This window comes from Delphinapterus leucas, chromosome 18, assembly GCF_059928025.1.
Source record: "Delphinapterus leucas isolate spDelLeu-1000000601 "Yukka" chromosome 18, BTC_Dleu_Yukka2, whole genome shotgun sequence".
Classification (NCBI taxonomy): domain Eukaryota; kingdom Metazoa; phylum Chordata; class Mammalia; order Artiodactyla; family Monodontidae; genus Delphinapterus; species Delphinapterus leucas.
The window spans coordinates 62679918-62968275 of NC_143146.1; the positions used below are offsets into that span (position 1 = coordinate 62679918).

Here is a 288358-nt window from a genome sequence, read left to right on the forward strand (position 1 = left end):
GGGGTAGTCAACTGTTACAGCATCCTTATATTGGATTTTCCTGGTTCACTCTATCAGTGCCACTCTCCTGCTCCCTGGAAACCATCCCAAATAAATCACAGGTGTTTTCTTTTGCACTTATTGTCTCCATCCTGCTCAATTTGGATTCTACACTCAGCAGTCTCTCCTAAGAGCACAGATCTGTCCTGCAAGGGAGCTGTAGTTTGTTTTGAGAGTTCACAGATCCAATCCATGCTAGCACTCACCGATAAAGTGAAGACTGGGAAATGTTCTTCAAGTTTTTCTGTTCTCAGAACAGCCAACTGCACTTTCCTGTGAAAATGTGGGAGCAGTTTTGAGGTTTTTGGCTACCAGAACTCTCAGGAAACCCTCTGATTTCCTTCCATTACCGCCTGTGGTAGTTGCTGATCTCAAGCAGGTAAGGTTTCTGTACCTAATTCATGCCAACCAATTGCATTTGGGGGGTTCATGTGAATACTTTCTCACCTGACTTTTATTGTAGATGTTGTCTGCTCATTTGGCTTTGTTCTCCTACTGGCATTCTATTCCATTCCACAGCCACACAGTGTGGAAAGGATCTACTTAATAAATGATCTGCAAAATTGGTGATTGAAAAAAAATTGGTGATTGATCATCACTCTACAAGACATACTCAAATAAGTTGTAGATGAATTGAGATGAATGTTAAAATGTAAACATAGTGAGAAGAAAAAGTAGGTAGTGATGTATCATATTTGTTAAGAGGAAACTGGTTTTCTAAGATTAAAACTCTAGAATACAAAGAAAAAACATTATAGACTCATCTATATAAATTTTCAAAACCTGATATAAAGGAATGACAAACAAATTAAACAATAAATAACAGGCAAGAAAAATACTGACAGTTAATATGGCAGACAAATGATTAATAATTTTAATATATAAATACTATGGAACAAATCAATATGGATGATACTACAACCTGTATGGAAAAATGAGCATGAACATGTAATTTGTCGTAAAAGAAATACAAAGACTAATAAACACATGAATAATTGTTAAGCTCTCTAGTAAGCAAAAAATTGCAAATTAAAACAACAGTATAGTATCTTTTTCCCCAAACTTGCCAGTATTTAAAAACCAGGTAATGTCTTTTCCTAGAAATGATGCTGAAGAACTGGCATTTGCAAGGACTGCTATTGAGAATTAAATTGGCACAATATTTCTGGAAGGCAATTTGCATTAAAGGGGGGTGGTAATCATTTTGCAATATGTAAGTGTATCAAATCAACATATTGCACACCTTAAACTTACACAACGTTATATGTCTATTATATTTCAATAACCTGTGGGTGGGGGAAAAAGAACACAGTACTACCCGGTAGTGTTGCCAAAAGGATTTAAACGTGTGTCTGATCAAGACTTTGGGTCCAGCTACCAATTTACAGGACATACAAAAGACAGAGGAGCAGGCTGACTTGAGTCAGTATCCAGTCTTTTCTACTTCTAGCATTCCCTTTCCTCCCTCCCTCCAGCACACAGATTAAACATGAGTCTGATCATGTTTACATGCAATCCATAAAACTATAGGAGCCATAAAACTTCAGGAACCTTGTGTTTGGGGCTCCCTCAGCAGTGAGACCACCCCCAAGTCTGCATTGATGCGCTTGAAGCTGCCAGGTATGCAGTCCATGGGGAAAAGTGAAATGGGATGGGGAAGGGGGGAGTTAATGCTTTCTCTGGGTTTGGCCTCTTGCTTATGCTATCACAGCAAGTGATGAAAGGCTTCACTGTTACTTGCACTTTGGCTTGTTGCTTTAGTCACTCTAACACCTGACAGTTCAGCTCTCTACAGCTCAGCTGATCTCCTGACAAAACATACAATCATGATAATCATGCTTTAAAGATATTTGGGGTTAATTTTAGATCCAAGATCCCACATCATTATGAACTATTTCTGCACTTAATAATAAATGCTTTCATGCTTGTTAAATCTCCTAAGACCACCCACTGCAGCCAGATAACTTTATATTCTACTACAGGTCATTGTAGCCTTGATAGCTTGTCTGAAGTCCACTAGCAAGAGATATAGATCTTCCTATACAGACATAAGTGTTAATTTGAGACTCCTCTGTTGTTTATATGTCTTGTCCGTTAAACTTCCCTGTATCTTATCCAAATACTTCTCTTCCTGTCCTCAACAGCACCCCCATGAGTCTCATCTTACCTACCATTCAAGCTAGAACTGTAATAGAGTGAAAATACATTATCAGTCTGCCTATCGCCCCTTCCTTCAGGGAAAACATCCTTCTTATATTCAAGGTTGTCAAGATGGGAACAATACCTACCACATTTTAGTCCCAGAGATGGGCATGTGACCCAAGTGTGGCCAGTGGAGGGCTCCAGCCCTATGGTCACAATGATGGTTTCAGAGACGGTTATGTAAGCCAGGCTGAATCACGATCTTCCCCAAGGAGTTTTTTGCCATGGGTATGGGAAAAGATTCTTTTTCTTCTTCTGGGATCTTGAGTTCTAAAGTCTATAAGTTCAAGCTACTTTGAGACACCTTCCTTGACTAGAAAAAAATTTCTGCTATAGGAATGAATAAGGCCAACACTCAAAGGAAACAGAAGAAGAAAATAAAGAGATTGAAAAATTGACTCTTTGGTTCCAATTATACCAAAGTGTACCTCAATTTTATAGTTACATGAATCAGTAGGTTCATTTTCCTTTGTTTTAAATCAGTGTGAGTTGAGTTCGTCAATTGCAAACACAAAAATTCTGATTAATACATACAGTACATCACAGTTGTGTGTTTATTTAACATAATGCTTTCCTGGATAATTGTGTCAATGAGACTAGATCCAAAATTAAAACCCTAAAGTGAAGATAATAGCATTCAATTGACTCTGTCACATATTCATTTATTCAACTGTCATTATGGAGGGTGAGATTTGAGAGGGACGATAAGAAATCATTTATAACATAAAGCTCTGATGTCTGGATTGCACAATTCTAATCTCTATAAGATGAATATAATATGGCTATTTCTGCTTGAGAAATGAGTGGTTTCTGCCTAATTTTGAATTTTTGCCTTATTGTGTGCTCTGAATCAGTACTTCTATGAGTGGAAAATATGAATTCTCATCAGAACCCATTTGAATTCTGACAATAGTTGTGATTTGTATTTGCATCTAATTACATTTTACTAAAAGGGACAAAACTGGTTGTAGCAGAGATGGAATCCTATTGAGTCTTTAAAGATACAGGAGTCTACAAAAATTACAGTAAGAGTCTGGTGAAGTTGGAAGACAGTAGGTGCTTGAAGAGCCTCATGTTTTCACCACCTGAATGTAATGTAAGATGTGACACATGCTGGATGTGAGCATTTCTTAGCCCTGGCTTCTCAGTGAACACACACACACACACACACACACTCTTGTTGCATGCCTTTAAACACAACATTCACACACATGCATACTTATACACACATGCACTCAGATTCTCTTTCTCTTTCTCTCTTTCTAGCTCCTTGAATACCTAGAAGTTACTGGCCACATTTATTATCCAACCAATTAAAAGAATGATTAAAGAAGCTACAAAGTGTTAACATGTCTGTAGATTTACTCATTTCATCTACCATTTGTGATCTGCTCCAGGCTTTCAACATCTTTAAGACAAACACTGCACAATTTATTAAAAACATACCACATCCACCCCAAATTTTTGATGGCTGCGTTAGATCTTTTAGACAAATATCCATGATATTGTTTTCCACATGTTGGGAAAAAAGTTTTATTTGAAGAAGCTTCATGATGGTCCTGATTCCTCTGTTTTTGCATTCATTCATTTCCAACAAGTTTTTCAATAGATTTGTTTCCAAAATCCTGCTGCATATCAGTATTCCCTGGGGAGCTTTCTTGGGAATCTGGGTGTGGAAACCTCTGCTCTACAGCCCTGTCACTCACCGTGTGGGCTGAGGACAAGCAGCACTGGCATCACCTGGGAGCATTTGAGAAATGAGGACGCTATGGCTCCATTGCAGACATAGTGAATCAAACTCTGCAACAAAGATCCCCATGTGATGAGTCTATACACATTAGTGTCCAAGAAGCAACTGCAGAACATGGTCAACAGAACTGGATCCTCTTCTCTCCGTTGCTGTTATCCAAAATTCTGACTTCTACTTCATTAAGAACGTTATAGTGCACTTAAATTTGATTTATTCTTCATCTGTACTTTGCTCCAAAAAAATTTAAATCTTATCTTTGACTGCAGGTAAGAATAAGGCTCCAACTTGTAAAGGCCTCTTTGATGTCTCATTTTATTTTATTTTCAGAAGTGTATTCCCCACAGGTCTGCACCACTAAAGTGTCCTGAGTTTTTCCTCCTGTATTTCTTGACCTTTGCTTCCCATGTAGGTTTTACTTCCAAGGCTATTTCATCTTAGCTGTGACCTTGCCATTCATCTCCTGCTACCTAAATTTTCAAAATCTTTCCTTTGACAGTCTTCCCAGGCTTTTATCTGGGCCAGCTTTAATTCTGGGCTAATGTGGAGACCCATTTTCTGTAGGCTCTCAGGTTAGATGCAATGAAATATTCCAACTTCAGATTTCATTCCTAGGAAATTGTTTGCCAATATACACTTTCTGGCTGTTCCTACTTGACTTCAAAATGTCTAGATAAAGGTGATTCATCAATCACCTTGACATTTTATCTTCCCAGTGCTGGATGCTTGGTGTTACTCAAACCATCTTCTTGAGGATTCTCAATTTTCCACTTTCCATCTGAATATTTTGATAGATGCAGGAAATTGAAAACACACAAAAACAGTGATTGGCTTGCTATAATGATAGCAGGAGGGAGCAAGCAATGGTAATCAGAGTGTGAGGGTTCTTACGAGTGAATTCTGCCTCAGTGTCGTCACTTCCAAAGACCTGCACTGCCACTCCCTTTCAGTCACCTCTCCCATGGTCAGACCCTGGACTAGGCCATTATCAGGAATTGTCCATATTTGATACCCCGGATGCCAATTTCCCACTGTCTGGGCAAAAATCTTTTGTCTATCGGACTTGTATTCCCTCATCCATGCCTGTTGACCCTGATTCTGGCTGAAATCAACCAAAATATCAACTCAGCCTTTCAGCAGTTTCCACAGGAAATCAAATTGTTTAAGCATGTCATCACATCTAGTGAAGATGTTATGGAAACACACAAAAAAGGTTGCATATGGTAAAATATTACTGTTCTCCAAAGTCCAGACCTCCCCAAAGAGGGGTCTACCCTTCTCACACCTACTGCCTAACCCACAGACTCCTCCCCCGAATCCCCCCTCCTCTCCTACTCAAGACTTCACTCAATTTCTCCCATCTCTTGTGCAAGGAAAGTCCATTCTGCTCCCAGCTCCTACTCCCCCCAAAGCCAGAGTATCCATTGAAACAAATGTCGAGTATGCTGCGGAATTTCAGGAATCAAGACAGGAAAACGTATTGGTAAAGGATGAGGCCAAACAGCCAAGAATATGAAATGATGAAGGAGTTCTGAGGGAAAGGGTTTGAGAAAGAATCCATTAGAAATCAAGGTGTGTTTGCACCCTCTGTACCGCAAGCTGACCTAGGTTTTGCATCACTGATCCTCAGTGTCTGAAAACTGTATGTAATCAGTATAACTGAAGTATTACTGTGGGTAGGTATCCATCCATTAGGACTTAACAGCATAGAGGTTAGATGCAAGGGCTCTGGAATTCAACTGCTTCCTTAGTAGCTCTGAACACGTTACTTACCTGCTCTGTGCCTCATCTCTAAAATGGGGGTAATAAAAGTACTGCCCCCCCGCCTAGGGCTTCCCTGGTGGCGCAGTGGTTGAGGGTCAGCCTGCCGATGCAGGGAACATGGGTTCGTGCCCCGGTCCGGGAAGATCCCACATGCCGCGGAGCGGCTGGGCCCGTGAGCCATGGCCGCTGAGCCTGCGCGTCCGGAGCCTGTGCTCCGCAACGGGAGAGGCCACAGCAGTGAGAGGCCCGCGTACCCCCCACCCCAAAAAAAAGTACTGCCCCCAAGGCAGCTGCAGCATTTGTAGAGAAATGATAATGAAAATTGGTATATAGCATTGGGTCTCCCAGGTGTCTTTAAGCTGGCAGTGTATTTCTTTGTTATTTTAAAAATACAACATTCTACATTTTAGGTAGAATTTTTTTAATAGCCTAAAGAAAGGCTACATGCGTTTTGACCAGAACAAAGAGGTGCAGGACTTTTATATAAAAGGGATCATCCAAAATTAGTGTAGTTCAAAATATTCATCTAATTTTGAGGGTTCCAGTAACAGGTGACAATTTAACAATTTTTGAAAATGTACTTTGAAATTGGTATTGGCATAGTTACTTCCTTGAGGTAGGATTTTAAAGCTTTTCCCACACGGGCATTCTATCTGGCTTGGGACCAACCTCAGAACAAAGCAGAACCACCTCTTACGTGCACACAGTTGCTCTACTGTAGGTGCCCTCAACAGCTTGCTTGAAGGAACTCACTTTAAAAGGAGAAATTGTATAGTTTTAACGGCATATTAATCTGTATAAAATAACCTGCTCTGCTAAGAACCACAGTGTTTTGATTTGGTGCTTCGATGATATTTTTGGCGTGAAAATTATATTGTATCCACAAGGACTGTATTAATTTGCCAAAATTTTGTAAACTAGTAAAGTTATTACCTTCCTTCAATTTATACTTCCAAAAGTCTTTATGATTTGGTCTGCTGTACTCTGGGTTGGTTATGCTCACTGAAAACATAGTCGTTACCTGGAAAAAAAAGTTTAGCATAGAAAGTAACAGGAAAAGTCTACAGTAAGAAAGTCTCACATACGTTAAATCGGAGTCCAAAAAAAAGTAGAGAGAGTGAGGAAGAGGCAATACGTGATGAGATGGTGACTATTTTCTAGAACTACAGAAGGATAACAATCACGTACTCAGGGAGTTCTATGAATCCCAAGCAGGAAAATGAAAAGGATGCCACACCTACAGAGACCATGGTGCAAACTCAGAAAACCAAAGACAAGGAGGATGTCTTGAAAGCAATTAAAGAAAAAAATGCATATTATCTGTGAAGAACTGACCGACAAGAATACTTTTCAAGAGCAATAAAAGAAGTCAGAATGTAATGAAATTACTGGTTTGATGAGTTTTAAAAAATCTAGAAGTCTATGTCTAGCTAAAATATCCATAAAGAAGGAAGTTCAACGAAGATATGTTCAAACAAACAAAGACTGAGTTTTCTACTAACAGACCTACACGAAAGGAAATTCTGAAGGATGTATTTCAGGAAGAAGGGAAATAATCCCAAACAGAAGGTTTGAGATGCAAGAAAAAATGAAAAATAAAGGTAGTAGCAAGTATGAGCTTAACTTCAAATAAATATTAATTATGCACGTTAACAGTGATTATAATTTCTTATGGTTTTAAAAATATATATAGAATTGAGATGTACAACAACACATGACAGCATATAAGTCAGAAGAAGTGTGAATGGATTTAAAGTATTCTAATGCCCTTATATCAGCACACAACCCAATAGAAAAAGAGAAAATGACTTGACCAGGCAAGTCACAACATAGGAAATGCAAGTATTAAATAAATATATGTAAAGGTGTTCAATCTCGTTAGTACTCAGGTAAATGCAAATTTAAACCACCCTGAGATATCACTGCATAAGCACCAGAACAGCTAAAATATAAAGAAATGATAATAGCAGGTATTGACAAAGATGTGAAACAATGGAATATTTCAAACATTGTTCATGAGAATGAAATTGGACAGCAACTTTCAAAAACAGTTTAGGAATATCTACTAAATTTGAAAAAACCCACACTACATGATCCAGAAAGGTGTATACCCTGATATATACAGATTAGATAGATAGATAGATAAATCCAAGTGTTATATATCCAACAGTAATATGGACCAATAGTTATGTAAAAGAATGTTCACAGCAGCATTGCTTGAAGTGGTTGAAAAATGAAGACAACCCCCAAATCCTCAATATGCAATGGTTTTAATGAACTGTCATCTATTCATGCAATTTAAACTTGTACAAAAATAATGTTGAGCAGGGCTTCTCTGGTGGTGCAGTGGTTGAGAGTCCGCCTGCTGATGCAGGGAACATGGGTTCGTGCCCCGGTCCGGGAAGATCCCACATGCCGCGGAGCGGCTGGGCCCGTGAGCCATGGCCGCTGAGCCTGCGCGTCCGGAGCCTGCGCTCCGCAATGGGAGAGGCCACAGCAGTGAGAGGCCCGCGTACCGAAGGAAAAAAAAATAATAATAATGCTGAGCAAAAGAAGTCGGACACAAAACAATACACACTATATGAGTTCATCTTTTAAAAATGCAAAAAGCAGGGAAAACCAAATATCATGCTTAGGTGGAAAAACTATAAAGCAAAGCAAGGAAGTGATTCTCATAAATGTCAAGAGGGCGGTTACTCTTAGGGGACGTTTTCAAGGGAGTTGATGCTTCAGCTTTGACTTGACGAGTGCTTACACTTACACACCGAGCGGCTAAATCTCTGTACGCTTTTCTGAATGTACATTATATTTCACTATACAAATGGATTGTTAATAGTCTTTTTATGAAGTGTTAACTTGTGTAAGTTACTTAACCTCTCTGAACTTTAGTTTTCGCATCATATTTAGAAATATATAATAATATCTGTGGTATTATAAGAGCTAAAACTTCTGACTATCATAATACCTCTGAATGTCCTACCTCCATACAGGTAGAGAAGTTTCTTTCAATTTCCCCTCAACACCATCCTTTTACTACTTGCCTTGGTCCTAGATGTTATTCACTTGGCCAGGGGCTAAAAGGAGGGGGTGGAGAGCTTTGAAACAGCCAGGGGACCCATAGAAGGGTGCTTTGTGCTCATCTCTGCTGCCATTGGAAGTCTCACCCCAAATAGGCAGGAATAAAGGTTTACTGTACCAAGTTCCCCTAGGGCAATAATAATAAATGGGCCAACCCAAGGGAGTCATATGAATGTATTTCAGCTACCTGATGAATTAAGGCCTTTGGCGGTAGAAAATAACCATCATGTTTAATATGGTTTATATAGGAAAATCCTTTCCAGGTTCCAAATGTACAGGACTAACTTATACATTCCTCTACACACTCATTTTTAAAAATTAATATAATTCATGATCATGCTTTCTAAAAATATCTGTTAACTAAAAGCCAAGTAAAGCATACCCATTAAAAACAGCCAGAAAAATAATAATGATTTTAAGAGAGGATAGTAGATGTTATCAGGCAATTGGGATAAATTGGCTACTATGGTTGAGGACCAGATCTATGGCCAAGACTCCTGGCCGCTCAGTGTGGTGAAAGGAACACCTGCCTTTTCCCCACAGGGCAGTGACCAGAGGGACGGGGCTGACGGGAGGGGACGGGATACCAAGGAGCCCAGGGCATCTGCAGGTTTCCTAACATTTCTGGGCCTGTTTTCTTCTCTATAAAAGTGGTGGGATTGACTAGATTACATTAATGTCATTTTTCGTTCTAGAATGTTGTGAATCATCCTTGATTCACTGATCAATATTTTTAAATACCCAGTTTATTCAGAGAAACAATTTATTTTTCCTGGTATTGATTTGTAGGAAGACTCGTGTCTGGCCCCATCTTCCTTCACCCGTCAGCTGAATTCAGCAGATAGCTGCTCCTGTATTCTGGAAGCAAAGCTCTTCTATGGTTTGTCTTTTGTGCTTTCCAGGTTTCCTCTTCTGTCCCTGCCGTCCTTCCCAATCTCCTTTTCTGCCTGTTTCACCCACCAGACTTCCAAATGGGGGCTTCCTCTATGTACTAACTCTTCTCCTGTCTGACTCAGCTATACTCTGTCTGCATCTCCTTTTCCTCCCCACAGTGTGAAATGCCATCTCTGTGCTGATGGCTCCACAAATGTTATCTCCACTCAGCCCCCCTGTCATGTCTTACTCACTTTCACACTATCCCCCTAGAACACACTTTACTCTTCCCTACCTTGGGAACTTTAGATCTGCTGTCTCCTGTTTCTAAGACACTCTTCAAGTCTTTTCCTAGTCCTTCATTTATCATCTTAAAACTCACTTCTTCAGAAAGCCTGTCCCTCTCCACTCTATCAACATAAGCACCCTGCCAACCATTCTCAGTCACATATCCTAGTTAATGTCTTTTTAGCACTTGTTACAAGCTATCAATATTTTGCTTTATTTATTTGTTACTTTGTTGTTCGTCTCCTCCATTATAACCCCAGCACTGAGAGTACAGGATGGTATCTGTCTGTTCTCCCAAGGACCTAGCACAGAGCCAGGCACAGAGCAGGTGTTGATAAATTTTTGTTGAATGAATGGGTGTATGAATATGATTCTTCTGGTTTCTTAAGCTAATAGAGCCCCTCACACTCTTCTCTGGTGACAGAGTCTAGAACACACGGAGTCTAGAACACCTAGAGAAAATGGATCTTAACAGAGTTCTTGGATGTCTCTCTGAAGGATCAAAGCTTCAAGGGAGGTTTGGGAAAGAGCAGGATGGGAGTCATTCCTAGTCTGCTTCTCTGAAGAGTGTCCTTAAAAGACAATTCTGATATGTTATCATTTCCAAAGATGGCCACAAAAATACTTCCCAACCCACATACTTTTCTTAAGATGTGATGTAGACATTCCTCCTATTGAGAGGTAGGCTCTGTATTCTTTCCCCCTTGAATCTGGGTAAGCTTATAACTTTAGCAGAAATGACATTGTGTCTTACAAGTTTCCCTGAACAAAAAAACAAATAAGAAACAAGGCTACAGCATAAAAGGGAATACAGCTTTTCCCTGGTTCTCCTGGGATGCTTGCTCTTGGAAGCTAGCTACCGCTCTATAAGAATGCCCAAGTAGCCACATGGAGTGGCCATATGGAGGTGTTCTGACCAATAGCCTCAGCTGCAGTAACAGATGAAAACCAGTGTCAACCAACAGACATGTGAGTGAGGAAGCCTTCTAGGTGATCCCAGGCCTCCAGTTACCAAGTAAACCCAGCCTTTGAGTCTTCCTAGTTGAGTCCCCTATCATGTAACAGAGATAGGCCATCCCCAGATCGCCCCTCTCCAAATTCCTGGCCCACAAAATCGGTGAGCATAATAATTTTTTAAAAAAATTTTTATTGGAGTATAGTTGATTTACAATGTTGTGTTAGTTTCTGCTGTACAGCTAAATGATTCAGTTATACATACACATATATCCATTCTTTTTCAGATTCTTTTTTCATATAGATTATTACTGAATATTGAGTAGAGTTCCCTGTGCTATACAGTAGGTCCTCATTAGTTATCTATTTTATATATACTGGTGTGTACATGTCAATCCCAATCTCCCAATTTATCCCTCCCCGTCGCCCTTTCCCCACCATGGTAAGCATAACTTACTTACAAAACAGAAATAGAGTCAAATAGAGTCACAGATGTAAAATGGTTTTGGAAGCCATTACATTTTGGGGTTTTGTTAGCAGCCGTAGTAACCAGAACACCAATATTATTTGCTGTTAGTTATAAAATGATTCCGATTCTCTCAATATCAGTTGGACAGGTGGTGGTATTGATACAACTGTGAAGATTTGCAGACAAGAATTCTACCTGGAGAAATGAACAGTTCTCCCACTTATGTATAAAATTAACATGTCACAGGGAGCTAGGGTCGGTTCACACTGGCTTATGATGTACACATTCCCAATGTGTACATCTTTTCCCAACCAGCCATGGTGGAAATAATTACACCGTGGAAATTGGCAAGCACTATAAATCAGGGCTTTTTCCCCTCCTCCATAGAACTGGCTTACCAGTCCACCTCTAGGAATGTGTGGCTTCACTTCTTGGTAATAATCTTTCTGCCCTATTATAAAAAAAGGAAAATGGCAGTTTTTCCTCCAAGGCTCCTTTAAAGCCACCTGTGATGTTCCAAGAGCCGCAGGATGGCTCCCTACTCTAATATCCTCTTCCAGCATTTCCACGTTGGACCGCCCCATCCCTGCAGAGGTGGAGCAAGCCCAGATGTTCTGGGAGGGGCTGAGTGCCCCCAAGATTCCCTAGGAGAGAGGGGTTTTCCTGACTCCACTTAATTTGTGCCCACAGAAAGCTCTCCTGCTGGCCAGTAAAAGCATGTCCAGCAGGTCCAGCTCTGCCACATTTTCAGATGGGAAGTCACCCTCCATTCTCTTCTCTGCAGTGGCTGAGGACCACGCATGTGACCCAGACACACACAAAAGTATGAAGCAGGCCCATGAATTAAGCCTCTAATAAAGACTTGTGGAATTGCATTATTGTCAATTCTCCCAGCGCATGAGTGGTACTTTCTGATGCCACTTTAATAAATTACATCTCCAGTGTATTTGCATAGCTATTAAGTATCTTCATTATTAGGATAGGAAATTGGGCAGCAAGGGATGAAGTATCAAGCCCTATGCTGGATAAACACAGTGGGAAATCCTAGAAGTAAAACCAAGTTTTGCATTCATTCAAACTAGAGTTTGAGGAAGAAAGATTTTAAACTTTTGGGTCATACAGCCTCATATCTTCATGTCAGCATTCTGCTTCTAACAACTTACCCTACAGATATATCTGCACACAGACAAATTAACAGATAGATATTATAAGGATGTTCACCCAGGTATTGTTTGGGTTAATCAGTAAGTTACTAAATTGTGGCCACCCGTGCAGTGAAATATTTAAAAAAGCCATTTTTAAAAGGAGGCAGGCCTGTATATATTCACATAGGAACATCTTTAAAATACTTTAAGTGAAAAATCAAGGCTGGAAGTCCCTGGTGGTCCAGTGATTAGGACTCCCGCTTTCACTGCCAAGGGCCCAGGTTCATTCCCTGGCTGGAGAACTAAGATCCCACAAGCCACGCAGTGTGGCCAAAAAAAAAAAAAAAAAAATCAAGGCAATGCAGTCTGTAATGTTGCAAACTGGTCAAAAATAATATATTCATATATGTGAGTATTTGCATGGAAAATGTCTGAAAGGAAGCAGGAAAAACTGTTGGAGGGGGTTAGGTTGAAAGGACAAGAAATTTGGAGTGGAAAAGAGCCTCATTTTTCATTGTAAATGGTTTTGTTATATGTTAAATTTTTAACCATACCTTTTTTCCTGATAGAATCATTTATTCGATTACATCATTTTTAAAATTTTTTAATTTAAAAATTGAGGTAAGATACGTTTATAACATTACATAAGTGTCATGTGTATGAAGTCACATCACTAACACAACTTAATACAACTTAATAAAAGCACTTAATTTGTGTTACGATGATTGAAATCCTTTTAGACAATTTTATTCCTCCTCAGCTTTATTGTTCCTGAGAAGATCTTCCAGTTATTGTTTGCTAGTCAACCACGCCCTTGTAAATTCACTCCGACCCCAAGCAGCTCTAAAAACATATCTGTTTTGTTTGTCACTTTATCTTCAGCACTAGAGCAGTACCTGGTGCACAGTGGAGGCAAATAAACAATTAAAATATATAGTATGTACGATGGTGGCAAAAAAATTCAGCAGAGAAGGAGAGGGGTGAAGTGCAACTTTTTAAAAAGGTGGTTAGGGCAAGTTTTATTGATCAGTCAATATTTGAGTAAAGACTTAAAGGATTTAGCAAAGCAAGGGATGAGGCAATTGGGAATAAGAGATTTCTAGGCAGAAGAGTAGCAAGTGCAAAGGCCCTGAGGTAGTGTGTCAATCAAATAATATGCTGAATTCTTTTAAACTTTACACTTTAAATATACATAGAACATTCCTTAACTTAACACAGGAACATGAACACAATAGATTTGATTTATGCCATCATTTCTTTAATTCCCAGGGTTAAAGATGCTAACCAAGTAAACAATTTTATTATTTCAAGCAAATGGAGGTGACTGTTCGAAGGGACCTGGAGCTGAGGTTACTACCCAAGAGAATTGAGGTGACCCTTCCAAGAAAGCGTGGGTGATCCCTCTGACAATCGAAGTTGCTTTTTAACGAGTCATAGATATGCAGGGCAATTTTGTAAATAACCCTGAGCCATAAGATTTGAGCCCCCTTTTCTGGACATCATCGCAGTAAGGACACCCAGCCCACACCTGTCTAATGGAGTCATCTCTTAGTTCACACATCTGGGTTCAGGTTCACATTGACTAATTCTCCAGTCTGATTTGGGTCTGCAACCCCCTGAACTGGAATCGACAAACCTTCCTGTTACCTGATTCTCAGAGTCTCCACCACTGTAATGACACCTTGTTTCACTTTCTGTAGGGCTTTCTGATTCTCAGCACTTTCTTCATGGATCTCATCCGACTTGACCTCCACATGATATGTCGACTTGACCGATACTCTTGATGACTAAGCCCATTCCCAAAACTCTCACCTCTGACTTCCATAACATAGTCTCCCACTAATCTAGGTTCTTTCCTAGTCTCCTCCTGCCTGGGGCCCTCCCTTAATCAGTAATGTTCCGAGGGCTGCTTTGACTCTTTTCTCTCTCTCCCTACACTGGCTTGTCACTTAAATGCTCATAACATTCTTCCTACGTTAACCCACAGGAAGAAGGAGGCAATTTCCACTCCCATCCCCATCCCCATCATCATTGTAATGTATAAGTAATGGCACCTTCTGAGTATTAAACAGAAAAACCAATGACGCAGTGGATAACGTTTATCATATGTAGAAGAAAACTAAGAGATTGTGTAGAAACACAAAACTATGCTATTTGCGTCTGTCCAAGCCCAGTCACGCTGGGCCTTCCTCTCCAAGGGGCACAATTGGAGTGAGATTTTTAGCTAAGAAAGCTGAAATCTGAACAATCGTATTTTGCTCTTCCTGAAGAAAGGCTTGAATAGAAGGATGTGGTCAGCAGGTGACCCAAAGAAAGAGCAGCCAGACAGTGCAGCCCTGTGTCCACTGCACAGACCAGAGGGGAGGGAACCCGTGTGTTCTGACCTGAGAGCTCATCTCCATGCTTCACGCTCTGTTTCCCCATCACCATCCCCAAGCCCCACCCAGGGTTTACCTGAAGTAAGGGGTCCATAGCCAGGGTGCTTAAGAAAAGAATCCTATCTTTTGGTGTGTGGGTAAGAAAGAAAAAATATCAGTAGAAAAGGCAGCAATGTCCCAGCCCCCATCTCAGCCCCACTCCTACCCTGGTCCTCAGGTGGAACCCCTCCATGGGTGCAGGCAGTGTCCTCAAGCTGATTATGACTTACCACAGACATGAAGCTATCACCTGTTCCGGGACCATGGGTCATCAGCTCAGGACTCTCACTTCCAGGGAGAGCAAAAGGAAGAGGTTGGGATCTTGAGACCGTGAACTCAGGAATCAAACCAGCTGGGTTCAGATCCCCGCTTAGCCACTTACTGGTTGTATGCCTTCAGCAAGTTCCCTGCCTTACTGTACCTCAGTTTTCTTATCTGCAAATTGGGGATAGATAGAGAATCTAAGTCACAGGGTTTTAAGCACTCAATGAGCCAAGACAGCACCTGGCTCAGAGTTAAATTCTCGATATCACCCTAATGAGCGGGAAGCAGCAAGGCGACTACGAACCTCAGTTCTGAGGAAATTCATTGCCTCTCCCAGTTTCTGCTCAGTAGAGCCAAGCTTGCTTGGCGGGGGTCCTTTTCCCCCAAGGCAACTGCATCAGAAGCGTGGCACTTATCTCTCTCTGGTTATTTTTTTCTAAGACCCAAGCAGAAGGGAGGAATCAAATGACTGCTTTATCCTCCTCAGAGCAAACAGTTTAATAAATTATAGAACATTCTTCCGGCTGGTTCCTATGGAGAGTCCAAAGTTACCTTTTGAATTATGATATATTTTTGAGCTAAATATTTCTACCTAAATCCTGAACATTTCCATAGCCTTGTGTTTTCCTCTGGTTATTTGTTTGCCATTTTTGTTTTTTTTTTTTTACAAGGGAGCAAAAACATTTGTAGAAAATAATTCTCATATATAAATAAAAACAGCTACAGAAACAGACTCACAGACATAGAGAAGAGACTTATGGTTGCTAAGGGCAGGGGATGGGGGCAGTGGAGGATTGGGAGTTTGGGATTAGCAGATGCAAACTAGTATATAAACTAGTATATATAGGGTGGATAAACAACGAGGCCCTACTGTATAGCTCAGGGAACTATAGTCAATATCCTGTGATAAACCATAATGGAAAAGACTATGAAAAAGAATGTATATGTGTATAACTGAGTCACTCTGTTGTAGAGCAGAAATTAACACAACATTGTAAATCAACTATACTTCAATAAAATTAAAAAAAAAACTCCACTGTTTTTATCTCAACCTCAAGTTTAGCTATGCAGCAACAACTTTAAGACACAGGCTCAACAATATCTGGAAATGTGAATATGAATATTCTGGACCAACAATTCAGTAAGAATCATTCATCTCACTTCCTTACCTTGGATTTTACGCTCGCGAAGCAGCCTGCTGGTCATAATTTGCCTTACAGGCAGAGAATGTATTGAGTGGTGAACTTAAGTCTTTGGGAGAATTTTTAGTATTTCTATTTCTCACTGTAAATGAATGAATTGACATGGTGATCGTACATCAATCTCTTGTGAGTCAGGTGTATACAAAACAGCCACTAAAACACTGGTTAGTTCTGGGGGTCCTAGCAAGTCAGAGTTCCCCACCCTCTACATCCTCTAGAATGCTATGGTCACACCCAAGTGCGGTTGCCATTTTGTGAGCTCTGACTGGACCTTCTAGTTTACCTTTATAACGTCTCCATTTGGTTCTTAGTTACAGCAGCAACTACCATAGTTACATCTCCTACTGTGCCTTCCCTCTGCATCTGCCCAGCAGACCCTAACTGAGTGTCCCACAGGCATGTCTTTTTTATTTATTTATTTATTTATTTATTTTTGGCTGCGTTGGGTCTTCGCTGCTGCTTGCGGGCTTTCTCTAGTTGCAGCGAGCGGTGGCTACTCTTCATGGCGGTGCACGGGCTTCTCGTTGCGGTGGCTTCTCTTGTTGCAGAGCACAGGCTCTAGGGCACGTGAGCTTCAGTAGTTGTGGCACGTGGGCTCAGTAGTTGTGGCTCACCAACTCTAGAGCGCAGGCTCAGTAGTTGTGGCGCACAGGCTTCGTTGCTCCGCGGCATGTGGGATCTTCCCGGACCAGGGCTTGAACCCGTGTCCCCTGCATTGGCAGGCGGATTCTTAACCACTGCGCCACCAGGGAAGCCCCCCACAGGCATTTCAAGCTCAACACTTCTAAGACATAATTCAGCAAGCCCATTCTTCCTGCTGCTCCCACAGGTGGTAGGGGATCCTAGGAGAGATTTAAGCATAGTAGTTACACGATCCGGTTTGCGTTCCCTACCTGGTGTAGAGAATAGATTGTTAGAGGACAGGAGTGGATACAGGGGGTCAGTTGGGAGGATATCACAGTCATCTAGGTCAGCAATGATGTTGGCCTGGACTGAGGGATGACATTGAAGATGGGGGGAAGGAACACTTACGAGATATGTATGAGGTGTATTTGTGATGACTGGATGTGAAAGGTGGGACAGAGGAAGACATCAAAGATGACCCTGGGTTGTGGTGGATGGTGGGATCATTCACTATGAAAAGGCAGCAGGTTTGGGGAGGAAGATCATAATTTCTCTTTTGGACATATTGCATTTGACACATCTCTGAGACATCCAAGTGAAAATTCCATGTAGGGAATTGGACTTACTCTTTGAGCTCAGCTGGGAGAAATGGGTCAGAGATACAAATTTAGACGTTGTCAGCCTATTGATAGTACTTGTATTCATGGGTATGCATGGAATCATCAAGGAAATGATTAGAGAATGTAAAGAGAGATAGAGATAGAGCTAGACAGAGAGAGAAGAACTAGAACAGAGTAACTCCAGTACAAGAAGTCAGACTGATCTGTAGGATCTGGTAAAGGCCTCTGAGCCACAGGGTCCGGAGCTGTGGGAGGAGAACCGACAGGGGTGATGTCAAGAGAGGGGGATGCTCTAGGGAGGAGGGCATGGCCACCTGGATGGGCTGCTGCTGAAAGATCAAGCTGAAGTGTCTATAACCTTTCCCTTGGGAAAAATTCCATAATAGAATTGGAAAATGTTTATTACAAAGCCCCCCCCCAAACAAACAAAAAACAGCTCTCTGGATAGCCATAGTTTATGGCTTGAAAGCCAATGTAAATCCTAATTACATATAATAAACTTTTCAAAAATGATTTATTGCAGCACCAAAATAATTGAAAAAAAACCCACACAATTTTTGACCCAGAAAGTTTGTCATTTCAATGTCAGTCAGTTGCATGTTTCCAAATGTCTCAGTGTTTGGCAACATAGAAACCAAATGGGCAGGTGTTTGGCTGTCTTTTTTTTTTCCCATGAATCATCCTGATATTTAGCATTATGTGCAAAACAGCCTAAAACTTTCCACAGCTCACTGACCCTCATTCCTACCTTCCTAACATAAAGCTGGTGGTTGCACCTTGATCTTTTTGGTTATGCACTGTTGGTTTCTTAAATCACTTAGGACACCATTTGTCAGTGTTCCCAGACTCACAGATAAAATATCACATGTGGTCCCTCCCACCATGAAGCCAAACCCAGATAAATTTTGAGTCAGTAGCATGAGCCCTCCAAGATCCTCACATCAGGCTTTGCTTGTTTCCTAGGAGACGAAGCTAGTTACTATTCCAAAGCATACAGCCAGATTCCCATCACTATGATGTATTCCATTTTCTATTCAGTTTCATCCCCAGGAGGAAACTCAGGGGTTATATGGAATTGCACATTAAGACTTGCCCTTCTGTCAAACATTAATAGGATCACGGAATCATAATTCAGAGGGAGACTGGGGAACTCATGGAATCATTTCACTCACCATCAGCAGAAGAACATTTAACGTAACCCTGAGGAACTAAGGAATCCCCATGTTTAAAAGACAGCTCCTTTCCCCTCCATAAGAAATGATTCTACAACCTCTGGCAAACAATTCTCAGTGCTTAGCAGCCTCTACCCTGTGAGAATCCTGGGTGACATGGCGTCAACACCCTTCACAGTAGGAGATTGCTAGTCAAAGACAGACTGGGAAGAAAATGATCTAATTCACTTACCGACGATTCAGATATAATATTTTGAATTCTGGAAAATATTATGGAAAAGTGAAAGCACCAAAACACAGCCAGTTCACAATATAATGTTTTCCACATTAGATTACTCATGCCAGGAAGAGTCCAGAGGTCACTTGGGTCAACTCTTGAGGAGTTGTGGGAATTAACCACTGTCACTCAGTGTACCCTTTTTTCATGCTTCTTCCAGTAAATAAATCTCCCAGTGGGATGAGGCTTAATTATTTGAACTGTGTCTGCTCTGTTACATATCTTTGAAAAAATTTTTAGTGTCCTCCAAGGAATTAGAAAAGGCATCAGAACATCCACAGCCCATGTGCTCAGTCACCCTTTCAGCAACATTGGTAGAATGCCTACTGTGTACTAGGCTCACTGTTAAGTGCTAGGCATAGAGACATCTGTTGTAATGACATCCTCTGTCAATCACTGTGATAGACAGTGAAAGTACAGTGGTGAGTGGAAACGTCTGGGCTTCGTGAAACTTATCATTTACAGGTGGAAAGAGGGAATGACCAAAGTACCACACAAACAAATACAAAATGACCACTATGTTAAGGTCCTCTGAAAGCATAAATAGGGGGATCCATCTAATGAGGGAGGAAATAATGACTGAGAGGCAACCTGATGACCAAGTGAAAAGTATCCCAGATGGGGAAACTGGCACAGCAAAGGCTCTGTGCCTGGAGAGGAAGTGCAGTTGGTCATTTGAAGAACTAAAAAAGGCCAGTGTAGTCGAGAACAGAGAATGCAGAGAGAATGGCAGTGGGGTTGGTGTGGGGGACAGTGGTGACACATGGGTGGAGGTTTGGTACAGTTCTGCTCTCCGTCCTAAGAGCAACAGGAAGCTCTTGTAATCCTTCAGGCTGTACAGGGGATGCCACACCCAGATTTGTCTTTCAGGAGGAGCACTCTGGCTACAGTACAGTGACTAAATGAGAGGGGCAGGAATGGACGCAGGGATCCATTTGAAAGATTAGTGTAGCAAGCTAGCTTAGAGAGAAGGGAGGAATGGACTAGGGTGATGGCAGTGGAGTTGAAGACAAGAGAAAATTTCAGGGCACATCTAGCAAGCAGAAACAGCAGGACTTGGTGATGAACTGATAAACGGTTAAGGGAAAGGAGAGTTTTCAAGGATGAAACCTCTGGCTTGCATACTAGGACGGATGGTTGATACCACTTACTGAGATGAGAAACAGAGAAGAGCATCGTGGCAGGGTGAACAGGTAGAGAGGATGGGCATGGCCACCACGAGTTCAGTTTTCTATGACTTTAATTGGAAGTGCCTTTGGGACATCCAAGAAGAGACGTCAAGGAGACAGTAAGATCGACAAGTCTGAGGTACAGAGGAGATGTTGCAGTTAGAGATTCGTATTGGGAGCGTATGTGCATCAGTTGAAATCATGGGTCAAGGGAGAGAGTGCAAAGTAAGAGGAGAAGAGAGCCTAGGAACAGACTTTGAGGACTCCAGTCCATGAAACCTGTGGAAGAGGCTGCATGAGAGCCAAAGTAGATGTGACCAGAGGGATGGGAAGCAAACCAGGAAGCGTTATACCATGGGAACCCAGAAAAGAGACTGTCCCAAGAAGAAGGGAGGCATTAGTGTCTAAGGAATCTGAAGCCTATGTGGAATGGAAGGAAACGGAGATGACAGATATGGACAATGCTTCAGGAAATGGGCTGTGCGAAGGAGTGGCAGCTGACGAAAGAGGATGTGGAGCTTAAAAGGTCTTTTCATTGTTCAACATGAGAGACAGGACTATTTAAGTGTTGATGGGAGAGATCTCGGGAGAGGTTGAAGATACAGCAGAGAGAAACAGCAAGCGGCAGGGCAACGTTTCTGAGAAGGACGGATGGGATAGGAGCCTTTAGGTGGAGAGATTTTATTTTGAGGATAGTCATTGTGGGTGTTGACAACCCAGGCAATTGCCTGAGCAAGCATCTGTTGCCAGCATCATGGTCCCAAAGGTACTGGCAGTACCTCTTCACATTGCCACCCTGAGGCGGCTAGTCTAGTCAGAGCACTGCCTACCAGTCAACCCAGCGGAGTGGTCATCTGAGCCTGAGGCTTTGTTCAAGCCCCTGCCAGTCCCACAGCAGGGCTACCTTCTCATTCAGTGGCCACGTTGTTTGTAAACCCACAGCACGACAAAGGGCTCTGGACCCCCAGACATAGTTCTGGCAAAAAAGCTAGCAAACAAGGTGAGTACACCCACAGGGTCACATAAAAGGTCCGCGGTTTATGGAGGTAAGGAGGAAGCTTTCATCCTGGCTTTGGATTTGAAAAAGGTGATCACATTGTTTTCAAACTGTCAGGTTGCTTCTTAACTCTTGAATAAGCTGCTTAAGGGCAAGAACTGTGCCTTTTTATTTATGTCCCCAGTGTCTAGCACTATCCGGGATACAGTTGATGGACCAGGAGGCCAGGATCCCTCACAGGGGGTGGAAAGAGGATAGAGAGAGAAATGAGATTGGAAAGAGAGCCCGGTGGAGGGTCAGCGCCGGGTTGAGGTGTTCGCCCATATTCTGTGAGTCGATGGTGGCCGTGAAAGTTCTTAAATCTGCAGACCTATCCAGAGACCTTTAGGGTGGTTCAACTCCGAGATGCGTAAATAGAAGTCTTTATGAGGTTAGGGAACAGGTGGGGAGCCAGAAACAGGGGTAGGAAGGCCGGGAACATAAATTTGTATCTTGGAGTTTTAAATTGCAGCTGGAGCAGTTGTAAAATGAAGGCATTATTGGGGTGGAAAGGATGATTGTGAGACAAATGTCAAAGTCCTCACTGGACCAGGGAAGGAACAAGGAAGTCTGTTCTATCAACCCACCAGGAGCAAGTGGACCAGAAGGGGTGGGAAGGATGTGGAAGGGAAGGCAGAACAGCCTAGACCTCAAAGAAGAAAGGTTTGTGCCCTTCCCCTTTCTGTTTGATGAATTCTATTCACTCCTTAAGTCTCAACTTACGTTTTCTATTCTGTGAAACTTTCCCAACACTTCCTCCTCGTTCTCGCCCACCCGGCCCAACCCTGCTCAGGATGTATTGTTTCCTCCCTTCCATCCCTTCCATGTCTCTAACAGCGTTTCGAAAATGAACTGCACACACATCTGTCATGACATTAATTACATCGTATTGAGGTTTGCAGTTCACTTGCCTGGATCCCCCAGTAGGCAGGGGGTTCAAGGGCAGGGTTTTATCTTATTTGAACCAGATCCATCACGATACCCAAGTCAGTAACAATTTTTTTTTTTTTTTTTTTTTTTGCGGTACACGGGCCTCTCACTGTTGTGGCCTCTCCCGTTGCGGAGCACAGGCTCCAGACGCACAGGCTCAGCGGCCATGGCTCAGGGGCCCAGCCGCTCCGTGGCATGTGGGATCTTCCCGGACCGGGGCACAAACCCGCCTCCCCTGCATCGGCAGGCGGACTCTCAACCACTGCGCCACCAGGGAAGCCCCCGAGTCAGTATCTTTTGAGGAGAGAGTGAGGGCATGGCATTGGTGTGGAGGCGGGCAGGTGCATTTGGACAGATACAGATCGTGAGAGAGCTCATGGAGAGAGAGACTCGGAAGCTGACAGCAGAACAAAATGATGATGAACACCCAACACTTCCCACGTGCCGGGCGCTACCTCCATGTAATAACTTCTCAGTCCTCACAAGCCCTTAGTGTGCCTGTGATACAAACAAGGAAACTGACTCTCAGAGAAGTTACAAAACTTGCCTCAGATCACAAACCTAGTAGGTGATAGCGGGAGAGTCTGAACTCGAGCAGTCTGGTCAGCGCGAAAACTCAGACCTACCCACTACGCATACTGTCCTGCCTCCTACGTGAGACGTCTTCAAAGGCAGTGTTACGGGCTAAATTTTGTACCTGCAAAGTCATATATTGGAGGCCTAATCCTCAGTACCCCAGAATGTGACGTGATTTGGAGTTAAGGTCTCTAGGGTAATAAATTAAAATGAGGCCATTAGAGTGGGCCCTAATCCAATCTGACTGGTGTCTTTATAAAAAGAGGAGATTTGGACACACACAAAGACACCAGGGATGTGCACACTGAGGAATGACCACGTGAGGACACAGAGAGAAGGCGGTCGTTTACAAGCAAAGGAGAGAGACCTTAGGAGAAACCACATCTGCCAACACCTGGAGCTTGGATTTCCAGCCTTCAGAACGGTGAGAAATTAACTTCCTGTTGTGGAAGCTACCCAGTGTGTGGTATTTTGTTATGGCAGCCCTAAGAAACGAAGACAGGCAGAGTGGTGGAAGACTGGGTCACTGAAGCAAAGTGTGAGAAGAGGAAGAGGAAAGACAGCCAACATCCCAAATCTACATCGTTAATAAGATAAATAGCTGACCCGGCCACAATTCCCAGAAGGCATGACCATCCTCTCAGGGGCCTGGAAGGCAGCGTCCTGAGTCTAGGGTTTCCCCGTATTTGTACATTTCCACAGCACTTTTCCAGAGGTCTTTCACGTTCCCATCTCATTTTTCGCCCACCACCTGACAGTTGGAGGGGTAACCGTGGGCACGGTGTGGGATGTCTGGCCTTGGACTCCAGATCTACCCGGTAAACCGCAGGCTGAGAGTTCTTGCGGAGGCTCCAAGGCAGGACCACTATCTTTGCTCTCCCCTATCCAAGCGGAGTCATTTATATTTTAATAAGATTATTTTCTAACTCAACAGTTTATCGTTTCATGTATCCCTTTGCCATCTGGTCCCCTTATGCTTGCCTGTAAGGCTAGTGGCTTTCTTTGTCTAAGTAGACTTGTCAATAGTTTATAATTTTTCTTGTCATTATCATAATATTTATTTTTCACATCAGACAAAGTCTTCTGGAGACTTGGAAGAAAGATTTTTTTTTCATGTTTCTCTTTAGCCTGAATATTTTATTGCTGGGTTACTTCCCCAACCAGGGATCAAACCTGCACCCCTGCAGCAAAGGCCTGGAGTCTTAAACACTGGACCACCAGGGAAGTCCCAGAAATGTATTTCTTAAAATAAAGAATTAAATAAAACTGAATGAACAAAACTTCTCAAACTCTACTGGATACCCTAAATTAGTGTATTAGATCAGGCTGGTCTTACAACAACTGAGCCAGAAGATTTAGACTTATGCAGTGAAGAGGCCTAACTTCCCTCTAACTTGAAACTCAAACCCAAGCAAATCCCATGCCCAGGAGATTTTTATTTTTATCTGTGTTCAATCTCTAGCCTTTAAATTTCTTATCTTAAAGCTACTTACCTTCTATTGTTTAAAACCTTTGGCGTTGTCCCAATTACTTTTGGCCTTCTTGATTACTAATCTATCTCTTTCACTGGCAAAATCAAAGCTCTTTACCATCAGATTATTTTGAGTTTTTCCTCCAATAATGGGGTCAGGTTCCTGGTAGGGCTTCCTCTAAGGAAGCTCAGCTTGGTGGGAGGGCCGGCCCTGCCCGTGGGGTCTGGAACAAGATAAATTGCCCTCTCCTTACCTCAAAAGTTCCATGAGGCCAGCCACTGCCTCTGACTTGTTCCAATGTGTCCCGGACACCCAGCCAATGCCTGGCACACAATGAGTGCTTAACAAATAAATAGACGGATGGTCTTGTTTTCTAATACACCACCCCATGCTACAACATCCACAGAGGCTGAAACAGTATTCTAGGTGAAATACAACACGAGAGTGTGTTCAGATCTGTCTGAGAAAAAGTGATAAAAAAATCAGTGACATCTTGTAATCACATGCTTCGCGGTTTCTAGGGGGCTTCACATTTCCTCTGCGATTTATGCCAAGAACCCCATTTTAAGGACAATGGAAGCCCCACAGGTTTGTGTGAGGATTAAAGAGATTGTGCGCATAAGGCCCCTACCACAATGCCTGACTTGTAGTGAGAGCTTCTAAAACAGCTCATGATCTACCCTGTTTCTCTAGTGACCTGTCAGACTCTGGGCAGAAATCAGCTTTCATTTTTCCTGGCCTATTACACCCTACCTCAGTGTTCCTCCCATTCTCACGTTGATGGGAACGTCTTTAAGGAGGAGGGCCTTGCATCTCCCCGACAGTTAAAGTGATCAACGCATCTTACAGCGGGGAGGGGGGGGCGTTGCATCCCCCCCGCGACAGTTAAAGTGATCAACGCATCTTACAGCGGGGAGTGGGAGGGCGTTGCATCCCCGCGACAGTTAAAGTGATCAAAGTTAAATAGCTGGAAGTAGAGCCCAGGAACCATGTAAAGGTTATGGGCAAAATACCCTATTGCGATCGCTACAAGGTCCTTGCTCTGATTACCCGCTGACAGCTCTTTTACCAAAAAAAAATTACAAAGTGAGGCTCCAGGGACCCAAAAACTTACGCGGGAGCCCATGCACAGCTGGATACGGGTGCTCAGAGGAACAGTGAAGACTGTTCAAAATTTTTCTCTTCCCGATAGTAAATGCATCACTGAGTCACCATCTGAGGCTGTGCCAATAATAAATAACACTTGTGTCCCCTGCGGTTGAGGGGGCCTGAATCAATGTATCATTTGAGATGCGGTCCAGGTTTTTGTCTGGTCTGACCTTTCTCTGGGTATTTGAGAAGGACTGAAATAATTTAAGCAGCATCTCATTTTCTAAGGGCCATGCTAATTTCACTGTTTCTTCTCTGCTCTTTTTCTTAGTGTTGCCTTCCTGAGGGTGTACCTGGCCCACCTATAGACTTCCTGGCAGATGACAAGGACTCCATCCACATTAAATGGGTCACCCGGCTCCCCGACTCACTCACTGGGTGGCCTAGGGCAAGGCCCTTGAACTCACTGGGGTTTAGCTTCCTCGACTGTAAAGTGGAAAAATAAACCTATTTCACAGACCTTTGTGCAGGATTAAATGAGGTGACAAATATGAATTGTCCCTACACAGAATAGACAAAGGTAGGTTCCCTCGTGGCTGTAAGGATAACAAGGTAGCAGAATGTTCATTGGACTTACCTATTTGGCCACTTTTATCACTCCCTTTAACCTGGTCTCATGGACACTGTATTTGTCCTTCTACTTTTCTTTTTTTTTTTTTTTTTGCGGTACGCGGGCCTCTCACTGTTGCGGCCTCTCCCGTTGCGGAGCACAGGCTCCGGACGCGCAGGCTCAGCGGCCATGGCTCACTGGCCCAGCCGCTCCGCGGCATGTGGGATCTTCCCGGACCGGGGCACGAACCCATGTTCCCTGCATCGGCAGGCGGACCCTCAACCACTGCGCCACCAGGGAAGCCCTGTCCTTCTACTTTTCAAATAGGCTATAATGACCTATTGATTTTGGGGAGATGTTACATGTGTATAGAACTGCCTCACTATCATCTTTGCCATTTTGTGTCCTTCTGGTCCCCCAGCTTTCCTTCCCTCCGTCTCTAATGAAATGCTCAGGGCCCTGTCCTGCCACACACTTGCTGGTCTCCACACTGGGAAAGCTCTCCTCACTAACCCCCTCCACGCTGGCGCTGCTTCCCTTTCATTCACTCAACACGTATTTATTGCTCGAAGGACTATTTCAGGTGCTGGGAATACAGCAGTGAACAAAACAGAGTCCCTGCTCTCCTGGAGCTGGCATTCCATGGATAGGATTGGGGAAGAAAGAACAGGTAATTAGTCAACAAACCTATCATATGTTACGTGCTGGCAGAGTTATAAGAAAGAGCAGAGCAAGGTAAGGGATACTGTGATGTAGGTTTAGTTGGGAAGGGCTCTCTGATGAGGGGCCATTTGAACAGACTCCTGAAAGACATGTGGTAGGAGCCTTGCAGAAAATATGGGAGAAATTATTCCAGGGAGAAGAAACGGCAAGTGCAAAGGCCCTGAGGCAGAAGAGAGCTAAATATGCCTTCCCAAGCGAGCGTTCCCTGACATTCCAACTTGAATTACATTCTCTCTCAGGGCACACTGTTCTTTTCTTCATAGCATTCATCTCCACTGATGTTTTATATATATTTTAATATATACTTGTTTAATAAGTCTCCCTCTCCTGATTATAAGCTCAGTGAGGGCAGGCATCATATCTGTTGCTGTTTTCCCTTATTTGTATATCCAGAATTCAGCCTCCTGTTTGGTATTTAGTTATCAACTGCATGGATAAATTTAAGATGGTCATTAATGACATTGTGCTTTAAATCTCTCACAACATTCCTTTTGCCTCATCTGAGAATTTTCTTTTAGGAATTGGTACATGGGGTGGGAGGTGGGGGGAGTCTCCTTTGAACTGGCATGCTCCTTTCTTTCAGCTAATGAGCACAAATTGAGTATAATATATCCATTTCTGTTTTGTGTGCAAGGAATTTTATGCTCAGTAAGGACAATTCAGTTAAGATTTGGGGTTGGCAATATTTACCTGTGTTTTTTCTTGATGATGAGATTGCATATCTATTCTTCTTTTGTTTAGTTGGATTTCTCTTTTATGTAATTTAATTAAGATAAGAATCAAAAGGAGTGACATTTAGGTAAGTAGGAAGGAAGAACAGAAGGGAGGGGAGAGGGAGAGAGGAAAGACAATGGATTCCCGTTCAGTGATACCACTTGTCACTGCTTTGCAAATTGAGACTGGGAATGTAGCTAGCTCATGCTTTAAAAGTAATGATAGCTGCCTGGTACTAGTGCTTAGCATGTATCAGGACCAATGCTACATATTTTTATGTATGATCTCATTAAATTCACAACAGGCTCTAGGGTAGATATCAATAGTCCCATCTTACAGATAAGTAAATAAAGGCTCAAAGAGGTTAAATAACTTGCTTTAAAACAGAAGAAAGGAGAAATGAGTGCCTTCCAATGGCTTGGACAAGGCTGTCAGCATTAAATCCAAACTGTTTTGATTCTCCCTGCCCCCAAGTTCCATCCAGCCTCACCCTACTAAGAGGAGGTGAGGCCCTCCAATAGTGATCATTAACTCACCTCAGGTGCTGAGTGGGGTACTTTACAAACATCCATTATCCCCTTACAACAACAACCCCTGAATGCAGGTGCCTGCAATGGTCTTTAAGTTATTTTTAAAGGCTTTTTTTTTTTTTAACTAGCAAAAGAATGCATGACACCAATTGTAAACTGGCACGTTGGTGGTGGGAAGCCACTCAGACCTGTGCTAAGAAAGGTGATAATGAATTCACTGTTGGCAATTCTGAGGGAACTGTACGAAAACACCTAGATGTTCTAACTGGTCCAGAAGTAGAACTGATTCCTCCTTGCTTTCACCGTGCGGCCGGGGGTTTCTCGGTGGGACTCGCGACGCTGGGGCTGAGGAACCTCCGGGCAATCCCTAGGATTCTGAATTCCGGAACTGTGGGCCCAGGGGAGAGGGACGGCTCACTCACACATCACACGCGGCCACAAAGCACAGACGGGAACACGCGGTCAGCAGACACCCAGAAGCGTGCACATACAAATACATACCAACCCACAGCGAACCACAAAGACAAGTGCGCACGACCACACAGACCTCGCCCACTCATGCATTCACACCACTCATAGGCGCGCAACACGCGGGCTCACGCGAGCTCGCGCACACTCACAGCCGGAGCACACACCCTCTTGCGCGCGCACCTACCCTTGCGCACATGCACACACTTTCTTGCGCGCGCACATATTCTGCACACATCCCCCCGCGCGCGCTCACACCGCATGCACACGCCCTCTTGCGTACGCACATACCCTGGCTCACGTGCACACCCCCGCGCGCACACGCGCTCCGTGCACTCACCCTCTTGCGCGCGCACACGCTTGCACGGCCGAGCGGCGAGGGGCGGGGCGGGAGCAGCCCAGGGGGCCTGGCTGGGCGCGGCCAGGAGAGGGCGCGGCGCGGGGTGGCTCCTGAGTTGTTTGCCGAATCCCGGGCGGTGAGACGCTCAGAGGGAGCACAGCCAGCTCGGGCTGGTCCGGGCTGCGCTGGGCGGCCCGGAGGGAGCGCGTCCCGGGTCACGCCGGCGCCCGCGAGCGGAGCGCGGCGGGGAACGCGCCATGGACCCCAAGGCGGGTAGCGGCGAGGAGGATGACTGCGTGGACTCGGGCGCAGAGACCGGAGGGTGAGCGGCGCGGGCCGGGCAGTGGGCGGGGGCCCCTCTCCGAGTTGCGCGGCGGCTCCTCCCGGCCCGGGACCTTCCTGGACCCCGCGCCGGAGTCGCTTCGGCGGGACGCGGCTGCGGGGACTGTTTCTCCTGCCGGGTCCCCTGGGGAAACCGGAGGGGCTGTGGGGAGCCCGCTCTCTGCTGGGCCGGTCCTGAGGGCAGAGCGGCGGGGTCCGTGGCTGCCCCGGTCAGGGCGGGCCCCACCCTGGAGGGCAGAAAAGTGGAAGGACTCAAGGTTCAGAGTAACCCCACGCAGCCCACACCACCCCAGACCCTCTTGCCCTCCGTCATCACTGAGCTGATGCGGAGTGCCGGGCAAATGCAGTGTCCGCCGGTATCACCGTTAAAGAGACAAGGGATGCTCTTGTGCTTGTTTCCACCTTCCGCGAGGACTTTCTTATTGTTGCTCCGGACCCCCCTGGGGTCCAGGATGGGGGTCTGGGGGTGGGGAGAAAAGGTAAAGTGGGTAGGACACGTGAGACCTAAAAGTCTTTCAGAAGTCTTCTAAGAGGATGGCGTTTTTCATTTTATGGCTTTATTGTGCTTGCCAAGACGCCCTCCCCAGCTCCTCCACTGCCCCGCCGAACTTCCTCACTTCTGAGCGCACCTGTCCCAGCTGGAGCCGCTTGCCTTGGGCACAGGTGCGATGAAGATGGTGCTATGATCTAGCCTTGCTTATTTTTAAAAATGTCCTCTTCTCTTCGGCGGACTCAAACAATTAGTCCAAACCTTTGGAGACTAATTAACCCTCTCCGAACAACACTGTTTTCCTGAGTGGGACAAAAGACTGAATGTCTTTTAGGAGACGAACGTCATTGTAAAGGCTTCCGCCCAGCCCCTGTCTCTAGAGGACTTCCCGGTGCAGAGTCAGCGCTACATCCAGGATGCGGGTACCGACCCAGAAGGAAAGGGTGTCTTTGCCTATCTGCAGTAACCCAGGGGGAGGGCTGGAGCTGCCCAGAACACAGAAAGCCTCATTCCAAGAAGGCTGGGGAGATTTAGACATAGATCTAAGGATTTGGCAACCCTGTGAGGACAGGAAGAGAGTCCAGGCCCAGAATGGACCTAGGGTCACACCTAATCCAGAGAAAGGCTCCCTAGGCAGCACCCCCCACCCCGCCTGCCCACTGCCCTCTATCCACTGGAGCCGAAATCCAGAAGTTTACTGCCCCCAGACATTTACCCTGCAATGCGCTTTCCCTGTTATCCGCACTTGTGATCATTGATGGTTCGCTACAGAACCCTGTTACACTGCAGTGTTGTAACCTGATTCCAAATACTGAACTCCTGTGCTTTCTCCCACGCTTTGTATGTGGGGCATTTATCAACTTTAACTGAAGATCCTTGGCTTCCCCCACCTACCCCCGCCCCAGTTAGCTGAACATGAGTAGAAGAAACAAAACAAAAGTAATCGGGTCGTTTTCAGCTGGGTTAAATAAAGCACCGGCTGGTCCATTGGTTTTCAATGTGCAGAGCTCACCTGAAACAGATCTTTTATGGCAGGGCTCTCTGGGAGAAATGGAGAGAAAGCCCTGACCCAGGAGTGTCATCACCCCAGGATCCCAACAAACAGCATGACAGCTGTCAGGGCTCCTGGGAGGGGCGTGCTGGGCATGCTGACGCCTCTCTGTCTCTGTCATAAGTGTGTAAGTTAACAGGACAGAATTGTTTGAAGGATTCTTATCGCCTCAGTAGCATTCTTAAGCTAAAGGTCAAGTGGCATGCATTTAAATGAGATAGTTTCAGTGAATGCTTCTCAGTCTTGTATTTGCTGCATATTCATATATCCCTTAAAGCTGAGATTACGTATTAAAAAACCTTTCACAGTTTCCCTGCTTTTCCAGAGCTTTGCCGCCTCTTACCCTCTCCAGCTTCCATACAGCTACCTGTCGAGATTGTGTAGAAAGCATGAAGAAAGCTTGCTCAGTACGTGTGTGTTATCATTATTTTTAAAAACGCAAATCGGATCGTGTCTCTCTGCCTTGCAAACTTTTAGTGGCTCTGTCATCTATGAAGCACGAAGGGTTTAGCATGGCCTACAAGCCCCAGTGTTCATGGGGTCCCCACCCCTCTCTCTCTCTGGCCTTGTCACTTGGCAGGCTCGTCCCTGCACATATAACCACATCAGCTGGGTTTTTTCCAATTCCTCACCTGTGTCAAGCCGCCCTCTTTGCCCCTAGGCCCTTCTCCACCTGGCACGCCTGTCTGCCAGGTGAAACTCTACTCTTCTTTCAAGAGTCAGCTCAAGTGACACATCCACTCAGACAGGGAGCCTTAATTTGGGGTGCATGAATTTCTTTAAGTTGCATGCAGAATGATGGGCTTTGTGAAGTTTTCTAAGATACTGTTTTTCATCAGGGTCTCAGAGTAGCCTGTGATCCCCTCCAAGCCACGTTTGGGCAGGGTGTAAGTTTCATTTTCATCATGCTGCGTTTGAAGTATTGGGAGACATCCAAGTAAAGATGACGAGTCAGCAGTCGAGTAATCTACCTAGAGAGGAGGTCAGACAGGAGGACTGCAGTTGGAAACCGTCAGCCTAAAAATGGCAGTTGAAGCCCTAGGAGTGGATTCGATCAACTAAAGTTCATAGCAGACGCGAGCCTGGCGTTTACTATGTGCCAGGTACCATTCTAAGACTTACATGTTTCGTTAATTCATTTAATCCTTCAACAACTCTGGGAAGCAGGTACTATTTAAGACCAGCCTTGAAAAACGACAGCATTTAAATGTCAGGTAAAGGAGGGTGAGCTGATAAAGGAGGCTGAGAAAAATTAGGCATGAAATGAAAAAAGGAAGAAGGTGATATCCTAGAAGCCAAGGGAAGAAAGGAAAGAGATCAGCTGTGCTGTTGAGAAACAAATCAGGACGAGGAAGTCATCTCCCTTCTTTTTAAAGGGAGATGATGAAAAGGCCGAGGAGTAGTGGAGGAGGAGGTGGCTGGAGCCCTTTGTCTGGGAAAGGGAGGGGTGAGAAGCGACAGTAGCTGGAGGGGAGAGTGGGATGAGGGAAGGATTTCTTAAATGTAGGCATGAATTGGGCAATAAATGCTCATAGAAGGGATTCTGTAAATGGGGAATGATAACTACGCAGGAGAAAAACGGATATCTGTAATGTCAGCTTTCTGAAAATGTGCAGGTAGGTGGACTTCAGGTCACGTGGACAGATTGGCTTTGGAAAGAGGAGGGACATCCCTGTTGCACCCAGTGGGAGAGAAGGGAAGATGGGTTTTCGTTCAGTGCAAATGCAACCCCCCGTCCCCCAGGAGAATGGAGACTTGACACTGTTGTTCCGGGCGATGGTGAGTGAGACCCCAGTCAAGATTAGTGATTACATATGAAGGTACTAGTCTACCTTGCCATTGATTTTCCTGCAGCAGTGTTCACCCACCTGGGGGCAGGCGGAGAGAGACAGTGGGTAGTTGAGATCATCAGGGTTTGGGGGAGAGGGACTGTTGCTAGGCTGGGGTGAACAGAACATAGGAGCAAGGGAGATGTGCGGCTGTTGCTTGAGCCGATGACTGATCCTTTCAGCAGCATATCGGAAGTGCTTCCAAGAACCTTCGTGGATTCCGCTGCCAGTAGACAAGGCTGTGCTGATCCCTTTGAAAGTTACAGTCCACAGAGCCAGCCTGCTGGGGTTCAAATTCTGGCTCCTCCACCTAGGAATTGTGGAACCTTGAGCCAGCTACTTACCCTCTCCCTGCCCTCAGCTTTCTCCTTTGTAAGATGGGGATGACGATAGTACTAGTACTCACCTCATAGGGTGGTTGTGAGGATTAAATGGGTCTATACACTTAAAGCCCAGAGAACAGTGCCTGGCATAAGTAAACCCTCAGTACATTATTATTTCTTATGAAACACTCCAAATGGTAAACTTAGAGTTTTATATAAATAAAAATGTACATCTCCAGGTGCACTCAAGACCATATGTTCTTTGTTACGCATCACAGTAGAGGCTCTGATGCTTTTAAATGCCTTAAGCAACTTGATTACTGTTCAGAACATCTGAAAGAGTACGGCACATGCCTCAATCTGGTCATTATTTTTATTTTGATGATGAGGAAACGGAGGTTTCAGAGGGTGCGTGACTAGTTAGTGGCCTAGATTGCAGCTTGGGTCTCCAGCACACCTCCTGCCTAGTGAAGTTGCCTTTCAAAGAGCTATTTGGTCTGGAATTAATTCTTGTTTTCTGCTCAGACATTTTCTTTTGCTCGAAATGCTACCTTTGCTGTCTGACGCCCCCAGCAATACAGGCTAAGACTGAAAGCAAACTAGCATTCTTCTGTGGCGGTTGATGTCATTTTGAAACTCCCACTTTCCAGATCCACTTGAAAACAAGGCTTGTGCTTCTGTGTACTTGCTGTTAGAAAAAACTGGCAAGTTGGCTACTGACCATGGTCAACTGTCTTAAGAGACAGAGTCTCTTAACAGAGGGACAGGCAGTGTTTTGTAAACCCAAACAAAAGGCTAAGATGAATGTTTTCCAATGGGTGTTGCATTAGTGCTGTCTCCCAGATTTGGCCTCTAAGCCAGTCTTTCAAATATAACCATAGCTGATGGATTATTTTCATTCAGAAGTTTGACCTGGCATTAATGGATCTCCACGTCTGTGGCAGCTGTCACTGAGCTTCTGAAAACATAGGGTCACACCATGCTCTTTATCTTTGGGTGAGCTCCAACTGATGCGTCACTGTGATTTCAGTGATAAACAATTCACAGGTCTAGAGTTTATAAACAGGTGGATGGAAAGGAATAGGTAGAATCCATTTTTAAAGGGGACAGGCTTAAAGAATTTTAGATTCTGGGAAATGTTGCATAGAAGACAAGATGATCTATTAGGTACTCTGTTGTCTTTGCGTACAAGGTGGAGCTAGATAGCTCTAAATTCCCATGGCGTCTAATTCAATGGGCTGGGAGTTAACAGATGAGGTCCGTGGTGCAGTGAGCTGGTGTTTTACTGAAATGCCAAGGTCAGTTCTTATCCCAGGATTTCCCTGGAAAAGAGAATTTAGGAAGGTATCCATTTTCTATAAATATCAAAATTGGCAAGTAGGCTGCTGATGGTGGCAAACTATCTTGAGGGCAGACCCCTTTATATTTAACCCCTATACGTATAATTGAAGTACAGTCAAGGGACCACATCCTACTTTCTGTTCATTATTGGCACAGGTACTAAATAAATGTAATGTTTGAAAATGCTTTTACTATATGTGTCAGGCATGTGAATATATATAATCCTTGTATTATTCTGCTCATCTGTATCATGTGTCCACAAATTTTTCATCCTAAAATTTGTGGATCCACCTTGCACGCTTCATTCTGGCAAAGCTGAATGTCTTATTCAGAGCCAGGTGGATAAATTCTTAGGATGTGAGACCAATAAACAAAATTCCCAAGACAGGTACCCTACAGCTTGCTTCCTCCTACCTAAAAAAGCTGGGAGTACACATCCCTCCAGAAAACCATACTCAGTATCTGAAATTGTTTGAACCTATTTATGCATACAGTTTTTTCAAGCTTTACAGCTTGTCTTTCACCAGCCCTGTTTCTAGTAAATAACCTTTTGGGGTTATTTGGAATGTATTTTAAGAACTATAAAAGTCTTCATACCTTGACTCAGCCCCCATTCCCCATCATGATAATTTTTCCAAGGAAATTAAATATCAAGCTGTATTTATAAATTTCTCATCACCATGTGCTTTGCAAAAGTGAACAATCGGGAACAATCATATAGCCGACAAAAGGGAGATGGTTGACTAAATTATAGTGCATCACCTTATCTCAAATTATAGTTACAGAAACCATGTAGCAGCATTTTATGATGGAGTTTAGTGAAAAGAGCAGTTTAAAATTGTATCTCCATCGTTATGGCAACTGAGTACAAATTACGTCACCAGGACCAGAGGCTGGAGAGTAATGTGAAGTTTTAGGTGACTTTTCTTTCTGTTTGATTTCTGTTTTGATGGTGGACAGGGGTGGAAGTTGGGGTGATGGATGAGACTACAGAGCTGGGCAGAGGCCATCAGTCATAGAAAGAGGGGTGCATTGTTGTGCACTATCGAGCTTGAACTTCATCCAGAGAGGGACATGATCAGATTTGTGTCTTGCAAAGATTGGCTGCTGCATGAGGAAGGAATTGGAGCAGGGCGAGAGTGACAGAAGACCAACCATTTGGCAGGCCTGACCTGGGTGGCGCCTTTCATCATGAGAAATATGGAGAGATTCATGGCAGGGGCATCCGTTATGCTAGCACCTGCCCTAAAATACCCCCGTTGCACTTTAAGATTCTTGGAATATGTTTCGAATGTAAATTTCATTCTACATAGGTATCCATCTGTATGCAGATCTTTAAAATGTATGCATATGCGAAACCCATATGCTTCAAGAGTATTTGGAAGATCCTAGCTGAAAATACTGACAGAATTTTAAAAATAAAATAAATACGATTGCACATTCTTACTTAATGTTTTATTGGAATTGTCATGCAATTTCTTTGAAGCCTGGCCATCTTAAGATGATCATATTGTAATGGAATTGTTTTGCTGTTGCATCTCCCACAGTGGATGTTGGTTGAGTTTTCATTGCATATATGTACAGTTACATTTCTAAGTATTGTCCGAAAGTTTATTTATGTCCTGCCTGGTTCCAGAAAGAATTTAACGCACCAACACTGGGGTTACAAACCCTGCATTTCAGAATGTGCTTGGTCCCTGACTCTCCTCTCTCATTTTCTCTCCCTCCATCTCCTCTCCCTTTTCCCTTAGCCAGCATGTCTGCGGGCTCTATCCAATCCCTTCTCCCTTCTAACTCCTTCCTTACCACCGCTCTACCTGCCTAGTTCAAGCCTCACCTCCTGGTCTCCTTACAGATACTATCACTTTAGTTTCCTAATCAATGACATAAAAAATTGGATGAGATCTCAGTGGATGCAGTTTTTAGTATATAAAGGGATATGCAAATGTTAGTAGTTGTTACTCTTTCCAGTTTTGAAATTCAGTGACTCTGTGACAACTAAAGTATTTCATTTGAAAAGAGAAAATCACATGCTGCTTTTCTTCCATTTTGTTCCTCTAGCAATAAGTCAGTGCATGATTTTATGTGGGAGATGTAGGTTGTTTGAATTAGTGAGAGGCATGCTTTTTATGACTTTTTAAAAAAAAGTTTTGTATATATCCTTTTAATGTGGTAAGAAACTCAATGGAGTAAAAATTGGATGATTCAAGAAAGGCAGCCTGAGACTAAGTAAATAAAAGGAGTGTATATCTATAAAATTAAACATAATTAACCACTTTATTTGCATAACTATGTCCCCTAACTACCACCTTGGTAGAATAAACTCCTCCATGCCTGGGAGCTTAATTTCCTACCAAGAATGACTTGGGGACACTGTGGGGAGAAAACCAATAGCTTCTATACCATGTACGTTGCCAGAGAGGGACGGTTTAAGAGCCACACAAGTGGAGCAGAAGCTTAGCAGAGATTAAGCAGACACGTTCTTGGCCGCATTCCCATTCTCACAGAGGCCGAATGCCAGTGGCTGATTTTTCAGCATACAAACTGATGGCTTATTTCACCCCGGCCCTAACCCTGCCTTTTCCCTTTCCAGATCCTGTTACTTTCCAGATCCTGTTACAGATCCCACATCCTGTTACTCTAATATCTAGCAGGATTTCTTCCTAGATGGAACTGAAATCAACCATCACTGTGCTTGTGTGTTACCTGATGGTCAGCCAGGCCTTGAATGTGGAAGCCCTCCCAGCCAGGGTTACTTCTCCCCAGGGTCCACCTCGCCTCTGCTTACATCAGCAAAGAAACATTTCCCTGAGGGGTGGTGCTGACATTTCAAGGGTTTAACCTTTTGCAGTGGTTTAACCTTTTGTGGGAGTCATGAACCCCTTTGAGAGTCTGCTGAAAACTTTGAGCGTTCTCTCCGGGAAAATAAGCTTCCACTCAAAAATTTGCTGGTAAATTTAGATGGTTCGGGACCCATCTGGTCTCCCATCTGGGAGACTCACAGAGCCCATATGAAGGACCCCGGAATTCTAGAATGCCTTTAAAGTTGTGCTTTCAAATCCAGACATAACTTGATTCTGCACAAAAGAGTCCGCAGCATGAGAGTTTTTAATTTGTGGCATTTCTTTATCAGTTAAATGCTACTTACCACTGACTGTTTAAAATTCAACTTTGGAGAGATCACTTGGACAGAGAGAAATAATGTCTAATCCTACTAATACTAAGGTTTTGTGTTTCAGGTCTGACTACAGCCACATGTCCTCCACCAGCAGTAAGTATGGCTTAAATGTTCTTCAGTTTTGTCTTCAGAGTCCCCCTGGGGGTCAGTCCCATCTCTGTATTTAGAGAAGGCCATCCATGTAACCCTTGCTTTAATAGAAAGAATCTCTGAAGGTATCCTGGCCAAAGGATGTGATACAGGATTCTCTGGGGAGTGGAGAAAAGTGGAGACTGTTCCTGGAGAATGTGATTGTACCTTGATTTGAGGGCTAGACGTGCCACTACTTTCCCTGTGAAAATTCAGCCTGGAGGAACTAGCCCAGGCTTTATTAACCCGCATGCTTGGAAAATACCTTCTCTGACAAAGCTGAGGTAACTCATTCATTCAACAAACATGTATCCAATACCTGCTGTCCTTGGGCTCACAGCTCAGAGTACATTCATTGGATCATGAGGGGGCCCTAGTTCCTCTGTTGGGCAGATTTGCTCCTGTGTATTTCTGTACCTGCAGGCACATACCACAAATGATGAGTATATATGGTCAAAAAAAAAAAAGTATGTTTATAAACGTACTCTGAGCATAGGAAAAGGTGCTTGTATTGAATATTAAATTACAAGTAAATCTATTTATGGGAAATTAGGTGTTATATCTAGGAACAATTTACAGTGATGAAGATCACTACAGAGCCATTCAGACTGATTAAACACTTATTTTAAAATAACAAAAAAATTTTCTTACAATGAACGCCCTGATGTTTTGAGTCGGTAAACACTGAATTGTTTTGGCCTATCTCACTCTCCTGATAAGCTCTCAATTCTAAATAGTTCCCAAATGGAAAGACACTTAATTGGATTATTCTGTTTATTGATGTTATGGCTTAGTTTTTCCTTTGCAATGAGAGACTGTGTGGAAAGCTGTATATCTGGGATGGTTATTTAGTGTCAAATTATATTTAGTTAGTATAACTGCAGCGAGCAATTTCTGATCATTTCAGCCAACTGGAGACCCAGCATTGCCCCTTAGTTATTAAGAACTGTTAGTAATAAATTAGAGAATAATGCTCCAGTGATTTGCATTTCCTCCCTGAAGCTTCTGCGTTCCTAAAATCAAAGAAAGCACTCTCTCTCTCTCTCTCTCTCTCTGCTGCCATTTTCAGTTTTGCCCAGAGGCTACATTTCTTTAAGAATGATTTTTATAAAATACTTGCCCGAAGTCCTTTGCTCAATTTGTAGCTCCCAAAGCAGTCCTCTGGGTCACAATAAAGCGCCTCTCTTGTCAGCGAAATGGGTAATTTGGTTTGGGATGTTTTCCTCTCCCATTATTTTAATTGCAATCTCTGAGTTGGAATTTCTCTTAGTGCAACTGGGATCGATAGCCTTTTATTGCTGTTTCTTTTCTCTTTAAATTTTTGGCGAGTCCTGCCTCATTCTTCAGTGTTGGGGCCTCTTGGTGAGTGAGGGTGTATATGCGTTTCATATTTCAGTTAGGAAATGTATTTGACTACCAGTAATAGAGAAAAAAATGACTTAAGTAAGGGTTTGTTTTCCTCTAATGGAAAAAAAAAAAAAAAGTCCAGAGGAGGCAGTGTGGGTGTGTCACGCAGACCTCAGGTTTTGGCCTCCATCCTCAGGGTTGCCTCAAAGTTACAGAATGGCTGCCTCTGCCACAGCCATCACATCCTTGTTCTGGGCAGGAAGAAGAGGGGAGGGGAGGATACTGGTGGGCCTCTGATTGTCTTTGCTCTCTATGTTGTCTGAACTGCCTTTCCTTCCAGCCAGAAGCATCAATCCTGGCCGCACCCATACACAGGAGAAGGCCCCTTATGCATTCAGTTAAAGGTAACAGAGTGGACCCTTTCTGAAAAGGAAAAAAGAGTATTAAATCTAGAGTCTTAAATCTGTCCTTTAACACATAGGTTCAACAGTGCCACAATAATAAAAAGTATTTTCCAAGTAGATGTTAAAAATAGCATTTCCCCACAAGCTAGATAATCACTCAGAGGACTGAGTAGAAAGAAGTTTGCTATTTCTCCTGAATGGTGCAGTTCCAGGCTCACTCTCCCTGTCACAGCCAACTTGGTGCCAGCACCTTCTGTGTGACCACGGGCCCACAGGGCTGACCAGTCGGTCCCAGTTCCCACATTTTGGTCCTGGAAGCAGCTCTGGTGCCTCATTGACATTGTCCTGCGATCTGTCAGCCTCTCGCCACTGAATGGCTCGTTTCTGAATGATTCCTGACTCCTGATTGGGATTTGAGCATTGGTTACCATTTACTTTTAGGAAGTGGACTTTTCTGTGTGTGCAAGTGGCTCTTCCCACATATTCACCTGATGCCCCTTTACCTGTCTGTTCCTGAGTTCACAGAGGCCTGAGTGCTTCCTTGGGGAGAGCTGGGCTTAGACTCTGTCTGTCCACAGTTGGTTTCTGTCGTTACCGGGATTGTCAGCAGAGCTTCCTGCAAGAACACCACTCTATTTAGTTGCCGATTTTCTTCTTGGAATGTAGGGACTGCTTCTTCACACTGCCTGCCCCTGATGGCAGAAGAAGAAAGGTCATCCCTAAGACAAAGTACCAGAGCAGTGGTGTGGGGTTCAGGCCCCAGTCCTGGTTCCACCATACATTAGGTGTATGCTCTCGGGCAAGTCATTTACACTCTGTGAGCCTCAGTTTCCACCTCTTTGGAATGAGGAAGTTGGGCTGAATGACCTCTAAGGACCTCTCCAGGGGCTCTGGGATGCTCAGATGTGACTGTCTTAGAAATTCCTCTAAAAAGAGAGGAGAAGGGAGGGAGGGAGGAAAGTAGTGAAGAATCAAGGACACTGTATCTTTCTCCTTGATCCCAGAGTAAGAGTCCAGAGGATGGGCATTCTCTCTGGTGGCCCCGTAGCATTAACCCTCAAGTGAGGGCTGTTCAGAATCAATTTGAGCTTCTGTATTGTGAGCTGCCCATAAGTCGGTGGCGGTAGAGACCTTGTGGTGAGGGGGCAGCTGCTGCTTTTTATCCCCCCTCCCCTCAAGTAAGTGGAAGGGGGGCGCCATGAGATCACTGGGCTTCCTGCTTCTCCTCGACCTCTTGAGTTAAAGAATCGCGTTTCTGTTGGCTGTGTCCAGTGTCACTTTCAATTCAGGGGAGTGGCTGAGGGGGGCTTCTTTAATGGATGTTTTGGTTTTATGTGGGTGAATTTTTTCTAATTGCGACTTGTCCATTTGTATTTTTTAGATTGATGGGCAGAAAGGCTCTTTCTTTGTGTTTTCTGCGAAACTAAGCCCACTCTTAGCACTCAGGAGATCTCAGTAAAGCCTAATACTTCCTTAGGAAGCTGAATTTAATTTATACTCTCAGAATTTTAGGTTGTTTTTTCCAGCAACCTGGTTAGAAGATCATCAAGCCACTGTGTACAATTTGCATTCTTAAGCAGTTTAAAAAGAAAGGGGGAATTTTATAAACAGAATAAAAGAAAAACAATAATTATGCTGGGGGAAAAAACATCAACTGTGCTACGTAATGCTAATGAAATTCTCGTGTGTGGTTGAATATTTCCCTTCAAATAAAGATCGTAATGATACTTGGAGAATTCCTCCTAGAAGATGCTGGGAGCTGAAAAAATGATATTTTCAGGACAGTATACCACTTCTTGCGGGTCTCTAGCCCCAGGATAATGCCGGTAGGAGGCAGTCAAAGAATTAACTAGTCCTCTCTGTTTGAGACTCTTCTCCAAGAGCCTCTTCTCTAGTTGCCCTACTAATTGTGCCCTAAGACTGTTCCTTCTTGAACCTCAAGTAGAGTCGTCAACTCTTCACCTGCCAGTGACGGCAGGACTGCCTTGCAGTTTTGTGCCCCTTCAGGCTTTTCAGAGCACACATGATAAAAAGTCAGTTGAAATGATACAGAGGGCTCTTGGCAATGCCCTGAGGAATTCTGTGTGTCGGAAATTATGGAGAAATGGCCATGAGCAGTGCGTTCTCCTCATTTGAGCCCAGGAGCATGTAGCAAGCTGTAGAAAAAAGGCACATGTCATGGGTGGGCGGGAGTCACCGAATCTGTCTTCACCTCCCTCCTCCAGGCCTCAGATTCCTGCCCTACGATTTCTTCCCTAACTTTCTTTCCCTGACTTCCTGCTCTGTCCTTCCAGTGACTCAGGTAGCTTCCCTGTTTCCTGCCTACACTCTCCCTGCTGGCCCCGAGCTTCTACAGGCTATTGGTCCCATGGACTTCTGTCCCCTCAGCTTTCCTGGGGCTGCCATGTCTATGACCTGCCCTTGAGGGCAGCCTTACAGAGGTCCAGCTGATGCCGGGGGCCTCTGGACACACACTGGTGTCCAGGAAAAAGGGTCAGGTGGATTGCAGGTGTTTTTTAAATAGGAAAATTGGGGTGTTTCAGTTCATTGCAAGGCTGGTCTAGAGCCACCATGGGGCTTGTCAAGTCTGTCTTGCTGCTCTGACAGGATGACATACCGTCCCTTCCTGAGGTTGCCTTTTCTCACGCGTGCATCTTTCTAAATGCTGTCTTTTCCCTTTCATTTCTCAGTGGTATCATCATTTCCTTGGTGTTTCAGGATACCGAAGCATCATACGTTTTGATTTTGTCTCCGGCCACATCTGTGGGTCCCATCAGCGTGCAGGGAAAGATAAGACCTTTGTGATTTAATTAACAGACAATGTAAGGAGCTTTCAAAGCAGCAACACCTTGAAAAGATACGATTGCACGCTGTCGAACTCATCAGTGACGGGGGACACTTGAATGTATACGATTGCACGCTGTCGAACTCTTCAGTGACGGGGGACATTTGAACATATATGATCTGTGTCTCCGTATCCAAGAGCTCAGTTCAGACTTGGGATATGAAATATTCGTTATTTTCTTTCTGTTTTTGTTAGAGGAGACGATAACTTATTGACAGAATTTGCTCATTTTAGAGCCAGTTTTTATCACATACATCCTAAAAAGGAAGATCAGTATCTTGGAAGAGGTGGTGCGAGCCAATTTCACTATGATCCATTTGTAAATGCCATAGTTTTCATTTTTTTCCTCTGTGTACAATACTTTTCTCCATTATGATTTTCAGAACACATAGCTTTCAGAATCTCATTCCACAAGATCTAGGCAGAACTCAAATCTATTCATTAATCCTTATGAAGAACAATTTCAGCCGATGAATTGGCTTAATTTTGTGATCAGTATGGAGTTGGCAATATGCACAGGTTTGCCAAAAGACTGAAAAATCCACCTAGTCCATCCCCAGCTTCACACTCCTATTGCAGTAAAAGCACCAAAAGAAAAGTCACCGATTTTCTCTAATTTAGAATATCGCCTTTCAGACAGAGTTAGTTATAGATGGTAATACAATCATCAGAGACCAGCCTGCCATGTATTTTAAGTATCTCAGCTCACGTCCATCACTACTTTCACTGATTTTCTACTTCCTCTGATTCCAAAGGGCTTACTAATATTAGTGACACTGTTTGATTGACTTACTAATATGCAGTGTCACTAGTATTAATAACTGTTGTAAACCCAACAGTTGACATAACACAAATCAATGCATCGGGAACATGTGTACATATTTTCAATGGAGGATAGTCAGGGTTTTGTGTGCCAGGAGGTCTTGAGTGTGCAACTTCCAGCAAATGAACCCCAAACAAGAACTACTCTCATTTTTGTTCTGGTTGAGACCCTGTTCTGTCCCAACAGTCATGTTCACGTGCAGAGCTGTTCTCATGGAGGTTCAGAGTGAGCTGCTGCCAGCTGGAATGACTCCACAGCCCTAGACGGGCTCTCCGTGAGTGGCCTTGTGCTGGACGATTGTATCACTGATGACACAGTCCTTCCTGATGTGTGGCGATGACTGCAGAGACCAATCGGAAACCATTAAGATGTTGTGCACGTGGGACAGATCAATCTGATTTTCTTGTCTGGTCTGTCCTGCTTTGTGGCTCTGCCTTCCAAAGTGACTGTGAGATTAAAGCTTTTACTCAGAAGTACCTATCGCGTTCCCTAGCATGGGGCGTCTGGGCCACTGACAGCTCTAGCTCCTGTAGCTATGTGGGAAAGAGCCCTTAAGGCTTCCTCTGTCCTCCTGGGAATGCACTGGCCTCACTCCAGTTAGGAACTGGCTCTCCTGCCTATGGAGAAGGGCCTGGTGCTTGTGGTTCTTTCATGCCCCCAGGCATTGAGGCTTTCTGGGACAACTGTGCCTTCATGTTTGAAACACTTCTTATGTTCCTGGGCCTTTCTCTTAGGGCTGGAGCCATTTAACATGTAGCTTGTAGGTAACACTAATAAAAAGGCCACAGTCCTGGAAGCGTCGTTTTTGGCAGGTATGGATCTTGCAGCCACTCAGGTGGAGGCTTAGCAGAAGCTGAGAGCCACAGAAGGCCAGCTGGTGCAGGTTGGGGTATTTGCTCCTTCCACATTTTGTCAGCTGCCCAGACAGGGTATTCTTGGCCTGGCAGAGCACATAAAATCACCAAACTGGAAAACTTGCTTCTCAGAGTGTGGTCCACAGACCACAGCATCACCCTGAAAATTGTTAGAAATGCAGAATCCCAGGCCCCACCCCTTACTTCCTGAGTCATGTGAGTTGTTTGTACGGAAATTTAACAGAGCACTGATCTAGCCCATCTCCCCAGTAAATAAGATTGCTCTTAAATCATCCATGATTGATGTGATTTATCCAAGTTTCTTACTTTCAGAGGCTAATTTTTAATGGTATAATCTGTAGGTTCTAGGATTTGTATAACGTCTAGATAAAATTATTCACTTAATATTTAAGTTATTTTATTGATAATTTAAAAGAAAATTGTGTTCCTCCTCTAAGAGTAGTTTATTTTAAAACATGGGACTTGTTCTTTATACAGCAAGCTAGAGGTATTTGTTTGGGGTTTTTTTGAGAAGCAGGTGGCAGCGTTATCTACATGATCATGAAATTAGCAAACGATAGCTGAGGTGAATGAAACTACTGGAGGTGAAAGAGTGGGTGCACTTACAATGTTATTTGATGGTATGGGGTCTATATATTCAGAGTCCTCTGAGTGGGAACCTGGAAAACTAGACAATATTACTAGTTGACAGTTGATAAGAAAAAAGCAATAACCAAAGATACTCATCAGGAAATCAAAGGCTGAGGACAATATCCCACACGGACAACTCCTCTGATGCTCTGTTACACAGATATCCATTTCTGAAAAAATGATTGTGTAGTCCTCTGGCTTCAAAGATAAGTTTTAATTCTGTGGTTTCAATTACATATAGGGTGTCAATTTCTAGCCAGGATATGAAAGAAAAATGGAGGCAGGCTTCTCATGATCACATTTTCCCTGAGAGGCTGAAGTGACACTTCAGGGACATCTGTCCTACCAGGGTTGTCAGGACCCCTATCCCACGAGAGGGAACAAAAGTGAGTAGCTGCTACTACGCATTCTCCTGACATGCCAGGTGCTTTTCCCAGTTTTAAAATAATTATATCCAAATAATACATAGTCCTTGTGGAAAAATCAGAAAATACAGATTAGCAAAAGGAAGAAAACTCAGAATGCAGCCATCCAGAAACAAGTTGTAATTTGGTGTCTGCCTTTATAGATTTCTTTCTGAGCATCTATATTCCTATATATGTGTATATTATTACCAAAAATTATATTGGATAGTTTTATAGTCTAATTTTCTCACTAAGCATATTGTAAAGTTCTTTATATACCAGTAAACTTACTTCTATAATAGTTTGACTATCTATACGGGATTCCATTGTATTTCTTTCTGCACCATACTTTATTCGCCAGTGCCCTATTGTTGGTCCTATAGGTTCTATTCACTTTTTCACTATTATAATCAGCATTTTATACTATATCTTTGTGCATATCCTTCATTATTTCCTTAGTATAAGTTCCTATGAGTGGAATTGCCAAAAAGCATACTTACTTTTTAAAGCATATGATCCCTATTGCCAGGTCGTTCTCCAAAGGTACCATTTCACTCTCCCATTGGCATGAATGAGAGTGCCAGTGTCTTATAAAAATTGGGATTTTTATAAACTAAAACTGTATGGATGGATACACACACAGTAACAATGGGCAAAAGTGCTCTGAAGAGCAGATTGTAAACAGGGAGACTCTCAGCTTTTGGAGACCCACAGGCTGAAGTCTGTTCTGTGGCTCTCATTAAAAGTATAGTATTGATTACATGCCCGCTCCAACCTCAGGCAGCAATAACAGTGCCTCCAAACCATCCGTGCACCACACAGGCTTCATGGAAAGTATTTCGCTTCCAGTAGACAATTTCTATCTTTATTCAACATCAGTATTGTTGCTATTAACCCTTGAGGGGAAGACAAGTTGGAAGTATTCAGGGAAGGTTGTGCAAAAAGCCAGGTCATATCCACTAAACATTAACAATATTCAGAATTGACTAGGAAAGCGAAGAGGATCCCATCAGCCCTCCCTCCTTTCTTTGTAAACCTTCTCTCCTTCATCCTCATTTGTTAAACTTTTAAATTTTGTACAACACACTGGTTATGGAAGGGAAGGAACATTCCATCTGCTCTCACTTCCCCTTTTATTTTTATCTCACCCTGACATCTTCTGACATTATGACTGGTACCAAAAGGTACTGATGTTGAGCTGTGCAACCAGTGCCTGGAAGACTTATCTTTCCTTCTTTGTAACAAGAATAGTTGTGAGAAGTCTTTCCTTTGTCTATTGCGGGGAGAACTGGACTTCCTCTGTGGGTCCATCTTTAATATTTCATTGCCTCAGGCTTGAGCATAGGCTAAATTGTGTGGGTCATAGACAATCTAGACTCAGAAGTTGGAGGTCTTTCTGTGAGCTGGCATGTTTAGAGGCTCGCCATCAGTTGGATTACAACACTTTCTGCTGTCTCTTGAGAACTGTATAAGAACCTCCTGTTTCAGTGAGTATGAATTTTCACAGTCACCTGCTCAGGTGTAAAAGTGGAACTGTTTGTTGTATTTCTCTATAATCGAGCTGAACTTAGCTCTTGAGCCACCACCCTCACCCCCTGGCAAGTGAAGGTACAGGTCTGCTCTGCTCTGGAGCACCCACCCCTGCAGGGCTCAGCCCAGGAGTTCAGTACATGACCCTCAGAAACCTTCTGGCATCCAGGCTTTGGTCAAGTCTCTTCCAGTCTTCTTACTCCCACCAGAAGCCCAAACCGGACATCTGCTGAGGTGGAAAAGCCGCCCCTGCAGCATCACACATTCTTCTGCGGTCCAATGCACGGGGTAAGCGCCCTGCCCTAGGTTTTTAGCCTTTCTCAGCTCAGAAAGCCTCTTCTGTCTCCGAAACCTCAGTCCTTGCAGTAGAGAAGAGCCTTGCCCTTCCAGACTGTTTCCTCTGCTGTGATCTGAAAACAGTCTAAATTCAGAAACTTGATGAATGGTGGGTCCATCTGCCCCCACCTGCCCTGAAGCAATGAACAGCCCAGACTCTGCAGGTGGAGGGCTGCAAGCAATAAGAAAATTGTGGGAGAGGGAAACTTTGGTTATTATCTCTGAAATTCATCCCCTACGTCATTCAGAACCTACCATCTCCCATTTTGTGTTTCTCTTCTATTTCTCACGTGTGAGCATCTTGCTTTCTCAGTTAGGTTGTGATCTCTGGAAGGGACCCTGTCTCCTCCTGCTTTGCAGTCCTTGGGGCCATTAGCAGGAGTAAGCACTTCAGAGCTAGGGGGAGCCCCAAATTGGGAGTTGGGAGATGTTTGTTCTCTTCTAGACCTGCCGTTGACTAACGGGTCGACTTGGTCAAGTCGTCTGACCTCATCTGTAACATGAGGGGCTGGACTAAATGCCTCCCCCATCTTTAATTTTCTAGTCATGCCCAGGAAGCTTGTTCTTCAAATGGGATGTAAGGTACCTATTTTTCTGAGGAAACTTGGAAACAAGGCCCAGGGCTACATCAGTATCCTATTCAAGTTAGCAAAGCATTTGAATATTTCACTGAATTTTAGGCCAAAAAAAAAAGAGTCCACAGCCTCCATTTCCCACATTGCTAGTTTGATCATGAGCAGAAGCAGTGCCACATTTTATCACTGATTTTTCAATGCCCATCCATGATATATTTTATAAGCATGTCCATAGTGTTTTTTCCTGGAACACTTGTAAAGCTAATCATGGTTCATCTCATTTCTCAACATCCTGCCAGACAAATCCCTTTATAAAATAAATCTTAGTTACTGTAATTGTGAGGATTCGTCCCGCTAGCTCTAGTGTAAGGCTGAGCAGTCTTGATGAACAAATCCTTGGGATAGGTTTGGTTAACACCCTCCTCTTTTGTCTGCTTGGCTTTGATAGATGTACCTTACTTCTTAAAACGAGATGAATATTCTAATCCTGTTGTTTGCAAGCCCTGCTGCCTCATCTCCAAATCTACAGAATTTCATTGAGGTCCTGGCACTCTCAGGGTGACTGTGGCACCGATGGAAATGGCAAGATACAATGTGGTTTAGAAAGAATGGCAGTTACTGAGTAGAAGAATGGATTCTGTGTAAAATACTAGAGTCTCTCTCTTTTTAAATTTATTTTTTATTGAAATATAGTTGATTTACAATGGCCAGTAGACACATGGAAAGATGCTCAACATCACTAATCGTTAGAGAAATGCAAATGAAAAACTATCATGAGGTATCACCTCACACCGGTCAGAACGGCCGTCATTAAAAAGTCTACAAACAATAAATGCTGGAGAGGGTGTGGAGAAAAGGGAACCCTCTTGCACTCTTGGTGGGAATGTAAATTTGTACATCCACTTTGGAAAACTGTGGAGGTTCCTCAGAAAACTGAAAACAGAATTACCATATGATCCAGCAATCCCACTCCTGGGCATTTACCCAGCCAAAACTATAATTCAAAAAGATACATGCACCCCTATGTTCATAGCAGCACTATTCACAATAGCCAAAACATGGAAGCATCCTAAATGTCCATTGACAGAGGAAAGGACAAAGAAGATGTGGTACATATATACAGTGGAATACTACTTAGCTGTAAAAAAGAATGAAATAATGCCATTTGCAGCAACATGGATGCAACTAGAGATTATCACACTAAGTAAGTCAGAAAGAGAAAGACAAATACCATACAATATCACTTATATGTGGAATCTAAAATAAGACACAAATGACCCTATCTACAAAACAGAAACAGACTCACAGACATAGAAATCAGACTTGTGGTTGCCCAGGGGGAGGGGAATAGGGGAGGGAAGGGCTGGGAGTTTGGGATTAGCAGATGTAAACTATTATATATAGGATGGATAAACAACAAGGCCCTACTGTATAGCACAGGGAACTATATTCAGTATCCTGGGATAAACCATAATGGAAAAGAATATTTAAAAAAATGTCTATATGTGTATAACTGAGTCACTTTGCCATACAGCAGAGATTGGCACAAATAGAGTCTCTTCAGTCATCTGAACCATATAACTTTTTATACACAAGGGGTCTAGTACATTGTTAAGCACTGGGGACTGGTGTGCGTCAGACCTGTCTTACCTTCTCATAAAATTGCAAAGTCATTATAGTCCTCAGGACTTAGATAACTATGTCAGATATATTTAAGTGTTTCTATCTGAATTAAACCTTCTCAGACCAATTACATATCAACTTCCCGGGCCTCTTCCAGAATCAATGTCAAGCAGTGTCAGAATTTCAAGTGACTTTGTTATTTCCTCTCTGGTTGGTGTCTGGCCTTTCCTTCCCCCTCCTCTTCCCATCTGCAGGTTTGTTCCACAACAAAGCTTAGAAATACATTGAAAGTCAAGTTGATGTCACATTTCCAAGTGGAGAAACATGCAGGGTGTCTAAAGCATCTGCCTTACTTTCTATATCAATTCTTTCTTAATAGTTGTTTTGTTTTGGTTTGTTTTTTGCGGTGCGCGGGCCTCTCACTGTTGTGGCCTCTCCCGTTGCGGAGCACAGGCTCCAGACGCACAGGCTCAGCGGCCATGGCTCACGGGCCCAGCCTCTCCGTGGCATGTGGGATCCTCCTGGACCGGGGCACGAACCCGTGTCCCCTGCATCGGCAGGCGGACTCTCAACCACTGCGCCACCAGGGAAGCCCCCTTAATAGTTTTAGAGTGAGTTCAAGAATAAGCCTCTCACATCCAGATTCCTGACATTGTTTCTGTAATAGGCGATGAAAATTGAGAGAGCCGTCAAATAACTACAGGGATAGCAAAGCCGTACTTCTTACAAAATCTTGAGAGGGCCTAAGGATCAGAAAGATGCCACAGTGTTCTCCCCTGTCAAAGGAAAATAGAGCTTTTGGCTTAGTCTCTTCAGCCTATATTCCATTCTTCAATTACAGGAAAGTTCTGTGAATTCAGGCTGAAGGAGGAGATGCATTTTATCTATATTAGGGACGCATTTTGGATCCCCTATATTAAATACTCTGCATGTCACCTCATTGCCACCAGATTGCCACTATTCCCAACCCTGCGTCTCATTTTGACTGCAGTCTGGGGCCGGCACTGGGACCAGCCTTGCCCCTTTCATAGCTCAAAGCTACAGGCCAACCAAAGGCCTTGTCGAAATCATAAAATTACCGAGGATTGAGAATGTCTTAGACTTTAAGTGTTGTCAGGGACAAAGGGGATTGCTTCAATTTTTTAATTAGTTCAGAGGTCCCAAGAACTGGCTGTAAAAAAAACTGAAAAAAAAAACCCCCAAAAAACTGAAGGCAGGTTATTCATTATATTCTGGATGAATAGGCTCTCCCAGGAAGGAATTTGGAAACCCCTTTCTGGGAGCTTTTATTTCGGGCATTCTGGGAAGACCAAGCAGCTTGATGTGGGGAGGTTGGCCCCCTGTGCCACTTTAATGTAGCAGGTTTTATATTCATTGTCATTCTGGAGCTTCTTTCCCTCCTGCTTTCTGACCTAATCTTTCTTCACAGCATCGCCCTATGCCCTGGGCATGTCTTTCTTACACACCTGGTCCACTGTCTCCTGTGGGTTTTCCGCCACTTGGTCATATGTGTCTGGCTGACAGACCACACATCCAAGCCCCTGAACTGTTGGGTGCTGTAGAGTGGGGCTTTAGAAATGCAAATCAGGAGTTTATTCAGCCTCCTGCATTTGAGGTTGGAGGGACTCAAGCTAAGCTCCAGGGCCAGATTGCCTAAACCGTACAGCCTGCAGCAGCTAGAGGTGTCCTTGTTCAGACTCTTGGCCTCCTGGGTGTGTCTGGGGCCCTGTGGTTCTTATGGCGCTGGAACGGTCCAGGGCGGTTTATTCAGGGGATTGTAAGGTTACTGCCTTGGAAACCCCTTGTTGTACCCACATTGAACATGGGTTTGTTCAGTGAAGTGTCTATTGCATTTAGGTACCTGACTTCATCTTATATATTTTATTGTCTGTCTCCCACCACTAGATTATAAGTTGTATGAAGGCAGAGACTCTGCCTGGCAGGTAGTAGGTGCTCAATAAACATTCCTTGGTTAAGTAAGTGATTGCCACTGAATTGCAAAGTGTCAGTGATAAATGGTGGATAAAATGACAAGAGACATCAGTCATTGCCCAGAAATTCTGGAAAGGGGTATCTGAGCTTGTCATATCCTGAGACTTGGCCAGGCATTCCCTTTGGAATGAGCGATCTGGACCTTCAATTAGAGACATACCTGCTGTTGGGAAGTCGGTGTCTTGGGGACACATCAGTTTGCCTGTTCTGGGAGGAGGGCAGTCTGGCAGGCACTGGACAGCAGGGGACAGTGCGGGCAAGAGAGTGGCAGTGAGAGGTCCCACTGGCAGTGAGGCAGCATTGAGATAGCCAAGTGGGAGGACCAGCATAAGGACATCTGTCAACAAGCAGAAGGACCTCAGTCCCCTCCCTGTCCACCAGCAGACTGAGGATGTCCACGTGGGTCAGGGATTGCCAGAAACTCTCCAGGTGTACCGGTCAGTCCGTCTGCGGCAGAATCACCCACCCACATTTCCTGATGGAGCCCAGCCACAGTTTCAGAGCCCAGCCAGGCAGGCCGAGGTTCAGGGCAGGATGATTCTAAGGATGGTGGACTCAAGAGGCAAGAAAAAGCACATGGTGAGGCGCACAGACACGCCGTCCTTCTCCAGCCGAATGGCCTTTGGCAGGTCAGTTAACATTTCACCTGCAAGATGGGGAGAAAGAATACGCCTTTAGCATGGTGGTGTTTTAAAGATTAAATGAGATAATATATATAGTAAAGCTTTTAGGACAGTGTCTGACAAATAATAAGAACAGAATACATGGTTGTTATTGTCTAAGTTATTTTCTGTTACACTTATGAAAAAGAGGGGATATACTGGGGAAAATGGAACAAATCCTCAGGTTAATAATACACTTTCTGCCTCATAGAAGGCCTGAACTGGTGCAGTGCATTCCTTACAGTTTGTGTTTTACATTATCCAAGGAAAATCTAATTGTAAATGATCACACGGGAAAGAATCTTCTTTGTCCCCTTGGGAAGCATAAGCTAGTTGGAAAGCTTTGTGAACAGCTCCGATCTCTCTCCAGCCCTGGGGAGATCCGCCCATTGGCCGGTTTGGGTCTGTGTCCTGCCCTAGCCGAACAGGTGCTCTCTGAGGGCCTTTGAGAGGACGTGTAATAGATATGATAAAGGCATATCCTACAGTCGCAGCGTCTCTGCTCCTCCAGGGAGGCGGAGAGGCTTTTCATGTCAATTAATTATTCACATTTTCTCTTCATCCCCTCAAACACTTGGCATCCTGTCTAGCTCCACGGGGGCAGGTTTGCTCTGGGCGTGCGTAACCCCAGCACCCGATGACGGTGACGGTGTGGGGCTGCATTCTGTGCCCCTTTGAGCCTGTTTATTTCACGGTCACATGCAGTGGGCACACGCCGGCGACGGCCAGAGCGCACTAATGCCACCACTCATTCCCCCGGCTCTTCTCAGTGGCAGGATATTAGCCGCTTACGTCTCTGTGGTTCACACGGTGGAGGGAGCTCTGGGGTCGGGTCTTCGTCCTCCTTGCTTGCTTGATCAGGGCTGCATCCCGGGTGAGCCGTGCTTGGTCGAGTGCCTTTCAGCCCCCTCCCTGCTCCGAAGCTGGGCATCTTGCCCTTTTGCAAAGCTGTAAACATCCACTCAGCCATCTGCATGGCCTTTGTTACTGCTCCCTGGGAAACCTTTGTGCCGCCCATAGAGGTGGCCGTCTGAGCACCCTGACAGCTCTGTCTCGGAGACTCAGAAGCTGACTTAGCCCGGGCCTCTTCTCACCCAGGCCTCCCACACCCGTCTGCTTTCCCTTGTCACTCTCTTGCTTTTCTGTCACTGTTGTGCCCACCTGCAGTGCTGCCCTGCACTTCCCCTTGAGGGCAGTGCTCACATTGCAAAGACCTGGGCGTGTGCTCTCAGGGAGGCCGAGAAGCCAGCCAATCAGAAGCGAGCAGGAGAGAGAGGAGAAGTAGCAGAAGCGTGGCCAGAAATGGCTGGAGAGTGAAAGCTGCCCCTTCGGCTGGGAAACAAGTACTTCTGTGCAGAACCGCGGGGGAACTGTGCACACAGACCTCATGCCATAGCCAGGTGCCTGCCCACTCCCTCCCTCTGTGCCCTCGGCACGTTCCTTCACCTCTTTGTGCCTCAATATCCTGCTCTCTGAAGTGAGGACAAGGGGAGCGACCCTCCCCGCCCCCCCTCCCCCGACTTCTGGGGTTGTTGTGAGGATCCCATGAGCTCGTACATGTAGAACACTGGCCCCCAGTGTATGTCATCTGTGTGTCACGCAGCAGCATCACCCCACGTCCATGGCCACACACACGCTGAGTGTGGGGTTAGGATCTTAATGGGACCGGCTGACGCTCTGACAACTTCCTTTCCCAAACACTCTTGCTACTCCACGTGTCCTTTTTTCCCCTCGTGGAAATCATCGGTAGTTTTCTCAAGTGAATGTCTTCATCCCCGGATTATTCAAAGCCTTTCTACACCTTCCATTTATAGTGAGCATTCACAACTGTTTAGTGAAATCACGTCTCCACTGGTAGACGATCAGGGCACCATAGAGAAGTGAAATATCCATCGTAGGCGACTGTGGTACCTCCTGGAGCTACTGACGGGCAGGAAATGTCATTTGTTTGTGTTTTCACTGCTCTTGTTTCAACGTCACTCCTGCTGTTAGTGGTGCTTGTGTTCAGTGAAACAAAATAGCCAGGTGCGCTGAAAGAGCAAGCAAAGGACCAGAATAATCTGTGAATTCCAGTTGTTTTTGAAGCCACCAAGATGAATTTTCACTGATTCATATCAAAACAGGGCACACACGAGATAACTGTATGAAAGCGGGAATGTGGCCGAAAGGTAACTGGTCCATGCTTATGTTCAGCACATCACCTCAGCAACACACAGGTCCAGTTGCCAACAGGACATCCCTCCTGGCAGTCAATCGGGCATCACAAGCCAGCATGGCCAAAGTGGATGTCCTTATCTTTCCCCGCAAACCTGCCCTTCTTCCTCTGTTTTCTGTCTCAGTTAAGCGTCAACATCAGATGAGTTGCTCAAGCCAGAAACATCAAGGTCAACTCCTCTCCTGCTTTTCTTGCTCCTACCTCCAGGCCTGTGGGCTCCACATGGTTCCTAAATAGCCTGTGAGACCAGCCCTCTTCTGTACACCCTCTGAAAGTGTCGCTGTGTGTTTTGAGCCAACCCCAAGCCATGGCTCGAAACAGCAGTCATTTATCATTTCCCATGTGTCTTGGGTCAGCGGTTCCAGACCAAGATCTGCTGGGTGTCTTTGAGTGTCTTGAGCCCAGCTGATGGAGGCTTGCCTCAGCTAGGCTGGCTCGGGTCCACGTCGCCCTCGTACTCCTTTCTGGCCCCAGTGGGCTGGCCCGAGCATGTTCTTCTCATGGAAACATTAGAAGCACAAGAAACAAGCCAGAATGCACGCCGCTATTTCTGTTGGCCAAAGCTAGGCGTATGGCCTCACTTGAAGTCAAAGGGTGGGGAAGTACACTACAGCCATGTAGTGGAAGGAACTACAAAGCCACATGGCAGAGAGCAAGGTGACAGGGTAAGATAAAGAACCAGGGCCCATAATGCAATCTGCCACGTGCTTGTTATCCTGACCTAGACTCTTCACTCGTCTTCTAACTTCTTGCTTCGCTTATAGCCAACGGCCCCTGACTTGATCCCAGCATCCCTTTATTAAAAATTTCCACTGCCCCTTATCACTGCCAGATTGAGCTGAAGCCCTGTACAGCTTGGCTCCGATCCATTTTTCCTGCTGTATCTGTTGCCATGTTTCAGAATTACTCACCACCCCTTTCCAAATGTGCTTTTCACACAGCTCTGTGCCTTCATAAACAGTCTTCCCTCTTCCTGCCGTGATCTCCCCCATATCTGAGGTTATTGTAAGTGAGATATCATCGACCCTTCAAGACCCAGTTCACCTGGAGCATCTTCCAGAAAGCCCTCTCAGAAGCCCTCTGGAGAAAAAATTGCTCCTTCCTTTGTGATGTGGTAGTAAACTGCAATGGCATCATGCTCATACTTAACTCATAGCAATTCGAGAATACATGCTCAGCCAGAGGGAGAAAGAGAGGCAGAGCTTAAATAATTCCACCCACCATTCTACTCCGTGATTGTGGGAGTACCGAGACTTGACTTTGCTGTTACCTTAGTCATCCTTTGGTTTCAGAATCCCCTTCAGCTCCCGAAAGCCTCTTGTAGCATAAAAGGCACAGCCTATTGAGCGGGCGTCTAGTGTTTAATGATACAAGACTCTTCTTTTATAACAACCAGGCGGCAAGCCTTTATTTCATCTGCTGTTCAACCAAAGGAACATCTCTCTGGATGTGTGGTCTTGTTGCAAATCAGGACCTTCCAGTTCTATCCTGGAGATTCAAGGGACTATCAGTGGTAATAGTGTCTATAGTAAATGTTTATGTCATGGTGACTTTAGAATCTTCCCTCCACCTGAGATGCTACTCTATCATATTTCCTATAGGCTTATATCAGATTGAATTTTAATCTTTATGTCGGTGTTTCCCAGCTAAGTCATGAAGTTCTCATTTGTGGCTTATGGTTCTTTCTGACTGCTGCCTGTGGCTATTCAGGTCATACACTGTACAACTCTAAGGGGGCACTAGTCATGCCAGAGTCTATGTAAATGGACTCCCCCGTAGTCATGGTGCCAGCTTCCTTGTCTCCCAGTGCCTGGTACATATGGATTGCTCAAGAAATGTGTGGGGGAATGAGTGAAGGAGAAAGAAGGCAACAAGAAACTGAGCTAACTGTTCCCAAGTGAGATATTTAACAGTCAGGGTTCAAATGAAAATTCAGACAGGTTTTGCTCCAGCAAAATGAAGACCATGTTATCATAGGTGCTTGTGATGAAATGTACCTGTAAACCCACTTGGAATGTCTTGTTTAACTACAAAAGAAATCACCTTTAATCCTGCAAACTGATGCTTCCTAAAAGCACATCATGTTTCTCAAACGTTACCGACCCCATGATCGCCCTGTGCCTGATACCCTAGCGGACATCGTGAGGCGTGTGTGTGCAGACAGGTCTAGATTCTAGATGAATCTTGCCCTCCAAGTCACAATAGACTTAAAGTTTCCTTGAGTTCCCTTGGATGGTCATACAACTTAAATAAATGCAAGAGGAGCCATCATGAACAAGAACAAGCCTTTATCAGGTTACTTGATGAAATACGCTGAATATTTTTAAAGTAGAAATATGCCAGTGTGGCTGGCAAACTGTTCACCCCATGGGAGAAGGTTGCCCAGGTAAATGGTCACCTTCACACTTGGAATTTGCTGTTCTGCCAGAGGACACGGGGAGGGGAACTGACCCAGTCAGGACGTGTGGGCTTCTGGGTGGACATGACCTGAGGAGGGGCCCAAAAGGCAGCAGGACACAGGCAATGATGGTCCGACCATGCGTCACCCCACCCCTAACCACAGCCCCTGGAAGCTCTGACAGCAAGAACACGGTGCTTGCCCCCCTCCCCGCTGGGTCGTTCTTCCCTGTGTCTCGAGCAGCAAGATGGTCACCACCCGGCCACCCTACCATCAGGACACAGTTGGCAGGATGCCCCACCAGCCAGGGCTTGATGTGTCAATTAGAGTAAGTGCCTGGTGAAGAAAGGATTCCATAAATGTTAAATGAATGAACAAACCAATGAAATAAGCAAACCAAAGAAGTGCAATGATATAGGGACCATTTGTGTGGGAAGGCACTGCAGTTACCTAAGGAAATTCTAAATGGTGTGCACTTAGTGCTACAGCATCTTCCCTAATGGCCCTGCTATCCTTTCCAAACCCGTGGAGACTTGACTCTGTGCTGTTCAATAGAAAACACGCTCAATCTGAGGAAGCACCACACCAAGGTTGTCCTGAGAGCGCCCAGCTTGGGAACCAGTGTGAGTAATAGTTCTTGAGTTTGGGGCTGCTAGGGTGCTGCAACAGTAGTATTTGCACGTGAGCTTGGGATCAGAATTTCAAAACAATCAAGGAGTCCGTTCAGTTAAAATTTAGCTTCTCTTCCTGCCCGAGGCCTTGCATGTTATCACGGGACACCTCAATGAAATAGTCACCATTTGTTTCTTGGGTTTTGTTTTGTGCTGCTAGGTGAGCTCTCCGTGGAGGAAGCGCAGGACCCTTTCTTGGTCAGCGTCCACATAATCGCAGACCCAGGGGAATCCCGACCCCTGCAGGAGGCCATCGACAAGGTCTTGGCTTGGATCCACCCAGACCTCCAGCTTTTTAGGGTCTCTGAGAGGAGGGCGTCCCGGCGGCGGAGGAAGGCCCCCAAGGTGGCGCAGCCAGCCCTGGCGGTGGTCCTCTTCCTGCAGGAGGAGTACGGCGAGGAGCAGATCCTGCAGCTACACCGCACGCTGCAGCGGCCGCCCTGGCGCCATCACCACACGGAGCGCGTGCCTAGCAGGTTTCTGCCCTACCTGCCCTGCAGCCAGGAGTTCTTCACTCTGGCCCCGGGGACACCGCTGTGGGCCATCCGGCCTGTGCACTACGGCAAGGAAATTGTGCGCTTCACCATCTACTGTCGCCATGACAACTACGCCGACATCCTCAAGTTCTATGAGCTGATACTCAGGCGGAGCCCCAGCCAGAGGAAAACGGACTTCTGCATCTTCCCCATTTTCTCCAGTCTGGATGTGGACATCCAGTTCTCCCTGAAGAGACTGCCCTGTGACCAGACCCCGGTCCCCACTGATTCCTCCGTGCTGGAGTTCCGAGTCAAGGACATTGGCGAGCTGGTGCCTCTCTTGCCCAACCCCTGCAGGCCCATCAGCGAGGGACGCTGGCAGACGGAGGACCACGATGGGAACAAGATCCTTCTGCAGGTACCTTGGGGGAAGTCTGTCTGTCTGTGTCTATCTCTACTTGGGGAGAACAGAGAAACAAGTGAATTGGTTCTGCCAGAAACCCTGGTTAGTACCTGTTACAGAACAATGAGTTAAGAAAAAAGAGAGATCAGTGACCCTCTGTCTGGCTCGTAGATCAAGTCAAGGGGTCCATACTCTAATTAAACAGTTTTCACTTAGCTGCCGTGGCCATGTGCCCCAGGCAAGCAATGGCCGATTCCTCTAGCGCCTCTTCACCCACCTGTTTGAGCATCCACTAAATGCTTGTGGCTCCCGGGGATTTAGAATGAACTGATATCCCAGGGGATTTGGTATTAAAGATTCCTTAATCTACTCCCTCACAAGTAGGGAGTTTTTACCAATGAATTCTTCACTTCCACAAAGGAACTTCAGGAACACCCATCTATGACAATTGTAAAATATGTTGACGTTCAGTAGAGAAGATACCTGTTTTCTTCATCGCTCTGGTGCCTCGCCCCGCTTCTACCCTTCCACCCTTCTGCTACTGGGCAATAGGTGGTTCAAATTCAGTGATCATTGGAAATGACTTTCTTGGTGTTTTAAGGAGTACGTGATGCCTCTGGAGCTTCTTTCATTCAGCTTAGGAAGGGGGAGTGAATACATGGAAGGAAATGGATGCAGTAGACTGTTCTGTTGCTTCTGTGGTTAATGTCTTGGCTCAATTACTGGACCCATTTCTCCTCCCATCCTTCCAGCGATCGTCCCAAACTCTTTAGACGGCATTAGTTATACTCTAGAATTCAAAGTTCAGCATACAGATTTAAGAAGGTCCTATACCTACCCTACCTGATAAATGCTTTCAAGACCCAGGCTTTCTAGAATTAACAGGTAAATCCGTCCAGGCATTATAGGATTTTGTCTTTCTGAAACACCTCTGCCTCTGGCATCTCAGTTTTCACATACGGCTACCTGAGAGGAGAAAGTTGATAGCAAGTTCGGGGACATTGTCTTGAAAGGTGCTGATTGTATTTACTTGAATCACAGGTAAAGTTTCATAGTTTTTGTTGGTTTGGGCATTAAACATCAGAACTATAATCCACATATCGCAAAATGAAGTGAGAATTTGGCACGTGACAGATACCTGGCTCAAACTACAGCCAGGCCACATGGCTCAAGTCAAAAAGGTCACCTTGAGATATTTACGATTTAGAGGAACTAGATAATTTTCAGATTTCCCTTTGAACGATGCAAATAAGAAATAATATTGTTTTATTATTCACTGAACTAAATGCTAGCTAGCATTTGTTTTATTTTTTAATTTTTATTTTATATTGGAGTATAGTTGACTTACCTTGTTGTGTTAGTTTCAGGTGTACAGCAAAGTGATTCAGTTATACATATACATATATATATTCTTTTTCAGATTCTTTTCCCATATAGGTTATTACAGAGTATTGAGTAGAGTTCCCTGTGCTATACAATAGGTTCTTGTTGATTATCTATTTTATGTATAGCAGTGTGTATATGTTAATCCCAACCTCCTAATTTATCCCTCCCACCCACGCACCTTTCCCCTTTGGTAACTGTAAGTTTGTTTTCAAAGTCTGTGAGTCTGTGTGTGTTTTGTAAATAAGTTCATTTGTGTCATTTTTTTTAGATTCCACATATAAGTGATATCATATGATATTTGTCTTTCTCTGACTTACTTCACTTAGTATGATAATCTCTAGATCCATCCATGTTGCTGCAAAGGGCATTATCTCATTCTTTTTTGTGGCTGAGTAGTATTCCATTGTATATATGTACCACATCTTCTTTATCCATTCCTCTGTCAGTGGACACTTAGGTTGCTTCCATGTCTTGGCTATTGTAAATAGTGCTGCAGTGAACATTGGGGTGCAAGTATCTTTTCAAATTGTGGTTTTCTCTGGGTATATACCCCAGAGTGGGATTGCTGGATCATATAGTAGCTCTGTTTTTAGTTTTTTAAGGAACTTCCATACCATTCTCCATAGTGGTTGTACCAATTTACATTCCCACCAACAGTGTAGGAGGGTTCCCTTTTCTCCACACCTTCTCCAGCATTTATTGTATGTTAGACTTTTTGATGATGGCCATTCTGACCGGGGTGAGGTGATACCTCATTGTAGTTTTGATTTGCATTTCTCTAATAATTAGCGACGCTGAGCATCTTTTCATGTGCTTTTTGGCCATCTGTATGTCTTCTTTGGAGAAATGTCTATTTAAATGTTCTGCCCATTTTTTGACTGGGTTATTTGTTTTTTTTGATATTGAGCTACATGAGCTGTTTGTATATTTTGGAGATTAATTCCCTGGTGGTCACACCATTTGCAAATATTTTCTCCCATTCTGTGGGTTGTCTTTTCATTTTGTTTATGGTAGTTTTTTTTGTGCAGAAGCTTTTAAGTTTTTATTAGGTCCCATTTGTTTATTTTTGTTTTTATTTTCATTACTCTAGGAGGTGGATCCAAAAAGATATTTCTACGATTTATGTCAAAGAGTGTTCTGCGTATGTTTTCCTCAAAGGGTTTTATAGTATCCGGTCTTACATTTAGGTCTTTAATCCATTTTGAGGGTTGTTTTTGTGTATGGTGTTAGAGAGTGTTCTAATTTCATTCTTTTACATGTGGCTGTCCAGTTTTCCCAGCACCACTTATTGAAGAGACTATCTTTTCTCCATTGTATATTCTTGACTCTTTTGTCATAGATTAATTGACCTATGATAGATAAAAGGATCATACACCATGATCAAGTGGGATTTATCCCAGTAGGGATAAATCCCAATAGGGATTTATACCTATTAATTGCATGGGTTTATTTCTGGGCTTTCTATCCTCTTCCATTGATCTATAAATCTGTCTTTGTGCCAGTACCATACTGTTTTGATTACTGTAGCTTCATAGTATAGTCTGAAGTCAGGGAGCCTGATTCTTCCAGCTCCGTTTTTCTTTCTTAAGATTGCTTTGTCTATTCAGGGTCTTTTGTGTTTCCATACAAATTTTAAGATTTTGTTGTTCTAGATCTGCAAAAAAAAAATTCTGTTGGTAATTTGATAGGGATTGTGTTGAATCTGTAAATTACCTTGGGTAGTATAGTCATTTTGACAATATTGATTCTTCCAATCCAAGAACATGGTATATCTTTCCATCTGTTTGTGTCATCCTTGATTTCTTTCATCAGCATCTTATAGTTTTTGGAGTACAGATCTTTTGCATCCTTAGATAGGTTTATTCCTAGGTATTTTATTCTTTTTGATGCCATGGTAAGTGGGATTGTTTCCTTAATTTCTCTTTCTGATATTTTGTTGTTAGTGCACAGAAATGCAACAGATTTCTGTGTATTAATTTTTTATCCTGTAACTTTACCAGATTCATTGATGAGCACTAGTAGTTTTCTGGTAGCATCTTTTCTATGTATAGTATCATGTCGTCTGGAAACAGTGACAGTTTTACTTCTTTTTTCCAATTTGGGTTCCTTTTATTTCTTCTCTGATGGCCGTGGCTAGGACTTCCAAAACTATGTTGAATAAAAGTGGCAAGAGTGGACATCCTTGTCTTGTTCCTGATCTTAGAGGAAATGTTTTCAGCTTTTCACCATTGAGAATGATGTTTGCTGTGGGTTTGTCATATATGGCCTTTATTTTGTTGAGGTAGGTTCCCTCTGTGTCCACTTTCTATAAAGTTTTTACCATAAATGGGTGTTGAATTTTGTCAAAAGGTTTTTCTGCATCTATTGAGATGATCATATGGTTTTTATTCATCAGTTTGTTGATGTGTATCACACTGATCAATTTGTGGGTATTGAAAAATCCTTGCATCCCTGGGATAAATCCCACTTGATCATGGTGTATGATCCTTTTATCTTATTGTTGGATTCGGTTTGCTAGTATTTTGTTGAGGATTTTTGCGTCTATGTTTATCAGTAATATTGGCCTATAATTTTCTTTTTTTGTGTGGTATCTTTGTCTGGTTTTGGTATCAGGGTGATGGTGGACTCATAGAATGAGTTTGGAAGTGTTCCTTCCTCTGCAGCTTTTTGGAAGAGTTTCAGGAGGATAGGTGTTAACTCTTCTCTAAATGTTTGATAGAATTCGCCTGTGAAGCCATCTGGTCCTGGACTTTTGTTTGTTGAGAGTTTTGTTTTTTTTAACATCTTTATTGGAGTATAATTGCTTTACAATGGTGTGTTAGTTTCTGCTGTTGAGAGTTTTTTAATCACAGTTTCAATTTCAGTACTTGTGATTGGTCTGTTCATATTTTCTATTTCTTCCTGGTTCAGTCTTGGGAGATGGTACCTTTCTAAGAATTTGTCCATTTTTCTAGGTTGTCCATTTTATTGGCATATAGTTGCTTGTAGTTATCTCTTATGATCTTTTGTACTTCTGTGGTGTCAGTTTTATAATCCCTTTTGAAATGTGAGAAGAGTTTTCTTCTGTGTTTGAAGACTGCCAGTTTTTTGTGCAAAACAATGCAGTTGTGTAAGTAAAAATTAATGAAAGGATTTTGTTTATACTAAAAGATCAAAATGAATGTGATTGTTTCTGAGGGACTTTTTCCTTTTTACAGTATTTAGAATATTTTTTGCTCTCAATCCCTGTAATAACGTAAATGAAAGAATAAATTAGGAAAGCTTGGCCTGAACTCCACTCAAAGGAATCATTGAAAGAATATTTCAAAGAAAAGCCACAGATTTAAATGGCTCTACAATCTGTATGGGTGCAGGCTTTTGAATTTAGAGCATCCAAGAGTGAAAAGAGTAAGAAAAAAAGATTTGTATCATAGGGTGTCAGGAATTTGGGCCTTTGTTCAAAATAGTAATATTCCAGAGAGTTAAATTAATGTGGGCAGAAATGACTAATAGTCCCTCTCACAGTTCTTGATTATGGCTGTTTGAACAGGTTACTATTTACTGCATCCCTGCAGAAAGCCGTCCTCTGCTCTAGCATGAGACATACGCCTGCCCACCTCTTTAAATTACTTTTAAAAGTAAAAATTTATACTTCATTCTTTAGCAAAATTAAGATATTTTGGTCGTGGAGGGAGGGACACAGTTGAGAGAACGCCTTTTTTTTTTTTTTTACATTCTCCTTAGCAGTGTGTTTCCCAGGTTTCATTTTCAACATACATGCTTTTTTTCCATTGGGTGCAGTTATACGTTGAAGGCAATCTTGGTTGGGTAGTTTCTAGTTGCTTTCTTAAAATACAGATTGCATTTCAGTTCCTCATCCTGCCCCATCGAGTTAACATTCCGTATTTCAGAGACCTTCTCCAGCCATTTAATTCCTCTGAAGGAGAAAAGCTGAGAGGTTTGTTTCTGGGAGCTGCTCAGCCTCTTATAAGAATTTGGAAATGTTTTTAACTAAAATCTGATTAGATGGAAAGAAAGCCTTCTACCTCCTGAAACTCACCTCTCCTTTCTTGGCATTGCCTGATTCAGGCGGGGAAAGGCGGAGAGGAGGTGGGTGGGGAGTTGCCAGCATCAGATGTTGCCCAAGGTCCCTCCAGAAAACGCATCTTAGAAATTTGCATTAATGCTTGATGATTGAAACTACAGCTTTCTATAGCCAAGATCTGTGTTACACGAACTAGAAGTAAACCAACACTGTACTTTGAACATAATAAGTTCTCTTTATACATTTCTCTTTACTTTTTATTGAAGAATAATATAAATGATATATACAAGGAAAAGTGCACATCACAAATACATGCTCAGTGAATTTTCACAAATTGAACATTTGAATAAGCAACACCCAGATGAAGAAACAGAACATAGAAACAGAAGAGAAGTCTTCTCTTCCCCCATTCCTGGGACTCCCTTCCCTTAAATGAACATATTAATTACTCTGTATTTCACAAAAGTGGGGGGGAAGGAGTATCTGGTCAGAAAAGTTGGGAACATGGCCATGTTATCTGGGGGTGTTTTTGTATTTATAGGTAGCTCCCACATTTATTTTTATAAAAAGACTTACGTTGGCTGACAAAGATATAGATCATACACAAAAGATTAATAAAAATAATTAGATACCAAAGGGACTTGAAGTAGAGGAAAAATAATGATAGGAAAGTAAGGTAAACCAAGTATGACATCCAAAGTGCATGTCATTTCCTATCTGAGAGCTGTGCTGTTTAACTGGTAGCCACTAGCCACATGTGGCCATTTAAATTTAACATTTATGTGAATTAAAATAAAAAATTCAGTTCCTCAGTCTCACTAGAACATTTCAAGTCCTCAGTAGCTCCATGTGGCTGGTGGCTGCCATATTGGTTAGCACACATACAGAACATTTCCATCATTGCAGAAAGTTCTGTGGATAGCATTCTTCCAGAAATAGGCCCCAATTTTGATTTTGAGTTCTCCAGCAGCAAAAACAGAATGGAAAATCAGCAGTGATACAATTTAGAATCCATGAGGCAAAAATAAACTATGCTCCAGATGCACAACTATTCCAGGTTCTGCATCCTGGGAGCAGCGTTGCTCCCACCTTCTCATGTCCAGTGAGGTGTCGGCAGCCTGCCCTCAACTGTGCTCTAACAGCTGCATCGAGGCCTTGCAAGGCTTTCTTACACGGAGCCTGCAGGGTGGGCAGGGTGCCCAGCCAAGTGTCGTGCAGCAAAGCCACTGCACAAAGGGAGGCTGGGCAAAACAAGGTGGTCCCTGCCTGCAGCTCCTGGGGCCTTGGCTGAATCCCGGAGGGAGGGATACACCTTCAGAGAATCTCCCCAAATTTGTTTCTCTCAGCTAAGCTTTTGGTAGATCGCGAGGGACAGTGAGCTTGGCTCGTTTCTTTCCAGCCGAGTCCCTGGAGTACACCTGTTCCATATAGCTGGTAAAGGATGGAGTCATATGTCTTGCGACTCAGCCAAGCTGGGTTGTATGTTGATGTCTTCTTTTTTTTTTTTTAATAAATTAATTTAATTAATTTATTTATTTTTGGCTGCATTGGGTCTTCGTTGCTATGTGCTGGCTTCCTCTAGTTGCGGCGAGCAGGGGCTACTCTACATTGTGGTGCGCAGGCTTCTCATTGCAGTGGCTTCTCTTGTTGTAGAGCATGGGCTCTAGGCGCTCAGGCTTCAGTAGTTGTGGCTCGCGGGCTCTAGAGCACAGGTTCAGTAGCTGTGGTGCACGGGCTTAGTTGCTCCGTGGCATGTGGGATCTTCCCGGACCAGGGCTCGAACCCATGTCCCCTGCATTGGCAGGCGGATCCTTAACCACGGCGCCACCAGGTAAGCCCTGTTGATGTCTTCTTAGGGAGCCCTAAGGAGCCTGACAAGGACACAGGCCTCAACTATAGGCCACCGCCTCCCTTGGAGGTCTTCCACGGGAGTGCCATGGGCAAGGCCAAACTCCTTAAGAAGTGATTTGGGGTCCATCCAAACACAGAGAAGCACAGTTGAGGACCCAAAGGTCAGTTTCACAAAGAGAATGCAGCTGCAATTTTAGGCTGGAAAAATGTGGAAAGCAGGCCACTCCCTGTCTTTGAAGAGGTAAGGTAATTTAACAATGGCGTCTAAGCCTTTGGAAGACTTCTTCCATAGAGGATGGTCGCCAGCTGTCCTTTGCATCCTCATATGGCAGAACAGGGAACTGGCTTAAACCAAAGGTTTTAAGTAGCATTTAAAAGACAAGAAATCCTGACACGCAAAGTTGTTACCAGTTGAAAGGGCTGCCAGGTTCAGTCTCGAGGACTGTCTTCACTGGAGAGCTTTTAAGATTTCATTCACACCAGCTCATTTACTTGTCTTCTTCACCCAGCGAGGAGATTGTCTAGACAGTCAGTCCCGGAATACTGGGGCCATCAGCGCTGTGAGGACAGGGAGATGGGTGCTAATGAGGATGCAATTGAGGGACTAAGTGGGCTTCACAGACTTCTAAAAAATTTTTAATTGCGGTAAAATACACATAACAATACACATAACGATAAAATTTACTGTCTTAACCATTTTAAAATGTATGGTTCAGGAGTGTTAACTACACTCACATCATAGTGCAACCGTCACCACCGTCCACCTCTTTTCATCTTGCAAAACTGAAACTCTGTCCCCGTTAAACAGTAACGGCTCATACCTCCTCCCTCCGGCCCCTGACAACCACCATTCTACCTTCTGTCTCTATGAGCTTGACTGCTCTAGGAATCTCATATAAGTGTGATCATACAGTATTTGTCTTTTCGTGTAACTAGCTTATTTCACTTAGCATAATGTCCTCAAGGTTCATCCAAGTTGTAGCACGTGTCAGATTTCTTTCCTTTTTAAATCTGAATAATATTCTGTTATGAACGTGCCACATTTTGTTTAGCCATTCACCCGTTGATGGACAGGTGAGGCACTTCCATCTTTGGGCTATTGTGAATAATGCTGCTGTGAACATGGGTGTGCAAATACCTCTTTGGGTCCCTGCTTTTACTTCTTTTGGGTTTGTACCCAGAGGTGCCATTGCTGGGTCACATGGTGAGTGTTTGCTGAAGTTTTTGAGGAGAGGAACTGCCATACTGTTTTCTGTAGTGGCTGTGCCATTTTACGTTTCCACCAGCAACGTATGAGGATGGGACATGTTTTTTAAGAAAGCAGAGAGAGGCTTGCTCTTTGTTTGCGGGGTACAGTACACCGTATTCTGCACTAGGCGATAAAGAGGGTGATGGTTGGAAAGAATTGAGCAAATACTGAAGTGAGGCATTGACGCTTCACCCGACACACTCCAGATCTAGACTCTACAGCAGAAATTCTTAACGTGCTGTCCTTGGATCCCAAGCACAATTTGTATGCATGTGGTTATGTGCATCATCATAAAAGGTACATCATATCATGTCTCTCAAAATTAACTCTCCAAAGGGTTCCCATTCTCTGGCAGCCCTTCTAGATGTTCACCAAGGCCCAAGGCTTTCCATCAGCGGCTCACCTCTCTGGCTTTATCTCGCACTTCTCTCCCTTCTGCTCGCTCTGTGCCTTCCACGTTGGCCCGCTTTCTCTTCCTCAGATGCAGCAAACTCATTCCTGCCTCAGGACCTTTGCACCTACTGCCTGGAATGATCTCCTCCAGGATCTTCACATGGTTGGTTCCTTCTCATCATTCAGGTTTCAGAGATGTCTTCCCTGCCCACCCCACCTAAAGTAGCTCCCAGATAGCCTCCTGACCAGTTACCTTACTTCTCCACTGGACAGTTAGAAGGTCCTTTTAGAATGTAAGCCAGATCATGTGACTCCTGTGCTCAGAACCCCCTGGGGCTACCTGTCCCATCTCTCGTGCAGTATAAACCAGTTTCCTCGCAGTGGTAGGTTGCCTCCCTGCTCTGCTCTTCTCCCATCACTCTGCCCCAACCACCCTGGCCTCACTCTTGACCCTTCAGAACATCCTGTGTCTGCTCTGTCCCTCTGCCCACCATCCAGCTGGCCACGTGGCTCTTCCTTCTCCCCCACCTCGTCAGGTCTGTGCTCCGTGTCCCCTCCCTAGCAAGGCCTTCCCCGGCCGCAGCATGAAGAGCACCTCCCTCTCCTGTTCCTGCACACACGGACATGCCGGCAGCCGTACTCCTGCCCTGCTTGCCTTTTCCCCATGGCGCCATCCCCTTTAACTGACTGCATGTTGACCGAATAGAGGCTTGTCCGTCCCTCCCACCAGAACCTGAGCACCTGGAGGGCAGGGACTTTCCCTGTTTTCCCCACCGTTGAGTCCCTAGTGCCTCTAACGGTGTCTGGCACACATTAGACACTCAGTGTTGAACGAATTTGTTAAAAAAAGGAGACAGAAGGCGAGAGAGGTGGGGACGTGGAGCTGTTCTGGGCAGGCCCACGGAGGCGGGTTGAGCAGGGGGAGAGCCCTGGCTGGTGGTTAGAAGCAGAGGAAGAGTGACCAGGGCCCAGAGGAGGGGACTGTGACAGGAGGTGCCCGTGGGAGGACTCCTTGGGCCACAGTGCCTGCTGGCTGATGGCAAGGGGGACTCCGGTGCTAAACGCAGGGCAGGGGGCAAAGAGGATGACTGGGTGGCCTCCCCCCACCCCTCACATCAGGCTGGGGGCCCCAGAGAGAACAGTGGCCATGCTGACAAGAGCCCTTCTCTTGCTGAGCCCCTCTGCTCCCAGGAGAGGTGGGAGAGTAAGGGGTGGGTAAGCCAGCATCTCTGGGAGGGCCAAACGACACACGCGACAAGGTAACGCTGTCCCCACTGCAGGCTGGGCACCTCTGCTTCTAGCTGCCAGAAACGGACACAGACCATCTCCAGTCGGTCAGCTTCTTGTCTGGGGAGGAGCTTATGCAGGGAAGAGTTTACCCAAGAAATAATAATGGTGTGATAGTGAATATTAATTGCTTGCTTAGGAGCTGCCACACTGTAGGCTAAGTGCACTCTAATACCTTCCTTACTTAACCCTCTCAGCGCGCCTACCAGCCGGGGACCACCCATACCCCCATTCTGCAGACGCACACCCGGAGATGTAGGTCAGTAACTGCCATGCCCAGAATTACCAACGGCAAAGGGTGAGACTGGGAACAAACTTGGGGACATTTGACTCAGGAACCCATGCTGGCTGTGCTGTTCCCTATTCTTTTTCTTTTAAATAAATAAATTTATTTATTTATTTATTGGCTGCGTTGGGTCTTCGTTGCTGCACGCGGGCTTTCTCTAGTTGCAGCGAGCAGGGGCTACTCTTCGTTGAGGTGCGTGGGCTTCTCATTGCGGTGGCTTCTCTTGTTGCGGAGCACGAGCTCTAGGTGAGCCAGCTTCAGTAGTTGTGACACGCGGGCTCAGTAGTTGTGGCACATGGGCTCAGCAGTTGTGGCTCGCAGGCTCCAGAGCGCAGGCTCAGCAGTTGTGGCGCACATGTTTAGTTGCTCTGCGGCATGTGGGATCTTCCTGGACCAGGGCTCGAACCTGTGTCCCCTGCATTGGCAGGTGGATTCCTAATCACTGTGCCACCAGGGAAGTCGCACGTGCTCTTCCCTATTCTTTTCCAAGGAACACAGCCGGGACCTGGGTGTTCCCTCTGCCGGCACGTCTCAAGCTTCAGCAGACCTGAAAATCATAGATCCCTGGGCTCTGCCTCCAGAAACTCGGATCTAGGAGGTCCAGGGTGGGGCCCGAGATCCTGCATTTTTAACCAGCTCCCAGGTGCTGTCGCCTGTAACATCCTCTCTACATGTGCACCGGGCTCAGGATATTCTAAGCAGGACTACCCAGTTGTCACTTCATGTTTGGTAAGCAGTGCCTGGGGTACATTCCCTTTTTTAAAATTATTATAACCGTACTTAGTAGCAGGCTCAGGACAGAATGTCAAGAGTACAAGTCACAAGAGGTGTCTGTAAGATGAGCTCAGAGCTTCCTGAAACTGCTTGTATCCTGTTCCCAGCCCCAAGTGCAATGCCCAGCAGCTACTCAGTACACGTTAGCTTGTCCCTCCTCCCCCTTGGTCTCTGGTGTTCTCAGGGCAGGTGCAGTGACCCAAGGGGCAGGGCATCCACACGTGCAGGCAGGGAGGGGTTTGAGTGAATGGGAGGCCATTGGGCACGCCAGCATGCTACACCCGCCCTGGGGTTTTTTCAGTAAACCACATTGCCTGCACTGGGTTATTTTATCTGTGCAGATTGCCCAGGCTGGCTGAAAGTCACCCCTAGAAAATAATTTCCCGGAGCATCGTCTGAGTTTGCTATTCCCGCAGAATGTGTAAGAGACATCATAGCTCTTTCAGGCCTGGAAGGAAGAGTAATTTGCTTTTAGGTTAAAAAAGGAAGTGAACTGTGATTATAGACCTTGGCAGGACTTGGAATCAGATCTTTGAGGCAGAGGAAGGAAAATGAGGAATTTTAGTCAGTGTTTTCTGCTCTCAGTCTTAGAGCAGCTTTCCCCTGTGGCCTGCCTGTCTCACTTAGCATATTTAGTTTGGTCTGTCCAGAGCTCTGCTTCCAAAGGGGTTTGGTTTGGTGGTGGACCTGGAAGAAAGGGCTGCTGTTTCTGCATGTGGCAAGCGACTACAAGCAGGTAGGGCCAGTCCCCTGCAGGCCGACCGCGTGGTGCCTGTAGGTAAACTGCAACAGAAGGGGACGGTCCAGTGCTTTGGGGAGCTGGTCAAGTTAGCAAACACTTTGAATATCTCCTCTCAGTCACACATGGTACTGGAGATGGACAGAGATGAACAGTAGAGTCCTGTGCTCCAAGTTCATGACGGATCCCAGACCATTCCATGGAGTGTGACGTGCAAGCTGTGGTACAGCAAAGTGGGGTGCAGAGGGTGTGCTCCGGAGGGGCGCCTCCCTCCAGGCCTGGGAAAACAGGAAGACCATAGCAGAAGCCTTCTGGAAGCCAGCAGTTAGGAGTTGGGTCTCTAGATCCCACCGATCTAGACCACATCCTATTCGGACAGCTCTGAGTGGTTGGCTGAACCTTCAAACACTGGGCCAAAAAACCTATTTTAATTTCCACTGAATTTTCCTCTTGTGTTAATATATTTTTTGTCAGCTCCCAATTAGGCATCCTTTTTTATTGATGTATGGTTGATATACAGTATTATATAAATTACAGGTGTACAATATAGTGATTCACAATTTTGAAAGGTTATACTTCATTTATACTTATAAAATATTGGCTATATTTCCTGTGTTGTACAGTATATCCTTGTAGCCTACTTTATACCTAATAGTATATACCTCTTAATTCCCTACCCCTATGTTGCCCCTCCCCACTTCCTTCTCCCCACTGGTAACCACCAGTCTATTCTCTATATCTGTGAGTCTGCTTTTTTGTTATATTCACTAGTTTGTTTTATTTTTTAGATTCCACATGTAAGTGATATCATATAGTGCCTTTCTGTTTCTATTTCACTTAGCATAATGCCCTCCAAGTTCATCCATGTTGCTGCAAATGGCAAAATTTCATTCTCTTTTATGGCTGAGTAGTAGTCCATTGTATATATATATATACTGCATATTGTTTATCCATTTATCTGTTGATGGACACTTAGGTTGCTTTCATATCTTGGCAATTGTGAATAATTCTGCTATGAACATTGGGGTGCATATCTTTTCAAATTAGTGTTTCTGGGTTTTTTGGATATATACCAGGAGTGGAATTGCCGGGTCATATGGTAGTTCTATTATTTTTTAGTTTGATGTTTTCATTTTTAAAGTTGTTATTATATTTTTATTAGAAAGTAATCAAACCAAATTACCTAAAATATTTTTGGAAATTAGAGATTTTTTTAAAAAATTACTCTTCTTACCACCATAACAGAGCATCTTTTGTTCCATTGGTCTATGCATGTGTTTTTTTGACAGTACCATACTGTTTTGATTACTATAGCTTTATAATACAGCTTGAAATCAAGAATTGTGATGACTCCAGATTTGTTTTTCTCAGGATTGCTTTGGGTATTCTGGGTCTTTTGTGGTCCCATATAAATTTTAGAATTTTTTTTTCCATTTCTGTAAAAAAAACTGCTGTTGGAATCTTAATAGGGATTGGATTTAATCTATAGATGTTTTTGGGTAGTATGAACATTTTAACAATATTAGTTCTTCCAATCCCTGAACATGGGATACCTTTCCATTCATCTGTGCCTCCTTCAATTTCTTTCATCAGTGTCTTGCAGTTTTCAGTGCACAGAACTTCACCTCTTTGGTTAAATTTATTACTGAGTATTGTATTGTTTTTGATGCTATGAAGTTTTTATATATAAAATCATGTCATCTGCAAATAGAGACCATTTTACATCTTCCTTTCCAATGCTGATGGCTTTTATCTTATTCTTGCCTGATTGCTTTGGCTAAGACTCCTGTACTGTGTTGAATTGGAGTGGTGGGAGAGGGAAGCATGGTCCTGTTTCCAGTCTTAGAAGAAAAGTTTTCAACCTTTCACCAGTGAGTATGATGTTAGCTGTGGCGTGTTATATACGGCCTATGTTATGTTGAGGTATGTTCCCTCTATACCTAATTTGTTAAGAATTTTTAACATGAACAGATGTTGAATTTTGTCAAATTCTTTTTCTGAATCTATTGAGATTATCATTTGATATTTCTTTCATTCTATTAATGTGATGTATCATATTGATTAACTTCCATGCATTGAACCATCCTTGCATCCTGGGACAAATCTCACTTAATCATGGTGAATGATCCTTTTAATGTGCTGCTGGATTTGGTTTGCTAGTGTTTTTTCTTTTTTATTGGAGTATAATTGCTTTACAATGTTGTGTTAGTTTCTGCTGTACAGTGAAGTGAGTCAGCTATATGTATACCTATATCCCCCCGCCTTGGACCTCCCTCCCACCCCACCCCCATCCCATCCATCTAGGTTGTCACAGAGCACTGACCTGAGCTTTCTGTGCTGTATAGCATGTTCCCCCTAGCTATCTGTTTTACACATGGTAGTGTATATATGTCAGTCCTGATCTCCTGATTTGTCCCACCCTCCCTTTCCCCCTCTGTGTACACATGTTGGTTCTCTACGTCTGTGTCTCTATTCCTGCCCTGCAAATAGGTTCATCTGTACCATTTCTCTAGATTCCACATATATACATTAATATACGATATTTGTTTTTCTCTTTCTGGCTTACTTCACTCTGTATGAGTGACTCTGGGTCCATCCACATCGCTACAGATGACCCAATTTCATTCCTTTTCATGGCTGAGTAATATTCCATTGTGTATATGTACCACATCTTCTTTATCCATTCATGTGTCATCGGACATTTAGGTTGTTTCCATGTCCTGGCTATTGTAAATAGTATTGCAATGAATATTGGGGTACATGTGTCCTTTTTAATTATGGTTTTCTCAGTAGATATGTCCAGTAGTAGGATTGCTGGGTCATATGGTAGTTCTATTTTTAGTCTTTTAAGGAACCTCCATACTGTTTTCTATAGTGGCTGCACCAATTTACATTCCCACCCCTGGTATAGGAGGGTTCCCCTTTCTCCACACCCTCTCTAGCATTTACTATTTGTAGACTTTTTTTTTTTTTTTTTAAGCTGTATGTGGGCCTCTCACTGTTGTGGCCTCTCCCATTGCGGAGCACAGGCTCCGGACGTGCAGGCTCAGCGGCCATGGCTCACGGGCCCAGCCGCTCCATGGCATGTGGGATCTTCCCGGACCAGGGCACGAACCCGCGTCCGCTGCATCGGCCGGCGGACTCTCAACCACTGCACCACCAGGGAAGCCCTGTTGATGATGGTTATTCTGACTGGTATGAGGTGATACTTCAATGTAGTTTGGATTTGCATTTATCTAATAATTAGTGATGTTGAGCATCTTTTCATGTGCCTCTTGGCCATCTGTATGTCTTCTTTGGAGAAATGCCCAGCCCCTCCGCGGCATGTGGGATCTTCCCGGACCGGGGCACGAACCCATGTCCCCTGCATCAGCAGGCGGACTCCCAACCACTGCACCACCAGGGAAGCCCTTCTGCCCATTTTTTAATTGGGTTGTTTGCTTTTTTGATATTGAGCTCCATGAGATGTTTGTATATTTTAGAGATTAATCTTTGTCCGTTGCTTCATTTGCAAATACTTTCTCCCATTCCAAGGGTTGTCTTCATCTTGTTTATAGTTTCCTTTGCTGCAGGAAAGCTCTTAAGTTTCATTAGGTTGCATTTGTTTATTTTTTGTCTTTATTTTCATTACTCTAGGAGGTGGGTCAAAAAAGATCTTGCTGTGCTTTATGTCAAAGAATGTTTTTCCTATGTTTTCCTCTAAGAGGTTTATAGTGTCTGGTCTTACATTTAGGTCTTTAATCCATTTTGAGTTTATTTTTGTGTATGGTGTTAGGTAGTGTTCTAATTTCATTCTTTTACATGTAGCTGTCCAGTTTACCTAGCACCACTTATTGAAGAGGCTGTCTTTTCTCCATTGTATGTTCTTACCTCTTTTGTCATAAATTAGTTGACCATATGTGCCTGGGTTTATCTCTGGGCTTTCTATCCTCTTCCATTGACCTATATTTCTGTTTTTGTGCAAGTACCATTCTGTTTTGATGACTGTAGCTTTGTAGTATAGTCTGAAGTCAGGGAGCCTGATTCCTCCAGCTCCGTTTTTCTTTTTCAAGATTGCTTTGGCTATTCTGTGTCTTTTGTGTTTTCATACAACTTGTAAAATTTTTGTTCTAATTCTGTGAAAAATGCCATTGGTAATTTGATAGGGATTGCATTGAATCTGTAGATTGCTTTGGGTAGTATAGTCATTCTCACAATAGTGATTCTTCCAATCCAAGAACATGGTATATCTCTCCATCTGTTGGTGTCATCTTTGATTTCTTTCATCAGTATCTTATAGTTTTGTGAGTACAGGTCTTTTACCTCCTTAGGTAGGTTTATTCCTAGGTATCTTATTCTTTTTGTTGCAGTGGTAAATGGGATTGTTTCCTTAATTTCTCTTTCTGATTCTTTGTTGTTAGTGTATAGGAATGCAAGAGATTTCTGTGTATTAATTTTGTATCCTGTGACCTTACCAAATTCATTGGTTAGTTCTAGTAGTTTTCTGATGGCATCTTTAGGATTTTCTATATATAGTATCATGTCATCTGCAAACAGTGACAGTTTTACTTCTTTTCCAATTTGGATTCCTTTTATTTCTTTTTCTTCTCTGACTGCCGTGGCTAGGACTTTCAAAACTATGTTGAATAAGAACGGCGAGAGTGTACATCCTTGTCTTGTTCCATTCTTAGTGGAAATGCTTTCAGTTTTTCACCATTGAGAATGATGTTTGCCATGGGTTTGTCATATATGGCCTTTATTATGTTGAGGTAGGTTCCCTCTATGCCCAATTTCTGGAGAGTTTTTATCATAAATGGGTGTTGAATTTTGTCAAAAGCTTTTTCTGTATCCATTGAGATGATCATATGGTTTTTATTCCTTTATTTGTTAATATGGACTATCACATTGATTGATTTGCATATATTGAAGAATCCTTGCTTTCCTGGGATAAATCTGACTTGATCGTGGTGTATGATTCTTTCAGTGTGTTGTTGGATTCTGTTTGTTAGTATTTTGTTGAGGATTTTTGCGTCTGTGTTCATCAGTGATATTGTTCTGTGATTTTCTTTTTTGATGATATCTTTGTCTGATTTTGGTGTCAGGGTGATGGTGGCCTTGTAGAACGAATTTGGAAGTGTTCCTCCCTCAGCAATTTTTTGGAATAGTTTGAGAAGGATAGGTGTTAATTCTTCTCTAAATGTTTGGTAGAATTCGTCTGTGAAGTCATCTGGTCCTGGACTTTTGTTTGTTGGAAGATTTTTAATCACAGTTTCAATTTCAGTACTTGTGATTGGTCTGTTCATATTTTCTATTTTTGCCTGGTTCAGTCTTGGAAGCTTGTACACTTCTAAGGATTTGTCCATTTCTTATAAGTTGTCCATTTTATTGGCATATAGCTGCTTGTAGTAATCTCTTATGATCCTTCATATTTCTGTGGTGTCCATTGTAACTTCTCCTTGTTCATTTCTAATTTTGTTGATTTGAGTCCTCTCCCTTTTTTCCTTGACGAGTCTGCCTAAAGGGTTTTCAATATGGTTTATTGTCTCCGAGAAGCAGCTTTTAGTTTCATTGATCTTTGCTATTGTTTTCTTTATCTCTAGTTCATTGAATTCTGCTCTGATCTTTATTTCTTTCCTTCTACTAACTTTGGGTTTTGTTTGTTTTACTTTCTCTAGTTGCTTTAGGTGTAAGGTTAGGTTGTTTGAGATTTTTCTTGTTTCTTGAGGTAAGATTGTATTGCTATAAACTTCCCTCTTAGAACTGATTTTGCTGTGTCCCATAGATTTTGGATCATTGTGGGGTTTTTTTGTTTGTTTTTGCAGTACGTGGGACTCTCAATGCCACGGCCTCTCCCGATGCGGAGTACAGGCTCCGGACGCGCAGGCTCAGTGACCATGGCTCACGGGCCCAGCCGCTCCGCGGCATGTGGTATCCTCCTGGACCGGGGCACGAACCCGTGTCCCCTGCATCAGCAGGCAGACTCTCAGCCACTGTGCCACCAGGGAAGCCCCAGATCATTGTGTTTTTATTGTCACTTGTCTCTAGGTATTTTCTGATTTCCTCTTTGATTTCTTTAGTGATCCACTGGTTATTTAGTAACATATTGTTTAGCCTCCATGTGTTTGTGTTTTTTGCAGTCCTTTTCCTGTAATTGATTTCTAATCTCATAGCATTGTGGTCGGAAAAGATGCTTGATATGATTTCAATTTTCTTAAATTTACTGAAGCTTGATTTGTGATCCAAGATGTGATCTATCCAGGAGCATGTTCTGTGTGCACTTGAGAAGAAAGTGTATTCTGCCACTTTTGGGTCAGATGTCTTATAAATATCAGTTAAATTTATCTGGTCTGTTGTGTCATTTAAAGCTTGTGTTTCCTTATTTATTTTCTGTTTGGATGATTTGTCCATTGGTGTAACTGGCATGTTAAAGTCCCCTACTGTTATTGTGTTACTGTTGATTTCCCTTTTCATGGTGGTTAGCATTTGCCTTATGTATTGAGGTGCTCTGTGTTGGGTGCATAAATATTTATAATTGTTGCTTCTTGTTCCTGGACTGATCCCTTGATCATTATGTAGTGTCCTTCCTTATTTCTTGTAACAGTCTTTAAAGTCTATTTTGGAGACTTGCTACTCCAGCTTTCTTTTGATTTCCATTTTCATGGAATATCTTTTTCCATCCCTTCACTTTCAGTCTGTATGTGTCCCTAGGTCTGAAGTGGGTTTCTTGTAGACAGCATATATATGGGTCTTGTTTTCGTATCCATTCAGCCAGTCTACGTCTTTTGGTTGGAGCATTTAATCCATTTACATTTAAGATAATTATTGATATGTATGTTCCTATTACCATTTTCTTAATTTTGGGGGGTTTGTTATTGTAGGTCTTTTCCTTTTCTTGTGTTTGCTGCCTAGAGAAGTTCCTTTAGCATTTGTTGTAAAGCTGGTTTGGTGGTGCTGAATTCTCGTAGCTTTTGCTTGTCTGTAAAGCTTTTGATTTCTCCATCAAATCTGAATGAGATCCTTGCTGGTAGGAGTAATCTTGGTTGTAGGCTTCTCTTTTTCATCACTTTAAGTATATCCTGCTACTCCCTTCTGGCCTGCAGAATTTCTGCTGAAAAATCAGCTGATGACCTTATGGGGATTCCCTTATATGTTATTTTTTGCTTTTCCCTTGCTTTTTTAAATATTTTTTCTTTGAATTTAATTTTTGTTAGTTTGAGTAGTATGTGTCTTGGTGTGTTTCTCCTAGGGTTTATCCTGTATGGGACTCTCTGTGCTTCCTCGACTTGGGTGGCTATTTCTTTTCTCGTGTTAGTGAAGTTTTCAACTATAATCTCTTTGAATATTTTCTCAGACCTTTTCTTTTTCTCTTCTTCTTCTGAGACCCCTATAATTCGAATGTTGGTGCATTTTGTGTTGTCCCAAAGGTCTCTGAGATTGTCTTCAATTCTTTTCATTCTTTTTTCTTTATTCTGCTCCTTGGCAGTTATTTCCACCATTCTGTCTTCCAGCTCACTTATTCATTCTTCTGCCTCAGTTATTCTTTTTTTTTTTTTTGCGGTACGCGGGCCTCTCACTGTTGTGGCCTCTCCTGTTGCGAAACACAGGCTCTGGATGCGCAGGCTCAGAGGCCATGGCTCACGGGCCTAGCCACTCCGCGGCATGTGGGATCTTCCCAGACCAGGGCACAAACCCATGTCCCCTGCATCGGCAGGCGGACTCTCAACCACTGCGCCACCAGGGAAGCCCCTGGCTCAGTTATTCTTTTAGTGATTCCTTCTAGTGTATTTTTTGTTTCATTTATTGTGTTGTTCATCTTTGTTTGTTCTTTAGTTCTTCTAGATCTTTGTTAAACATTTCTTGTATTTTCTCAATCCGTGCCTTCATTCTATTTCTGAGATTCTGGATCATCTTTACTATCATTACTCTGAATTCTTTTTCAGGTAGGTTGCCTATTTCCTCTTCATTTATTTGATCTTGTAGGTTTTTACCTTGCTCCTTCATCTGTGACATATTATTTTGTGATCTCTTTTTTTTTTTTTTTTTTGAATTGGGGGATTGTGTTCCTCTCTTACTGGTTGTTTGACCTGAGGCTTCCAGCACTGGAGTTTGTAGGCTGTTGGGTAGAGCCGGCTCTTGGTGCCGAGACGAGGACCTCCAGGAGACCTCACTCTGATGAATATTCCCTGGGGTCTGAGGTTCTCTGTTAGTCCAGTGGTTCAGAGTTGGAGCTCCCACCACAGGAGTTCAGGCGTGCCCCCCAGGTTGTTAACCAAGATCCCACAAGCCATGCAGGGCAGAAAAAAAAAAAAAAGCAGAACAATAATATAGAGTAAAAAATAAAATAAGATTAGAAAGCTAACAGATATGTTAGAAAATATATGTATAGATGAAACAACAACTGGAAGGTAAAACAGAACCACAGTAGCAAAAAAGAGGGAAAAAAAAAGAAAGCCAGGAAGGGCCTTGGCTATGGGGGGTGGGGTTTAGGTGGGGACAGGGCCTATGTTTAGGACCCACAGGGCTGGAAAAACCCCGGGTCGGGGGCGGGGCTTAGGCTCAGCACAGCCAGAGTGCCCCAGGAGTGCCTCTGGCCTCAGAGGGCAGAGGACCAGGTCCGGGACCCCAGCAGGCTCCCTGGGCCCAAGTGGGCAGGGGAAACACTAGGCACATTTCCCCCAATCCTCCGATCCTGGAGGGTCCCTCACCATTGGCCTCTCCTCTTCTTCCCGCCCACTCCTATGCCCCTAGGACCCATGTGGTTGGAGGGTGCCCCAGAAGGCAAGGGACCAGGCCTGGAAGCCCAGCAGGCTTCCCGGGGTCTGAGTGGGTGGGGGAAATGCCCTCCACACGTCCCCTGATCCTCCGGTCCTGGAGGGTCTCCCTCACATCCGCCTCTCCTCCTCTTTTCCCCTCCTCCCTCCTTCCTACGCCCCTAGGACCCATGCGGCCAGAGGGGGCCTCAGAGGGCAGAGGACCAGGTCCAGGAGCCCAGTAGGCTTCCTGGGGCCCAGTTGGGCAGGGGAAACACTAACCATGCTCCTCCCTGATCCTCTGAGCCCCCAAGGGTCCCTCAAGGCATGGGAACCCCTCCCCTCTTCCCAGCCACCCCTCAGGGGCACCAGTCCCATCTGGCCTTCACTTCTCCTACCCCCCTTTCCCCCGCCATGTCCTACTTGGTCACTCAGGGGTTCCTCCTGTCTCTTTGGGCATCGAGGTACCCCACCAGCATCTGGTAAGTGCCCTAGCTGTGGGGAGACAGGAACTCCGTGTCCCCTCACTCTGCCATCTTTGCTAGTGTTTTAGTGAGAATTTTTACATCAGTATTCATTAGGGATGTGGCTTGTAGTTTTCCTTTCTTGTAGTGTCTGTTTCTGGTTTTGGTGTCAGGGTAATGCTGGCCGTATAAAATAAGTTTGCGAGTGTCCCCTTTTTTTCACTTTTTTGGAAGAGGTTGAGGATTCACATTCATTCTTTAAATGTTTGTTAAAATTCATTAATGAAACCATCTGGTTCAGGGGTTTTCTTTGTTGGAAGATTTTTGATTACCAAGTCAATCTCCCTACCTAATTGGTCTGTTCACATTTTCTATTTCTTTATGATTCATTCTTGGTAGGTTGTATTTTCCTAAGAATTTTTCCATTTCTTTTAGATTGTACAGTTTGTTGGCACATAATTTTTCATAGCAGCTTCTTACAATCCTTTGTATATCTATGATATCAGTTATACTGTCTCCTCTTTCATTTATAACTTTTAACTTGGGTTCTCTATTTCTTTCTTTGGTTTGTCTAGCTAAAGTTTTGTCAAGTTTTGTTTATATTTTCAAAGAACCAACACTTAGTTTTGTTACTCTTTTCTCTTGTTTTCCTGTTCTTTATTTCATTTATTTCTGTTCTAATCTTTATTATTACCTTCCTTTGGCTAAACTACGGTTAGTCTTATCTTTTCTAGTTCTTTGAGGCATAGACTTAGGTTGTTTATTTGATATATTTCTTGTTGCTGTATAGGTGTTTATTATTGTTAGGAACTTTCCTCTTATAACTACTTTTGCTGCATCCCATAAGTTTTAGTATGTTGTTTTCATTCGTCTAAAGGTACTTTTCAATTTTCCCTTTGATTTATTATTTGATCCACTGGTCTTTCAGAAGAGTGTTGTTTAATTTCCATGTATTTGAGGGTTTTCCAGTTTTCCTCCTGTTACTGACTTCTAGTTTCATGCCACTGTGGTCAGAGAAGATACTTACTATGATTTTGATCTTCTTGAATTTGCTAAGACTTATTTTATCGCCTAACATATGACCTATCCTAGATAACGTTCCATGTGTGTTTAAGAAGAATGTGTGTTCTGCTGCTGTCAGAATGTTGTGTATGCATCTGTTAGATCTATTTAATCTATGGTGTTGTTCAAATTTGCTGTTTCCTTATTGATTCTCTGTCTGGATGATCTAACCATTGTTGAGAATGTTTTACTAAAAACCCCAACAATTATTTATGTTGTTCATTTCCTCTTTTGCTCTGTTAGTTTTTGCTTTATATATTTATGTGCTCCAGTGTTGGGTGCATAAATTTTAATATGGCTGTATCTTCTTGAAGGATTGACCCCTTTGTTATTATATAATGACCTGCTTTGTATCTTCTTACTACTTTTAAAGTTTATTTTGTCTAACATAAGTATAGCTATCCCTGCTTTTTTTGGTTACCATCTGCTTGAAGTATCTTTCTCCATCCTTCTTCTCTCAGTCTGTGTGCATCTTTAAGGCTAAAGTCAGTCTCTTGTAGGCAGTATATCATTGAATCTTGTTTTTTTTAATCCATTCAACCATTCTTTTTCTTTTGATTGGAAAATGCAATCCATTTATGTTTAAAGTAATTATTGATACTTAAGGACTTAGTAGTGCCATTTTGTTAATTGTTTTCTGGCTATTTTGTAGATCCATTGTTCCTCACTTCTTATTCTGCAGTCTTTTTTGTGTTTTGATGTCTTTTGGTATCAATATGTCTTGACTTCTTTATGATGTTCTTTTGTGTAATTACTACAGGTTCTTCCCTTGCAGTTACCATGAAGCTTACATAAAATATCTTAGAATTATAACACCACATTTTAAACTGATAACAATTTAACTTTAAGAGCATTCCTAAAACTTTACACTTTCATTTCTCCTCCCCTCACATTTTAGGTTTTTGATGTTACACATTTCATATTTTTTATATTGTATATCCCATAACAGATCACTGTAGTCATAGTTTTTACTACACTCATTTTTTAACTTTTAAATTAGAGGTGTAAGTGAATTACACATCACCATTACCATATTACTGAGTTTAACTTTGACTATATATGCACCATTACCAGTGAATTTCACACTACCTTCTTATGTTTTTATAATGTTAAATAGCACCCTTTTACTTCCACTCAACTCCCTCTAGCATTTCTTGTAAGGCAGGGTTAGTAGTTGATCTTCCTTATACAAACTTTTGTTTGTTTGGCAAAGTCTTTATCTCTACTTCATTTCTGAAGGAAAGTTGTGCTGGGTATAAAATTATTGGTTGACAGTTTTTTCTTTCAGTATTTTGTACATATCATCCCATTTTCTCCTGGTCTGAAAAAATTTCTGTTGAGAAACCCACTAGTAGTCTGTGGGGGTTACTTTGTATGTAACTTGTCTCTTCTCTATTGTTGCTTTCAGAATTCTCTGTCTTGACTTTTGACATTTTATTTATAATGTCTCAGTGTAGTCTATTCAAGTTCAAACTATCTGGGGTCCTTTAGGCTTCATGGATCTGCATGTCCATTTCTCTCCACAGGTTTGGGAAGTTTTCAGCCATTATATTTTAAATATACTTTTTGTCCCTCTCTTACTCTCCTTCAGGAATTCTCATAATGTAGATACTGTCTCCTTTTATTGTGTTCCATTAGTCCCATAGGCTTTCTTCGCTATTTTTCATTCTTTTTGTTTTTGTTCCTTTGACTGGATAATTTCAAATATCCTGTCTGCTAGTTCATTGATTTTTTTTTTTCTTCTGCATAGTCGAGACCATTTTTGAAGCTCTCTATTGAATTCTTCAGTCATTGTATTTTTCACCTCTAGGATTTCTGTTTGTTTGTTTGATGCCTTCTGTTTCTTTGTTGAACTTCTTGTTTTGTTCATGCATTGTTTTCCTAATTTCGTATAGTTGTCTGTGTGTTCCTGTAGGTCATTAAACTTCTTTGAGAGGGTTATTTTAAATTTTTTTCCAGCTCTTCATAGATCTCCACTTATAGGGGTTAGTTTTTAGAGCTTTATTAGTTTCCCATGGTGATGTCCTATTTATCTGATTTTTTTTGACTCTTGATTCCTTATATTGATATCTATGTATTTGAGTGCTTTCTTTTCCAGAACTTTGCAAGTTCACTTTGGCAGGGGCAGTTCTTTACTAGTTTGCTCAGCTTAGTGTTCTGGACATGTCAGCTGGTACCATACTTGGGCAGGAAGGGCTTACAGTCAGCGTCTGTTTTTGGATGAGGCCTCTGCCTGGGCTCTGAGGTCATGGGGAGGGGAGTGTACCACTGGCTGTGAATACTGGATGGGACTCTTGGCTTGGTTCCCTGCCCAAAAAGACTGTAGGATGGGCTCCACGTTTGTCTGGACTCTCTAGTCAGGCTTCCTAGATGGTCGGGACTGGGTATTATACTCTGCAGTTGGCTGGGCTATGAATTAGTTTCCCTGCCTGGGGATGTAGCAGAACAGGGCCCAAGGCACTGTTTTGGGGACCCAAATCAGGCTGGACTGTGCACTGAATATCCTGGTCAGACGGGGCCTTAGTTTTGCTTGCAGACAGGGAAAGCCCTGTGCTGTGCTCTCTGTTCATGTGCCACTGTGAACAGGGCTGTGGGGTAGGCTACGTAGCTTCTCCTGTGTTCTGGTTAGGTCCCCTGGTCAGGTGGGCTGAAGGCCATATTCAGCAGTGGATGGAGCTATGAGTTAGTTTCCCTTCCCAGGCAGGGCCCCATATAGTCCCCAAGGCCGGCAAGGCTCTTGTTTGCAGATCAAATTAGGCAGAACTATATTCTAACTTCCCTGGCCTGATGGGCCAGCATCCTAGCTCTGCTGATGGGCTGGGCCCTTGGCCAGGTTCTCCACTCAGTGCTGCTGTAATTGGAGTTGCAAGATGGGCTACACAGATTGCCGGGAGCTCTGGTTAGGTTCCCATGTTGTTTCAGGCTAGAGGCTGTATTCAGCTTTGGGTATGGCAATAAATGACCTTCCCTGCATGGTTGGGACTGCAGAACAGTCTCCAGGGACAGCAAGGCTCTTCGGGAATCAAATCAGACAGACTAACACACTAAGCTCCCTGGACAGATGGGGCTACCTTCAGATGCAGAGCTGCTGGTCAGGTTCTCCGCTCAATTGCTGCTGGGACCAGGGCTGCCGGGTGAGCTACTGAGATTCCCAGAAACTCTGTGTAGGTTTCCTAATTAGCAGAGTTGGAGGCTGCACTCAGCACTGGGCAGAGCTGCAGGTTAGCTTCTCTGCTAAGGTGGCGGGGGTGGGGAGTGGGGATGCAGAGCACACCTCAAAGCTGAGAAGACTCTTCTTTGAGAAGCTAATCAGGCAGACCTGTGCACCAAACTCTCTGCTCAGACGGGGTCACTGGCTTGTCTCTGCAGACTGGGGGAGCTGCTGGCCAGGCTCTCTGCTCAAGTGCTGCTGGTCCTTGCCATTTTCCAGGTGGTCAGGCAGGGCCCAAAGCTACCTCAGCAGTGGGCAGAGGTATGAATTAGCTCCCCTTCCCGGACAGAGCAGGAGAGTTCACGGCAAGCAGCTTTCCAGGTGTTCTGGAAGGCTTTCTGGTTGGGCAGAGCCAGGAGCTACACTCAAGTAGTCTGGCTATGAATTAACCCTCTGCCTGGGCGGAGAAGAGAACTGGCTCCCAACCTGGCAAGGCTCTTTGTTTGTGGTCTTGACTCAAGCCGGCCTACACCCCAAGATCCCTGGCTGAACAGTGCTGCTGGCTTTGCTCTGGGGATGATCAGCTCTGCCCGCCGGACTCTTCGCTCGAGCGATGCTAGGCTACACAGCTTTGAAGCGTTCCCACCTGGCTCTCTGGTCGGCAGGGCCAGGAGCTACCCTCAGCAGTGGGCGGGCTCTGACTCAGCTGCCCTGCCTGGGTGAGGGGACAGACCCGCTACAGAGCTGTGAAGGCTCTTCACGTGAGGTCCCACATGAGGCAGACCTGCGCCCTGCTGAGTTCCCTGCTCAGACCGCGCCACCATCTTGGCTCTGCACATGGGCAGAGCCACTGTTGGGACCACTACTTGGGTGCTGCAGGTAGGAACTGAGGCTGCCAAGGTCCCAGCGCTGGTTGTTTCAAGCCCCTCCCACCTTTTCCATCATAGATCCCCAGGGTCAAACCCCACAGGTTCCGCTGACATTCTCATGAGGCAGGACCAGAGCGGGGCCTCCCATGAAGTGACCCGCAATGCTGGGGGAGCTGGATGTCCCTGCTGGGCTCTCTTTTCCCACTGGAGGAACCAGGGACCCAGGGGAGACCTCTCCGTGCGGTGCTGTGCTGGCCTGGAGGAGGGGCAAGGCTGGCAGTGCGTAGCTGCTCTTTTTACCCTTCCAGCGCAGTCTGTCTTGGTCTCTATGTGGAGGGGATGCTTTAGCCTCACCCCATGTTCTAGAATTTCCTCAGTGGCATTTTGCCCATGAATGGTTTGTCGACAAAAAAATTAATCCATCGATCTAAGAAAGAGATGGAAAATTTTATTCTAGCCAAGTTGAGGATTATAACCTGGGAACAGCCTCTCAGAAAAGCTCTGAGGACTGTTCCGCCTGTTAGAGGTCAAACACAGTTATATAAGTTTTTGAAACAGAGGGCTGCACATTAACTGATGTATTCTTGACAGTTTACACAATCCAGACCTAAGCGAGTAGCGGGTTGTGGTTCATCGTGGCCCCTTACAAGATTAAGAAGGAATGTTATCTTTTAAGGAGTTGTCTTGTTGGTGCTAAGAGAATGTTGCTCGTTATGACTGAGCAGGTATTTCTGCCAATGGGGAGGTTTGGTCGATGCATAATGTGTATACACAGTGCACAGTAGAGGGTAGAGAGGAGGCCAAAGGGCAGAAAAAACTTTTTTTCAGTTTAAATTTTTCTTGTCTTGCCATAAAATATGAATTATATTTCACAGGTTGTTACTTGTTCTTCTTGGGAGGGGAGCAAAGTCAGCAACAACCTATGTTGCCATCTTGGTGATGTCACTCCTAGGAAAGGATCTAGAATAGTAATTCTGGCACACAGTAAAGGTCTATTAAGTGCTTGCTGCTGCTGTATCATCAACATTATCACCACCACACCATCATCATCAGAGCTAGTAAGCCACTTGCCCCAGGCCACAGGGCTGACAAGCAGCCTAATATGGATTCAGATGCACAGAGGAGGCTCTGCCATTAGCTGAATTTGGTGGCTGCCCAGGGCTTCCCAACTTCAGGGGCCTCTCTCCAGACCACAACAAAGCACCTTCCTGCCTGAGACAAGAATGCAAGATGCTTGCTTGGTACATGTGAACATCTCAGCCACATACATGGGATTTACGTAAATTACTTACGTAAATTATCTCTATCTTAGAGATGAAGGCTGAAATAGGAGTAAAATGTTACGAAAGCCACAAGTTGCTCTCAAGTGGTTCAACAAAAAGCTATATATAGATTCTACTACATATACATATTCTCATACATATGTGTACACATATAGATAAACCAAATGATAAAATGCACATATAAAACATATCTGTACATTCAAGATAAAGGGAATAAGACAAAATAATATTTGTATCTAGGGTGTTCCTTCTATTCTTTCCATATTTTTTGTATATTTGAAAAGCTTCATAATAAACATTGGAGAAAAGTACACATATTTTTTAACCATTTTAAGGGATAGTTTGGGGGCCTTTCATCTGTACAGCCCACTGCATGGACATTGTCAGATTTTTATTTAGAATGTATAAAAGCTATAGTATGGTAGACAAAATATCAGATAAATTCAGTGCTTCTCTACTCCTGAATTGGATGGCTGAAGCTGCATTTGAGTATGCATTAGTGACCAGGAATCTTCCCATTTGACCCCAAAGCCAATTGAATTAGCAGGGCTCAGTAATGCTATGAGGATACATGTGCAGTTGTTTGTTTATGGCAGAACTTGGTAACTATACTTTGTGATGCGGCCGATTATGAGTGATGTGGATTAACGATTTGCAATACTGTAAGTTTACAGCCATTGTAAAAATGTATGCAAGTAGGAATGGAAGTAGCAAGGTCAGAAACTTGAGTTTGATCACACTAAAAGAACGACTGATTCATATTCTTTTGGCTGAGGCCAGTGAATCTGCCTAAGATGTTTTATTCAGGTTTGTACTTCAGGAGCTTTGATGTTGGTTTATTTCCTTGGTTTTTTTAATTGAGGTATAACTGACAAAAAAATATTAGTTTCAGGTGTACAGCATAATGATTCTATATTTGTATATTGCAAAATGGTCACCACAGTAAGTCTAGTTAATATCCATCACCATACATACTTATAATTTTTTTCTTGTGATGAGAACTTTTAAGATCTACTCTTTTAGCAACTTTCATATATGCAGTAGAGTATTAGTTAACTATAATTACCATGCTGTACATTACAGCCTCATGACTTATTTATTTTATAACTGGAAGTTTGTACCTTTTGACCAACTTAACCCATTTTGTCCATCCCCAACCCCCTGCCTCTGGCAACCACCAATCTGTTCCCTGTATCTATGAGTACGGCGTTTTTATTTTTTCAGATTCCACATATAAGTGAGATCATACAGTATTTGTCTTTCTCTGACTTATTTCGCTCAGAATAATGCCCTCAGGGTCCATCCATGTTGTCACAGATGGCAAGATTTCATTCTTTTTTATGGCTGAATAATATTCAACTGTGTGTATGTATATGTATATGTACGTGTGTGTATGTATATATACACATACATATATGCCACATCTTTATTTTTTTAATTGAAATAGAGTTGATTTACAATGCTGTGCCAATCTGCGCTGTACAGCAAAGTGACTCAGTTATACATGTAGACATTCTTTTTTTAATATTCTTTTCCATTATGGTTTATCCCAGGAGATTGGAGATAGTTGCCTGTACTATACAGTAGGACCTTGTTGTTCATCCATTCTAAATGTAATGGTTTGCATCTACCAACCCCAAACTCTTGGTCCATCCCTCTCCCTCCCCTCCTCCCCCTTGGCAACCACAAGTCTGATCTCTATGTCTGTGAATCTGTTTCTGTTCTGTAGATAGGTTCATTTGTGCCATATTTTAGATTCCATATATTAGATTCCACATATAAGTGATATCATCTGGTATTTGTCTTTCTCTTTCTGACTTATTTAGTGTGATAATCTCTAGTTGCATCCATGTTGCTACAAATGGCATTATTTCTTTCGTTTTTACGGCTGAGTAGTATTCCATTGTATGTACATACCACATCTTCTTTATCCATTCATCTGTCGATGGACATTTAGGTTCTTTCCATGTTTTGGCTATTGTGAATAGTGCTGCTATGAACATAAGGTGCATGTATCTTTTTGAATTATAGTTTTGTCAGGGTATATGCCCAGGAGTGGGATTGCTGGACCATATAGTAATTCTATTTTCAGTTTTCTGGGGAACCTCCATACTGTTTTCCATAGTAGTTGCACCAATTTACATTCCCACCAACAGTACACAAGTGTTTTGTTTTCTCCACATCCTCACCAATACTTGTTAGTTCTTATCTGGTAGATAAGAGCCATTCTGACAGGTGTGAGGTGATATCTCATTGTGCTTTTGATTTGCATTTCCCTGATTAGTGATATTGTGCACCTTTTCATGCACCTGTCGGTCATATGAATGTCATTTTTGGAAAAATATCTATTCAGATCCTCTGCCCATTTTTAAATCAGATTGTTTGGGGTTTTTTTTGTTGTTGTTGTTTTGCTATTGAGTTATATGAGTTCTTTATATTTATCAGATACATGACTCGTAAATATTTTCTCCCATTCAGTAGGTTGCCTTTTCATTTTGTTGATGGTTTCCTTTGCTGTGCAGAAGTTTATTGGTTTGATATGGTCCCACTTGTTTATTTTTGCCTTTGTTGCCTTTGCTTTTGGTTTCAAATCCAAAAAATCACCTCCAAGACTGATGTCAAGAGCCTACTACCTACTTTTTCTTCTAGGAGGTCTATGGTTTCAGGTCTTATATTCAAGTCTTTAGTCCATTTTGAGTTCCTTTTTGTGCATGGTGTAAGACAGAGGTCCAGTTTTCCCAGTGCCATTCATTGACGAGACTGTCCTTTCCTCATTGTATATTCTTGGTTCTTTCGTCATAAATTAATCGACAGTAAATGTGTGGGTTTATTTCCAGGCTCTCTATTCTGCTCTGTCAATCTAGTCTCCGTTTTTATGCCAATACCATACTGTTTTGATTACTATAGCTTTGTAATATGTTTAAAATCAGGAGGTGTGATACCTCCAACTTTGTTCTTTCTCAAGATTGCATTGGCTATTCAGGGTCTTTCTGTGATTCCATACATATTTTAGGAATGTTCTGTTTCTATGAAAAATGCTATTGGAATTTTGATAGGGATTGCATTGGGAGGTTTTTGGCTACTGATTCAATCTTGTTACTGGTAATCTGTTGAGATTTTCTATTTCTTCATAATTCAGTCTTGATAGGTTGTATGTTTCTAGGAATTCATCCATTTCATCTAGGTTGTCCAGTTTGTTGGTATATAATTGTTCATAATAGTGTCTTATGTTCCTTTGTATTTTTGTGATATCAATTGTGACACCTCTTCTTTCATTTCTGTTTTTATTTATTTGAGTCCTCTTTTTTCTTGGTGGGTATAGATAAAGGTTGTCAATTTTGTTTATCTTTTTAAAAACCAGATCTTAATTTCATTGATCTTTTCTTTATTGTCTTTTTAGTCTCTATTTCATTTATTTCTGCTATGATCTTTGTTATTACCTTCTTTCTGCTAACTTTGGGCTTTATTTGTTCTTGTTTCTCTACTTCCTAGAAATGTAAAGTGAAGCTGTTTGAAATCTTTGTTTCTTGATTAGGCGTTTATCACTATGAACTTTCCTCTTAGAGTTGCTTTTGCTGTATTCCGTAAGCTTTGGTATGTTCTATTTTTATTTGTCTGAAGGTAATTATTATTTTTCTCTTGATTTCTTCTTTGACTCATTGGTTGTTCAGTAGCATGATGTTTAATCTGCACATATTTGTGGATTTTCCTGTTTTCTTGTAATTGATTTCAAGTTTCATACCATTGTGGTTGGAAAAGATGGCGGATATGATTTCAGTCTCCTTAAGTTTATTAAGACTTGTTTTGTGCCCTAACATATGATCTACCCTAGAGTATGTTCCATGTGCACTTGACAGTATATGTATATGATTTTGAATATTCCAGAATGAAAGTCATTTTAGTCTAAAATCAATGCATTACTTAACTATTTGTTGTCAGAAATTGCAAATCGATTTTTCTCTCTTGGACCTGAAAAGATAAGGATATATTCCTAAAAATGAGAAGCAAAGAAAATACCTAAAACTGCTAGGCTGAAATCACACCTCAGTCATTAGGCTATTGGCTACCTGTTCATTTCCTACAAATTTTCAGGAAGTAAGCTTTTGCAGTCTTAATTGCCACCTAGCTTTCATATAAATAAGATTTTTTAAAATATTCTTTTTTGATACAGAAGACTTTCTAACAACATAAATGAGAAATATAATTTATTTAAGAGAAAGCCTAATGTTGGACCATCTAAGCAGTGATCTCAAGTGTAAGGATTAGGATGCCCTTCTGTTAATGTTCAGCCTGGTCATCTCCATACTGTGGCCCAGTAAGGTATTCCCTTCCCAGTGGTCCTTTGTTGAGAGCCCCCTCCCCCATTCACACAGGTACAGCCAAAGCCCCATGTTAGACTAACCTAATCCTGCCTTCCAGCTGTAGTTGATGTACGTCAACTATCTGTGCACTGTCATTTTCGCATTGGGGAACTGGTATTGATTGAGAAAATAAGTTAGTCTCTGTCCAGATGGCTGAAGCTCTAACATATAAAGCCTGGGAGTGGTCAGCAGCTGTGTTTCCTACCGTGTAGAGAAGGCCACGCTACCATGAAAGAAAAGAATAGTACTGACCTACAAGAAAAGGCCTGAGAAGAGAAAGAATGGGCCTTATTGTATATGAATCCTTAGCTCTGCTTATTCCCATGGCTTGCTGCCCTTCTGCAGTTATGAATGTCTCCTCAGTATTCTTACGTAAATCTTTCTTCTTAATAGTTTAAGTTTCAGTCCTTGACAACCAAGGGAGTAATACATTCAATCTTAGAGGACAAAATTCAGTTTTGATTGCCATCTTTTGAAAGGGCCGTAGAAAGGATCAATGGGAATAGCTGACGAAATAGTAAACAGGATCAAGGAGGAAGCTTCAAGGGCTTGGGTATTGTTAAATAAAGAAACAGTTGTACAGCGTTTTCCTAATGCTACAGAAAGACGGTCTTTAACCTCCTTTCACCAGAGAACGTGGGGTTAGGTCAGAACTAATACTTTTTCTGTTAGACAAAACTCCAGACTCCTGGGACTTCCCTGGTGGTGCAGTGGTTAAGAATCCGCCTGCCAACGCAGGGGACATGGGTTTGAGCCCTGGTCCGCGAAGATCCCACGTGCCATGGAGCAACTAAGCCCGTGCACCACAACTACTGAGCCTGTGCCCTAGAGCTCGCGAGCCACAACTACTGAAGCCCACGCGCCTAGAGCCCGTGCTCTGCAACAAGAGAAGCCACTGCAATGAGAAGCCCGCACACCACAACGAAGAGTAGCCCCTGCTCGCCGCAACTAGAGAAAGCCTGCACGCAGCAACGAAGACCCAACTCAGCCAAAAATATAGATAGATAGATTGATTGAAAAAACACTCCAGACTCCTGCTGTGCCATTGGTGTGACCACCCTTGGCTGTGTGTCTTCATTCAGGAGAGAATCCAGTTGTTCAGCCCAGTATTTTTGCTTGTTTCCCTTTGGTCAGGTGTCCACTCTTGGCTCAGTCACTTAGGTAGCAGGAGCAGGATCATGTGACCTGAACACATGCAGCTGGGACCTCCGAGGAGGTAGAGACACTGGAGGCCTGTGGGTCCACGAATGGCCACAAGGGGATGCCATGTTGAAGCGTCCTGGAAGTCAGTACGTGAAACTGTTTTCCCAAGATCCCCTTAAGTCTAATGATGTTGATAGTTGAGTTATGAGCCAGTCTAACACCTTTCTTTCCTGAACCTACCTCTCTCTTCAGTTGCCTAGCTGGTTTGGGGTCACTACTTTAACACCTGATCACATGGGACATTTTTTTTTAATTAAGTTTTATTGGCATATCGTTGCTTTACAGTGTTGTGTTTGTTTCTACTGTACAGCAAAATGAATCAGCAACACATATATCCCCTCGTTTTTGGATTTCCTTCCCATTTAGGTCACCACTGTGCATTAAGTAGAGCTCCCTGTGCTATACAGTATGTTCTCGTTAGTTGTCTATTTTATACATAGTATCAATAGTATGTATGTGTCAATCCCAATCTCCCAATTCTTCCCACCGCCACCCCCCACAGTGTGGGACATTTCAAATGGCTGGGCTTTCCAGGCTCAACTGGCTCATCCTTCCATGAACCCAAGAACACCTGGTTATCAGCAGACTGCAGAGACAGCAAAGCCCTGGGAGATGTAGAGTCCAATGGAGTAACATGTAAATATCTTAAGCGACGCAAAGACTTGCAGAGCTAATGAAGCAATGATGGAAGTTGCCACAATCTGAGGGGAGGATGCAGAAATCTATTCATAGAGAGAAATTAGATAGCGATTTGACTTAAATCCAGCAAGATGGACCATGCAGATAACCTCTTTAACTCCTGGAATCCCTGTTTAGCAACCATAAAAGAGGGCCCTATTTGTCCCTCCTTGTTGGAACTCCTCTTGGCCAAAATAGCTGTCCACATGCAACCTCGGTCAGCTCGAAAAGCAATGCCAAATTGTTTGGGATAACAGAGTTATCTCCTTAGTGGATGTGATGTCTTAATCCCAGAATAAAATAGGATTAAGTATAGAAATAACAAAGTAAACAAAACCTGTGTTAAAAAGTTTGTGTTAGGTTCAGAAATAATTTGTTCATGTCTGGTATTTAAGAGTTTGTTGTGTTTTCGAGAATTTGGTCTATGAGAACAAGAGATCAGTATTGTGATTCCAATTTAGAATGTAGCTTAGAATTGATTTATATTTGCTGTTTTAAGTAGAGGGATATGAGAGTCAAGTTAGTAAATTTGTAACATTGAAACATTTAAGAGGATTTAATAGTCGACATTTCTATGTTTAATTGATTAGATTTACTAGAGTTATTTAGGGACTGAAAAGGTTTTATTAATCAGACCACTGAACTACTTAAAAAGAAAATCAATACATTAAATGTATAGATGCAGTTTAAGATGTTAAAGGAAGTTAATTAAGCTGCATGAGCCCTTTTAAAAATAAGTGTTAATTATTAACATTTGCTAGATCTATTAGTTGAGTAATAAGATTTGGGAATTGAACTCAAATTAGTAAGTTTAAGGAAAATTTGGGCTTGAAATGGGTAGCTGTATTTAATTGGATATTAATTTTTCAGAAGTAGTTTTTAGATAGTTTGCTGTGCACAAAAGCAGATCAGAAAACCTAAATTGATAGTCAAGAATTTTCACTGAGTGACCAATGGGATGTTAGTTTAATCCCAGCCAGAACTAGTCCAAGTACAGCCAGGCTGTTCCCCAAGACAGTAGAAGGTCCAAGGACCCAACTACTGAACTGGGTGAGTGTGGGGCCAGGGAGACAGTTCTGTGGGCCACTCTTACTCATGGTGTTCTGGGAGAGGTCCTGTTTACTCCAGGCACTCCCAGATCGCATAGAAATGGGGATCTGGCCCATCCTCTCAACGGTCCTCTGAAACTTCAGCGTGGGCCCAGCCCAGAGCAGTGACCCCAGACCCATATTCGTCCTCCAGTCCTGATATCCCAGCGGGTTAGAGTGGCTGGTGCTTCTTTAGGCAAATGGGCCAGTGACTGCATGTCAGGTTGTTGCCGTATCTGAATATGCAAGCCTGAAACAAGCCATCCTTTATGACATCTGAAGATACTTGCATCCTACCTTGTCTTGAGTAAAAATGCTTATTTAATTGGCATATTCGTTGCACATCTATCAGGTTGTCCCATCTTCAGATCCTTCTGTTTCTGCATCTGTGTTTTGAACAGTAAGCACTTCAAAGACTGGATTTTTTTTAATTTAATATTTTTACTTGCTTTTCACCACCCAAGAAAGCCCACACATAATTCTGGTCGGGAAAGCTCCTAAGGACATAATGAGTACTACTGCTTTGCAGATAATAGCCACAGTGAGTTCTTGACATATTCCTGGCATGCTTCTTATTAACTCAAGAAATGGGAGGCACTGTCCTAAATTCTGTTTGCTGAGTAGAGGCATTGTTATTACAGGACTAATCTCAACAATCAACATTTTTCCCCAGTGAGGCGGATTCATGGAAAAGATTAGATCCATCTTTGCGCTTTAGAATCTACAATGACAGTGATGTCCGTGTATTCTGGGGAAGGCTAGATGGAGCTTTTGTTCAGCCCGGGTCTTTTTTCTGTGGGGCAGTTAGTTGATCTCTTCTGATGTAGGCAGCCTTGTGTTCCTGGCCCAAGCATTACAAATGTATTCAGTAGTTCTCTGTTTTAAGTGAGTTAACAGATAATACTGCAAGAGGAAGCTTAGGTAAGCCATAGCTTACCAATGTGCCAGTGGAAACTTATTCTTCGGAATTTCCATTATCCATATTTTCCAAACAGAGGTTGAGAGGACAAGTTCAGTATATTTTAGCCAAAATAATTGTATAAAACGAGGGGGAAAAGTGAATGCTAACCTAATTAACATAGTGGGGGGTTAGACAGAGAGAAAAGAATATTCCTGTGAGCTAACTCTGCTTCTCCCACCAGCTTTCTTAGTGAAAGTTACATAAGGCAGAGTTTTCTGGGTCTAGGTTTTCAGAATCACAGATTTTTCGAGCTGGAAGGTGGCAAGAGTTTACCTCACAGAAAGTAAGAAAGAGGGTTTTTAAATTTTGAAGAGTATACAGTTATGAAAATATATACTCTCAAGTCATTCAGAATATCACTTTCGGTAGGCATAAAGATAGTTACGTGCCCTGGGCACAAGAGAAAATCAGGAAGTTGGACTAAAACAGCAGTCCCAGTTCTGGCTGGACGTTAAAATCACCTGGAAAGTGTTTCAACTGATGCCTGGGACCCACCCCAGAGATTTTGTTTCATTTGCTCTAGAGTGGGGTTTTTTAAAAGCTTGCTAGGTGATTCTTATGTGCAGCCAGAGTTGCAAACTACTGGCCTGCCTAATACAATTAATTCCACTCTAACTTCTCTTGGCGTTATTTCATGACAGCCTCGGTCTCGAGGACTCTGCCAGTATCTGTTCTGGCACATATGTGTGTTCATTGCCCTAATGACAGTGTCAGGGGCTGAAGTTGAGAGTGGCCAGGAGGGGAACAGTAGTCTGGCAGTAATGTAACCTTGCCCAAGTCAACTGGAAGGTTTTGAAGATGTTCACGAGACATGACTCCTTGGTGTTGCCTCATTTTAAGTGTGGCTCCTTATCTGATATGGGCAGCTAGCTCAGCCTTGCAATAGCATTGCCTTTGAGTTTTGATAATTCTTTTTTATTTATTTATGCCAGACAGTAGTGATGGGTGCCCAATTATCCCTGAATTAGTAATCGGAGTCCAGGCAGTAAAACAGAGGTGTTAAGAACCCTACACTTGAAATTTTGAGAAGCTCCAACTGTGAGACCAGCCGTTTCCCTCTACAAGGCATGCCAGGTAACCCAGTTCAGCAGAACCGGAACTTCTTCCAGCCCCATCTCCATATAAGAGGGCTGGGGGCATTGTCAGGTCAATAAGTTATCTTTGGGAGGATACAGCCCCTGTGCTTCCTCTAAGATTGAGAGTCCCCAAACCACACTCCCTTCCTGCCTTCATGAACTAAGGGACTAGTGACTGTCTCTTGTCACTGACCGGCCGATAGCTTCCATACCAGACAGCGCAGATATAAAACATTTACGTCATTGCAGAAAGTTTTATTGAACAACACTGCTCTAAGAAATAAGACTCGGGGGTAAAAGTAGAACCTTCTTTTTTTTCCACTACAAGCTTTGTAGAACCACAGTTGACCCTTGAACAAGGCAGTGGTTAATCCACATATAACTTAGAGTCAGCCCTTGGTATCCATGGCTCCTTTGTATTCACGCCATATGGTACTGTAGTATTTAGTATGGGAAAATATCCACATATAAGTGGACGCATGCAGTCAAACCCGTGTTTTTCAAGGGTCAACTGTACTTTGTTTTTAAAACTGTCTACATATCAGTTTATAAAAATAAAAATTTTAAAAATGATGATGAGGGATTCCCACAGAAGTTTTGACTGCTGAATTTATTTAAAGGCGTTATGTTTCCATAGTACAAAAGCAGTGGTTCTCAGCTGGGGGCATTTTTGTACCCCTCCCATGCCTGAGAACATTTGGCAATGTCTGGAGACATTTTTGATTGTCTCAGTATATGGCAGGGGGGAGAGGGGTGCTACAGGCATCTGTTGGGCAGCATACAATGAATGTAGAGGGCCGCCTCCCACAGCAAGGAACTCTCCGGCCCAAAACATCAGTTGTGCTGAATTGAGAAACCTTGAGCTAAACTAAATCTCTAAGATTCCTACCAGGTTCCCAAATATATATGCGTGTGTGTGCATGTTGACTTAAATGAATAATCCTCTGACCTACAATATAGTACTTAGTTAAAGGTCAGTCCCACAGGCTAGCATTATACCTTCAGTGCACTAGAAAACTAAAAGGAAGAATTGAAACAATTATCTGGATAATTCAAAACCAAAAATACACTTTCTCTTGATTAATGCTCAAATAAAGTAAAAATGGGATTTTTAAGAATTTCAGGTGCAGTGTGTTGCTTTGATAACATTTATATATTACAATACAATTACTTCAGTGGTGTTAGCTAAAAGCTTTATCATGTCGATTATTTTTTGTGTGTATGGAGAATGATTAAGATTTACACTCTTCGCAACTGTGAAGTTTATAATACAGTATTGTTGACCATAATCACTTTGCTGTGCGTTAGAGCTTCAGAACTTACTCATCTACTTGTTACAGGTTTGTACCCTTAAATGACAACCCTCCAATTCCCCCACCGCCAGCCCCTCGTAACCACCATTCTACTCTCTGTTTTTACGGGTTGGGTGTTTTTAGATTCCACATATAAGTGATGTTTGTCTTTATCTGACTTACCTCACTCAGCATAAGGCCCTCAAGGTCCATCCCTGTTGTCACAATGGCAAGATTTCCTTTCTTCTCATGGCTGAATAATATTCCATGGGCATATATATTTTTTCTTTATCTGCTGATGGACACTTAGGTTGTTTCCATGTCTTGGCTATTATACATAATGCCACCATGAACATGAGGGTGCAGCTATTTCTGTGACATAGTGATTTCATTTCTTTTGGACATACTCCCAGAAGTGGAATTGCTAGATCATATGGTAGTTCTATTTTCAATATCTTGAGGAAACTTCATATTGTTTTTCATAGTGACTGCATCCGTTTATATTCCCACCAACAGTGCACAAGTGTTCCCTATTCTCTGCCTCCTTGTCAGCATTCGTTATCTCATCTGTTTGACATAGCCTTTGTAACAAACAAGAGGTGATATCTCATTGTGGTTTTGATTTGCATTTCCCAATGATAGTGATGTTAAACACCTTTTCCTGTACCTCTTGGCCATTCGTATATTTTCTTTGAAAAAATGCTTATTCAGGTCCTTTGCCCATTTTGTTTGGGTTGTTTTTTGTTTGTTTTTGCTATTAGGTTGTGTGAGTTCTTTATATATTTTTTGATATTAACCCCATATCAGATATGTGATTTGCAGATATCTTCTCCCATTCCATAGGTTGTCTCTTCATTTTGTTGATCATTTCCTTTGCTGTGTAGAAGCTTTTTATTTGATCTAGTCTCACTTGTTTATTTTTTATATTGTTGTTTGTGCTTTAGATGTCATATTCAAAAAATTACTACCAAGACCCATGTCAAGGAGCTTTTTTACTATGTTTCTTCTAGGAGTTTTATAGTTTCAGGTTTAAGTCTTTAATCCACTTCAAGCTAATATTTGTGAGTGGTGTAAAATAGGGGCCTAGTTTCATTCTTTTCCAAGTGAATATCCAATTTTCCCAGCACCATTTATTGAAGAGACTGTCTTTTCTCCATTGAGTATTCTTGGCTTCTTTGTCAAATACTAGTTGACCATATATGCATGGACTTATTTCTGGGATCTCCATTTTGTTCCATTGGTCTATGTATGTCTATTTTTATGCCATATCATAAAAGCACACAGTTTTGATTACTATACCTTTGAAATATAGCTCACATCAGGTATTGTGATGCCTCCAGCTTTGTTCTTCTTTCTCAGGATTACATTTGCTATTTGGGGGTCTTTTATGATTCCAAACCCATTTTAGGGTAATTTTTTCCATTTCTGTAAAAAATGTCATTGGAATTTTGATTGTGATTGCAGTAAGTCTGTGGATCACTTTGGGTAGTATGGGCATGTTTACAATATTAATTCTCCCAATCTAGGAACACAGGATATTTTTCCATTTATTTGTGTTTTCTTCAGTGTCTTATAGTGTTCAGTGTACAGATCTTTCACCTCCTTGGCTAAATTTATTCCTAAGTATTTTGTTGTTTACAGTGCCATTGTAAATGGAATTGCTTTCTTTTTCTTTTTTTTTTTTTTTTTGGAAAGAAACACTTGTATTTCTCAGATAAACAGTTTACATGGATAATATTTTTGCACAGTTCATTATTCCTACTGACACATGTATTAATCAGCTTGCCACATGTTGGCACAGCTGTGGTGGATTTGTCCAAATCTCTACAGATTTTTCTTTCTCTGCTCAGAGATATTTTTCTTTTTTTTTTTCCACACTGTACTTTATTCTTACAAGAGATAAATAAACTGACACCGAGCACTGTAAATGGATGACCACAACAAAAGCAACAATGATTGCAATTACCAAACACAAAACACACTCATACTATGTCATAATATTGACATTCAGTCCAGGAATCCTCCACTGTAACAGCTCCTTTACTTTGCAGTGAAAACTGATTTGTATATTTTTTGCCTCTGAGTCCTTTTGGGTTTTTTTTTTTTAATTCAAACAGAAAGTCACAAAAATTATAATCATTCTCATCAGTTCACTCAGTCCCATGTAACTAATTTTTTTCATCTTGATCTTTTGTGAGCACTTTTATGAATTCATCAGTTTTCCATTAGAGTTCTGAAAATGCTTATTCATTCAGTTCAGCAGTAGAGTCAGTTACCAGAAACCTGTACTTGTCAGAGTCTTTGCCATGAATTCCTTGAAGATGAAACCCTTTTATAGGAACATTTTTGCAGAAGCCTCAGAGTACACCCAGACCTGTCTGTAAATGACCAACAACTTAAAAATGACCACGGTTAAAGATTTGATGAAAGTTCATAATAATGCAGTTGGCAAGGAAATTTAGTTATTTCTGAGATATACATTTTAAAGTAATAACTAGAATTATGACTTATAACATTATACCAGAACATATAAGATTTTTAGAAATTTCATGTAATGTCTGAAACATTTATATTAACATTTCCATACAAATAACCCAAAGAAAGTGTAGTATTAGTTATTTTTGTTTGTTTTTTTATACTGCAGGTTCTTACTAGTCATCAATTTTATACACATCAGTGTATACATGTCAATCCCAATCGCCCAATTCATCACACCACCATCCCCACCCCACCCCGGTTTTCCCCCCTTGGTGTCCATACGTTTGTTCTCTACATCTGTGTCTCAACTTCTGCCCTGCAAACCGGTTCATCTCTAGGTTCCACATACATGCGTTAATATACTATATTTGTTTTTCTCTTTCTTACTTCACTATGACAGTCTCTAGATCCATCCACATCTCAACAAATGACTCAATTTCGTTCCTTTTTGTGGCTGAGTAATATTCCATTGTATATATGTACCACAACTTTTTATCCATTCATCTGTCAATGGGCATTTAGGTTGCTTCCATGACCTGGCTATTTTAAATAGTGCTGCAATGAATATTGGGATGTATGTGTCTTTTTGAATTATGGTTTTCTCTGGGTATATGCCCAGTAGTGGGATTGCTGGATCATATGGTAATTCTATTTTTAGTTTTTTAAGGAACCTCCATACTGTTCTCCATAGTGGCTGTATCAATTTATATTCCCACCAACAGTGCAAGAGGGTTCCCTTTTCTCCACACCCTCTCCAGCATTGTTTGTAGATTTTCTGATGATGCCCATTCTAACTGGTGTGAGGTGATACCTCATTGTAGTTTTGATTTGCATTTCTCTAATAATTAGTGATGTTGAGCAGCTTTTCATGTGCTTCTTGGCCATATGTATGTTGTCTTTGGAGAAATGTCTATTTAGGTCTTCTGCCCATTTTTGGATTGGGTTGTTTGTTTCTTTAATATTGGATTTTTTCAAAAACCCTGGATTTTTGTTTCTTTAATATTAAGCTGCATGAGCTGTTTATATGTTTTGGAGATTAATCCTTTCTCCATTGATTCATTTGCGAATATTTTCTCCTATTCTGAGGGTTGTCTTTTCGTCTTGTTTATGGTTTCCTTTGCTGTGCAAAAGCTTTGAAGTTTCATTAGGTCCCACTTGTTTATTTATTTATTTATTTATTTATTTATTTTTGTGGTACATGGGCCTCTCACTGTTATGGCCTCTTCTGTTGTGGAACACAGGCTCTGGATGCGCAGGCTTAGCATCCATGGCTCATGGGCCCAGCCGCTCCGCGGCATGTGGGATCTTCCCGAACCGGGGCACGAACCTGCGTCCCCTGCATCGGCAGGCGGACTCTCAACCACTGCACCACCAGGGAAGCCCCCATTTGTTTGTTTTTATTCCCATTACTCTAGGAGGTGGATCAAAAAAGATCTTGCTGTGATTTATGTCAAAGAGTGTTCTTCCTGTGTTTTCCACTAAGTTTTATAGTGTCCAGTCTTACATTTAGGTCTCTAATCCATTTTGAGTTTATTTTTGTGTATGGTGTTAGGGAGTGTTCTAATTTCATTCTTTTACATGTAGCTGTCCAGTTTTCCCAGCACCACTTATTGAAGAGACTGTCTTTTCTCCATTGTATATCCTTGCCTCCATAGGTGCGTGGGTTTATCTCTGGGCTTTCTATCTTGGTCCATTGATCTGTGTTTCTGTTTTTGTGCCAGTACCGTATTGTCTTGGTTACTGTAGCTTTGTAGGATAGTCTGAAGTCAGGGAGTCTGATTCCTCCAGCTCCGTTTTTTAACCTCAAGACCGCTTTGGCTATTTGGGGTCTTTTGTGTCTCCATACAGATTTTACGATGATTTGTTCTAGTTCCGTAAAAAATGCCATTGGTAATTTGATAGGGACTGCATTGAATCTGTAGATTGCTTCGGGCAGTATAGTCATTTTCACAATATTGATTCTCCCAATCCAAGAACATGGTATATCTCTCCACCTGTTGGTATTATTAATTTCTTTCATCAGTGTCTTATAGTGTCCTGCATACAGGTCTTTTGTTTCCCTAGGTAGGTTTATTCCTAGATATTTTATTCTTATTGTTGCAGTGGTAAATGGGAGTGTTTCCATAATTTCTCTTTCAAATTTTTCATCATTAGAGTATAGGAATGCAAGAGTTTTCTGTGCATTAATTTTGTATCCTGCAACTTTACCAAATTCATTGATTAGCTCTAGTAGTTTTCTGGTGGCATCTTTAGGATTCTCTGTGTATAGTATCATGTCATCTGCAAACAGTGACAGTTTTACTTCTTCTTTTCCAATTTGTATTCCTTTTATTTCTTTTTCTTCTCTGATTGCCATGGCTAGGACTTCCAAAACTATGTTGAATAATAGTGATGAGAGTGTACATCCTTGTCTCATTCCTGATCTTGGAGGAAATGCTTTACAGTTTTTCACCATTGAGAATGATGTTTGCTGTGGGTTTGTCGTATATGGCCTTTATTATGTTTAGATAAGTTCCCTCTATGACCACTTTCTGGAGAGTTTTTATCCTAAATGGGTGTTGAATTTTGTCAAAAGCTTTTTCTGCATCTATTGAGATGATCACATGGTTTTTATTCTTCAATTTGTTAATATGGTGTATCACATTGATTTGTGTATATTGAAGAATACTTGCATCCCTGGGATAAATCCCACTTGATCATGGTGTATGATCCTTTTAAATGTGTTGTTGGATTCTGTTTGCTAGTATTTTGTTGAGGATTTTTGCATCTATATTCATCAGTGATATTGGTCTGTAATATTTTGTGTGTGGTATCTTTGTCTGGTTTTGGTATCAGGGTGATGGTGGCCTCATAGAATGAGTTTGGGAGTGTTCCTTCCTTTGCAATTTTTTGGAAGAGTTTGAGAAGGATGGGTGTTAGCTCTTCTCTAAATGTTTGATAGAGTTCACCTGTGAAGCCATCTGGTCCTGGACTTTTTGTTTGTTGGAAGATTTTTAATCACAGTTTCAATTTCATTACTTGTGATTGGTCTGTTCATATTTTCTGTTTCTTCCTGGTTCAGTCTTGGAAGGTTATACCTTTCTAAGAATTTGTCCATTTCTTCCAGGTTGTCCATTTCATTGGCATAGAGTTGCTTGTAGTAGTCTCTTAGGATGCTTTGTATTTTTGCAGTGTCTGTTGTAACTTCTCCTTTTTCATTTCTAAGTTTATTGATTTGAGTCTTCCCCTCTTTTTCTTGATGAGTCTGGCTAATAGTTTATCAATTTTGTTTATCTTCTCAAAGAACCAGCTTTTAGTTTTATTGATATTTGCTATTGTTTTCTTTGTTTCTATTTCATTTATTTCTGCTCTGATCTTATGATTTCTTTCCTTCTGCTAACTTTGAGTTTTGTTTGTTCTTCTTTCTCTAGGTCCTTTAGGTGTAAGGTTAGATTGTTTACTTGAGTTGTTTCTTGAGGTAGGCTTGTATAGCTATAAACTTCCCTCTTAGAACTGCTTTTGCCTCATCCCATAGGTTTTGGATCATCGTGTTTTCATTGTCATTTGTCTCTAGGTATTTTTTGATTTCCTCTTTGATTTCTTCAGTGATCTCTTGGTTATTTAGTAACATATTGTTTAGCCTCCATGTGTTTGTGTTTTTTACGTTTTTCCCCCTGTAATTCATTTCTAATCTCAGTGTTGTGGTCACAAAAGATGCTTGATATGATTTCAATTTTCTTAAATTTACTGAGGCTTGATTTGTGACCCAAGATGTGATCTATCCTGGAGAATGTTCCGTGTGCACTTGAGAAGAAAGTGTCATCTGCTGTTTTTGGATGGAATGTCCTATAAATATCAATTAAATCTATCTGATCTGTTGTGTCATTTAAAGCTTCTGTTTCCATATTTATTTTCTGTTTGGATGATCTGTCCATTGGTGTAAGTGAAGTGTTAAAGTCCCCCACTATTATTGTGTTACTGTCAATTTCCTCTTTTATAGCTGTTAGCAGTTGCCTTATGTATTGAGGTGCTCCTATGTTGGGTGCATATATATTTATAATTGTTATATCTTCTTCTTGGATTGATCCCTTGATCATTATGTAGTGTCCTTGTCTCTTGTAACATTCTTTATTTTAAAGTCTATTTTGTCTGATATGAGTATTGCTACTCCAGCTTTCTTTTGATTTCCATTTGCATGGAATATCTTTTTCCATCCCCTCACTTTCGGTCTGTATGTGTCCCTAGGTCTGAAGTTGGTCTCTTGTAGACAGCGTATATATGGGTCTTGTTTTTGTATCCATTCAGCAATCCTCTGTCTTTTGGTTGGAGCATTTAATCCATTCACATTTAAGGTAATTAAGGTAATCCATTCACATTAAGGTAATTATCGACATGTATGTCTTAATTGTTTTGGGTTTGTTTTTGTAGGTGATTTTCTTCTCTTGTGTTTCCCACTTAGAGAAGTTCCTTTAGCATTTGTTGTAGAGCTGGTTTGGTGGTGCTGAATTCTCTTAGCTTTTGCTTGTCTGTAAAGCTTTTGATTTCTCCATCGAATCTGAATGAGATCCTTGCCGGGTAGAGTAATCTTGGTTGTAGGTTCTTCCCTTTCATCACTTTAAGTATATCATGCCATTCCCTTCTGGCTTGTAGAGTTTCTGCTGAGAAATCCGCCGTTAACCTTATGGGAGTTCCCTTGTATGTTATTTTTCGTTTTTCCCTTGCTGCTTTCAATCATTTTTCTTTGTCTTTAATTTTTGTCAATTTGATTACTATGTGTCTCGGTGTGTTTCTCCTTGGGTTTATCCTGTATGGGACCTGCTGCACTTCCTGGACTTGGGTGGCTTTTTCCTTTCCCATGTTAGGGAAGTTTTCAACTATAATCTCTTCAAATATTTTCTCTGGTCCTCTCTCTCTCTTCTCCTTCTGAGACCCCTACAATGCGAATGTTGTGTTTAATGTTGTCCCAGAGGTCTCTTAGGCTGTCTTCATTTCTTTTCATTCTCTTTTCTTTATTCTGTTCCACAGCAGTGAATTCCACCATTGTGTCTTCCAGGTCACTTATCCGTTCTTCTGCCTCAGTTATTCTGCTATTGATTCCTTCTAGTGTAGTTTTCATTTCAGTTATTGTATTGTTCATCTGTTTGATTGTTCTTTAATTCTTCTAGGTCTTTGTTAAACATTTCTTGCATCTTCTCGATCTTTGTCTCCATTCTTTTTCCGAGGTCCTGGATCATCTTCACTATCACTATTCTGAATTCTTTTTCTGGAAGGTTGCCTATCTCCACTTCATTTAGTTGTTTTTCTGGGTTTTATCTTTTTCCTTCATCTGGTACATAGTCCTCCGCCTTTTCGTCTTGTCTATCTTTCTGTGAATGTGGTTTTTGTTCCACAGGCTGCAGGATTGTAGTTCTTCTTGCTTCTGCTGTCTGCCCTCTGGTGGATGAGGCTATCTAAGAGGCTTGTGCAAGTTTCCTGATGGGAGGGACTGGTGGTGGGTAGAGCTGACTGTTGCTCTGGTGGGCAGAGCTCAGTAAAATTTTAATCTACTTGACTGTTGATGGGTGGGGCTGGGTTCCCTCCCTGTTGGTTGTTTGGCCTGAGGCAACCCAACACTGGAGCCTACCTGGGTTCTTTGCTGGGGCTAATGACAGACTCTGGGAGGGCTCATGCCAAGGAGTACTTCCCAGAACTTCTGCTGTCAGTGTCCTTGTCCCCACAGTGAGCCACAGCCCCCCCCATACACACACCTCTGCAGGAGACCCTCCAACACTAGCAGGTAGGTCTGGTTCAGTGTCCCCTGGGGTCACTGCTCCTCCCCCTGTGTCCCAATGTGCACACTACTTTGTGTGTGCCCTCCAAGAGTGGAGTCTCTGTTTCCCCCAGTCCTGTCAAAGTCCTGCAATCAATTCCCACTAGGCTTCAAAGTCTGATTCTCTAGGAATTCCTCCTCCCATTGCTGGACTCCCAGGTTGCGAAGCCTGATGTGGGGCTCAGAACCTTCACTCCAGTGGGTGGACTTCTGTGGTGTAAGTGTTCTCCAGTCTGTGAGTCACTCACCCAGTAGTTATGGGATTTGATTTTACTGTGATTGCGCCCCTCCTACCGTCTCACTGTGGCTTCTCCTTTGTCTTTGGATGTGGGGTCTCTATTTTGGTGAGTTCCAGTGTCTTCCTGTCGATGATTGTCCAGCAGCTAGTTGTGATTCTGGTGTTCTCACAAGAGGGAGTGAGAGCACGTCCTTCTACTCTGCCATCTTGATTCCTCTCCACTGCAATTGCTTTCTTAACTTCTCTTTCAGAAAATTCACTGTTAGTGTATAGAAATGCACATGATACTGATTTTGTATCCTGCAACTTTACTGTATTCATTTATTCTAATAGTTTTTTAGTGGAGTCTTTAGGGTTTTCTTTTTATTGAGGTCTAATTGGCATATCACATTATATTTGTTTCAGGTGTTCAACCTAATAATTCAGTATTTGTATATATTGCAAAATGATCATAATGAGTCTAGTTAATATTCATCACCAAACATAGTTGGAAAATTTTTTTTTCTGATGAGAACTTTTAAGATCTACTCCCTTAGCAACTTTCATATATGCAGTACAGTATTATTAACTATAGTCACCATGCTGTACATTACATCCCTAGGACTTATTTATTTTATAACTAGAATTCTATAAGTCTGGGCCCACTTTACCCATTTCACTGACCCCCCCCCCACTAGCCTCTGGCAATTAATACCCTATTCTCTGTATCGATGCACTCATTTTATTTTCTTTTTTGGTATTTGTTTTTTATATTCCACATATAACTGAGATCATATGGTATTTGTCTTTCTCTGTCTGACTTGTTCCACTTAGCATAATGCCCTCGAGGTCTATCCATGTTGTCAAAAATGGCAAGATTTCCTTCTTTGTATGGCTGAGTAATATTCCACTGTGTGTATATGTGTGTGTGTGTGTACACACCACATCTTCTTTTTCTGTTCATCTATTGATGGACACTTAGGTTGCTTCTGTGTCTTGGCTATTGTAAATAATGCCACAATGAACATGAAGGTGAAGATATCTTTTCAAGTTAGAGTCTTTAATTTTTTGAGGAAGCTCCATACTATTTTCCATAGTGACTGTACCAATTTACATTCCCAACAGTGCACAAAGGTTCCCTTTTTTCCATATCTTCCCCAACACTGTTATTTCTTGTCTGTTTGACAGTAGCCATTTTAACAGGTGTGAGATGCTATATCATTGTGGTTTTAATTTGCATTTCCAGTGTTGAGCACCATTTTGTGTACCTGTTGGCCATCAGTGTGTCTTCTTTAGATAAATGTCTGTTTAGATCCTCTGACTGCTATTTAATTGGATTTTTTCTTTTTTTTTTTTGCCATTGAGTGTGTGAGTTCCTTATATATTTTGGGTAATTAATTTTTTTTTTAGTTTGGTTTGTTTAATAACTTACAAAATGGGTCATCAGGGGAGCAGCCATAAAGTTTACACCATATGGGTCTGTTGGGAAAATAGTAGGACCAACTCCTTACTCTGCCCAGGAGAAGGGAGTGTGAGGTCACCAAGGACCCTAAGGGAGGTGGGCAAGAGCCTGGGGACGAGGGGGTCTGGAGAAGCCTGGCTCGTGCTCAGAAGACCACACTGGGAGGAGCAAAGTCTGGATCAGAGGTGGGTGGCACCACTGGTGATCAAAATTGTGTGGTTTGCAGAATTTCTTCTATTGAATATTAGTCTTCTTTCTCATTTGTAGATCAAAAAATTTAGTAGGGAGATTAGGACACATCATCTTGTCAAATCATTGCTTTCTACTTCTGAATCTCCAAACACGTTTTCTGCTGCCCATTTCCTTCCCTAACCCATCATCTGACCTGAATTTTCTATTATTCTAAGTACACCACAGTAGGCTGCAAAGTTCCTACTATCTTCATTTTCACCGCCTACTCCTTCTCGTGCATCAGTCACAACTCCGTTGCTCTTGCCAACTTCTGTGTCTTCCTCCTCTCAAAGTCACACTCATCCTCTTATTTTACTATTTCAAATCCTGTATGTTCCGTGAGTCCAAATATTCCCAGCCCAAGAGCCTCTTTCCATCTCCTTCACACCCTTCACACTTTGTGACGCCTACCGTGTATGGTCACATCTGCCTATAGATCAGTGGTCCTCAACCTTGACTGCAACTAGAGTCACACTGATAGTTAAAAAAAAAAAAAAAGACAGGGGCCTAAACACAGAGAATCTGATTTAATAGGTCTAGAAGGGGCAACATGGATCAGTACATTTTGTTTTGGTTTTTGCTTTATTGGAGTATAATTGCTTTACAATGGTGTGTTAGTTTCTGCTATATAACATAGTGAATCAGCTATACATATACATATATCCCCATATCTCCTCCCTTTGGTGTCTCAGTCCCACCCTCCCTATCCCACCCCTCTAGGTGGACACAAAGCACCAAGCTGACCTCCCTGTGGCATGCGGCTGCTTCCCACTAGCTATCTATTTTACATTTGGTAGTATATATATGTCCATGCCACTCTCTCACTTCATCCCAGCTTACCCTTCCCCCTCCCGGTGTCCTCAAGTCCATTCTCTAGGTCTACGGCCATACCACTCTGAATGCACCCGATCTTGTCTGGATAATTAAATCTTTATCAGATATATGATTTGCAAATATTTTCTCCCATTTGGTAGATTGCATTTTCATTTTGTTGATCGTTTCCTTTGCTGTGCAGAAGATTTTAGTTTGACATATTCTCACTTTTTTATTTTTGCTTTTGTTGTCTTTGCTTTTGGTGTCAAATCCAAATCATCGTCATCAAGATCAATCTCAAGGAGCTTTTTTTCCTAGGAGTTTTATGGTTTCAAGTTTTACATTCAGGTCTTTAATCCATTTTGAGTTCATTTTTGTTCATTTTTGTGTATGGGATAAGTTAGTGGTTCAATTTCATTCTTTTGCAAGTGGCTGTCCAGGTTTCCCATTATCTTTTACTGAAGAGACTGTCCTTTCCCCCATTGTATACACTTGGCTCCTTTGTCATAAATTAATTCACCATATAGGCATGGGTTTATTTCTGGACTCTCTATTCCGTTCCATTGATTGATGTGTCTGTTTTTATGCCAGTAGCATACTATTTTGATTACTATAAGTTTGTAATATAGTTTGAAATCAGGAGGCGTAATGCTTCTTCTTATTTCTCAAGATTATCTGCTTTGGCTATTCAAGGTCTTTTGTGGTTCCATACAAATTTTGGGATTGTTCTATTTCTGGGATAAATGTCATTGGAATTTTTATAGGGATTGCATTGAATCTGTAGATTGCTTTGGTTAGTATGGACATTTTCATAATATTCTTCCAATCCAGGACATAGAATATCTTTCCATTTATTTGTGTATTCTTAATTTTTTCATCAGTGTCTTATAGTTTTTAGTGTACAGGTCTTTCAGCTCCTTGGTTAAATTTATTCCTAGATATTTTATGCTTTATGATGCGATTGTAAATTTCATTTTTTTAACATCTTTATTGGAGTATAATTGCTTTACAATGTTAGTTTCTGCTGTATAACAAAGTGAATCAGCTATACATATACATATATCCCCATATCCCCTCCCTCTTGAGTCTCCCTCCCACCTTCCCTATCCCACCCCTCTAGGTGGTCACAAAGCACCGAACTGATATCCCTGTGCTATGCAGCTGCTTCCCACTAGATATGTTTTACATTTAGTAGTGTATATATGTCCATGCCACTCCCTCACTTCATCCTAGCTTACCCTTCCCCCTCCCTGTGTCCTCAAGTCCATTCTCTATGTCTGCGTCTTTATTCCTAACCTGCCCCTAGTTTCTTGAGAACCATTTTTTTTTTTTTAGATTCCATATATATGTCTTAGCATACAGTATTTGTTTTTCTCTTTCTGACTTACTTCACTCTGTATGACAGACTCTGGTCCATCCACCTCACTACAAATAACTCAATTTCATTTCTTTTTATGGCTGAGTAATATTCCATTGTATATATGTGCCACATCTTCTTTATCCATTCATCTCTTGATGGACATTTAGGTTGCTTCCATGTCCTGGCTATTGTAAATAGTGCTGCAGTGAACATTGTGGTACATGACTCTTTTTGAATGAATCATTAGAGAAATGCAAATCAAAACTACAATGAGATATCATCTCACACCAGTCAGAATGGCCATCATCAAGAAATCTACAAACAATAAATGCTACAGTGGGTGTGGAGAAAAGGGAACCCTCTTGCACTGTTGGTGGGAATGTAAGTTGATACAGCCACTATGGAGAACAGTATGGAGGTTCCTTAAAAAACTAAAAATAGAACTACCATATGACCCAGCAATCCCACTACTGGGCATACATCCTGAGAAAACCATAATTCAAAAAGAGTCATGTTAAACCATTCTTGCATCCCTGGAATAAATCCCACTTGATCATGCTGTTTGCCACTTTTGTCCTGAATTTGATTTGCTAATATTTTGTTGAGGAATTATCCATCTATGTTCATCAGGGCTATTGGCCTGCAATTTTCTTTTATTCTGGTGCTCTTGCCTGGTTTTGGTGTCAGGGTTATGCTGGCCTCATAAAATGAGTTTGGAAGTGTTCCCTCCCCTTCTATTTTTCTGGAAGAGTTTAAGAAGGATTGGCATTAGTTATTCTTTAAATATTTGGTAGAATTCACCAGTGAAGCCATCTGATTGATCCTAGACTTTTGTTTGTTGGGAGGTTTTTGATTACTAATTCAATCTCCTTACTAGTAATCAGTCTGTTCAAATTTTTTCTCTTTGTTCTGATTCAGTCTTGGTAGATTGTAGGTTTCAAAGGAATTTATGCATTTCTTCTAGGTTGTCCAATTTGTATATAATTTTTCTTAGTAGTCTCTGTGTTTCTGTGATATCCATTTTAGCAACAGATATCCATTTTAGCATCTATTCTTCATTTCTGACTTTGAGTCTACTTTTTTTTTTCTTGATGAGTCTACCTAAAGGTTGTCAATTTTATTTATCTTTTAAAAAACAGCTCTTAGTTTCATTGATCTCTTCTATTATCTTTTCAGTCTCTATTTCCTTTGTTACTGCTCTGATCTTTGTTATTCCCTTCGTTCTGTTAAATTTGGGCTCAGTGTCTTCTTCCCTTTCTAGTTCTTTGAGGTGTAAAAAAGGTTGTTTATTTGAGATGTTTGTCACTATAAACTTCCCTCTTAACTGCCTTTGCAGCATCCCATGGTTTTTGATATGCTGTGCTTTCATTTGTTTCAGGATATTTTTTATTTTGCTTTCGATTTCTTCTTAGACCCATTGGTTTTTTATGAGTATGTTATTCAATCCCCACATATTTGCGAATTTTTCAGCTTTCCTCGTGGTATTGATTTCTAGTTTCATACCATTGTGGTTGGAAAAGATACCTGGTATGATTTCAGCTTTCTTAAATTTGGTAAGACGTGGTTTGTGACCTGTCATGTGATGTATTCTGGAGAATGTTTTGTGTGCACTTGAGATGAATGTGTATTCTGCTGCTGTTGGATGGAATATTCTGTATGTGTCTGTAGGTGCATTTGTTCAAAAGCATCACTCACAACCATTATTTCCTTCTTGACTTTCTGCCTGGGTGATCTGTCCATTGTTTAAAGTGGTGTATTGAGGTCCTCTACTATTATTGCATTGCTGTCTATTTTTCCCTTTAGGTCTGTTAATAATTGTTTAATATTTTTAGATGCTCTAATATTGGGTGCGTATATGTTTACAATTAATATATCTGATGAATTGCCCCTTTACCATTGTATAATGACTTTGTCTTGTGTTACAGTTTTTGGTTTAACATCTATTTTGTCTGATATAAATAACCACCCCTGCTTTCTTTTGGTTTCTATTTGCTTGAAATATCTTTTTCCATCCCTTCACATTCTGTTTGTGAATATCCATAATGCTTAAGTGAGTCTCTTGTAGGCAGCATATAGTTAGGTCTTATTTTTAATCCATTCAGCCCATCTGTGTCTTTTAATTGGAGAATTTAGCCATTTACATTAATTACTGATAGCTAAGGACTTACTGTTGCCAGTATGTTAATTGCTTTCTGATAGTTTTGTCATTCCTTAGTTCCTTTGTTCCTCTTGCTGTCTTTCTTTTTGAGTTGATGATTTTTTGTAGTAGTGTGCTTTTCTCTTTATCATTGTATATCTGTTACCTAGTTTTGGTCTGTGGTTATTACCATGAGGCTTTCATAATATGTTATAACCATCTATGATAACTTCAATTACATAAGAAAGTTCTACCCAATTACCTGCCCCCCTCAGATTTATGTTGATGTCCCAATTTATATATTTTTATATAATTATATATTATACATTTATGTATTATATTAATAAATACTATATTAACATAATATTACAGCTATAGTTACCTTCAACACTGTTGTCTTTAACCTATATGCTAGATTTCAAAGTGATTTACACACCACCATTGAAGTATTAGAGTTCTTTGAATTTGACTATATATATTCACCTTTACCAGTAAATTTTATATTTCAATATGTTTTCATGCTACTAATTTGTTTCAGTTTGAAGAACTTCCTTTAACATTTCTTGTAGGGCAGGTCTAGTGGTGATTAATTTCCTTCATGCTTTTGTTGGGTAAGATATCCTTGGATGAGTTTTGTTGTTGTTGTTTATGTGCTTTGAATGTATCATCCCACTGTCTCCTGGCCTGTAAGGTTTCTGCTGAGAAATGTAAAGCCTTATCAGAATTCCCTGTATGTGATTTTCTTTCTGACTTTGATTTTTGAGAGATTGATTATAATGTGTCTCAGTGAGGATCTCTTTGGGTGGGATCTCTAAGCTTCCCATACCTGGATGGCTGTATCTCTCCCCAGATCTGGGAAGTTTTCAGCCAATATTTCTTTGAATAAGATTTCTGTCCCTTTATCCCTTCTCCTCTGGGACTCGCAAAGTGAGGATATTGTTTTTGATCATGCCCCACATAGCTCATGTATGCTTTCTTCACTCTTTTTCATTCTAATTTCAAAAATGGGACTCTTTCTTAAGCTGCTGTTAATCATTTCAGTCAGCTACTTTTAGGATTTGCTCATGGAACTGTGGCAAGGAATATTTCTCTTTTGAAATTCCTTAAATAAATCAGTGATACTTAAATTCTGATGATCCTTTGTTGATATAAAAATCAGTCTACCTCGTGTTTTACAGCCAATGGCAGGGTAATTCATAAATCATACTGAAAAATAAATATTCAGGGAACATGCAGAAGTTATACAAAGAGAAAGCTTTGCATTTGGGCAAGATATGTTTGTTCTTTTTCTGAGTCGTCTTTTCAGTTTTACAGATTCTGTCATTTGATCTGTCAGCCTCAGCTCCTAATCCTGAGATCTATGACCTTGATTTTCTCTCCTGTTCCTTCTTAAATGGATAGCTTTTTAATATATATCAGATCAGTAGTCTGTGTCCTAGCAGTTCTAGGTGTTCACAGTCCCTCTATTTATAGTATCTTCTGTGATTTTTCCCAAGAGCTGGTACTGATGTTTAACAAAGCTGGCCCCTGAGGCAGCCCCTCAAATACTTCTTGACTTAAAACGTTTTCATTGTTAGATATTGCTACTGCTCTCCAGTAATACTAAAGTCCTCATTTTTTTCCATCAAAGCCACATAATAACTGTTGGTATTTATGATTTATAATATATATGTATATTTATACATATATAAGCACCTTAAAATTCCCTTGATCAAAAGTGATCTTAGAAGATATGTATTTTTATCTCACATGTATTCAGTATGACTTTGAGTGCCTGTTATGTGCAAATATGATTATTTTTAAAAATACTTATATAAGTACGGGTGCTAGAGGTCAATCGACCCAGCTCCTAAATACCTTACAGCACCAAGTAAAAATTTTACAGTCAAAGCCAGTTCCTTTAAATATGTAAATGTACTTCTTAAATATGTAAATGTACTTCTGTGCAGAATGTTTGCTGTGGTGATATGTAAGCTCAGGTTCAACTGAGAAAGAGGCTTGAAAAAAAATAGGAGAGAGAAGTAAGCATCTATTGTTATTAAGCCTCTATGTATGGCAGCCCACAGTCCTCAGGGATCCAAGCTTCTTTTCATTCTGTCCTCCACCCTCTGGTTCCGAATGGCTGCTGGGTGGAATAGCAAATATTACTAGTCTTAAAAAAAGATAAATAAAAATAACTTTAAGAACTTCTGTTCATCAAAAGACACCAAAAAAGAGTAAGATGGCAAGCCACAGACTGGATAATGATATTTACAATACATACATCCACGAAAAGAATCCAAAATATATACAAAGAGCAGGTGCTTCACTAAAGAGGGTATTCAAACGGCCAATAAAAAGATAATATCATTAGTCATCTGGCAAATGCCAATTAATGAAACACAATTACCTATCAGAACGATTAAAATTTAAAAGAATGCTAACAATAAATGTTGGCAAGGATGTGAAGCAACTGAATACTATAAATTCCTGGTAGAATTACACATTTTGATGCAGTCAGTTTGGAAATTTGTTTGGAAGTACCTACTAAAACTAAAAATTGCTCACCCTGTGCCCCAGCAATTCCATTCCTAGTTATATACCCAAGAGAAATGAGTGCATTTTGTTGAGTACGTGGTCAGATAAGGCTTCACAGCATCACGTTAGGCTTGGTCTCTGAAGATGAGCAGGTGTCTCTAGGCAGACAGGCAGCAGCAGCAGCATGAAGTCAGTCATGGAGATATAAGCCAATCTGGTTTGTTTGGGAATGATGGCAGTTCCAAATGGCTGGATCGTATAGGTTGCAATTCCAGAAAGACACAAGGCCTGAAGGAGTAGACGGGGTCTTGTAGAGCTTGCTAGTTAGTGTCTTCTGCCAAGAAACATGGTCAGGTTTGTATTTAGAAAGGTGTGGCGGGAGGGGAAGCTACATAACTGTTGGCAGGAAGACAGTCCAGGTGGATAGTTGTCACTTTGCTGCCATTTTGCCAATTCTGGAGAATAAGTACTCTTCTTATATTCTGCATTATCCTGTCTTTCATTCTACGAGGAATGGAATTAGTATGTTGCTCGGATAATTCTTCAGGAGGTCTTACGATTCCATAATGGCAGAGAGGAGAAGAATGGACAAATAACTGTCCAGCAAAGATTTGTTTAAACCACCATCCTATGTGGCTTAGAATCTCTTTGAAAATTTTCAGACTTCCAACCTAGAAATGTCACTGATTTGACAAAATGTACCCAGGCTTTGATTAGAGTGGATCTTGCCTTTTTTCCCATAAGTCCTCCTCTCTTCCTACTAACCATTCGAAAAAGAACCCCAGTATTCCAGTTCAGGAGGGTGACATAGAAGGATCCTGAACTCACTTCTTCTCACACCAAGTCTACAGCTAGATATGGAACAGTTTCTTCTAAAACTATCTGAGCAATTCCTTCCTACAAATTAGGTAGGAGAGGCTGAGACACAGTATCACCATGAACCCTGGCATGGTGACCCACAATCTGGAGGGCTCTCACAACTCCAAGCCTCTCCCTGAGGAGCAAAGGGTTTGAACCTCAACTTTTAAGGCCTGCACCTGAGAGACAATTACCTCTAACTTTGAGAACATCTAGCTTTGAAAGCCATTGGGGCTTGTTCCCTTGAGACCCAGAAGGTGATTGATAGTGATCTGGGAAACAGTTTTTGAAGGGCTTAGGTAGAATCACTCACCCCAGGGCCCAGAGCAGAGGCAGCCAACTAAAACATACCCAGTCTTCCTGTTAAAGAAGCCAACTTGCTTATCTTAAAGCTTCAGCCCGAGGGGCAGGCATCTAATTTAATACATATCCAGGGACTTACTGAAACACTCTCCAAAACAGAGGCGAGCAGGTGCCATCTTTACAGTCTCCCTTGCTCCAAGCCGCTGGTATCTCCCAGAAAGGAGCTTGTGTACTCCTCTCATGTCCTGCTTTTTGCAGCTGCCACCCAGGGGACACCCCTTGATCACCTGGCTCTGGTGGACAGCAGGGCTTACACTCACAGGTACCACAGGATTGTAACAAATAGAGAAGACTTCTTAACCACCTAACCCCAGGGTACAGCAGAGAAGCAACAGACTTGAAAGTCCCAATCCTTCTATACAAGTAGCCTCTTATCTTCATAGCTGTGGCCTGTGGGCCAGGCTTCTTTCTAACACACACATAGAGGGTGACTACAATTCTCTCCAGAGACCAGGGAAGCTAGCAAGTGTCATCTTCATGCTTTCCATCTTCCCAGCCCCAAGTCGCCAGTGTCTCTGAGAAAGGAGCTTGTGTAAATATCTGGTGACCCAGCTTTTGTGGCTGCCACACTGAGGACACATCCTTTGACAGACTGGCTCTTGCAGCCAGTGAGGCATGTGTTCACAGGTTCAATGGGACAGGAGCAAACAAAGAAACGGTTCTTAACTGGCTGTCACCCCAAGGCTCAGCACAGAGGGAGAAGACAGATTCTCCTCTCTGGGACACCGACAGATCTAGGAACACCCTCCCTTCTTGGAGCCACTAAGAATAAAGTAGCCTGCTTAAACAAACACAAAGGTTTGAGAGAGAACCAACTAGGGCAGGGTTGAACAATAATTTTATCTATTACATGAGGCCACTACTTCAGACTGGGAGAGGTGGCTGATTTCTCTAGTGCATACATACCAACATGGAAAGTCAAAGAAACAGAAGAATATATTCCAAATGGAAGAACAAGATAAAATCTCAGAAAAAAACCTTAGTGAAATACAGATAATTTACCTGATGAAGAGTTCAAAATAATGGTCCTAAAGATGCTCATGAGTTCAGGAGAACATTTGATGAACAAAGGGAGAACTTCAACCAAAGATAGAAAATATAAGAAAGTACCAATGGAAGGCACAGAGCTGAAGAATACAATAACTGATGTGAAAAATATACTAGAGGGGTTTAACAACAGACTAGAGTAAGCAAGAGAAAGGGTTAGTAAACTTGAAGACAAGGTACTGGAATTCATCAAATCAGAGAAAGAAAAAAATGAAAAAGAGTGAAGGTAGATTAAGGGACTTAAGGGACACCATCAAGCAGACCAACATTTGCATTATAAGGGTCCCAGAAAGAGGAGAGAGAGAGAAACAGGCAGAAAACTCATTTTAAATAATAGCTGAAAATATTCCTATCCTGGGGAAAGAAACAGACATCCAGATCCAAGAATCCAGAGAATTCCAAATAAGATAAACTCAAAGAGACCCACGCTAAGACATATTACATGTAGTTAAAGTGTCAAATTTAAATGCAAGGAGAGAATCAAAATCAGCAAGAGAAAAACAATTTACATACAAGTGAACGCTCATAAGACTATCAGCAGATTTTTTCAGGAGAAACTTTGCCGGCCAGAGGAAGTAGCATGATATTTTCAAAGTGCTGAAAGAAAAAACTGCAAACCAAGAGTGTGCTAACGAGCAAAGCTGTCCTTCAGAATTGAGTTGATGTTTGTTAAGTCAAATCATTTTGCTATACACCTTAAACGTATATAGTAATGTATGTCAATTATATCTCAATAAAACTGGGGAGGGGGGGAGAAATACAGGAGAGATAAAGGGTTTTCCAGATGATCAAAAGCTAAAGGAGTTCAACATCACAAGACTGGCCTTACAAGAAATATTAAAGGTACTTTTTAAAGCTGAAACAAAAGTATGCTAATTAGTAACAGAAAAACATGAAAGTATAAATCTTACTGGTAAAGGTAAATTTATAGTAAAATTCAGTATAATCTAATGTTGTAAAGGTGATGGGTTAATCACTTATAAAGCTAGCATAACGGTTAAAAGACAAAAGTGGTAACAATAAATGTAACTACAATAATTTGCTAATGGATACACAAGATTAAAAGGTGTAAACTGTGACATCAAAATGTGAAAATGTAGAGCTTTCAAACTTAAGTTGTTATCAATTTAAAATAGACTATTATAAATATAAGTTGTTTTTTGTAAGCTTCATGGTACCCCAAAGCAAAAACCCATAGTATATACACAAAATATAGAGAATGTAATCTAAGCATGCTAATGCAGGAAATTATCAAATTCCAAAGGAAGAGAGCAAGAAAAGAAGGAGTAGAGGAATTACAAAACAGCCAGAAAACAATGAACAGAATGGCAATAAGTACATACCTGTTAATAATCACTTTAAATGAACTGAATGCTCCAATCAAAAGACATAAAGTGGCTAAGTAGATTAAAAAAACAAGATACATCTATATGCTGCCTACAAGATACTTCAGATGTAGGAATACACATAGTTTGAAAGTGAAGGGATGGAAAAAGATATTCCATGCAAATAAAAGACAAAAGAAAGCTGGGGTAGGTATACTTATATCAGACAAAATAGACTTTAAGAAAAAGACTAATTAGAGACAAGGTCATTTTGTAATGATACAGGGATTAATCGAACAAAAGGATATAACATTTGAAAATAGCTATGCACCCAACATAGGAGCACCTAAATATATAAAGCAAATACTAACAAACATAAAGAAATATACAACAATACAGTATTAATAGAGGACTTCACGTTCACCAATGGATTGATCATTCAGACAGAAAATCAATAAGGAAACATTAGCCTTAATGACATGTCAGACCAGAGAACTTAACAGATATATACAGAACATTCCATCCAAAAGCAACAGAATATATATTCTTCTCAAGCACACATGAATATTCTCCAGGATACATCATATTTTAGGCCACAAAACAAACCTTAATAAGTTTAAGATGACTAAAAATACATCAACTGTCTTTTCCAACCACAATGTTAGAAACTTGAAGTTAATTACAAGAAGAAAACTGGACAATTCACAAGTATATGAAGACTAAACAACATGCTACTGAACAACCAATGGGTCAAAGAAGAAATTAAAAAACAAATACTTTGAGACAATAAAAATGGAAATGCAACATACCAAACTTATGGGATATAATGAGAATTTCTTGCTATAGAGGGGAGTTCATAGTGATAAATGCCTACATCAAGAAACAAAAAAGATCTCAACCTATCTCTATACCCTCAAGTAACTAGAAAAAGAACAAAGAAGCTCAAATTTGGAGGAAGGATGGAGATAACAGATCACAGTGGAAATAAATGAAATAGAGACAAAAAATAGAAAAGATTAAAAAAACTAAGAGCCAGCTCTTTGAGAAGACAACAAAATTGACAGACCTTTAGCTAGACTCATCAAGAAAAGGAGAGGACTCAAGTCAGAAATGAAAGAGGAAAGATTAAAATGGATAACACATAAATACAAAGGATCATAAAGGACAACTATGAACAATTAGGTGCGAACAAATTGAACAGCCTAGAAGAAATGGATAAATTCCTAGGAACATACAACCTACAGTGACTGAATCACTGAACAAATATTACTAGTAAGGAGACTGAATTAGTAATCAAAACTCCAGAGTCAGATGGCTTCACTAGTGAATTCTACCAATCATTTAAAGAAAAAATTAATGCCAATCCTTCCCAAACTCTATCAAAGAAAAAAAACAGAAGAGGAGGGAACACTTCCAAACTCGTTTTACAAGGTCAGCATTACCCTGAAACCAAATCCAGACAAGGATGCCATAAGAAAAGAAAACTACAGGTCAATATCCCTGATGAACATAGATGCAAGAATCCTCAACAAAATATTAGCAACTTAATTCAACAATACATTAAAAGGATTGTACACCATGTTCAGGTGGGATTTATTCCACGGATGCAAGGATGGTTTGACATCTGCAAATCAACTGGTGTGATATACCACATTATCAAAATGGAAGATAAAAATCATAATCTTATCTCAATAGATGCAGAAAAAGCATTTGACAAAATTCAACACTCATTTATGAAAAAAACTTTCAACATATTGGGTATACAAGGAATATACCTCAACATGATAAAAGCCACATATGACAAGCCGACAGCTAACATCGTACTCAGTGGTGAAAAGCTGAAAGCTTTACCTTTATGATGAGAAACAAGATAAGGATTCCAACTCTTACCACTTTTATTCTATGTAGTATTGCAAGTTCTAGCCAGGGCAGTTAGGCAAGAAAAGTTATAAAAGCCATCCAGGTCAGAAAGACGGAAGTATTCTAAGAACTCATTTATGACTAAGGATGTTAACCATTTGTCATGCAGTGTAAGTGAAATGCCATATTTTATTGCCATCAATTTACTATGGTGTTTTGTATTTTGGTTTTGTATTAAAATATAATCATGTTGTGTTTTTTTTAAAAAAAGGAGTAAAACTGTCACTATGTGCAGATGAAATGCTATTATATAGAGAAAATCCAAAAGCCTGTGCTAGAAAACTATTTGAACTAATAAATTTAGTGAAAGTTGCAGGATATAAAAATCAATATATCACTGATGAACATAGATGCAAAAACCCTCAACAAAATACTAGCAAACAGAATCCAACAGCACATTAAAAGGATCATACACCATGATCACCATGATCAAGTGGGGTCTATTCCAGGAATGCAAGGATTCTTCAATATACGCAAAGCAATCAATGTGATAAACCGTATTAACAAATTGAAGGAGAAAAACCATATGATCATCTCAATAGATGCAGAGAAAGCTTTTGACAAAATTCAACACCCATTTATGATAAAAACCCTGCAGAAAGTAGGCATAGAGGGAGCTTTCCTCAACATAATAAAGGCCATATATGACAAACCCACAGCCAACATCATCCTCAATGGTGAAAAACTGAAAGCATTTCCACTAAGATCAGGAACAAGACAAGGTTGCCCACCCTCACCACTCTTATTCAACATAAGTTTTGAAAGTTTTAGCCACAGCAATCAAAGAAAAGGAAATAAAAGGAATCCGAATCAGAAAAGAAGTAAAGCTGTCACTGTTTGCAGATGACATGATACTATACATAGAGAATCCTAAATATATTAAAAATCTGTTTTGTTTCTATACACTAATAGCAAACTATCAGAAAAAGAAATTTTAAAAAACACCATTTACAATTGCATCAAAAGAGTAAAATACTTAGGAATAAATTTATCCAAGAAGATCAGTGATATATACATTGAAAACTATAAGACTTTGGAGGGAGGAATCAAGATGGCAGAAGAGTAGGATATGGAGCTTACCTCCTCTCACAAATACATCAGAAAACACCTACAAGTGGAATGATTCACACAGAACATCTACTGAACGCTGGCAGAAGACCTCAGACTTCAAAAGTCCAAGAAAACCTCCACATAACCGGCAGGACAAAAGAAAAAAAAAAGTTGGGGGGAGCTTTCCAAGATGGAGGGAGAGTAGGAGAACGTGGAGTTCATCTCTCCCTACAAACACATCAAGAATACATCTACAAATGGAACAATTCTCACAGAGCACTTGCTGAACACTAGCAGAGGACCTCAGACACCTAAAAGGACAAGAAAGATCCCCACATAACTGGGTAGGATGAAAGAAATAAGGTAAAAGGAAGAGGAGAGGAAACAGGATGCAACCTGCACTCCTGGCAGGAAGATAAAAGAGAGGTTCCCGCATCTGGGGAAGCCCCCTCACCACCTGGAAGATCAGCTGGGACAGAAGGGAGCCTCAGGGGCTTGGAGGAGAGCCCAGCAACTGGTCTGTGATAGGACAGAGTGAGACCTACACAGATGGTCCATGCCACAGTCCTGCATGCCCCAGCCTGAGATAGGTGTCTGCCAGTACACGTGGGGGGCTGGGTGGTGGAATGTGGGGTTTGGAGAGCAGACCTGGGGGGAGACCATTGTTGGCTGTAAGGAGACAGACTGTGGGGACAGGAGTGAGGAGCTCCGCAACTGGGAATGCTCGTGGACGAAGCCCAGACCACCACAACAAAGAAGCACCATGGTTGAGTGACGTGCAAAGGGCAGGGCCACCATCACATCCTCTCTCCTCACACACCAGCTCCTGCCTCCACGGGCACTAGGGAGGGCCCCACCAGAGCCAGCTCACACGCCCCTGCCATCACCTCCCCTGCAACCCCCATGCAAGCCTGGGTGACCCACTCATCCTGCTTGCCACCTGATGGGCTTGCATGTTCCAGTCCCTACCCTAGCACCCTCCCACCTAGGCAGCCTGCTTGCCCCAATCACTGCCTCAGCTCCTTTCTGCCTGATAGGCTCATGTGCTCCAGCAACCTCTGGAGCAGACTCCAGTGGGAAGAACATATGCACAGGTGGGGCTGAAACCGAACCTGAGCCCCAGGGGCCGTGTGACTAAGGAAGAGCTGAAATCACTCTTCAAGGCTGCACGAACCACAGAGTTACATCTCTGCTGGCAGCTTCCTAAATTCAGCACCTGTGAAACATCTGAAAGGACAACAAGCTCTCCTGCAGCTGGGATGGGTCTGGCTTCAGCAGCTGTGGGCTTTGTGGGCACATACATGTGGGAGTTGGTCCAGACCAGAGTCTGAGCTGCCTCTATAGCTCCTACAGCGGGTCTAGGTGCATGACTACTGCAGTCCTGGGACCTGACCTCAGTGTATCTGTGCCAGTGATCTGCTGAAAACACCTGAGAGTCACCAGGGCCAGTTGCCAGCATCCCCACAGTTAAGGGCAGACTGAGAGCAGTGCCAACAACAGTGTACTTTGTGAGTCCGCACAATGGGCAAATGGGGGCACAACAGAGCACATTCACAGGTGAACAGCTCCAGAGCAGGAATACTCAGTGGCTTGTCTCCCAGTGGGAGTGCTCCAGTCCCACCTGCCTCACACTGCAGATCAGAAACACAGCTAAGAAACAGATCTGGGGGCCTCTACTCCAAAAACTAGGGAGCAGACCCTGCCCCTGACAGGGCAGTGACAACCACAGAGCAAAGGGGAGGCCCCGCTCAATATCCAGTGCAGGCTCTGGTCACCACACCACCAATCAAACCCCCTGTCAAGGGGATAATGGCAAAGCCTCCGAACCAGCCTCACCCACCAGGGGTCAGACACCAGAAACAAGGAATTATGATCCTGGAGCCTGTGGAAAGATGACCACAAACACAGTAAGTCTGACAAAATGAAAAGACAAAGAAATACGTTGCAGACAAAGGAGCAAGATAAAAACCTACAAGAACAACTAAATGAAGAGAAGGCAATCTATCTGAAAAAGAATTCGGAGTAATGATAGTAAAGATGATCGAAGATTTCAGAAAAAGAATGGAGGTGCAGATCAAGAAGAAACAAGAAACATTTAACAAAGACCTAGAAGAACTAAAGAACAAACAAACAGAGATGAACAATACAATAACTGAAATGAAAAATACACTAGAAGGAATCAACAGCAGAATAACTGAGGCAGAAGAATGGATAAGTGACCTAGAAGACAGAATGGTGGAAATCTCTGCCACGGAACAGAATAAAGAAGGAAAAGAAAAGAGTACAGTCTCTCAGACCTCTGGGACAACACTAAATGCACCAACATTTGAATTATAGGGGTCCCAGAAGAAGAAGAGAAAAAGAAAGGGTCTGAGAAAATATTTGAAGAGATTATAGTCGAAAACTTCCCTAACATGGGAAAGGAAATAGTCACCCAAGTCTAGAAAGTGCAGAGTCCCATACAAGATAAACCCAAGGAGGAAAACGCAAAAACACATATTAATCAACCTAACAAAAATTAAACACAAAGAAAAAATATTAAAAGCAGCAAGGGAAAAGCAACAAATACAAGGGAATCCCCATAAGGTTATCAGCTGATTTTTCACCAGAAATTCTGCAGGCCAGAAGGGAGTGGCATGATATATTTTAAGTGATGAAAGGGAAAAACCTGCAACCAAGACTACTCTACCCAGCAAGGCTCTCATTCAGATTCAGCAAAGAAATCAAAACTTTACAGACAAGCAAAAGCTAAGAGAATTCAGCACCACCAAACCAGCTTTACAACAAATGCTAAAGGAACTTTTCTAGGCAGGAAACACAAGAGAAGAGAACAAAAGAGGAAGGGAAGAAAAACGACCTACAGAAACAAATCCAATGATCTATATTTCTGTTTTTGTGCCAGTACCATACTGTCTTGATTACTGTAGCTTTGTAGTATAGTCTGAAGTCAGGGAGCCTGATTCCTCCAGCTCCGTTTTTCTTTCTCAAGATTGCTTTGGCTATTCTGGGTCTTTTGTGTTTCCATACAAATTATGAAATTTTTTGTTCTAGTTCTGTGAAAAATGCCAGTGGTAGTTTGATAGGGATTGCATTGAATCTGTAGATTGCTTTGGGTAGTATAGTCATTTTCACAATGTTGATTCTTCCAATCCAAGAACATGGTATATCTCTCCATCTATTTGTATCATCTTTAATTTCTTTCATCAGTGTCTTATAATTTTCTGCATACAGGTCTTTTGTCTCCTTAGGTAGGTTTATTCCTAGGTATTTTATTCTTTTTGTTGCAGTGGTAAGTGGGAGTGTTGTCTTAATTTCATTTTCAGATTTTACATCATTAGTGTATAGGAATGCAGCCTCTTCAATAAGTGGTGCTGGGAAAACTGGACAGCTACATGTAAAAGAATGAAATTAGAACACTCCCTAACACCATACACAAAAATAAACTCAAAATGGATTAAAGACCTACATGGAAGGCCAGACACTATCAAACTCTTAGAGGAAAACATAGGACACTCTATGACATAAATCACAGCAAGATCGTTTTTGACCCACCTCCTAGAGAAATGGAAATAAAAACAAAAATAAACAAATGGGACCTAATGAAGCTTAAAAGCTTTTGCACAACAAAGGAAACCATAAACAAGATGAAAAGACAGCCCTCAGAGTGGGAGAAAATATTTGCAAATGAAGCAACCGACAAAGGATTAATCTCCAAAATTTACAAGCAGCTCATGCAGCTCAACATCTAAAAAACAAACAACCCAATCCAAAAACGGGCAGAAGACCTAAACAGACATTTCTCCAAAGAAGCGTACAGATTACCAACACATGAAAGAACGCTCAACATCATTAATCATTAGAGAAATAGAAATCAAAACTACAATGAGATATCATCTCACACCAGTCAGAATGGCCATAATGAAAAAATCTACAAACAATAAATGCAGGAGAGGGTGTGGAGAAAAGGGAACTCTCTTGCATTGTTGGTGGGAATGTAAATCGATACAGCCACTATGGAGAACAGCATGGAGGTTCCTTAAAAAACTAAAAATAGAACTAGCATATGACCCAGCAGTACCACTACTGGACATATACCCTGAGAAAACCGTAACTCAAAAAGAGTCATGTACCGCAATGTTCACTGCAGCTCTATTTACAATAGCCAGGACATGGAAGCAACCTAAGTGTCCATCGACAGATGAATGGATAAAGAAGATGTGGCACATATATACAATGGAATATTACTCAGCATAAAAAGAAACAAAATTGAGTTATTTGTAGTGAGGTGGATGGATTTAGAGTCTCATACAAAGTGAAGTAAGTCAGAAAGAGAAAAACAAATGCTGTATGCTAACACATACATATGGAATCTAAGAAAAAGAAAAAAGGTCTTGAAGAACCTAGGGGTAAGACGGGCATAAAGATGCAGACCTACTAGAGAATGGACTTGAGGATATGGGGAGGGGGAAGGTTAAGCTGGGACGAAGTGAGAGAGTGGCACAGTCATAGATACACGACCAAATGTAAAACAGATAGTGGGAAGCAGCCGCATAGCACAGGGAGATCAGCTTGGTGCTTTATGACCACCTTGAGGGGTGGGATAAGGAGCGTGGGAGGGAGGGAGATGCAAGAGGGAAGAGATATGGGAACATATGTATATGTATAACTGATTCACTTTGTTATAAAGCAGAAACTAACACACCACTGTAAAGCAATTATACTCCAATAAAGATGTTTAAAAAAACAGTTAACAAAATGGCAATAGGAAAATACATATTTATAATTACCTTAAATGTAAATGGATTAAGTGCTCCAACCAAAAGATACAGACTGGCTGAATGGATACAAAAACAAAACCTGTATATATGCTGTCTACAAGAGACCCACTTCAGACCTAAGGACACATACAGACCAAGTAAGGGGATGAAGAAAGATATTCCATGCAAATGGAAATCAAAAGAAAGCTGGAGTAGTAATACTCATATCAGACAAAATAGACTTTAAAGACTGTTACAAGAGATAAGGAAGGACACTACATAATGTTCAAGGGATCAATCCAAGAAGAAGATATAACAATTGTAAATATATATGCACCCAACATAGGAGCACCTCAATATATAAGGGAAATGCTAACAGCCATAAAAGGAGAAATTGACAGTAACACAATAATAGTGGGGGACTTTAATACCCCACTTGTACCAATGGACAGATCATCCAGACAGAAAATTAATATGGAAACATAAGCCTTAAATGACACATTAGACCAGATGGACTTAATTGATATTTATAGGACAGTCCATCCCAAAGCAGCAGATTACACTTTCTTCTCAAGTGCACATGGAACATTCCCCAGGATAGATCACATCCTGGATCAGAAATCAAGCTTCAGTAAATTTAAGAAAATTGAAATCATGTCAAGCATCCTTTCCGACCACAGTGCTATGAGATAAGAAATCAATTACAGGGAAAAAACTGCAAAAAACACAAACACGTGGAGGCTAAACAATATGTTACTAAATAACCAGTGGATCACTGAAGAAATCAAAGAGGAAATCAGAAAATACCTAGAGACAAGTGATAACGAAAACACAATGATCCAAAACCTATGGGGGCTTCCCTGGTGGTGCAGTGGTTGAGAGTCCGCCTGCCGATGCAGGGGACACGGGTTCGTGCCCCAGTCTGGGAAGATCCCACATGCCGCGGAGCAGCTGGGCCCGTGAGCCATGGCCACTGAGCCTGCGCGTCCGGAGCCTGTGCTCCGCAACAGGAGAGGCCACAACAGTGAGAGGCCCACGTACCGCAAAAAACAAAAACAAAAAAACCTATGGGACACAGCAAAAGCAGTTCTAAGAGGGGAGTTTATAGCAATACAGTCTTACCTCAAGAAATAAGAAAAATCTCTAACAGCCTAACCTTAAACCTAAAGCAACTAGAGAAAGAAGAACAAACAAATCCCAAAATTAGTAGAAGGAAAGAAATCGTAAGATCAGAACAGAAATCAATGAATTAGAGATAAAGAAAACAATAGCAAAGATCAATAAAACTAAAAGCTGCTTCTTTGAGAAGATGAACAATATTGATAAACCTTTAGCCATACCCATCAGGAAAAAAAGGGAGAGGACTCCAATCAATAAAATTAGAAATGAAAAAGGAGAAGTTACAGTGGACACCACAGAAATACAAAGGATCATAAGAGATTACTACAAGCAACTATATGCCAATAAAATGGACAAATTCTTAGAAGGGTACAACCTTCCAAGACTGAACCAGGAAGAAATAGAAAATATGAACAGACCAATCACAAGTACTGAAATTGAAACTGTGATAAAAGTCTTCCAACAAACAAAAGTCCAGGACAAGAGGGCTTCACAGACAAATTCTATCAAACGTTTAGAGAAGAGTTAACAACTACCCTTCTGAAACTCTTCCAAAAAACTGCAGGGGAAGGAATACTCCCAAGGTCATTCTATGAGGCCACCATCACCCTGATACCAAAACCAGACAAAGATGTCACAAAGAAAGAAAACTACAGGCCAATATCACTGATGAATATAAATGCAAAAATCCTCAACAAAATACTAGCAAACAGAATCCAGCGGCACATTAAAAGGATCATACACCATGATCAAGTGGGGTTTACCCCAGGAATGTAAGGATTCTTCAATATATGCAAATCAATCAATGTGATACACCATATTAACAAATTGAAGGATAAAAGCCATATGATCATCCCAATAGATGCAGAAAAAGCTTTTGACAAAATTCAACACCAATTTATGATAAAAACCCTCCAGAAAGTAGGCATAGAGGGAACTTACCTCAACATAATAAAGGCCATATATGACAAACCCACAGCCAACATTGTCCTCAATGGTGAAAAACTGAAACCATTTCCACTAAGATCAGGAACAAGACAAGGTTGCCCACTCTCACCACTATTATTCAACATAGTTTTGGAAGTTTTAGCCACAGCAATCAGAGAAGAAAAAGAAATAAAAAGAAACCAAGTCAGAAAAGAAGAAGTAAAGCTGTCACTGTTTGCAGATGACATGATACTATACGTAGAGAATCCTAAAGATGCTACCAGAAAGCTTACACCATATACAAAAATCAACTCAAAATGGATGAAAGACTTGAGCATAAGACTTGAAACCATAAAACTCCTAGAAGAAAACATAGGTGGTACACTCCTTGAGATTGTTTTTGGTGTCAAGTCGAAATTATCATCACCAAGACCAAAGGCAAAAGAAGCAAAAAATAAACAAGTGAGACTACATCAAACTAAAAATCTTTTGTACAGCAAAAGAAACCATCAACAAAATGACAAGGCCACCTACCAAATGAAAGAAAATATTTGCAAATCATATATCTGATAAGGGGTTACTATCTAAAAAAATATAAAGAATTCATATAACTCAATAGTAAAAAAGCAGACAACTTGATTAAAAAGTGGGCTGAAAGTCTGAATAGACATTGTTCCACAGAATACATACAGATGGCCAACAGGTAAGAAATGATATTCAACGTCACTAATAATCAGGGAAATGAGAATCTAAACCACAAAGTGGTTTAGATACCACCTTATAACTGGTAAAAATGGCTTTTATCAAACAGATAAGAAATATTAAGTCTTGGTGAGAATGTGAAGAAAAGGGAACCCTTGTGCACCGTTGGTAGGAATGTAAATTGGTGTGGCCACTATGGAAAGCGGTGTAGAGGTTCCTCAAAAAATAGAACTACCATATGATCCAGTAGTTTTAATTCTGTGTGTTTATCTGAAGGAAAGGAAAACACTAACTTGAAAAGATATTTGCACTCTCCATGTTGATTGTAGCATTATTTACCATAGTCTAGACATGGAAGCAACCTAAGGTAAGGGTCCATCTATGGATGAATGGAGAAGATGTGGTGTGTGCGTACACACACACACACACACACACACACACACACACAGAATATTATTCAGCTATAAAAAAGAATGGAATCCTGTCATTTGTGACAACATGGATGTACCTTGAGGGCATTATGCAAAATAAGCCAGAGAAAGACAGATACCATATGATCTCACTTATATGTGAAATTAAAACAACAACAATAAAAAACCTAACTCATAGATTCAGAGAAGAGATTGGTGGTTGTTATGGGTAGGTGATCAAAAGGTACAAACTTCCAGGACTTCCCTGGCTGTCCAGTGGTTAAGACTCTGCACTTCGATTGCAGCGGGCCGGGGTTCGATCCCTGGTCGGGGAACTAAGATCCCACATGCTGCAAGTGCAGGAAGAAAAAAAAAAGAAAAAAGCCAAAAGGTACAAACTTCCAATTATAGAATTAATAAATCCGGCGATTTAATGTACAGCTTGGTGACTATAGTTAACAATACTGTTTTGTATATTGAAAGTTGATGCGAGAGTAGATTTAAAGTTATCATTGCAAGAAAAAACATAACTATGTGTGGTAATGGATTAACTAGACTTATTGTGATCATTTCACAATATATACAAATAATATGTTGTACCCGAGACTAATATATGTTATATGTCAATTATATTTCAATAAAATTTTTAATTAAATTAAAAAAAATTTTTGAAGACAACATAAGCTTTTTCTGGGGGTAGTACTCCTAGTGGGTATATGAAACCTAATCCAGAGGACAGTGAAAGGAGTAGCAAAATACGATGCTTTTATTTAGAACAAAAATCTGGTTTCTCATGTGAACCCATTGCCCAATTTCCTTGAGACTGCCCCTAATTCTTATTAGTCCCTGGGTTAAAAGGTCTTTTGCTGGCTCACTGCATAACAGACAGTGCCACACTGGTTGTGTTTCTGCCCAGGACAGAACAGGAGGAAATGACCTTTCTTGGAAAGAGGAGGTGTGAGGCTGAGAGAAAATGCCCTGACCATGATCGACCCATGAGACACTGCACAGGCTTACTGGATCAGGGACAGAATCACCCTTCCTAGGGATTCTATCCATGTGTCTGTTGAGACACACTGATCCTTGAAAAAGGCCTCTTTACTCCTTCCATTGCAAACTGCCCAGGCTCGAAGTTCCATGTGAAGCTCATGGGTCGCTTACTGCATTTCAGCTTTTTGCTGATTTCAGGGACACAACCAGATCTCCCTGGCTGGTTGCCTTTAGGCAGAGTCATTGATGTAATGCTACTGTGTTCCTTAGAGAAAGTTCCATAAACAGCAAAGAGGGAACTAACTACTGGATTCCAATGAGTCAGCTAGCCTGCACTGCTTCAAAGAGAAGCAAAGGAAGCCATCCTCAAGGTACATTGCTGCTGTCACTTGGAGAAGCTCCAGAGGGAAGCCCTGACAGCCGAAAGCTGGGGGAGGAAGGAGGCTTTTCCAGAGTGTTGTTTCACTCTGGAAAAGTCCACTGGGGAAGAGCTTCTCGAAGAATCTTTGATGGTTCATTCTCACATTCTAGTGTTCCTGGTCAAGTCAGACAGGCAGACAGGAAAGGTCAGAAATAGAGCCATCGCCATGGGAAGGACACCAAAAGAAGGGCCATCCTTTGCATATGTGAGTTGTCATTAGACAGACAAGACCCTGCTTTTAGAAGCTGACTTCTCTGCCTCCAGGCAGAGCTGGAGAAAACCACCAGATCTGCTGCAGGCACATCCCACCGGCACAGCAGCCCTGGGCAGACCCCGGGAGCAGGAGCTGTGAAGCCTCGCAGCCACCCTCCTCCAACTCCCCACCCCAGGATCCTGCATCATCACCGGCCAATGCTGTGCCAACTGGAATCCCACCTGCCCAGCAGCCACCTCTCCAGTGCACGTGGGCACCCCTCCAGTGAAAAACACTGGCTACCACCTCTCTTCAAAGCAGATATTAGGATTTATCTGGACTCCTGCCTTCACGATGCAGTAAAAAAAATAAGAGCACAGTGATGAAAATCTCTGCGAAACCACCAAGGATTCGTCCTCTGCTGTTCCTGATTTCGAGTCTAATTTAACACCACTCTGTCTCTGACAGTGGAAAGCTTCAGATGTCTCCAAACAGTTCCTCAAGTTGGAACCTTGGCCTTTTGCTTCTCATGGAGCAGTATTCACAGAGGCTTCCTCTTTCAGGCAGATTCTGACTGCAAGCATGCTCACCCAGAGCATGCCCCTCGAATAAGACTCTGAACATGCAAGTTACAGGGTGGTACATAGTTACTGGGGCACCCAGGGGACTCAGCCCTTTGGAAAAATAAGATAGACCTCTTAATTAATAAACACTGTCCCCCCACTGGAAGCAGCCTCTGTACCTGAGGACTTCCTTCTCTAAAGAGCCTCATGACTTATTTTCTCTCTTATTTAGCCAAACTCAAATGATTGAGAAAACTGGTTTGTCTCTTCAACAGCCACTCAGCTGTCACACCTCCCAGGTACACATGGGCCTTCTGAGCCCACCCCTTACCCCATCCCAAAGCTGTGACTCTTCATTCATGCTTAAGTTCCTGCTGTGTATCGGGTACTGGTCAGGGTATGTGCTGAGCAGGATCTCCCTCGTGAAGCACAGAGCCTTGCAGAGAAGATGGATCACTAACCAGCAGTACAGCACAGAGTCAGAATGGCTGGGTTGGGAGTTCAGGGGATACTGGAGCACAGAGCAGCAAGCCCTGGTGAGTGGGTCATACCCCAGGAGGAATGAGTTTGGTTCAGCACCTTCCTTGCCATATTCAGTGAGGTCCCCATGCACATAAAATGCAAGTAGAATGGCCTTGTAGAGTGTGATCTTTACGAGAACCATATCTTATAACCTGTACTAAAAACATTTTGCATCATATTCTTTAAGAATCTATAATTTAGACCATCAGAAATCTCCGTAATTGCTGCTCTTGACCTTCAGCTCCTTAAACCACCCTTAGCAGAACAGCTTGAGAATTTCATTATGCTGTACACAGCCTGTTGGGCAGGAAGACAGCAGGTCACGGGGACAAACACACACCCCCCACACAGAATTAGAGACTGAGGATTAAGAAGAGGATCAGTAACTCTCCCAGACTTACAGACAATACTACAAAGCTACAGTAATCAAAACAGCATGGTATTGGCACAAAAACAGACATATGGATCAATGGAACAGAATAGAAACCCCAGAAATAAACCCACACACCTACCATCAATTAGGCTTGGACAAAGGAGGCAAGAATATACAATGGAAAAAAGCAAGTGGTGCTGAGAAAGCTGCATGTAAACTCCCTCACACCATACAAAAAAATAAACCCAAAATGGCTTAAAGACTTAAATATAACACATATAACACAAGACACCATAAAACACCTAGAAGAGAACATAGGCAAAATGTTCTCTGACATAAATCGTACCGATGTTTTCTTAGGTCAGTCTCCAAAGGCAATAAAAATAAAAGCAAAAGTAAACAAATGAGACCTAATCAAACTTATAAGCTTTTGCACAGCAAAGGAAATCATAAACAAAATGAAGACAACCCACAGGCTGGGAGAAAATATTTGCAAATGATGCAACTGACCAGGGATTAATCTCCAAAATATACAAACAGCTCATACAACTCAATAACAAAAGAATGAACAACCCAATCAAAAAAATGGGCAGAAGACCTAAAGACACATTTCTCCAAGGAAGACATAGAGATGACCAACAGGCACATGAAAAGATGTTCAGCATCACTAATTATTAGAGAAATGCAAATCAAAACTACACTGAGGTATCACCTAATACCAGTCAGATTAACCATCATCAAAAAGTCTACAAATAATAAATACTAGAGAGGGTGTGGAGAAAAGGGGAACCCTCCTATACCATGGGCAGGAATGTAAACTGGTGCAGCCACTATGTAAAACAGTATGGAGGTTCCTTAAAAAACTAAAAATAGAGCTAACATATGATCCAGCACTCCTGGGCATATATCCGGAGAAAACCGTCATTCGAAAAGATAAATCCACCCCAACGTTCACGGCAGCACTATTTACAATAGCCAAGACATGGAAGCAACCTAAGTGTCCATCGATAGATGAATGGATAAAGAAGATGTGGTACATATATACAATGGAATATTACTCAGCCATAAAAAAAGAATGAAAGAATGCCATTTGCAGTAACATTGATGAACCTAGAGATGATCATACTAAGTCAGACAGAGAAAGACAAATATTATATGATATCACTTACATGTGGCATCTAAAATATGATACAAATGAACTTACCTGCAAAACAGAAACAGACTCACTGTCATAGAAAACAACTTACAGTTACCAAAGAGGAAAGGCAAGAGGGATGGATAAATTAGGAGTTTGGGATTAGCAGATACACACTACCATCTATAAAACAGATGAACAACAAGGATTTACTGCATAGCATAGTGAACTATATTCAGTATCTTGTAATAACCAAAATGGAAAAGAATCTGAAAAAGAATATATAGAGGGAGAGGGAGCTTGTGCGCACAACAGCACGCCTCTGACGAGGCTCCTCCCACTTCTCAGGGCTCGCCTCTTGTTTTGGTTCATGCCCCCAGCCTCTGCTCAGGCTGCCTCTGTGCCTGTGTGCCTTTCCATGCCACGCCCACTGCCCTCCAGTTGGCAAACCCCTCTTCCACTTCCAAGATTTTGTCCAGTCATGACTTCAAGGCAAGCTTTTTCTACCCTCTCCCCGTGCTGCCTCACCCCCTCTGTAAAATCAACCCCTACCCCCTTGGTGCCCCAAACGCCCCCATTATATCGCCGCTCACTTTATCATTGTGGCTCACTTTATTACACTTGACCGTTGTATTGTTAATTGTGGGGGGCTAAGATCGTGTCTTATTCAAAATTATCTGTGCCTGGTCGTCCAGACCTTTTTCACATCAGAGCACATAGGAAACGATAATATTTCTGTGGTACGAGAGGCTGCTGGTGACAGAGATCAGTCCTCAGCACACCTTTATAACCCAGGCAAAGCTTAAACACACCAGTTGAGGAGCTCTGCTTAAAAGACTCTCAGTTAATGTTGATTGAAAAACAATGAGTCAGTCGGTCTGTTTATAGGATTAAGAGATATCTGGAATTAGGCAAAAAAGATCTAAGAAATCAGTGAAAGGAATGGTCCTATAGAAAAAAACATAATGAGTGAACATGGCCCAGCAGAAGGATAAGTATGTGGATTTCTTACCCACATGGTCAGGGTCTCCTTGACCAATACTAGACTCCATCCCCAAGCTGACCTACAGCACTGCTTTCCAGGCACCTGGTCTGTAATCAAGCCGAGCTGCTTGCTCCCCGCTCCGTGCAACTCCCTTGCTTACCTGCCAACAGTCAGCCCGTTTGTCTTGGCCTCTCTCTCCAGCACAGCCTCCTCTCCACGCGTGCCACCCACTAGGACAACAGCCGCCCATCTCCATGGCCACCTCCAACTGAAGACCCCTGTGCTCCCGCGGGCAGGCACGGCCTCTCGCTCTTCGGCCTAGTGTTGTGCCTGTCTTCACACGCCCTTGTCCGAGTTCTTTTTGTCTCCGATCCTGTCAACGAGATATAAGTTTCATGTGGTTGAGGACAGTCCTTCTCATTGTAGTCTCTCCTCCTTTACCTGTAATAGGTACAAATAAGTGTATATTGCATTGAATAAAATTTCCCAGGTGGCTGTGAAAAAAACAGGTTCCTGTCTAACAGGGAGGTGGGGGACTTGCCTGTCCAGGGAGGAGCCAACGTCTCGTAGCCTGCTGGGTCCCAGGAAATACCCCTTATAGTAAGCTGCACTCAGCCTTCTTATTGCAGGGATTCATAAATCAGGCAATCCTATACAGAGCAGAGCCAGACCCACTGTCCCCAGATCCATTATCTGGGTAGTAAGTAATCCAGACTTCGGCCTGCAGGCCTGGTGAGCCAGAGCAGGGGGAGAACCCGAGAGCAGCAGCCCCAGGGGGGCATGAGAATCGGAAGTGAAGCCCCAGTTCTGTGCAGCAGAAACAGCTTCCTGCAGAGCTGCAGGGAAGGTCGGGGAGACTAGGAGGACAGGGCGGAGTGTTAAAGGGTGAAACTGCTTGTCCAAGCCCTGTGGGGCATCCACGGGGTTAGTCAGTAGTCAGCCGCCCCCTTTCCCATACAGTTTCTGAAAGGCAAAATAGAGGAGTATTGTGGAGTTCCTTAGAGCAAGTAAATAAATGCCAATTTCCTGATAGCCCTGCACTCTTTGAAGATGTACTGCCCTGAATCGTAGGCCACCCCTAGGCCGTGTCCTGATGTTCACACATGCACTGGAGTCAAGTCCCATCCCAATCCTTCCATGCTGCCATCAGTAGTACTTCCAAACAGTGGGGCTTTGGTTGGAGGGAGATAAACCCTTCAAGCAACCTTCTTGCGTTGAATGGTAATTCTTGTCTCCCCTCTCCTGCTCAGCCAGGCCTCATGCTTGTGGCTAATCTGTTGAGCATCCTTGCGTGTGCACTGGAAGACGTACCGTTCCCTGTCGTGACAAGGGACTGCGTCTCCCCCTGGGTTTGGGGATGTCTGCTCAGACTGAGAAGTCTGATCTGTATTCCCCCAAGCTCCGCTACCTCTGTCTTTGCTTTAGAATTTGGAGAATGAAATTTCTGGTAATGCTTTATTGCCGAGACATTGCCGGAAGTTTCCAGTCATCAGGAAATGTGTCTCACGTTCTGTTAACAGCGGAATCCCCGTCCCCGGTGACCGCCAGTCCTGCACTGATGTGATATGCCCTCTTCCCCCTACAGGCACAGAGGGTACACAGGAAGTGCCCTAAACCCAGCAGAGCTCACCACGCCTCAGAGCAGAAAGCTGGGTCCACGCCTTCTCCGAGTGCCGCTGCACAGAGCCGGACCCCTGGCAGCGGCCCGCAGCCCCCGATGGACACTTCAGACCTGGGGCTCGGCCAGACAGGCCTGCCTACCCGGCAGCCGCAGGACTTTGCCAGACCAGCCGGCAGCCCTCCCAGCCTCCACTGGTCTTTCCAGAGAAGCAAGTCCTTGTTTTGTTTGCCCACGGGAGACCCCTCCCCGGCCTCCTCAGCTGAACCACTGTGCTTTGCAAACACAGACGGCCCAGGACAGAGGGCGTCGGAGCGGAGGCACGGCCACCTCCTCTCCATCGATGACTTAGAGGGGGCCCAGGAGACGGACGTGGACACGGGGCTGCGGCTCTCCTCCTCCGACCTGTCCGCGGTCTCTGCGTACTCTGCACCCAGCAGGTTCTGCAGCCCCGTGGAAACACTGCTCCCCTCCGAAAGGTGCAGCAGCCTCTGGTCAGAGCGCAGGGCTTCCAGAGAAGGACCCTTGCCCTCTGGGGGCGGCGTGACCACAGAGGCCTCCTGGGCTGCCCTCCCTCTGTTCACCAAAGGGCCTTCCAGCTCCTCGGCCACAGCTGTCACCACTTCCCCAGCTTCCGACACCTCCTGGCTCCCAGAGTCACCCCCAGAACTCCCTTATGATGCTCCCGACGCCCAACAGACTGGCAGAGGCGTCCTGCCACCCTCAGTGCTGGCCGGAGGCGCGGACAACGACGCGGAGGAGGAATTCTACATCTGAACACACCCCACTCTTGTCTTTCAGACCCACAGGCTCAGGTGCCCCTGCCCCTCTGGGGTCTGCACGCCACCCGTGTTCTCGACCCCGCGTCCCCAGGTCCCTCCGGAATCTAATTATCTGTCTCACGGGGTCATTATTAGCACGTTTGACACACCACCCGTTACCTGCAAGGTGGTGGGCTCAGTGGAAATATACTGGGATTTTTATGCAAATAAATTCTCAACAAACTTAAGGCATAAAATATATGTTTTGAATACTCAGTTCCATTTGAGATATGGTTTGGTGCACTTATTTAAATGCTTCATATAATTATTTGAAATGGAAAGAAAACCTAGTCAGCTGGAGTTGATTTCACAATTTTTCATGCTGGGAAGGAAAAACAATTAAAGCCAAAAACACGTTGAATGTGAGAAAGATACCAAGTGACTTGTATGAGAGATTAGTGCACATAATTCCACCTTACTGGATTCTCCATCTCTGTTTACCTTACTAGGGAGCAGTGGCCCTGAGAATTTCCAGGTACCGTTACAGTGAAAGGAGTCATTGTAGTGCATTTATAATACGATTCTGAGTTCCAAAAACTAGATTTGCACACATCTTTCAAACACATTCACTGTAACAGTTGGGGGTCTACAGAAGACTCCGCTACCTAGATTTGCCTGGATCAATGAGGAAGAATCGTTCTTGGAGTTACAGAATAGTAGGTTTTTAGATATAGTGGGCGGGTATTCTTAAGTTGCTTCAATTTTTAAAACCACAATCCAAGGGCTATACATACACAGATCTATGTAAATGACAGGAGCCGTATTTTGCACTGCTTTCTCCAGTAAACATGCATCATCACACACCCTTTTTCATTTTTAAATAATTCATAACACTTTTAACTGGCATTTTGATTGCACAGGTTAATAAATGCACTCCCCTCTTCTCCAAGCGGGAAGCTGTACACAGAATGCTGTCCTGAACCAACACTGCTGCACGCGTGCGTAGGAGCCTTAATTAAAGCTGGAGCTCTAACCTGACCTTGGCCTTTCCCGCCATTGCCTGCTTCTGCCACAGCGTGAACAGTATTTAAATCTCACCTCTCTCCCACTCCAGTAAGGGTATGTTTACAATTCCAGCCTCTACGGTGCCAAGTGCTGGTGTCGGGGACAACGCCGAGCTGTCCCTAGTTGCTGTATACCTTTGGGGAAGAGCATAGACTTGCCTTGCTTACGTCCCACTCTGGTGCTCCCTGCCTGAATGACTCACGGCCCCGTTTACACCTCTCTGGAAGCGCCCACACCAGCCCAGACACAGCTTCGAATCCTCTTCAACACAGTCCTCCCGGCAGCCGTTACCAGCTATCAGACTCGAGCTGAAGCCTCAAGTCTTTGCCATCCCTGTAATGAGAACCTTACCTCCTACCCCGAACATCCCGCATATTCCAGGACTCCGAATTACAATATTCTGCTCTGATTTAAGTAAATAAAAATATGGTCTTCTGGGCTTCCCTGGTGGCGCAGTGGTTGAGAGTCCGCCTGCCGATGCAGGGGACACGGGTTCGTGCCCCGGTCCGGGAGGATCCCACATGCTGCGGAGCGGCTGGGCCCGTGAGCCACGGCCGCTGAGCCTGCGCGTCCAGAGCCTGTGCTCCGCAACGGGAGAGGCCACAACAGTGAGAGGCCCGCGTACCGCAAAAAAAAATATATATATATATATGGTCTTCTATAATTCTAGACCAGGAGTGAGCAAAATTTTTTAAAGGGCTAAATAATAAACACTTCCAGTTTTGCCAGCCAGTCTCTGTCATTATAGTGCGAAAGCAGCCTATGATATATAAATGAATGGGAGCGGCTGAGTTCCAAGAAAATTTATTTTACAAGAACAGGTGGAGGGTCAGGTTTCGCCCAAAGGTCGTAGTTTGCCAACCCCCGTGCTAGACTGACGTTGATTTGAGAGCTCAGCCACGGTCAACGATAAAGAACAGAGGGTTGCATCCCTCTGCTGCTGTGGTGCCCGAGACCAAGAAAATACACCCTAGGGGCCACACTGGTGACTACAGAACCACTCAGAGGGCTCAGAGCAGCATGGGGCTTCTTTCCGCAGAGATGATGCCTAGAAGGCCGCTGCCTATCCACCTGCTGCCCGGAAATGTGACTCACAGACAGTAGCTGATGATACAAAACAACACGCTAATCACTCAGGGTGCTGACGCAGCCCCAGGGAGCAGAAGTCAAGCTCAGGATAGCAAAAGTCACCGAGGCCTCCACGAGGAGACCCGCGGCCAGGTGGCGGCTCCTCCTGTCTTCATCCTCATCAGTGCCCTTAGTTCAGAATATTCACACACACCCCCGACGGATGCTTCAGGGCACGGCTCTGACGCGCTCTGCCCCCGTCCTGTCTCACCGACCCCTGCGCCTTAGCACAGTGTAGTCTATCAAACGGAGTGACCCCAAAGATGTCAGCAAACCCCTTCAAAAGCAGAAAATGCAAGACGCCCGCCATAACACAAGGGGAGAAGGGGAGAGAAGCCCACCGCAGACCACACTCAGATGCTCCCCTCCCCACAGACGGCAGTCCCTCTGAGGAGGAGTCACAGAGACACTGCTGAGGGCATCGCTCCCTTTTCTGACCTACCGCTAGCATTGTCCTCATCCAGGAGGGCTCCTGATACCCACTGGTAGATCCTGACTCTTTTGGATTATTATTGTGATAGATGCTGACATACTGTAGGTGCTCAATAAATTTGTTCAATTAAAAACAACATTGAGGTTGTCTCATAAATTTATTTTTCTCCTGGATTTGGCTCTGTGATGGAGGACATCTAGACTTTAACGCTAGTTTTTTGTTATTTAATGGACAAAACGTCTCCTTGACCTTGCAGTTCCCCCTAACATTGCCCTGGGGGGGCGGGGGTGTTAGTAAGTGCCCTGGTCTAGTTCACAGCCCATCCCTTACTTGCCTCTTTTCCACATAAGACTCCCCAAATTACTACTCACGGTCTGACCATGGCCCACCCTACATACCACCTAGTATCTGCTTTAAAGATCAAATGTTTCTCGGGGGTCCCTAATGGACCTGGAGAGTGAGCCCTACTGAAATCATCTTGGGTCACCCATGGGGGAGGGTGGTGAGCCACCGAAGAGACTCTTGTGACGGTCGAGGGGCTGATGCGTGGAGTACAAAGTAGGTTGTAGCACTGGCTCCTGCTTGAGCCCTGAGACCCGAGGACAGGGGAGCGGTCACATGGAAGCCTGCTGGGCTGCACCGTCTAGCACCTTCCAGGTGAGGCCAAATGTTTACTTGTACTGGGAAGACCCTTGAGCCCATGGCTGATCTCTTTAGACCCTTGTGAATCAGGAGAAATGCAGGTACTTCCTATCCCCCTACTGGGCTTTCTGAAGATGAATGAATTCTCCATTCCACCAGGTAAGAGGCACCTGAGTAGACGCACAGAATTCCTAGAAGAGATTTTTAAGAGCAAATAAACTGTTGAGAGCTTCTCCCTTCCAAGCCCTCAGAACGCTATCATGACCAGTTCTGGCCAGTGATCCCAAGTCTGAATTTCATGCAAGCAGTGGGAAAAGCTGGTTGGTCGCCTTCCCCACCCTGCCCTGGGCCACGTTGCGCCACGTTCCTGGTCTGGACATAAATGCCCCCTCGTGATTTGTAGGATTCCGCTTCTCTTTAATTCTCTGGAAACACGATTGATCAGATACTATTAGAGGCTTGAGAAAACAACATGAGAAATTGGCATGAGTAAAAATGGATTCTCAAAGGAAACATCTTTTGTCGCAATTATTAAATAGATTCAGGAAGGTTCAAGAACCTGAATTTAAAGGTTTTTATAGAATTACATTCTTCCAGCTTCTACTGAAGGCTGTTTTCTAGTCTTGGGCATAGAGGCCTAGATACAAAATGGCTTTAAATGACAATTTTTCTTAGTGAATAACAGAGGCAAACATTAATGGTAATGTCCACGTCAGACAGAAGTCACCAGAACACTTGGGGGTGCTGAAAAGCCCCTTCCCTGTGCCCCTATAACACACCCCCTAAACTCTCCATGTGTGATGAGGGTCCCACCTCCCACGGCCTTGGATGGTGTAGAAAATGGAGCTGCTTCCATGGAGGAGGCACAGCCCCCAGCTGGCCTAGTCTGGTTCAGAGCTGCCCCACCTTATTTGATCTCATAGGTTGAACATCTGAAAGAAGCCAGCCAGACTCCCTTAGGTCAGCTTTGCCCAGACCCTAGAACTAAACCTAGTGCGTTCTGGACAGGAGCAGCTCTCAACGTGGTTAGCACAGTCCAAGAAATGGCCAGAAATGCTTATACAGAAACGCTTTCAGGCCAAATCGCCTGGCTGAGAAGGGCTGTGGGAAGGCTTTGGTGCCACCTAGTGGCCATCGTGCCCAGGAGGGCCAACGACTGCCCTTTTCTTCGCAGAAGACTCCACCCTGATGAACACAGGGAGGCCCTTCACTTCCACGTACTATTCTGCATTTAATTGTTTTATTTCCACAAGGTATTGAAGCAACTGAAATTACAGTTATATAAGACGATGCAAGGGCTAAGGAAAAAAAGTCTAGAAATACTCGAACCGTAAAGAAAAACTGCTGTAGATGAATTTCCTAGAAGCCAAAGCAAAAAGGGAAACATGAGCAGCTTAGTGGTGGTTCTCATTTACAATTAGAGAATCTGGTGACATTGTCTTATTTCATTGTAATTTAAGTTGCCTCAATGCTGTTTCTCAACAGAAACTAAGTTTTTCTTAGCAAAGATGTCTAAAATCACTTTCTCCTCACAGACTTAGAGAACAAACTTATGGTTACCAGGGGAAAGGGTTGAGGGGAGGGATAGACTGGGAGTTTGGGATTGACACGTACACACTGCTACATTTTAAATAGATAACCAACAAGAACCTACTGTATAGCATAGGGAACTTTGCTCAACATTTTGTAATAACCTAAATGGGAAAAGAATTTGAAAAAGAATAGATACATGTATATGTATAACTGAATCACTCTGTCGTACACCTGAAACTAACAGAACACTGTTAATAAACTCTACTCCAACATAAAATAAGTAAAATAAATAAAAATAAGTAAAATCGGTTTCTCAGAAGAGCATTTTCATAAGGGATTTTCTCTGTAGGGTTTTTCTGGACCAAGTTGGTAGCGTTCCTGCTTGAAGGGTGGAATTTACAAGACCTGGAGGAGTGGACACAGCCTGCCACTTTGGATGAGCCTCCCTGGACATCTCCAGCCATACTGTAGGAAGAGGGAAATTTGCCTCTGGGCAGAAAGCCTGGAAGCTGGCTTCCTCCAGTCTCTTGAGACCAGATCTGTAAAGTTCGGCAAGCAGAGGGCAAGTGGTGAGGCCCACATCCTCCTGGGAGACGGCAGGCTCCTACCCACGGTTCTAGCCTTGTGGATAGAAAGCCCACATCGACTGGAGCCCCCCTGCACCCTCATCCACCTTCTGCAGTTCCAAAGTCAACTCCAATTGTCTAACACCCCTCCCCACTACCTCCACTGGTTACAGGGGCTTCTAGCACTCTGAAGGCCTTCCAGGTAAGTTATAAATCCCCTCAGCCCACCCTCCACTGAGATTCCTGAAAACTGATAGAAATTCAGTTCCCTGTACCTCTTTTTTCAGTGATCTGAGTGGATTTACTTATTCATTCAACAAGAATTTACTGAGCCCCACTATGTGTCAGGCAGTGGGCTGTTTGTGGCTTTTTTTTTAATTTATAGGAGAGATTTATTTGAAGAAATATTATTGAACATAAAAAAAACTACATAAAGTCTTAATTTCCCCTCATAGGCTGGTAAATTTGATATAATGAATAAACAAAAACTTTTAAAATCCAGAATGCACAAAGTACTGCACAGTTTGATCACTAAGTCAAATTAGTTGACAACCAAACCTCACAGAACAGCTTCATGTCAGCCAAGGAGACCTGGGACTGAATAGGAGAGACGCCATCTCATCCTCAGGGAACGAACGAACTACTCCCACCGTGACTAGTTACCTCTTACCTGCAGATTTTTTTTTTTGAAGATTTTCTATTTTTTAAAAATAATATTCATTAACAAATATTTATTGAGTATATATCGTGTAGTGCTATAAAGTGAATGGTGTTTTTTTTACATTTATTTATTTTATTTTTGGCTGCACTGGGTCTGTGTTACTGCGCGCGGGCTTTCTCTAGTCGCAGCGAGCGGGGCTACTCTTCGCTGTGGTGCGCAGGCTTCTCATTGCAGTGGCTTCTCTTGTCGTGACTTGCGGGCTCTAGAGCGCAGGCTTCAGTAGTGGCACGCGGGTTTAGTCGCTCCTCGGCATGTGGGATCTTCCCAGACCAGGGGTCGAACCCGTGTCCCCTGCATTGGCAGGTGGATTCTTAACCACTGCGCCACCAGGGAAACCCTTACCTGCAGATTTTATAATCCTCCTAAAGGATCTAACACAGTTACATATACAGAGTCTCGATTGTGGCAACAGCTAAGCCTGGCTTCCCATTCTGACTCCACTGCTCACTCTGTGAACCCAGGGCAAGTTATGTCGCTTCGCTGCACCTCAGTTTCATCATCTGTAAACTATGGACGACGATACCTACCCTCGAGGGTCACTCTGAGAACTAAGTTATATAATTTGCGCAGAAGTCCCTATATTGCCTGTGACACAGCCAACGTTTCATAGAGGCTGATGGCTCTTTCTCTTCCCTCGGGCTCCGGCAGGCACCAGTCTCCTTCACAGACTCCCTGGTGCGGGGAGGACAGACAGGGTTTAGCTTTAATGCACTCTTTAAAAGCAGCAATTCTCAGCAACCAAGACCGAACACAGCCAAAAATAAAAATAAATAAATTTATTTTTTTAAAAATGAGCAATTCCACCATCACCTCTCAGTCGTCTCTGTGGACAGAATTCCACCCGATAGGAAATCATCTTTCCATCATCGCACCCTCCACCTCCCTGGCTTGTCTCTTTCCTCCATTTCAAGGCACTGCCAAGGAAACCAGACCCCGGTGCTTGTTACCACTCAATGCTGCTCCTTCCCCCAGATCCCCAGCTCTGAGCGGCCCTTCCCTAAACACACCCTCGCCCCTCAGCCCCCCACCCAATCCCTCAGGCCTACAAAACCTCCTCCTCTCGGCCATCTCCCCGCCCGTCTCCCCTCCCCTCCTCTCTCCTGGTTTCCAGGCCTGCCCACCCCACCTGGAGCCCAGGGCTGACCGTCTCACTGCTGCCTGTGTAGCATCTGCACCTCTCCCTCTGTCTGTTGCCCCATCTGCCAGGCCCCCAAGCCGAGCCATCCTGCACTTTTGCTATTTCTACCCCGTAACTATCAGACCGCACTGTGGTCCATCCATCCATGGCTACTCGGCCAACTTTCACCCCACTCCTACAGGCTTCAATTAGGCCAAACTTGTTCCACCTTCCCAAATGCTCCCTAAAATGTGCACTACCCCCAGAAGCTAACCTTGCCTCCTCTGCACCCAGGGCCAGAACCCTCCATTACCCGCTCAGGCCCCCTCCTGACCGCAGAAGGTATCAGTGAGTCCAACGAGGTCAGAAGCAACAACAGACTAATGAGTAGAACAGACCTACTGCCAGATCCTCTGCCCTTGAAAGTGGTCTGAAGACTGAAAATGCAACCGGGCACAACAGAGGAAGCTGGTGTGCACAGCAGGGAGACGACTCACCCTGGGGGCATGCTGAGACTCAGTCCCACTTCCTGCAAAACCAGCCTATGCTGCCCAATGTTAAGTCAATCAGCCCAGGCCAGTGGCTCTGCCACTCTGCTTGGCCAGAAAGGTCATGGCAGTCCGGGCCTGTGTTCACCTCAAGCTGGCTCTGCAGACATGCAGTGACTCCTTCGCTCCTTTGGTCGGTGTCAGAACTCACAGCCCAGCCCGGGCTTCCAGTATTTCCTGGTCCAGCTGTGCCCCAGCTGGACACCGTGCACTGGATGCCACAGTGGAGGGGACCACGGCCGGGCGCCAGACGGCAGGCTCAGACCTGTGACCCAACCATGTGTGACTGTGACCATCCCCAGGAACTCTGCCTGGTCACGGCCCTATTCTGGGTCTAAGCCGGCCTTTGCGCTCAGATTAGATAAGCACTAGAGCTTCCAGAGAGGTGTGCCCTGGCCCTCTCTCACACTCAGTCACACCCCTTCCTGCGGGACAGACCTGAATCTTCAACCTCCTGCTACTCGCCCCACAGTGGACGGGTCTGGTCTCCCTGTGCCCCCAAATCCACGTGGCCCACATTAAACTGCTACCACACCCTTACACGCCGGAAAGGACCAGCTCCTTCTCCGGGATTCCTCAGTTCTGTTTAATGGTTTCTTCTCTCTCCTCATTATTCACATTCAAAGACCCAGACTGAAGCACCCAGACAGCTTAGTAGAAAGAAACAGAGTTTTGGGGTCACACGTACCCAGATCTGAATGTCATCACTGAGACTTACTGGCCGTGTGACCCTAATTAATAAACTTCATTTCTCACCCCTGGTTTCCTCATTTACAAAGTGGAGTGAATCAGAGCTGGGTCTAGGGTAGGTGAGGGACACACTCACCTCAGAGGCATAATTCAAGAGGGCGCCAAAAAACTCAGCCAGCAAGATTAATAATATTTTAAGGAACAAGGCCTTCATCATAGGGGCATTCCGAGGAATAAATGAGATCAAGAGGCAAAGCCTGGCACACGAGAGGTCATTTCCACCTTTCAAATTAGCAAAAGTTTTAAAATTAATACACACTTTATGTTTACACAAGGCTTTTAGCAGTAACTGGCACAATCTTTTTGGAAAAAAGTGTGGCAATAGATATGTCAGTAGCTGTAAAAATGCTCCTGGCTTGTAATTCAATTTCCAGGAGTCTCTCCCAAGGAAATTACCCAAAACAGAGATAAAAACATGCATCTGTTTCTCACCGTGCACTTTATAATTACAAACCATTGAGGAACAACCTGAATGTATGTATGTGTAGGTGTGTATATATACATACACATATGTAATACATACATACATAAACACATATATACATATGTAACGTTTACATACATATATATATATGCAAATATATCCCTTGACCGTGTAAAACAATGCAGAGAAAAACATCGTAAAGAAGCGTGTCAAACATTTTTCCAAAAGGAAATGCAGATGGTCAACAGGCACATGAAACGATGCTCAACATCGCTAATCCTCAGGGAAACGCAAACCAAAACCACTATGAGATATCACCTCACATCTGTCAGAATGGCTATCATCAAAAAGACTACAAACAACAAATGTTGGCAAAGACGTGGAGAAAAGGGAACCCTTGTACACTGTTGGTGGAAATGTAAACTGGTGCAGCCACTATGGAAAACAATATGGAGGTTTCTCAAAAAACTAAAAGTAGAACTACCCTATGACCCAGAAGTTCCACTCCTGGGTATATATCCAAAGAAAATGAAAACACTAATTCGAAAAGATACATGCGCCCCAAAGTTCATAACAGCATTATTTAAAATTGCCAAGGTATGGAAGCAACCTAAATGTCCATCAACAGATGAATGGATAAAGAAGATGTGAGATATATATATATATATATATACACACACACACACACACACACACATACATACACATACACAGTGGAATACTATTCAGCGATAAAAAAAGATTGGAGCCAGGTCTTCTAATCCCAGCCCCTTCCTTACTAGCTGTGAAACTTCGGACAGTTCTGTAATCTTCTGTGGCTCAGGTTCCTCCTCTGTAAAGTGAGGGCATCCAAACACTCACTTCACCTGGGTATTTGTCCTCAAGGTACAGAAACTGGCTTCATGGACCACTGCAGGACCACAAGAGACCAGACGCCTCTTCCCCATTTCACCTATCATATTATCCTCCAAGACTCTGATATGTCCCTATTCCAAGGAGAGCGGCCCTCAATTATAACTCAATGGAATTTCCCAATGACACACAGGATGATGGTTTTGAGTCAGAATTGGCCGGATTCAAAAGAAAATGAAGACATATTTTCGCACCCTTGATTTGGTTGCCTGAGAGTTATGCCCACTCTCCAGTGTCTTTGTGTACTGTGTTATCCTCACCTGGGCTATGGCCATACAGTCCCAACTGGTCTCCATGGCCCCAACATCTGTCCACTCCTGTCCGTCTACACACGACTGCCAATTTTTAACATGCTTTGCGCATCCTCGTGCTCAAAACCCTCCCGTGGTTCCCTCTTGCCGACCAAGCAAAAGTGCCCTCTCCCCAGACACACTCTCAGGCCTTCACCGCGGTCCCCAGCACCTCTTCCATCTTAGCACTTAACTATTCTATGCTTCACTAACCACACCTGGTGCTTTCCCACCCACGCGCCAAAGCTCAGGTTATTCCTCTCCAACTCTCTACCCATCAGGATCCCACCGTCCACCGAAGGCCAGTGCAAACACCTCCTCCGGGAAGTCAGAGCACCCTTCCCACTGCTGTGATGTGCTGGTACTAGGTTGTCCCTGACTCGGGACGGATCACGTGATACTTAGCCCTGTAGTTGTTTAGATACGAGATTTATCCACCCAGGCAAATTATAAATGAAGTCTTTAGTCTAAGCAGTACCTCGATAAATAAGATTGGAAGGGGTGAGTGCATGAGAGATGGATTTGTTTGTGGCTGGCCTGTCTGGTGCTCCTTTGATGATAAATCCCCATCTTCACATTCCCAAGTCAAGGCCCCTGACCCCGATCAGGCCGCTCACTTCATAATTAATCAATCCACAGTCCTGGAGGGTTGAGGGGGGGAAATTGTGCACAGGGAGGAAAACTCATGAGGCCGTGACCGAGCAAGGCTGCAATTACCCTGACCTCAGTCACTTACTGTATTTTTTGGCTTTAATGCCATCTGCCTCCATGCTTCCAGTCTGAAAACGCCTGACTTTACTAGTCTATTTATACGGAGCTTTTTCTCCCTGTTTCCTCCCTCACCTCTTTTTAAACTTTAATTCTTTTTTCTGGGTCTTTAATTCCCCCCATTACATATTTCTGAGTCACCTATCCACTCCCACAGTTGGATGCAGACGCACCCTGGTTTAGACCAAGGGTGAAACAGGACTGTTACTCTGATCTCCAAAATGTTTGTCTTTGCAAACATTTGGAACTAAACATTGAGGGCACTTGCTCACAGAACCTTTTTCCAACCTAGAATTTACCCACTTTTCCCCACAGACATCCTATGTGTACATAGCTATTTTTAAACTTTACACCCACAAAACTCTTGGCAAAATCACAAACTAAATGGATTCCAAACCCAACTGGCTTAAATCCACATGTTTGAAGAAGAACATTGAAATGGCATGAATGTACTTATTTGCTCTCTTTACTGTTTGTCAGGATAGAATTAGAGCCTTTTAAGGTACGGCAGGGAGTTTAGGTACCTGACCTGCTTCTTTGCCTTGGACTGAAAATCATTTCCATTATCACTTTCCAAAATGTCCCTCGGGGCTGGCCTCCTGGACCTCCAAAGCCACACATACAACATAAAACAGCAATGGGTCCCTTCAGAATCGTCTAGGCTCCAAGAATCTCTCTGAGCTGCAGGTGCTCCCTGGAGCTGCGGTGCCCAAATTCTGTCGCTTGCTTGGCATTTTCACCATATCCATGTATTGACTGCGATTATTTACTTATTTTTAAAATCTGATGGAAAACCAGCAGACTCTCCAACATCAGGTTGCAGAAACATGCAGTGCAATAACCCACAGCATGAGGCCAGAGGATGATGGGGGTAGGGGTAGGGCAGCTGGCCTGTTGCAAGGATGCTGCTACCTCTCTGTGCTCAAAGCTCCGGTCTTTCCCCTCAGCACATCTACGGCTTTGAGGCTGTTCAAAAGCATACGGTGAAAACGCTCCTTGCAACAAGACAGACACTGCAGGAGCCGGCAGTGTGTCCATAACCCAGGAGGGGGAAAAAAAAAGAGGAGCAGGTGATGGAATCTCTGCACTGGATCGTGTCACCATCCCCTCCTAAAGCTCACAGCAGCTTCCCATTGCCTTTGGAACAAAAAGTCCAATTGCCTGTCCCCAGGCCAAAAACCCTTGCATGGTCTAGCCCCTCCATCTCTATCCAGCCTCATCTCCCATCCCCTCTCTGCCTCACTCACTATGCTTCGATCCCACCCGACTTCTTGGGGCTGGTCCATGGTGGTGGCCATCGTGGCCAGTGGAGCCAAACTCTGGACCTGAGTGTGACAGGCACTGTGCCCCAGGCAGGGTCACAGAAGGCCTCATAGCTGCCCATTCCTCTGTCCCCAAACCTTCCTGTTACAATATCAAGACATAAAAATGACCAGAAATGGATCCAAACCTTGAGTGGCTCATAGTCAACCAATAGAAACAAGCCTTTAAACGTACACTTGCCCTACAATACGGTCATGGCAACGATACAAATAAGAGCCATCCTGTGTTGTCCAGAGGCGGGGGCGGGGTGGAGAGAGACAGTGAACTATTTCTGGGGAACCAGGAAAAGCTTTCTGGAGGAGGTGAATGCTTCTGCAGGTCTGGGAAGATGAGTGATGCCAGAGAAAAGGGATACAGAATAGCTTTGGTGAAATTGGAGAAGTTGGAGAACATGAAGGGAAGAAATGCTGAAATGAGCTCTCATTTTGAAAAAAGAATCTCTAGTAAAAGAAATCACCTCGGGGTTCCCTGGTGGCGCAGTGGTTGAGAGTCTGCCTGCCGATGCAGGGGACACGGGTTCGTGCCCCGGTCTGGGAAGATCCCACATGCCGCGGAGTGGCTGGGCCCGTGAGCCATGGCCGCTGAGCCTGCGCGTCCAGAGCCTGTGCTCCGCAACGGGAGAGGCCACAACAGTGAGAGGCCCGCGTACCGCATTAAAAAAAAAAGAAAGAAATCGCCTCAACATCATTTTCAGATATTGGCCAAACCTACCTCAGCTGTTGACCTCAGGGTAGAACGATGGTGGAGGTCTCTGTAGCTCTAGGAAAATGAATGCAAAGAGAAATAAGGCATGAATTTAACCTTCCTTGGAGAGTCTTTTTAAAAGAGCAGGCTACCCAAAGTAGCACCTGCATCAGAGGGAGACCAGCACAATATGTATTCACTTGATAATGGACATAATTTCTTGGCTGTAGATCAAATTTATGATGAGGTTGAGTTGTATTTTTATGTGCTGAATGCATGCTTGAGAGTACATCAGGTCCTTCTGGAAACCTGCCCATTATTGCATATGGGACTGAGCATCATTTTACCAGTTGAAACCACTCTAGCTTTATTGCTGTTACTTTGCTTTTATGAAATACTGTTGCTCCCACCTACCCTTCATTTACCACTACGCCCTTAGTCAGCAAAGAAACCACCGGGCTTCAAGGTACCTACTAAAAACTACATTCCATGTTAATAATGATAAAATAAAGAGCTGACATTTATGAGAATTCAGTGTGCCAGGCCTTGTGCTAAGTATTTTATATACATGATCTCATTTCATCTTAAATGTGTGAGGTTGTAGTTTTCACCATTATACACACGAGGAAACAAAGAGATGATAAGAAATCCGATGTTGAAAACAAACTATGGTTACCAAGGGGGAAGGAAGGGGGAGGGATAACTTGGGAGATAAGGATTGACATATACACACTACTATATATAAAATAGATAACGAATAAGGACCTACTGTATAGCACAGGGAACTCTACTCAGTACTCTGTAATGACCTATGTGGAAAAAGAATCTAAACGACAGTGGATATATGTATATGTATAACTGGTTCACTTTGCTGTACACCTGAAACTAACACAACATTGTAAATCAGCTCTACTCCAATAAACATTAATTAAAAAAAAGAAATGATCATGATCACACAACTAGCAGATAGCAGACACTCATCACATATTCGTTCTTCCTTTTAAATACATATATTGAGTATTGTTAGGTTGTATCAGAACATGTAAGTCATATATAACAGGAACTCTCCCCTAAAGAGTTTACAACACAGCGGGTAAAGTAAAACCACACACAAATATCTAGAAGGAAGAGTGTGGTGTGTGACAAGTGTTATGAGCACTGTTTTCTTGTAGAAAAGTGAGGAATCACTCCAGTGAAAGCAAATGACAAACGATCTGGGTTTTGAAGAGGAGTAAAATTTTAAGAATAAAATGTGAGAACGTCCTTCCAAGCAGAAACATTTCTTAAGAAGAGCTCCCCCCAAACAGGAATAATTAAACCAGCAACATCTAGTATAACATATTTTATTATTATTTTATCATCATTTATGGTTTTGTTAAGAAAATATTAATGTATTGTATTTACTTATTTGCATATGTAATTGTAAGCACAATTCACAAGCCTGTTCTTCTCAGACCCACACCTTAATGAACCTGATGGTCAAAGTCTGGTAGGTGTAGCACATAGCTGTTTGGGACTAAATTCAAGTTTCAGAAGTTATAAGCACATTCTATTAAAATTCTATGGCTATGGCTTAATTATGGTCATTATCAAGACCAACGATAGCAAAAACTGTCTCCTTTTAAATAGGGAAGGTCCTGCTTGGATCATATGGCAGCAGGAGTTCGCCTGGTTAAGAGTCTGACTGCCTTTGGAAGGTGGTCAGCAGTATCCATATATAACATATGAAAGATCTGGTTCTATGAAAGTCAAATATGCAAAACGGCAAGTCCATCCATGATCAGTCAGCACACCTAGGGCCACAGAGACCCACCTGCAGTGTCTTTGTTGCACTTGTAGTTTGACAGGGGACCAGCTTCTTCCCTCTGCAACCAGGGGGACCTGGGCAAGGGGATGAGCCTCTGCCTTCCCTCTACCTCCAATCAAGAGCTGAACTCTTCCCACCACTTTGATGTTTGGAGCAAAAGGAAAGAAGAAAGGAAAATATCTAGAGGGTAAGAAAAGGAGGTACAGTGGTTAGACTTCACCTTCCAATGCAGGGGGTGCGCGTTCGATCCCTGATAGGGGAACTAAGATCCCACGTGCCTCACGGCCAAAAAAAAACCAAAACATGAAACAGAAGCAAGAACTTTCCGGAGGTTAAGAATCTACCTGCCAATGCAGGGGACACGGGTTTGACCGCTGGTCCAGGAAGATCCCACATGCCGCGGAGCAACAAAGCCCGCAAGCCTCAACTACTGAGCCTGCGCGCCACAACTACTGAAGCCCACATGCCCTAGAGCCCGTGCGCCGCAACTACTGAGCCCACGCACTGCAACTACTGAAGCCTGCGCACCTAGAGCCCGTGCACCGCAATGAAGAGTAGCCCCCGCACGCCGCAGCAATGAAGACCCAGCACAGCCAAAGAAAACAGAAGCAATATTGTAACAAATTCAATAAAGACTTTAAAAAAAAATGGTCCACATCAAAAAAATCTTTAAAAAGAAAAGGAGCAAGAAAGAAGGAAGAAATCAAAAGCTCCCCAAGAGCTCCTGGCTGCTGTGGTCCCAGAGACGGGACGGAAGCCTTGGTGGGTATCCAGTGCTCCTGGGACACCCTGACTCAATCCTGTGACTTCAGTACCGTTAAAGCACTTGGCACCTCTTTGATTTAAGAGGAAAATTTACGGGCTTCCCTGGTGGCGCAGTGGTTGAGAGTCTGCCTGCCGATGCAGGGGACACGGGCTCATGCCCCGGTCCGGGAAGATCCCACATGCCGTGGAGCGGCTGGGCCCGTGAGCCATGGCCGCTGAGCCTGCGCATCCGGAGTCTGTGCTCCGCAACGGGAGAGGCCGCAACAGTGAGAGGCCCGCGTACCGCAAAAAAAAAAAAGAGGAAAATTTACATCTCCTCATTTCCCCATGGAGGACACGAAGGACAGGGGTTTTAAAATTCTTATCAAAAATAAGGACAACCAGGCACAGAAAGGAATAATAAGGTATGAACATCAGACAGTTGACAAAAGTCAGATCTGTGACATTTTCAACGAGGTCAAAGAATGTCATGAAATTTCCAAAACAAAATTAATATTAATTTTCTCTCTTTGTGAAATTATAATGTTACCTCTGGAAGGAGGGAGTGGGGTAGAGGCTGGGAGGATGTAGTTGAGCCCAGGGGTCATAGGAACAAATGAAGCAACGAGGATGAGGCGCCTGGAGCACGCAGGCAAATGGGTCCCCTGGCTCCACGTGTGGATTTCACCCTGGGATGAGGGCCATCTGCACAGTCTAAGCTTGTCACAGAGGTCCCTCAAGTCGTCAGAGTTTGTCCAGCGTTTCCCTAGCTGAGTACAATCAAGTTGGGAATGCGAGTGTTTGATTTTTATATAACAAATATAGGGTCTTCAAAGCAAGCACCCTGCCTGTCTGGATTTTTGTCTGTTCATTTAATTACACTGTCTGAGATTCCTTCCTGCATCACATCACCTCTAGACAGCATAAAGATGGCACCGTAGTTGAGACCATTCTGCTGAATTGCAAATGTCTTCCACGGCTCTGGGCAGCTCACTCCCCCACCACAGATCTCCAGCAGAGCCCCGTAAATCAGCATGTTCTAAACAGCTGAACCAGAAATAACCAAAGAGGATATTTAGACCAAATGGAGTGGGAGGCCAGGATGAAAGATTTAAACATAAGGAAAAACGTATGATGAAAGAATGAAGAGAGATGAATTAAGCAGAGCCCGTTTTTATATTACATGGAAAAAAGTGATATCTTTGCAAAAAGTCTTGCTAAAATCATGCCTGATACTAATTTTTTTTTAATTCTTCCACCCCTGTCCCATCAAATTAGTGTCTTCAGGGTCACTATAGCATTAGCCTAATTAGAGCCAGTGACAGAGCCAATGTCCAGTGACAACCTACAGAATTGGAGAAAATATTTGCAAATCATATATCTGATAAGGGCTTAATACCCAAAATATATAAAGAACTCATACAGCTCAATTAAAAAACAAATAATTCAATTAAAAATCGCCAAAGAGGGCTTCCCTGGTGGCGCAGTGGTTGAGAGTCCGCCTGCCGATGCAGGGGACACGGGTTCGTGCCCCGGTCCGGGAAGATCCCACGTGCCGCGGAGCGGCTGGGCTCGTGAGCCATGGCCACTGGGCTTGCGCGTCCGGAGCCTGTGTTCCGCAACGGGAGAGGCCACAACAGTTAGAGGCCCGCGTACCGCAAAAAAAAAAAAAAAAAAAAAAAAATCGCCAAAGAACCTGACACTTTTTCAAAGAGGATATACAAATGGCCAACAGGTACATGAAAAGGTGCTCAACATCACTAATCATTATGGAGACACAAATCAAAACAAGGAGATATTACAGCACGACTGTTAGAATGGCTATTAGCAAGAAGACAAGAGACAACAAATGCTGGTGAGGATATAGAGAAGACAGAACTCTAGTGCACTGCCTGTAGGGACTGTAAATCGGTACAGCCACTATGGAAAGCAGCGTGGAGATTCCTTAAAAAATTAGAACTACGATATGATCCAGCAACTCTACCTCCAGGTATATATGCAAAGGAAATGAAATCACTATGTCACAGAGATACCTGCACCCCCATTTTCATGGTAGCATTATTTACAATAGCCAAGACATGGAAATAACCTAAGTGTCCATAGACAGAGGGGTGGATAGAGAAGACGTGGTGTGTATAACAGAATACTATCCATCATTTGCAACAACAGGAATGGAAATTTAGGGCATTGTGCTACGTGAAATAAGTCAGATAGAGAAAGACAAATACTGTATGATTTCACTCATAAAATCTAAAAAACAAACAAAAAAATTTTTTAACTCACAAAAATAGAGGTCAGATTTGTGGTTACCAGATTGGGAAGCGAAGGATGGGGGAATTGGATGAAGGGTGATCCAAAGGTACAAACTTCCAGTTATAAGATGAATCAGTGCTGGGAACGTAATGTACAACATGATGACTCTAGTGAACTCTGCTATACAGTATATTTGAAAGTTGCCAAGAGTAAATCCTGAAAGTTCTTATCACAAGGGGAAGAAAACTGATTATTTTTTGTACCTGAATGAGAGATGGATGTTAACTAAAGCTATCATGGTAATCATTTCACAATATATGTATGTCAAGCCATTATGCTGTACACCTTAAACTTATACAGAGCTGTATATCAATTATATCTCAATAGAACTGGGGGGGAAAGTACCTCCAAAAAGTAAATAAAAAATAAAATAGTCACTCCCTTGCAGCCTGGGGTAGTCATGTGACCCATTTTTGGCCAGTGAGGTATAAGCAGAGGTCTACTTACGTGGGATTTCTAGGGAAGCTATTATTTTGTTGATGAAAAAGGACAGACTCAACTGGCCCATCACTTTTTTATTTTAACAGATTTTTTTTTTTAGAGAGAAATTCTAGGTTCACAGCAAAGTTGAACAGAAAGCAACAGAGTTCCCATAAGCTCCCTACCCTCACACATGAACACCTTCCCTACTATTAACACCCCTGCCCTAGAGGGGTATGTTTGTTACAGTTGATGAACATACACTGACACATCGTTATCACCCCAAGTCTATAGTTTACATTAGAATTCATTCTCGGTGTTATACATTCTATGGATTTTGACAAACACATGATGAGATGTATCCACCATTATAGTATCATACAGAGTAGTTTCACTTCCCTAAAAATCCTCTGTGCTCTGCCTGTTCATCCCTCCTTCCCCTCTATCCCCTGGCAATCACTGACCTTTTTACTGTCTTCATAGTTTTGCCTTTTCCAGAACCTCATAGAGTTGGAATCATACAGTAGGTAGCCTGTTCAGATTGGCTTATTTCGCTTAGTCATATACAGGTAAGATTCCTCCATGTCTTTTCATGGCTTGATAGTTCTTTTCTTTTTAGAGCTGAATAATATTCCATTAACTGGATGTACCATAGTTTATCCATTCACTTACGGAAGGACATCTTGGTTGCTTCCGACTGGCAATTACGAACAAAGCTGCCATAAAACTCTCTGTGCAGGTTTTTGTCTGGACAAAAGTTTTCAGGTCTTTTGGGTAAAAAGCAAGGATCGCGAAGCCTAGATTGTGGCCCATCACATCTGCACTTTGCCTAGTGCCCTTCTTCCTGCCTGCAACTCAGGGGCAATGATGGAAGGAAGGGCAGCCATCCTGCCAATCCGAGCAGAGGTGCTCCAGGATAAGGAAGGAGCTGGAAGCTAGGGGGGACCTGGGTGCACAGTAGCTTCATTAAGTAGCTACACCAGCCCTGAATAATCCACACAACTCTTCTGTTACATGAGGAAAAACTGATCCTATTTTTGTTAAACTACTGTTCAGCCAAACACAGTCCTAACTGGTACAGAAGCCTTCGTGTTCCTGAAATCACTTGGAATGGGAAGCTTATGGATGATAGACTTGGTTCATAAAATACTGTCATCCTGGAAACAACTGTGCAGCTTCCTTTTTTTTTTTTCTTGATTTAAATTCCATCTAAATCTCGCATCTCTTGCCTTTGTTTAAAATAGGCTTTTCCCCCTCAGAGTGAACCTCAATGAACAGAGAAAGTGCATCGCCAGTGTTGGAGGTGGGAGAGGAGAGGGGAGTGGGACCCTCTTCCTTCTTCATTAGATACCCAGTTGGGAGCGTGAAAACACCATCTGCAATTCAGTACCTGCTGGGCAGAGGATGTGCGTTCTGAGGAGAGAATCCATTTGCTTTTATGCGACAGGGTTTTTTTCTTTCCCTGTGAAAGTCCTATTATAAAAACAATTTGTCTCATTAAAGGATTCTGTTCTGCAAAAGAATGAATTCTCTGCACAGCTGCTCTTCCTTAGAAAAGGCCTAAGTACTGGAGGGAGGGTGATTCTGACACTTCTGCAGAATCTGCTTCTGGAGCCAGAAACAGCCCGGCCAAGGCAGAAGTCCACCCCGGGCTGGAGGCAAGACAAGGTCTCCGATCCCATCAGCGCTGCTCTGTGGTCCAGAGGCCACAGTGGCAAAATCCAAGGGAAGGAAAAGGCCTGAGGCCAGCTGGCTCATGTCAGGGAACGATTCTCTAAAACCCCAACCCTTTATCGTGTTCAGCAACTCTGAATTAAAATGGGCCCTTTTCAATATCTTTATTGTGTGGAGGTGGGTAATTTGATCGGGGAAGTCCCATTATAAAATATAGACGTATCGCTTCTCGGCCTTTTGGCTAAGATCAAGTGTAGTATCTGTTCTTATCAGTTTAAAATCTGATATGTTCTCTACCCGAGAACAACGAATTAAACGGATTTTTGGAGCAAGGAGTTGGAGTGAGAGCTTGCTTCGTCCACTCCACGCATCGACCTGGTATTGCAGTATTTCCAGGACTGGTGCACCCCTCCAGAGGAAATAACTGAACTTTACAAAGTAACAGAATGGTGATTACTAATCCACACACCTTATCAAGATAGTGACTGCTGTGTTCACCTCTGGAAGAGACCAGAGTGTAGAGCAGGGGTGGTCATACCGCAGCCCTATGTCTATGTGCTTCTATTCAGTTCCAGATGTAGCCCCTGAAGCAAGCATTAGGAAAAAGACATTAGGAATTGTATTAATATAAACCGTGTCTTTGGGAAGATCTAGCAAAATGATTTAAGCACAGTAGGCATTCCATAAGTGTTTGTAAAATGAATGACCTAAACTTACATTAAAGCATATTGGTTATTAAAAAAATAATTAATAAATAAAATATAGACGTGAGACAGATTATTTTTCTAATACATCATTATGCTTTGCCAAACTACTCTTCTGCTGGGTAGTAGGCTCCTTTAAAGGACATTTTAATCCCATTTAACACCTTTTCAATCACTGAATTATTAACATAGTCTCATCTCGGTTACCCAAGCCTTAGCCTTGTCCATTTGTAAATCTCAGTCCCATATTTGACTCACGTCCTTCCCCAGCACCCCACGCTCGGCTCCTGGCTCCAGTGACTAGGACTCAGTGGTCTGCTGGGAGAGGTGAGACACCCTAACGCCCTTCTCAACTTGGAAGGGAGGGGAAGCATGGATTTGTAGCTTCTGCTGACTCTTGTGCTGTAAATAGTCCCACCAGGTGGATTTCAAGCTGCCAAGGTGGCGTCAGTGAACGTGGCGCTGTCACAAGCTGATGGCCCCCGTGCAGCACTGCGTGGACAGAGGGATGAGCCTGGCCCACTTGTCCATTCCCTTTTCCTGGGCCTGCTCTTCTGGTCTTGAGGCAGGAGATAGATAGGCTCCAGGCTGAGGAGCTGGACTTTGTCCCCTGTGGACAGATACTCCAAAATAGCGGGAGCCAGAGAAGCTGAGCCCTGCCCAGAAAAGAGACAGAGACCACACATTTCTCACTCTCGAGGGGACCTTCCTGACTACACATACGCAGAGAGGCTCCTGGGAGGTCAAAAAAGGAGTGATGCCAACCTACCCATAGGCCTCTTTGCTGAAATCCATCTTGGCTAAGAGATGCACGCACATACATGGGAGGACCCGGAGATAACCAAATACGGACTCAGAGCCAGGCAAAGCAAGATGATTGGCCAAAGGAAACGCAGAAGAAATGCCCCATATAAGTGATTCAAACCACCACGAGAGCGAGACTGTCTCTCTGCACCCGCGCGTGTGCACCTATTCACACCTACGCTTTCTCCTCCTACTAAACACTTTACTTGTTTCACTAATTTCCGTCTCTTTGTGGAAATTTATTTCTACAAAGCTGATGGGCCAGGGCCTTGTCACTGGCCACTGGCCCCTGGTGGTCTAGTGGCTAGGATTGAACGCTCTCACTGCTGCTACCTGACTTCAATCTCTGCCCGGGGAACTGAAATCCTGCTTCAAGCCACTGCAGGCCGAGGCTGCCAGAGATCAGTATCAGAGCAGGGAGAAAGGTAGGAAAGACAAGGACCTTTCCAACCTCAGCAATATCACGGTAGCAGCACTGAGGTCACTACCCCCCTTTTATTGGTCATTATCACCAATCTAACTTGTGGTCCCCAAGCCCTGCTGGCAGAGAACAAACAGATCCCTAGGCACCTCCCTCAACCACTCACAGTGACCCTGTGGCCTGGCTGCACCTAACTCGTGACTTCATACCATCAGGCATGTCCCTTTGGCCCACTCTGCAGCCTGGCAAGCCTACAGACTCCAGTGCTGTCTGGCCTCCTGGGCTCAAGCACCTGGGCAGATTACGCCTTCTATTTGTTCTAAAATGGGGACCTCAAGGGAGTAACAGGGGCTCCCTCCAGGGCTCCTCCCTCTGTTCACACAGGCCAGACCTGATCAGCAAACACTGTGGAAGAGCAGACATCCAGCCAGGATACAGGAGGACACCCTCTCCCATGCACCTGCCCCAACTACCCGCTCCTTCTCCAGCCTGGCTCAACACTCCCCAGAAAAGGTCACCTCTCACTCTCTCCCGTCAACCTTCTTTTATATTGGGAGGATGGATATTCGCAGCAAGTCCAGGGGGAGCTGCCTTGTCTGTTAGTGGGCTGCTTTCAGGACTTGGAACATGAAGTCCTTAGAGCCCTCGTGGGCTGTCACCAGAATTTGGGAAAAACAAAGCATGCAATTATTATTAATGTCCCTTGGAACGTTCTTTACAGCACACTAAAGGCTTTCATGTACATTATCTCATTTGATCCTCACAACCAGTGGTCTTTAAACTGGGGTACATGTATCACTGGGGGTCTCCGAAGCCTCTCCAAGAGGAACACTGTGCCTGGATGGTCTTGAGGGAATCAATTGTTAGTGCTCAGCTTTCCTCTCCCACAACTGATCTGCTGAACACGCCCTTTGGCGGAGCTATTACGAGGGTCCCCTTTCCCATGTCTCCTTCTCCTCCTTTACAAGAGAAATTAATGCCTCTCACTCATCCCAAACCTTATACTTAATTTTTATTATAGATCACCACGTGCCTTTCAGCGTATAACTCAGAAGGAGTCCAAAAGAACCGATCAATCTTGCAGTTATAAAATGCCTTCTGTTTCCATCAACTTATTTTTGTGAGCGAGATTACCAAACACCTCAACCCACACACATGAAAATTAGAATGCAACTGAAGCTAAACCCTACCCCATTTAGCAATAATATTCTTCCGCAACATGTCTTAATAACATTAAGAAATATATTTTCAGTAAAATCTGATTTATTTCATTATTTACCAAACTGTGTACTGTATGTTGTTTTGGTCAGTTGTGTTCTAACCAATAAATCATAACAATAACAATTCAAAAGAAATGTTTATAATGGGCCTATGGTCACAGGAGATAAATTTTTTATATTTCAACTTACAGTCATATTTTTTGCTTCAGGGATGTACGTGAGGCTCATGGAGCACACGCTCAACTGCCTGCCTTACAGCCATGTCTGCTCCCCTGTGTATCATAAGTAGAGTTTCCCTTCCACAATAGACTCTCACTTTCCCAGACAACTTGCAGCTAAGTCATAGGCATATGACTAAGTCTGGCCAAAGAGAAATGAGGGAAGTTTGCCACGGGGTTCTGGAATAGATTTTTCTCCCTGATAAAAAGAGTGCCATTTCCCTTCCTGCATTTGGATGGGTAAGAGGATGTGAAGCCTGGAGCCACTGCAGCCATCATATAACTTTGAGGGAAAGCCAAGAGAACTGAAGCAAAGGCAAGCAGAGACCTGACATTATTCACCTTCTAAACCAATGCTGGAAACACCTTCCTCCAGATTCCCCATTATAATAAAAGACCAAAGCCTTGATGTTTATGTTATTTTTAGTCAGGAATTCTATTGTTTTCAGCCCAAACAAATTCTGATATTGTCTCTACTCTATGCTAAAGGCTTGGAGTTTTTGGCACCTTGGGAGCCAGCAGAAGATTAAGAGTTTTAGCGGCAGAGTGACCTGTCTTTGAGAGCCATTTGGAGAATTGGAGGAGAATGAAGGCAGGGGACCAGTTACAATCACTAGTCATGATAACTCCTACCTTCACATACAGAGCTTTCGCTGAAATTTATTGTATTCTCTAACATGAGTGCTCAATTTTAACATTTTTATTAGTTAAACAACAGAGCAAGCTACTCAGCCAAATACTGCAGTCCACAGGTGAGTGGTCTGGGGGAAGTGAAGAGGGGACATGGGGCAACTCTGTAGCCCACAGCATGTGGTTTGCAAGGTTGCTCCATTCTTTGACTTTTCCCAGGTGGTAGGAAGAGAAAAGGGAGAAGCCAGAGCAAACATCATTTAGTAGAAACCCGGAAGTTGCACACATCACTCCCACTCACATCCTATTGGCCCAAATTCAGTCACATGGCCATACACAGCTGCAAAGGAGGCTGGGAACTGTAGTTTAGAGCTGGAGGCCATGTGCCTGGCTAAAACTCACAGAGCTCCATTACTAAAAGGAAGAAGGGAAAATGGCTATCAGAAGGCATTTGGTTTCAAAAGTATCCACAGTATAATTTAAGGTGTTTGGGATTGGGCATCAGATTTCCTTAAAATTAGTCAATTATTTTAGGAGTAGAACAGGTGATATAAGACTCTGAGAGGTACATATTTGAAATAATTCTCATTTCATTGAATAAATATAATCATAGATTCAATGACATACAGATTGAATTGGCCTCTGAATGTAGAGCAGGTGTCAGGAAGGAAAAAGAAGAAAAAAACAGTCTGGTGCAGGGTCGGCACCCGCAATAACCAGCAGAGGGGGACAAGGAATGTGAGCAGATCCACATACGATGATGCTCTCAATTTCTATCAAACCACGGTGACATAAAAAAGAAATGCCAGGAAAAGATATTCGCAAAATATAACTGAATTCAAAAATGGTGCCCGTGGGACTTCCCTGGTGGTCCAGCAGTTAAGACTTCACGCTCCCGATGCAGGGGGGGCCCGGGTTCAATCCCTGGTCAGGGAACTAGATCCTGCATGCTGCACCTAAGACCCAGTGCAGCCAAATAAATTAATTAATTTTTTAAAAAAATGGTGCCTGTAGGTGTAAGAGACCCTATGGTGGGCACATTCCTCCACCAGGCATCTGACTCACCGAGCATTCACTGATATCTGAAATGGATGGTCATTTGCCTGTGGCTTTAAAAATGGAAAAGAAGAAGAATATTTGAGCAGGAAATCCAGGCACAGCAATGACAGCTTGCTAAAGAGCTACTGCTTTACTTTCTATTCTCCCAGCTGCAAGAAATCATCAGCACATCAAGGAAAAACATCGAAAGAGCTGACGAGTTGTCTTGTAAGAGCAAAAAAAACCCACCATCTTTCCTGGCACAAATCAGCGCTCCACAGTGAAGCTTCAAGTCTGCTCGTGTCCGAGTTTTAAGTAAAGGATCTAATTTAACAGAAGAAGCAATCCCAGTGCTATTAAACCCAATTTAATATTTATTTATACCCAAAGGAGCAGGGACACTAAGTAGTTTCCTCTCCTTGAGAGGATATATTTGTAAGAGTGTTTTGTAAATTATAAATCATCATGCAAATGCTATAGAGATGTATGCATACACCCCACATATATATGAATGTGTATTAATACTCCCCAGGAGCACCGAGAAGTTTCCTCCACTTGAAGGGTCTCTGAGATATTATATATAACGATGCTTTATAAATGCTGAAGCACAACACACATGTAAGAAGCTGGTAGTATTTTATTTGATTTTTTTTAAATCAAGGCAGGCAGTATATCCTACATGGGGCCTCCGCACCCAGACCTACCCATCAGAGGCATCAGGCAAGAAAGTGACAGACAGACGTAGCAACAAAGCCAACGCCCACACAGCAAGGACTCTGAGAACCTTATGGAAGCCACAGTCTTATGCCATTTTGATAAATAAGACTCTTAAATCCAACCTAAGCAGCTATGATTTGTTCCTTTTTCGTGCTCTGACAGGCTGAAGGAAAGGATAATAAGGCTTTCTTTCCTTCTCTGTTTAATGAGGTATTACATTTACCCCCAAATTTAAGTGAACAATTAATAAAACATCTAGCATCTTGCAGACTGCTGGAGATCAAAGGCAAATTGAAAAATCCAAGATAATCATGTTTAGCAACATACTGTCTATTATCTTCCTTTCCATGTACAGACCAGGGGCTCCCTCCCCCACCACCAAAGCTGTGAGTGAAATAAAAAGAGAAGGAAGCAAGTCTAGAAGATATGTAATAAGGCACTTAAAGCAGACTGTCACCAGAAGTGACAGAGATAGAGATGAAAAAAGGAGTGTAGGTTCAAAGCATCACCATAAACAGTCTTTTACACAAAAACAATTACAATAAAAATCTCCAAGTAACAAAAAAAGACATCAACCCCAGCCAGCAGTCCATTCCTCTGAAGCAACATTAAAGACAATCAAATTCAGGTGCAACCAAGACTATGAATCATCCCTTGGAGTTGCCCTGACAGCACTTGCCCCGAACTCTATCACACTTTACTGCTGCACACTCTATTTTCAAGGACTCCACAAAGGCAGCTTGCCTTGGGAGGCTCACTGAAGCCAGCTGGCCCTTCACGTTGCCTGACTACACACGGCCAAATTGCCACACAGTCTGGCCTCCTCGGCCTTCCATTTGGGATCATCAAGAAGACCCTGCCTTCAACATCTAAATGTTTGACTTTCATCCAATCTAAACTCTCACACTATACCCTGGGACTCCTAAACCCTTCCCAGAGCTGATTTGGCCTTTGAGTCATACTTGGAGCTTGGACCAGCAGTTCAAAGCCACAACCATTCAGTTCAGCCGGAACACCACCTTGGCTCATTAGCAACTGTGCAATTATTTGACATGTTATTGCATTCTGCCTTTATCTTATACAAACTACTGGAAAGTAGGAATTTAACTGTTGATATTAGTGCCATAGGAATGACCTTCACCAGTACCAGTGTTGGGGGCTTTTTCTTCAGCCTCACTGCCTCCACTCACCCTCGTTATTAAGGATCCATTTTTCTGTTTAGGGGCCCTGACAAGTGTCCTAGGCCATTAGAAAAGGGGTGGCCACATAGGAGCCGCATCTCAGAGCCAGAGCAGGCATTCTGTCCACCGCCTCTGCCCAAACATTGATGGAAAGAATTATTACTCTTCCCCCAGCACAAGGGGCATGCAGGGCTCCCTCAAAGTCAGTAGCCTATGTGGAGAGGGATAGGAACACATGCAAATTCCCTGTACTTTCTGCTCAATTTTGCTGTGAACCTAAGATGCTCTAAAGAAACCGAGTTTATTAATTTCTTAAAAAGTCAGTGGAGGGCTTCCCTGGTGGCGCAGTGGTTGAGAGTCCACCTGCCGATGCAGGGGACACGGGTTCGTGCCCCGGTCCGGGAAGATCCCACATGCTGCGGAGCGGCTGGGCCCGTGAGCCATGGCCGCTGAGCCTGCGCGCCCGGAGCCTGTGCTCCGCAACAGGAGAGGCCACAACAGTGAGAGGCCCACGTAGCGCAAAAAAAAAAAAAAAAAAAAAAAGATAAGGACAGTATCTAGAAGCTGGAAAGGCAAGAAAACAGATTCTCCCCTACAGCCTTCAGAAAGGAATGCAGCTCTGCCAACATCTTAATTTTAGCCCATCTTAATTTTAGTCTATAATTTCAGACTTCTGAATCACAGAACTATAATAAATTTGCATTGTTTCAAGCCACTAAATTTGTGGTTATTTGTGACAGCAGCAATAGGAAACTAGCACATCATTTTTCAGCCACTTCTTCCCCCTTTGCTCTCCAATGATAATAATCCTTCTACCTGAACAATGTGCATCCTGCTCACGAACTGGATGGGGGATGCAGGCGGGGCACAGTGATTAATACTTCAAGGGATTCTCTTGGCTCTCTAGAGATATGAAGTGCAAGCGTCATAAGTATTACACGCTTGGAAGATCTGGCATGCCACAACTGGTGAATAAAGATTCACTTCAGGGCTTCCCTGGTGGCGCAGTGGTTAAGAATCTGCCTGCCAATGCAGGGGACATGGGTTCAAGCCCTGGTCTGGGAAGATGCCACATGCCGTGGAGCAACTAAGCCTGTGCACCACGGCTACTGAGCCTGCGCTCTAGAGCCCGCGAGCCACAACTACTGAAGCCCGCACGCCTAGAGCCTGTGCTCCGCAACAAGAGAAGGCACCGCAGTGAGAAGCCCGCTCGCGGCAACTAGAGAAAGCCTGCACGCAGCAATGAAGACCCAATGCAGCCAAAAATAAATAAATTAAATAAATAAATTAAAAAAAAAAAAAGATTCACTTCAAACCAGGTGTCTCAGTCAAATGCTTATACAATCAAATACACAGCCAGGCTATGTATTTTCTTAATGCTTATTATTGATATAAACTCTTAATCAATTAAATAGATGTATACTTAACTCTCTCTCTCTCTCAGCCCAAAAGCCAGCTTAATGAAGATATACTAGAAGCATTCCCATGAACGTCAGAAACAAGATGACAAGGTCATCCACTATCACCTCAATTATTTATTTTACCTTGTTCTGGGGTACTAGCCAATGCAATCAACCAGTAGGAAAAAAAACTGGATGTATAAAAATTGGAATGGGAAAGACAAAATTATACTTATTTTCAGAGTATAAGATTGTTCACATGAAAAAACTAAGAGAACCAAAACTATTATAAACAAACAAAAAAGAATTCAAGAGTTCTGGTCCAACGTGGCAACACAGGAAGCTCCTGAACTCACCTCCTCTGACAGACACACCAAATCTATAGCTACACATTGAACAATTCTCTCTGAAAGAAATCCAGAAACTAGCTGAGTGACTCCTACACACTGGGCAACTGAGGAAAAACCCACATCAAAAAGAGTAGGAAAAGCTGAGACACACTCTCACCATAAACCCTACCCTGGCAGAGAAACATATAACTGGGAGGAAATTCACAACCCCAGATTCTCCCTGAAGAGTCTGAACCCAACATCTAGTGCCCCAACTTCCACCTGACTTCCACCTGAGCGACAGGCCCCCAAACATCTCACTCTGAAAGCCACTGAGGAACGCATCCATGACAACCACAAGATGACGCAAACAAAGACGCAGTTCTTAAAAGGTTCCTGAGGATTCGCAATGGCTGTGCCCCCAGGGATCAGTCCAGAGGCAGTAGACACACACACCCATCTTTAAATCTGTCCCTGAAAGAGGTCTATCTGCATACTTTAAAAGCTGCTACCTGAAGGTCAGGCTTCTAATTCAGCACACATCTAGGAATAGACTGCAGTTCTCCCTGCAGACCAGGGAAGCCAGCAGGTGCCATCTTCACACTTTCCCTCTGCCCTGCTCCAGGTCATTGGTGTCTCCTTGAAAGGACCTGTGCACATGTCTGGGGCCCTGGCTTTTGGAGATGCTGCCCCAAGGACACAAATCTTTATAACCTTGGTCTGGTGGCCAGAGCGGCTCGAGTTCCAGGTTCCACAGAACTGTAGCAAAACAAAGAAACACTTCTTAACCAGGTATCCCTCTCAGGACACAGCAGTGAAAAATGCCCAGCCTCACTCTTTCCCTGAGAGACGTTCACCTGCATACTTTAAAAGTAGCTGCTTGAGGGTACAGTATCCAATGAGCCTGCATCAAGATGCTTACTGAAATCCTCCCCTCTGGGACACTGACAGGTCTTGGCACACACTCAACTATTGGGAGTCATTAAGAACAAAGAGGGTGGCTTGGACAAACACAAAGATTTGAGAAACAACAAAGAGCTAGGGCCAGTCTAAATGATAAGTTTCATTTTCTCCACAAGACCATTCCATCAAGACTAGGAAAGGTGGCTGCCTGATCTAAAGCACAGAAACCAATACAGAGAGTCAAGGAAAATAAAGAAACAGAGGAGTACGTACCAAACAAAAAGCAAAATAAAATGTCAGGAAAAAACCTTAATGAAATGGAGGTAAGTGATTTATCTGACAAAGAGTTCAAAATAATGGTCATAAAGATACTAACCAAGGTCAGGAGAACAATGAATGAACAAAGTAAGAATTTCAAAAAAGAGATAGAAAATACGGAAGTACCAAACAGAGATCACAGAGCTAAAGAATATAATGATTGAACTGAAAAGTTCAACAATAGAGGGGTTCCACATCAGAGTAGATCAAGTGAAAGAAAGGATCAGCAAACTTGAAGAGAGGGCAATGAAATCTATTTAGTCAGAGGAGCAAACAGAAAAAAGAATGAAAAAGAGTATAAATTGCTTAAGAGACTTATGGGACACCATCAAATGGACCAGTATTTGCATTATAGGGGTTCCAGAAGGAGAAGAGAGAGAAAAGGGGGCAGAAAGCTTATTCAGAGAAATAATGGCTCAAAACATGCACAACATGGAGAAAGAAACAGACATCCAGATTCAGGAAACCTGGAGAGTTTTAAATAAGATGAATCCAGACATATATACACTACCAAACGTAAAATAGATAGCTAGTAGGAAACAGCCGCATAGCACAGGGAGATCAGCTCTATGCTTTGTGACCACCTAGAGGGGTGGGATAGGGAGGGTGGGAGGGAGGGAGACGCAAGAGGGAAGAGATATGGGAACATATGTATATGTATAACTGATCCACTTTGTTATAAAGCAGAAACTAACACACCACTGTAAAGCAATTATACTCCAATAAAGATGTTCAAAAAAAAAAAAAGTAGCAAGAGAAAAACAATTATGGACAAGGGAATCCTAATAAGATTATCAGTAGATTTCTTCAGCAGAAACTTTATAGGCCAGGAGGGAGTGGCAATATACTCAAAGTTCTGAAAGAAAAAACTGTGAACCAAGAATACTCTACCCAGCAAATCTGTCCTTCAGAATTGAAGGCAAAATTGAGTTTTCTAGAAAAGCAAAAGCTGAAGGAATTCATCACCACTAGACCAGACTTACAAGAAATGTTAAAGGGACTCCTTCAAGCTGAAACGAAGGATACTAATTAGTAACAGGAAAACATATAAAGGTATATAATCTCACTGGAAAGGTAAAAATATAAATTCAGAATAATGTAATGTTGTAATGGTGGTGAGCAAATCACTTTTAAATCTAGTATGAAGGTTAAAAGACAAAAGTAGTAAAAATAACTATAACTTCAATAATTTGTTAAAGGATACCCAAAGTATAAAGATGTAAACTGTGATGTCAAAAACATAAAACATGAGGCTGGGGGCAAGAGTAAAAATATAGTGCTTTAGTATGCATTTGAACTTAAGTTGTTATCAGCTTAAAATAGATTGTCATAAATAAGACATTTTATATAAGCCTCATAATAACCAGGAAGCAAGAACCTATAATAGTTACACAAAAGAGAAAAAGAAAGGAATCTAAGCATACCACTACAGAAAACTATCAAATCACAAAGGAAGAGACAAAGAAGAAAGGAACAAAGAAATTACAAACCAGAAAACCATTAACAAAATGGCAATAGTAAGCCAATTCCTACCAATAATTACTTTAAATGTAAATGAACTAAATCCTCCAATCAAAAGATATAGTGGCTAATGCATTAAAAAAATTTTTAAAAAGCCCAAGCTCCAACTACATGCCACCAACCAGAGATTCACCTCAGCTTTAAGGACACACAGACTGAAAGTGAAGGGATGGAAAAGAATATTCCATGCAAATGGAAACCAAAAGAAAGCTGAGGATATTATATATATATCAGACAAAATAGACTTTAAGAAAAAGACTGTAATAAGAGACAGAAAAGGTAATTCTGTAACGATAAAGGGGTCAATCCAACAAGAGGATATAAAATTTATAAATATTTATGCACCCAACATAGGAGCACCTAAATTTATAAAGCAAACATTAACAGATCTAAGGGAAGAAATAGACAGTTATGCATAATAGTAGGGGACTTCAATACCCCACTTCCAAAAATAGATAGATCACCCAGGCAGATTGAGTTGTATGAGTTCTTTATATATTTTGGATATTAACCCCTTAACAAATATATAATTTTCAAATATTTTCTCCCATTCAGTAGACTGCATTTTCATTTTGTTGATGATTTCCTTAGCTGTGTAGAAGCTTTTTAGTTTGATGTAGTCCCACTTGTTTATTTTTGCTTTTGTTGCTTGTTGCTCTGGTGTTGTATCCAAAAAAATCATCGCCAAGACCAATGTCAAGGAGCTTACCCTAGAGTTTTATGGTTTCAGGTCTGACGTTCAAGTATCTAATCCATTTTGAGTTGACTTTTGTGTATGGTGTAAGATAGGGGTCCAGTCATACAACTTAATAGCAGTAATCAATAAGGAAGCATTAGACTTAAACTGCACACATTTGACCAGATGGATTTAACACACACTTACAAAACACTGCAACCAAAAGCAGCAGAATATACATTCTTCTCAAGCACACATGAAACAATCTCCAGAACAGATCACATGTTTCAGGATACAAAAATCAATATACAGTTGCATTCCTACACAAATAATAACAAACTATCAGAAAGAAGAATTAAGAAAACAGTTCTATTTATAATTGCATCAAAAAGAATACTTAAAAATAAATTTCACCAAGGAGATGAAAAATCTGTACACTGAAAAACTAAGTCATTGCTGAAAGAAATTGAGGAAGACACAAATGAATGGAAAGATATTCTGAACTCATGGATTGGAAGAATTTGTTAAAATGTCCATATTACCCAAAGCAATCTACATATTCAATGCAATCTCTAACAAAATTCCAATGTTTTTTTTTTCACATAAATAGAAAAAACAATTCTAAAATTTGTATGGAACTACAAAAGACCCCCACATAGCCAAGAAATCTTGAGAAAAGAGGACTAAGCCAAAAGCTTCTCACTTCCTGACTTGAAACTATATTACAAAGCTATAGTGATCAATGGTATTGGCATAAAAATAACACATAGATCAAAGAAACAGAGTCCAGAAATAAACCCACACATATATGGTCAATTAATTTTCAACAAAGGAGACAAGAATATACAATGGGGCAAGGATAGTCTCTTCAATAAACGGTGCTGGGAAAACTGGACACCCATGTGCAAAAGAATGAAACTGGACCCCTATCTTACACCATACACAAAAGTCAACTCAAAATGGATTAGAGACTTGAATGTCAGACCTGAAACCATAAAACTCTAGGGTAAGCTCCTTGACATTGGTCTTGGCAATGATTTTTTTGGATACGACAGCAGAGCAACAAAAGCAAAAATAAACAAGTGGGACTACATCGAACTAAAAAGCTTCTACACAGCTAAGGAAACCATCAACAAAATGAAAATGCAGTCTACTCTGACTGAGAGAATATGTTTCCACAAAAGAAAAAAAAAGTATAACCTTGAATTAATTAAAATTATTGAAGAACAATTAAAGTGTTTTGAAAAGATTTTTAAAAATGCAGTCTACTGAATGAGAGAAAATATTTGCAAATTATATATCTCTGATAAGGGGTTAATACCCAAAATATATAAAGAACACATATAACCCAATAGCAAAAAAAATCTGATTTTAAAACAAGCAGAGAAACTTAATAGACATTTTTCCAAAGGAGACATACAAATGGCCAACAAGTACATGAAAAAGTGCTCAACACCACTAATCACCCTGAAAATGCAAATCAAAACCATAATGAGATATCACCTCATACCTGTTAGAACGGCCGCTATCAAAAAGACAAGAAATAACAAGTGTTGGTTAGGATCCACATAAAAGGTAATCCTTGTACACTATTAGTAAGAATGTAAATTATCAGCCACTATGGAAAACAGTAGAGTGGTTCCTCAAAAAATTAAAAATAGAACTACCACATGATCCAGCAATTCCACTTCCGAGTATTTATCCAAAGGAAAAAAAATTACTATCTCAAAATGATATCCGCACCCCCATGTTCACTGCAGCATTTATAACAACCAAGACATGGAAAGAACCTGTCCATCAACAGATGAATGGATAAAGAAAATGTGGTATATATAAATACATACAATGGAATATTATTCAGCCATAAAATGAATAAATATTGCCATTTGCAACAACATGGATGCAACTTGAGGGCGTTATGCTAAGTGAAATAAGTCAGAGGAATACAAATGCCATCTGATCTCACTTATTTGTGGAATCTAAAAGAAAAAAAAACCCAAATGCAGAAAAAGAGAACAGATTGGTGGTTGGCAGAGGCAGGAATGGGGGCTAGGGGAAATGGGTGAAAGGGGTTAAAAGGTAGACTTCCAGTTATAAGGTAAATAAGTTCTGCAGAGGTAATGTATAGCATGGTGACTGAAGTTAACAATATTATATATTTGTAAGCTGCCAAGAGACTATATCTTAAAATCTCATCACAAAGAAAAAAAATTGTAACTGTGATATTGTGAATTATAAGAAGTATGTGTTTGGTCATTCAAATGATCAAAGTATATTTCTCATATACATTTGGTCTTTGCCCTTGGTTTTTCGCTCACAACTCCTAAAACCCTTAAAATTTCCTGAGATTAGAGCAATGGGGGCATCTTTTATTATAATATTTAGTCTCTTTTCCTCAGGTCCTAAAATCACTTCAGAGCCACAAAGGTGAAATGGGTGTCATGTTATTCATAACAATCCCCTTTCCACCACAATGGTGTTTATGTTAATGAGGTGACTTTTGCAAAGCACTTAAGGATGGGACTGGTGGCCTGGGAAACCCAACTTTAAACAGACAGATGGAACTTTTGGTCTCACCCCCTGATTTCCAGAGATGGGAGAGGGGCTGAAGGTTGAATCAACCACCAATGACCAGTGATTTTACCAATCATGCCTATGTAATAAGGCCTCCAGAAAAACCCAAAAGGAGGGGGTTCGAAGAGCTTCCAGTTTGGGGAACCAGACTGCTTCCATGTGCCACCATGCCAGCACCAGATTCCACCAAGACAGAACCTCTTTTGTTCAGGACTTCGCTCTATGTATCTCTTCATCTGGCTGTTGATTCGTGTCCTTTAACATCCTTTGTAATAAGTCAGTAATCTAGTGAGTAAACAGGTTTCCTGAGTTTCTGTGAGCTGCTCTAGCAAATTAATTGAACCCAAGGAGGGGGTTGTGGGAACCTCCTATCTGTAGCTGGTCGATCAGAAGCACAGGTAACAACCTGGGCTTGTGATTGGCATCTGAAGTGGAGGGTGGCCTTGTGGGAGTGAGCCCTTAACCTGTGGAATCTGATTCTATCTCCAGGTAGATAGTGTCAGAACTGTGTTAAACTGTAGGATATCCAGCTGGTGTCAGAGAACTGCTTGCTTGCTGGTGGTGTGGAAACACCCACCCACCCACCCACACACACACACACATTGGAAATTAGGTGCAAAACCTTTCAGTAACTATGTGAGGTGACAGATGTTAACTAAACTTACTGTGGTGATCATTTCACAATATATACATATCAAAACATTACGTTGGGGGCTTCCCTGGTGGCGCAGTGGTTGAGAGTCCACCTGCCGATGCAGGGGACGTGGGTTCATGCCCCGGTCCGGGAGAATCCCACATGCCACGGAGCAGCTGGGCCCATGAGCCATGGCCGCTGGGGCTGTGCATCCGGAGCCTGTGCTCCGCAATGGGAGAGGCCACAACAGTGAGAGGCCCGTGTACCGCAAAAAAAAAAAGGAAAAACATTATGTTGTACATCTTAAACTATACAGTGTTCTACATCTACTGTATCTCAATAAAACTGGAAAAAAAGAATTAAGTAAGGTATCTGGCTACAATATTAACATACAGAAATCAATAGCCTTCATGTATGCAAACCACCAATAATTAGAAGAAAAAAATGGAAGAAAAGATCCTGTTTCTCATAGCAATAATTTAAAAATCCCTAAGAATAAACTTAAGGGGAAAATTATAAGATATGTATAAAGAAAACTTTAAATCACTGCTTAGGGACAGAAAAGACTTTGGCAAATGGAAATGCCTACCATATTCTTGGATAGAAAGTCTCTATAACATAAATATATTATCAGTTCTTCCTATGTTAGTGCATAAATTTAATGTGATTTCATTTAAATAGCAATAAGATTTTTTAATGGACCAGTTGATTCTAAGTTTATATGGAAGAACAAACAAATAAGTAACCAGGAAAATAATGAGGCGGAACCATCCCTATCAGATATTTAAACATAAACCTAGTAATGAAAATAAAAACAAAAATAATGAGACCTACTTAAACTTAAAAGCTTCTGCACAGCAAAGGAAACCATAAACAAAATGAAAAGACAACCCACAGAATGGGAGAAAATATTTGCAAACGGTACAACTGAGAAGGGATTAATCTCCAAAATATACAAACAGCTCATGCAGCTCTATATCAAAAAAACATAACCAAAAATGGGCAGGAGATCTAAATAGACATTTCTCCAAAGAAGACATACAGATGGCTAAAAAGCATGTGAAATGATGCTCAACATCACTAATTACTAGAGAAATGCAAATCAAAACTACAACGAGTTATCACCTCACACCAGTCAGAATGGCCATCATCAAAAAGTCTGCAAACAATAAATGCTGGAGAGGGTGTGGAGAAAAGGGAACCCTCATACACTGTTGGTGGGAATGTAAATTGGTACAGCCACTATGGAGAACAGTATGGAGGTTCCTTTAAAAACTAAAATAGAGCTACTATATGATCCAGCAATCCCAATTCTGGGCATATCTGGAGAAAACCATAATTCAAAAAGATACATGCACCCCAATGTTCACTGCAGCACTATTTACAATAGCCAAGACATGGAAGCAACCTAAGTGTCCATCAACACATGAATGGATAATGGATAGATGTTGTACATATATACAGTGGAATACAACTCAGCCATAAAAAAGAATGAAATAATGCCATTTGCAGCAACATGGATGGACCTAGAGATTATCATACTAAGTAAGTTAGACAGAGAAAGACAAATATCATATGACATCACTTATATGTGGAATCTGAAAAAAATGATACAAATGACCTTATTTACAAAACAGACACAGACTTCAGAGACTTCTAAAACAAACTTATGGTTACCAAAGGGGAAAGGTGGTGGGGAGGGATAAATTAGGAGTTTGGGATTGACATACACACACTACTATATATAAAATAGATAATCAACAAGGACCTACTGTATAGCACAGGGAACTCTACTCAATATTCAGTAATAATCTATATGAAAAAAGAATCTGAAAAAGAATGGATATATGTGTATGTATAACTGAATCATTTAGCTGTACCCCTGAAACTAACACAACATTGTAAATCAACTATACACCAATATAAGATAAAAATTAAATTAAAAATAAAAATAGGTAATTTCCTGGCGGTCCAGTGGTTAGGTCTCTGAGCTTCCACTGCAGGGGGCACGGGTTTGATCCCTGGTCAAGGAACTAAGATCCCACATGACACGTGGCATGGCCAAAAAAAACTTAAAAAATTAAAATTAAAAAAAAAAAAACATAAACGTACTCAACAGTGTGGACCTAGTACATAAATAACCGTACAGGTCAAAGACAGAACTGAAATGAACCCAGATACACAGAGGAAATTATTATATAATAATAAGATTTTCAAATCAGTGTGGAAAAGATAATGGTAAATTAACTGGGTGGTCATATGGAAAAAAAAATTGGGACCATGTGTCATACCTTACACCAGAAAAAAATTCCAGGTGGTTAAAATATTTAAATGTAAAAAATAAAATTATAAAGCAGAAGAAATCATAGGAGAATTCTTTTATAGTCTCAGAGCAAGGAAGGCCCAAGTATGGTACCGAAAAGGAAAAGCAGACAAATTTTGTCACATAAAACTGGAGATTTTTCGAGACAAGTATCATCATAAGCAATGTTAAATCCAAATGTCAAACTGTGGGGAGGGTCAGGAACCATCTGTAGTTTATATCTCAAAGAGCTGATTTTACTCATATACAAAGAACTCCTATACATCAATAAGAAAAATTAACAGAGCAAAAGAATATGATGAGACATAAGAAAATGTGCCAAATGCAGGTGGGATTAATGTTGCTAATCAATTGACCTTAGAATTGGGGTGAACCCAGCTCATCACAAGGATTCTTTTTTTTTTTTCTGGTACGCAAGCCTCTTACTGTTGTGGCCTCTCCCGTTGCGGAGCACAGGCTCCAGATGCGCAGGCTCAGCGGCCATGGCTCACAGGCCTAGCCGCTCCGCGGCATGTGGGATCTTCCCGGACCGGGGCGCGAACCCGTGTCCCCTGCATTGGCAGGTGGACTCTCAACCACTGTGCCACCAGGGAAGCCCAAGTATTCTTAAAATTATAAGGAGGAGGCAGAGAGGTTCAGAGAAAAAGACATAACCATAGACACAGGGTCAGAAATGTGCATTCATAATAAAAGAGATGCATTCATAAAAAAAGAAATCCACATTAAAAACCACACTCAGATCCCATTTTTAATCTATTACATTGGAAAATATCAAAAAGTTTTAGGACAACTTTAATGGCAAGGATGTGGGGAAAGAGGCATTGTCATATACAGCAGGTGAGAGGGTACTAGTACAACCTCTATAGGATGACAGTTTGGCAATATCTAATAAAAATCACATGTATTTAATGCTATCAAATAGCAATTCCAATCAAATAATTTATCCTATAGACATACTAGTACATATGAGAAATAATGCATGCATTAAAGCATTGTTTATAGTAATAGGAAAAATCACAAATGAACCAAATGTCCATTAATAGGGTACTAGTTAAATGAATTCTGACAATGGAATATTACACAGCTGTAAAAAAGAAATAAGGAAGGTCTTTACTGATATGGAAAAATTTCTGAGATATATAATTAAATGAGAAAATCAAGGAGCAGAAGAGTGCCTACAGTATGCTTGATTTTTTAAAAAGGGGAAAAGGACATACATATATGGTAAAAAGTTTTAAATGCAAATATGAATATGATTTTATATATATATATATACACACATGCATGCATGCACGCACACACGTAACTGTTGGCATGAACAGAACTGAAACACAAGAGACCAGTACTATTGGCTGCCTCAGGAGAGCAGACCTGGGAGTTAAGGCCAGAAGAATGAGAGAATATTTTCAATGTATACTGTTTTGTGCCTCTCTAATTTTACAACCTTATAATTATAATACCTTTTCTAAAAATAAAATATAAATGCAAGATTGTGCCTAAAAAGAGAATGTATAACTTGGGATTTTATTATTTTTCAGCCCTCTGAAACTGGAATGCCTCCTCTACCCATAGGTCTCAAACTGTACTTTTACTGCTTAGTGGATACCAACCAAGTGGGAGTTAAGCTGAGGATATGCTGCACTTGGGTCTAGTGGGATATACTTATGTGTTGTTTTGCAGTTTCTTGACTGTACATAGTTAAGTCATGGCTGGTGTCACAGGCTAAGAACGGCTTCCAGAAAGGTCCCCATCAGCCCACGGGTCATACTGGCATATGAACACGTCCTTTTTGGCACCTGACACTACAAGAACTTGGGTGGTCAGAGAGAAATAAGGCTTGAAATGTCCTAAGCCCAAAGCTTGTCTCGGGAAAATCCTTCCAAACCCCAGACATGTAAAAATGTGAGCAGAGAATTCAGTTCTCATAGGGGCCTTGTCCAGAATATGCTCAATAATACAATTATAAACATGCCACGCATTATTATTTTTATTTCCATGGGAATTACATGGAACAGAATTTATTAGTATGCCTGGGTCCATAAAACACAAACCTATAGTAATTTAACACAAATATTTTATACTTCAGTATATGAAGTCACATGTTTTGTGTATCCCAACTATCAATTTAAAATATTTTGATCTTATATATCAGTTATATTGCAATAAAACTGGGGGGAAAATTTGTGATCAATTATGCTAGTAAAGTCTGAATTACCTTTCTACTCTCTCTACAGAAAGATAATCTGATTTTGGTATAGTATTACGAAAATCACTGTTATAAGAAGAGGTGGACAAAAAACGTAGGGGGAAAGTATTATAGATGTGGGACGGGTACTTAGTTCATTAAAATATTAGACTTTTTCTGGATCTTGTGATTTGTGTGATATTGGTCAGGTATTTCCAATTTGTAATTTGTTGTGATTTCTTTCTTCATTCTAAATATTTGTTTTCTTACCTGTTTCGAATATTTTCTATCTTTTTTTTTTAAAGGAGTCCCCACAAATTATGTAAGCTTCAGGCCCCAGACTCACACCTGGTATTCAGGATCAATTTAAAATTTAAATTTTCCAGTCTCTTGTGAGAAGATTAGAACTGACAGCACAGGGCGCGACTCCCATTTTTATTCTAAGGACTATAAATCCCAGATCAGCGAAGTAACTTGAACCGGTGGAAACAAAGCCCCCGGGTCTCTAAAACTCCCATTAACTCTCTTCTAAACCTCTGTCTCCTCGGGGCACAGAAAACAAAAAGAGGTGTCCCCCAAATCTGCTTCCACCTCAGCCTGCTTGTCCTCAAGTGCTATCACGCTCCCTACCTACTCAAGGCGTCAGGACACTTCTCATTTTATATCTCAAAGCAGAGATTTAACCCTAAGACTTACTTCTCCCGGTAATAGAACCTCCACACAGCTACACATCACAGGCTCATCCGTAGGACCTGACATGAACCCAGCTTATGAGAGACGGCCCCAAATTCCCAGGCTGCTGTGCCACTTTGAATTGCGTTACACAGGAGGCTTTTTCCACCTCCTGGCTATTTCACAAAATCCAAGATTTCTTAGCAGAACTTTTTACCAGTTTGTTCTGTTCAGCTATTGAAGCTTTAGTTATAACTCTAACCTGAAATCTATGCGAAACCCTCAATAGAGGTTTTTGTTTGTTGGGGAAAATCTCCCTATACCTAGCAATTGTGAGAATGCACCATTCAATTCTTTCTTGCCAAGAGGAGCTGCTGCAGGGGATGTAGCTGGCTGTCAGGATGATGCCTGGGCCCAGTGGGAGTGCCAGGCCACTCCTCCCACAGCAGGATCCTCTAGGGGGCAGTCTTTGCTTGGGCTCCCTATTGGCTGGCTGAGAGCTTCTCAAAGCTGGACCAAATTCTCCAGCTCCTTCTACCAACACTTCCTCCCCTCCAAGGTGTCAGACCAGCATCTCCGATCAACGGTTCTCCCCTCTCCCATTCTCCCTCTCTTTATTCTTCAAGGTTTCTCCCCCCAGTGACTCTCCTGCACATCGAATTTCATCTTCGCATCCGCTTCTCAAGGACTCTGATGGATACACCACCCTAGAACATTTGAATCGTGTTTGTAAGACGAGAAGAAAGGGCCGCTTTTCTTTTTGCGAAGAAAGAAGGAAAAGAAGATTTACAGGGCACCTACCAAGCGTCAGGTATTTTCAAATACGTTGTCTCGTTTAACTCATAAAGGTAAGCACTATTATTCCCAGATTTTTAAAAATCTAAGGGGAATTCTGGTGAGTAAAGTGGCTGCTGATGCCCTCAGTATTTTTACAGAGCGGCCAGCCCTGCTTAGCTTTCTAGAGAAATTCTAGATTTGGAGCCAAGATGCAGTTTTCACGAGCCTCGGTAAGGGATGCATTTTGTTGTAGGTTGAATGGAATGAGGACTGTTACCTGCAGTAATCTCATATCCTTCCTTCACCCCAGCCCCTCTCAGACAAGAAATCTGCCAGTGGGCCTTTCCCTCACTGATATGCCCATCCCTCTTGTTCTAAGAATTCTCTGGCAAAGTCCAAACTGAGGGGCTTCCCTGGTGGCGCAGTGGTTGGGAGTCCGCCTGCCGATGCAGGGGACACGGGTTCGTGCCCCGGTCCGGGAAGATCCCACATGCCGCGGAGCGGCTGGGCCCGTGAGCCATGGCCGCTGAGCCTGTGTGTCCAGAGCCTGTGCTCCGCAATGGGAGAGGCCACACAGTGAGAGGCCCGCATACCACAAAAAAAAAAAAAAAAAAAAAAGGTCAAAAAGTAGCTTAAAAGGTTGGACAGCTATATTAATTATGATAGCACCAACTGCTGGAAGATTGACCCCTCACTTTTGACACCCAATAGAAGCTTGTATCCTGCTTGCCCCACGGCAGTGGTGGCAAGGAGGATGGTGAGGGGGCCTTGGCAACAGGCAGTCAACCACTAACCAGATCCACAGTGGCTCTTCCATTGTCAGTGCACGGCATTTCCAAGGTTGACTTGGGTGTCAACATCCAGGTAATATGGAGAAGCAGGTAGAGAAACACCTGCTTCTGTATCACTTTTGCTAACATTAGAGCCATGGATGAGAACCACTCACGTGGCCACACCTGGATGCAAAGGAGGCTGGGAAGTGTGTCCCTGGCTGGACAAAAATGTGACACTATGAAAGAGAAATGTGAGCGTTTGGGTGAGAGCTGGCTATCTCTGCCCAGTAGGCACTGCTACCTAGGATGACTACCATCTCATTTTGTCCTGGGCACTCTCAGTTTTAGCACTGCAAGCTCCATATCCCCGGAAACCCCTCAGTCCCAGGCAAACTGGGACAGCTGTCACCCCATTAATTGAAAGTGAATTAATAATTTAAAATAATAACTTAGAAAATGGACAAAATTGCTTTTACATGCATTCAGGAGATGTCAGAAAAAAACCTGAGCAGGTAATTAGAAAGATTGGTTTTGAACCATTTTTTCCAGATGGAGAATTTGCTAACAGCCAAAGGTAAAATTTTAAGAATTCATGAACACACTGATTAGCAAGTAAAAGAGTCGCAAACACCTGAAAGTAAATTGGAAATAAAATATAAAAGCAATAAAATCCCAAACCATTAAAACCATTCAATATGCTAGAATATGAGCAGAAATGCTTACTAACATACAAAATACTGCTGAACTGCCTCTCTGGCAAAATAAAGTTATCAATATGTGAAAAAATTGGGGTGATATTCATTTTTGCCAGTTCACCCTGTTGGTCAATGTGTTATTCCATCAATTTGTCTTTAACCACGTCGCGATTCTCTGCAGAGAAGCCCTCTCAAACCAACCCAAACACAGGCAATCCCTGCCTTATCTTGTCCCCAGTCCTTTTTGTCTTTGCATCTTTCTGCAGCTTTGCTTTGCTAGATTTTGTTCTCCTTGTAAAACAAGTACCATTTATCTCAAGTACAAAGGCCAAATGTTCCCTTTTGGGGTGCTCTCCTCTCCTGCTTTCTACAACCTCTTGGTGCAAAGGGCAACTCAAATCAATGGAAGAAATAAAGCCTGAGAAGACCAGGTCCTTATTCTCTCCAGAAGGAAGTGATGCTTCTTTATTACCCTCCCATACACACACACATATCAGAATTATTACCCTCCCTCCCTCATGCTCACATCATATTACATTCAGCTGCGTCTGTGAGCGCCTTTCATGGGCTGCTGGGAATGTGTGACCTTTGCCACTCTGATTTCCTTGAGGGATTCCTTAGGAATTTCACATTGTATATTACTCGTCTTAGGAGCTCAAAAAACACAAAGCCTTGAAGTTTGATTCAAAAACATTAGATGAGGAAGAGATCCACAAACTTAGTCTCAGGAGAAAGTGAAATTCTCTAGGGAGACTGGAATACTATAGCATTTGCATTTAAACAATTTTGAACAGCAATTTCTGTGAGAAATTTGAGCTCTAGAGGGCTATGCAGACATATCAATAAATTCTGGCTTTCCACTGTAGCTTTTGAGAACCACAAACTTTTCATTCTTATCCCGTGCCTTTGAGTTTTCAGTGCACTGACTCCAGCTAAATTTCCTGGGCGGTGGAGTTAGTTTGTTTAGGTCATTGCTGATTTAAAGAAAGGGAGTGGGGCTGAACCAGCTTTTCACAGCTGTGAATCCCAGTTGTGAATCCCCAGGGTGCTAAAATAACAGTCCCCTGCACTAATCCAGCCTGGGCTTTTCCTGGGGGCTGTCATTACTGCAACATAAGGTGAACTTGGTGGATAAAAAGTGCCAAGGCTGGGGAATTAGCAGTGATGCAAAATCACGTCTCTGGCATAATGAGGGGCTGTGAACGGAGAAGAAGGTAACCACAGAGACCGAATGGCCATACTATAGCCACTGTATATACTGCTATATATATATTATAATATGCATTTGATATATGTATATACAATATATACACACATTATTTTATATATATATGTATATACTATAGCCACTATATATACTACTATATATATCTACGACAAATAGGGGCTACATGTGTATATATATAAATATGTGTGTACACACACACTCTCTGACCACTATAGCCACTACTATAGCAGCTCCCTGACCTCCTGCCCATCTGTCCAGTACCCCTATTCCCACCTCACTGGCCTCCTTCAGCACCTTGAGTGCCATGCTGTCACCCATTGCACAGCCTTCGTGCCTGCCCTTCCCACATCTAAATCTCTCCCTTCTTCTACAAACACCCCTCACCTACTCACTCGTACTAATCTTAAGGTCCCAGCTCAAAGGTCACTTCCTTAGAGGAGGCTGTCCTCTCAAATGAGGTCAAATCCCCCATCATAAGCTATTTTTTTTCCTGCACAGCAGTGTTCGCCGTTTATTATATAATTAGGCTAGTGTTGAAATAATATCCGTCCTCCCCAATGGACTGTTAGTTCCAGGAGGACAGGGATCTTGTCTAACTTGCTCACCTCTGCATGCCAGAGCCTAGAATAGTACCTAGCTGTAGTAGAGGTTTGATTACTATCGGTGGCATGGATGGATTTGGGTCTGATAAGGAACCCAGCCAAGACGCAGTATAGGTGGAGGGGAGAGGGCGTCCGCGGTGGAGACTCCCCCCAGGTAGCATGGCTGTGCCCTAAAGCGGTGGTTCTCAAATTTAAGCCTGCAGTAGAATCACCTGGAGGGCTTGTTAAACTGCAGATTACTAAGCGCCATCCCCAGAGTCTTTGCTTCAGTAGGTCTGGGCTGGGACGGGAAATTTAAAAATAACAGGTTTCCAGGTTATGCTGAGGCTCCTGGTCCTGGGACTTCCTTTTAAGAACCACTGTTCTAAGACATCAGGCAGTTTCCAAATAGCCTGCTAGAAGCAATCCAGCCACTCCCAGGCTTTTCTATAAGGAAAAGTAACCAACACACCAGATCTTGGCAATCTCACTCTTATTTACATCAGTGATTCTCAGCCATCAGTGGGCTGCAGAATCACCTGTAAAAATGCCCAAAGCTCAAACCTTGGAGATTAAGTTTCCGTTGATTTGCTTGGGAACTCAACATCTACAGTTAAAAATCCTCCTCAGGTGATTATGAAGTACAACCAGGATTGAGAATCAATGACTGAGATCATGGTTGGTAATTCAACCAAAAATTTTAATTGTTGCAGATGGCTAACCTGTAATCACTGAGGTTTTTCCAAGAACCATGTTGTGCTCCTTTATTGGACTAAAGACTAGTACCACACAGCATCATTACAGGTAAAACAGAAACCTGTCTCTTACTCCAAATAACCATGTTAAAGGAAACTGTGCTTGGCGTCAGAACCGAAGACCAGAGGGTAGGAGACCATTCATTCCTTCAGTTCTTTACTGGGGGTTGACTACACCAGGTATGGTATTAAGTGCTGGGGACATAATGATGGCTGGGACACAATGAGGTTGGCGACTGTGAACATCAGAAGGACACAGAGATGAGGGGAAACAAGACCCCATTTGGTCCAGAGACACAGTCAGAACTGAAAGGACCTACCTGGTGTCCTCCAGGGCCCCCGGGGTATCCACTTGGTCCCAGCAGAGCCGAGACGCTGAACGCAGGAGCAGAGGCGTCTGAGACCTGTAATACAAACCCGGCAAAGGAAAACAGCTTGACTGGGCGCACCTGAGCAGACTGGGTTTGGCGGTCTGAAATGCTGCGTGTCAGGGTTGGAGGGGAAGTGTTGATATATTACCATCGGGGAACGGGTTGTGCCCAGGGATCCCGCTCTGCTGCAACCCCTCAACTAGGGGGTTCTGGCCATCAGGGAAAACGCACACACACGCACAAACATCACACTAGCAAAATTAGAACGAAAATCTCACTAATGTCTGAGCAAGTCCCATACCTTTGAAATGCTGGGCCCTCCAGAAGTAGCTGGTTGGGGACTGAGGCCAAACTGGAGCCTCCTACTCCCCTGTCAAATGATACCTTTGAGCAGATCTAGGTTCTGGCCACTCAGAGAGAGGTCGGAGAGCCAGCGCATCCCCTGAGAGCTGGGTGGAACCCGGCCGAGCGGGAGTCTGCAGGCCAACCAGCACCCCAGGGACTGCGGTCTGTGGAAAGTTGCGGGCCAGAGCTCTGCCCGCTTCTCCAGCCAGGCCTCATCTGAGAAGCACCAGAGGAGCTGTTTTCACCAGTAGGGGCGCCCAGGCCTCACGCAGACCAATTAACCAGGAACCGGAAGGTGGGGTCAGACAGAGGTCTTTTTCCTGAGCCCAGAGGCGCATGAGGAGTGATTGCTGTGCAGAAAAAGCCTCCTGATGGGACCCCGTTCGCAGGCTGAGCCACTGCCGGGGAGGGGCTGCGAGAGGGTTGGCGCTTCTTCCTGCCCTGTGAGGTCGGCAGTCAGCCTTCCTCCTGCGGAAAAACGTGCACCCTGGGCTCTTAAAATCAGCTGACTCATTCTTAACTCCCGTGGTGTAGAGAGAGGACGGTGTTCAACGCCCCATCCCTGCTCAGGACACACAGAGTACCCCCCTACTTTCTCTCTGCTGAATGCTGCCCCTTCCCTTATTTATTCAGCAAACATTTGTGCAAAAGAAGAGGTCTAGATTTACTGAGCACTTACCCGGTTCAGACAGTGTCTGCGGCTGAGGAGAGAGCAGGGGACAGCAGGGGTGCTTACAGAAAACAGTCTAGAGCCCAGAAACAGACACCAACGTGTAAACAAATAAATGGACAATGTGTCGGCTAAGGGCTGCCATAACCCAGGATGATATTATCATGAGTCGTTTGGAGGGAAGTGTTTCTGTGGATTGCCTGGTCAGAAAAGGCCTCTTTTCTGAGAACATGACATTTAAGCAGAAACCTGAATTATAAGAAGAAACTGGCCACCCTGGAGCAGAGAGTCCCAGGCAGAGGGTACAGCAACAGTGCAAAGGCACTGAGGTGGGAAGAGCTCGTATCTAAGGAGCACAGAGGACAAGGTCAGGCAGTAGGAGGGGCCTGCACATCCACACGGAACGGGAGGCCACAGGAGGAGAGAGGCGATATGACTGGCAGTGGGTTTTTTTTAACATCTTTATTGGAGTATAATTGCTTTGCAATGGTGCGTTAGTTTCTGCTGTATAACAAAGTGAATCAGCTATACCTATACATATACCCCCATATCTCCTCCCTCTTACGACTCCCTCCCACCCTCCCTATCCCACCCCTCTAGGTGGTCACAGAGCACCGAGCTGATCTCCCTGTGTGATGCGGCTGCTTCCCACTAGATACCTGTTTTACATTTGGTCGTGTATATATGTCAATGTTACACTCTCACTTCGTCCCAGCTTACCTTTCCCCCTCCCCGTGTCCTCAAGTCCATTCTCCATGTCTGCATCTTTATTCCTATCCATGACTGGCAGTTTTTAAAGATCGCTCCGGCTGCTGTGCGGAAAATAGAACGCCATACAAGGAGCAAGGGAGGAAGCTAAGTGACCAGCACGATTCTCCAGATTAGAGGCCACGTCCAGCGTCGAGGATGTGTGGTATCAAAGCACAGGCTGCTGTGTGCGCCCACTGAAACCCTCACTGGACCGTTCTATGGAGGACTTTGGGGCATTGTTCCTGGCTCTGCACCATAGCCTGTTTCTTTGGCCCTGCCAGAGATGCTGTGAGCCACCAATATCCTTTATAAAAATTCTAATTCTGCTCAGAACAGCCAGAGTTGGATTCTGTTCCTTGCCACTAAGAATTTGAACATGGTTAAGCACATCTTGAAATCAATAACAAATAATTCAGAAGTTCTTATGTGTTAAATACAAGTGATACACTGACATAACTCAGTGTAGGATTAGAGAGCAGAAAAGTATGGTAACATGATTTAATAATAAAAAGACCAATGACTCCAGTTTGCTGGACCTGCCTAGTCTGTATCTGCTGACCCCATGTACTTATTAACAGCTCTCTCATTCTCCAAAGCTTCCTGATTTGGAGGATAAGAATCATCCTTCTTATTAAGTCCTGGAGCATAACTTTGATTCTGGGTCCCCAAGTCAAAGCTTCCCGACAGGCCTCTGTCTTATGGCCCACCCAGCCATGACAGGAAACAGCTCCTTTTACAGTACCAAATGTCACGGCAACTGCGGGGCTGCGGGGCATCCATCAGTGATGAGCCTTTTTTGGTAACCATACCAATGCTCTCACTCTTATGGGGGCTGAATTGTCTCCCCACCCCCAAATTCATGTGCTAAAGCCCTAACCCCCAGAAACCTCAGGATGTCACTGTATCAAAAGATAGGGTCTTTAAAGAGGTAATGAAGTTAGGGTGGACACTTAATCTAACTTGACTGGTGTCCTTATAAGAAGAGGAGATTAGGACACAGACACATACAGAGGAAAGAGCATTTGAAGACACGGGGAGAAGACAGCCATCGACAAGCCAAGGACAGAGGCCTCAGGAGAAACCAACCCTGCTAACACCTTGATCTCAGACTTCTAGCCTCAAGAATTGCAAAAAAATAAATGTCTGTTGTTTAAGCCACCCAGTCTGTGGTACTTGCTATGGCAGCTCTAGCAACTAATACACTCACGTAACACAACGTAGACCGGCATTCTCTCAAAGCCTCCACCTTAAACAGAACTTTCCATTGCCCTGACCTACAATTAGCACCACTCAGCCGAGGGACCCTCAGCTGCTGCAACGTGGGCCAGCTAATCTGCCCAGGCAGATAATCCAAGCCAGTTAATCTTCAGTACCTGGCAGCCCACTTCTGTGTAATCACCAAATATGGAGAGTTAGGGGTTAACTGGGGCTCCTTTAATCCATGCTGACTGCCTGTCTCTGTGTATACAGGGTACAGAAGGTTAAAAAGTATTAAGAACCTTAACCATGAACTTGACTCATGCCCACTGCTCCTGGCAAAGCAGGTTTCCAGGGTTACAGACTTGATGCCCGATCCTGTCCTCATACATAATACTTGCTTTCATCCCTGTGTCCTGGAGCCAACTCATAGATCTGAAGGTTCTCAAAGAGAAAGGCTTGTCATGAGACTGGTCAGCTGTCTGCTATCAAGGCCTTTTATGGGATCAATCAACAATATTTTATCAGGTATTCCTGGCACTGTGACGGTTTCAAAGAATTATCACCCTTGGTTCCTGCCCTCAAAACAGTGACTGTATAGCTGGGGTTGATGTGGTTTAAGAACTTCAAAGTTAATAAAAATAAGAGAGCTGAGTAACTAAGCAAAGACCAGGACCAGCTCCTGGTTCTTTGTCTCGTTAGCTGCGTGACCGAAGTCAATTCTTCCACCTCTGAGTCTCAGGGACCTCCTTTGCCAGTTGAGGGTAAGAATACCTTCCTCACAGGGTTCTTGTGAGAAGGGAACTAAACAGTATATGGAAAAAAGTGTCCAATGAGGAGCTGGCACCTAGGAGGTGCTCCTTTTTAAAGAGAAGAAATTGACAAGTGTAGGCCACGCTCGCAATAGCTGTGAGGGGAGACTCAGGAAAAACATAGGACCTCGTTCTCACATTTGTCCAGTATTTACTGAGCACCTACTATGTGCCAGAAACCCAGGTCTATGTTGGGAATACAAGACCAGGTCCCAAGATGCTCCCGGTCAGCCGGAAGCAGACAAGCTATAACCAGACAGGTGTGGGGCAGGAAGCGGGAGGGGCTCTCACCTGAGGAGGGTGTGGCTGAGTTTCTGTAAGGCTGACTCAGCAGGCCCTTCACTGAAGAGATCTATCAGGAAGGGTGTCATTTTCACACGCGTGCGCGCACGTACACGCATGCGTGCACGCACACACACACACACACACACACACACAGAGTTTATTGAAGTTCTCACTTTGCAGTTCTATGTTTTGCCTATAATGGCACCAAGAGACCCACATAGATTTATAGCCATTTTCAGGTTTCTGTAATGTGATGGGTTTTTGCTTTCTATTTTCTCTTCTACAGAAAATGAAAACATAGATGAATGTCTATGATGATTCGAACTATAAAATATTTACAGACATGCGGTCTGTTTTCCCCTGAAGTCCTGATGTTTATCATATGCCAAGGTCCTGAGGCAGCCAGTTTGGTCACACAGTCTGTGAGGCCTCAGCCGCTGACCTGTGGGGTGAGGAAGGCGGGTCTGAACAAGCCTGGGCTGCAGTCTGAGCTGCCCCCTGCCAGCACTAACCAAGGGGGATGGACAGTTGGGTTCCATCTGCTACTGTCATTCTTCTGGGGGGTCCAGTTTGAGCAGGGGTGATACCTAAAGTCAGGTGGGGGTAACATCATAGTTCTCTGTGGTCCACCTGAATTCAGGGAGGGCCCCAAGCAGATGCAAGGTAAGGGGTCTTCACTCAGACCAAACAAAGACCCAGGGAGGAGGGGGCTGGTCCAGGGCTTAATCCGTATGCGGTGCTTTCTGCGTGACATCTCCCACGGGCCTCACAACCACCTTAATGAGTAGTTCTTCATGAACCTCATTTTACAGACGAGGAATCAGAAGCTTGGAAAGCTTAGGAAGCAGCCCAAGATCCCACGGCCAGTAAGCAGAGACCAGAAACCCAGCCCAGGTCTGACTCCCAGGTTTCCATCTTTAACCTCTACACCCCACTGCCTATAGGTAAAGTGCCTGGGCTTTCAGTAAACACGGGCTCATGCCCACAACACCATCAGGTCCCCAGGAGCAGGATGAGGTCCAGGCCTCGCCCACTTGGGTAGATAGGTTCTACCTGTGTTTACTGGCCTGGTCAGCTTTGGCTTTGGGGCCAGGTAGGGCTGTTCCTCCAGCTGAGGAGGGCTGGGGGAAGTGGGGTGAAGAGCTGACAGTGGAAACAGATAAGAAGTGAAAAATTCAGGGCTTGCATTTCTTCTATTCCAAATATATAAAATAAACATTTGGATGGCAAACTGAGTTTTCTCCCTGGATGTTTCGACACACAGATTACAGATCTTCACATTTTCCTCATGTTCGGGAATTTTCTAAGATGAGATTCTGATGCTTCATGGTCACTCTGGTCATTCTGAATGCATCTGGTAAGCCCAGAATAGAAACGGCTGGTGTTTCAACAGCACATCATCCATACAGTTTTCATGAAGAGTTTTACCTGGAAGAAGCAAGACAATGGATACCCCTTGCAGTAACAGTCACTAGAAATGTTTATTTCATAAGGAAGAATGTTGTTATATTCAGATCTATGAAACAAGTTGAAATGGAGCTTCAGCCAGGGGACAGAAGCTGACACCAACATGGTGCATGTCAAGATGCTCCATATCCAGAAGACAGACCTATTCCCTACTTTGGGGACCAGAGGGAGAGCCCCGGGCATTTGGGGGGGTCTATCCGACCTCCAGCATGTGGAAAAGGAGGGCTCAACCCCCGCTGGGGTTTCAGGAACAGGGAAAGAATGTGGGAGTAGGGAGGACCGGCCAAAGGGTCACTGGAGTCAGCAGCCAGAGAAGGGAGCACGGAAAGACTCAAAGCATAACCTCCTAAGGATGGGTGAAGTCCTAATTCCAGGGGCAAAACAGAAGATCTGAAGCAGAGAAAAGGCAGGACTGAGTTAGCCAGAAATGATGGCCAGAGTAGACGTGATTACACAGGGATAGGCCTTTATAGCCTGTCCTCATAGCCCTCGGATGAGGCCCTCGGCTGGGGGAGGGGGTCTGTGAGAGATGCTCCCTGGTTCAGACACATCCAAAGGTGATTCCCGAGCAGCTCCCTGGCACTGCCAGCAGGCGTGGGCACCTCTAAACATAGGGTGATGCTCCCTTGTAGTAGATTCCTGGGGCTGCTGTAACAAAGTACCACATATTGGTGGCTTAAAACAACAGAAGTTTATTATCTACAATTCTGGAGGCCAGAAGTCCAAGATCAAGTCCATCCAAACAGCCTCATCTTTACTTGACAGCTTCTGCAAAGACCCTATCTCCAGATGGGGCCACATTCTGAGGAATTAGGGTGTTAGGACTTCAACATATCTTTTTGGGGGGGACACAATTCAGTGCATATCACCCCATTTTTACCAGGCCTTCAAGCAGTCAGTGCTCCTCAAACCCATCTGCCCATTAGGTATTAAAAATACCAACATCTGGGCTCTACCCTGAGACTCTGATTCACTGGGGCTGGATGGGGCCTAGGCACCTGTACTTTCTACAAGTTCCCCCAGGCGATGCAAAAGCATGGCCCAGTCTGAGCACTTCTGTCCTGGGAGTAAAACAAGGTAAGGAACCAGAGACACAGGGCTGTCCTCTGCCTGGGTGAGTCCTGTGCCCACCACTGTCATCCTGGGCTGTGGCTGAGCAGCCCCGAGGGGGGCGCTTGGATGGAAAACATCAACTCTTCGGAACAGCATTAAATGATAGCTCCCAGTGTCTTAGGATGAGGGAGTCTGGGGTTTTCATGCTTTTCAACCACTAAATAAAAAACGTGTCTGGGAGGGGCAAGGGTAAGCTGGGATGAAGTGAGAGAGTGGCATGGACATATATACACTACCAAATGTAAAATAGATAGATAGCTAGTGGGAAGCAGCCGCATAGCAGAGGGAGATCAGCTCGGTGCTTTGTGACCACCTGGAGGGGTGGGATAGGGAGGGTGGGAGGGAGACGCAAGAGGGAAGAGATATGGGGATATATGTATATGTATAGCTGGTTCACTTTGTTGTACAGCAGAAACTAACACACCATTGTAAGGCAGTTATACTCCAATAAAGATGTTAAAATAAAAAACAAACAAACAAAGTGTAACTAATCTTCCTCTTCATGAAGATGTATTTGCCTAGGCCTACCCTAAGGAGAGTGCTGGTGGTTTCCAGAGCATGTGATTGCCCGGCAGGCCAAAGGGCCAAAGGTTTTAAGTGAAGCTGAATATTGTAAAGAAAATTGAGACTGACTCACCTTGCTGCAAGGTAAGACGGGAGATCACAGCCACACCTCCAGCCCAGGAAAGAGAAAAGTAATGAAAATCTAGATGCCTGTGACAAACCCCTTAAGCACCTACAGGCCTGATTGTATGCTACTCAAAATAATTTTTGCTCTATTTTTAAACACTGTTGAAATCAAAACTAAATTAATATGGGCTCAAATTTGAAGGGGAGGGAAAAAGGCACCAACCTCCATAATGAACAGACAAGCTAATTAACGTATCTGAACAGAGGATGGAAACTGATTGGAAATCATGTGGATTTCACTCATATGAGAGAGAAAGCAATTTAAATGTTCTCCGGCATATTAATTAAATCTAAAACGCACCCAGAATGCGTGTTGTTCCAGCTTCTTGCTGAGTTCCGTGGGAGAGGCTTACCTTGCCTTCTGACCAATAAGAATTTCTCAAATGCGTTCTGAAAATGTGTTTTAGAAGCAGGGCAGGAAGGACAAGCATGCAGTTGGATGTATGTTATTGGGCCTGTGTTACGGTCACCCTGGTGAGGATCAAGCCCACCTCTGGCCTCTTCTTTCTTCCTATGTCCTCCACCCACCCACCGGCTGGACAGGCTCATCTAAACTCGGAGTAACCGGGACCCACTGATGCTAAAGCCAGGATGCCCAGCTGCTGGGCTGCTTGGAGCCCCTTGGCTAACGCCAGTTAGGAGCAGCCTACAATCTAGTGTTAAAATTATGCCGCTATTCAGCTGGGAATTTTTCCTAAAGTCACAGTCATAGGTCCAGGAAGTTGTGGCCTCTGCAAGTACCTGATCACGACTTACCCAGGGAGGTGTTTAAGTATCCTCCTCCTTACCACATCGCGGGCAGGAGTCAGGCGACGGAGCCTTGATCCCCACCAGCTGTGTGAACACAGTCAACACTAGACACAGCTCCAGTTCATGCTCTCACTGTGCCCTTTATTTTCCATACTATAATAGTAAGTATATTGCTTTTAATGCTATTTGTGTGCTGACTATCCTCCCTCTGGACTGTAAATCCCTATGCAGACAGGACCATGCGTATTTCACTGCCCACTCCCGCACCCAGCACAGTGCCTGGCATGTGGGAGGTGCTCAGTAAATGTCTGCTTAATGAAAGAAATAAAAAAGGAGGAGAAAAAAGAAAGGTGCACTGGTGGGGATGGGAGCGGGAGAGAGAGACAGACAGAGAGAAGGCAGGCAGGCAGGCAGGAAATGTTTCTAACCTCAGTTTCCTCATCTGAAAAATGGGCCAATTATTCCTATCTCCTAGGATCGTTATGACTAAATGACTATTTGCTCCTTCATTTGTCTTCTGGAGGCCTTTGTACAAAGTGCTATGATGGAATTTTACATGGATATTCATTTGCACATGCCTCCCCTTCAACTGTGTGCTTCTCTAGGGCAGGGGCTGTGTGTTTCTTTCACTGTGTAACCCCAGCCCGCCAGCGTCTGGCACATAGCATTTAACACCTGCCTGTGTGCATCCTGCCTCTCCCAGGAGGGGACCCTGGCAGAGGCAGTCGGCCCAGACGTCCACCCTCAGCATCGCCCAGTTCTCCAGCCAGTTCTGTGCAGTCCCAGCTGCCTCACCTATGAGATGGAACGCATACTCTGCCCAGGCCTGCAGAGAGGAATTAGAACGATGCTGCTCTTGAGGTGGGAAAAAAGTGCCTGGATTCCTGGGCCCACTGGTCATTTGCATAAATTTGCATCCCAGGCTGGGTCTGTCCTCCCTCTGGTCAAAGCTCCCCTATTTGGTGGGCTGGCCTTTCTCTCCCCCAGGCATTTCGGAACAGAGGGTTCTGGCCACCACCTGTGCTGCTCAGCTCACTCAGCCTGAGCCCCCAGAGCTGTGGCCATGGCCTTCCCAATGGGTGGAGGACTTCCCAGTACTTGCACTGGGTCATTTTTCTCCAGTAGACTTACCTTCCTGTTGATAGCAGGTTTCGCCCTTGTTCAAACCAGTTTTCAATCCCCAGCTTTTACGATAACTAACAGAAAAGTCCACTGGGCCCTGAGTCCTCACAGGCATGGAGAAGGATTCAGAGGTTTTAGAAATTAAGATTCACCACTTGTACCATATCCTGCTGTGATGTTAATTGCAGGTCTCAATTCCCATTTTACAGATTGAGGAAACTAAGGATTTGCAATGTAAGTAATTTGTCCAAGATTGGGATTCAGGTTTGCTGACTCCAGCACCTATATTTGACACCCCCTCTCCAAATTTCCCAAAATATCCATGCAGAGAATTCCCTGGATGTCCAGTGGTTAGGACTCTGTGCCTCCACTGCAGGGGGCACGGGTTTGGTCCCTGGTTGGGAACTAAGATCCCACATACCACGCAGTGTAGCCAAACAAAAACAAAGACAAAAAAGCCCAAAATATCCATGCAGTTGACTGTCTCCTCCAGCAGCCAGCCCTGGAAGGCATCCGGTGGGACTGTCCGGACTTTTTTGCTTATGGGCTGGGATGAAATGGGAGAAAGAACGACCAAGGCCTGGGGTCCTGCACCTGCCCTGGGGGTTCACTCAGCTCTCAAAGAAACTGACTTCTAAAATCCACCGCCTTGTGGCCTGAAGTACCTGAACCCACACAAGCCAACAAACGGCACTGCCTGGGCAGACACCGCAGGCAGCAAATGTACATTTTTTTTATCATTTGTGTGCTCGCTTGCGTCTAATTGGCTGCCCAGAGAATAGCAATCTACCAGTGGTGTTAGAGACATGCCCTTTCTTTTTGCCTGGGGACAAACCCCTCTAGGCTGGGACCCCTCTGAGAGAGGGAGAAATCTCAGCAGATGGGTGGCAAAACAGACGCTCAATGGGCTCCATTATTCTTGGAAGATGGCGGGGCTTCAAGGGCCTGGAGCTAGTCCACCCAGGTTTACATCTGAGCCTGATACTTCCTAGAAGTGTTTTAGGGCAAATCACCTCTCTACGCCTCCATCTCTGATCTATACAGTAGGAACCATAGCCAGCACCTGCCTTCTAGGTGACATGAGGATTAATGAAATACAGATAAGAATCTTAGCTCAGTGCCTAGAACACAGTAAGGGCTTAAAACGGGAACCACGTTTCTTTTTTTATACCGCCATTCTCCTGGGCTTGGACGTGGCCAATTCTTTCCTGACCCTTTTCCTGTTTTGACTGCCAGGATGACGGGCCTGGCCTCCGAGTAGATGGCATGATGGCTGCCGGCCCCATCACCCCACCCCAACTGGCCCAAGAGTCAGTGGCCGGAGCGCGGACCTGGGCGCTCCCCTGGTACACACGTACCTTTCCCGAACCTTCTTCCTCACCTCACTGGCATTGGCATCCCAGAGGATAGAAAGAAAAGTGAAATAAACAACAAGTTATTCCACTCATCAGAGTGCAATCACAGGTATTTGGGGTTTTCTTTACATTTTTATTCTATTAAAATATTTCGGCCATGACCATGAGGAACATTTGCCTAACTGGCAGGATGATTATGAAGATTAAATGAGATAATGTTCATAAAAGGCTTAGCGTGCCACTTAGCCAGTAAAAGTTGGCTCTCATTAAAAAGAAAAAGAAGTCTAACCAAAAACAAGAATATATTTTCTAGAACTTCATAATTTACAAACACTTTCATATGGCTTATTTTATTTAGATACTCACAACTTCAGATGGGTTTATTGTTGCCACCTTACAGATTAGGAAACTGAGGTGTAAAGATATTAAAGACTGGACCCAGGCGACTTAGTGTGTAGCAACGTGGCAGAGCCAGGAGGCAGCTGCAGGACCATGGCCATGACCCTGCTCATGGACTCACCACGAGGGGCTGCGGAACGCAACTCCCGCGAGCGGGGCCTCGCTACTGTCCTCCACTGTGGCCCAGGGGCAGCTCTCTGTGTCTGTCTGACAAAGAAGTCCAGCATCACCTGGCCCTTATTCCTGACTCCAGGCTCCCTGTTAACTCCTGAGTCTAGAAACCAGGCATCCGTCCCTGGTCCCCACAAGCCCCTCCCCCTCAGTGGAATCAGGATAAGCCACAGGCCTGATGGGTACACGAGGGGAGGCCTGTTTCCCCCAAGGTGACAGGCAGGATGCAGAGCCCCAGGGCTGGCGTGGGATAGGAGGCTGCCTCTGGCAGACAAGTGGCGGTTTACAGTTTCCCCACCAGGCCACGTGGTCCAGCCCCCTGGGGCCCACGATGAGAATCCAGGAGACTCCACTTTACTATGGATCCACCTGGGAAACCAAGGGCAAAGCTATTAATGCATTTCTTTTTTCTTATTTGTAGAATGGCTCAAATACCGCTCTTTTCTTATCTCATCGGGAAGAAGTTTTGAGTAAAAAGTAAGATCTGTATAGTATTTTGAATTCTTTGTTTTTTGGGCAGTGGGTGAGTTTACAAAGTATCTGTTAAAAGAGTCATTCTTCCTTCCATTCATTCATTTACTCATCCAACAAATATGTATTAAGCACCTTTCACATGCCAGACTCTGTTCTCAGAATTGGGGATACAGTTGTGAACAAGAAAGAATGTCTCCCATGCCCATGGAACACAGTGTCCAGAAAATCCAAACCACAAGTACCCAAGACATTATCTCGCTGTTATTCTCCTAAGTATTTTTGGTAGCATTTTTTTCAATGAAACGCTCCCAAATGAAAGCGGCACCACCCTGCTTCCAGGATGAGAAGCCAGGTGTACTGGGAAATGCAAACGAATCTAAATCCAGATTGGGGTAAACAATAGGTGGTAAGGGTAATCCACTGTCCAGTCTGAGGTACATGAAATGACTTTTTGTAAATGATGCCTCATCCTACATTTTAAGAGGCACGAATGAACACCTGTTTGCTGTGCTTAAAACTGATAAGTGGGACTTCCCTGGTGGCCCCAATGCAAGGGGCCCAGGTTCGATCCCTGGTCAGGGAACTAGATTCCCACATGCATGCTGCAACTAAGAGTTCGCATGCCACAACTAAGGAGCCCGCCTGCTGCAACTAAGAAGCCTGTGAGCCGCAACTAAGACCCGGTGCAACCAAATAAATAAATAAATATTTTTTTTAAAAAGAGATAAGCTTTTCCACCAAAACCATTCCTTTGCTTGTAAACACGTTTTTCTCAAAATCACTTAGAATTATCAACATGCTTATCCCATTACCAATAAGCATATGGCTATCTCCTCTAAAGGAAATAAACATCTGCTGTATCCCAAAGTCATAAACATGTTTTGGATGGTACAGAAAAAGCAAGTAATATATTGGTAAGTTGTGGCAACATGCAAAGAACTTATAGAGACAATGATGGAATGGTTTATGTACAACCAACATGGCAGATGCAACTGTAAACCAATGGACTGTGAGGGGAGCCCAGGGTACTCAGGCTCCCCAGTTGGCATCTCGTCCCAGCTGCCGGACCACATGAGCGCTGACAACTCCTGCATCTACCCAGTGTAGCATGAGCAGGGTACAGTCTGTGCTGTACCATAAGGGACTCCTGCCTTTGAGGAAGGTGGAGAACAAGCTCTCTGCCAGTGGAAACCACTGGATACACCAGCTGAGACTGGGTGACGGCCAAAGCAGTGAGGGAAAGCCACTCCCAGACAGGTAGGCATGCCTTCCACCCTGTCCCCTTGCTGGCCCCCGGGGACCCCTGAGTTCATTGAAGGAAATAAAGGCATGAACCCCATTTAGGGTAAGTGGTGCTTGTGCCTGATGGTTCCTACTCCTTGATGTCTTGCATCTGGGTCTTTGTTTTGCCTCAAGGTGTAATTCCTCAGAATAAACCACCATCACATCATTATATGCATTGCCAAGCCCAATAAAGAGGTTGTAGGGAGCCCACCATGTGTGAAATTCCCCATTTCTTCATGGACAATCAGGTATGGGTGCTACTGCAGTGAGGATGCTCCTGGGGGTGATGCAGTGGGCCTTTAAGGTGCAGCATTGCTCCTAAGGTGCGTGATTTTGTGATAGCCCTGACTTGTCCGCAGAGACCTCAACCCCTCAGATAAAAAGCCAGCAGGACTGACAAGCCTTCATCATCCAAAAGACCAGCCCACTAGGCTCCCTCGGGGGCCTCCCCGGGCTCTGCCTTGTGTCTGCAGCCGAGAACCCACACCCCCTTTCCCAGTTGGCTTGCTGGGTTCTCACTGAGAGCTGAATCTGTGCTTGTCACTGCTATTCCTACAGACATTAGGTTTCTGGCTTAGGCATCCATAAGCATTCCAGAACCGTGCCAGCATCTGAGGTTTCTTTGAGTGGCCCCCCTTCCCCAGCATTCACAGACTCCACCGCCAAGCAAATCACATCACTATTAACCACTATCACTAGTGTTTTGAAAAGAGAAATAATGTTTTTAAATCTCACTCCCACACACCCCGACCTCTCTCACCTCCTGATCTCCCGTAGGGGCGCGTTAACTGAATGTGTGTGCTGGGAACTCTGCCTCAGCTTTTAAAATAACCTCCTCACATCGTCACTTGGGGCCTCACCGTAACGTCTCAGCAGCAGGTCAGAAGGTGGAGGTACAGCCTCCCAGGACCCACACTCGGGGCTGCTCTGAGAGCTGGGCCCCCAGGGGCAGGACGTGAACCCCACAAACCCCCGTGCCAAGGGCCTCTTGCAATGTTAGATTCGCAAAATGCCTTGAAGCTCTTTTAATTGTTGCTCCCTCCGCCCCTTACCTCTTCTCCCTCCTCCTTCCACACCCCCTCATAAAGGTGATCGTTTGCTTTAATGTGCCATTTGAACACAGAATGAGAATTGACTGTGTTGATGTATCCCTGTGGCTTCCCCTAACAGGCTCCTCCCTGGAGTCCTCAGGGTCTCCCCAGGGACCACACGGCCCTCTCCTGCCCCCAACCCAACCCCTCCCTTGGGCAGAATTTGTCTAAAGCCACAACTTAAAACAATTACCGGATTCCCCAGCCTTGCCGTCCCGCTCCCATTCATAAACCCCTGCACAGCTCCTCAGTGGCTCATGCTTTTTCCCAGATTGTGGCTTCCATGTGACCAACGGCAGACGTTTCTGACATGGCGGGCTCAGGTCACAAGGACGGTGTGTCAGAAATGAAGAGGACACAGCAGTGCACCCGCACGGGATCACAGCCACGGCAGTAGTCGGCCCAGCCCAGAAAGAGCTCCCTTTCCCGGCCTCAGGCTTCAAGGCCTCCTAAGTGGGCTTGCGATCCATCAGAGTCTCTTCCCTGTGTATTCACTGTATTTACACAACTTGCCCACATGCCTGTCCGGCCATGTCGTCCAGCAGCCAGCAAGGTCCTGACTTGTTGGGTTCATAGGGGGCCGTGGGAGTTTTCAGAGCTGAGCCAAGCCAGAGGGTCCTTTTGAGGTAGTTCAGGGATGACAAATACATTTCTTTGCATAGTCTGTGCTGGACTGAATGTTTATCCCTCCACCAAATTCATATTTTGAAGCCCAAATCCCCACTGTGATAGTAATAAGAGGTAGGGCCTTTGGGAAGTAATAAGGTCACAAGGGTGGAGCCCTCATGAATGGGATTGGTACCCTTATAAGAAGAGACATTAGAAAGGTGATCTCTCTCTCTCTCTCTGTTTGCCATGTGAGGATACAAGGAGAAGGCGCCTGACTGTCTACAAACCAGGAAGCAGGCCCTCACCAGACAGCAGATCCACTGGTGCTTTGATCTTGGACTTCCCAGCCTCCAGAACTGTGAGGATAAATTTCTGTTGTTTAAGCCATGCAGTCTGTGGTATTCTGTCATAGCAGCTGGAGCTGACCAGGGCATGAACTAACTATGATAAATTAGAAGCAGCATCCTCAAATCCTACTCAGAGAAGCCTTGTAGGTCGAGGCCAAGCTCCCAGGAAAGCCTGTTGTAATAAATCAGTGATGCCCACAGCTCTGTGGTGAAGGAGGAGAAGCACATGTCCTGGGCTTGCAGCCCTTGGGTTGATTTTTCCCACTGACTACAGCTGCCAATTCCTAAACATGATGCTGGCTTAGTGGGGACCGGCCTCCCCTGTCTAGTTATCCCAGGCTGAAGGCTAGAGAGAAAAACATGGCATAGTCCCAACTCTTCTTGTTTTATTATTATTTTTTAAATCCAACTAATAAAAATGGCCAAAATGCTAACGAATCACACAGAAATATATGAGAAAATAACACTGAAAAGCAAGCTCTACAGAACCAGAATATCCAAACACAGTTTGGTGCCTTTTTCCTATTTTCAACCTTAATTACTCTCTGCTTAATTTCCCCTGTTCTTAGGATTATTTGGAGCCAGCTTTGAGGCAGAGCTGCTCTCTGCACTGGTTCTGGTACCACACTGGACTGCAGAGCAGCTGGGATGAGCACCAAAGCTCATCGGCGTGAACAAAACCCCAACATGCCCCGAGCACACAGCCCCAGCATTTGTAAGGTCCCCAAACAACTTCCACCTCTTTGCCCGATCATCTGCTCCCCTTTGTCCAGTTCACGTCACGTGGCCTGTCACCCCATACCTACATTTTAAGCTTCTCGTAACCACGAATCTCACCCTTCCCAATCAGAACAAAAATGTGAGGGGAAAAAAAATCACCATAATGGGAAAAGAGTTTGAAAGAGAATCAACACATGTGTACGTATAACTGAATCATTTTGCTGTGCACCTGAAACTAACACAACATTGTTAATCAACTATACCCCGATATAAAATTTTTAAAAAACACCATGAACCCCTCTGACATCTGCCCAACGCAGCCTCTAACTCAGTGACACCCACTGTCCAGTAGAACGACATAACCATGCGTTGATCACATGACCTAAATACTTCCTTCCCTGTGACTCTTGCAAGCACTTACCATGTTGCATTCTCTAAATTTTTCATAGAAGAAAAGAATTAAGAATTGAAAGACAAGCCACAGACTGGGAGGAAATATTTGAAAAACATATCTGGTAAAGGATTTGTACCCAAAATAAACAAAAAGCGCTTACAATTCAGCAGTAAGAAAACAGGCACGCTGACACACCAAATGCTAACAAAGACGAAGAGTGACAGGAACTCTCATTCATTGCTTGTGGGAATGCAAAATGGTACAGCCACTTTGGAACACAGTTTGGTGGCTGTTTCTTACAAAACTAAACATACTCTTACCATACTATCCAGCATTCACGCTCCTAAGTATTTACTCAGATGAGTTGCAAACTTACGTCCACACAAAAGCCTGCATGTGAGTGTTTACAGCAACTTTATCCATAATTGCCAAAAACTGGGATTGATCAAGATGTCCTTAAATAGGTGAATGGATAAATAAACGGTGGTACATCCATACAATGGAATATTACTCAGAGATAAAAAGAAATGAGCTATCAGGCTTCCCTGGTGGCGCAGTGGTTAGGAATCCACCTGCCAATGCAGGGGACACAGGTTCGAGCCCTGGTCCGGGAAGATCCCACGTGCCGCGGAGCAACTAAGCCCATGCGCCACAACTACTGAAGCCTGCGCGCCTAGAGCCAGCAACAAGAGAAGCCACCAAAATGAGAAGCCCCTGCTCGCCGCAATTAGAGAAAGCCCGCGCGCAGTAACGAAGACCCAATGCAGCCAAAAATAAATTTAATTAATTTTTTTAAAAAGAAATGAGCCATCAAGCCACAAAAAAGATATGGGGGAATCTTAAATGCATATTGCTAAGTAAAAGAAGCCCGTCTAAAAGGCTACATACTATAGATTCCAACTGTATGACATTCTGGAAAAAGCAAAACTAGGGAGACGATAAAAAGATCAGTGGTTGCCAGAGGTTGCAGGTGGGAGATCGGGAAGGATGAATAGGTGAAGCGCAGAGGATTTTAGGGCAGTGAAACTATTCTCTATGTTACTGCAATGGTGGACACAAAACATTATACATTTGCCAAAGCCATTAAACTGTACCACACAAAAAGTCAACCTTAATATAAATTATGGATTCTAATTAATAATGATAACATATCAGTTATAACAAATCATACCAGGGCAATATATTAATCACTGGGGAACCTGGTGGGGGATTGTCTGATGAAGGGCTTTACAGGCATTCTGTGCTTTCTGTTCAATTTTTCTGGAAACCTAAACCTGCCTTTTTTTTTTTTTCCTAAACCTGCCTTTAAAAATCTATTAATTTTTTTAAATGGCAATAAAGTATAAAACATGGGAATTTAATCAAGAATGCATACAAGATCTCTATTTTTAAAACTTTAACATTTTATTAAAGTGGTCTATTACAGAAGATGATTTTAATAGGGAACCCTCTTGCACTGTTTGTGGAAATGTAAATTGGTACAACCACTATGGAGAACAGTATGGAGGTTCCTTAAAAAACTAAAAAGAGAGCTACCGTATGATCCAGCAATCCCACTCCTGGGCATGTATCTGGAGAAAAACCATAATTCAAAAAGATACATGCACCCCAATGTTTGTTGCAGCACTATGTACAATAGCCAAGACATGGGAGCAACCTAAATGTCCATCAACAGAGGAAGGGATAAAGAAGCTGTGGTACATATATACAATGGAATACTACTCAGCCATAAAAAAGAATGAAATAATGCCATTTGCAGCAACATGGACGGACCTAGAGATTATCATACTAAGTGAAATAGGTCAGACAGAGAAAGACAGGTATCACATATGTGGAATCTAAAAAAATAATACCAATGAACTTATTTGCAAAACAGAAACAGACTCACAGACATAGAAAACAAACTTATGGTTATTGAAGGGGAAAGCAGGGGCAAGGGATAAATTAAGAGATTGGGATTAACAAATACACACTACTGTATATAAAATAGATAATCAACAAGGACCTACTGTATAGCACAGGGAAATCTATTCAATATTCTCTAATAACCTATATGAGAAAAAAATCTGAGAAAGAATGGATATATGTATATGTATAACTAAATCACTTTTCTATACATCTGAAACTAACACAACATTGTAAATCAACTAAACTCCAATATACAATAAAATTAATTTAAATGGAAAAAAGATGATTTTAATAAATGGAAAGACATTTTATAGTCTTGGATGGGGTGATTTAATATTATTAAGACATTAATTCGTTCCAGAATAATCTGTAGATTCAGTGCCATCATAATCAAATTTTAGCTGGATTTTTTGAAGTATTTAATAAACTTACTTTAATATTGAGTTGGAGTAATAAAAGTCTATAGGAAGCTGAATCAGCATTGAAAAGGAATGGTAAGGAAGAGGAACTTGCCCTATTACATAATAAGATACATTTCAAAGCCGTAGTAATGAAAACAGTTGGATAGAGATAAATGGACCAATGGAATAGACTAGAGAGCTCAGAGGTTTAATAGATGAGAGAAGGGGCCTACAAATCAATAGGAAAGGATGATTTGAATACATCAAAATTAAGGATTTCTTTCTAACAAAAGACATCATGAAGATAGTTAATAGATAATGGACAGAAAAGGAGAAGATATTTGTAATATCCAAAATTGACAAGGGATTTATACTAGATATGGACTGCAAAAATAAGAAGAAAGCCCAACTACAATATAGAAAAATGGTAAAGGATATGAATAGGTAATTACAGAAAAGGAAACACAAAAATAAGCATACGACGGCATGCTTAAAATCATTGGTGATCACCTAAATGCAAATTAACTCAATGAGATACAATTTTGCACCTATTACACTGGAAAAATAAGAGAGCTGGGAAGTACCAAGTAGTGGCAGGAATGTGGGATGCTGATGGAGTGTAGATGGGTTTGAAAGTGATTTGCCTTATAGTTTATGCCTATAAAAAATCAGGTTGTGAAAAATTAAAAACTATAGTTAAAAAGGTGCTGCACCTCATAGCTGCCTGTCTACAGGAGATTCACCATAGCATCCCTGGTGAATGTGGGCAGAGTGGACACACATTATGAGCCAGGAGAGTCTGGGCTCTCCACCAAATGTCTTGGAATCCCACAGCCATGAGGGATTTTAAGAGCCCCGTGTCTCCTGAAAGACACCACCAGAACTGTGGCAAAGAACATGAGCCTTGGCATCAAGGCGGCCCTACGTTCAAACCCAGCTTGGCCTCTAACTAACTGTGGGAACTTGGGCAAGTACCTTGGGCTCTCTGAACCTGTTTCATCCTCTCCAAAATGGCGATAATAATACATTCCGCATAGGACTCTTGTGAGGATTCATTGCAATTATGAATTGAAAGGATATAACAGACTACTTGGAACACAGTAAGCACCCAATAATGTTCACTAGTTTTGTTGTTATAATTATGATAAATATCTTCAGGAATGGAGGCTCCCTGAGCAGTGTAACCGATATCCCAGCAAGGCAGAAACAAGCATGATAACCGCTGCTTAAATGGTCAGAGAACAAAGAGACTTACCCAGGTTCACAGCTGAGCACACACACAAAAAATTGCTGCCCATCTTTCATTTCATTCACACTTTGAAATGTTTAACCTACACAGGAAATATTTTTTGTATGTTAACTTCCCTAGTATTTTTTTCTTGAGAATGTAAAAGCAATTTAGAATGATACATTCTTAGTGTCAGGTAGGAAGGAATGCTAGCAGAAGTCACACAGCTAGACTTTTTTGAATTTGGGAAACCTTTTCATAAGCATCTCCCCAACTCCACCACTGGCAAAGAGTGAATCAGCTTCTGCTCAAATAATTGCAACCACGGGGAACTCACAGCATTGGGAGACAGCCCTTGCAAGTTACCATGGTCCTCCTCATGGTTGGTTCTTTTTCTTAAAACCGTCAGTATCAACATCAAAAGTCTGCACTCACGGAAAAGACTGCAGGTCCCCTGAGAGCTGAGCCCAGGTTGCTGGTTCACTGCTACATCCACCAGACCTGGCACAGTGCCTTGGAACCTAGTAGGCAGGTAAGAGCTATTGGATGGATGGATGGATGGATGGATGGGATGCCAGCTCTGGATGCTGTAGAATAAGTTATACATATTTATTCCCCCATCATACTACAACTTAGAGTTCAAAGCATGCAAGAATGCACTATATCTACATTAAAGGTTTGGGGAAATTTCATGTGAAACAGTTCTAGAGGTGTAAATATCCTAAGACATATAAACGATTCCGGGCTTGAGTGTCAACAGTTTACTTTAAAGTGAATTTTACCCACTGATGACAAGGGTGTGAGTAGTCCTCAGATAAAAAACAGCCTCATTCTTTTTCAAATATTAACTCTAACAGGTGCCTGAGAGAAAATTACTAAATCTCCCAAATCTTCTTCTTTTCTTTAATCATTAACAACATATAACCTACCGTGTATTTTGTACTTAACACAATGCCTAAGACCTTAATTGAAATGTATGAGATTCTGAATAGGTCACAAGGACAGACTTTGGATAGAATCTGCTTATTCTTTCCCAAAATGTGCATTTGTGTATTGACAACATGGTCTCTTTCTCAAACTGAGTCATCAGATTTATTAACTGTTGTATCTGAAAAGAACAAGATTGTTAATAGTACTTATAATATTTATTATATTACATATAAATAAGTGCATTCACTTTTATTAATAATAAATAAGGCAAGTCACCCTGTTCCAAACTGATTGTGCTATATCTTGCATTGGTTTTTTTTCTTTCTTTCTTTTTTGCAGAATGCCATTTGCTAAAAGTTTCAAGTCATGCCCAATGACTGATTTATTGTTTTCTTCACAGGAGGAGGGGAGAAGCATTAGGTACCTGGTACCCAGCAAAAGCCCTAATGGCAGAGTTATCAGTGAAATTCCTCAAAGTGACAAAGGGCTAGATGAGGGGTTCCTTGCTGGTACAACCAGGTCACAAGCCTAAGAAGGCTTGACGGGTATGGCTGGCTCCCTCCCCAGGGCCTGCTCTGTTTCCGATCTGGGCTTGGCTGGCCGGGCTGTGCTCCTTCCCCTGGCTCTCTGCAGGACCTCAGGCTCCAGGAATTTGGACCGAGTGGTAGAGACATCGCCGACAGAGACGGCAATTACCAGCTTCCTCCCTATGCTGTCTTGTGATTCAAAGCAGATTCTGCTCCACTTTTTTAAAAGGGGAGCACGTTAACGCTGGAGACCCACGAGAACAGAAACAAGCAAGGAAACTCTGACAGTCCCATACAAGAGTCCGTGAGTAAACAGCTCATCTGCGGTGAACCGCGGCTGGGATGTGGTCATGGGGAGCCCAGGGGCATGAAGGTCTGGTTGCTCTGTCCCTTCAGGAGGTGATAGGAGCTTCAGGAGTCCTGGGAACTGGTCATTTCACAATGACCTCCAAACACACACACAGAAAGACCCCCATGTCCATGCACGTCCCTCCCCTTGAGATGCCAAGTCATCCAGGGACTGCCTTTGTGCTTGCCTACAGGATGGAAGAGTTGAGAAAAAGAGGATACTCTTCCATGTGGGGCCTTTATCTGAAATAAACACCTTTGAGTCCAGTGGCTTTACATGCAAATTTCTCATCCTCAAGTGACTTTGGACTGGGCCTCCCTCACACCAATCCTGTCTGACACCAAAGTCAGACAACTTAGCAGAAATTGCTGCAGGCTGTCTGTGTAGCACAGTCACTGAAAACACTTTCTGCTTTACCTTCTTTCCTTTGCATTAATTTCCAACTAATGCACTCTCTTCCTCGAAGGGGTATATTTCTGTAGTAGGAGTTATATTTGTATCATTCTACTCTCTGTGAAAGTGTTCTTTTTTATGAGAATAATTCACATCACAAGAATTCTGATATCCTAGGTACAATTAGCTCATGGCTCGATATTTTAAGGTGCATTTATATTCCCAATATTTCATGTACCACCCATAGGAGACCAGGACTGGAGTCATGGGCCTCTTTCTATCCTCATGTTTTCTTAAATGAGCCACTGAGCTCTCTAAACCTCATCATCTCTATATTTACAATATAATAACAGCTACCTTGTAAGATTGTTGCAATGATTAACTGAGAAAATATACTAAATCCTTTTTAACATAGTATATTTTTGTTGTTACTATTATTATTAATGATAGACACGGCCCACCTATAAGCTAGCTAAGTACCAAGAAAACGGAGTAGGATGTACTTCTTACATTTATTTTCCAACATAATGGTTTGCTTCTGGTCTGACCAGAGCTTTACCCAAGGTCACACATGTAGTAAGTGACAGAGCAGGCCTAAAATCCAGGCCTTCCGACTCACAGTTTGGTTTCTCAGTATTTCTAATGCGGACACAACAGGATACACTGAAGCATCCGGTGCGAGCGGACAGGGGCGGGTAACAAGCCAGCTAAGTGATCAGCACCCTCAGCCTGTCCCAGCACCCGATGCCTGCTTCTCTGCAGGATGGACCGGCTCTTGCCTCACTTGCATCTCTTCCCTCCACTGCAGGAACCATGAGGTCTGTCCTGCTTGCTCTCTTCCTCCTTCATGCCTGTCCCCCTGGAGGAGCCAGCGACCTCCCTGAGGACCTGACGTTGCTGAGGACGGAGCTCGCGCTTCGCCTCTACCGGATCGTGGCCACGGACGGCAACCGAACCAACCTGGTCCTCTCCCCCGCCGGTGCTTTCATCCCTCTGGAGCTCCTGCAGTTCGGAGCCCAGGGGAACACCCGGAGGCAGCTGGTCCAGGCCCTGGGGTACACCGTCCACGGTAAGCGGGCCGCTGCTCCCCGTACTCTGCTGCCCACGCCCACTGCCCTGCTCACACTTACCCTCCTCCCGTTCAGGCTGCCCCCAGGGGGCAGGCAAGGTTGCCCACGGGCAAGTGCACAGCAGAAGGCACTCAAACTCTGCATCGTTACTCCAGATGATGTTTAAGGTTCCCTCTACTCTAGGTTTGGTGGCAATTTCTCAGTTGCATTTCACAAGCCCTTTCATAGTGCTTACTAGGTGTCAGGATGTGCTTGAAGCACTTTACAAATATAATTTAATTCATTGTCCCAACAACCCTATTGAGGTAGGTAATTATCTCATCAAACCTATTTTAGAGATGAGCCTAGTTAGGCACAGAGAGTACAAGCAACTTGCCCAAGGTCACACAGCTAGGAAGCAGCAGAGTTGGGACTCAAGCCCAGGCTGTCTGGCTTCAGAGCTCGCGCTGTTGACCAACCTGCTTTCATAAATCTGAGACTTCAAGGCAGGGCCATACTTACCAACATAATTCTATGATTATGGGCTTCAGAACAGCTCTGTCAGTGGCGGCAAGAGCCTCATGAATGCCAGGTCAGCCACGCCTGGCCCACACTCAGGGCCTGGCAAAGCCTGGCCTTGGTCCCAACCTCCCAACTCCATACAAACACAGACACTCGTGCACACAGCTTTTTCCTCTCTTAGAATAAGATGCCAGTAAAAAAGGATGGGAGCTACAATTGTATAAATTAATACTTTTTAGAAAGCGCAGGAACTAATACCAAGACAGTCATGGCAAGAGCTTCCTTTGAGTTGGAATCTTAAGTTGGCAAGTAAAGGTGAGCCCCCCAAACATCAGGCCACAAGGCACCAGCTGTGCGTCCTGTCCCCCTCCATCCGTACCCTGTCCTCTGCCAAAACAATTCTTGTGGGCCTGCTGGCCAACAGACAAATGTGTTTTCTCTCTGGGGATAAGTGAAGACAAACATAAATTATCAAGCTGAATTTTCCTCAGCAAGTATATCACGGAAATGCACGTATCCATGGAGTCACTCTTGGACAGCCACATTAGATTCAGTGCAACACAATCCATCAAGTACTTTTGAGCTCCTGCGCGTGGGCTGGTATTACGCCAGGAATTTAGCAGCCAGGTATGTAAGGAAACCGCTGAACACAAAAGCTCAGTCTCATAGGAACGATGCGCATAGAAACACATTTAACACAAGGCAGTGAGTGTACTCATTTGAAATAAGTTAGTACAGGGGAGGGAATGATGTATTCCACCGGCAGATCAGGAAGCCTCCCCAGAAAACATGACACCTGAGTTAGCTTATGAAGAATAAATAGGAATATGAAAGAGGGGCGGGCATTTCAGCCTTGAAACAGATTCTCCCAGAAGTCAGGGTTACGGGGAAAGTGAGAAATGCAAGTGCAGTTACCCTGCAGAGAAAGAGAACCGATGACAGTCAATTCTTTGTTTACAGGGACAACCATGGTACCTGGTTAACCAAATATGATGATTAACAGGGTTTCCATAGAGCCCATTCAAGAATTACCAAACTTCCAGAATTGCTTAATGGTCAGACTCTGTGGAACATAATCCCACCTTTTTTTTTCTTACTCATAAATGGCTTCATTATCTTATGGAGCCATGGTTAATTATTATGAACAGGAATGCGCTGCTTACAGAGCTCTAGTTAATAGAATACCCCTGGATTTTTGTTTGCCACAAAATTGCTCAGAGAATCAGCCGCGTGCTGACTGAAAAACAACCTGCCACTGCCCTGGCCCAGCCTTTCTCTTACAAGTGGGTGCAGTCCAGGGGCTTGGGGCACTGTTCCCGTCTGATCAACAGAGATCCATCCAAGTTCACAGTGGGACCCATGGGCCCTGTCTTCTCACTGACATCCAGCCAATAGGTGACCACCAGCAGCTTTGCCAGGATCCCCACCTGCTGGTGCTAAAGCACAGCACGAGTTTCAGAACAGGCACCAGTGATATCCCCCCAAAATACCTTTGTTTTCACCGCATGAAACACACGATTTCCCAATGGTCCAAGTTCGAGGAATTCCCATTGCTTTTCCAGGTAAATTAATAAAGAATGCTTTACAGCTTTCTATTCATCACAAGAATGACGCTGGGAACAGAGGCCTCAGAGATGGAGGTAGCCTGGCCCCTGGGAAAGAATCTTGTTTGATGATGCACATGGACTCACTTTTACAGTCATTATGTCATTTGGTCCTTAGAGAAACCATACGCAATCGCTAGGCCTCCTAAAGTCCCCATTTTACAAATGAGACAAGTGGTTAATGATTTGGTAAGACTCAGCTCACCCCACAGGCAAGTGGATTCCAGTTCCAGGTTTTCTGACTCCAGTCCTATGTTCTTTCCTCAACTCTTTAGCCCCACTGTCAACCACTGAGAGTTGCAGAAACGTATCTAAGCACCTCACCTTCTTGATTTTTCACCAGACTCATCTTCATCACTCTCTCAGCTCAACCAAACCCTTTGCACATCATCCGAAACTTAACCCTCTTTAATCAGCATCACAAATTGCCAACTGAGAATTTTATATAATTAATCTTACAATCCAGAACCCCTCCCCCCGCCCCTGGATTCAGCGTCCCATTCAAGACGTTCAGTTCAGCTAACGTATTGAGAAGGAAGGCTCTTTCCAAGCTGGTGTCTCAAATGAGTTAAAAGGCTGGTCTGCAGCGGGACTCAGGAAAACACCATTTCTTCTAGCACTTTCCTGCCACTCTGCGCCATCCCAGGGACCCTCCCTTCAGACCCTCCACCCTCCCCGCTACATTCCTGATCTACTGCAGCCCCCTGGTTTCCCTCCTTCTCGCTCACCGTTCTGTTAGAGCCACCCAGCCCCTCCAGCAGGAAGGACAGCTTTGTAGGAGGGGAGGCGGAGGAGACAGGAATTGAGGCAGCAGTTTCAAGGGCTGGGGCGGAGGGGGGAGCCGTTTGTCACCACTCACGTCAGTCCCTTTTGCCGCATTACAGACAAGACCTAGGAAACGCAGCAAAACAGGAGGCTTCGTGAGGCTCTCCCGAGCAGAGGAGCAGACTGTTCCCAGCCCACCTGTCCTTCACCAGAGGGTGGGAGCGGGGGGGTGGCGCCGGGTTACACTGAGCAAGTTTATTAATTTGCCTGAGCCCCGGCTCCCTCATCTATACATGGGATCATAATTGCACTTAATTCACAGGGCTGTGGAAAGGGTTAAGCATGATCATGCACGCAGAGCGTTTAACAGAGTGTGAGCCCCGTCAGCCTTCAGTATCTTTTATTCTGACGCTGTCTGTTCGTTCCGGCAGCATCTAGAAAAGCACTTCCAATGTGCTAATGGTAGGGACAAAGCAGGCTCAGGTGGAGACAAGATTTCTCAAGCGTCCTGACTCTGCTAATTGGAAGTGCCTGGCTAGAAGGACAGCTGGTCCTCTGGGCCAGAGAGGGTGAGAGGACAGAGAGCTCTGTGACCATCCCCTGAGGTCACGTGACACTGAGGACCACAGAAATGTCTCCGTTCTCCCCTGCAGACAGTCTACATTCTACAGGGACATGATTCCATAAGTACTTATGACCTTCCTCAGTAGAGGAAAATCTGATGGGAATTTTTTTTCATTCATGGCTTTTCTCATTAAAAGAAAAAGCAAGCACTTGAGGAGCAGCACAGTTGTCGACTCTAGGAAGCAGCTTTGGTAGTGACAGTTCTGTGGAGTAGAATCTGCCCACAACCCCGTTCTGCAGCCTGGTGGCTGGGGACCCTGGTCGGCATATATTCTGTGTCCCCAGAAGGACTCTGGCCGGCACTTCAGGGGTAGGGGGTCTGCTGCTGCCTCTTGGCCTGGCCTCTGTGACATGAAGGGTGGGACATGGTGTGGACGGACACCCAAGCCAAGACAGAGAGTCACTCTACCTGGCGCCCTGGGAGAGCCAGTAGGGGCAGGGTGGGGCAGGAATAGGGTGCAAAGCCTGGGTGTCACGGGGGAGATTTGTGGGCAGCCACTGGGCCATGCCTAAGACGAAGGGGAGGCCAGGAGGACAAGGGAAGGGCCGTGTTCCAGAGGCAGCCTGCCTGGGAAGGGGTCCTGACTGCTGGAAAAGCCCAGCCTGCACGTCTCAGGAGGATACTCAACTGTGTCATGACTCAGCAGCAGGCGAGAGGCCTAGCTCCAGCTCCAGATGCCCAGGGGAGAGACCCGCAGTTGTGAACAACAGCACGAAAAAGAAATCTACTGTTGACTATGGAGAGAAGGAAGCAATCTGCTGTGTAAGCCGTGAATAACCAGAAGCCCAGCTGCCGCCAGGAAGGTGGAAACCATCGACTCTCTCAAATGCCTATTATTTCCTCAACATTCTTGCAGGTTCTCGCGGACATGAATAATAACGGGCTGTCTGCTGGGGCTCAGGGGGATGAGGGAATGTAGCACTGGGCTACATTTCTGACTCAAGGTGTTTAGGAAGCATAGTCTCTGAGAGGTTGGTAGTGTTTTTCTATTTGACTTAATCCCAGGCTGATTTCTTTCAAATCTAGTTTCTTCCCCCTCAACTTTTTTATTTATTTATTTATTTTTTTTGTGGTACGCGGGCCTCTCACTGCTGTGGCCTCTCCCGTTGCAGAGCACAGGCTCCGGAGGCGCAGGCTCAGCGGCCATGGCTCACGGGCCCAGCCGCTCCACGGCATGAGGGATCTTCCCAGACCAGGGCACGAACCCATGTCCCCTGCATCGGTAGGCGGACTCTCAACCACTGCGCCAACAGGGAAGCCCTCTTCCCCCTCAACTTTTAATCTGTGGATCCAGGCTAATTCCTGAGCAACTTAGCTATGACTTTACCCATTTGACTGTCTATGGTGGATGAACCGTGGGAAATGAGAGTGGAGCCTCTGGGGTCCCATTCCCATGCAACGTGCAAACAGAGCTGGGGCTAACTCCTCTCTTACATTCACCATTTTGATCGATCCCAACATCTTTTTTGCAGACCCAAGGGTCAGAGAGTGGCTTCGAGCTGTTTATGCCGCGCTACCCAGCGCCAGCCCTGGCGCCAAGCTGGAGCTGACCTGCACCCTCTACGTGCAAACGGGGATGCCACTCGCCCCCTGCTTCGTGGAGCAGGTCTCCCGGTGGGCCAACAGCAGCCTGGAGGCAGCCAACCTCAGGGAGCCCAATGGCACCACCATCCTGGCCAACGGATGGGCCCCCAGGCAGACCACAGGTAAAGGAAAATCGTCCACCTTGATGAGGCTAAAGGTGGAGGGCTGAAGAGACAGGTCCCCCCCCCCCCCGTTACTCATCAGAAGCCAGGCGACGGGTCCTCAGGCCGCCCTCAACTGCAGCAGAACCTTCTCCTGTTGGAAGACCCTACCCTTGAGTGAAGCAAGGCTCACTTTTGGTCCCATTCTGCCCCTCCCCCACCCCCAGAGACACAGGCACAAACGCAGGCACACCCAGAAGGGCGCTCTTCAGAGCCTCCCACCCCCAGCCGAGCCCTGCAGGCTTTGTTCCATGCAATGCCCCCCAGGTGTGTTCCCACTGAGCTCTGTTCTCATCGACAGCTAACTCCCTTCAGAGCGAGAGGCAGTAGGAGCCCCAAAAGTGGTATCTTGGGAATTTAGCTTAAGGAAGTACTTGTATGTAATAAGACGTTTAGCCCAGTATTATCAAAGAAAAAGACTGATAAATAACCTACCTGTCCAGCAATTAGGGATGATTCAGTGAATTATAGCACCTACATATCATGCAGCTGTAATTACCATCAAAGATGATGAACATCATTAACATCTACTGAGTGTTCAGTTTATTTATCTAGCACCCTTCTAAGTGCTCCGTGCCTATTAGCTCAGTTCCCCCTCACAGTAATCCTAAGATCTAAGTGCTATTATTGTCCCCATTTTACAAACGGAGAAACTGAGGCACAGAGAATTGTGCCTCCTGCCCTGCACCCGCAGAGCCAGGATTCTAACCCAGGCAGTCTGGCTCCAGCATCCTTGATGATTACAAAGGTTACACAGAAATAGGGAGAACGTTGAAGAGCCAGTGTTTAAAAGACAGAACAGGGAATACGTACTTTACGAATTGAGAACAATATGTTTGCCGGCAGGAGTGCAGAGTTAAAATGCAGACGTTAAGATCTTTATTGATGAGGAGGTTTCCTCTCTTTCAGTTTTCTCCAACGTTTCACAATGTCTTTCAATTTACTTAAAAACGTTTAACTCCCTGTTGCAGCTGTTGTGCTTCCGGGAGACGCAAGGCCACGGTTTGCTGCTATCAACCCCGCGGGTAGGGGTCGGTGCGGCGCCGGGGAATGGATGGTCCTCCAAGAAAGACGGGTAGTTGGTGCCCCGAGACCGGGGCCAGGCTGCTTGGGTTCAAATCCAAGGTCTCTGTCTTGGGTAACTGGGCGGATGGTGACTTTGTAGCTCACAAGTATGAGACCTTGGACAGCCTATCTGAGTCGTGGTGCCCCATCTTTAAAACTGGGAATAACAATAGAGCTGGCAGGGGGAGTTGGGGAGCGTTTGCTAAGCACTGAAAACAGAGCCTAGCGCAAAGTGTGTGTTTAGTAAATGAATAATGAGCTGGAGCAACGTGGCCGCTTGACGAGTGGCCAGCCCGCTCCAGAATTTCAAGCCCATGCCCTGGACGTTGTTGTGTAAACAAAGGCTCTGCCAGGCATGAGGCCCAGCAGCATTTGGGGCCATGGGGGTGGGGGGTAGAGGTGACACTGTGCAGCGTCTCCCGTCACAGCGCCCAGTCCCTCCCAGGGGGCTGTCTGAGCTGCGCAGGCCTCGCGCTTCCTGGGAAACGGTCCCAGCCGGAACACAGCTGGAACAAGCCAGGGCATCCCAAGCTGTTCGGAAAAAAATTAAAGCATGGTCTCCAACCACAGCTCGTTACAAACACTACAGTTCCACAACTAAGTACTAAAAAGCAAGCTACGAACCCAATTTCGGGGATGCCTCAGCACCCGGGAGGGTGTGCACGCAAGCGTCAGCGTCACAGCGGCGCTCCGCTCTCTGCTTGCAGGTGAGCGTCCCGGGGGCTCCACCTGGGAGCAAGGCGGCGGCGGCGTGGAGTCCGCACAGCTGGTGCTGGTGAGCACCGTGTCCTTCCAGAGTGCCTGGCGGCACCGATTCTCCTTCTCGGACACTCAGCTCCTGCCTTTCACCTGTGCCAAGGACGTCGTCCTCCAGGTCCCCATGATGTACCAAACGGCCGAGGTCAACTACGGTGAGCCGCGAGAGCCCGGGAGGGAGCCGTGAGGGCAGGAGGGGAGGCCAGGGCTTCGCTCTGAAAGGATGGGGCCGAGCATCACTGCGATACCCTCGGCTGTGCGGGGCCCATGGAGGAAGGACAGGCCAGGGAGCCGGAGACTATCAGGATAGTGAGGGGGCACACGGGGAAGAGAAACCAGATTTCATGCCTGGCCTTTCCTTCCGCGCTGAGTAAAGGGGGGGACTTAGTGTGAAACCAAGAATGTCTGGGCAAATCCCTTCCCCTGGCAGTCACTCCCGTAAAATGAACACCGGCCTCAGTGTTCAGTGCTGAGAAAGGATGGAAGGTTGAGAGTCCAGTCTAGAAGGTTCTCGAGAGCATGTCCACCCGAAAGTGCCACTGGCCTGAAATACCAGGGTTCTCTGCCTGCCTACCCTGTCCACTGTCACTCATCCCCCTCGCAGTGGAGGTACGCCAGGCTGCCCCCCATCCCAGCAGACTAGTGAGTACTGTGGATGCTCCAGTGGGGCCCCAACGAGGCCAGGGAGGGAGGGACCCCGCTGCCCATCCCCCACTGCCCTGCCCCCTACACACCTCCTCTCCCCTGCACCCCGCCAAACCCTGGTCTGCAGGCTCAGCTCCCTCCGGCTTGTGGGACTAATTATGTTGTTATTCACTAATTAAGCCAGTGAGACTTGAATCAGTGTTTTAGGAGCTTCGGTGTTTAGAAAACTTGCTATCATCCTGGTTTGATTCCATACAGGACCCTTGTGAGCTCTCAGTGAATTTATTCATTAGTTTATTCAACCAGTACTTATTAATTGAGGTCAAGTAAGACGGGAATGAAAGAACGTCTGTTGAATAAGTAAAATATATCTTTACAGCAATTGTAGTTCTTGCTCCTAACATTTCCCCGTCGCTGCTGTGACCCAGGCTTGATCCGTCCGCTGGGCGGTGGCTGGCAGGCAGGCTCTGAGAGGCTCTTGCTTTCCCCAGCGTACAGTGGCTGGCACATAATGGAGGCTGAGCAAATATTTATTGAACAGATACAATAAGGAGTATGAACCATGCCCCTGTCTTTCCCCACTGATCCTAAGATTTTGCCTTAGTGACCCGCCAACTCAGCTGTCCCTCGACAATAAGGCCCAGACCTCCCCGTCCTCCCAGAGAAGGGATCAGGCCTGGAGCTCCACCTGAGACCGGGGCTGCCACAGACCGCCAGGTCTCCCCAGCCCAGCTGGATGCTGCATGTTACTTGCCCATCTTGCCCTGTCACTGAGTCTGGCCACTGCGTCTGCATTCACCAGCAACCCTCGCCGGGTCTTCTGATCTCTGGCCATCTGGGTCTGCTGCCACCGTCCCATCACAAGCTTCTGAAATCAGGCTCTGCCCAATGGCCTGGACTTGTCCTCAGCCAGCCAGTGTCATTGCCCACAAGCTCCCAGCTGTCCATCCTGAGACCTACAGGGTACAAATTACATCAGGTCAAATCCAGCCCGGACTTCTGTTTCGTTAGGCCTGTGCAGTGCTTTCGAAATTGAGAAATTTCCCGTGACATCTGGGTTTAGAGCTTTTGTCGAAAGGTAGGAAAATCTGGCACAAAGAGCCTGGGTCCTGACATGGCAACAACAAGCCAGGATTGGACTGGCTGCCCCTTTAAGACAGGCTCTCCTATGTGCCATCCTCCCCACCCTGCCCAGCCACTGCCGGCCCTGGCGTTCAAGCCCCATGAGAATATCTTAGAGATGTTCTAGGTCTTAGGAGTAGAAAAGATGGCCACAGCTACCCACAGTCTTCGGCCTCAAACTGCTCCCTGAGGCAGAGGTGGACACCGTGTTTGTTAATAAAATGCATTGTTTCCACTTCTGTGAGCTGGCCCTTCCCAGGGTCTGGCACTGTTAGGTTCCCTGGACTCCTGGGACAGAACTAACCCCCCATCCGCTGAATCCCCAGGCCAGTTCCAGGACCCCGCGGGCCATCAGGTAGGGGTGCTCGAGCTGCCATACCTGGGAAATGTGGCCAGTCTCCTCCTGTTGCTGCCGAGAGACAGAGACACACCACTGAGCCACATTGAGCCTCACCTCACAGCCAGCATCCTCCACATCTGGACCTCCAGCCTGAAGAGAGCCAGGATGGACGTGCTCCTGCCCAGGTGAGCAGCTGCGTTGTTGTGACGGGGGGCTCTGCAGCCTGCTTCAGTCAGCCAGACCTGGAACCCAGGTGGCCTGACTCGAGGGTCTGTACAGGTACCTTGGAGGAATGTGCCCTAAATCTTGTCACATCCTAAGAGTATACAAACATCATTTTCAAAACCAAAGAGGCAAGATCGCTTATGCAATTGAGCAAATACAGATATAATTCTGATCTGAAGGCAAATTAAAGCATATGAATTCAAGACTTTAGGTCCTTGTGCTGAAAGTTTTATTCTTTCTAAATAAAGGTGAGCCTTTCTTTAAGAAAACCCAATGGGTACCAATACAAAACCCCAAGAGGTGAAAAAGTTAAATGATGGTGCTGGATTTTGCTTCTGCAAAACAAAACCTATTTGCAAACCTCATTACTTTACAAAGGATTCCTCAACGAACATCTTTAAATGATAAGCTTCTCCGGTACATTTGAAATCAGAGTAAATGTGTAATTAATTTGTACACCAGCATCAAGCAAGAAAAGTATCCGAGGGTTCATTTGAAGCATGTGGATTCTTCGTGTGCCTTCCCACTGGCCGCCTTGGGCTCCTCCACGGACCAGGCTGTCAGCAGCGCTGAGCCAGAGGCCTTGGCAGTGGTCCCTCGAGGAGTTAAAAATAAGTCCAGGCACTGGAACAAAAACACACAGAGACCCAGTGAGTGAAGGGCCAAGGTCTAAAGTGGGATCCGGCATAGCGAGGGCAGAAGGTGAACTAAACTCTAAGACAAAGCCTATCTCTCCAAGAGAAATATTTAGACCCCAAATCAAAGTCCAAAGACTGGCTATTTCAACAGATCTCTCTGGCATGGAGCAGAAGCAGCCCTGATCTTTCTGTTACGTGTGAGAGAAGCTCAGCAAAGGAGGAAGAGCGTTCAAGGCTAAAAGTGGAGAGAAAATACAGCCAGGTGCAGAAATTTGCTACAGTCTTTTTGAGCGTATGAGGCAGATGGCTGGCCTTGTCCTGGAGCAGCTGGTATAAGGAAGAGGCCCCAGGGAGGTGCCTAGCTCCATTGCGAACTCTTCACTGTTGCTGAATCTGCCTTTAGAACTTGCAAACCCTTGAGGAATGATCCTAAAAAACTTTGGAGGACAGAGAAGGGACAGGAAGGCAGAGGTCATAGTAACCCAAGTATTGCTTCACACCTGACCGCATCCAGATTAAACAAACAAAAAAATTAATCTCCCTAAGACTGCCTGCTGTCTGAGAAGGATAGAAGATTTTAGGGAAATAAAACTCCCCTTCCCTATTAGGGCTATTTCACAAGCAAAACTAACCAAGTTTTAAAAAACTAGCTTTAAGCCCTTTAGGGAATAAAGAAGGAAGTAAAAACTATTTTAGGTCTAGATTTGGGTACGAAACTTTGGACCATGGTAGACGCAAGTCAGCTTTTGGGCAAGAATTTTCCTCTAGTTCCACAAATCATTGATTCATCACTTAGTATGACCTGCTCTAAAGTCAGCCTGCATATTTTACTTAGCAAGAGCAAAAACTAGGGCACTCTGTGGGTAGCCAGGCAAAAATTGTATGGCAATGACGTGAGCCTTCTGGTTAAACATCACCAAGCAGTGCATCAGTAGATTCTGGATGAATTATGATATCTACCTTCCAAAGTAAACTTTTATTTATAAAGAAATAAAATGGAATATATAAGGACTGTCAGTCTTCATTAGGAACATTATCATACCAAAAGAATAATCAAGAAAACCCACAAGAAAGACTAATTATGTCAAATATATATTTGTTTAATGAGTAAAACACTTAGTTTTTAGGTCAACAAAGTGGGAAGCCAAACAATGAGCATTTTTTTCTTATGTTAGACATGATATGTGCATTTTCTTAAACCCACCAGATCTCATATATCCCAAATGAGCTTGCCCTTCCTTCAAGGAGCTGCTGATCATCGTCATGTGCATTTTGTGCTTTTCTGAGGGTGTTTTCTTTCTTCCTTTTTAAATTGAGAGATAATTCACATACCATAAAACCCATTCTTTTAAACGGATTTACAATTAAAGTGTACAATGCAGAGGTTTTTAGTATATTTGCAAAGTTGCGCAACCATCACCACTATCTAATTCCAGAACATCGTCATCACCTCAAAAAGAGACTCCACACCCTTTAGCAGTCACTCGCATCCCCCTCGCCCCAGCCCTAGGCAATCTACTCTCTCTCTCTGTGGATTTGTCTTTTCTGGACATTTCATGTAAATGAAATTTTGCAATACATGGCCTTTTCTGTCTGGCTTTTTTCACTTGGCATAATGTCTTCAAGGTTCATTCTTGTTGTAGCCTGTGTCAGTACTTCATTCTATTTTTTTTTTTATAAATTTATTTATTTATTTATTTTGGGCTGCGTTGGGTCTTCTTTTCTGTGCGAGGGCTTGCTCTAGTTGCGGCGAGTGGGGTCCACTCTTCATTGCGGTGCGCAGGCCTCTCACTGTCGCGGCCTCTCTTGTTGTGGAGCACAGGCTCCAGACGCACAGGCTCAGTAGCTGTGGTGCACGGGCTTAGTTGTTCCGCGGCATGTGGGATCTTCCCAGACCAGGGCTTGAACCCGTGTCCCCTGCATTGGCAGGCAGATTCTCAACCACTGCGCCACCAGGGAAGTCCTTAAGAAATTTCTTTTTTTTTTTTTTTTTTGTGGCACGCGGGCCTCTCACCGTTGTGGCCTCTCCTGTTGTGGAGCACAGGCTCCAGATGCGCAGGCTCAGCGGCCATGGCTCACGGGCCCAGCTGCTCCGCGGCACGTGGGATCTTCCCGAACCGGGGCATGAACCCGTGTCCCCTGCATCGGCAGGCGGACTCTCAACCACTGCGCCAACAGGGAAGCCCCAGTACTTCATTCTATTTTATGGCCAAGTAATATTTCATTGTGTGGATATACTACATTTTATTTATTCATTCATCCACGTATAGACATTTAGGTGCCAAGACACTTTTTGGCTTGTTTCTGTTTTTTGGCTGCCACAAACATTTGTGCACATTTTTGTGGCTATATATTTTCAATTATTTTGGGTATATACCCTAGGAATGGAATTACCGGGTCATGTGTTAGCTCTACACTTTACAGTTTGAGGAACTACTAGACAGTTTTCTAAGTAGCTGCACCATTTTACACTCCCACTAGCAATGTATGAGGGTTCCAGTTTCTCCATATTCTTGTCAACACTTGCTATTGTCCTTTTTTTCCCTAAGACCCTCTTCATGTTTAATGGGTACAGAGTTTTAGTTTGCGATGATGAGAAAGTTCTGGAGTGGATACTGGTGATGATTGGACAACAATGTGAATGTACTTAACACCACTGAATTATACACTTAACATTGTTAAAATGGTAAATTTTATATAATGTATATTTTACCATAATTTTTTTAAAGGCCCCTCTTTATGGAGGCAAGGGAGATAGGGAAAGGGCAAAGACTGCCTTCCCAAATTGTGGATTAAAAAGTAGGCATGTTATAAAGCTTGCACTCAGGAACTGTGTCGTTATTCTTAGTTACATTAGTCAGGATGCGTTCACCTCCTCTGCCCTTCAGCAATGCCCTCCTCTGTGCTTTGGCCTCCTCCTCAGGCTGGGGGCAAGTCACTGCAGCCTGGGTGACCTCACAACTGTGTGTGACAACAGCTGTAGGGGGAATCCCCTGTCTTTTTGATTAGAGCCATTATGGCACGTGAACTGGTCTCTCAGTCTGACTTTCATTTATATTTCCCTAAAGACTACTAATGTCAACAATGTTTTCATGTGCTTGTTGGCCATTTATATATCTTTTTTGGAGAAATATCTGTTTGAATTCTTCGTTCATTTTTAAATTGGTTATGTGTCTTTTTATTGTTGAGTTACAATAGTTCTTTCTATATTCTAGATACTAGCTCCTTATTGGATACATGATTTGTAAATATTTTCTCCCATTTTGTGGGTTGTTGTCTTTTCACTTTCATAATGGTGTCCTTTGAAGCACAAATGTTTTTATTTTGATAAAGTTTAATCTATTTTTGTTGTTGTTTCTTGTGGGTTTTTTTGGTGTCATACCTAAGAAACCATTGCTTAACCAAGGTCACATAGATCTGTGTCTATGTTTTCTCTAAGAGTTTTCTAGTTTTCACTCTTATATTTAGGTCTTTGATCCATTTTGAATTAATTTTGGGTATGGGATGAAGTAGAGGTCCAACATCATCCTTTGCATGTGGCTTTCCAGTTGTTTCAGAGCCATTTATCAAAAAGCGTATTCTTTCTTCCCATTGAATTTTCTTGGCACCCTTGTCAAAATCAATTGGCCATAAGTGTATAGGTTTATTTCTAGACTTTCAATTTTATTCCATAGGCACAAATATCTATACTTTTGCCAGTACCACACACACTCTTGACTGATTACTATAGCTTTTTAATATGTTTAGAAATCAGCAAGTGTGAGTCCTTCAACTTTGTTTTTCTTTTTTAAGATTGTTTTGGCTATTCTGGGTCCCATGCATTTCCATATGAATTTTAGGATCAGCTTATCAGTTTCTGCCAAATAAACAGATAGAATTTGGTAAGGATTGTTGAATCTATAGATTAATTTGGGGAATAATTTCTTTATACCAACATTAGGAGTTTTAACCCATGAACACAAGATGTGTTTCATTTTATTTAGATTTTCTTTAGTTTTTTCCAACAATGTTTTGTAGTTTTCAGTATACAAGTCTTGCACTTCTTTCATTAAATTTATTTCTAAGTATTTTATTCCTTTTTGATGCTATTTTAAATGGGATTTCATTTTCAGATTGTTCATTGCTAGTATAAAGAAACACAGTTGATTTTTGTATCTTGATCTTGTATGTTTGATGAACTCACCTATTAGTTCTAATAGTTTTTTCTGTGTGTGTGTGTGTGTGTGTGTGTGTGTGTGTGTATTCCTTAGGATTTTCTATATACAAGACCAAGTCATCTGTGAATAGATATACCTTTACTTCTTTCTTCTGATTCTGGATGCATTTGCTTTCTTTTTCTTGCATAAGCGCCGTGCACACCTTTCAGTACAATGTTAAATAGAAGTGGTGAACATCGTTATCTTGTTCCTGATCTGGGGGAAAGCATTCAGTCTTTCACCGTTAAGGATGATGCTAGCTGTGGGAGTTTTATAAATGCCCATTTTGAGGCTGAAGAAGTTCCCTTCTATCCCAAGTTTGTTGAGTGGTTTTTGATTTTATGAAAGAATTCTAGATTTTGTCAAATTCTTTTTCTGCATCTCTTGAAATGATCACGTGGCCCTTGTCCATTATTTCATTAATATGGTGTTTTACCTTGATTGATTTTCATATGTTGAACCCACCTTGCATTTCTGGGATAAATCTCACTTGCTCATGGGGGATTTATATGTTGCTGGATTCAACTTGCTAGTATTCTGTTGAGGATTTTTACGTCTATATTCATAAAGGACACTGGTCTGTCGTTTTCTTGTGATATCCTTGTCTGGTTTTGGTAAAGGGTATTTTTTTTTAACTCAGGATATTTTTGTAGCATTTCTTCTGGACTGGCCTTCGTAGCCATACAAAAAACAAATCACTGTCGTCTTTCATAGTCATACCTCGCTTTTACTGTTGTCTTTAGTTACTAAAAGTGATATTACCCAGTTTTATCACCTACCATAACCACCATACTTGGCTTCAAATGTGCCTTAGCTCTTTCTCAATATCACTGCAAAACAATAAAACCACAGTGGTAACAATAAAGTGCATGAGCTGCACTGGGCATTGTTCTGAAGACTTTACAAGGACTGTTTTATTTAATCTTCACAAAGCTAAGAACTAAGCACTAGTATTAGGCTCGTTTCACAAGCAAGGAAACTGAGGCAAAGAGAGGCAAAGTAACTTGCCCTGAGTCCCTCAGGTAGTAAGAGGCTGAGCCAGCTTTCAGACCCCGGCACTGGATTCCCAAGTTCATGTTCTTAACCACTGTGTTTCAACATTGAGAGTTCTCAAAAGAATGCAGTTTAAGGAAGAAAATTTCAGAAAAGGTGATCCAAAATTTTTTTGAGAAATATCATCATACTTAGAGAAAGCTTGTGCCTTTTTTTGAAACTATTGAACAGATTCAAAACTCACATATACGAGAAAATCTGATTCCTTTGTTTAAAATATTGGTTACATTGTCTTGTATGGCAGTGAAGAACTTTGATATTGTGCAGTATTTTTATTCTCCTACAAGTTCCACATGGTTTATAGAAACGACCATCTAAATTCCATTTTGAACTTTTTTATTCTCAAAGAAAAATAATGTCAGCCGTAGTTTTAAAGGCTCCTTCAGCGTTAAAGTTTTAAATGCCTTGCCCTTGAAGAAACATGAGGAAGTTGGCATGCTGATTCTTCCCGCTCTCGGGACTTGCTAGGAAAACCAAAGACCCACGCTGCACACAGCAAACATGAAAATATGTTGCATCAAAGATAAACACATTAAATGAGACACTCTATCAATTGGCAGTTAGTCAACAACTTCTTTTCTGCACCTACTGTGTGTGAGAAGCCACCCGGGATGCGAGGTAGTGAAGTGTAGACGCCAAGAGCACAGGTTCTGTGCTCAGCCGCATCTGAGTTGAGCTCCACCACGTACTCAGGACGTCCTCTTGGGCAAGCTTCTTAAATTCTTTAAGCCTCAGTTTTCTCATCTGTAAAATGAGGATAATAATAACATAGTTACGTGAAGATGAAATGAGAGTATGCACATAAAGTACTTGCTGTAGTGCCTAGCACATAGTAAGCACTCATTAAACATTAATTATTATGAGGAACTAAAAACTGACCAGGCTCTCTTCTCAAATAGTTTACAGTATCATAAATAACAGTAACAGGAAGCAGAATGTTCTATACATCAGAAGAGTCAAACAAAGTGTTTAAAGGGGCCTTAAGAACTGACCGTTACAAAACAGCTGGGGAAGAGGAGGGGTAACAACTGATCTGAGCTTAGAGGAAAGGTCTCAAGGGAGACCTGGAAAAAACAGCAGAAGCAAAGGTCCAGAGTTGGGAGAGAGTGCTGTGTGGTCGGATTAGTCAGGGGGTCAGGGGTCTGGGAAGGAGCAACGACAGATGAAGCTGGAAATGAGCCTGACTTTCAAGTGAGGGGGTTTGGTTGTCATGTGATGTGTATGGAAGTCCACTGAGTGAGAATTTTAAGTGAAAGTTGATGGTTTGTTTTTGTTTTTTAGGTTTAGGATCCAAAATCATTTCAACTTGAAAAACATTTTATATTCCTGGGGAGTTACCGATCTCTTCGACCCACTCAAAGCTAACTTGAAAGGAATTTCAGGTAACACCAGTTCTTCTTCCAAGCTTATTAGCATTGTGTTTGGGGCAGTTTCTAATCAGTAATCATGCACTGATTAAGGGATTCTCATCTACAGAGCCTTCAGAGGTAAACAGCCAGAGTTAACATCATTTAAAAGAATTTAAAAAGTGCTTTGCTTTACATAAGAATTTGTTGCTTCAGATAACAGATTTGCGTTGGACTTTGTTGAGGAGGGGGTGTTTCTTGAGACCACCTCTAAGCACCGTTTTCAGATGCCATCTTCAGAGTAAAGTCAGTGACCACAGGACACAGTACAACTCCCCTCCTCTGCCTGGCATGACTAGGAGATGCCAGAGACATTGGTGCAACAGAGCCCTTCGTTCTGACCTCCTGCTGTCCTGATGGCCTCACGGTCACTCTGTTTCTACCTCCCCTCCCTCCCTTCCTGTACCTCTCTGTCCTCTTCTAATGAGCTAACCTCGGAACTTACCCTCATCCATCCAACTTCCTTTCTTCAAATTACTCATCCATCTACAACCTTGCCTTAAAATGTCCTCCCTCCCAGAGTCTATATTCAATTTCTTGGCTTGTAGTAGACAAGCTACTCCTAATCAATAGGATCTGTATTCACGTATGGTCTGACAGACTTACATCTAACGTTAAAAGAGAGTGGAATGCCAGAACCTTATCTTCCAGAATCCTCTCAGAAGACCACTGGCTAAACTATTGCCAACTCCAAAGGCTCAGGTTCATTTCTGCTCTGGATGGTAAATTATCTATACGAAGATGACACTGGGGCAGGCATAGCCATTGGCCTTGATGTTTTCCTTGCCTGATGAGCTTGTGAAATCTGTTTTGAATGCTAGAACCTCATAGCACAGATAAGTTTTCTAAAGGCTTGCTCAGATTTCTTTAAGCAATCACAGAAAAACATGGGAGTTTGGTCCACAAGAGAAGTCTCAGCTTGGGCATTAGATGTGACCAGTTAGACTACATGGCACGTCAAATAAAACACAGGAGGAAGGATCTATTCTAGATTGTTTATAATCCACCAGCTCTGAACTCATTGCTGAAACAAAGAGATAAGCAAGGTGATAGTCCAGTTTGGGTACAGTGCCCCAACAATGCTTGGCACACAGTGGATATCCAGTAAATACTGTTGACTTTGTTGAATGACTCTACCAGAAATTTTGCCTGGTGACACAGACATAATCTAGCACTGCCAGGAAAAGAGGAAGATTAGAGCAAAAGGATGAGAAGCAAGGAAGGAGCAAGGGATGAAGAACTTGAGTTCACTGTCTTTAATAACCTGCAGAATCCAATCACAGTATCTTTTTGTGGCTCTGGAGCTCAGCTATGGCATTCCTGTTTTGATCATCCTAGTTCAAAACTTTGGGGCTGTTCTGACCTTTTCTTCCACACCACTACATTCAAGTAATCACTGTGACTCACCGCTCCTTCCTGGTTCTCAAACCTCTCTGACTTTATGTCTTAGAAGTGCATCCTAAAATGCAGTCAGTTCCGTGTCCTCAAACAGGACTGAGCGCAACCCACATCGTGCAGTTCCCTTATTGGTAAAGACTTCTGAGGCCCATAGCTCCTTTGATAAGATCTAACAAGCAGCTTAGCTTTAAAAAGAACCTTTTAAAATACCTAACCTCTTGTTTTATAATGCAATTAAAGCCTACTTATATTTGCTCCAATCAGCAGAAATATAGGCTCATGGATCTGGCTTGTTGAATAACTATCAAGCAGTTACCATGCACCAAGTGGGAAGCTTGCATGCATGTTTCCTACAGATAAAACACATCCACCTTACAATCTTATCCCATAAAGTTTTGTTCCTCTAATGCAGGGGTCACCAAATGATGGCCCACCACCTCTTTTTATAAATAAAGTTTTATTGAAACACAGCCACTCCCATTCATTTACAAATCATCCGTGGTTGCTTTCCTGCTATAATGGCAGAATTGAGATGTTGCAACAGATGCCACATGGTCTGCAATGGCTAAAATATTTAATATCTGGCCTTTTACAGATAGAGTTTGCCAACTAAAATATTGCTTTCCAATGCTGTTCTTTAAACATAATCAAAAGACGAGTCACTTCTGTGCCCAAGTAAGCTGTTGACTTAATTCTGGAGACATGGCCACTGAATCTCACTAACAAATCGTCGTATCATGCCTGAATGGGGTATCCACCACCCACCTCACATCTTACTTGCGGAAATGAAATTCCTTATCATATAGCAAAGCATCATTAGAGAGCTTGTCAGAGAGTAAATGATCAGAAAATGCTGGCCTCCCATCTTACAATTAACAAAGGGTTGCAAACAGTTTTGTGCTATTGATGGAAACTAAGCAACCACAGGGAACATTTGGCTTTTTCTTTCCATTTGGTTCCAAAGCCCAGTATCATTTTACTCAAGTTCCCCTGCTCCGTTTAAAAGTCACTCATCTCTCCTTTCATGGCATCAGATCCTTTTTTGGCTGCATGATGAACTTGCTTGATATCATTTCAAGGCCCAACTGAGACCAGGGTATAATTTTCCTCCCCAGACAACCTTGACACTACATGTTATGAAGCTTTTAAGAATAATTCCAGTTTCACTTACACTAAAGACATCAGCTAGAGATACCCTTTTTGAGCAATCCCACTTCCTATAGGATCAGCAGGCTTTGATACCAACCCATGCTTCCTAATCCAAGAAATATTCCTTGTGCACCAACTTGAAACTTTGAAGAAACTGTCTTATTCTTGACTTTTGTAAGTGAATAGTTTTCAATCTCTGCTCATGAAGAAGTACAAGTTCCCTGTTACTACGATGTGAATGAGGAAACCACCCACAGTTGTTTGGTTGTGTACGGAAGTTAACTTATGCCATACCAGATGACTGGGCAGAGCTGCAGTAGGTCATCAAGATGGCAACATAGGTCATTCCAGACTTCAGTCCCTTTCTCAAGAAGACCAACTAGCAACTATCCATAGACAAGTCACCATTGTGGAAATACCCCCACCAGGAGGTGAGGCTGAAGCACCCCTCTGAAACACAGAGACTGAGAAGGACCACCTTAGAAAGGTAAGAGGAGTGGCTACACTCTGACCACATCACCCCTCCTCCAGGCTGACATAGCACTAGGTCTATGGTTTCTCCAGTGGGAAAAGAGAGCCCAAGGTAGACATTCAATGTTGCAGGACACATCCTGGTAGGCCCTCTCAGGTCTCTGATCTCAGGGAATCAGATAAGAGATGGAGAAGAGGGGCAAAGCTTACAGCAATCGGCACTCAAACCTTAACAGACCATATTGCAGTGGCACCTGAGCAAAGACCCCAGCCAGCAGCAGTGCCCATCTGCAGAGCCAAGCCAGTGGCCCCATCTGGCCAGAGGGCTCAGTTGGCAGTTCTGTGATTTGGGTCTCCAGTCAAAGGGCCATACTCCCAACCCACCCAGGCAGGAAAGCAAATTCACAGCCCAACCCAACTGCCAAGCATAGCCTCAAGTCCTGCTCATCCAGGAAGCCTGGCCAGAGAACCCAGATAGCCAGGAAGCCTATCCTACAGCCCTGCTTGGGCAAAGAGCCAAGCCAGATGGCCTGCCCAACTGTTGAGCATATCCCCTGACACCATACAACCAGGAAGACTGGTTGGTGACTCTGGACGGCCTTGGGGCCCAACCCATGGTACCACCAAGCCAGATCCCGGCCTGCCACTGCACCTGGCACAGAGCCCAGCCAACAGCACCACCCAGTTGGAAAATACAGCCTGAGACCCCACCTGACCAGGAACGATTGCAGAGCCCATCCCACAACTGCCCAATCATGGTATCCAATCAGTGTACCATCCTGTCAGGGAACACAGCCTGCAACCTCACCCAACCAGAGGTGATTACAGAGCTAGTGGCCCAACCCAACCATAAAACATAGCCAGAAGCCCCGCCTGAACAGGGAGCCCCCGCAGTGGCCCCACTTGAATGCACAGTCCAGCCAGCAGACCCACCCAACCAAGTAACCCAGCCAGCAGCAACCCCTGCAACCTCAGAGCATATGCAGTAGCCTTGCTCAAACAGAGATCCTGGTAGAGAGCCTTACTTGCCCACGACTGCTACCAGCTGACTGGTGAAGGTCTTTCCCTGCCAAAGCAAACCTGTGAAGTCTGGAAGAGGAGACTGCTTACTTAAATACATAGATATTAATGCAAGGAATGAAGGATCATGAAGAATCAGAAAAACATGATACCACCAAAAGAAACAAATAAATCTCCAATAACTACCCTAAAAAAATGGAGATCTGTTAACTGTCTAACAAAGAACTCTGAGTAATCCTCTTTAAAAAGTTCAGTAAACTACAAGAATGCACAGACAAACAAAATTAGGAAAACGGTGCACAAATAAGTAACAAGTTCAACAAAGAAATAGAAACCATCAAAAAAACAAAACAGAAATCCTAAAGTGTAAGAATATAATGACTGCACTGAAGATTAAGAGAGCTTCAACAGCAGACTTGACCAAGCAGAGGAAAAAAAATTGGTGAACTAAAAGATAAATCATTTGAAATTATCTAGTCAGAGGAGCAAAAAGAAAAAAAGAGTGAAGAAAGTCTATGGGAGCTGGGGACATCCATCAAAAGAAACAATATATACATTATGGGAATCCCAGGAGGAGAAGAGAAAGAGAAAGGGATAGAAAGTCTATTTAAAGCAATATTGGCTGAAAACTTCCCAAACTTGGAACAATAAATAAATGGGCATCCAGATTCATGAGGGCCCAATGACCCCAAATAGGTTGAGGATGAAAAGGGCTACACTAAAACACATTATAATTAAATTGCCAAAAGTCAAAGACAAAGAATTTTGAAAGCAGCGAGAGAGAAGAAACAAGTTACATACAAGGGAACCCCCATAAGACAATCAGTGTGTTTCTCAACAGAAACTTTGCAGGCCAGGAGAGAGTGGGATGACACATTCAAAATATTGAAAGAAAAAACTGTTAACCAAGAATACTATACTGACAAAGCTGTCCTTCACATATGGAGAGACAAAGACTTTCCCAAGCAAACAAAAGCTGAGGGAATTCATCACCAATAGACCTGTCTTACAAGATATGCTAAAGGACATTCTTCCAGCTAAAATAAAAGAATGCCAATTAACATTGTAAAAATGTATGAATGTGTAAAAATCACTGGTAATAGTAAATATATCATCAAAATCATATTCTCTAATATTGTAATGGTGGTATATAATTAGATAGAACTAATCAATAAATTCAGTAAAGTTGTAACATACAAAGTCAACATACAGATATGAGTTGTTTTTTATACACTAACAATGAACTATCTGAAAAAGAGATAAAATAATCCCATTTACAATTGCATCAAAAACAGTAAAGTACGTAGGAATAAATTTAACCAAGGGGATGAAAAATCTCTACACTGAAAACTACAACACATTGATGAAAGAAATTGAAGAAGATACAAATAAATGAAAAGACATCCTGTGTTCATGGACTGGAAGAATTAATGTTGTTAAAATGTCTATACTACCCAGACCAATCCTCAGATTCAATGCAATCCCTATCAAAATTCCAGTGTTTTTCATAGAAACAGAAAAAAAACAATCCTAAAATTTGTATGGAACCACAAAAGACCCAGAATAGCCAAAGTAATCCTGAGAAAGAACAAAGATGAAGTTGTCACATGTCCTGATTTCAAACTATATTACAAAGCTATAATAATTGAAACAGTACGGTACTGGCATTAAAGACAGACAAACAAGTGGACCAGAATTGAGACCCCAGAAATAAACCCATGCGTATGGAGTCAATTAATATTTGACAGGGAAGCCAAGAATACTCAGTGGGGAAAAGATAGTCTCTTCAGTAAATGGTGTTAGGAAAACAGGATATTCACATGCAAAAGAATGAAACTGGACCCCTATCTTACACCACTCACAAAAATTAACTCAAAATGGACGTCTGAAACCATAAAACTCCTAGAAGAAAACATAGTAGAAAACTCCTTGAAATTGGTCTTGGCAATTATTTTTTGGATATGACACCAAAAGTACAAACACCAAAAGCAAAATTAAACAAGTGAAACTACATCAAACTAAAAGCTTCTTCACAGCAAAAGAAATAACTCACAAAATGAAAAGGCAACATATTGAATGGGAGAAAATACTTGCAAACTACATATCCGTTAAGGGGTTAATATCCAAAATGTCTAAGGAACTCATACAACTCAAGAGCAAATCATCATCATCATCCAATTTAAAAATGGGCAGAGGATCTGAATAGACATTTTTCCAAAAAGACACACAAATGGCCAACAGGTACATGAAAATGTGCTCAACATCGCTCATCATCAGGGAAATGCACATCAAAGCAATGAGGTATCACCTCACATCTGTGAGAACGGCTGTTATCAGAAAGATAAGAAATAGCAAGTGTTGGGAATTCCCTGGTGGTCCAGTGGTTAGGACTCCACGTTTTCACTGCTGAGGACGCAGGTTCGATCCCTGGCCAGGGAACTTAAGATCCCACAAGCTGTGTGGCACAGCCAAAAACAGAAAAAAAATAACAAGTGGTGGTAAGGATGTGGAGAAAAGGGATCCCTTGTGCACTGTTGGTAGGAATGTAAATTGGTGCAGCCACTACGGAAAGTAGTCAAATAGAACTATCATATCCAGCAATTTCACGTCTGGGTATATATCCAAAGGAAATTAAATCACTGTGTCACAGAGATATCTGCACCCTCATGTTCATAGTAGCATTATTTGTAACAGACAAGACATGGAAAAAAGCTAAGTGTCTATCACCAGGTGAATGGATAAAGGAGTTGCAGTACATACATATGCAATAGAATATTATTTGGCCATTAAAAAGAAAATCCTGCCATTTGCAACATTATAGAAAAACCCTTGAGTGCATTATGGTAAGTGAATTAAGTCAGAGAGAGAAAGACAAATACCGTATGATCTCACATATATGTGTAACCTAAAAAACCTAAACTCATAGAATCAGAGTGTACAATTGTGTTTGCCAGGGTGGGGAGAATGGATGAAGGTGGTCAAAGGGTACAGATATAAGATATATTACTTGTGATATATACATACATAAAATATCACACTGTACACCTTAAATGTACACAATGAATGTTACATATGTCAATTACATCTCAACAAAGCTGGGTGGGAGGGTGGGGAGAAAGAAAGACGTGAGGAGTGGGCTGGAGGAGAAGGATGGAGAAAGGAACTAAGCGCCTACTTTCAGAGGCCATTTCAGATTCTTTCCAGTACTCACTCTTTATATGCTGGGCTGGGTGCTATGTGACACACACTTGCCATCTACAACTAAGTGACAAGAGGATGAGAAAGATAAACTAGAAGCAAATTCGCAAATTCTGGCAATAACTTTTTCAAAGCCATTAATGTTACCAATAGTAAGTGATAATAACTGGGAAGACAAAAGACACAGCAAATGATAATGTTTGTCCTGCTTTGTGAGAAGCTGAGGATGAAATGTAGGATTACTACTTTATATTTTGCAAATCTTACTTTTACACAATGTCATATTATCAAAACTCTTAAGCCTTTTGAAAGTATGGCCAATCACATAAAAAGAATGACGGGCTCCACTCACAAAGGGGAAGGGACACTGTTTTAAGTCATTTGGATGAGATTTGCCAAAGACTCGTTCTATGCTGTGCCCCAGTGATTCCAAGGACAGCAACCAACATTTCCTTACAAGTGAAATCAGATTAAAGAACATTAAGTCAGTTGTTTTTATGGGAAAATGAAACAAATGTACAGTGTGAGGAGTGTCGAGTATTCATTCATCCAACATTTACTAAACACATACGTGTGCCAAGCATTATTATGCTAGTTGAGCAAAGTAAATATTTAAAACAAATAATACAGCTTCTGCTTTCTGGGAACTAACAATCTAATGAGGAAAGTTGAGATGGAAATACTTATATGTTATAGAAGAAGGGTAGAGTATGCCAGGGAGGGCAGGAAGAATTTTACCTGTTTGCTTTGGATATTGAAATGTAATATAGGAGCAGAAGAGTTTATTGGGCGGGGGGAAGGCAGCTAGTTTCCCAAAGTATGTTCTGTAGAATGCTAACCTGCTAAATTTGGAGACAGGAGATAGTGTGGGTATCTCCATGGTTAAACACTACATATTATAGTCCTCCTGTGGAGATTCACTATGAACATTAGCAAATTAGCAGCTCTAAGAAGTCCACTATTAAAAACAAAAGCACAAACCTATCCAACTTGCAGTTCCCATTGTAATTACTCATGGAACCCTTTTTAATAGAATAGCACCTATAAACAACCTTGGGAACAAATTTTGGGGAAACAGGTTGTACGGCCGTCAATGGCACTAGACAGCTGCCAACACTGCAGGAGAGGATGAGCCCAAAGCCAGGAGAATCCCTTTGGGCTGATTTCATTAGTTGCTGCATAACATTTCCAGAGCTACTTAACAAAAGTAAGCAAAATAGGGATCTGTAATACAAGATCAAGCAAGAAAAACACAAACCCACAGATGACTCCTGAATCCTTATTTTGATCACAAACATTGGTCTTCTGAAATGTTAACTCTTACCAGAGATAAAATGTATGAGAGATGAGGATGCTGGGACATGACAGGCTATGGGTCTTAGCCTATGTCTGTGCAAACATGTAAATGTCAATTATTGGACCACTCCTGTAATATGATGGAGAAAAAAGCTACTTAAATGAAACCTCAGTTGCAGTTTCAAGAAATTCAAAGAGCCAAGCCCATCTAACCAAAAACTCATTCATACCAACCAGTCGACCCCATTTCTCACATTGTGCCAGGGTGCCTGGACTCTAACACAAACGCATTTACTATATTCTAGCTGATAAAGAACCTTTGCTCATTTCATTAACATTTATTTTAAATGTCCAGATGGCACACTAGATAGTAATGAAGTCACAGATTAGTAAAAGCTTCTCATGACCATCAACCATTCCTTATACACACAATTCTGATCTGGGCACTGCATTTCAGTTTGCTCAATGAGTTAGTGAGACAGGCTAGTTAGTATAGAGAAATTTGTTTCTTTTCTAAAAGATCCCACAGAAAAAGACCAACTGCTACAATCAATCAGATTCTGCACTGGTTTTAGGACAAGCGATGGCAGGTGAATGTTTCCGCTGATTTTTCTCCTCCTCTGGCCCTTGTCTGGCCCCCTTCACTGATGCTGCAAAATATCTGTTCCTTACACTGAACACAGCCAACTCACAATTTCCTGTGTATGCCTTATTTACAAGATGGATGAAATGCTGCATATTCTGTACTCCACTGGTATTATTCTCTCACAACATTCATTTGCCATCCCCTTGTATGTGCATGAGAAATGCAAAACAATTTAAATATTAGTCTAAGGTCAAACAAAGAAGCCCCCTCAAAATACATGTCCATCACAATGATTATTTTAAGACTCCTGCCACAGCTCCCTTTCTAGTGCGTCCTGCAGTGGACTAGAACACACTTTTCCAAGGTGGTGGCGTCTGTATGGAAATGTGGGGTGGAAATAGGCACTGCACCTGCTGTCAGAACACCTGCATATGCCCAACTGGACCTCTTGTCAAGTGTGTGGCCTCAGATGACTTCACAGCTCACTCTAAAATGAGAGGGTTGGACTGAATGATTTCTAAAGTTTCTTCTCATTCTAAAGATTCTTACTTTCATTCTTTGTGTGATCAAGTACCATTTCACTGTGGAGAGTTGTTTAAAAATGATTGATGGCTAAATTACAAAAACCTGTCAATTCCTCTAACGCTTGGATCACTCAGATTCCTATTTGCTAAGCTTATATCATCTTTGAAATTGTTGGCATACAACTATTATAGTTCTAACTTTCTTTGCAAATTCTAGCCAATAAGGCAAGATAATTGCATAACTGATATACTCAGTATACAGAATGCAGTCATGAGGCATGAGACATTTTTTATACACTGCCTTTTAAGGCCCATAGTACAAACTTCTGTCATTTAAAAGTGGCTCCTAAAATGCAGCCCAAGATTCAAGGGAAATCATCTCAGAAGCTTGCTGAACGCGCAGATTCCTGGGCTCCAGAATTTGCATTTTAACGCGCACTATGGCAACTCTTATACCACCAAAATTTTAGAAACACTGACTAAAGATTTCAACAGTAACTAGAAATTATTTTTGAAAATTAACTATTGAAAAAAATGGGGCACAGACCTGAATGTTAATCTGAGAGGGGTTATTTATTAGATAATTTACCAAATTTGAGGTTTTGAAAGTTGCATAAATTATTGTACCTTAAAATTTCCCAAACAAATCTCTTCCTAACTACACAGTAAGCAGCATATGAACGAGACTGCAAGTGAAGTCCATTCTTTAAAAATGTACTAAAATCTTTCAACTAAATGCATCAAAATGCAAATAAACAATCACATTTTTATGTCCTGGGATTAGGCCAGGATGGCGTTTATGTTTCTGAAGCAATCCACAAAGCCAAGATTGAGGTTTCAGAGGAAGGCACCAAGGCATCTGCAGCTACAGGTATGTTCCTAAGAGCACAGTGTCAGCAACACTCAGTCAGCTGCTTCCCCCTTATCTCCCTCTGTTAGATTTATCCAGTTCAACCTTCACACTTCTAAGCCTCCCCACTAAAAACCCAAGTCCAGATGTAGTAGAGCATTCTAAAAAAAGAAATGTTAACAGAACAAAGTTTTTGAAAACTGATGGGAGAAAAGAGAGAGCCATTTTGTAAAGGATTTGTAGCACGACCCCATAAACAAGGAATAGAGTCATTTTGAAAATTACCTTCAGGAAGGAATTTATTCCATGGAATATTTTGAAAATAGGACACAGTGTTGGCTAAGTGGTATCTTTTCCCTTTAATTTTCCCATTTGCACCCCATCATAACACTAAACAATGCTATATCATTAGGATGCTTTTATTTCTCCAAAAATCAAGGCATATAAGTGACTTCGTATCCAATTTTAATAGTGACTTTCCTCAAATGAAGAGAAAATACAACGGGATTCTATTCTTTATCTTTCCTGCAGCTCTGTTGTTACTGAAAAGGTCTCGGATTCCTATTTTTAAAGCAGATCGGCCATTCATCTTTTTCCTGAGAGAACCCAACACAGGTATTACAGTATTTTTTGATAGGAGTCACATAAATTAAATATTTATCAGCATCTCTCTAGCAACAAAGCCTCATTTGTCCACCCTAACCTAAAACAAGCATTCCTTCTAGCTGGTTTCCATGGTGCTTCAGAAGCTTCTCAGTTGCTATGTCATGTATCCTGAGAAAGGGGAATATTTCATAACTACTGAGCAAACTAATAACCTCGGTGGCTTTTTTGCCTTCTGTTTCTCTCAGCTCATTTATAGTTGATGTAGGTCTTTAAAAATTCAGGTTTCTACTTCTGGGGAGACTTAGAGTCATGAAAGTAAAATAAATGATAAATCTTTTTTCCCCATTGTTGCCAAGCTTTCTTGGCCTTGGAGGATGAAAGAATTCCTTCAGGCCACTAGAGTGTCCAAGCAGTCCTCTGGCTCTCAGCACCCCTAGTATCCTAGGGAACGCACCTGCATTTCTATAGTTTTCCTGTTGATCTTTCTCAAGCTTGCTGAAGTTACACAAAAATCAAATGTTTGCCCTAGTACTTGTTAGGTCGCACCACACAACCTCATCTTAATCCAAAGAGGGGATGGTACAGGCAGAGCCTTAGCACATCAGAAGGACAAGCAGAAGTCCTTTAAGCATCAACAACAGTGAACAAAGTATTCAAATTATTCCTCTTAATGTCGCCCCACCCTCTCTGGCAATTACTTATCAGCCTAGGAAAGAAAAAGAGATTCTCAGTAAAGAGTTGTTGGCAAGTCTAAACAATGTGTCAAAAAGAAATAGGATGGAATAAGTCTAACAAAATCAAGCAAAAGTGGATCTACTTTAACTAAACATCAGGCATTATTTTTATTTATGGAGAGAAAAAAAGTCAAGTTAGAATAATGAAAATTACGCATAGGTTTTACACAAATTGTTAAGGAAATACTGTCAACATCATTTTATCTGAGAATCATTTGCATACTGCTGTAACTTGTGCTAGAAATCAAAGAGACACTTGCGACAAAAAGGATGAAGATAATCATTCACTAGGAAATCATCTATTGGGGGATTATTTGGGGAGAAAAAGTCCATCAACAAAATATATCCTCTTAGTATTTCACCATGATCATCCCAACCCCATATTTATTAGATGAAAATGTCACTTATCACTCAGAACAGGCAACAGAGAGCCCTCTCTTAGAAAGGATACAGGTCAAAAAATGAAAGATGAAAAAAAAAAGACAGGTTCTACTCCCTCAAGAAACAAAGAAACAGGACTAAACTTGAACAGAAAGGTCACTGTCAAAAGCTCATAGCCAATAAAGGTTGATGACAGTTAAGAGAGAACAGTTTCTCTTTTGGAATTCAACTGCATAAAATGATGTAAAACCTTTGAACTACCTAGTAAAGGACACACCACTGTTTCCGTGCTAAGAGTTTCCAGAACGGCCATAGTAAACAGAATGAAAATACAATCCAACACCAGTTCCATAATCCGCCGCACGTCGAAATATAGTCCTTGTGAATTTATTTACCTCTCTTTCTGGGAGGTACTTGCTCATAACACACAAGGCAAAGTGGCTATTCTTCTGGTGACGGGGTATTGAAAGGACAAATGAGTCTCAGCCTTCAGTACACCAAATTGACAAAGCTTACTGATAAGGGTAAATAATGACTCAATCAGTTGACAAATGGGACACATACAAGAACATTACAAAAAATGATCTTAACCTGAAAATTAAACTGTTGGAGAACATCATTTGTCCAGCCTACAGTCATCCATCCATTGATCTAAAGGGGCTAAAAGACATGATATTCCCCTCAAATGTACTCCCCCTCCCCTTTGCTTACAAAAATTCTGCAGTATTTCACTAATTCAACTAATATGCCCAGTTTCTTAAAATGTAAAAAAAACCTGCAAGAGATGAGATATTAAGCTTGAATTTTGATGGGCTTCAAAGCTTGTGACTAGGTTTTGGGATGAGGGCGTAGAGTATGGAGGCAGAGAGATTAAGGACAAAAAGAGGAGACAGAACAAACTGCTTCTTTCCAACTCCCTCGAGGGTTCATACCCCAAAATGTATTAAAGGTCAAGCAAGAGTCTAAAGGATTATTACCTCATGAGCAACCTGTGAAATGCAACTAAGAACTTTCTGATAAGGAAAGTGGCCAAATATTGGACTAGATTGAGTCCCTTTCCTAAATATTCTTGTTAAGTATTAACTTTTATCTGAATGACTTGTAGTCCCCCTCCTGTTAATCTCAGAATCTAAACATATATAATTTAAAACCAGACAGTATATTCTGGATTTTGTGTATCTCTTGTTGAATTTAGCAATGTGACTGCAGCTAATTACCTTAACAATTCCATTTACTAAATGATATCCTGCTTAAAGGTATTTTGTAGAGGTGAAAAAATGTTTAAAGAATTGCATATGAAAATACTATTTAACACTACGTTAAATGCTTTTTTTCTTGACAGCATTTGTCTTCAGTATTGGGAGAGTTTCAAATCCCCTAAACTGAATTAACAGATCTCAAGCATGTTCTCCACTTTCATCGATGCTTTTCTTCATAAAAAGTTACAATTTCATTTTGCTATACCCTTGATTTTAAAAATGTTCTGCTAAAGTATAAAAAGATAAGGGTATGTGATTTTCAAATATTATGAACCTAAAAATACTTCAATTTTACCATAATTTTATAAATTTATTTCACCCTCTCTTAATCTAAATGTATTTTAGCCTTCTTTTCTACTGGTTATCCCAAAAGCACTACAAGGCACAGCAGTGATCTATGAATGGTGAGTGAGTCAGGTCACAGGGTCACGTCCTCAGTAAGGACACGTGAGGCCATGTTGGACTGAGGGCGGACAGTGAATAGTGTTCAGTTTTCCTTATCCTGGATAACTTAGGGAGAATGCAAAATGAGCAAAGTCATTTGAAACATGTTTCCTTTCCATTTAGCTTCTAAATAAAATGGAGAGTTGAAGTGTAATAGCAGAGCAGAACAAAGAGATCCCTGTTGAAACCCCAGTCTGTTGTGAGACTTCTGTAAGTATGGCATCAAGCTGCTAAATGCTAGACGTTTCAGAGTATCTGGTATACCCCAAACTTACAACTCCCTGACTGATGGCTTCACCTTAGTGCCATCCACAATCCTAGTGAGAAAGGAAAAGGGGTTGAAGGAAAGTAAGTAAGGAAACCAATAAAGTCCAAAGGCGTCTGCTTTTAAAACAGCTTTAAAGAGTCTGCCTATCCGCCACAGATACCATCATTTCCATTATCTAGGCAGAAACGGAGCATGTTGGAGTGGCCAACAAAATCTAAGAACATAGAGTAAAAAGACAATGCAGATTATGTAACACGTAATTACAGTTAGGTTTAACAAATGTGAACTTCAAGTGGTGTATTTTTCCAATGCTAAAAAGCAAGGCCTTTAAAATTCCATTATCTTAAGATGGTTTTAAATGATTACTTTAAATGTGATTATTTCCTAAACCACACAAGAGTAAAATAGAGCATTTATTGATGGAATAACAAAAGTGCTTTTCTTAAATATTCTTCAAAATACATTTGTACAACTTACAATAATATATCCAAAATAACTGTATATACAAAACATTGCCTAGTTTTAATGTATGTGCTTTTTTCCCCAAAAATTACAAAGTAACTTCTTTTTTATTTTTTTGGCAAAGTTCAACCTTAACAGAGGTGACAATTTTAAAGGTTGGTTTAAGAAAATAGAACCTGAGGGAAATTGACACGCAAGAGTCAATGACAAGCAAGAGATTTGGAGGAATATTTTTAGTTTGTTAAATAAAAATGTTTTTTAGAGTGGTACTTTTCACATTACAAAAATAAACCAAAATGAAGAAAAGGTCACTGTAAAATGATGGAAAAAGGATCTGTAGACTTGCTCTTAGTATTTCAAAAAGCCAACAATGCATGTCAAAAAATGAATGCAAGATCACAACAGTCTTGTATTTACTTTGTATTTGGAGAAGGTAGTGAAATAAGTGGCCACATTCTGTTTTCTTTTAATTGCTATTAATATGGTTGATCTGATTGGCTCTTCGATGAATTTCATCCAAGAAGTTCTCCAGTTGTTCTATTAGCATTCTTTTTTTAAACCTGTATAAAAAAATAAGTAATAGCACTCTCAATTTCTTTTTAACAAATAGTTATATATCAGTATACTTTTTTTTAAAGGAGAGAAACTGCCTTGGAAAGATTTTTCAAAGTGAGATGAAAATGAAAAATCAACTTTATGATATATAAAATCTCTTGGAAGATTAGCAAATTATTTTATCAGTAGAGTATTATAGTTTGTTCCTAAAACAAATAATCCAGGCCTAAGTACAATGGGAAAGAGGTTATTTCTTCCACAATCAAAAAGAAAAAGGGGGGAGAAAAAACCCTAATAAATACAAGGGTTATAAATATTCCAGCAATATGGGCTCCCAAAGCAATGACTCCAACAGCTTCTTATGCTCTTTGAACACTGAATGTTGAATGGAATGTGAATAAAATATGAATATAATTCCCCACAAAACGGAAGAAGAAATGAAATTTGGGCAATTGCATTTAAACTGTGGTGTTCTACTATTACAATTTGAAAACTAGCAAATCAAGGACAATTAGACATCTGTAGTATAGGATACAGCAAACAAAGTTCAAGTTGCAAGTTTTAAATTTTTGCGGTAATAAATATAGTAGACTAAAATTGCTTTTGTCTGCCTAAGTATTAATACTGCTGATGCTTTTCAGCATATCCAAAAACACTGCCCAATCTATACCTATTTCCTCTCTACTTGTACACTAATATGACTACCGACCATAATACTACACAACTCTCTAAAAGGTGGCAGAAGGAGGGCTTCCCTGGTGGCGCAGTGGTTGAGAGTCTGCCTGCTGATGCAGGGGATGCGGGTTTGGGCCCCGGTCCGGGAGGATCCCACATGCCGCGGAGCGGCTAGGCCCGTGAGCCATGGCCGCTGGACCTGCGCGTCCGGAGCCTGTGCTCCGCAACGGGAGAGGCCACAGCAGTGAGAGGCCTGCGTAATGCAAAAAAAAAAAAAAAAAAAAGGTGGCAGAAGTAGAATGCAGGCACCCGGAATATAGCTAAATCGATGATGAAGTTTGAGTTGGCAGAATGTTACATAAAGAGCAGAATGAGTTAAATACTCAATATCAATAATATGAAAAGTTATGGCCTTATCTTAAAACTTCAAAGTAACCTATGCTCTAGCCACTCATAGAAAAAAAAAAATAGAATTAACAGCTTTATCTAAAAAAACCTTTACATGTAGGATGGAAGAAACTGGGGGACTAATTAAAGGGTGGGTATCTTGGAAGGTCAGATGAGACAAATGCTAAGTTTTCTTACATTACTAAAATTCTAAAAGTCTTGAAGAAGAAATAAAAAATTGCTTTTTTACTCACTGAACTCATACAACTATGCTTTCCAGTTAACTGCACTTCATAGTTACCATTTATAATCTTGATCCACATTCCTTGTACTAAAGTACATAATCCTGGGCTACTGAGGCAATCAGAATAAGGCCCATTTGTCCAGCTCTGGTCCCCTTAATTACATGTTTTCCCACATACAAGTGAACTGCATTCAAATATTGCCTTTCAAGATTACGTTTTATCACTAATATTAACTGTAGTTCAAATATACAAAGGAGAAAAATTAAAGACTATAACATATAAAGACACCAAAAAGCCACAGAGTAGGATAAACGAGAATTATGCAAGAATCTGTAATGTGTAGAGAGAAAGGGTCCATGATTTCTGAAGAATTTCTGTGTAGCTATTTTTTAAGTGAACTTCTTTCAATAAACTGAAAAAAAGAGAGAAGTACTTATATACAAAGGGGTGTGTCATATACATGCATAACAACACAAGTATAAAACAGATACTGTTAAAATACCAACTATAGAAAACTGGGGACTCACTGCATCATATAATGTACAACAGATTATTTACCTTGATGCTTCTTTAATGACATTTTGTAAAAATATTAGTCTTGTTTGTAAACTGCCTTGCACATGCTTCAGTAAAGTGAAGATCCTTTCATATTCTTAAAACGAGAAGCAAAAAGAAAAATTAAGTGGCTTTAATTTGCATTCTTATTCAATATTTTTCTATTACAGTTTACTATATCAAGATATACTAAGACAAAGCCAAAACTAGTCTACATAAAATTTTCACTGCTCATTAGAGATTTTATAATACACATATTTCATCATACATCAAAAAAGATAAAATAGCTTTTCAAACACTGCTTTTTTTTTTGGTAAAAGTTCTCAATAGGGTATCAAATATAAAGCTTAGAAGGATGAGTAAACAGCTTTTTGGTAGTGCCACAGAAAATTAAGAAGTGGTCTTTACAAAAATCCATCCTTATGACAAATTCTAAATTACAGCTAACCTTGGGAGTGGATAAAATAGAGCGGGGGAGAAAAAAAAAGTTAAGAGTTCTGTCTCACAGGAATAAAGACGCAGATGTAGAGAATGGACTTGAGGACACTAGGAGTGGGAAGGGTAAGCCGGGACGAAGTGAGAGAGTAGCATTGACATATATACACTACCAAATGTAAAATAGCTAGCTAGTGGGAAGTAGCTGCATAGCACAGGGAGATCAGCTCGGTGCTTTGTGACCACCTAGATGGGTGCGACAGGGAGGGTGGGAAGGAGACACAAGAGGGAGGGGATATGGGGATATATGTATACGTATAGCTGATTCACTTTGTTATAAAGCAGAAACTAACATACCATTGTAAAGCAATTATACTCCAATAAAGATGTTTAAAATATATATATATATATATATATATACACGTCGTAATTGGTGGGAAAAAAAAGGATGCTGCCTCAGTTTCAAGTTTTCACATAAAACTTTGCCAAGGACTATAAGCTCCTAAATGGCCAGTACTGAGTCTTACCCACTTCTGGACCACCGCACAATCATAGCAGGTGATCTGCCAACATCTTTGGAATGAACGTCAATGATATTGAAACTTTATCTCACAAAGTTCTTCTGTACTCATATAATAGATAGCTTTCATAATTTTAGTTTTTTGGCCTAAACACATCCCTGATCACTATTATAGTTTAAATCTTAAAAGTTAAGATGGTAGGTAGGTACTATGCCTAGAACCTTACAAATACGAAGTCATTTAATAGTCACGACATCTGTCTGGGTTTGCTGTTACCTTAAAATTCCAGTTGCTGGTTGACAGAATGCTCAAGACTATGGGTTCCTGTCATGGTAGGAACCATGTGTGTCTGTGAGTTCCTGCTCTGCTCTCAGTCCCTCCTACTTACCACACCTAACACAGTACTTTGGATATAGCAGCTATTCAGTAAGTGTTTGTTGGCTGAATAAAGAACCAAATCTTATATAGCTCATATGTTGTTTAAGAGTGATCTAAAATCAGATCTATGCTTTAGTTTATTTGACTTTTTTTTTTGAGCACAAACAGAAATCAAATCTGATGTTTGTGTCTAATTATACATACTTCTTCCTGGCTTTCGGATCTCTTTCATTATTTGTGCTTTTAGTTCAGTGTTGACCTCTTCATGGCTTCTGCAATGCATCAATTTCTTCCCTTTGTTGAGTGAAGACGCTGGTAGATTCTCTTCAGGACATTGTTCTTTATCTCTTGGCTCCTCGTGATTTTCTAAAAATCCACCAACAGTGAGGTCATTAGTTCCTAAGTGGTCATGGCCGAGAGCCTCTGTATGATTGGTTGGTCGTTCCAGTAAATTGGCTGGAGAAGAAGATGCTGAAAATTCACTTTCCATAGCATTTGGTGTAATATCTGATGAAAGTTGGTCTGCAACATGATTTTCAACCACATCATCTATTGTCGAATCATTAGTGGCTTCTGAAACTAAAAATAAAAGAAAAAAAAATGATGAGAGCCAATTTCAAAGCACACAGTAAAGAAAACCTCAAAGAAACAATATTACAGCAAATCACAACTGATCTCCCTGACTGCTGCAAATTAACAATTTGATATGGTTTTTAAGCTTTGCCAAATATATGGTATATTTCAATGTGAAACATTCACAATATTTTAAAAACCTGTACAATTTTTGCCCTTAGGAATAAAAATAAAAGCCAGTTTCAAACAACTTTTAGTTCTCTGCTTTATTCTATGGCAATTTTATTGAATAAGTAGGTTTTTAATGCTTTAGGGAAATATATGTGATCAAGATTATCATGGTTATCCTTTTATTAGAGAGTACTAGTTCACTCCAACTTACCTCTACCTTGTAAGTTATTACCGTTCAGAGGCAAAAGTGAACACAGGGAGTTTAGGCTGATCAATATTCTGCAGCAACACACCACCAAACCTCCACAGCGCCCCCTTTTCTTATAACCATCCATATAGTCTTCATTACTTGAGCAGTGAAGAATAGCTGGTGCCCACTTTAGTTCACTAGACTACTAGACTTAAAAGCTTGCAAGCTTACTACTTAATATTAGATTATTGTACTTGCTCCTCACAGAAAGCAGCTAAATTCTAAGTTCTCTGATTGCTCACCAAACCACCAGGACACCAGCTGAATTCATCTCTTTACTGTTCAAAATGTAAACTCATCCCCACAAAAATTCCCTGAACTTCTGACTCCCTCCCTCCTAAATTCTATTCCATGATGTGCAAACTTTACTGAATATTCTCTAGAGTAACTCCTGCTTTAATCGAAACCCAACTCTCCTGCAAAGAAACTGCTGTCTGTCAAACACTCTCCGTGGACTTAAAATAAGGATGTGGGGCTTCCCTGCTGGCGCAGTGGTTAAGAATCCGCCTGCCAATGCAGGGGACACGGGTTCGAGCCCTGGTCCGGGAAGATCCCACATGCCACACAGCAACTAAGCCCGTGCACCACAACTACTGAGCCTGTGCCCTAGAGCCCGCGAGCCACAACTACTGAGCCCCTGTGCCACAACTACTGAAGCCCACGTGCCTAGAGCCCATGTTCCGAAACAAAGAGAAGCCACCGCAATGAGAAGCCCACGCACCGCAACGAAGAGTAGCCCCCACTCGCCGCAACTAGAGAAAGCCTGCGTGCAGCAACAAAGACCCAACGCAGCCAAAAATAAAATAAAATAAAATAAAATAATGTATAAAAATAAATAAATAAATAAGGATGTGGAGTCACTAATCCCTTCACCTTCCAATGCCACTTCAAGAACATTTCTCCATGCACTCTTGAAAAATTCTTGCTCTTCTGAGATTTAATTATCCCACTCAACTCATCCTCTCTCTCCTCATCACTATCTTTACTGACCTCCAGAGCACACCCGTGGTCACGGATGTCTCTGGCACCTGGTTCACAGACTTCCTTCCACCCCATGTCCCTTGGGACATCATTCTAGGTCCTTACTACTCAAAGTGTGGTTTGTGGACAAGCAGCATTAGTCCCATCAGAGAGCTTGCTAGAAATGCTCATCTTGAGCCCTATCCCAAACAATGTATTAGAATCTGTAGTTTAACTAACCACTCCCCCGACGCCCGCCTGGCTTCACATACACCTTAAGGTTTGAGAAATGTTGTAGTATGTGACATCCATGTCTAAGGACATCACCTGCTAAGAACCTGGCCTCCCAATTCCTCAATTTCTCATCTCCAAGGAAATTTCCACCCACCCATTTGCTTCTCGAGTGAAACACAAATTCAGGGATGGAGGCATGTGTAACCCTCATCTTTGCAGTATTCCTACTATTGCTCTTGAACTCTGCCAGACTTTTCACTCCAGCAATTCCTCTACATTCTCCCTCATATTAATCAGATTCCTTCTAGATATCCACTTTCTTATCTAACTTATATCCCAAAATGTATCACTTTTTAACAGTGTCCTAAATTCTCTCATTCTATTGTCCTCCCATGACCCCAGCCAAGCAAAAATCCCAGATTTGATGATGCAGTCTATCTTCTTGCTGCAGACTCACATGTGGAATGATGAGCAGGCACTACTGGAGAAATATGACACAGCTCTACAGAGTGGTCACAGTCACCACCTGTACCTGGATCTTAGCACTGCCTAGCAGTCTTATTACAACCTTTTCTCCCTCTACCACAAAAAAAAACATTCAAACCTTCTCCACTGTCTTAACATCTCTGACTTTCCCAGTGTCTCTTTCCTCTCAGCAGTACACATCACCTCCAACTTCACAGAGGAAAGCAAAAGCAGAAAGAAGGTGAACTTCCTCGACTTCCCACCATTAAACTTGTGCCCACCACACCCATTCGGCTTTAATGGAAGAAGCATTCTTCATGTGGGCTCTGGACCATTCATTCCCTTTTGCCTTCTCAGTGATTTTGTGATTATACTCTGTCTCATCTTCATTTTCAGCTGTTCCCTCTCTATTGGCTCCATCACACCAGCATTTAAATATATTCAGCTCTGTCATCTTAAAGACCTACAGAACTATTCCAATCCTCTCAAATGATTTGTTTAAGAAGTATCTGAGACCACCAACCACTCAATTCTCTTTCCATTTAGCTTCCATAACACTAAATTATTCCCTATTTTCTCCTCTTTCTTGGATTCTTCCTTTCTTCTCAATCTCCTTTTCTGAACCTTATTTCTCCTCTTAACTTTGGTACTTTCAAAGTTCTGCTCTAGGCTTTTTCTTCTGTTTCCCTTGGTTACTCCAATGGGGCTTAAGGCTGCCTCCCATACCTATCTCTCTAGCTCATAAGTTCCAAACTCAATGACCCATCTTCTAACTTAGGAAATCCACTTGGCTATCTAACAGACACTTCTAAACTAAACTCATTCAACCTCTCTTCTTCCACTCCACCCTTGACACACTGAAATACCCAGGGTCTCTCAATTCCTCCCTTGCCCTGTCTCCATCATCCAGCCAGTCATCACCAAGTCCTTTGCTGATATATCCAAGTATTTCTCCAATACAGGTTCTTCTCACAACCACACTCCCAGGTAACCATTAGCTCTTCCCTGTGTTTCCTAACTGGTTTCTGTGCAACTGTAACAATTATTTAACAACATCAAATACCCAGTCACTGTGCACAATCTCCAATTACCTTATATAGTTTCTGTTTGTGGAAAGTTTGATTTTCTTTGATTCAGAGTCCAAATCAGACCTGGACATTGCAATTAATTTACATGTCTTTTAACTATCTTTTAATCTATAAAAATCCTTCTGTACCTCTTTTTTTCTATGCATTTTTTTTTTCTGGAAAAATACACACACACACCAGATTCTTTGTCCCATAGAGTTTCCCACAATCTGGATTTTTCTAATTTTATCCCTGTTTTGTTATTTAACATGTTTCTCTGTCCCTTATATTTCCTAAAAATTGGTAGTTAGAGAGGCTTGGTCAGATTGATGTTCAGTATTTTTTTTTTGGTGGGGGGAGGGCAGGACTACCTCAAAAGTAGTACTGTGTAATTCCATCAGGAGGTATCATACTTGGTTGCTCTCCAGTTAAGATGTCATTAGCCATGAATGATCACTACCTATAATTAATGAATCCATTAATTAAGGGTTCCCTACATCGATTCTCATTCTTCCCTAATAATATTCCACACAGTAAAGTCAGCCTGGTCTTTATAAAATGCTAATCAGATCAGATCACTACCTCTTTAAAACCTTTCAATGGATTCTCATTGTCCTTCGAATAAAGTCTAAAATCTTTATAATGGCTTCCAAGACCCTCTATGATCTAGACTCTGCATGTGTATCTTTCAGTTCTCACTTTGCCTCATTCCCAACAACCCTTGTTATAACCAGCACTCTTTCAGTTCCCTTAATGCCCTGCTCTTTACTGTATGCCTCTGCACATACTCTTCTTAGACTACTGCTGAGGCATAGGCAAATGCATAGCTTTAGTTTACTAATTCCCATTCATCCTTCAAGTACTGGCATAAACAGAACTTCCTCAGTAAAGTGCCTTGACCCCACGGACTAAGTTAAATCCTCTTGCCAAATACTTCCACAACACACTTGACTTCCCTTTTGTAACATTCATCACACTTCTAATGAAATGTTCAATGACTTTCTTTCCTCACTCATTATAAATAAAGGCAGAGATCACTAATGTCTTGTTCACTGCTATACCTCAGTGCCTAGCACTGTCTAAATTAGCATATCATTTAAGAATTAGTTGTTGAATTAAACTGAAATTGAAAACCATCGTTCTGTGGGTGTTGATAATGCCCCTTTAAAAACTGTTATTTTTAAATACTTAAGATTTGCAAATGATATTTCAAATCATGATAGCTATTAAGCATAATGAATATATGAAATGTTCAATAAATGTTCATTAAAAAGACATAAAAATGATTACATGCTAATTTAGAGTAAACAAATATCTTCTCTAGACACTCCTGGACCTTATCGATTTTTTCTGTATTACAAAAATCTTTCCCATGAAGAACCAAAGAGCAGCAAATAACATTTAAAGAAAAACTCTTACTTTTATGAAGAGGAAGGGGTTTAAGAAGATCTGGCTGTGCTTGAGTCATAGGTACAGGTGGTCCTTTTCCTCCAATATGATTGTTCACAACTGGATTCTGTTGTCTGCCTCTTAGTAGTGGAGACATACAGCGACGTCTCTTAGGGATGCCTTGCATATTTGGTTCTCCAGGTCGTTTATGTTTATTTTGAGGTCCAGCCACAAATTCATCTGCCTCATCTATCATCATACCCTATAACAAAAAAGAATATAATTTCCCTAGCTTTACATACAGTTTTTAATCACACAACTAATTCCAATACCCAGTAAAATAACTATATTTTAACTGTTGACATTTATTAGGTATTCTACCAAGAAAATAGCTTCAGCTTTCTTTAGTTAAATTAAGAACTGCTCCTCTCCACAGTGCCTAGCGCAAATAAATTATATAATGGAACACTTCAAATTTACCTTTTTATCCAGCTTAAAGGGGTTGCCAAAGGTATGCAACCTTCGAGGCTGATCAGGATCAAGTTCTCTTAGGGGAGAAGGTACTTGCTTGAGGTATTCCTGGTAATTCCCCATTTGTGCTATAGGAACACTGTGCACTTGATCTTTTCAAACAGAATAGAGCAAAAACAAAAGTTAACCTCACTGAAACTACCTTCCAACTAGTTATCAAATAATGTCTTCTTATGTATGAATGCTGTCTGGTTTATTCTAGTCAATCTTTCCTTAACACATATTCTAAATTATTTTGTCACCATTATAAATATTGTGACATAAAATCTTGAGATTTTTTTAAAATAAAATTTTAAATACTTGATTTTATCTTCTAAACAAAGCAAAAATATTGCAGTTAATTTCAGTGTATAGAATAAGCATATATGTAACCTTTCTATGAAAAGGAAATGTCTCTTCTACTCTATTCCAAATAAGCAGAATTTAATTAAAGCAGAATTTACAGAAAAGAGATATCACATAGATGACCCTTTTTATATAAAACTATAGTTGAAATGCTTACACGAGAGTTGGCAAAGGGTTAAGTTCTCATCTGACTTGATTTGTAGTAGGTGCCATGGGTACAGTTGAAGGAAATACCAGAATATGATATATATTGGCCATCCAGAGTTATACTAGTTAAACTACCAGATACTAGTAGATCACAAGAAAATGATTTGTTTGCGCATGTGCCTGTATATGTGAATGTATGAAGAAAGCTAAAAAGGAAACTAAGCTGCTAACAAAGGTCGTTACCTCTGGGGAATAGAATTTGGGGCAACAGTGATGGTAGGAAGAAGTGTAGAGAATCAGGGATGACTCACTTTTTACTTCATTCAATGAGAATGTACTACTACTGTTATAATTCTTTAAAAGTTACAATAACACTCTATTTATTTCCAATATAAAGAAATAAGTTTACTGAAGAAATACCAACATTAAAACCATGATCTAACCTTCATCCTGTCCCTTAAGAAATCTGCGGGTGCTCTTCAAAAGATTAGATCTCATTCTTGTTAAGTGATCCAAAAGATTCCGTCTTGGTATGTCATACGCATTTCTAAATGTCTGTGGCTTCAAATCCTGTTAAAAAAGATTTAAAGACAAGATTTATTTTCAAACATAGAATTAAGAGACTGAAATCTCTAGCCTGCAGCATAGCTTTGAAAATAAGATACACAAGTTAACTAACTAGCTTAAAAAAATAAAGAGATATGATGCAATCTTACTGTACTGTTTTAATAACCAAAAGATAAAAATTTGGTAGTGAGGCTCAACCAAATAATCTCAAACTCACATCTGTCCAAGATTTTATTACATATTCTGGCTAAGAGAAGTAAATAAAAGCTTTGACGTATAATTTACACACCATAAAACTACCCATTTTACATAAACAGTTTAATGAGTGTTCATAAATGTATAGTTGTGAAACCACCACTACGATCCAGTTTTAGAATATCTCCATCATCCCAGAAAGTTCCTTGTGCCCATTTGTAGTCAATCTCTATTCCTATCCCCAAGCAACCACTAATCTACTTTCCTTCTCTCTACATTCCATTTTATAAACGGAATCTTGCAATATGCAATCTTTTCTATCTGGCTTCTTTCACTGAGCATGTTTTTGAGATTCAACCATGTTGTTCGTGTATTGGTGTCTATTCCTTTTTACTGTCTTTTCCTTTTTACATGGATATACCATATCTCTATCCATTCACCAGTTGATGAACACTTGGACTATTTTCAGTTTGGGGCTGTTACTAATGCTGCTATGAACATCTGCATACAAAGCCTTTATATACACATATTTTCATTTATCTCGGTAGATACCTACAAGCAGAGCTGTTGGTATATAGCAATATTTACCTTTCCTAAGAAACTGCAAACTATTTTCCATCAATAATGTATAAGAGTTCCAGTTGTTCTACAACCTTACCAACACTTCATATTTTTCAGTCTTAAATTTTAGCCATTCTAGTGAGCGTAAAGTGGGATCTCATTATGGTTTTAATTTGCATTTCCACAGTGGCTAATAATATTGAACATCTTTTTATGTGCCTGTTCAAGTTTGTATATGAGCTGTCTGTTCAAATATTTAGTCTATTTTTTTTATTGGATGTTTGTCTTTTTATTATTGAGTTCTATGAGTTCTTTATATATTTTGAAACAAGTTCTTTATTCAATACACGCTTTTCTCCCAGGCTATAGCTTGCCTGGGAGAAACATCAAAGTTCCTTCTGAAGACAAAAATTTCAATTTTAATGAAGTTCTATTTATCAAGTTTGTGTGTGTGTGTGTGCTTTGTGTGTTGTATTTTAGAAATCTTCATTGACCCATAATCCAACATCTTAAAGATTTCTTCCTGTTCTGTTGTATAGTTTCAGTTCTTACATGTATGACTACGATCACTTCAAGTAATGTGAGGTAAGGGTCAAGTTCATTATTTTGCATATGGATAGCCAATTGTTCCCACGCTATTTGTTGAAAAGACTGTCTCCTAACCCACTGAATTATTTTGGCACCTTTGTTAAAAATTAATTGACTCTACGTGTGAGGGCCTACTTCTGTTCTACTGATCTATATATTTTTCCTTATGCCAACAACACAACATGTTGATCGCTGTAGCTTTACAGTAACTTTTAAAATTAGATAGTGCAAATCTTCCAGCTTTATTCTTTTCCGAAATTGTTTTAGCTACTCTAGGACCTTTACACTTCCATATAAGTTTTAGAATCAGCCTGTTTCTACAAAAAAGACTACTGGGATGAAGATCTTTTTAATGAGTATTCACAAAGCACTTCAGGATCATGCTGTGTACCCAAGGTCAGCAGTATAAAAGTACCAAACTACAGTGAACTCTACCATTAGCTATGTAACTTTAGGCAATCTCTAAGCCTGTTTTCTCGTCCATAAAATGAACAGGATGGTTTGCTCTTTGCAGTCCATCCATTCATCCACTCACCATGTACAGTGCTTAACTCTAAAATCTAATGATTCAATAATAATATAATTGATCATTATTCTGCGGAGGTACAGAAGTTCGGACAAACTGAGTATCAGTTAACAGAAAATTTGCCATATTCAACAATATAACAGACTATAACTATATCAGTACTAAATTCACATAACCATTACCTTATTGAGCAAAGCAACTTGGAACCCAGTGTATTCTTTCATATTAAGGTCTAGCAGTCTGTGAGGAACATCCTCTGAAATTCCCTGGAGCAGCTGTTGAAAATCTTTCCTATAAGCCATTGATAAACCATGTGATCTGCTTCGGACTTTAATTCCAGTTTCCTGTACTACTTTTTTGCCTACAGAACCGATGACTCGATCAGATTCTATTTTTGCCTAAAGCAAAAAAAAAAAAGTTGTCTTGACATAATCTGAAGTGGTAAATTAAATGCTAAATGTTTTGGTCTTCCATAAATTAAGTATTTATTATATTTTAAAAGTACATAAGAAATTTAAAACTCTACTTAAGTAGAGAAGTTTATGTCAAGTCCTTGGTAAACTGAACATAGTTTAAACAATAATGTCTTATGATTTTAAATCATCACAATTCTTACGTTTTGCAGCAGGGTTCACAAACACAACTTCAATTTATTTTATTTATTAAATACCCACTACACCTAAACCATGAAATGTAAATGTACCCTAAATAAAAATATATATTTTCAATTCAGAGGTGAAATAAAATTAGAAAAAAAAAAATCTCATCAATATTTACTTAAAGACATTATTACTAGCACATAACTAAATGTTCATAGATATGGCAAACACTGATGGAGTTTTTCACTGGAAAGCAAGTAGCAATATTTTGACTCTTTCCAACCTACATTTCAATTAGCACTTGAAGTAGAGATGGCAGGAGTACTGGAAAAATTGTGTTTTATACAATTTTAATAACTTGGCAGTCAAAAGTGTACACTGCTTGACTACTATAGTATCTATTAATGTGATGTACGCCCAAAATGACAAAATTCAGTATTTTTACAAATATTTCAAAAGAAACTCCCATTTTGAAAGAAAAAGCTATAGGTTTAAAACATAAAGCAAAAGAAACTGACTTTTTTGTCTAAGAAAAACAACTTTCTAACATAAATTTCCCAAAAGAAAACAAGGAATGTTCACATACAGGAAGACTAGGACCACATTAATAAAGCCATTTTCACAAACTAGGAATTACTGCTTGAAACTATCATTTCAAAACATAGCATACCATTTACTTGAGACAGAATTATGTTAATATATGATATACATGGTTTTAAAATGTAATACATTAATATGATGGAATTCTATTAGAATCATCAAGAACTAACATCTGGCCTATTGACCACCTTAGCCAAAACCATTCAAAATACTTAATGGCTCTATTTCTTAACATTACCTGCTGACTCAATTTTTTGAGGTATGAAATGACACTGTAACTAAGTCCATATTCCATACTGTCTGCTATTAGGTTAGGTGCTCCCATCATTCTAACAGCTTTCTTCAAAGGCTATAGGGAAAAAGAAAATACCACTCAATCCTGAGCTTGTCAAAAACTTATAGCTATATGTATTGTCAATTTTGAAAATTTCACCTCCCAACATGTCTCCTTTTCTTCAGTAAGAGTCACATAATCATATTTGTACTTCATTAAAATGTTTGTCAGTGGTATGAAAGGCAGTTTGAAATACTAAACAAGGATTAGAGGCTATAATAACAACACCCAGAGCAAGGAAGGGTGAAGTCCTGGACTTCGTAGCACCATTGGAGACACTAGGTTTGGAAGAAGAGGGCAGGAGACACATTGCAGAGGTTGATTTGATAGAACTTGGGTGGTAAGTAGAAAGAGGAGTCAAGGAAAATAGAAGATTTCTACCTTGGGTAACTGGAAGGGTTGTGGCTCAACCCCTTACTAGCTTTGTGACCCTGTACCAGGCAATATAACCCCTCTGTGCCTTAAGTTTCTCATTTGTAAAATGATAATAGTAGTATCTACCTCATAGGGTTGTCATGGGATTAAATGAATTAATACATGTAAATACATCTGGCACACAGTAAGCATTCAGTAGGTATTAATCATTACTACTATTATCATTAGCTGAGCTGAAAAAACAGAAACAAGCTCTGAAGGAAAAACGAGGAGGCAAAAATCATCTAATATTTACTATGGATGTGATACAGTGATTTTCAATTGTAAGGACTAATTGAGAGCCACTTTGTGCAAGGAAAAATATTACTAGCAGGACTGTCTAGCCCATGTGAATGGGACAGAGTCATAAAAAGGATGATAACCACCCAATGACATATTAGAAAGTGTATAAAAGCACTGGTGTCAAACTGGAATCAAATCCCAGATCTGATATTTAACATTCATGTGGCTTTGGCTAAATCCTCCCAGTTGCTATGAAACATAGGAGTCAAACATATGCAAGTTCATACTCAAGAGTTTCTTCCTTTTCCCTCTCTTACATAGCAGGCACTATGTGCTAGACACACACAACTTTTCTCTTACAACTATAACATATGATTTTCAAAGCTCAAGAAATTAGTGTTCTTATTAGGGACCATTTAGAAAGATTAGTTCCAGTCAAATACTGTAACATTCCTGCAGTAAAAGCAGAAGTAATGTTTTAAAGTGCTTTTAGTGTAGGCCTTTTTGATAAGAAGCTACTTTTCACAAAATAAATAAAGTAATATATTTAATAATATATGCATTATTGGTCCTATCTATTATGATACACTAGGTTTTAAGCAATATTTCTGGAGGTTTAGGGAATAATGCAACACAAACCTTTTTTTGTACCCTTAAAGGGAAATAATTATAAAACTGCAATTTAAAAAGCTAGTATAACAATTGAGGTTAAAAGCTTAAATTCTAAAGCCAGGCCTGCCTGAGATTGAATTCCTGACCCCCAAATATTAGCTATGTAGCCTTGGATGAATTATTTAATCTTTTAGTGCCTCAGTTTCCTCATCTGTGATATAAGAACAGTGGTTTCTGCCTCATAGGGTTACCATATAAATTAAATGAGGTTAATACATGTAAAGTGCTTAGGATAGAACCAGGCCTGGGTAAGCATTATATATATATATTCTCACTATCATCACCATCACCATTATTCCGCAAATCACGGAAACATTTCTTTCCCATTACATTTATATGGGTCATTTGTACACTCAATTTTCATGACATTTATTCTATAACAGCAATAAATAAAAGTTTTAATACCTACAGTAAACTATAAGCATAATATAAAATTTTATAACAAGTTCTATTTTTAACAATAATATTCTTACCCCAAGATAGTAGGGAGGCATTGTCTTCAAATAACTTTCAAATGACTGTCTCCATTTCAATGTTGGTTTTGCCTTATGTACTTTAAACAAGTCATCTATAAATTTATAATGTGAACAAACTATCATCATTCATTGTTTTCACACATGAAAATCAAGTCAAATAAGTTTCATTTTTAAAGTCTGCTTTCTTATTTATATAAGAGAGAGGAACATCTGACCTATATTTTTAACAAAATTAAAGGTGGTAAAATTTTTGATTCTGGCATTTTTGAGTAGTAATACCACTTTAAAAATAAAAAGGTGCCAATTATGGTCTAAAATTAAATGTAATAATAAAGGTAGAATCAGAAAATACACAAGGAAAATCTAGATATGAAACAGATTTGAAGACAGAAACAAAGTATGCATGATGTTTTCTATAAAATATACCTCCTAATATTTTGTCTGTAATCTTTAAATCTGATGCAGTTCCATGAAGGGAAAGATGTCTTCTCCAACAGTACCCCTCAAAAAATTATAGCCAAATGGTCCCCAGAAACCAACTTTAGGCTTATCATATTATTTTAGAACAAATTCATCAATTAAAAATATTTGCCAAATGAAAATTAAAAGTATAGATAAATCCTTAGAAAATACTCAGATCTTATAAATATGATATGCTTCTACAAAATGTCTAATTATTTACCGAATACAAAACCTGCATTACTAATTCTAACTATGTAAGAAATCTAATTGCAAAAAACTTAGAGAATACTTAATTTAGAAACTTAAAATATAATATCTTCAATAGTTTGCAGAATCAAAGGTTGTTTGACACTGACTTCCAATTTACCAGAAACATGCACGGGTTGCTATAACACAACCTTATACAGCTTCAGTATTTTATTAGAGTATTAAAAAAAAAAAATCTTCATTAATTTCCAGAAGACAAGAAGACTTAGAAACGGAGGGATGTTCCCAAAGTTTGTTTTTAGGAAAAATTTGTATGTATGCTAAGCCACAGAGAATGTGATGAAAATAACTTACCTAAAAGGGGAAGGAGGACTGGGTAATTGTAAGGCATCACAAATAAGTTGACACAGTTCAGTGCTGTACTGGCTTTCAAGTAACCAAAGGGATGGCCAAGTTCGCTATATTTTGCACTATTGCTTACATACACCTGTTGAAAAGGAGTAGTTAAAACTTCACATTTAATAACCTTTACAGAACGTTATATAAACCACGGATTCAATTTAACTTTTTAAGAAACATCAAATTAAATTTTTAGAGATTCTCATACTGAGTGAAGTAAGTCAGACAGAAAGACAAATATCATATGATATTGCTTATATGTAGAATCTAAAAAAAGGCTACAAATGAACTTATCTACAAAACCGAAATAGAGTTACAGGTGTAAAAAATAAAACTTATGGTGTGGGGAGTGGGGAGGGATAAATTGGGAGACTGGGATTGACACATACACACTGCTATATACAAAACAGATAACTAATAAGGACCTGCTGTATAGCAAAGGGAACTCTACTCAGTACTCTGTAATGGCGTATATGGGAAAAGAATCTAAAAAAGAGTGGATAGGGCTTCCCTGGTGGCGCAGTGGTTGGGAGTCCACCTGCCAATGCAGGGGACACGGGTTCGAGCCCTGGTCGGGGAAGATCCCACATAATGCGGAGCAACTGAGCCCATGCGCCACAGCTACTGAGCATGTGCTCTGGAGCCCGCGAGCCACAACTACTGAGCCCGTGTGCCACAACTACTGAAGCCCACACGCCTAGAGCCCGTGCTCCACAACAAGAGAAGCCACCGCAATGAGAAGCCCATGCACAGCAACAAAGAGTAGCCCCTACTAACTGCAACTAGAGAAAACCTGTGCGCAGCAACAAAGAAAAATAAAGAGTGGATATATGTATATGTATAACTGATTCACTTTGCTGTACACCTGAAACTAACACAACATTGTAAATCAATTATACTCTCAATAAAAATTAAATAAATAAAATTTTAAATTGCTACAGTCGTTCAGCTCACCTGCCAACAGGTTTGAGGAGATTTTCTTTCCAGGATAAACTGAGTCAGCGGTGAAGGTTCCAACTCATATTTGTCAAAAGGCAATTTGTCAATAACCATCGGTTCACAGTCTGTACAGGAAAACTTCACTACAGGATGAGATGTACGAGGTGGCTAGAGGGGAAAGTCTTATTATTACTCTTTCACAAAGTACCAGAAACAAACTCCTTTTTAGTATCCCTCACTACCAAAGTTTACTCAGTTTCTCAGTTTTGCTAGTGAGAATTTAATTTACTACCAAAAGCACCACTAAGCTGAAAGAAAATACTTAAAAATGTAATGCTTAAATTATATAATATTCACAAGAAAAAAAGACACTTCAAAATCTATACAGAATTAAAATTTTTGTTAAGTCTTAAAATCAAATTTATCAGAAAAATTAAATGCAAAATTTTGGAATTAAATAAGTGCTCATTAATTTTTATATATAAGAAACAACTAATTTAATAGAAACCTTCCTAAGTCCTCAGTTGTAGCAATTTAACTACTTGGCTTCCAAACTGATGACACACATTGATCAGTACAAATTTTTGAATATACAATATATTAGGGCATATATATATTTATACTTGTAAATTATTAATTTATAGGTACATAATAAAATATATACCAAAATAATATTAAAGATAGAAAAGAGTAAACATACATAGAAGTTCTAATGCTTCCCTTCCCTATTCCAGCAGACTGTATTGGTTACCCCTGTGTTAAATACACCCTACTTTGGAGGCCCTGTTGTAGAGCCCCAAAAACCACAATACTTTAAAGGAAAAAAAAAAAAAGCAAGTTACTCTATTTCCCCCTTAACAGTCTCCTTCCTAAAAATCTCACCAAGTGAAGACTGGTGAAGAAAATATGAGCTATGAAGAAATAATGTGGAATTTCATAGCTATAAAGGACTCCTTTTGGCCTCAGTTACTATCTACATACACTGGTGGCTCCCAAATCTACTGTATAGGGACCAGATTTCTCTCATTTCTCTTATGTATCCAACTACCTACTGTACATAACCTGAATTTTCTATAGGTCCCTCAAATTCATTATTATTCATTATTTCACCCCCAAACCACAAAACCTGTTCTAAAAAACCTAGATGTTAGCCTTAATATCGCCCTCTTATCCTCCATACTTAACTGTCACAAAGAATTAGATTAAATGATACCACAAATTCTAAGCCACTTAGCAGAACACATAAACATGGCAGATGCTCACTATTTTAGTTACTGCCCTCTGTCAATGCTAAATTCTCATCTCTAAAAATTTACCTTCTATTTCTTACCACTCTAATTCATGCCTTCATCATTTCTCAGACTAGATTAGTACAACTGTTCATTTTTAATTAGTCTCCCTAATTAGTCAGCCCCCTCCAATCCATCCCATGGCCATGAAAGATAAATATAATCATGTAATTTTCCTAACTCAAATTATTGGGTAAAAATAGCAGCCAACCACCTAAAAATAGGGCCAGATTCTTTTCTTTTAATATTGTTTTACAAAGAGCCTTGACAATACGGTCCCCATCTGCCTTTTAACCACCACACCATGTACACCCTGTGCTCCAGCCATACCAAAACGACTTGCAGTTGCCCAAACAGATCATTATCTTTCATGCCCCAGTGTTTCATATTATCACAAGCTGCTTTACTATTTTCCCCCGGCATAATGCAAACAAACTAAGTTTTGAAGACTGAACTGGCAAGGCAAGTACCAACCTCTAAGAAACTTCTTCCCTCACAGTCTCACCATGTACCCCAAACACATACCAGGCAGTTAGGCACCACCTCCTCTGGGCTCTGCTCTGCCCCCTATGACAGTTAGCACACTGTACTCTATTATGTTTATATGACTGACCTTCCTATGGAATGGTAAGGTTCCAGAGGGGAAGTACTGTTTTGCTCCTGTGCCTAGCATGTACCTGACATACAGCATATTGAATGGGTCTGTGAAACTCATCTATTTTTTTGGATGACAATATTGAGATCCAAAAAGAAAAGGGGGGGCATTTATTATTTCATTTAATCCCCAAAATAATCCTATGAGATAGGAGTTACTATCTCTAACAGATGGGAAATTGAGCTTAGAGAATATAATTAACCAAAGATATATGGCTAATAACTGGTAGAGCCATGATTCAAATTCAGAACCAGTCTCTAATAAATCACGTTTAATTTCAGTATCAATACTTCTTATATGAAATACTATTATTTATAAAAATTTCATTTCCCCTCAAATATCCTTCAGTTACTAAATTTTGCCAGTTCTTTCTAATATTCTCTCTCTTTTTTTTTAATCATTCTCTCTTCCATCATCTTAATTAAAACTCTTATATTAAGTGAACCAAAGCAATAGCCCTCTAGGTAAATAGCTTACCTTCCAGTTCATGTAACAACCACCAGATTAATTTTCCTAAAGGAACACTCTGTTAAAAATGTCTTCAGTTCTATGAACGCTATTAAGGAAAGCTCACATTCCTTAACCTTGCATGTAAAGTCATAAGCAATTTGGTTTATTTAATAGTACTCTCAATGTCCTACATACATATTATGACCCACCTATCCTCACAGTTACTTTCCATTCCTCTAAATTCACCTTGTTCTTTTTTACTTCCATACTTTTTTCTCACACAGTTTCCTCCTCCAACTGAAATCCTACCGACACTTCAAAATCCTCTATGGCATGTAACAATTTGTAATAGACCACTAGAGCAATATTAATAGATAATGCTTGTGATACTGGTTTTGGAATTCTTCCTATTAGGACTTAACAAGTACCATATGTACTTGTTATTTAACTACTGTAGGTGTTAAATAAATATAATAGACTGAATAACCAACAATATAATATTTCATATAAATATGATATCTGTTCCATAAGAATTTTGAAAGGGCTCTAGAGGAGAAAGTAGTATGACCAAAGAAATTGAGAGCTTCTCTAAAGCCAGACTAAAAAACTATGATGGTTCAATCCAAAAAAGAAAGACAATACCTCACTGAAATGTATAAAAACTTAATTTCATATACTACATTAAATCCCTAATGAATAAAGGAAATATCACTTTATAGACCTTGTATAGAATAAAAGTAAAAATTATCCTAAAGAGTTGATATTGGTTTAAAACATAAAAGGTTTCAAAAAGAGTTCAATTTAACTCATAAATGATAGCTGCATGAAACATTACTAAAGACTGCTTAATGATCTTTGAAATACAACTCTTATCTTCTAAAGGTAACATCAAAAGAACCACTGTCATATCCCATGGCGTCCTCAATTACTACAAAAAACACTAATCTGAAAAAAGGGTATTAACAAGATTTAATAGATATTTGTATAAATTTACCCTATTATTATAAGAACCATACAGTGAACACTGATAATTCACCAGGATCATTCAACAAGCCTCACTCTTTCTAAAAATAATTCCTATCAACAAGACCAGAAAATCTTTGCTACCTTAAACCTCCAGACTGAAAACACTGAATATAACTAAAACTATGCAAGTCAACATGAATTTCTAAGACTAAGTCCTAAAAGATTGCAGGCAAACCATCAGAATTATTTTCTAAGCCTTCATTTAAACTGTATATTATGTCCCAGAGACAAATCCTCATGTTACATTATATTTAGAATCCGAAGAGAAGCTCTTGTTATATCTATGCTTCTGTAACCAGATGCCAATAATAAAAGCATAAGCATAATGTTAGATTCTAAAGGAGACAGATGCCTCTTCTCTATTACTTCCTGATGAACAATACAGTACACTTAAGCAAGTAACAGCTCATCAGTGCACTTTGAGCGCTTGTCTAATTCCTATACAACAGCCACACCTTTAACTGACGGGAGCACTTAAAACTAGTAGGAAAAGCAGTTAATGGTTACTATTACAAAGTCACAGTCTCTCTGGTACTTACTAGTGTTGGAGAATTCTGATCTGGCCAAAAAGACTCTGGAACAGGCCAGTGACCTATAGGAACCCCAGTTTTAGGATTTGGTCTGACATATATGAGTTTGTGACAGCTATGCCAAGGCTGAGATCCCAAAGGCCTTGATACATCTGGCTGCCCATCTACGGCAAAGAAATCAAAGCAAAGTATGTATCATTAAAGGAAAAACATAAGCAGTTAAATTATATCTACTATTACTTAGTGAAAATGTCTTAATACTTGTTCAATTCTGGATTTTCCTATTTTTCTTAAATGGTAGAATACTATCATGACTAAGGCTTAACATTTAGATTATATCAGAATTCACTAGAGACTAACATCAGCAAATTCCAACTATGAGTTCAATAGGTGAAAGGAGGTCCCACAGCATCTTTTCCTTGTCCAATCAGATTATGTAAAACATACTTTATGGTAGATACTTGTTTAACGAATGACATGTTTTCCCCACTAGATGATAAGGGCAAACACTCAATTTCTTCACCATCATGCTTGGCTTAGTAAATACTAGGTAAGTATTGCTAAATGAATATTTCTTTAAAATCAATCTTTTTAACTAAAGCCTAATAACTAAAATGAAAAGTTAATATGCAAATCCAGATTTGAGGTGCCTACCTTTAATCTAAAACAATTCTAGAAAACGGTAACTCTCTTTAACAGTTCAGTAAACATTTACTTAGTGCCTAACTCTAAGCAAAGTCCTAAAATAATTTAAAAATAAATATATTCCATGTGTAACAATTCAATTTTTTTTAAGTTTGTTTTTTTAAACCAGACACAGTATGCGATTTATATAATCTTACCATCTTCTGCTCCTTCCCTATAATCCCTTCTGAGGGTACCACTTTCTCATCTCTATGACCTTTCTCTTCTCCCAATTACCCACTCTAGTGGATCACCTCTGCCAGTGCCATTAATGACTTTCTAATTCTTGTCATAAGCTACATCATACAAGGCAGAAGGTCCAGATGTAAACTGTCCATTGGTTCTGGTAAAACTCCTTATACCCTCTGGCTAATATAAATAGTTCATGATCACAAAATATTAGAATAAAGCCAGGTGGGGCTCAGCTAGACTTTAAAGGATCAAGCTGAATGGCAAAGGCTGGTTTCTCATTTTGGGAACCACACCAACCATTTGGTTCTGATCAGTCTGATCTTTAGAAAAAACGTAGCTAAGGAATTAAATAAACACTTAGGGTTGAACACTCTTGTGAATTAAGGGACATGGAAGAAGCATATATACTGGAGAGAGTCAGCATTACAATACTAAAAAGGAAATATGCTAATCTGTAAATGTTTAAAAAGGGTTTTGGCGCTTATAAATTTTCAGGCTATGAACAACCAATATAAAACTGCGATGCTACCAAACCACTGTGATATTACCTTGACTTTCCTATTTAATCTTCCCTCTTTACCAACAGCTGTTTTGTCATCTTAATAATCTGGCCTTAACATTGACAAGGCCAAATCATAGTAATTTTTCAGTTCAAGTTGAATACTTGATAAAGCCAGTTTACAATGTCTATAAGAGAAGTACAATAATACCTTCTACAGGGGAAGGGTCTGGTCCTGCTTTCTCAAAGTTTATTACCACTCCACTTTGTACTTTCTGCACCAAGGACTCCAGACACTGATTAAGCATTCTTGGAGAACATACAGAGTATGAACGGCCTGAAATAAAAAGAATAAAGTTGCAAAAATTCCTACTTTTAACAAAAAAGAACCATAGTAGGGTTTTTGACAATACTGACTAACAAAAGTTCAATGATAAAGTCTGACCTTTTCATTATCTAATAGAAGAATAACAAAACAAAAATAGCTATTCTCAATCAATCAACAATTCCATTTTGTGAGAGTATGTAAATTTTTCTTTGTAATTAAAGGTATGTGGAAAATAGAAATCTTTGTGTGAACAAACCACAATGAAAAAAATCATTACATATATACACAATGTATTACATGAAATGAGATTTTAAAATATATATAAATTAAAAAAAACTATCTCCAACTGTTTTCCAAAACAATTTATCTTTATTACACATATACAACATCTGGCAACGAACCCCCAAAATCTTACTCCTGCTTAACAAAAGTATTATCACTAAAGATTAATGCTAAGGACATAGATGATACTCAATAATTATTTAATTGATCTGCTGGTAGGTACTGCATATTTTAAGTGTTTGCACTTTAATATATAGATAGTAGCATGTGCTTCTCTGAATTTCATTTGGCTTACATACTTAGAAATTACCTATCTTAAGTGAATTTCCCTCTTGAATATTTTAACCTATGAAATTTTTAGTTCAGAAGCATTAAAATGCTAGTGATTAAGAAAAAATACCAGTGAAAAGACTTCTTAAACAGGGATTTTTCAATAAATACATCTAGACCTGTGCTGTCCCATATTGCAGCCACTGGCCACATATGGCTACTGAAAACTTGAAACACGGCTAGTCCAAATTGAGATATACAGTAACTATAACATACACACCTGAGTTTGTAGATGTAATATAAAGATAATGTAAAATCCCTGAATAATTTTTAATTACCAATATCACGTTGAAATATTTTGAATATATTGATTTAAATAAATATTATATAAATTAATTTTACCTGTTTCTTTTTAGTTTTTTGGTGGTTTTTTTTTTTTGGCTGCGCCACTCAGCTTGTGGGATCTTAGCTCCCCAACCAGGGACTGAACCAAGTCCCTCGGCAGTGAAAGTGCAGAGTCCTAACCACTGGATCGCCAGGGAATTCCCTATCAGTTTCTTTTTAATGTGACACTATAAAATTTATAATTATATATATAACTTATATTTCTATTATCTGTACTGATCTAGACCAGTGCTGAAAACCATGACAACTAAAAATCTTTAATCAAACATCTTACAATGTTATTTGCAATAAGCTCAATACGAAAAAGTCCTATTCCTTAAGAAATTCAACCAATTATTACCAAACACGTTATATTATTATATTTGACATATCAAATTACTCATATCAATTTACACTCAACATGTGATTTGCTAAAGGCTACTCAGAAAAGAGAACATTAGGCAGTAGAGTGATTCAAATCCTCAGAGTCAGCTTAGAATAACAAGCATCATATAACAAATGGCTTACCCTGAATACAACAATAAGAGCCATACTTATAAAAATACCCACCAATTACTGAGTGTCTATGTACCTGGCACTATTCTAATCACTATATTAATTTATCCAATCCTAGCAACAATTTTATTGGTTAGTTTCTCCATTTTACAAATGAGAAAACTAAAGCATGGAGAGATTAACTAATTTATTCAAGTTAGTATAGTAGTGCAGCCAAGATTCAAACCCTTACAAGGTATTAGACACTTTCATCTGGATATACCTTCTTCCCTGAAAACCATGATGTTACTTTAAAATAGAAAGCCTATATGGAACCACACTTATTTGAAAGAATTGGCAAATTAAAATTTTTTTAGTCAATTTAAACATGTACATAAAACAATACATAAAAAGGCTGACCGTCTTAACACAGGAAGTATTTAGAAGATTATATAAAGGTTCAATATCTTATTTCATGATATTTAAGCATATTCCCAAGATGTTAATAAAAAACAGAAGTTCTTAAGTATAAAATTGTGGCGATCCTCTCTACTCCCCTAACCTGTGTCATCAACTAATTGATTAGGAAAATATAAGAGGTTATGATCTTAGTATGAAATAAAATTACTAACAAAGACATTTTATGAAAATTGGAGAAAAAATAAACTTGAGTCACTTAGAAAATAACAAAAATCCATTAATTCTTTTGAAAGTTAAAGGAAATTTTGCCATCTTTACAAAGTGAACCTATAACCTATGTCATGTTTCTCTTATTCTTTATGTCAAAACTCACCTCTTGGAATGTTTAACACCTTGTATTGAAGGATAAAGTTTCTGGGATCACTAATAATATTTGTGAGAAAAGCACATACTTTCAAGTCAAGAAGCTGGCTCACTTGTGGTTAGAGGATCCCCCCCAGAAAATCTAAACATAGTGAGTCTGAAGGCAGTAAAGTGAAACAAAGGAAGAAAAAAAACTTTCCCCCAGAGTATACTAGATTAGCATTTTAGTAAAATGGATAAGAGACAAAAGGAACATTTCTAAGTTGGGCAACAGTCCTTATACAGGCTAAGAAAGTTAAATTTATTTAATCTAGAAAAGCCTTACAATTTTTATAAAAAGCTTTTTATCCTCAATACGTCCACCAACATGTATATTAGGCATTTTTAAAATTTGATGTCATACCTGCGCCTCTCCCAAACCTGCTTCTCCTCTGAGTAACCATCTCAGTACTACTTGGCATAGCCATTCACCTCCACTTGTTCAGGCCAACTGAATCATCTAGGAATCAGCCTTGATTCCTTCTTCCCTCACTGCCCTCAGTATCTCCTTTCCATCAGACCACGTCTCACCCACCACCTCCAAACCTAACACTTTAGATCAAAGTACTATCATCTCTTCTAGTCTCCCTGCTTCCATTCTCACCACTTTACAGTATATTCTCATCCAACAGCTGAAGTGATCTTTCAGAAACAGAAATCAGATGTCACCTCCTATAAAAAGCCCTCCAATGACTTCTCATCACACTTGGAAAATAAAAAATATTCATTATGGCCTAAAAGGCTATTCAATACTTGGCCCTTGCCTACCCCTCTAAACAAACCTGTTACTCTCTACTTCTCCCTACAAAAGCTCCAGCCATATCAGCCTTGCTGTTGCTCCCAAAAACATGGGGCATGTTCCTTCTCTTATTATTTCCTCTACCTAGATCTTTGTATGGCTTACTCCATTATTCAGATTTCTGTTCAAATGCTAACTAGACTTACTGTGGTGACCATTTCACAATGTATACAAATATCAAATCATTAGGTTGTACACCTGGAACTAAAATATCTAAAAAAGAGAGAGGGTTGATGAACATGCTGTAACAATAATTTTAGAGGGATCAATATTTTTAAGGTACAACCAGGGCTGATTTAATCCCTATTCAAACAACTGACTTTAACATCAAGGCTAGAGATATGCAAATGTAATTTATAAATAACTGTTGTTTTATTTACTTCTTTAGACAAAGAGTATAACAATCTCCAAGGACATGCAATATTTTAAATTGATTCAAACTGGGGTAAGCATATCCTTTAGGTTGATGATTAAAAAAAAAAGTCACCTCCTCAAAAGACTTCCCAGGAATACTCATTCTCTGCCTCATTACGTTCTGCACCCTCACCCTATTTTTTTTTCTTGATAGTAAGGAGAACTCTCTGAAATATTATTTATTCATTTTACATGACTTTATCTGTCACACAGTCCAAAAATGTAAGCTTTCTGTCTATCGTTCCTGCTGTATTCCCAGGATCAAAAACAGTTATTTGGCATAGAGTATTCATTAATTACTTGATAATAAAAGAAAAATGCTTACAATGACAATTATATAATTTTTAAAGTATACATTAAAAATATAACAAAATATTAATTATCTTGGCAACACAGGCAAATTTCTTTCCAATTTTTCCTTAATGAACATGAACTGTTCTATAATGGAAAAAATAAAAGTACACACGCTACTCTTATCATCAAGTTTAAAAATGCACAGAATTGTTAGCAGTGATTACATATTTGGATAGTACAACACCAGTGGATGTTAGCTTTTCTGTTATTTCTACTTTTCTGGTGTTTTATCCTCAAAACTTTTTTTAGTCAACATTCTTTGAAAATAAAGAAGAAAACATACTATTCACATAATATGGAAAGGTGAGTGACATTTGACCAGCTTCCCATTGTTGCTAGCAGGAGCATGAAGAAAGGTAAATAAACCACTACATCAGAAGAGATTCAGGATGTATATTGGGGAAAGCTCCCTAATTGCTTGACCAACTAAGTTTTCTGGGTCACTGAAAGATATTACCAACAGTGATTTCGGAATCTTCTTCTAACTTATCTTCTTCTTCTCCTTTTTTTTTTTTAACATCTTTATTGGAGTATAATTGCTTTACAATGGTGTGTTAGTTTCTGCTTTATAACAAAGTGAATCAGTTATACATATACATATGCTCCCATATCCCCTCCCTCTTGCGTCTCCCTCCCTCCCACCCTCCCTATCCCACCCCTCTAGGTGGTCACAAAGCACGGAGCGATCTCCCTGTGCTATGCGGCTGCTTCCCACTAGCTATCTATTTTACGTTTGGTAGTGTATATATGTCTATGCCACTCTCTCTAACTTATCTTCTTCACATACCTATCTATATGGGATACGCTTTTTGTCTGTGAAATTTGCAGATCTCCAAAATCCACAGAATTTTAGAAGAAAGGCACCTAAAATATAAATTAGACTTTATATTTTCCTTTAACTTACATAGCTGGCTATGATAGAATCTCAATAGAGCACTGACAGTGTATGGAGACTATGTCACAGCCCCTGACACTGATGAAATAGTGGTATGCCCAGCCTGGACATTTTAGTATCAAATTCCCTAAGCAAGAACTAAAAGGCACCATGAAAGCAAGAATACCATGCCTGTCATATTCACTATGGAAGTCCTAAAGCATGGAACAGTGCTTGGTACACAGCAGGCACTCAATACATATCCATATGAATTTAACCCACCTGTTAACCAATTCCACATTATAAAAGTTCTGAGTCTCTTACATATTCTGTTTCAAGAATTTCATTAATGTTCACTGAGCACAGTGACCACCTGGACTAGCTGGCTAAGAGTTCACTACCTGTTTCCTCTAACCTATCTAGCTTCCTCTTTGCCTCTGGGGAAAACTGTACTTAACCAGGCATTAATCATTACATGGATAATGAGATGATTCTCAAAACATTTTTTCAGAGAAAAAAGTTCTACGGCATTTGTAAATCATTAGCAATCTTTGTAGATAAGAATGTAAGTTTAACAACTTCAAATACCAGCATTTTCTATATGGTTAGAAAAAAAATATCATGCATTATCAGACCCAATAGTATTCACATCCTATTCAAATCGAATCAAAGACCTTCATCAATGTAGTTTTAAAACCATCTATGTCTACTAACTTCTAATATTAATTTGTTGAACAAAAACAAACATGGAGATTTTGAAATGCACACTTTAAAACATTCAGATAAACTCTGCTTAAGTCACTGAATTACTGCCAGCAAAGAACTTACCGCCTGTCACTTCACACATTGGTGTGATTGCAGAGTCATCTAAAGGCACACCTGTCAACTGCTCTGATTCTACTGACATCGTGCCAGGCAACCGCAACACTAATGCAAAGAGTCTCTGATCCCAACGAAAAGGTTCCTTGGTCAATTCGCTTCCAGGCAAAGGAGAATTAAGAGGTAAATGGAGCTGAAAGTAAGGGGAAATAAAAAAACAATAAGATTTCCAACACTATTTCTCCCAAAAAGGCTACATTAACGACACATATTAAAACTACATCATGAGTCATGAGTCTCCTATCATTTAAAAAAACCAAGCTCAAAAAACAAAAGCTTATATATATATATATATATATAAAATAGCATATAAGATATTATTACTTCAATTTTCTTAAGCTTTGCTCAAAGAAGACCTCAATTGAAAAAAATCTATTTCTGTAATGCTTTTCAGATTTCAACATAACTCACCACCAGGTGCTGGACTGCTTCTAAATAAATCATTTCATTTAATCATTAAATCAACCCTATGATAAATATCTTAGGGTTCCTATTTTCTAGATTAAAAAAAAAAATGGGCCTCAGAGACAATAAATGATTTGGCCTCCCAGGTCCAAGTCACTATTTTTTCTTTTTCTTTTTTTTTTAAATTAATTAATTTATGTATTTATTTATTTATTTTTGGCTGCTTTGGGTCTTCATTGCTGCGTGCGGGCTTTCTCTAGTTGTGTCAAGTGGAGGCTACTCTTTGTTGCGGTGCACCGTCTTCTCATTGCAGTGGCTTCTCCTGTTGTGGAGCACAGGCTCTAGAAGCGCAGGCTTCAGTAGTCGTGGCTCACAGGCTCTAGAGTGCAGGCTTAGTAGTTGTGACGTACGGGCTTAGTTGCTCCGTGGCATCCCAAACCAGGGATCGAACCCGTGTCCCCTGCACTGGCAGGCGGATTCTCAACCACTGTCCCACCAGGGAAGTCCCGCAAGTCAGTATTTTTTTCTACCACATCACAGTAGCCTCAAACACCTCCACAATTAATGATTTAAATATGCTTCATTTCATACGAAACATATCTTCCCAAAGCATTTGCTTAAAAGTAAATTTTATCACTCTAGTTACATATTAAATATATTAAAGGTAATGATTCTTACTACTTTTGAGTAAAGGTAGAGGGTTTGGGGGTTTCTTCCATGTGTTTTTTAATCTATGCCTCTCCCCATGCCTCTAGGACCTGCTCAATCAGAAACCAAGATTCTTAAGAATTTTTAAACACTTTAAAGTGATTCTAATGGGTACCTCTGAACCAACAGTCACAAGGTACCAACAGATCCACACATCAGTCTTAGCGTAAGTAAATGGGGACAACCAGACAATATGGGCCTCATGATGTGAAGTACATAACATTGAAAAAAGGAAGGAAAGAAAAAGGGAAGGAAAGGTTGAATCTGAATCTAACCAAGCCTTCAGTTCTAACCACCAGTTTACAGGGACAACTGACGATACAGGATCAAGTTATCCACCACCATAGGGAGCAATCAGTCAAATCCAGAATGTTACAGGACAGATGACCTGGTTTCTCCAATGAATCAATGGCACGAAAAAGCAAAGAGTGGGAGTGGGGAGGGCTGGTGGAAGTGTTAGAGAATAAGAGACAAAACAATCAAGAGCAAAGATTTTTAAGACAATCAGGAAAATTTGAAATACATGTTACTGGTATTATTAATAATATTTAAGTGTGATGATATAGTGCTTAGGAAAACAGAAGTCTTTATCACTTATAAAATTTTTAAAAAAAGAAATGAAACCCGGGATCAGCATACTCAGGGATTGATTTATACAAATACTGGAGTTTTCTTTAAAATACAGAACACATTTCAAAATTATCACTCCGCTGTATACCTGAAACTAACACAACACTGTAAATCAACTATACTCCAATAAAAATTTTTTTTAATAAATAAAATAAAATTATCACTTCCAAATTAATTGCCAGTTTATACTACTTTTGTCAAAAACAAGACATAATTGTATTGCTTACAGCCTTTCAATTTCTCACCTTGAAGATTTCTGAACTTGATAAATTAGGGATTGAAGTCATTCTACACTGACTTAAGAACTCAAGTTTCTTCAATGACTTACATCAAACCATTAAAAAAAAAATCAGATTCAATTCTAAGAAGAGAATTCCTAGCAAAGCTCTGCTAAAGTGGCACCTCTCTCCAAAAGACTCATGTCAAGACAATCTGCTGCAAGATTCCTACATCAGGATCAGCCAAGATTTTGTGCCCATGGCCAAGAGTCATGAGCTTTCCTCCTGGCACTGATCCTATTTTTAAGGCAGAAGTCAGAGGCAGTAATAAGGAAGGACTCTTAAATTAAGAAATCTGGGCCAGGGTGTTCCCTGAGGAAGGTTTTCTAACCTCAAAGGTTCTGTGACACTTGCAAAACAGCTTGGGAACTCCAAGACCTTGCTGCTATCACCACACCCTGCCAGAAGATAAATATCGAAGCACCAATGGCACTGGAGGAAGATTTCAACTGTTAATGCAGTAGCTCTGGAAAGTAATGGATACGTGGACCTGTCTCAAGGATCCAGTGGATAACAGCACTGCAGAGACCTCATGTATAAATAAATAGTGGACAGACCCCAAATCACGTACACATACACACACAACAACAGACCCCAAATCACGTACACATACACACACAACTTATCAAGTAATGCTCACACACACACACCCCAATCAGATAATGATGAGCATTATCTTTTTATTGGCCGCACAATGCTAGATCTAGAATGTACTTCAAGTAAAACAAATAAGCCAAGGGTCACAAGCATATTTTACACAGAGCAATATCAATTTTATAAACTTGTCAAATTTTTATTCATTTTTCTATTTCTTATTATTTACGCCTTCCATATCACTACCACTCTCCCTCATCACCAAAGAGGCAGGAAAAACTCCTCTATAGCTGAAATGTGCTCGTAAAATAGGAAGGAGTGAGGGCAAGCAAACAGGGACAGGAAAAAGATAAAAAACCTTAGTGAAAAAATGTTCTCAGGAGGGTTGGATTACTCCAAACCTAAAGTCTACAGTTGAAATTCTAGCAATGTCTTATAATCACCAAGGGAGGTCTTTCTGGATATGTGGACTTTGAAAATCAAGGCAAATAGCACATAAATCAAGTAGAAAAACATAAAATTAACCACCAGAAAAACGTGCAATAAATATGAATAGATAATTCCCAAAGTTAAAAATGGGCAACAAAAAAAAATAATGCCCGAGGAAACTCATATAGCCTACGAATAGGTAGAAAGACGCTCAAATGCACTAATCATCAGATAATACAAATTAAAGGCAAGATGCAAAATGGTACATAGAGCAGAGCCTCTGTATGCACTATTCAACAATCAGCGTAGTTTTATATGTGAATAACATACACATATAGGAAAAGTAAAAAAACATGAACTGGAAGGCTACACACCAAATTCATGATCGTTGCTGCTTGGATGGGGAAGAGGGAGGGAAATAACACTGCGTAAGGGAAGAAAAGAAACGGCACTTAACTATCTGCAGTGCTCTCTTCCATTCACTGAATTTTTAAAAATCCTCAACAAAAAAAAGTCAAAATGAGCAAATATGGCAGAAATTTTTGTATCACTTACTCTCATCCAGAATATCAGAATATATTAATATGCAAAAACACAGTAAACTATCCATTCAAGCAGTTATCTATATCTCTTTTATAACAGTGTTATCATTTTATAAGAAAATTAAACACAAGAAAACCTCATACACGTCTCAACTCAATAAAAGGTAGATTAGATATAATCACTAGCCCCAAAGCTCAGACATTTATAAGGACATTAACACAGAGTTCTGCTTATACTTAAGTGGCTATTAAAATATACCGTAAGACAGTAGAATATTTCTTGAAAATTATGTTTGCTTTCTCTCATCGTTTTTTATGCCCCTACAATATTAGGCATTTAGGATTTGGAGGACTTAAAGATGCATGATAAAATATGGTCCCACTACTCCCAAGATTTCTGAGGACAGGGATCATGTTCCTAAAGGAACTGGTTTTAGAGATGTGTTTAAGGAGAAGCTGACAAACAGAAAGAAGAAGATAGAAAATCACAGTACTGGCTATCAAGATATTTATTAGGATTTTTATTTCTGAACACTTGACAGGAAAATAGTTTTATAAAAGCCGTTTTCTGAGACTTAATTGCGGGAAACTTTAGTAAGAGAGTCCTCAAATTTAAATGTCTGATGAGGCAAAAAAAAACTGTCATTAGCAACAATAGTTACAGTAGTAACTATTATTTGGCAGACACTGTTCTAAACCATATATGTGTGTGTGTGTGTGTGTGTGTGTATACACACACACACACACTCATTTAATCTACAAAATAAACAAACGTGGCAGGCACTACACATTCCTATTTACAAATGATAAAAACTGAGGCACAGAGAGCCGTGCCAGAAGGTACACAGTAAATGATGAGGAGACAGAATATAAACCCAGGTAGACTGGTCCCTGATGCTGTGCTCTTAAACACTGCATTGTACTGCCTGTTATTGAAATCATAACCTGCATTTAAAAAGATCAAGTGTTGAGATATTAATGTAAAAACTAAACTAATTCTATTAAGTGGAAAAAGAAAATTTTAATTATAAAAATAACTACTTTTAGAAAAAAATTTTAATCATCCATTTCTGAATCAATCTGGTGATTTTGAACCACTAATTACTAAATGTTATGAACATTTTAGATTATTTGTTTTTATAAAGCACAATCCTATGCTTTTCCCCCAGTTACTCTTTGATGAAAAGAGGCACTTTCTCCCTCTTGCTATTCACTTCCAGTTCTCAAGTACATGGGTAATAACAACAATAAAAATAAACAACAATAACTGCTAGCATAATGAGCACTCACTATGTATGTGTCAAGCAACATTCTGGGAGCTTTTCACATTTATAACATGTTTATAACAAATCGATGGGGCAGGTACTATTATTATCCCCATTTTACAGACAAGTTGCAATGTAAGGTTGTGTGTCAAGAGAGAATACAGACTCAAATAACCCCTGCTATATAATCAAGTTTAGAGCGTCAAAGAAGGACTGAAAATTTTAAGAACTGGATGAATCATGTGTAATTCAATAATATAGTAACTTTCTCATAACCATGACATTATTGGTCTTTATTAGGGTCTTCATAAGATTATACGTTGCAAAGCTTCGGTCTAATGGACTAATAAACACAGAAAACTTTATACTAACCAAGTTTTATTTTTACTTGAATACAATTGAGGTTTTCTATATTATTATTTTAAATGGTTAATTTTATTGATCTCACCATTCCAGATTTCTTATATAATTACCTTGGTAGCTGATAGAAAAGGAAATATAACTTCAATTTAAATTGAGGAAGACTGTCCTACTTTTCCTTCTTTCCTTTGGATAACTATCTTACTGCCCTTTCTCACCTTTGAGTCTCTCCTCAATTTCTTATAAAAAAAGAAGACAATTTATTTCTCCATAGGTATGAAAAACAAAGGGCAGATGAGGAAGGTGATTGTCTATCATTAGGCATACTCAAACTTTATTTATTTATAATAGTGTGACTTCCCCTTAATTTGTTTCATATTTGTTTATGGTTCAGACCCTAATTACTTGTGATTTTGCTAAGGCTGGACTAAAGATCAACTTAAATTTTAATCAGTTATTCTGTGAGTGCCTACCACAAGCATGGCATTATTTCAGAATTTAATAAGGACTCTACCAAGCCAAATAAGTAAGATTTGGATAACGTTTTAGCTAGCTCACTTTAAGATAACCAATTATAAAACTTCAGATAATCAGGATTCTCATACGTTACTTGTTTTTTACATTTGCAGAATGTAAAAAATAAATAAATAAAAGTCAGCAAACACTGAAAGAAGATAAAAGAAATTTCTTTTAAAAACATTTTTAATTCAGGACCCGAACGGATTTCTCCTGGCACGCAATCTAACTCACTCCTGGATGATGATCACATCATGAGAGTCAGGTGACTGATCTGTACCAACTCTTAGGAGGTTTCCCCTTGCAGCTGGATATTCTGCCAACTGGTTCTATTACTGAAGTAACTCATTATAAGTCCTTTAATAATTATACTTCCTACCTTAAGTTTTAATGACCTATTTCCCTGACTGCCTCTCCCTCTCCAGTTTGAGAGAAGGCAGGGAGAGGGATCTGATTCTTTTCTGTGTCCCCCCCATAGTATTTGTCCCGTTCCCACAGCCTAAGGAAAGGACTAGAGTAGTACAGTACGAGGAGCGAAATGAGGGCTGCAGAGCACAAGCACCAGTCAGTGTCCTGCCAACAACATTTGTGCTCCCCCCAGCCCAAACCATACACAGATATGGGTGCAAACACACAAACACAGATTCCACTGTCATACTGTGGTGGGTCGCAGAACCAGCTAGTCCTATCTCCAAGAGCTGCAGTATTATTCTTCCCCGATATATGAAACCAGCTGATCTCTATGTCCCTTGTATGTACCCACACATAGAGGATATAAAGACACGAGCTGCAAAAATTTGCCTGACACCTACAGCAGGGGGTAGAGAAACAACCATTCCATATGGTGAAGCCATTAACAACTCCTGAATCGAGCTCAATGTACAATATTCACAATGAGAATTTACATATGGACATACTTCTACTGAGGCCACACAGAATACAACCTCATAAATTCTAGCCTTAGAATTTAGAGATACAAAGAGTGTGGTCATATATTCTTTCTTGCAAAAATGTTTTACCTCACACACCAAACCAAAACTTGTCTTTATAGTTTAATGCACTGGCCTAGTATCAATGAACTTGGCACACTATCAAAAAAGTAATTAGGTCATTATTAATACAAAATTTCTAATTGTTATCATGTGGGGCATTTTTCTTAAATATTAAGAATGGGGATCACAAATCGAGCTATAACTCAGGAATTATTTAATGAAAGGCAACACAGCAGACACTGTAATCTCCTACCTTCAAGAACATGTAAATAATTATAATATGTTATGATATGTACAATAGTAAAAGTATGCATGAGGTACAGAGGAATAATTGATTATTTGGGGGATGGACCAGCGAAGGCTCTCCGAGGAAGTAGCATTTGAGTTAGTTTGAAGAATGAAAAGTTTACTGAGAATCTACAACCTTTTGCAGATTGCAGGACATGCAGAGTGAAGATCATGATCAAAAAGATAAAAGGCAAGAAATAACAGATACTGGCATAAAAAATTAAATTAAAATTCAGAACTGCTGGAGAGCAACATACAAAGGAGAGAAACTGAAGATTTTAAGAAAGCCTTTAAGAATGGGTAAGATTTTCATATATATATATAAAAGGTAACGTATAAGGACCTACTCCTACTGTATAGCACAGGGAACTCTTCTCAACACTCTGTAATGACCTATATGGGAAAAGAATCTAAAAGAGTGGATATATGTGTATGTACAACTGATTCACTTTGCTGTACAGCAGAAACTAACACAACACTGTAAATCAACTATACTCCAATAAAAATTTAAAAAAAAAAAGAACGGGTAAGATTTTAATATGGTGGAGATAGAGGAATAATATTTAGCGGAAAGGAGCATGTGAGGAAATAAACAGGAAGCATTCAGGAAATTAGTAGCCTATTTTGGGTCAAGTTTACAGAAAATATAGGGGAATGATAAGGAATTTTTCTTCATCTGCTCATCATTTCCTAGTCTTTCCAACTCTACTAAAACAACTCCCACACTAAGTCATCAAAGATCTTTTTTTGGCCACGGTGGTAGATGACAGTGTGGTCAAAGTGTTCCAGGCTTGAGTCTTAACAGGCCTCGAAGCTTCACTGCCAGCCCGTTGGGAGCCAGTCGCCAGGTAAAGAAGCTTGAACTAGACCACTGCCCGATAAGAGATCTTACTGAGAGACAGAAGTCACAGGGACAAGAAGCAAGGTGCCCAGGCAGCAGTGGGCACCAAAGCCCCAGACATGTAAATAAGGCCATCTTGGGTGTTCCAGCCCCAGCTAAGCCCCCAGATGAATGAAGCCAACTCGCAGAATCTTGAGAAATAATAAACTGTTGTTGTTTTAAGCCACTAAGATTTAGGATGATTTGTTACACAGAAATAGATAACCAAAGGAGTCATTAAACCTAGTGAAGATTTTTCAGATTTAGCTTCCCAGCAGCATTCAAAACTATTTACCACTCTTTAGAAAGATACTCTTCCTTTGGCTTTCACCTTGAAATATTCTCATGGCTTCCCTCTGCTTCTTCGGCTGCTCCTCTGTCTTCCACCCCGACCCTCCCCTCAATCTCTAATACCTAGCCATTACATGCTGCTGACGCTCAAGGCTCAGTATTAAGCCTTGGCCAGTTTATACTCTAAACCCTCAATCCACCTACTCACAGTTTCAATTACTACCTATACTCAGATAATATCTTACAATTGGATATGTCCAGCCTAGATCTTTCTTTTGAGCACCAAAATATTCTTCTGCCTACTTGCCATTCCCTCTTGGATGGCTCAAAGGTACTTCAAACTCAGTTTGCTCAAAACTGAACTCATGATTTTCCTCCACCCCAAATGGTACTCTCTCAAGATTACCTAGCTCAATGAATGGCACCGCAATCTATCCAGTTTTGCAAGAAGCCATCTCCCTCTTCCTTATACCCCCAAATGAAATATATATCAGCAAATTTGGTTGACTTAACTTTCTAAATATCTCTTGAAACTGCTGCTTCTTTCTATCCCTTTTACTATCACCAACCCCCATGACCAAGCTATTGTCAGAACTAATGCAACAATGCCTATCTGGTCTTCCAACATCCACTTGTCTTTCACTCCTCCACCCCCTACCTCTAAATAAAACCCTTGGATGACTTCCTATTGCATTCATATTAATAACATTAATTGGCATGGCCTCAAAACCCCTTGTGTGGTCAATCCCAACCTTCTTTTCCATTTTATACAATGACCCCTCTTTTTTTATGCTCCAAGTCACATTAGCCTTCTTCTAGTCCCTCAGTCTCAAAACATACTCCTTTTGGGAGAAGAGCCTTTGTACAGTGCCTCTACCTGGTATGATCATCCTTCCCACTTTTTGGATAGTAAATCCTCCTCACCTCTTCAAATCTTAGCTTTCAATGACCTTCTTGACTAGATCCAGAGTGCCCTTATTAAAAGCTCTCACAATACATACTCCTCCCTTTTGTAGGATACATGATCATTGCAGTTCTACTTTTAACACATGATACTTTTATTAATGTCTCTCTTCTCAATTAGACCCAAGGGGACTGAGCTCCTGATTGTTTTATCATTTGATCCTCAGAGCACAGCAGTGTCTAGTTCATAGAAGAAACTCAATAAATATAGCTGAATGAATAAAACAGATGGATGGATAAATAAGGTAACTGGCTTAACTGTGAAAGGTCCAGAGGAATCTAGTGGACAATGGAAAACAATGAAACATTTTGAACAATAGAATAATACACTCAAGTGGTGTGCTTTAGCATAATTATTGCCATGGAAAGACAGATTTGAAGGAAACCAAGACAAGTTAAGGAGCTAATTAATAGTTTAAGAAAAACATCAAGGTGAATGATGGCAAAAGGAATAGGAATGAAAGCAAGAAACAAATTAATGAAAACAAAAAGCAAGGGACTAATATCAAAGACAATTATAGAGGAAAAAATATAGATTATGATATGCCCTCTAAGGCTCTGATGCCTTCTCTACCTCTACTATTGCAGTGATGATTTAACATGTTCAAATGATAACAAGTTACTGTAATACATGAAGCGTGACTTTTAAAAAAATGCAAAACTAAGTTCCAAAAGGACACACACACACACACACACACACACTCTAAAAAAGAGCACTTTTCTCAAAAGATGCACAATAATGTTACCAACTCTAACGTATAACTACACATAATTGTTAAATAATATCCCAAATTATTCAGAATCTAACATAAAACATTTAAACTGAAATAAATTATAAAGTATTAAGTCAGAAGGTTAATTTAAAGCACATTGGTAAAGAAACAAAAAATAGAGTAAAAACCTTGTGAATCATTTTGAGACTCATTATTTCCCAGGTAACCGAGAGCAATTAATGCTTCAAGCATAAAAACTTATCAACAAACTTTCTTCAGTATGTTATATACGTCCCTATCATCTGGAAATACATTGTACCCCCTAAAAAATAACAATAATAAACTTTTCTTGATAATTCAAAGAAGTAGGGAGAGAAAAAAGCTTAAAGACCTCTTGTTCATACCAAATATTGCCCCAAATCACATGGCAAGTTAGCAGGCTGACAAGTCTTCATTAACTGAACTCTGTGCCGGGGTTTTAATTAGATACTCTGCTTGAATCATCGTATTTAATCCTCCACCACACCTGGTTACCTATAACTTAGATTCTAAGATATATCAGCAATTTAATGTATATTTCCTTGCTTCCCCAAAATTTAACATTAAGTGTACGCGAAACTTTTTCCAACAATAGCGCATAATTATCCATAAAGTTGCATATCCCCTCCTTCTTCCATCTCATGAGTTTCATGGTGTTTGAGTATCAAACAGAGTTTAGTCTAAGTCTTCTCCACACCGGGTCTAGAGGTTCTTCTGAATCCCTTTTGGCCATGATAAGTTAAACAGAACATCAGAGTCATATGTTATAGCCTGTGCTTATGATCTTGACCTCTTTATAGCACCTTTAGTTTGAAGAGTGTCACTTCAAGGTATATCAAAGGCTACTAGAATTTCATTTGCAGTTCCTATTTGATTAACCTTAGAATGTTTTTGCATTCTCTTTATTTCAATGATAAATTACTAGATGATATAATGCTTCTCTTTAAAAGGTTGGCTTTGAACAGATATTGGATTCTTCAGTAATAGTTCTTCACAACTGGTAAAAGAGTCATAATACCATCTCATAGCTTTGAAAGTTTTACCTCTCTTCTCAGAAATTGGGCAATTTCAACTGTCTTTATATTGCACTGCCTGTTGTACCTTAGGTGATCTAATGTATGTATCATATTTTTTGTTTGTTTCAATGCTTATTCACTGTAAAGTAATAATTTCCTTAGGGATACAAATTTATGTTAAACTTCTGAGACTTCTGGATAAAAATACGTAACAATCAGATGTAATATGTGAACCATGTTTGCATTCTGATTCAAACAAAACAATCGTCAACATTTGTGAGACAAGTAGAGAAACTGGGATATAGAATGGATGTTAGATTATTTATTAAACACCTTAAATTTTTTGTTAAGCTATAAAAAGAAATTAATTTAGAGTAATTATATTTTAAACTTAAATTTAATAAGATTTTTAAAAATAAATTATTGTTAAGCCATATTGAACATTGCAGGGGGGTGTGTGTGCATGTGTGTGTGCGTGTGATGTCTGGAATTTGCTTTAAAATATTCCCCCTAAAATGTATACTGTATATATAAATGTTTATATAAATGTATAAATGTGTATGGGGTAGGGGCAGAACAGATGAAATGAGACCAGCAAAATGTGGCTAATCATTGAAGCTAGGTAAGGGTTCTTGAGGTTAATTATTTTATTTTCCCTACTTTTGTATATGTTTAAAAGTTCCACAATAAAAATTTCTTTGATTGGACATATGTGAATAACCAACACAACAATTAAAAATGCAAGCAATTAAAAGCTTCTGAGGAAAGGAAATGAGAATGGGAGGTCTTGCTTTTACTACTAGCCCTCGTCGTGCTTTTACTACATTAGCCAAATGTTCATGTTATTTAAACCGGAACATTTTAACTCTTTTAAACAGAATATAAAAAATTTCCCCTGACACGAGGTGTTAATAAAGCAAATAGTTCAGCCCAAGTGAGAGCGAAATGACCCACACCTGTGCATCAATATGCACGGATACAGGCAGTACCAGATATAAGTCCATACCGTCTAGCTGAAAGCTAACTAACTTCTCCTGATTTCAGAAACTCTGAGAGGCTAAGGGTGGATAATATTTCTTAGAACAAAATAAATACAGAATTATCCTTTGGGGGTGGGAGGAAGGTAAGGAAACCCTGACACAAAGAGACTGATAAATTTGTCTGAGTAACTGCAGATTCTGGAAAAAGCAAGATTTAAACCCACATTCTCCCAGTTTGCTACAGCCTTGTTACGTATCTGGATTCTCATCTAATGTTTACACTGTGTTTAGTAGTGTGTCACACTACTAAAATCTGTTTTTCTCCTTGACTTATAGTAATTAATTTCAGACTGCTGCTTCCTGAGCTCTTATGTCTACTTACTCACATCACCACTTTTGTGTATGTTTCCTCATCTATTAAAATATATAACAAGAATATATATGTATATAAACAAGGCTGGCTTAACATTAAAAATTAATCAATGTAATTCACTATATTAGCAAAATAAAAAATCAAATGATAATCTCAACATATGCATAAAAAATTGACAAAATTCCATACTCATATTCATGATATTTTAAAAACAAAAATCAGCAAACTGGGAACAAAGGAGAACTTCCACAACCTGATAAAAGGAATACAGAAAAAAAACCTACAGTTAAAATCACACTTACATAGTGAAAGGTTTCACTCTCACCTCATTTGCCAAGACTGGGAACAAGGCAAAGATGTCTACTCTCACCACTTCTACCAGTACATTAAGACAAAAAAAACAAACCAAAAATCAGACAGATACTTGAAAGAAGTAAAACTGTCAATATTCACAGACAACATGATTTTTTTTTTTTTGCCGTACGCGGGCCTCTCGCTGTTGTGGCCTCTCCCGTTGCGGAGCACAGACTCCGGATGCGCAGGCTTAGCGGCCATGGCTCACGGGCCCAGCCACTCCGCGGCATGTGGGATCTTCCCGGACCGGGGAATGAACCCGTGTCCCCTGCATCGGCAGGCGGACTCTCAACCACTGCGCCACCAGGGAAGCCCGACAACATGATTTTATATGAAAAAAAAAATTCCAAGAAGTCTGGAAAAAACTGCTAGATAATAAGTCATTTTAGGAAAGTCACAGAATTCAAGGTCAAAATATAAAAATAAAATATATTTCTATGTACTAGCAACAAATAATCAAAAATTAAACGTAAAACAACTGATTTACAAAAGCGTCAAAATATATGTGTAGGGGCTTCCCTGGTGGCGCAGTGGTTGAGAGTCCGCCTGCCGATGCAGGGGGACACGGGTTCATGCCCCAGTCCAGGAGGATCCCACATGCCGCGGAGTGGCTGGGCCCGTGAGCCATGGCCACTGGGCCTGCGTGTCCGAAGCCTGTGCTCCGCAACGGGAGAGGCCACAACAGTGAGAGGCCTGCATACCGCAAAAAAAAAAAAAAAAAAAAAAAAAGGTATATATGTGTAAAACTTATACAAGGAAAACCACAAACATTGGTGAGAAAAATTAGACTTAAAAAATTTGAGAGATATACCATGCTCATGGATCAGAATAACCAATAATGTAAAATGTGGATTTCCCCCAAATTAACTTAGAGATTCAATGTAATTACAATCAAAAGTGCAGTAGGCTCTCTTGTAAAATTTAATAAGCTGACTTTAAATTTGGATATTTAAATAAATTTAAATATGGAAAAAATTAAATGACTTAAATATGGAAATTCAAAGGCCTAGAACAGACAAAACAAGTTTGAAAAAGAAAATGTTGGAGACAAATTGCCTTCAAGACTTACAAAGCTACAGTAGTAGAGACAGTGTTATACTGGCAAAAGGCAGAAATAGAAATCAATGAAACAGAATAGAAAGTCCAGAAACAGACAATCAAATATGTGGCCAATTGACTTTTAACAAAGATGCCACAGCAGTTCAATGGGTAAAGGATTACCTTTTCAACAAATGGTACTGATACAATTAGTTAACAGTGTGTCCAAAAAATGAACCTCAACACTTTCTTCCCATCATACATAAAATTCCTAAATGAATCATGACCCTAAAAGTAAAAGCTCACACTACAAAACTCCTTAAAGAAAACACAGGAGAAAGTAACATTAAGTTAGGCAAAGATTTCTGAAATAGGACACAGAAAGCACAAACCATAAAAGAAAGAAAGAATCCAGAAAAGAGGGGATACATGTATATGTATAACTGATTCATTTTGCTGTACAGTAGAAACTAACACAACATTGTAAAGCAAATATACTCCAATAAAAATTAATTTTAAAAAAATAAAAAAATTAAAAATATTTGCTCTTTAAAAGACACTGTAAAAATTGAAAAGGCAAGCCACAGACTGGGAGAAAATACTTGGAAAACATGTATCCAATAAAAGACTTGTATCCAGAATATGTAAAAGCTTCTTATAACTCAATGATAACAAGTAAAAAATGGGCAAGAGAATCTGAACACTCACTTCACCAAAGATATACAGGTGACATATAAGCACATGAAAGATGTTCAACATCATTAGTCATTAAGGAAGGCAAACTAAAACCAAAATGAGATACCACTACACACCCACTATACTGTCTAAAATTAAGACTGAAAAAATTCAAGTGTTGGAAGGATGTAGAGCAACTAGAACTCTCATACACTTCCTGGTAGGAATGCAAAACAGTACAGCCACTTTAGTAAACAGTTTGGCAGTTTCACTGAGCCCGCGAGCCACAACTACTGAAGCCTGTGCGCCTAGAGCCGGTGCTCCACAACATAAGAAGCCACTGCAATGAGAAGCCCACGCCTGCAACGAAGAGTAGCCACTGCTTGCTGCAACTAGAGAAAGCCCGTGCACAGCAACGAATACCCAACACAGCCAAAAATAAATAAATAAAATAAGTAAATTTATTTTAAAAAAAGCTTGTCAGTGACCCACCAATTACAATCCTAGGTGTATACCCAAGAGAAATGAAAACATATGCCCACAAAAGGATTTTCATGCCAATGTACACAATGACTATTATAACGGCCCCCCCCCCAAAAAAAAAAAGGGAAAAACCCAACTGTTCTACTTTGGTGAATGGATAAGCAAATTATAGTTATAGTATAGCCACACAGTGGAATACTACTCAACAATAAAAAGGAGCAAACTACAGATAGATGCAAAAATGTAGATAAGCCTCAAAAGCATTATGCTAAGTGAAAGAAGACAGACACAAACTACACACTGAATGATTCCATTTATATGAAATTCTAGAAAAGGCAAAACTATACACACGCACTCACGTGCATGCGCACACACACATTGTGACAGAAAGCATGTCAGTGGTTTCCAGGGGACAGTGATAGAAATTAACTGCAAAGGGCATAAGAAAACTTTTTTGGAATGACAGATACATTTTATATCTTTATTGTGCTGTTAATAACACCATGTTTACATTTGTCAAAACTCATCAAGTTTTATACTTGAAATTGCTACATTTTATTATATATAGATTGCAGCTAAACAAAGAGGAAATAACAACAAAAGAAATATAAGCAAACACAAATTTGAGAACCATATATTTAGTGGCAAAAAAAAAAAGGGAAGAAAGAAAAAGAGAAAAGGCTCTAGAATACATATGCCATTTAATTTGGAGTCTGGTGCCTTATACTATAACCATGCTGCCTTCTTTCTGAGAACGCTTCTCTAAATATCCAGGTGAGAATATTCATCCTCAATCTTTTCCATGGGACACAAAAGATGTGCATGTGAGCACACATGCACACACACTCCCATGGGAGTATTGGACTTAATTCTTGGGAAGATAATCTAACTATATATATACACCCTGCTCTCGCCCACTTAAGGCAACATAACAAAATGAAAGCATCGAGTGGCTTCACTGTAAGGGATATAGTTGAAGTACTTTAAACTCTTAACAACAGATTACTTGGCACATATTTCACAACAGGCTGAGACCCAAACAAATGGAATCACCAGCAGATTCATTTATTAATTCACTCTGAACAAAAATTTACAAAGAACTAATGCTGTCAGATAATGGATAAATGATAAAAATCTGCAGAGTATTAAAGTATTATAAGTTATCAATCTTAAAGAAATTAGGTCAATTAGTAGTTCATGAGCTATAGCTGAGCTAGGGACAAGGTAACACTAATGAAATAACTACAGAATGATAATATAGGTACATAATCAAATGCTAAATTTTGTCGTATTTATAAATGCTGTAAAAGTTCATTCAGGGTACGAATATCAACTGAGTGACTACTCTGTGCAGTGACTACTCTGGGGTTACAAAGGTAAGCAAAAGGAAGACAGGATAGTCCTTGCCCTTGTGGGGCAGGAAGGCAGGCTGACATTAATCAAATAAGCACACAGATTACCATGTAATTACACACTAAGCTAAACGCTATAAGGGAAAAAGCTTTTCTTTTTCTCTTTCCTTCTTCCTTCCTTCCTCCCTCCCTCCCTCTCTTTTTCTTTCTTTCCTTCCTTCCTCTTTTTCTTTCTTTCTTTCTTTTTCCTTCTTTCTCTTTCTTTCTTTCCTTCCTTCTTTCTTTCTTCCCTTCCTTCCTGCCTTCCTCCCTCCCTCCCTTCCTTTCTTTCTCCTTTCTCCCTCCCTCCCTCCTTTTCTTTTTTTTTTAAAGAGCAAAACAGAATCCTATGCTCCTGTCTTAACTAATGCAGATCACTCCTCCCTGGTGAGTCTCTTGCCCTGATATTTTTATAACTAAATCTCTACACCCCATTAACACCCAGTCTTTCCTGATAGCACCAGTGTTACTTTAATGGGCAAGTCTTCTCTAACTCCTACAAAAATTAGAAGTCTCTCCTTTTTGCAGTGTGATAGAGAATAATAAAACAGTAAAATTTCTTGAGCACTTATTTTCTCATTTAATCATTACAACAACCATGAGATACAGTTATTATTATCCCCATTTTAAAGATGAGGAAACTGAAGCTTAGAACAAGAGAGAATTAGGTTACATCTCTAATTAGCTGCAAAGCCAGGAATCAAGCCTGGGTCTATAACACAAACACATTCTTTAATTACATTCTTTAAATATCTACCTTAAATTTGAATTGGAAACACTAGTATGAATTCATGACATATTTTCTTTCAGAAAAAAAAAAAAAGTATGTATTCCTAACTCTGTCTACTGCAAAGGCATGAAAACAATGACCAACTCAACAGCAAAGATCACCCCTTAACACTCAGGTTATGGGTTTCCACATACCATTTCCAAATACACAGAACCTGATATGATTCCAGGTCTGGGGCAAAAATGTACAAGATAAACCTAGAATAAGCTGTCAAACTACAAGGTAAGGAAGTTTCCAAAGCTTTTAAAGCATAATTAATTTCTTTACCATCCCTTTCATTTCAGAAACTAAAAACTGCCCTCAGAATCCAATCTCTCTTTCTTCCTTCTCATCAAAACCCCTAAATTTTGGCTGGACACACGGCCGCCCAAGTAGAGATTATACTCTGCCTTGCAGTAAGTGCAGCCAGGTTCTGGTTGATGGACTCTGACTGGAACTGCCACATAGACGATTTAGGTCATGTTCACATTAGGAAGCTGCCTGCCCTCCACATTCTTCCCACAGGCTGAAATTCAGTTGTAGTACTGAACTAGGATGTGTTATAAAACCAGTGTCAAGCATTCAGGTAAAGCAGACAGATCAACAAAGGAGAAGGAACGTGGGGGCCTAGACAATAGCTTGGAGCAGAGCCACCCTACCTCCCAGACCACCAACCAGTTCTGTCTTTGATGGGAGAGAAAAAGAAACTTTCTTTTTAAGCCACTATTTTACTCTTGTCCCAATTATAGAAACTGAACCAGTATCCTAAATCATATACCTTTCCAGAAGTTTTCACAATCCTTGAAAGTTGAACTAGATGCTTGTCAATTTGTTTTGCTTTGTTGCAGAAAATATGCATTCGAAGAGGCAATTTTTGTGCATTAAAGGCAGGGAAGCACACATTCTAATCAAACCAATGCTAAATGCCTTTGTTATTTAATAAATAGAACGCTGGCACCTCCAGGATCAAGTCCCATTCTAGTCCCATTACTCAGATTTGCTTGGATAATGTAGATGGGAAAAAAGCTTCAAATAAAGTTTTAACATTTTCAGTGGAACTGAGTATTTCTTAAACCTACTTCCTCAAATATAATACAGTGTTAGCTCTTACTCATAATGAACAAAAAAAAAAAAATCCATATAACTAGTATCAGGCCCTTACAGATTCATTTCAGTTTCCTCCTTCCCAATACATGCAGGAATAATTCTAAAACTCAAGATTTAGTCCTTCAACGTCCTTTCTCTCCCTAAGATTCTACCCTTCAACAGTCATAATCCTCAGTTATTTTTCTGTTTATTTCCAAGAACAGTTTAAAATCCAAGGATACCCAAACTGAAATTATCTGGTGGAGAAAAGATATGTGAAAGAAATCTGCCTATCCTATAATTTGCTGCTTGGGATCAGAGAAGAACAACACACTCTATTATATCACGTTTATATTTCTGCCTAGTATGAGAGTTTTATTAAAAAGGATGTACTAAATGTCACTGAATTGTTCACTTTAAAATGATTAATTTTATGTTATGTGTATTTCACCTCAACAAAAAAATATAAAAAGATTAGCAAAAGCCAAGCCCTTTACCAACCTAGCCAGAGAGAACAAAGAAAGAATAAAGACAAAGATGGAAGTAGGAGAGAAAAGTTAAATAATGATGATGATGACGATGATGACTGTAACGAATCAATTCATAAGTCTGACATTCAAAAAGAAAGAATAGAGACATAAGAAGGAAAAGATTGTCAAAGAAATAAGAACATTTCTGAAACTTAAAGGATATGAGTTCCCAAACTGAAAGGGCCTGCCAGGAGCCCAACACAAAGTCTAGTGGCAGTAAGATAAGTTAACAAGTAAAATAATGAACAAAAACTGGGATTACAGTGACAAGAAGAAAGCCCTAAAAGTGCAGAGAAGAAAGTAGAACTAAATGCCCAAAAGCTTCACAAGAGGTAGCATTTGACCAGTGCCTCAACAAATACTGAGTAGGTTTTGGGGAGCGAAAGGTGGAAAGAGACAGGAAACATTCCAAAATTATGGAACAGGCCCTGACAAATAAAAGAGTGTCATGTATTCAAGGAACAATGGGGTCAATTCATTGTTGGTGAAGCACTTAAAAGTAGTAAAAACCAAATAAATCATGGAAAGTTGGAATAAAATCATAAAGTGATTTTTATGCCCAGTTAGGGAGTACAGATATCCCAAGGGAGGAAATGAGGGGAAAACGGAGAACACCTAAATAGCATCAAAACTCAATTAGAGGGCTTCCCTGGTGGCGCAGTGGTTGAGAGTCCGCCTGCCGATGCAGGGGACACGGGTTCGTGCCCCGGTCAGGGAAAATCCCACATGCCACGGAGCGGCTAGGCCCGTGAGCCATGGCCGCTGAGCCTGCGCATCCGGAGCCTGTGCTCCGCAACGGGAGAGGCCACAACAGTGAGAGGCCCGCGTACCGCAAAAAAAAACAACAACAACAACAAAAAACCTCAATTAGAAAGATAAAGGCAGGTGGGGGTGGGCAAATGGGTGAAGGTGGTCAAAATGTACAAACTTCCAGTTATAAAACAGGTACATCATGGGGATGTCATGTAAAGCATAGTGACTACAGTTAACAATACTGTATTGGTATATTTGAAAGTTGCTAAGAGAACAGATCTTAAAAGTTCTCATCACAAGAAAAAAAATTTTTTCTATGTATAGTGATCAACGTTCACTAGAGTTACTATAGTGATATATATATGTATATATCTCAATATATAAACATAGAATCATTGTGTTGCATACCCGAAACTAATACAATGTTATATTTCGCTTATATCTCAATTTTTCAAAAAATACATATATGTGTGTGTATGTCTGTGTGTATATATATATATATATATATATATATGTACACATACATACATACATACACCCAAGAGCAGCAGTGCTCAACACTTTTTACTTTGACCCCATTTGAAGGCTTAAAAACTGAGGATCCTAAAGAGCTTTTATGTGGGTTATATCTACCTATTGATGTTTTCCATATTAAAAATTAAAAATAATAAAGTTTTTAAAAAAAAGATACAGGTTAGCAAAACAAATCTTAGGAATCTGTTTATAGATGGAAATTTTTACAATACTGATGGATGAAGCCTGAGAATGAATGAAACTGCCCAAGAGGAGCAATGTCAAATAAAAAGGAAAAAAAATAAAAATAAATCTAAGATTAAACCAGTCACAAGTGTTAAAGCAACAAACAAATAAATTAAGACAAAGGATTAAAACAGAACAGAAAGCCAGAGGAAAGCCAGGAGAGTATAAATCCAGAAGCCAAGAGAAAACTTTATGAAAGAGCGTTCAATAGTACTGGCAAAACGTCATGAAAGAGAAAAATTTTAAACCAACGGTTGGATTTGGAAGATGAGGAAGACATTGCTGACCTCATTATGGGTAGAATCAGAAACTAGATTGTAATAGGTTAAGGTTATAAAAAAGAGGTAGGGAAGCGAAGGAGACAGCAGAAACAACTTCTAAATTTGCTGTGAAAGGAAATTAAGAAAGGCACTAGGGAGGGAAATAGATGTATGCAGGTAAAGATAGTTTTTCCATTTGTTTTATTTCATTTCTTTAGAATGGCTGAACCAGGGAGGTACTATCTAATTTCAGAACATTTTCATCACCCCAAAAAGAAACCCCATACCCATTAGCATCTCATCTTATCCCCAACCCCTAGCAACCACTATTTCTGTTTCTGTGGAGTTGCTTGTTCTAGACATTTCAAATAAATGGAATCATGCAGTAAGTGGCCTTTTGTGTCTGACTTCTTTCACTTAGCATATTTTCAAGGTTCATCCACACTGCAGCGTATGTCAGAATTTCATTCCTTCTTAAGGGGATCAACACTCCATTTGTATGGATATACCACACTTGTTTATGCATTCATCAGCTGATGAACATTATATTGTTTCTACTTTTTGGCTATTATAAATAATGCTGATATGACATTTTACGTGGTAATGTTTTCATTTCTCTTAGGTACATACCAGTAGAATTCTGGGGTCACAGAATAACTGTGTAGAACTTCTCGAGGAACTGTCAAACTATTTTCCACAGCAGCTACATTACTTTACACTCCTACCAGCAATGAGAGTTCCAGGTTCTCTACCTTTTCATCAACATTTGCTTTATCCATCTTTTTTATTTTAGCCATTATAGTAGGTATGAAGTGGTATCTCATTGGTTTTGGTTTGCATTTCCATAATGGCTAATGATGGTGAACATCTTTTCATGTGCTTATTGGCCATCTGTATGTCTTCTGTGGAAAAATACCTTTTCAAATCTGTTGCCCTTTTTTTAAATTGGGTTGTCTTTTTATTTTTGTGTCATAAGAGTTCCTTGTATATTCTGGATACTAGGCCCTTATCAGATATGTGATTTGCAAATATTTCCTCCTGTTACTATCTTTTCCTCACAGTATCCTTTGAAGCACAAATGCTTTTAATTTTGATGAAGTCAAATTTATCTAATTTTCCTTTGGTTGCGTTTCTGGTGCCATGTCTAAGAAACCACTGCCTAACTAATCCAAGGTCATCAAAATTTACGCCTATGTTTTTTCTTTCAAGGGTTTTGGCTCTCACATTTAGGCTGCCCATCCATTTTGATTTCATTTTTGTACATGGTGTCAGGTAAGAGTCTAACCTCACTCTCTTGCATGTGGATATTCAGTTGTTCAGTACCTCTGCTTGAAAAGGTTATTCTTTCCCCATTAAACTGTCTTGTTGCCCTTTTAAAATCAATTGACCATAAATGTATGGTTTGTTTCTTGACTCTTGATTTTATCTATTGATCTATATGCCTATCCTTATGCAGTACTGTACTGTTGGTGGTGGTGGTGGGGGTTTGTTTGTTTTTTTAAATCACACACTAGCATGTAAAGAGCAATGGACTTGAAGTAAAAATAAACACCAATGGTCAAGTCCCAGCTCTGGCTCTTACTTGGGAATTGGCTATACTACAAAACTCATTTTCCTTACTCTCGCAGAATTAGGAATTAAGTGAGATGTGAAATTACCTTGTAAACAATAAAAGGTAACACAATTAAGTTTTGTACATATTTTAATGATTAGGACTGAACGTCATAAATTTTGGCAGCCAGGAATAAAAGTAACATAGTAAGAACCTTTTAAAATCTGTTTCTAAAAAACAGTGCCTAGCACATAGTAGGCCCTCAATAAATATTTATTGAGTAAAATTAACTATTTTCCAATTGCTCTGTACTCTATTTTCTATAACTGTTAAGACCGAGGAAACAACTTATAAATTTTAAATCATCAAACTTCAGGTTTTTCCTTTAGCAATTATTTCCTTGGAGGAAAAAAAGGTGGGGGGGGGGTAGTAACTTTCCCTTAGGCTACTTCTAGCTTTTTAATATTATCCAATATTCTACTTAAGAAGGTTCTCCTCATATGATATTTAATAAGGAAAGGAAAATTTAAAATATTAAAGTCAAAGTGAATTCTATAAAATTTAGTAACAACATGATTTATTTAGTTGGTAGTTCCTACAGTTAACTCTATAGTTACAATGTATACCCTTTAAGTTTAGGAGGAAAAAAAAAAAAAACACACCTTTTTTTGGTTCCAGCAGCTTAAGATCAATATTTGTTCAGAGTAAAGAGCAATTATTTGGGAATCAGCAATATGTTTTATCCAAAAATTTTCAAAAGTGAGGTCTTTAACAACTTTATTGAAATACAATTACCTACCATAAAATGCACCCATCTTGGGCTTCCCTGGTGGCGCAGTGGTTGGGAGTCCGCCTGCCGATGCAGGGGACGCGGGTTCATGCCCTGGTCCGGGAAGATCCCACATGCCGCGGAGCGGCTGGGCCCGTGAGCCGTGACCGCTGAGCCTGCGCGTCCGGAGCCTGGGCTCCGCAACGGGAGAGGCCACAGCAGTGAGAGGCCCGCGTACCGCAAAAAAAAAAAAAAAAACGCACCCATCTTAAAAAGTGTCCAATCCAAAGTATATCCAACCTCCTGGGATCAACCATCATGGAAAAGAATATTTAAAAACGATAATGTCTCTATGTGTATAAGTGAGACACTTTGCTGTACAGCAGATATTGGCACAGCATGGTAAATCAACTCTACTTCAATTAAAAAAAAAGTGCCCAATCCAATTATTTTTAGTAAATTTACAGAGTTGTACAACTACCACCACCATCCAGTTTTAGACCATTTCCAACACCCTGAAAAGATCACTTGTGCCTATTTGCAGTGAGTCCCCAGTCCATTCCCAGGCAACCACTAATCTATTTTACGGACATTCCATAAAATGTTGTAAAAACTGAATCACACAACATGTGGTCTTTTGCACCTAGCATAATGTTTTGGAGGTTCATCCACACTGTAGCATGTCAACAGTTCATTCATTTTCGTTGCTAAATAATATCCCAAGTTTCTTTATTTTATGTCTGGTATCAAACAACCCACAAAAACAATTTGTGTCCTCTTTTACAAAGAGGTTAAAAAAAAAAAAGTTACCAAAAATATTTATTCCTTGTATACTCCACACTACTGCCACTATTTTTCTAAAATTCAAATCTGATGGCTTTTTCCTCTGCTAAAATCTCAACAATTACCATCAACCTATAAGGCAAAGTTCAAGCTCCTTGGCAGAGCACACACTGTGAGCCATGTTGATCTGTCCAGTCTCATTCCCTATTGCTTCTTTCTTGAACACTCTGCCAGCAATCAGTTATTGAGGTATATATATATGGTTCTCCCATGCTCTCTTCTATCACCTATATGCCTTTGAACTCATCTACTTCACAAATTTGCATTAAGTTTTCAAGTCCAACTTAATACATCATTTCCCATAGCCAGCCTCACTTTCTCAGCAGCTTGTGCTGTAATCAAATTACTTCTTACACCATGCCACAACTGTTTACCTATCTCTCTTACCAAACTCATCCCAGCACCTAACCTTATGTCTGAACATCACTGGTATTCAATAAGTATCTGTTCAATTAAACAATACATTCTGACTACTAATATTCTTCTGCTCACTTCAATAAGGAAGATCAACTGTACTCTAAAACTGATGGTGAAAGGATCTAACAGAAGTAGTATAACACAATTGCAAAGTCTAGGGCAGTGGTCTGCAAAACAGGGTATACTCCAGGGGTCAACAAACGATGGCCCTCCAGCCAAATCCAGCCCACAGCTTGTTTCAGTAAATGAAATTTTATTGAAAACAGCCATGCTCATTTGTTTAATATATTGTCTGTGGCTGTTTTTACCCTACAACAGCAGAGTTGAGTAGTTCCAACAGAAACCATATGGGCTGAAAAGCCTAAAATATTTACTATCTGGCCTTTAAAAAGAGTTTGTCAACCCGAAATACATCATGATGCGTGGCGGGGGGAAAGAAAATATCAGAACTCCCTTTATATAAGTTTTTTCATCTCATCTTTTAAAATTCTTACTTTTGTATATGTTTTCTAATATTAATACATTAGTGAATATATAATTTCTAAATGTAAAAATGTACACAAATACATTGGGGATTGTGCATGCCCATATTATTTTTTTACTAATAGAAGTGACTCAATTAAAAAATTTTTAAACAAAAACCTAGTAAGTCTTATTATGATAGACAAGTTTTAGAGTTTATTGAAAATTTAGCAATCAAGATTATTATATGAACAATTAGGTTCTGTAAGTACTTCAAAGGACAAGAGAAAGAGGCCTAGAATTAAATATTTTCCAAACCAAAATGCTCAAAACATCTCTAAAGAATCTTTTATGGGGTTAAAAATGTTACTCAAATGATGCAGGTAGTACTAATTCTTCAAGTTGAATGCAACCAAATATGTGTTACATAAATCCAAAC

At 41.7% G+C, this 288358-nt stretch overlaps 3 protein-coding genes, 1 long non-coding RNA gene and 1 other non-coding gene across 6 annotated transcripts in view; 3 read left to right on the plus strand and 2 right to left on the minus strand.

Annotated features, from left to right (window-relative positions):
• Positions 1–28841: 28841 nt before the first annotated feature.
• Positions 28842–136395, plus strand: FAM124A (family with sequence similarity 124 member A). Its single transcript, XM_022574769.2, has 4 exons — positions 28842–29114; positions 37408–37439; positions 56966–57699; positions 134139–136395. The coding sequence occupies exons 1-4, from the start codon at positions 29050–29052 to the stop codon at positions 134946–134948; spliced, it is 1641 nt and encodes a 546-aa protein (XP_022430477.2). The 5' UTR covers positions 28842–29049; the 3' UTR covers positions 134949–136395.
• LOC149746868 (uncharacterized) lies at positions 129856–182031 on the minus strand. The gene is made up of 3 exons (XR_016388709.1): positions 180744–182031; positions 180392–180475; positions 129856–132926 (listed from the first exon to the last, which is right to left on the minus strand). It is a non-coding gene; the product is annotated as an uncharacterized LOC149746868 (long non-coding RNA).
• LOC115803205 (U2 spliceosomal RNA) lies at positions 155016–155206 on the plus strand. Its single transcript, XR_004023872.1, has one exon. It is a non-coding gene; the product is annotated as a U2 spliceosomal RNA (small nuclear RNA).
• A 20926-nt stretch (positions 182032–202957) lies between the features above and the next one.
• Positions 202958–231966, plus strand: SERPINE3 (serpin family E member 3). Its single transcript, XM_022574771.3, is given in 8 exon segments — positions 202958–203292; positions 208261–208494; positions 210306–210509; positions 212448–212646; positions 219855–219955; positions 230406–230492; positions 231003–231118; positions 231121–231966. Coding segments are annotated over 8 exon segments (1395 nt in total). The 5' UTR covers positions 202958–202967; the 3' UTR covers positions 231250–231966.
• The window catches only part of INTS6 (integrator complex subunit 6), a 110237-nt gene continuing 34783 nt past the window's right edge, over positions 212905–288358 (minus strand). The window contains exons 5-20 of one of the 2 annotated variants that reach the window (XR_016388708.1): positions 263466–263649; positions 257827–257952; positions 256250–256404; positions 252306–252458; positions 251307–251439; positions 250281–250375; positions 248383–248493; positions 247128–247343; positions 244952–245078; positions 243966–244108; positions 243516–243747; positions 238581–238955; positions 237046–237139; positions 235043–235185; positions 219163–219317; positions 212905–213310 (exon numbers count right to left, since the gene is read on the minus strand). Coding sequence is in view for 1 of the 2 variants with exons in the window: in XM_022574767.3 (XP_022430475.1) it covers positions 235092–235185; positions 237046–237139; positions 238581–238955; positions 243516–243747; positions 243966–244108; positions 244952–245078; positions 247128–247343; positions 248383–248493; positions 250281–250375; positions 251307–251439; positions 252306–252458; positions 256250–256404; positions 257827–257952; positions 263466–263649 (2238 nt within the window). In the remaining variant the exon portion in view is untranslated. Of the gene's footprint in view, positions 213311–219158; positions 219318–235042; positions 235186–237045; positions 237140–238580; positions 238956–243515; positions 243748–243965; positions 244109–244951; positions 245079–247127; positions 247344–248382; positions 248494–250280; positions 250376–251306; positions 251440–252305; positions 252459–256249; positions 256405–257826; positions 257953–263465; positions 263650–288358 lie in introns of those variants that run through there. The other variant, XM_022574767.3, reaches the window with a different exon arrangement.

Excerpts from the sequence above, each read along its gene's own strand:
- FAM124A (XM_022574769.2), top strand. The coding sequence starts at position 29,050 with ATGGACCCCAAGGCGGGTAGCGGCGAGGAGGATGACTGCGTGGACTCG. Across the intron at positions 37,440-56,965 it reads CCACATGTCCTCCACCAGCA|GTGAGCTCTCCGTGGAGGAA; the intron begins GTAAGTATGGCT and ends TTGTGCTGCTAG. Across the intron at positions 57,700-134,138 it reads GGAACAAGATCCTTCTGCAG|GCACAGAGGGTACACAGGAA; the intron begins GTACCTTGGGGG and ends TTCCCCCTACAG.